The sequence below is a fragment of the Equus caballus genome, chromosome 6 (genome assembly GCF_041296265.1).
Source record: "Equus caballus isolate H_3958 breed thoroughbred chromosome 6, TB-T2T, whole genome shotgun sequence".
Lineage (NCBI taxonomy): Eukaryota > Metazoa > Chordata > Mammalia > Perissodactyla > Equidae > Equus > Equus caballus.
The window spans coordinates 27,611,789-27,900,146 of NC_091689.1; the positions used below are offsets into that span (position 1 = coordinate 27,611,789).

General features: G+C 47.1%; 1 protein-coding gene across 1 annotated transcript; it reads right to left on the reverse strand.

Moving 5' to 3' along the window:
• Positions 1-25,759: 25,759 nt before the first annotated feature.
• LOC100064076 (contactin-associated protein-like 4) lies at positions 25,760-195,929 on the reverse strand. The gene is made up of 24 exons (XM_023642816.2): positions 195,413-195,929; positions 159,634-159,744; positions 133,143-133,336; positions 112,185-112,332; positions 105,822-106,025; positions 104,838-105,019; positions 103,216-103,359; positions 101,900-102,164; positions 96,899-97,048; positions 93,688-93,859; positions 89,412-89,518; positions 87,109-87,228; positions 82,043-82,240; positions 77,969-78,125; positions 66,106-66,233; positions 59,135-59,305; positions 58,267-58,485; positions 44,950-45,189; positions 38,948-39,172; positions 37,193-37,326; positions 36,238-36,325; positions 29,917-30,135; positions 29,605-29,676; positions 25,760-27,945 (listed from the first exon to the last, which is right to left on the reverse strand). The coding sequence occupies exons 1-24, from the start codon at positions 195,495-195,497 to the stop codon at positions 27,752-27,754; spliced, it is 3,927 nt and encodes a 1,308-aa protein (XP_023498584.2). The 5' UTR covers positions 195,498-195,929; the 3' UTR covers positions 25,760-27,751.
• Between the last annotated feature and the right edge of the window lie 92,429 nt (positions 195,930-288,358).

Genomic DNA, 288,358 nt, shown 5'->3' on the forward strand with positions numbered 1-288,358 from the left:
CTGTTGCCAATCTTGCTTTTTTGTCCTCCCCAAAGTCGCAGTACCTGGTTGTATATCCTAGGTGCACATCCTTCTAGTTCTTCTATGTGGGAGACCATCACAGCATGGCTCGATGAGCCGTGTGTGGGTCTGTGGCCAGGATCCAAAGTGGCAAACCTCAGGCCGCCCAAGTGGGAAACTAACCACTCAGCCATGGGGCCGGCCCTCTCCTAGAAGCTTCATGGTGTCAGGTTTTACACAGACCTGTGATCCCTTTGGGGCGAACTTTGGATCCAGTAAACCAGTGTTGTCTCTCTTTCTCTGACAACACTGTGGACTCTTGAAGGCCCCGTGCTCTGCGTTGACCTTGTTTCCTGTGAACTTCGTCGTCCCTTGGGTTTTGGGTGTTTGCATGAAGAAGCTTCCCTCGCGTGTTGGGGGATCCCGGCCGCTGGTCCCCGGTGGAAGGTCAGGATTCTGGGTTGGCGACCAAGGGCTGCACTGCAGTGAAGACAGGTGTGTAGGGGCTTTTTATGGAGATGCCAAGTCCCTGGATCGGCAGGTCATTTTCCCAGGTCAGGTTTGTTGCTCTCAGAGGGGCCGTGGAGCCCCGTGCCCACCTCCTGCCTGCCCCACCCGAGCCCCACTGCTTGCGGCACCCACATCACGTCTCATGGGAGGAAAGGGGTGAGTTAGCAGCCAATTTTTTTGAGAGGATAAGCATTTTTCTAAATTTTAACAAGTCTTATTAATTTCAATATAAAATTGTATTAAATTTCAATAAGGACAGATGTTTTATTTAAAATAACATGTATATGTATAACCTATTATTTATAAAAAGTACTTCAATGTGTCTAATTGCAAATCTTTCATGGATTTTGATCACACAATTCTCACGTTGACTTGAGCAATGCGATCAGGCACAGAAGCTGAGGCACAAAGCGTGTGACAATGAGCTCAGAGCCTCCCGGCGGGCTCTGGCTCAGTGAGTGGACCCACAGCGCACGGCCCCATAGTAGGAAGACGGTCGTCCACGGGCCTGAAGCACTTCAGAAACCCCCAAATTAGGAGTAGGATTGGTTTTGAACATGAGATATTTGAATTTTAATAACAACATTTTGAAATTTATTTTATCATTAATATTTATATAAGTTGAAATAAGCCAAGGCTTCAAAATAAGCATTTTATTTCAAAAACAGCTTATAAAATTGTAATGACTTAATACTATATTTTGCTGAAAATTTCACAAGGAACTTGTTTTTATAAAGAAAATATTTTCTCTATGAAGCATAAATATATCGACGAACAAGATAAATGCTATAAAAACTTATATGTCTCTCTTGGTGACATTATGTAAATTTTACCCATACAAGTTTCCAAATGTTCCCATTAGGAGTTCTGTCAAATTTATTTTTAGGCATTAAGGGGAAGAAATCCCATGTGTGACTTAGTAAGTTACGGAGGGCTAGGACACAAATGACTTTTTGTTACCCACTATTATTGTGACAAATACGCCCTCCTAGGGTATTTAAGCTCCAGAAAGAGCTTCCATTTCCCATGGGGAATGTCCGGGCTGGTTCTTAATCTGCAGTGCCCTGACCTCTGCCCGATACAGAGATGAGTTAACGAGCCATTTGGAGCCTGTTTCTCAAGTCCCCTTTGTTTTAATAATGGAAAGCCTGGGCAACAGGCCGGGGCTCATGATTCTCTTCCCTTCCAATGTGCTGGCCAAGGCAGCCCGTCCGTCCCAGGGGGCTCCCGTTCAGACACAGCCGCTCGGGCCACAGAGCTCTCAAGTCTGCCATCTTGCCCTCCTAAGGGATTACCCAATGGTGAGTCCTGTTGATATGGAAAATATTGAAAATGAACAATTACCTTTGGTCATCGCATTTCTAGTTGTCACTGACGTGACCTTAAACTGGCCCCAGTGAGTGCCGGGGGAACACTGTTCACATCAGATGCTTGGGACACATTCTGTGTCCAGCAAAGAGAGTAATCTTGCCTTTTAACACATTTGAAATGTGTGCCCCCAGGGATAAATAAAAGCCCTCAGGTTCCATCCTCGTCTCCCCACTGAACACACACACTATACACATTCGTGCACACACACACGTGCACACGTATACACATTCAGAGATTTGAACACGCTGCAGGGCAGAGGGATCACGTACTCAAACGACAGAAGATAAGGAGATTTTGGTAATATCTTATGAGAAATTTGGCTTTAAAAAATAAGCCCACTGGGTGAAAATTTCATTGTGTCCCAGCTGCCCTTGAAAGTCTTTACAACCTTTATAAAACGGGTTTTTACAGGCTTTGTGTGTACAAACCTGTGCAACATGAAAAATCGGCCACATGCAGATTATATCAAACAGCACACGTATGAAATTCCTCACACCGTTGAGGTGTGAGTGGCAGAATGCACAGAAGCTAATCGTGCGTCGTCCCCTTGCTCGCACAAGTCAAACCTGGTTATCCGCACAGGCACCTTGTTTACTGCAGAACTTTCTGTGCATTTTTCTCCTAAATAAAAATTTAATAATCCAACAGCCACTTCAAAATAGTCCAATATTTATTGTGACTCTGAAAAAAGCCGGAGTAACGAAGCCGTGTGCTCTACAGACAAAAGCGACCTGGCCAGGGGAGTCCCTGCACTTTCCTGTTACCACCACATCGGTCTTTGAAGGACGGGAGGTCCAGCTATCCATGGGTGGGTCAACGTCCCACCTGGAACCATCAAATCTTTTCCATGAGTGGATTTACTGAAAGTCAATGTGGCCGTAAATGTGGGGAGACGTTAACTCATTGCAATTCGTACTTTCTTTGCAATGAACCACACTCTGTAACTCACCGCGTCTGTCGAATGTGAGCAATTCTCATCACATCATCCTGCGTGCCAACTGTTCCTAACAGTTTGCCTGGTTGGGATGCAACTTTTCCTAAGGTGCTGGTGTTGATTAAAAATGTGCATGCCTCCCCAGCCCATGACTGCTGCCCGTATGCAGGCAGTGCGATCTGCCACTCCATATGGTGAGTCCTGAAAATGATGGCTTCCCCCCGACAGCCTTCTCCTGGGGTCAGAGGGAAGTCAGCGCAGCCACGCTGTACCTCAGGGCTCAAGAGAGCCCAGGAACAGATCGAACTCATTATGCAAATTTATATTAACAAGATTGTGTGTACAAATTAACACAAAGTCTATTTACTGTACAGCAGCGGCCTTTCAGGGCCGTCCTGCTTGCAATGTGCCAAGGCCCTTGGAGAAGCAAAGTATGTGCACGTGTTCCAGTGGCTGAACAGGTCGCCGCCATTGACGCTCTAAGTCAGGGCGAGCCACAAGCCCACGTTAAGGGTTCCTAACGGGGATGGTGCTCCCAGAAGGAGCCTGGGGCAGGCGTCACTGAGGGAGGATGTCAAGTCCAGATTAACCAGTTCTGGTGGGAAAAGACCACGTTACCCAAAATGGAGAGATGGAAGAAGACCGGCGAAGGGCTCGATCCTGGGCTGGTCTCCCTCACATGTACCCGTCACTAATATGTGCACACGCACTCGCAAAATACACACCACACATTCATGTTAGCAGACCACTCATCCATGCATGGGCACATGTGCACACATAACACACGCACTACACAAACACTTGCATGCAGGACAGCGCAGGTCTACACACACACACACACACACACGCACACACACATGCACACACGCGCGCACACACACACACGCGCGCACACACACATACAGTCTCAGCCTTCTGGGCCCCCTCTGGGCACTCCTGGCCCAGGCGGCACCGTCTGAGTTGCAGGCGGCCACCTGCCCCTCTCACTCTTCCCGGGCCTGCCCGGCCTCCCCCGTTTCCAGGGCGGCTGGCTCCCTCCAGGCTCACCTCTGACCAGCTTTTCCATTTCAGCTGTAAATAAAAAGCTTTGAGCCGCTGTAGTCAGGGTGGATTTATAGAATCTCACGACCACGAAAAGTTAAAGTTAATGCCTCCGGGAGTCATTTATCCCAGGAAACAGCCCAGCCACTGACGTGGGGCCGGGGATGAATAAATCCCTATCACCTGAACCACAGCATCAAGGGCGGGCTCTGCTCCAGGCAGCGGGTGGCCGACCAGGGCTGGTATCGGTGGGACTCCATCAGACCCCAAACACAGAGCGACCCTAGGGCAGTCTGGAAATCGTCGACTTGACTGTTCTGTCGTTTGTATCAGAAAGGAATCTTCCGTAAACCTCTGGGCAAATTTCGATACGTTGAAAATTAAAAGAAAGCAATGTTTAGGGAACGGTGTCTTGTCGCCCTGGGCCACCGGTATTAAGAGTTAAAGTAACTAAAGGAAACAGCCAGGCAGTTACACAGCTTGGGTGTGGTGGAGGCGACCTTTCCGCGAGTCCTGTTGTTTCCCAGTCCGATGATTTCACAGCAGGCGGATTTGGCTTTCCTAAGAGGGCAGACAAGTGGAGCTGCCCCCGGGTGACACTTACTAAGGCAGGGGGCTTCTCCCAAGACCAGGGTGCCCACCCGCTCGACCCAGCGCCTCCCTTGAGGGAAGAGGTGCCCAAAAGACCTCTGTTATCCTAAAATTAAATCTTAGGTAAAACCCACCCAATCAAGCGTTTCACCAAGTTAGCATAATAGCCCAAAGTAAAACAAATAGGAGGAATAAAATGAAAATAATTCTTAAATATAATAAGAATTCTGATGTGGGAAGGCTCAGAAGTGACTAAACAACCCTCCAGAAAATTCTACGGCGTCTCCCGAGACCCGGCCCTCTGCCCCACGTCCCTGCTCTGTGTTCCTGCCCGTCAACGTGCCCTCTGCCGGTAAACACACCCGCAGTTTTCAAGGTTAAAAAAGAAGTTAAAAATATACAGGCAACAACGAGCACGGAAGGGGCGTGTCCATCAGGAAAGGTCTGTAACCCACCTCGGACCACCTGTCAAGCTCACTGTTGGGCACACGCTGCTCTTCAGTCCTCTGCGTGTGCCTGCCTCTGAGGTAATAACTCCTTTGACTTCCCAAGGGCGCATTTCATCTGACAACATTCTATAAAATCTATTTGTAATCTTCGACTTCATTTGAATTCACCTTTACTGTTTGACTCTGTGACCAGAAAAAGCCCACGTTCTACGTTGAAATGACCAGTAATTCATGTCAATTATTCTGTCAAGTGGAATATACTTGTCAAAAGGTTTTGCTTTTTTTGGGGGAGAAGCCTGGCCCTGAGCTAACATCCGTGCCCATCTTCCTCTACTTTCTATGTGGGACGCCTGCCACAGCGTGGCTTGATAGACAGTTCCATGTCCACACCCGGGATCCGAACTGGTGAACCAGAGGCTGTCAAAGGGGAGCGTGCGCACTTAACTGCTGTCCCACTGGACAGGCCCCTTGTTCAAAAGGTTTTCAGTCATTAACTATTGTTAAGACTGCTAATAATTTAAGAATGTTTTTCAAAAAATATTTGAACTGTGTGCTGCACTTAGACAGGTAATAAAATAAAGACAAGTCATGGAACAAGGAGAAGCTTGAGAAACTCAGCACGAACATTCCTGAGAGGTTTTCTGTAAATGAGGTGAATGTCTTGGCCTTTTTAAAGAAATGTGCCAAAATAACTTACGTGGTATTTTTCTCTCTTGAGTCAGCGGACGTTGCTATAACCAGAGTCATCCGGGCACAGGCTCCTGGACTGAGGATGGAGCTTGCATCACCCTGTGTAGACCTAGAAGGACAACAGGCCGTAAGTGTTTCAGATTTGTGTCTATACTTCACACATAGTCATGTCTAGCAATGCTTGGTTTGTCACAGAGTTGAGTCATTGCCACGTCTGTTTGTGAGGGGACGACATCACTCTGTAGGACATTTGTGGCCAGAGTGACTCCCACTGAAGGAGGCCGGAGAGCAGCCTGCGTGGAGGAGAGGCTGGAGTCCTGCCCTGTCCCCCTGCACGGCTGTGGATGACAGGAGGGCTCTGGGACGTCCACCCACCCTGGCTATTTCTGGGGAAGGGCTGGCTGGGCCTGACATTGACGCAGAGGTCTGGTCCAGCCCCTCCCTGGCCAGCACCTCCAATGCTGATGTTTTGGTGGACGCCGCACCACCCAGGCCCCAGAGCCATCTATGTTTGACGTGCTGGGGCTCAGGCTGTGCCACCTGGACCTGTGTCCCTGGGCCAGGGTCAGCCTGGCTGATGCCCAGCTCTCCACAGGTCCACCCTTCATGCTTTGTTCACCATCCAGGCCCCTGAGTTGCAAAGAGAGGAGAGAGCTTGTCTCAACATCCATAGCTCATGTCACCCCACCCGGGCCACAGACCCCAAATGCCTCCCTGCTTCTCCCCCTTAACCTCCATCGCATCCCCCGGAAACACCACTCCGCCCTGCAGTGACACCTTCCCCCATGAGCAGAGTCCCATCTTGGCAGGGTCCCACCTGGACAGGGTCCCACCTGAGGAGAGTTCCATCTGGGCAGATCCCATCTGGGCAGCATCCCACCTGGGCAGGGCCCCATCTGGGAAGACTCTCATCTGGGCAGGTCCCACCTGGAAAGGGTACCACCTGGGCAGGGTCCCACCTGGACAGGGTCCCACCTGGACAGGGTCCCATCTGGACAGGCTCCCACCTGGGCAGGTCCCACCTGGGCAGGGCCCCATCTGGGAAGGGCCGGCCATCCTGGTGGCTGCATCCTGCCTCCGTGCTGGGATTATTGGTGCCAATATCCATCTCCTCCTGGTTTTGCCTAAAATAGCTTGGTTGGGGTTTGTTACCAACCAATGGTGCACTGACTCCTTCAGAGCTGTGTCTTCTGTGGGACGTCAGCCCTCCAAGGGCAGCACCTGCCCCTCTGACCGTCTTGGTTTCCATCACGGGCCCGGACAGCATCTGTGCAGTAAGAGCTGGTTGTCAGGATGACGGAGCAGAACTTCCCTGAAGCCGCACACAGCACAGAGCCCTGCCGGGTATTAATACACCTGGAGTCAAATGATTATGCTACAGGAGCCCTTAAAGTAGTTTCATCATCACAGGACTTCCCATGATGAACCCTAACTTCTCACTGATGGAGGGGCTCCTGGGAGAAAACACCCAAAATAGAAACACGATGAGATTCTGGTGGCTGGAAATGTGGCAAATACCCAGGTTGTGCCAAAATAGGAGAAGGGCTAAATAAATTTGGCTTGTCTTCCAAAAACTGTTAATGTAACTCACACTGGAGAGAAACTACCCCAAAACCTTAAGGCTATTAAAAAAAAAGGGATATGAAGGATATGCAGCTTAATTTGCTGAGAAAATTTATTAATTTACAACATGTTCTGTAAACTCTCCTGCATAGTTTTGTTTCACTCAATTAACTACAAAATATAGATGCTTTAAAAAAAATCTGGGAACACGAAGTTCAAGAATTTTAAGATTGGGATACATGAAGAAGGGCTTTTGAGAGTGTTGGCCCTGGGTTCTGTCCTCTTGTCCTTCCTAACTGAGCCTTTGCCAGACGTACTCAGTGGAGACCTGTCCACAAGGGGTTAGGGTCCCCACTCCGACCTTCAGATTGACCTGACCACAGGCGTTCTCACTGGTCCTACCATACCTGCATCTTTGCAGTGTTATTTTTGTCATACGTTTCCTAAAATATCCAAATTCACACTCTGTCTCTAGTTCCTGTTGGATCTCTGAGCACACCTCCAACATCCGAGGACGTAATTAACCGGGAAACGTCTCTGAACGTCTGTCATCTTGAAGCCACTCCACATTCTGAACCCTCTGACTTGCAAAAACAAGGACACAGTCATAGACCATGGTTAAGAAGGCCAGGTTGAAACTTCCTCTCTAGCTTTTTCTTCTGCATTTTATTACACCAGATTAGTGGCTACAGACACGAAAGGACCTGGAGAGGCTTTGGGGCCTTGGCTGGGGGCCAGGTCTGGGGTGGACTGGATTGTGAACCAGGTGGACAGTAGACCTCAAGGGTGAGATTTGACTGAAGAACTGAAGGAGGGGAGGGAGTCAACGCACGGATTTCTAAGGACTAGTGTCCAGTGGGGAGGCCTGACGCCATCCAGTCAGTCAATGGAAGGTTGCGCGTCGGTCAGCCGGGCAGCTGTGAAAAGTGGGCACGGTGTTGGGATTCCAGTCTGGAGTGGAGATGGAGAAGTGAGGCCTCATTGATCCAGTCACAAAGCACAGCTTTCAACACGCTCCCGGTAACTGCGGAGCCTGCTGTCGACTCATCAATACGCTTTCTCGGGTTCATGAAGTTCATTAACGTTCAGCTTGCTGATACTTTTATCATGGATGGGGTGGGAGTTTTATATAATGTTTTATTTTCATCTTTCAAGAGGGCGAATTCTTTTATCCATTAACGTGGTGAAGTGCACTAACCGTCTTACTGGGTGTTAACTTCACGTTCCTGGAATGAACCCGCTCTGGTGTGTATCATCCTTTTACATGTCACTGGACACCATCTGCAGGCATTTTCTCTCTCTCTCTCTCTTTTTTTTTGGTGAGGAAGAGCAGTCCTGAGCCAACATCTGTGCCAATCTTCCTCTGTTTTGTATGTGGGATGCTGCCACAGCATGTCTTGATGAGCGGTGTGTAGGTCCCCACCTATGATCCTAACACACCAACCCTTGGCCACTGAAGCAGAGTGCATGAAATTAACCACTATGCCACTGGGCCAGCCTCTGAAGGTTCTTTCTTAAGAATATTGAGGGCTGTGATTATGAAGGAGGTGGTCTGTAGATTTTCTCTCCTGTTACATCAACGCCAGGCTTTATTTATTTATTTAGGAAGATCAGCCCTGAGCTAACATCTGCAGCCAATCCTCCTCTTTTTGCTGAAGAAGACTGGCCCTGAGCTAACATCCATGCCCATCTTCCTCTACTTTATATGTGGGACGCCTGCCATAGCAGGGCTTGACAAGCAGTGCATAGGTCCGCACCCGGGATCCAAACCAGCGAACCCTGGATGACTGAAGCGGAATGTTCGAACTTAACTGCTGCACCACCGGGCTGGCCCCAGTGCCAGGTTTTGATATCAAGCCAATGGTGGACTCAGAAGAAGTTCCAAGTGCTCCCTCTGCCTCGATTTTCTAGAAACAAAATTTGTCAGGTTGTGATGTTACTTCCTGAAGTATTTGAAAGAATTCACTGATGAAAGCATTTGGATTTTTTGAGGAAAGTTCTCATCTTCAGTTGCAGTTCTAACAGAAATTCTGTCTCCTTAGTAGGTTCCAGGCTGGTCAGCTTGCTAAGCTGTGTTCATCTCAGGACTTTGTCACGCCCTCTAAACTGCTAAATGTGCTGGAATGAAGTTGTTCATAATAGCCTAGTAAATCTTTCGTATCTAAAGGATATGTAGTGATAGCCCTATCTTATTTCTGATATCAGTAATATTTTTTCTCTTTTTCCTGATCAGTCTTGACAGGAGTTTATCAAATACATGTATTTTTCTTAAAAAAACCTAAGTTTTGACTTTAGTGTATATTTGTTTTCTATTTTATTGCTTCCTGCCTTTATCTTTATCATTTACCTTCTTTAAGTCTGATTTACTGTGTGCTTTATCAAGCTTACAGAGACAGAAGCTTAGCTCAATGTTTTTCTCCAACTATATGCACCTGAGGCTATAAATATCCTGTGAGCATGGCTTTGGCTGCATTCCTTGAGCTTAATGTGTTGTCTCCACACTCTCCAATGGTACAGAATGTTTTCTAGTTTTCATTTTGATTTCTCCTTTGAGTGACAGATTATCTAAAATTATGTTGTTTAATTTCCAGGTAAGAGGTATTTTCTAGTATTTTTATTTTTTATTTTTTTATATTATTTTATATTTTATATTATTTTATATTTTTTATATACTATTTTTTTTTTGCTATTTTCTAGCTTAGTTTCACTGTTCCCTAACATCACATGCTGTGTGTTTTAAAATCTCTTGAAAATCATTGAGGTTATATTACTGGCTGGCTTATGCTTAATTTCAGTAAATGAGGTAAACCCACTTGAAAAAAATAGTCAGCTCTGTTGTGTTAGGAATGGTCATATATGTCTCAATTGGTGAATTAAACTAATTGTCCAGATATTCTATATTCTCACTGATGCTTTATTTACTACTGAGACCAGTGGGTTGACATCCGGGTCTATGAATATGGATTTGACTATGTCTCCTTTTAGCTGTGTCATTATTTTTCCTGACCATTTGTCAACCACTTCACTGGGCATTGGCAGACTGGAGTGGCCATGTCCTCCTTCTTGACCTCACCCTCTATAGTCCTGATGTGGTTTACTTGTTTCACCTCTAGAAATGCTTCTTGCCTTAAAGTCTGCCCTATGTGGTTAAGATGGCTTCCTGGGTTATGTCTCGATTAGTGTTTGTGGGTTCTATCTTTCTCATCCTTTACTTTTGACCGTAATGTGAACTTAAATTTAAAGATGAACTCTTGCAGGAACATTTAGGTGATGTCTTAGAATTAAGTCGGATACTCTTCCTCTCTCACCTGGAGTGTTGAGCTGTGGACAGTTGGTGAAATTGTTAATGCACTATTTTTGTTTGTTTAATGTTTTACCCACCTTCATGACACTATTTTTCTCCTTTCTTGTCTTCTTTTTTGTTACGATTTGGTTGATTGGATTGCATTTTCTCTCTGGTAATTTGACAGTTACATCAACCCCCCAAAAAGGCTAACACCACATAATCCTTAACTCCACTCACCATCCTCCTACTCTTTGCATTTTTGTGGCCAAAAATGTTTACCTTCCACATCATAGATCTCACAAAGCAGTACCACTCTTGTTTTATGCAATCAATGAGCATTTACATCTACTCCATATCTGCCACTCCCTGTGCTGTTCATTCCCGCCCGAGTTTCTGTCTTTCTCTCTGGCATCCGAGGCACTCCCATTAGGATTCCTTTAGCGGTGTGAGCGCTATCCATGGTCCATGAACGACCTCAGCAGTGTTTTTTCTCTGGACTTCTTCATTTCATCTCACAGTTGAACATCTCGGATTATTCTCCCTGGGAATAGAAGTCAGGCTGAGGTGTTCTCTTCAGCTCTGAGGGGGTCATTACCTTGGGTTCCGGACCCTTCCTCTTCTGTGGGTGTCAGTCTATGGCTGCCCCTCCTCTGAGGGCAATGCTGTCGTTTGATTGGTCTCGTCAGTAGTTTTGCTGTGATGTCTTGTGTGTGTCGGGAAATCCTGAGCTGTTCCTGTTTCTCTCTCTCTCTGGACCTCTAGTCCTGTTTGTGATGATCGTCAGGGCTGTGTTGACAGTGGCTCGTCTCTTACTTTCTATTTTTTTCATCTTTTCTTTTCTTTGCTACTTTTTTCTCTCTGTTCTTCAGTTTGTATATATTTTCCATTGAACTTTTTCCACTTACCAATTCAGTTTTCTGCTATTTGTAATATGATATAAAACCTGTCATTTGAGCTCTTCATTTCAGATATGCTATTTTTCTTTATTTCATGTCATTTTATAGTTGTTGATTCCAATTCCCTGTTGCTATCCCCCATCCTTTCATCTCTTTGGTCTATATTTCTTCCTACTTTGTTGAAATATCAGACATGGCTACTCTAGAATCCTTGTTCTGTATTGTATAGTTTTTCCCTTAGGTTTCTGTTTGGGAGAAGTTGGGGTCACAGTTTTCAAGATACAGCCAGCCTCAGGCATCCCTGTTACTATGTGTGGAGGTTGTAAAACAGGGCCTAAGTTCTAAGATGCCCTCCCGTTGAACAGTGAGGTCCTGTTCCTCCCATTCCACCTGCACAGCTTATAACTGGTCGACCCAGAGTCGAGCTCCATCTGCCCTGGAGGATGTAGGGAAGGAAATGCAGAGGGGGTGGGAAAGACGCCCCAACCCCCAATTCACTGTGCCCAACTATACAGGCACGTTAACTTACTTTGCTCTCAGGCCTGACAGACCCTCTCTGGGTCTCAATGTTCCCCACCCCCCAGCAGCATCCCCCAAAGTCACGGGAAAGAAGGATGCCCCTTTGCGAAACCTCCTCCATGTCTAGGGAGCGGGGACTGGGTCTCTGCTCTCTCCTTATGCCCTCCCCACAAACTCGGTTGTTCTAATGGCCTCATGGACCTTATTGGCTTCATTGGGAGACCCCTGGCCACACAAGAAATTTCACTTTCCACATTTGATTCCTGTCTTCACATTGCTGTCTTCATTTCATGTGTCTTCTGAGCTCTCAAACACTACAGGGAAGTGAGGCCAATGGTTGAACGAATGTGTTTTCAGATTCCAGAGAAATTAATCAAGGAAGCGTCTGATGAAACAAGTGATGGGGAGGCAGCATGCATTTCTAGAATGCCGCCTCCTTTAAAGACCTTCCCAACAGGATCGGGCAGGGTTGCACCCCTGGTCCTCTACCAGGCACCTGGGGAGCAGAGCATTTGCAGCATAATTCATGGGCAGGTTTTGTCAAAAGGACACTCTGGTTTGTCACACCCAACTGTGGAGGTCCGAGACAATGAGTGGTTGCAAAGGGATCTTCATTTATTCTGGTGTCAACAAGTACTTTTTGAAGTCAAATGCCTACATTTTCCCAGTGATGAGCTGATGACCTAACCCCAGGAGAGGTGAGCTTTTGCATCAGGACTCAGACAAAATTTGGGGGGATAGTCACAGCTGGCAAATTGGTATTGCAGTGGCTGAGAAGTGACACTGAGAAGTGTCAACCTAAGTCAAGTCACAAAATGTGAATTAATGGGAGTCGAGTGCTAAGGAACGTCAACCTGTGAAGAAGGATGCTCCCAATGGTCAGCTGATTCAAATGGACTCCAAGAACTTAACAGAGATGCTATGGTTCTCCCCCCACCCCCAAAGGGAATGAAAGCTTGATGCAAAGAGTGGTCCCCCCGTGTGGTCACAGCTGTGGCTCTGAGGGTTGTGGATGGAACAGCTGTTGGCCATGAAGTCGATATTAAGGAGATGTCAAAACACTTATTTACGAAAAACAAGACATGTCAGGGACGTATTTTTAAGCGTTTGACAGGTATTTATTCTCAGCTCTTGTCTTAGGCAAGGACAGCAAAATGCCCTGTAACCTGCGAAAGCTGGCACTTCCTCAATTTCTCTTAAATTTACTTCTTTCCAAGACTAAGGAGCTAAGTCTATTTTTAGCATCCTAATTTTTTTTTTTTAAAGATTGGCCCTGAGCTAACATCTGTTGCCAATCTTCCTCTTTTTTTTCTTCTTCCCAAAGTGCCCCCCTACCCTCCCCAGTACTCAGTTGTATATTCTAGTTGTAGGTCCTTCTGGTTGTGCTGTGTGGGACGCTGCCTCAGCATGGCCTGATGAGCTGTCCTAGGTCCCGGCCCAGGATCCAAACCAGTGAAAACTTGGGCCGCAGAAGCAGAGTGTGTAAACTTAACCACTGGGCCACGGGGCCGGCCCCTAGTATCCTAAATTTTAATATAAAAGGTATTTATGCATTTACACACTTTCCATACCAATCCTGAGTCTTTGGAGTTTCACAATGAGCAGGGTTTTGACTTGCTGCAGTTATGAAATGGGTGATCAGGCTCATCGGGGGTCCTCAACCTTCTGAGCTTTGAAAATTACCTGGGAAGCCATTAAATCTGAATTCTGGGCCCCATGACCTCATTTGAACTTAATCCTCTCGGGAAAGACCCCACCTCCAAATATGATCCCCTAATTTGGGGGGACACAACTCAACTCAACACTCTGCGTCCTAGCTGCTCTCTCAGCCCCCAAGCCTACTGCCTCCTCTTCAGAATTTCAGCCCCTCAGCCACATCCCTGGGAACATCTCCCGGAAACGTCAGGGGTCTCCTGGCACCGTGTCTGGTAGAGGTGAGCAGCGCCCGGAACCAGGCTGTCTTCAGCACTACAGGATCCTGTGTCCCGGCCAGCACAGGCCTCCTGATTCACAACCTCTAGAAACGAGGGAGTCGTAAAAAGTGATAAGTATCATCGCTGTGATACATGTCCCTCTTTTGGCTCTGAAGATCCTGTGGTTTAGCGCCTGTCCCCTGAGATGTGGACTTGGTCACTGTCCCAGCTGCAGGCAGGGTTCCGTGGCTGCAAAAAGAGAGGAACTCGGCCTCAATTGTTACTGTGCAGAATCTCATCCTATTTCTTTGTAACTGCATTTTAATGTGAGGGTTTAGCGTATGTAACACCCAGCTCCCTCATCTTCTGAGATCTATAACATACGCCACTTGTCAAGCGATAGTGTCTGGATCAGATTCTGGATTAAAAGTCAGAAGCAATATAGGTTTTAATTCATATTTATGGAGATTCAAAAATCACTTTGGGAAGCTGGAGCCTGGACTTCTCGATGACAGTAACACAGCAGAACTCTGTGGCTTGTCCCTTATATTTCGAGGACTGTTTTCAGATCCATGGCGAGGAGCCTTATTTACAATACGTGAGCGGGACCTGGGCTCCGTTCCCAGGTTTCTGTAAAACACAACACTCGTCTCAGCTCAACGAACACTCGAGTTGAAAGCCTATCTACCAGCAAACCAGAGATGCAGCCCCCGTTCTTAGGAGAAAGGATGTTAAATTTGAAGTAAAGATAACTGCCACGTTGTTTTTGTTGTTAAAGTTAGAATATAGACAGCGTCGTGAGGAAAACAGGATGGAGGGTGAACAGAACAGGGCAGCGATTCATGGAGCCCCACCCTCAGGTGCAGTCTCTGTCCACAACACCAGGAAATTCAATTAATTCCGTTTAGAGAAGAAACAGCCCCAAATCACCCGAGGGTAAAGAAACCAAGATATTACTCTAACATTTTTCTCTGCTCGGAGGAAATGGGGCGTTTGGAGAATTCCGTAAATAGAGCCTCAAAATATTTACACCAACTGTGGCATCAGCTCAGACGGAAGTGGGGCCAGTCGGGGGAGTGTTTGTTGAGTGAGGGATGTTTGTTGGTTTAGGACGAGGAGGGGCTCACACGGTTGTGGGGCTGGCTGAGCAGCTCCCAGCTCCCTGGGGCAGGCAGCCAGGAGGGAAGTTTCCGGAGAGGAAGTGCAGGTCCTCCCTCTCTTTACAGGCTTCCCACTGGTTGAGTTGGCCCCCCCCCCCATGACCTCCATCTGGACTAGAGACTTTAGTCACACCTGCAAAGCCCTTGCCAGCAGCACCCAGACTAGTGCTGACGGAGCAACTGGGAGAAGGGCTCCTGCTGCAAAATGCTTAGCCCTTTCCCCCATCGCCTCTCAGGAGAGGATCCCTTGGAGCCAGCCTGACCAGAACCGCTGTCTCGAGGAGAGCCATTGCATCCGTTAATGCAGCAGGTAACGCAGGGCTCACCTGCCTGGTGACTGGAAACCCAACCCGGTATGCACTGGAACCTAGTTCTGTCTTCCCGAAGTGCAAACGCAGGATCCCAAACTCATCAGACTCCTGGACAGCAACATCGACTCATTTTCTCTGGAAACCACCCCCTCGGCCATTTGTGGGGGGCTGTGTCCCTCGCAGCTCCTCCATCCCACATCTGCTCTGAGGCCTGATGGCTGCTCCCAACCAGTGAGTGGGCACAGTGGGGCCACTGGGGCAGGCCGTCCCTGTGGTTCGGGGGCTCCTCTATTGGGTCACCGGAGCTCGGGGACCCCTTGCAGACTTGGCTGAGCTTCCTCTGAGCTATGCTGGGCCCGAGGGTCCCGCCCTCCCTCCTTGCTCTCTCCTCCACGGGTCCACCCTTCCCCTCAACTCACTCTGCCTCTCTCAGGATGCTTCCCTCGCAGACTCTTCAAGTCCGACCCCATCTTGGTACCTGCTCCTTGGGGACCCAGACAAACCAGCGTGGCACTGGGGGGTGGCCTGAGAACCAGGCATCAGGGGGCCCGCTTGCCCAGCCGTCCTGAGCACGAGGGTCCTGGCGAGGTGGAAGCCAGAGATGCCACTGGAGGTGCCCGAGAGAGTGCCGGGCGGCCTGCAGGTGAGACTGCTTTGCCTACGAAAGATAGATGTGGGGGACGGGAAAGTGGACACCCAGTGGGAGATGTGGGAATGAGGGCCTGGGCTGTCCTGGCAGACAGGGAAGGACAGAAACAAAGGCCAGGGGACGGGGCAGAGCCAGGCGAGAGCTCTGTGAGGCCAGAACACCGTGGAGAGGTTCCCATTCCACGAGGGACACCCTCACCCAGGCCAGATGGGCCCTCGAATCACTAGGGGTGTGGGCTGGCTCCCGTGCCCCCCAGGTTGACTCCAGGAGAGGGGATCACAAAGCTGACTCAGCATCCCAGGCCTGGTGGGCGTGGAGTGAGAGAAGAGGTGCGGAGCCTGAGCCCACAGGGGAAGTGGCAGCCAGCAGCATGCTGCTCGCCGGGACAGCCTGGCCCATTGCAGAACGAGATGGAGCCCACGAAGAGCCTGATCCCTTGCTCTGCGGGCCGGGGAACAGAGGGAGCCTGGCTAACGTCTCCCGGGGTGCACACTGGCCACGCGGAGCACCCACCCTGTCCTCAAGAGCAGAATTGGAGTTGACCCCTGGCAGGGGGCTGACCCCTGCTCTGACCCCTGCCTGTGGGGTGTAGAAAAGTAGGTGGGACTTCTGAAACCCCCATCCTGGTCAAGTTATCGAATCAGATAACCCTGCATCCCGGTGGTGGGTGCCCCCATTAAATACACTCAGATGTGGGGGCCGTGGCCCCATTCACCCCATTCCGCTCTCCAGCCTGACCCCTGCAGAAAATGGGCATCCTGGAGAACGACCAGGGACTGCTGCAGACGACGCCAAGCAGACAGCCCCTGGCAGTGGCCATGCCCCACAGGGACCGGCTGCTGGCGCTGGTTCATCCAGGCAAATGCTTTCTTTTCCATTCCGCTCACCACAGAGGATCCTGTTGATTGAGAGTTTTCCTTTAGGGCCACATTACCTCCCCCAACAGGAAGATGTGGACCAGCCGGTGTCGCACAAACAGGGCACGGCCACCGTGTGGTTCTCACTATGCTGACCACACAGGACGAGTGCGCATGCTCATGGGATGTGGGACAAACCCCAACATGATCCAGGCCCTGCCACTGCGGTGAGGTTTCTGGGGGCGCCCTGGACGACCCTTCAGAGTAGCAGACAAGTAACCATCCCCCGCATCCTCTCCAGAGCCTGGCAGCCGTCTGGGTTCTGGCGGCTGCTCTAGACACTTCTGGGCACGGATGGTCAGGCCCAGGAGCCTGATGGGGAAGACTCAGCGCAGGGCACACACGGCTCTGTGACACACGATCGCACAGACCCCAGGGTATTGGAGGCGTCGGGTGGGAAAGCACAGGGTCTGGAGTTTACGAGAGGCCCAGGGGCCAAGTCATGATGCAGGGCCTGGGATCCTGGAGCGAGGCGCACCGACACATCAGAGAACTGAGTGCTTCTTATGAAATGGCCCCTGGTGGAGACAGCTTTGCACTTGGGCCTGTGATGGTGGGGTCCACCGGTTGACTTGCACAGCTCACCATCCAGAGGCAGCCCCGCAGGACGCTGGTCCAGCCTTCTCGAGGCTCGTGCACCAGCCAACGCCCCGAGAGGTGGGCTGGGTCCTCCAAGAGCCGTGTCTGCACTGAATCTCCATCTGGGTCGGGTCCTCAGCCGGAGGGGGGCCATGAGCAGCTCCCCGCATCGTCACTCCCAGGGACCCAAGGGCAGTGGCTTCCCCTCCCTGCGGTCCTGAGCCCTGTCCATGGGCAGTCCTGGTCCCCAGAGGGGATGGGCTCCAGTCAGGGCTCACAGTGGGGGTCCATGAGCTATAGGCTATGGCTGCGGACACAGACCTGGACATCCTGTGTGCAGGGTCATCAGGAGGGAGGAGGAGTCAGCATGCCCAGAGGTGGCTTGCCCTGGCCAGTGGGTGTCTGTTCTTACAGGAAGGTGGCAGAGCCCCATCCTGCCAGCCCAGCTGACACCTGGATGCCCCCAGGGCTCTTGCCTGCTGTAACTGCACACACAGCAGCCACCCGGCCCACGGAGGGTCCAGAGTCCTCCGGGGAAGGCTTGGCTCTCACCACCAGGTGAGCCCCGGCCTGCGAGGTGACAGCTGAGGGGGAGAGGAGGGCAGAAGGGAGCCTGGAGGATGCAGAGATGGGATCAGTCAGGCCTCCAGGTCAAGCCTGGGCAGGCCTGCAGCTCCTCCCGCTGGGGGAGATTGGCTCAACTTCCTCTCTGGAGAGATGCTCCCAGGATCCCTGGGGGAGAAGCAAAGAGGATCCCAAACGTCCCACCAACCCTCCTGCCCTAGGCTCAGGGCAGTGATGTGACTCAGCCACCGAGGCCAGGCCCCACAGGCTGCCCAGCCATGGGTGCTGATGCCACCACTCCTGGGAGTGAAGGCTCCTCTGAACCTGCCCTGCGGTGAAGGACATGTCCTTCCTTCCATCCGTCATCACAGGAGGAAGACCCCACCCTCCTCCTCCCTCCCCTTTCTCCTCCGTACCTGGCAGCGTTCCTCCCCTCAACCTCTTACACCTGCAATCCTGTCTTGGCATCAGCTTCTGGGGGACCTTTGCTGATGGGCCCTGTTTAATGTGTGTGGCCAGTTAGCAGGGCGCCCTCACGATGCAGTGGGCCTGGGACGGGCCTGGGACAGCCCCGGTTTATAGTCTTTCCTGGTGCATTTCCTTACAACACCCCAGTCGCTCTCGAGTGTCCTGGTTTCTAGGATAGAGAATTCCATCCATCTGCTGGCTTCCCAGTAATTGATGTAGAGACAGAGTGGAGAACGTGATACTAACAGACGATTCGTGCCTAGTACTTGCTCAGTGCGCAGCACTGAGTGATTGACATGTGGAGGTTCCAGAGGAGGGATGACCACAGGCCGTGGTGGTCAGGGTCACTGTGAGCAGTGGAGGGACCTCAGGCACTCGCAGAATTTCCTGTTCAGAGAGTTGACGGCTGTGTAGGAATATGGTTGATTTTTGTATATTGCTCTTTCATCCTGCAACCTTGGTCTAATAGCTATTTTTATTAGCTCTATAGACTTTGTGTGGATTCCTTAGGAGTTTTTATTTACAAGATCGGGTCATCTGTAAATAGGCAGAGTTTCACTTCCTCCTTCCCAGTCTTGAGGCCTTTTATTGGGTTTTCTTGCCTGCTCTGCATGGCTCGAACCTCTAGCACAGTGTTGGACAGACGTGGTGGGAGGGTACGTCCTGTCTCCTTCCTGACCTCAGGGGAAAGGTTTCTGTTTTAATCACCAAGTATGAGGTTAACTGTGGGTTTTTGTAGATTGCCTTTTTCGGGGTAAGTGAATTTCCTTCTATGTCTATGAGTATTGAGTTTTTCAGGAAAGTACGCTGGGTTTTGTCAAATGGTCTTTCGGCTTCTGTTGAGATGATCACCTGGTTTTTGTTCTTTTTTGAATATAAATACAGTATATTACACTGATTTATTTTCATATGTTGACACAACTTTACATTCCTGGGATAAATCCTTGTTTATATGCTGCTGGCTTTGGTAGCCAGTATTTTGCTAAGGAGATATATATATATATATATATATATATATATATATATATGTATGTATGTATCTTTATGTATATGTTTTTTCATATATTTTCATCTATATTCATACATTCGTGAGGGTTATATTGGTCTGTGCTTTTCTTACTATGTCTTTTTCTGTTTTAGCATCAGAGTAATGCCAGCCTGAATACAACTGCAGAAGGATTGCCAAGTGTTCCGTCCTTTCTATTTTTGGAACTGTTTGCGAAGGATTGTTAGTTCTTTAGATGTTTGGTCGAATTCACAGGGGCACCATCCCATCCTGGGAAGGTTTTTGTGGTTGCTAACTCAGTTCTCGAACAAACGCTTCTCAGATTGTGCCTTGATTACTTTCCAGAGTTCTGAAAATGTTAATTTTTTTTTTAAAGATTGGCACCTGAACTAACAACTGTTGCCAATCTTCTTTTTCTTTCTGCTTTTTTCTCCCCAAATTCCCCCAGTACATAGTTGTATATTTTTAGTTGTGGGTCCTTCTAGTTGTGCCATATGGGGCGCCGCCTCGGAGTGGCCTGATGAGCAGTGCCATGTCCGCGCCCAGGATTCAAACCAGCAAAACCCTGGGCCGCGGGAAGTGGAGCGTGCGAGCTCAACCACTCGACCACGGGCTGGCCCCTGAAAACGTTCATTTTCACTCTTTGTCGTCAGTGTTCTCATTTGATTTTTGCAGGTCCTTTACGGTTCGCAAAGATATCCTCCGGTGTTCCAGTGTAATTGGGATAGAAGAAAGAGCAGGTCTCGATCACTAACGGCACGCCATGTGTCCAGGGCTGTGTTGATTTTCCTCCAGGTACCACATCTGGAAGAGCAAGCGGGTTAAAATGATTGCATTTGAGCTAATCCACACTCGTTACCCAGGAACCACCATCCTCCTGCTCAGGATAAGCAGGCAAGAGACATGGGGACGAGCGAGACCTCGCCCCACGCTCCTCAGTCTCTAGAGGGGGCCCAGATTCTGCAGCTCCCCCCGAGATGAAGTCCTGCTTTAGTGTCGTTCTCCTGATGGGGAGAGGAAACCCCGGCACCCACGTGGCCCGGCCTGCATGACAGTCCACTCCAGAAGCTGGAGATTGCCTGGGGACGCTGGCGGTTGTTGAGTGTGTCTACTCCAGGGATATTTCCAGGTACGGAGGGGACAGCCACAGCGGGTTCAGAACAAGCAAGAAGAACCAGCACATGAAACCTGTGCAGCATTAGCTAAGCGTGGTGCTATAAAGTGCCCGTTTTCCCAGGCCATGGTGCCAACCGCCACACACTCAACGCACTTCTGAAAATAATAACCGTGGATGGAGCATCCACTGCATCTAAATTCTATATTTTACAAGCTGCTTTCAGGGGCTCATTTACGATTATTAATTAACCTGTCTAGCCAATGCCCGAGTAAGGAAATCTCAGAGAAAGCCTGAGGACTCAAAGCCATAAAATCACTAAATTTTACTTTTACAGTAATGAAACGCTTTTTAAAAGTGTCATATTATAGGGGCCAGCACCATGGCCTGGTGGTTAAGTTCAACATGCTCTGCTTTGGCACCCTGCGTTTGGTTCCCAGGCACTGACCTACGCTACTTGTTGGCAGCCGTGCTATGGTGGCTCACATACAAAAAAAAAGAGAAGATTGGCACAGATGTTAGCTCAGGGCGAATCTTCCTCAGCAGAAAAAAAAAGGGGGGGGCATCATATTATATACTTATGCTAAAGATTTGCACTTGTAGGCACCTGTTTACCCTCTTCAGCAGTTTGGCTGTTAACAACTCTTTTCACGTTTTCCATATTGATACTCTTCTTTTACATAATTTATAATGTGAGGAATTTACGTTTACGGCAAATGCGTTTTGAGTCCTGAAGCCAACCCTACGTGGCTCCTCAGGAACAACCCAGACAGTTTACTGTTGACTCATGCACCTGTAGCAATTTTCAGAGAGTAAAGTAAATGGTACTACTAGAAAGGAAATAAAATGTTATGCATAATTACAAAAACTTTCATTTTTCAAACAGCATGAGAAGCTCTCTTTCATCTCTGACGGTTGCTTTGCTGCCGTGCTGGCCTCATGCCCAGCGGCTCAGGGAACCCTGAGGGAAGGCGCCCTGGTTCCCTCTGCTCGGCAAGGTCCCTGCTGGGATGCATCTGAGACAAGGTGTGGGGATGATGGCCTGTTACCTGGCAACCACGCACACTCTGCTGATAGTTTCCCATGGGTACAAGTCCTCTGCATTTTTGGAAAAGCAGCATCTTAAACCAAAGGGTAGCAAAACACTGTAGGAAACGTGAGGGTTATTCCTCAAGGGAGGGTGGGAAGGTCACACTCCCTGTGGACACAGCTGAGTCAGGAACGAGCTCTCGCCGCCTGGTTCAGGAGAGGCTTGCCGGGCCTCCTTGACCAGGGTGCAGCTTGTTTCAGACTGAGAGTCTGCTGACCGCCCAGTTACGAGGACTGTGCTTGACCTGGACGTCTGCTGATGGGACACAGGTGGTCACAACAAAACCCTGGGTTTCTGGGACAGAAATGCCAAAAGTCAACTTCGTTATTTACCCACTCAGTGATTTTTAAGTTCTGCATGTTACTCAAGGAAGAACCCTATTACAGAATGAAAGAATCAAAGAATATTACCATAGAAAATGTTCTTCAATGACTTTAGCTGCTTTTTTTTTTTTTAAACTGAGGAAATCTTCCCCTTTTTTTGTTTGCTTGAGGAAGATTAGCCTGGAGCCAACATCTATGCCAATCTTCCTCCATTTCATATGTGGTTCTCCACCATGGCATGGCTGATGAGTGGTGTAGGTCTGCGCCCGGGATCTGAACTTGCAAACTTGGGCCACCAAAGTGTCGCACACTGAGCTTAACTACTGTGCCACAGGGCCAAGCCCATTTCAGCTGCTTTTGAGAACAATTCAACTTAACTCTGATTTCCTCCTTATTCTCCTATGCTTTGCACATCTTAAATTGTGTGCAGGGTCTATGCAGGTCTTAAATTGTGTGCAGGGTCTATGCAGGTCTTAAATTGTGTGCAGGGTCTATGCAGGTCTTAAATTGTGTGCAGGGTCCAGGCACGTCTTAAATTGTGTGCAGGGTCTATGCAGGTCTTAATTGTGTGCAGGGTCCAGGGGCGTCTTAAATTGTGTGCAGGGTCTATGCAGGTCTTAAGTTGTGTGCAGGGTCTATGCAGGTCTTAAATTGTGTGCAGGGTCTATGCAGGTCTTAAATTGTGTGCAGGGTCTATGCAGGTCTTAATTGTGTGCAGGGTCCAGGGGAGTCTTAAATTGTCTGCAAGGTCTATGCAGGTCTTAAATTGTGTGCAGGATCCAGGCGCGTCTTAAATTGCGTGCAGGGTCCAGGCACATCTTAAATTGTGTGCAGGGCCCTGTACTCTCATCCTTATGCTCCTGCTAATTGCTTTGGTTTAATTAACCCAGCATCACAGTTTTGAATTTGTCCTGAAAATTCTAGGGCATTGAAATTTCTGAGATTTTTTTGTTTCTTAGACTATCTTACTTTCCAAAATACTTCTTCATTGCTCAGCCCCCCTACATGGTAGGGGCAGGCTCTGGGCACTGTCCTCCAGGACACAGGATTGGGATGTCCCCCCGTCTCCTGACTTGTCTGTGACATCCTTACCTTGATGCTCACAGGAGGTGCTGAAGCAGACTGCCCTGCATTTTGTGGACCTGAGTTATTTTTTGAAAGAATCCCACATTTTCCCCTGGATATTTCAAACACATTTGTACAATACAAATTTTGCAAATACGTGCACACACGTGACACCCTGTATCAGTTATCTATTGCTGTGTAACAACATCACTGCAGACTCGGCTAGCTGGATTGCTAATGTGACGAGCTGAGTGTAATGAACAGCAACAATTCAGTGTCTGTTCAGAATAATGGTTATAGCTCCTATTTCACAGAAAACAATATTGATGCTGCCTGCTAGCACAGAGCACGCCCATTCTGAGAGCTTTCCCTCTCCCCTGGGAGTGAAGAACAGGGAGGAGGCAGGTGCCACTGCTCACTCCTCACGTGGAGACCCCGTGGAGAAGCTCAGGTGCCACCGTGTTCTCTGCGTGAGTCTCTACCATTATAGAAAGTGCTGCCACTTACGTGAAGATGGGGGATGCACATTATGCTTTTAACTCTCCTAGATATGGAGGCACACAGCATCACAAGATTTCACATGAGGAAGCCTACACTTTTTAAAAATGAGAAAATGTCAGGTAGGGGACTTTTAGCTAAACACAGAAAAACTTCAACTTCCATTTATCCTTAGAACTCCACTATATTGACCGCAATTCAGTTTTAAAAAATGCACAAAGGTAAAAAAAACTGCAAGATGAAATAAAATAGAAAGGGGACAAGCACCTGTGAGAGATGCCGAGGGGAAGAGGGAGACGGGTCACGAGGTTCGCTCGCCCACCAAGCGTCTGGAGATGCAAACAGGAAACAGGGCAAATGGGGCCCGGGTCCCTGAACTTTGCAGAATCAGAGGCCCCTGGTGGCCCTGACAGCGGGGCATGGGGTGGGACTCAGCGCGGATGGAGAGCATCCCACAGAAACAACTGGAAATGGAAAAGGGAGGAGTTGGGTAAAGGGCCTCCCAGAAGATGTCGGATAAAGAAAACCCTTCATTCAGAACAAGGACAGCCCAGTTCCCCTGTCCTGAGCCGGTTTCCACAGCGCTCAGGACGAGAAGTGGGACCCTCCTCTGAGGGACCTCCACATCCCAGACAAGATGCAGGCATCCAGGGTCCCAGGAACATGGGCGTCATCCTGCCAAACCCCACGCCACAAGACGTGGCAATGAGCGTGCTTTTGCAGGCTAAGAATCTGCTGTTTTTATGTGTGGTTCATAAGCTAAGAGTCTATCACTGGTACTATTTTTGTTCAACTAAGGCAGTGAATTCTGTCCTTATTGATCCAGAATTTGAAATGCCCACGGGCTCCAGTAGATTAGCCACTTAAAACTATCCCCTCTTCCATCCTTTACTCTTTCAGTATTACTCACACACGTGCTCATATATTACTCACATACACGTACACACACATTATTCACGGGCGTGTCCCCAACACACGGACATAAGGACAGACTCTGCACTTCTTTCATGATTACAATCCTCATCACCCAGTGGGAAAGCAGGAAGCCAGGAAGCATTTAAATGTTTGGGGACGTGTGCAGGTCCATGGATTATAAAATCCAGCATCCAACAAGCACACTTTGATTTACGGCAAAGCCATTCCATCCTTCTCCATCTTGAGTATAATTTGATGACTCAGCTGTGCAGTCAAACCTAACTGATGCTTAGATTTCAGAATAATCTGATATATACGTATGTCAGTGACCCATCGACGATCCATCGTGTAAAGTTGACGTTCAATGAGAAAAGATGTGGAAACAGATGTATAATTATACATTGATTTAGAAAAATAAGATAATGTCCTGCAGGTGTTTTTCTCTTCAAGTAACATTTTGGGACTAACAGGATGGAAGCACCCGCATTGGCCACGTGGTGATGGAGAGAGGTAGGCTGGTGACTCTGTCCACCTCACCGCCTGTGAGCACCAGCCCTGTGGGGAAATTCATTCACAAGCCTGTGTTCTGGCTTCTTCATTTGTAAATTGACAAGTCAGATTATTAAAAACAAAATCTAAGCTGTTTTCAAATCCATAATCTCTTCCACTCGGTGCCTCTGTCTCCCAGGAAGGGCCACAACCCCCAGTGGAAGACATTCAAATGATTTTGTTTCCCCATCAAGCGATTCTCACATCTTGCATGAGATACAGGCAAGGACCCAGCACTGGAGCCCAGCCCTGGGGGGCCCAGCCGTCTCGTGACGCTGCTTCTGGGAGTCAGGCGACACCATTAGAGGTAAGCAGCGTGACATGCAGTGTTCTGATTCCTACCGGAAAGGGAGCGGCTAAGGAAAGAAAAGCTCAGGCTTCTCAAAGGGAGTGCCAATTATACAGTGTTTATATTGTTTTAATTTGAAAAGAGAAACAGTTATGTATTCTTGCATTTTAACTTTTATGAGTGCGCTAAATTCTTCCAGCCAGCACCCCAGGACTTACAGGCCACCCCACCAAGCTCTAGGAAGGAGACACACACGACAAACAACTTATCCTGTGTTGAGGGCACCACCAATGGTTTCCTGATGGTTAGTCTACAATGAGTATCTGCAATTGCAGATCACTTCTACTGTAGCAATTTGTAAATAGCTACCATTTTCCTCCCACTTTCTATTTGAGCCATTTAAAATTAAAAAGAAAATACCACGGTAACTGCAGCACCAATTTGCAAATAATATCAATCCTAGGACCGCCTATGACATGTAAAGAAATACACACACCAGTGCAGAATGCGTACAGCTACACTTTTTTACTGTTTGAAAAACTCTAATTGCATAATTGTAAAATGTTATATAAATTCCCTTAAAATATATCCCTCACTTTGTTTTAAAAGTCTTGTTTTATTAACAAACAAGAAGGTAAACTTTACAAATCAGGGAAGGACAGTGAGGGCACGGGACGCATGGAGGGGCTTCGGGGTGGGAGGTGGGCAACAGAGCCGTGCAGCCCCCCCGTCTGTCCTCCTGAAACATCGGGTGCCAGTGAGCCCCCCTCACTTGTAAAGGCGGCCTGGAGGTCACCAAGTCTGTAGCCAGCTCTGCATCGTCCAACTTACCATCTCTGTCTCGATGCTACAAATGGGGAAACGTGTGCACCATTCACCAAGATCTGTCTTTAAGTGACTGTATTAGTTGAGAACTTTAGATTTACAGGAAAATAAAACCCCAGCAAGTCCTAGCATATAAAAAAGAATAGCAATTATTAACAGACAAATTGCGACAGAGGTGATGTGGAAAAGGACACCAAAAAGTAGATGTGAGATCGACAGGAGAAGCAACATGGAGGCCAGGCATTTCTTCCCTTTCCTGACGTGGACACGCTGGAGGATCCCCGCTCTCTGGCACAGGGCAAGCAGGGGCAGGAGCGTGTCTTCTGTCAACTGGTTCTATGGGACCTAATTGCAGGCTCCTCGTGAGGGTTCATTTATCGGGGTTCCAAAATTAATGACTAGACAGTTTCCTTGGAATCCCCTGTCATCCATTGCTCTCCTGGTCTGCTCCCCAAGAAGCTCCCACCGGTTTTGGGAGCTCTGAGACATGGATCTCTGCATCCTGGAACTGAGACTAGGAGAATGAATTTCAGGGTGATTCTGGTTGCTCAGCTTGGGGCGTGGTTGTGGCTCAGAGTCAGCACGTGTAGGACTTTGCGACTGGGTGGCCATGCACGTGGGAGTCTATGCTGGAAACAGTCCGAGCTTTAGAAAAGTCATAAAGTGACTTGCTCTCGAATATTCGAGAAAGAAGCTCCATGGAATACAGTCTCGGGAGAGCAGAGCAAAGTTGGGGAGACCTTTGGAGAAAAGCCAAGCCAACAAACAGCAAAGAAACAGAAGAATTTACCATGACAAAGAACACTGACAAATGACCGGGCGTTTAGGGAAATAAATTTACTATTATGTATCATCCAGGTATCTCAGATGCAAAAAAATACATTTTCAGTATTAAGAATTTGTGGTTCTATCTGCTTTTCAATTTCAATTAAAAAAAACTTTGTGAAATCAACATTAGTCAGGGCACTGCCAAATGTCAATCACGGACCTCGATGGCATAAGATGAAGGAAAAAAGTAAAGCATGTACGGTCCGCTCTGCACCGTCCGAACGCCGTACCTCTACCCCTGAAGACGAGCACGTAGTGCCAGAAGCATCCGTACTCACCGTGGGCATTTGAAGGAAACATTAAATAAAAGCAATGCAAACAAACCAGCAATGATACCCCGAGAGAGGAGTGCTGCTTGGCATCAACCAACAAAGAGAAAGGCAGAAAGGCTGTTTATTTTTGGCCACGTGGCTATGGCTCACAGAAGATGTGAATATTCAACAAACGTGGTCAAGAAGGATGTTCAGTTCTTTGATCACAAAACGCAGCCTCCTGTGCGAGTAAAGCTGAGCCTCAGGTCCCACTGGGACAGACGGCTGAGGGCCAGTTTCCCTTTCAAAACCCCAGCGGCTAAGCAAGCTAAAATTCAGTTTAAAAGCACATTAGAGCATTGGAAACAAACATGGATCATGACGATACTGATTCATGGTGACATAAAATGCAGTGACGCTAACGATAGCTAAGGGATAATGCCATCAGACCCTCTGTGAGGCAGGATTTGTGCCGCACGGTTGCGTCTCAAACTGTTGCATTTGCAAAGGGGACTTCTGGCCCTGGGGAGCCCCAGGCACAGGAGAAGGGCAGCCTGCTGTGAGACTGCGTCCACCCTGGCTCCTGCTCAGAAGAAGTACTCCTTCTGGTTTCCGCAGACTGCGCTCTGCAGGCTGAGCTCACACCGGAGCCCGGTTGGGGCGTGGCCTGGGTTCTCTGGTGGCTTTGCCTCCTTGGTTGAGTACAAGTTCTTCTGCTGATAAAGGCGGATGGCTATGGCAGCGACGCACAGCAGGACAAATACCGCCACAGCTATGACACCTGGTGAGGGAGGAGGGAACGCGGCATCAGACCTCAAATGGTAGCATTGTATCCAAGCACATGCTAGCCTGGCTTCACTGCTGATGGTCCAAATCAGATCACTTTCTACGCCCATCAAGCCCAGATTCTGTTATAAGCTTGGGCATCGAAGCTTCAGGGATTTCTACGTCAGGTGGTATCCTAAAGTTTGAGTTCTACCAACCTCATACGGATTGCTCTATTTTATGCCCTTATAGTCAAATTACAATGGGATTCATTTAATGCTTCCGGAAGTAAATAAGCGTATGCCTCAGACCATGAGCACTGTCCGTGTTAGGAAGCAGACAGGTTCAAATTATTTTAAAAGTATAGAATGTATCATCATACCTTCCCAAAGTTTTCAGTATTTTTGTTAAGGAAACTAAGTTGCATGCATTTTAGTGAAATTAATTTTAAACAACTTGGGTATGGCAGAGTGACTTTTAGCAATATGAAAATGGTCTCTGTCACTAAATTTATTATAGAAATGTATTGAATGTGGGAATTTATGGGATCCAAGTGACTTGAGGTCTCCCCCTGAAAATGTTTTGATGATTAAAACCAAAGCTTGTGGTTCTCAACTTTGGCACACATTAGACAAATTTCACCAAAATCTCCAGGTGGGAGAAATTGATGGTTTTAGAAGGCTTTTCAACGATACTTACACACATTCAAGTTTGAAAAACACCGAGCTATATCATAGCAAAATGTTTACTCACGCTATTGTACCGGTGGAAATTAGATGTCAACTCTAAGTTGCAGAATTAGTACACAAATGTCAAATGTCATTTCCCAGTTATATATATTGAGGGTCGTTAATACAGGTGTTGACGTGTCCTGCCATTACTGAACATCAGAAAACACGGTTGCTACTGAAACAACCATGGAAACAGCTTGCCGTCCCTGTGCAGGTGGTTCGTGAAACCGTGGTGGAGTCCTGTGGACTCCGAGCTTTGGCTGGCCTAATTAGGCCCATGTGCTGTGGGCACATGCTGGGCTGGGCAGAGCCTGCAGCAAACTGAGCCCACAAAACAGCGTTTGCACACGCGGATTCTAACGGTGGCAGAAGGAAGGCAATGAGCACATGCTGCTGCATCTGCCAGGAAGGGGAGCAGCTTGCATCTTAGCCAGCATTCCAGGGCTGATGTGCATTGTCTCATCTTGGAAAAAAACGACAGAGAGGTTATAATTATTTGGATGTCTCACTAGAGGTCTTTGCTTTAGAGAGAGAGAGATTTCATCCAACCTCCACACTGAGGTCTGTTGTAATTTGCAGTAAAGAAAGAAGCTGACTTTGCCTGTAAAGTGATGGTCACCTCCATACCGGCAGGGGCAGTAGGGCCATGGGGCGCCTCTGGGACTATAGGAGCCACGCAGAAGTCTGTCTCTTCAATTCTGGGTTGGTTTCATGGCAAGACTGGTGACGATCAAGAATAACTTCACCTTCAGTTACTGTCCAAAGAAACTGAGGTCATCTGAACAGTTTGGGCAGCTGAAACAGCTGGGGCGGGGGAGCAGAATGCGAGCTCCGGGTAACCGTGTTTTGGGCAGTCAGTCACAGCAGAGGGACCTAGTTAGACCCCCTGTCTCAACCTCCACCCACTCGCCAGCCTGGCTGTCACCAAGACACCCTCTAGTCACCTCCAATCACTGCAGAGTCTCCCCTGGTCGCGTCAGCCATGGGCTCCCCCTCATCCATCACTCCGGAATGTTCTACAGCGGGAGAAAGGAAAGTGAGTGAAAAATCCACAATGCTAAACCAGAGTGGAATCATCCCATAAAGTTGGAGTTTATGTTGTTTTAACTTTAGAATCGTCAGCTCGTACAACTGGCCAAAGGGGCGGAAGGTTGAGATTTCAGCAGCCCGTGCCAGAGTCTAGGCCCGAACGACAGACACCAGGGTCTCTATGTCGCGGGGCCCTCGAGGCGCCCCCGTGCCCGCGCCGCGCCCACCTGCTCGCACGTGCGTGCGCTCCCGCGCCGCGCCGTCCCCGCCTCGGGCCCCGCAGTCAGACGCCGCCACCGGACCCCGCACCGACGCGCGCGCGGGGCGCCCAGGGCGCAGCGCAGCCTTCAGCGGGGCCGCGCGCTCGAACTGCACGGCGGAGAGGCAGCCGGAGAAGCCCCGCGCGCCCGCCCGCGCCGTCTCCGCGTCCACGTGGCCGCCGGGCTCTGCGGGAGGGAGAGCGCGGTTAGTGAGGCGCCTTAGAGGGATGCAGTAATTGGGGTGCAGATAGTGGGAAGCAGAGAACACTTCAGCATCTTTATTTAGTGCGTATAGATCGTGTTTCCAAGCAGGTTATCATTATCCATTTAGATGGACAGCGGATATAAGGGTGCGTTTGTTCCTAAAGGGGTGACACGTTCCCAGCTCACGCTGCGGCCCCTCCTCCTGCTCTCCTCTTCTGGGCTCTGATTTGCATTGATGGATCAGGTTTCCTCTCTTAGGGCTGGAGGGGAAACTTGCTTGGTGCCCCAGAGCATCCTCCTGCGTCGCTGCAGAGGAGACGGACGCCAGCCTCGTGCTCTGGTCTTTGTAACTCGCTGTTTCTACCGGAGGCCGGTAGGGTTCTCTCCGCGATGGCAGTTCCTGCATTTTATCTGACGTGACTCAGCCAGGCGGACCTCGGCGACCCCTGTCACTACTGGGGTTTGCTTCAGCTCAGAGAAACGCTCTGCTGCTCCTTCTGAGTTCTCTCGCTCTCCTCCCGTGGTTCCAGCTGCCCCTCCCCCTCCTGGATGCTCCTCCACATCCTCCTGGAGCTCTCGGGGTTTCTGACGCGGTTTCATACGTTTTCGGGCACTCTAATCCAGCGGCAGCGGGGACCCCTCTCCTCCGGTTCGTCTGCTGACTCTCAGCTGAGGTTCCTGCGCGTTCTTCTGTTACTTTACTCAGATCTCCTGTCCTTCCATGAGGCTTTATGGGGGCGCTCCTGTCCCGCTGACAGCTTCACTTTGTAGGGACTCGTCCCTCTCACTGTGAGTCCCTTGGGCGTCGGGTTGTTTTCCGTGGGATGTAGATGCTGCCCCAGCACGCGTCCCCGACGGCCAAGTGTCCTGCAGGGCTGTCCTCAGGCCCCTCTGCCGGACACTCAGATTGGTCCAGATCCTTGGAGATAGCCGGTTCCGGGATCCACAGACAGGCCTTCTCCAGCGACCCCAGGAGGCGGGTTCTGCCCCAGTGGCTTCTCGGTGCTCCCCCAGGCTCCCTCCAGCCCAGGGGGACCCGCCCACAGGAGCTGATTCGGCCCCACCCCACCTGCTTGCTGCCCGGTTGACCTAACAATCGTGCTGGAAAGAGGCCAAAATGAGTGTCTTCCCTGTGGATGCCTGGAGTTGCACCATTCATGCTTTCTTTAGCGTAAACCTCTTTTCATCATTAACGTATGTTTGCATATCTCTATATCTATACATCTTTTGTAAGATATATGTCCTTAGAAAAATGTGGAGAGGGTTGCACACGCTAGTGCTTGAAGCTTCGTCCTCGTCTTTCCTTCACTGTCTTTTGCTCTCTTGAGAGATCAGACTCAGGACAAAATATAGCGGAGCAGGTGTCCAGGGAGAGAGTGCAGGGGGTTTGGGGTAATCGCCCGAAGTGTCGGGCAGTGGGGTGACCATGAGCTGGCACAGGTTTCCTCTGCTTTGTGATTTTCAGTAGAACTGGTCAGAGTGTCTCAAATGAAAGCATTACTGTTTTTAAACCTCTCTCTTAAGAACAAAATTTTCTAACTCTTGAGAAGAAAATCAAATTTCTGAAATCTCAGGTTGTGAAAACTCCCTCCTCACTCAGATTTTTAGGCAGCTTTGCCTTATCCATTAGTGTGAATTGTGTGTTCCATGAAAAGAACAGCTTCTGCTCTTTTGAAGAATAAATTCTTTAACCCAAGGGCTAAGGGAATAATCAGATACCAGGACATTGACAGCTGCGTGAAGAGCGTCTCCCCTGGGCACTGGGAGGAGCGTTTCTGGGGCGGGTGCAACAGCAAAGGCAGAGCCTTGGGAAACTACCCTGCGTTCCTGGATCTCTCCTCCCAATAAAATAGTCAGAAAGCTCACCAAGAAAGCGAGTGCTTCATCTCACAAGCATCGAAGGTGGAAGGAATGAAGCAGACACTGAACAGCATGTACTGTAGGATGCTTCCATGTGAAGTTCAGAAACGGGCCGGCTGTGTCTGTGCTGCTGAAAGCTGGGAGAGGCTGCCATTGGCGAGGGACCCACAGGGGTGTCTACGGGTTGGTCACTTTCTCTTCTTGGTTAATCTGTGTTCACTTTGTCAAAATTCTTCCAGCTGTGCATTAAAAATGTTGCACTTTCCCCTACATATGTTATACTTAAAAGGTTCAAGAAATACGAATGTCCCAATGGACATGGAATTAAATGGGGAAATCTGAGAAGCATAACATTATCTTTAACTTAGAAGGAGAAAACCCCAGAGAGAGTCAGCAGACAGTCTCTGATGTATAATTTTGAAAACCTCAAGAAATCTGTTGTCTGAAGTGGCTTCTAATGGCTGATTGCTTTTGTTGTAGGACCTAAGAATTTTATATTTGAGAGCAATCGTAGACCTAATCTAGCCCATTTTTACTCGTATTGTGAAAATTCAGATGCTACATATTAAGTAGCAGCCACTGTTCTAAGTGCTCATTTTTTTCTTGTAACTGCTCTGTGAGGCACCCTTCGCATCATTATCCCGTTTTACAGGTGGGTAACTGAGCACAGAGCTGGTCACTGGCAGATGGCCCCACAACCAGCAGGTAGCAGTCTGTGTGGCTGACCCAGAGTTCCTGCCCAGGCTTCCCATAGGATGAGGGGCCTGACAACCGCTGGGAGACGTTAATGGGCATGGTGATATCTTTGCTCCCTCCTGTCCATGGTGCACAGTTTCAGATCCATCCTGCAACGCTCCACATTCCTGTATCTTTCCTCTCTATCACGTTTCTTCAAAAAGAGCTAAATGGGCACTGATAAGAGTCATGCCCAGCACGCGGGATCCAGGTTCCGGGACATCTTCCCACAGACACCTGAGTGGGACGCCTGGCTCTGAGCCCTTCACACCTGGAACCCTGACATGCTGCCATGTGCCTGCGATGGAGGCCCCCTGCTCACCCGGAGCATCCGCGGGCTGGAACGTGACCACTTTGTGCTGTCACTCTAGTAGAACAGGCATTCCTTTCTTATTGTTTCAACTCTAACCCAGAAAGACCTCCCTCAGTTCAGAGGAGTTGTGTTTGCTTATTTGTTAGAATTTATGTTTTGGTCCTCCACTGGTTTGATAGCCCATAAAATTCAGAATTGACAGAGTCCCGATTATGCAGAGTTCCTCAGCGTCACCACTGAATAAGAAGCTGCAACTCTGTGATTAAGGGAGAGTGTTTGAAAAGCTCTCATATTTTAGGGACATATTCTTGGTCATAGTCAAAACTAGAAAATCTTATTTCTCAAGAGTTTACCTTTAAAAGTGTCTTACTCTGAAATGATTGTATGGAATCTGAGAAAACATAACTGGAACAGGCATCAGCAAGGGAGACCCCTCGGAGTGGTGACGTTTAAACACACATTTTAATCAGTGAGGACTCTGGACAGTTCTGTCTGAAGCCTCAGAGTGCAGACTCTGGCGACTCGAGTCACCCCTGGCCACACCCCCTCACGAGGGGCTCCAGGCGGGAGGGTGTGGCCTTCGGGACAGGGCCTCTGCCTCAGAATCCACCTGGAGATGCTCACAAGCCGTTGTCAGAGGGGATGGGCGGAGCATAAACCTATAGGCTTCCAGGAAGAAAAGCTGGCTTCTAAGCTCGGTGTTGACCTGGGAACGAGGAACCCCCTTCTCAGCAGACCTTGGCCGCCTGGATCACAAGGCACTTCATGTCGTGCTCTAACCCGGAACGCGAAGGTTCAGTTTTCTTGGGCTTGCAAAATGGTTTGGAAATTTTATCAGGCTTATGGCGAGAAAAATCTTAAAACTACCAAAACGTGGAAAGTTCATTAGAACTTGGTCAAAATCCATGCCCCCATGCATATTATAAATGAAGTTTTATTTAAAATTTTATGAATCCCAATTGCGTCAGCTATAAAATTTACTGCTCAGCTTGAACTTCAGTGTTCTTCTAGAGTCTGAATAACACACCAATGAACATACAATTCTTCAAGAGAAGCATCAATACATTCAATTCCATCCTAATCTTCTTTACGCAATTGATTGAAGGGAATGTACGTATGTTAACTAACTACACGCTTCGTTTTTATTCACTCATTACACTTCATACGATGCAGTCCACTTTCTCAGTTTGTTACTCAGTATACTGCACACTCCTGCACAGAACCTTTTCATCAATAATGTTGACATCTCATCTGAACCTAAGTTGTGTTTTTAAAAATATTCTCTTGTCAAGGCTTTTAAATAATGATTAATGCTTTTTAACTTTGTTAAACTACTTGTGTGCATTCTTCATCTTTGAGCCGAGACTCTGAGTCTTCGAGGACAGAACTGGTATATTTTTACACCACATCTGCCGTAGCACCTGATGTAGTTTATTGAACTGGGAGACACTTGATCAATACGTGTTCTCTCAGTGAAGACTTGGTCAGCTTGCTGGGAAAGACTGTCTCCTTCCTTCCATTCATGAGATGCATGGATTCAGTGGGGAGGCAGCCTCGCCTCGGCTTGCAGAACTTGGACACCTCTGTGATCATCAACGGCTCACTTTGTTCAGACAGAAACAATATCTATGAGTTGGGGCCAGAAGGTAGAGCTTAATGGAGGACGAGACCGGGGCTGCGTCTGCCTGACGTGGTTTCTCCTCTGTCAGCGGAGGCCCTGGCACATGTTGGTCAACCAGTCAATGACGATGAACTGTGCATTTGGAATTCAAAACAGCTATTTTGTTTTTGTTGTTGCCATTGTTTTCTTATGGGAGTGGCTAGTCACTGTTTCTCTAAGTATGAATTGGGACTAAAACTGATAATCACATGGCAGGACTTAATGTGCAATCTATTTATCTCTCACAAAATCATCAGAGTATTAATCAAATGTTAAAGCATTTTGCCAAAGCAGAATCACCACTTTAAATCAACTTTGTTATTACTTACACATTTATCCTGAAAGTAAATTATATATAGACACAAAATTTGCCTTCTTACATATTTCAAGCTTAACTGAAAGGAATCACATATATATAAACACTATATGGCTCACTTTGAATTTGCCATTAAACTTGCAATACAAAAGTAGTGCTTTTCAAATATTATTTTTCTTCTATTCAGTGTAGCAACCTGGTAGAACATAATTCATAGCATTTCCCATGCTGATTGAAGAAGGGGATGCATACTTTTAATGCTCAACATCATGTTTGAAAATACATTAACATAAGCAGGGTTAAAAACCTAGCTATCATCCTTTTCAGTGATTTATATTTTTATCATCTGCCTGTGTGTCTACGCATGATAACTCAGGATTTTGAGCTTCTATATGAGTAAAAATGTGAATGACTAAGGAATATAGGTACAATAAATGAAAAGATTAAAAAATCATTACCTTGGATAAAATATATCCCATTAGTGCCAAAACAAGACCATTAATATGAAACAAACCTCAAGAGCCTTCTCCCCAAAGTAACGTGAAAATCTATGGAGTTTGTAGTCTATTTATAACTAAAAAGCAAGCCCTCTGATATTTACCTGCTTTTACTTTAATATTGGGAGACAAGGAGAAACGCAAGCATGCATATTTGATCCTAGGATGCCCGGGCTCTGCATTTACGCTCATGCCATGACCAGTGGTGATTGACAGGTATGAGCAGACTGAAATGTGTAGTTTGATTTGCAGACATGGTGACCGGGCACAGAGCCACCTCTGTGCACAGCAGCAAAGCAGGACCGCATCCCTGCCCAGGGTGCCATCCTGAGTGAAGGACAACAGACACGTGCTCTTTCCAGGTCCCCTTCCAAACGTCGTCCTCGTGAGGTTTCCGGACCTGCAGCTGTTTAACGCGTCATCTGTGAACTTTGTGTCTGTTTTGATCACTGCTCTTCTCTGTGGTAAGAAAATCGCTGTGATCCTGGTGCTGATTGCTGAAGGAGGGAAGAAGTGTGGCTCTATCTTTAGAGGCGTGCACTTGTTTCTCATGATTATGGGTGCACTCTGAACACAGCGTGATTTCTGCCCTGATTGGCATGAGCGGTGTAATGAAAATAAAACAGGAACTTGTTTTTGTGTTGGCAGTGTGACTTTGTGACCCGAGGTGGGGGCGAGGGGTGGGGTCTCTGTGTCTACTTGCCTAAAATCTTGCCCAGCACCAGGGATTTGACAGCGTTGAATTCCGTGCCCGAGGACAGACTCACTTGTCTCCGGGATTTCTGGTTCACCTGCCCCGTGAGAAGCAAACACAAACACGTTTGTTATTGGTCAGTAACAGGGTGGGAAGCAAAGGGAGGCGATGGGACAAAAATGATCACAGAAAAAGAACCTAGTGCTGCCCAGGATGGAAAAGCCTGGTTGGGCGGCATTTACCATTTCAACGGTAGAATACTAGTTCATAACTAATTTTATACTATCTCAGATACCCTTCACTCACAGCCCAGCCCTAACCCTCCCATATTTTTCTGCCTAGTTCTTATTACTTCCTGATACAGTAGGAATGATCTCTAATCATTAGAACCCACAAAAAAGTTGTGAAAGACTTTCCCAGCCCAAAGCTTTTACAAATCTCAAAATAAAACCTGAAGAGTGAAGCCAAAGTATGCTATTCCGTGTAGAGAGCAAACACACCAATATTTTTTCTTCAAAAGTATTGACAGTGCATAATGTCACTTACTCTCCAATGACTTGTCTATTTTGTTAGTTTTGCAAATTTTAATCATAATCATATTTTATACGAATCATCTCTTTAACTTGTCATCACGTTTGTATTCATGGATTCACATTGGAGAATCATTAAAAAAATTCTGCCTGTAATTCACCATGATAAAATAGACAATATTTCTCTAGTAATTAAATTAAAATGAATGAGGGAAAATTTAAGTAGGCAAAATTTTATACTCTATTTGGCAGATTCCCATTACTAAACAAATGGGCAAAAATGCCAGACCACATTTGATTTCTTGTCCACAACACATGAGAGAATAGAATAGAAAAAGGAACTTGTATTATGCTTCATTATCAAAATACTGCTTTAGGTGACACATACTGGGGAATTATGACTTTAGCTATTGCTTGGTTGGACACGCTGTTACCTCTACAAAGACCACTCCTTCCTCTCTGCTAATCTTCACGCGGTGAAGCTGCCCGTCAGCCATGTTCTTGAAATTAAAGTTAAAAACATCAGGATCTTGATGTAAATCTAGCTTGTACCTAATCTGCAAACTCCCTAAGGTAGAAAGAATAACATTTTTTAAACAACAGAATGTTTTAAACTGCTTTTCCATAATCCAGAGAGTTATTCTTGTTCACTCATTTCCAGGAGCAAAAGTTTGCTGTTGGAATTTACTTGACACGGTGCATTTGGATGCACTGTTATTTTCTTAATTATCACTTTCCCTGGAACGATGACTGCTTCTTTAGTGTCACCCCTGGTCCCACCTCCCGCTCTACTCATGCCACTGCACGGTCAAGACCAGAGTTGTTGTTAATAAGAACTCTCTTTCGTACAACCCTCAATTCTCTAAAAGAAAACATCTGAATTGAAGACATCCCAAATCTAAATTCCACTCCATCTTTGCAAAAAGAACATTAAGAAATGCTGAAGCTGAAGCTTTGTGAAATACTGAAATTATTTCTTGTTTTTTTTTTAGTCTTGTCTTCTTTGAATATATTTCCCAAATTCTGAAAGATGAATAATAAAAAGAAAGTTCAGTAGGCTCTGGGAATTGTTGGGCTGCCAATGGCTATCAGAGGCTCGAGGGACCATGAAGATAATTCTAGTTGGTGATGGCTCAGATTTTAAATGCTGGCCAGGGGGAAGTGCATCTCAACAAAGTGTACCTCTAGAATGAGTTTTCCTTGCTTATATACTGGCTGATGAGTCACTGCACTTCCCATGGTAACATCCAACGTGTCAATGAAATGCTCCTACCGTTTGTTGGCTTACAACTTTAAATCTACAACTAAGGCTAAATATTCCTACTTAACACTCCTATGTATACTTTGGATATCAAAGTCCCTGGAGTCGTATTTGAAATGGCTTACAGTATGTTGGTTTGTTTATTCACACACCAGAGGTTCTATTTCTAAAATCTGCATCCATAACAAGAAAATTCAGAAGTGGGATACAGTGATATACTTTTTCCAGGATGTAAGATCTGTGCATATCCACATGTGGCTCAGCTTGAGCTGCTCCACAGAGAGGCACCCTCACGCTCTGTCACAGGGGCTGTGCTAAAACCTTGTTAGCCAGAAAGTTTTGCAAGTTTTCCCAGACATATAATTAGTGCCCTCACTTTTCACTTACAATGCCCAAAGCCCTTCCTTACTTCCCCACCATGGAAAAACGGGAGCTGGCTGATGGCTGTAATTGTGCTTTCCATCTTCGAGTGCCTATGGGCTAATTCACTTCAGGACCATGGACAGAGTAAAAACAATGTTTATCTCGTGGGTGTGGACAGTCATTTCTGCACCGCCTTAGTGTGTTAGCACCCACCTAATTATTCCCCCCTTTACTTAGAAAGAGGAGGAAACATTTTCCACATGTAACTGAACACCTTTTACTTCTAATAAAGAGCTTCCAGTGATAATAAAATTCCTGTTTACCTGAGACATGCAAATTTATAAAAAATTTTCTAGAAGAAAGAATCTCAGTGTAATTACTGGAATGGTATCTTTGCAACAATATTTTTGTAGTCCTGGAAAATAAAACAAACACAAACAAAATGGCATTTGGAGAGCCTGCAACTTGTCTCTTGTTTGCAGTGTGAGAGGCTTGAACACTCAAAACTTCACACGTACAGTTCTAGTGATGCGTTGTAATTTTCCGACCCTGAAACAACACTCACCATTTCTGGCAAGGATAACTGACAGGTATTCCTCATAGAAGGAGTCCACATAGAGCAGCAGGCTCGGGGTTTGTGCTGTGAGGAAGCTGAATGTGATCAGCTCTCTGGTTAGTGTCACGTCCCCCTGGAACGAAGCAGCGTGAGGGCTGGAGTTTGTACTTAACGGATAATATTCGTGAAAATTGTAAGTCACGGAGGACCCAGGTCCAAAGTAGGCAGAAATCTCTGAAATGATATGATATGCAATTTTTAAGTTATAAAAGATTAAGTGTTAATTTTAGGTATCCCTGTGGACATTCAAAGTCTTTTAATTTTCAGAACATTTTCATAGATGAGAGAGTGGAGAAGGATGTAACAAGGACTTGCATATCTCGGAAGGGAAGAGCACAGTGAGTTGTTGGGACTCAGGACAGTCCTCAATAGATCTTGGTGTTAGAACCACATACGCTCAGTCCTCAGTAAAGCTCAGTGCACTGCTGTCTGGTTTCAAGCAGAACAAGGTACCTGCTCCATCTCCTGGCTCCTTCCTGATGTTTTCATCAGTGTCAGTCTTTTGCTTCACAGGTAGCAATCTCACCTAAGAGTGATGAAGGATGGAGATGGAGGGTCCCTTGCCCTTCAAAGACCCACAGACAGATGTCCAGTGTGCTAGTCCTCTGCTTAATTTACTGCTCACTGGAAAAGGAAGCTGCGCTGAGGCATCTCCGTGAATTTGAGAGTGGGAAGTGGTCATTTGAGCGGCAGGGGCCAGAAGGCTGTCCATGTTCTTCCTAAATCAGTTCACAAGAGTGTCTCACTGGCATTTACACAAGATGAATCTCCAGATGTGTGTGCGCACGAGGATGAGGGGAGAGCATAGGCAGTCCAGCCACTGTGCCTCTGCTTGTCTCCATCGCTTCAGCAGATCCATGCCCAGTGGGCATGGACATTGAGTGACCTCCCTGCAAACCCACTGCCCTCTGACCAACCAGAGTTTTTTCCTCATCACCCACAACATCAACTTCTCATGGAATGTTTGCCTGAATTAAAACACTCAGATCACACTTAATGGAGGTGGATACGGAGCCATCCAGGAGAAGAAAAATACCTTTTTAATGGACTTCACTGAGGTATAACTAGGTACGATAAACACACCCATTTAAGGTATAAAATTTGAGAGATGAGCACACCCATGAAATAACTACCACCGCCAATGTTCAGAACATTTCCAATTTTCTTCTGCCCCTTTCTGCTTCTTGGCAGTCGACTGCCTCTTTACACCCCATGCTCAGGCAACCACTGATTTGCCTTCTGTTCCTCTAAATTACTTGGCATTTTCTGGAATTTCATGTAAATGGAATCACACATTCTGTCTTTTTTTTTGTCTGACTTCTTTCACTCAGAATAAGGATTTTTAAATTCAGCCACGATGTTGAAGAGCAGCATTGCATTCTATGGATGCATCACAGTTTGTTTACCCACCCAACTATCGATCAACATTTGGGTTGTTTATAGTTTGGGGATATTATGAATCAATCTGCCATGGGCATTTGTGTACAAATCTTTGGGTGAACCTGAAATTCACATACTTGGGTAAATACCTACGATAGTTAGATCACGTGATGACTGCATGAATGTGTATGTAAGAGAAACTCCCGAAGAGTTTCCTAAAGTGATCGTGTCATTTTACACTCAGACCAGGAGTGAATTGGAATGCCAGTTCTAGCACTTGGTAGTGTCAGTCCTTTTTTTTTTTTTTGAGGAAGATTAGTCCTGAGCTAACATCTGCTGCCAATCCTCCTCTTTTTGCTGTGGAATTTTGGCCCTGAGCTAACGTCCATGCTCGTCTTCCTCTACTTTATATGTGGGACGCCTGCCACAGCATGGCTTGCTAAGCAGTGCCATATCTGCACCCGGGATCAGAACCGGCGAACCCCGGGCCACCGAAGCAGAACGTGTGCACTTAACCACTGTGCCACCAGGCCGGCCCTGGTAGTGTCAGTCATTTTAATTTTAACCATCCCAGGGCCTGTGTAGTGGTGTATAATTATGGGTGTAATTTGCATATTCCTCATGACTGATGATGCTGAGCATATATTTTTGTGCTTAATCACCATTTATATCTCTTCTCCTGTGATGTGTCTCTTCAAATCATTGCCTGTTTTTCCTTTTGGTTGTCTGTCTTATTATTGGGCTGTAAAAGTTATTTGTATATTCTAGATACAAGTTTTTGACAGATCTATGTTATGTCATTTTAAATAGTCATTTCTTAATAATATTTTTGAAGAGTAAAAGTCACTAATTTTGATGAATTTCAATTTGTTATTATTCATGATTTTGTGTCCCAAGAAATTTTTGCCTACTCCAAGGTGACAAATATGTTCTTCTATGTTTCTACTAGAATTTTTATAATTTTCGCTTTTACATTTATGTCTGTTGCTCAGCTCAAGTTAGCATTTGTATATGTGTGGGTTAAGCATAAAGTTGCATATATATATATATTCATTTATGGATTCTCTATTCTTTTCCATTGCTAAGTTATTCTTTTTGAAGTATTTTGGAAATTCAAAGCCATTTCCATTTCCATATAAAATTTAGGATTACCTTGCCAATTCTGCTGAAATTTTAGTTGGAGTGCTGAATCTATAGATCAGTTTGGGGATAAATGATACAGTAGTAATGGTAGTGATCCAGTTCATCAATGTGGTACATGCATCCATTTGTTTAGATGTTAATTTCTTTTGTAGTTTTCAGTGTAGAGGTCTTAAACTTATTTTGTTAAATGTATCCATAAATATTTCATGTTTTTGGATTCTACTGTAAATGGAATTTTATTTAAAAATTTTTCCCAATTGTTTGTAAGTAGGGCATAGAAATTCAGTTGACCTTTGTCTATCGACCTTGTATTCTGTGACCCTGTTAAACTCCCTCATTAGTTCCAGTAGGTTTTAGTAAATTCTTTACAGTTTATATAGATGATTATATCTTCTATGACTAAAGAGAGTTTTACTTCATCTTTCTAATGTGTGCACGCTATTTCTTTCATTTTGTTTTTGTTGTATTGCATCAGCTAAGCCCTGCAGCATGTTGAAAAGAAGTGGTGGGAGTAGAAATCTTTGTTTTTCTCTTTCTGCCTTTCACCACTAAGTATGTTAGTGATACGACGTCAGGTATCCTTTAACAAGTTGGGAAATCTACCTTATATTCTTAGATTGTCAAACGTGTTTTCTGTATATATTCAAACACTTATCTGTTTTTCTCTTTTATTCTGTTAATATAGTGACTTTCCTTGAGATTTTTTTGAAAATTAAATCAGCATTGTACCTTTTGGATTAATCCCACTTATCCATGATGTGTTTATTTTCTATATTTTTTATTTGATTTGCTAATAATTTTTTAAGTATTTTTTTGTCAGTATTCATGAGTTTATTTCTGTAGTTTTTGTTTGTTTTGTTTTCTTTCTGGTAAAGTCTTTGTTGGATTTTAGTATCAGAGTATTAGTAGGCTCATAAATTACATTGGGAAACATTTTGTTCACCTTTCTATTCTTACATAGCCTGTGTCAGACTGGTATCATCGTTTTCTTAAATGTTCTGTAGAAATTACCGGTGAATTCTTCTGGTCCTGGAATTTTCATGGTGGAAAGACCTTTCACTAGAAATTCAATTTCTTTAGTAGTTATAACTTATGGAGATTTTATATTTATTGTGTATCAGTTTGGTAATTTGTGTCTTTGGAAGAATGTTTCCATTTAACCCAAGTTGTGAAATTTATTGTCATAATGCTGTTCATAGTATTCCATTGTTATCTTTTAAATTTTTGTAGCATCTGCTTTGGTATCTTTTATTACTGATATTTGTAATTTGTGTCCTCTTTCCTTTTTTCTTGAGACTCAAGTCAGACATATATCAATTTTATTGATCTCTTCTATGAACCAGCTTTTGATTACATTGATGTAGTTACATGATGCTATTTCATTCATGATTACACTGATTTTCTTCTTTCTCTATTTTCTATTTCATTAGTTTCTGCCCTACCTTTATTATTATTTCTTTACTTCTACTTTCTTTGGATTTCTTTTTATTCTTCTTTTAGATTCCTAAATTGGGAACTTATATAATTGATTTTACCCTTATATTATTGTCTAATGAAATAATTTAAAGTCAAAAATTTCCCCCTAAATATTGCTTTAACTGTATCTCTCCAACTTAACATGGTGCAATTTTATTTTCAATTAAAATCTTTTTTTTTTTAGTTTTGTTTATGAATTCTTCCTTGACTCATGGATTATTTAGAATTAAAGTATTTAATTATTGATATTGTCACAGAAGACTCTCAGACTCTTCAAAATTCCTTCATTTTTTTCTTTCTGTTCTTCAGAGGGGTGATTTTTATCGCCCTATCATCAAGTTCACTGATTCTTTCTTCTGTTGAGCTCATCTAGTAAGCATTTTTAAATTTTCTATAACTGTATTTTTCAGCTCTGTTTCTTAATATGATTTTCATTGTTCTGCTGAAGTTTCATATCTGTTTATTCATTGATTGTCTATTTTCTTTGTTTCTCTGAATTTTATTTTCTTTGATTGAATGTATTGTGATAACTACTGAATGCCATTGTCTGCTGAAAGCAAAAAACAGACCTACTCAGAGTGAATTTTTAACTGCATTTTTTCCCTGAGTATGGAACACAATTCCTTGATTTTTTACATATTTACTATATTTTATTGAAAATTGGACATTATAGATAACTCCTGGTAAATATTTTTAACTCCATGTGTTGTTATTGTTCATTCTTTTGTGGTGGTTGTGTTTATTTGTTTGTTGTAGTGGATGGCTACCACGTCTGCACTCCAGCTTCAGTCCTGTGTGTCCCATGGTATGAGTCTGCTCATCTCTTTGCTGTTGTACCTGCCTCTGAAGTCTTCCCGAGTCTGTACAACTTGGGAGTCAGGCAAGGATTTGGGCAGAGGCCACATTCAAATTCAAGGACTTGTTCATTTTGCGGTTTCCTTGCTTCCAATGCTCTCCCCCTCAGTTACAGCTGTTCTGCTACCCTGGGACGCTGGGAGGGAGGGTTTGCATGGCCACTTCACTCTGTCCACATGACTAGAAGTTTCCAGTTGGATTTGACCTCTGTAGGTGAAAAGTGTCTTGGAATGGTGATGGAAGACTTGATTTACCATCACAGATTTATCTTCAAATATAGCTTATATAATGGTGTCCTGAACATTTCTGGGCAGTTAATTCTTTTGAAAATCCAATTTTGGTATCCAAGTTTGTACCCCAAAACCCAGTGGGTTTTTAAGGTCAAAATGCAACAACCCAGAGATTCCTGAATGAAGGCATTGGAATTTATTTTGATGATGCAGTTTTCCGTGAATATCTACGAAAGTATAAAACTCGTAAGTACTTTCCAAGAATTATGTCCATGCTACAATCAGCTCTTCATTTCAAAGCATGGCTTGTGACTTCTCAGAATAAGAGAGACTAAAAAATATTCTATCACTTTTATTGTTGCAAGAGATAATCAACAAGCCCCAGAGCAATATGTTTAAGTGGCTGTGTTTTAGCCATCTTAATATAATGGAAAATGTGTTTATTATGCCAATAAAATATATTTTGGGAAGAAAATTCTTCTTGTACTACTGGAAGCTATTACTTTAAATAAAAATGACACCTAAAGTGATATTTAAATAAGCAAGGACTGTGTAGGGCAGATTTTTAATAACATATTTTCTGAGAACATAGGCACCAGCTAGAAAGAGTTAGAATGCATGGATGGTATTTCAAGAAAATTACAGAACCGATGATGGATTCTACAGTGTAGCCACTGGCTTTTCAAGAGTAGAGTCACATTTCTTTCTAGTAAAATAAGATTGGTTGTAAAAGAGTGATTTACAAAAGGAATTTAGGAACTGAAATACTTCTATCCAACAGCTACACAGAAAGGGTTTAATTCGATTTTTAAATATCCAACACAAGCCCACTCATTCCTACTGGTCACATTCCTCGTTCGTACTCACCGTGTGAGCAGAAGGGCCCTGTGAATGCCGAGAGCTCACAGTCACAGGAGAATCCACGGGGCTTCTCTCGACATCGCCCTCCATTGTGACACAAGTGTCCGTAGGTGCTGCAATGTCCTGGGCAGCCGGGCTCCACTCCTGGAGTGACCTTGGCTCTTTCCTCGAGGTCCAGCGTCTCTCCGTTCAACTGCAGAGACCGAATGCATCCCAGAAACCCTCTCTGCCTGGTGGCCGTGCCGCCTACACAGAAGCACAGGAGAGTCCAGACCTCGTCCAGTTAGGGCTTTACGGAAAGATGTGAGAATAGTGACTTCTCAAAAAGTTTTATGAACAAATATAATTTTCAAAACGTGAATTTTGATGCAGTTGGGAGATATTCAAGAACACTAAAAAAATTAATTTTTTAAAAAAATTTGACTTTGGTTAATGTTTATTCTAAACAGATTCCTCCTTAATTAACCAAGGGATTTATTTTTAAGTCAGTCTCCTTAGAATAAGAACGGGACTTAATGAAACCAATATTATTGTAATACCTATAATATGGTGAACATTGACATGATTAGCTAAAATGTGAGAATTTTTTAGCATAAACAAAAACAGACTTCCATTGATGGTGAAGATGGAGCAATGGGGACTGGGTTTGCTCTCCCATCTTGAAAATAACTTAAAAAAACAAAAGTGAAACAGTAGTTTTGAATCACTGGGCATTTGGACACAAATGGCAAAGATCACTGGGATATGAGAAAACAATGAGCCGAGCCCTATAATTGCCCCCAGGTCTCTGCCAGGAGAGTTTCCAGGCCCAGATGCAGGGGTGGGAGCCCAGGCGGAGCTGGGCATGCAGCAGGGCTCACGTTCCTCAGCTCCTGGGAGGGAACTAAGTGGAGAGAAGGCTGCAGGTCTGCAGAGGCTCCCACTCATGTAGTGAGCTCAAGACTGGCCAATATTCTCTGTGAGGAAACATCTGAGGCCAGGATGGAATGACTCAGGAGACAGAGAGGCTCCCACAGACTTAGGTCAGGGCTAGGGTTAGAGTTAGAACTAGGCTCCAGGGCTTGGGGCTCTCCCAGGACTGGGATTCTGTCTGTTCCCCACAGCCAGTGGAACAAACCACAAAATTCAAGAGCCATCTGATACAGAACCTAAAATAATTTTGCCTCAATAGTGGGAAAAATTAATCCTAGACTAATTACCACTCCAGTTCTACCTAAAAAAGCTTAAAAGTGAGAACACACAAAAAATAAAACTGTTTCCAAACACTAATCTTGTTCCAGACCAAAGCTCAAAAACATGCAAAGGAGCAGAAAAATATCCAGCGTCCAACAAGGTGAAATCCACAAAGTCCAGATATAATTAAAATATCACCAGGCGTACAAAGAAACAGGAATTCATGACCAGTCAAGGGGAGAAAAATCAATAAAGCAAGAGTTTTCCAAAAATGATATAGATGATAGAATTCACAGGTGAAGATACTAAAACAGTTATTATGACTGAATTCCATATGTTCAAGAAGCAAGAGGAAGGGTTGAACATTTTTTTGTAGAGAAATGGAACATATTAAAAAGACTCAGATTGAACTTTTAGAGATAAAACTATAATTTTTGAGGAGGGAAAATACATTAAATGGGATTAATGACAGATTAAGCTTGACGGAAGAAAAGATTAGTGAACCTGAATACCTGGCAGTGTAAAACTAGCCAAAACAAATCACAGGGGGCAAGGGGAGGGGAAACAAACTGAAATTAAAGATTAAAAGAGTATCACTGATGGGGCTGGCCCCGTGGCTGAGTGGGTAAGTTCACGCGCTCCGCTGCAGGTGGCCCAGTGTTTCGTTGGTTCGAATCCTGGGCACGGACATGGCACTGCTCATCAGACCACGCTGAGGCGGCATCCCACATGCCACAACTAGAAGGACCCACAATGAAGAATATACAACTATGTACTGGGGGGCTTTGGGGAGAAAAAGGAAAAAAATAAAATCTTTAATAAAAAAAAGAGTATCACTGAGATGTAGGAAAACTTTAAGCCATCAAAATATGGGAGTTCCTGAAAGGGGAGGGCAGGGGACCAAAAATGTCATAGATAAAATTTTCCAAATTTGGTGAAAACTATAGACCTAGAATCTATGGAACTCAATAAAACTCAAACACAAGAAACAGAAAGAAAATAAACTAAGATACATCATTTAAAAGTAGCTTAAGAGCATGAATAAATAAAAAATATTGAAAGCAGCCAGAGGAAAAAGATTCATTACACATACAAACAAAGATAAAGGTGAAAGGAGATTTCTCATCAGATGCAATGTGAGCCAGAAGACATCGGGGTGGCAACTTTAAAGTATTGAAAGAAAAAAAACCCACTGACAACAGAATTCTTGCCCAGAAAGATATCTTTGAAAAGTGAAAGTAAAATAAGCCTTTTGTTCTGGTAAACAAAAGCTGAAAGAATTTATCACCAAGAGACTCGCGCTACAAGAAACATAAGAGGAAATTCTTCAAGGTCGAGGAAGTGCTGCCGGACGGAATTTGAGATCTGCACACGCGCAAAGGAAGATTGTAAAGGGCTACCACATGGTAAATTACAGAAACATTTCAGTATTGCAAAACCCATTGAAAGTATAACTGACCAAATAAAAAGTACTAACCATGTATTTTGAGGTTTATAACATGTTCTATGTATGTTACATAAACACAAAGTGTGACAATAAAAGCACAAATCCCAGGAGGAAAGAGATAAAAATATTCTATTCTAAGCTTCTTCTTCTTCTTTTTTTTTTTTTAAGATTTGCATCTGAGCTAAGAACTGCTGCCAATCTTTTTTCTTTTTCTGCTTTTGCCCTCCAAATCCCCCCAGTACATAGCTGTATATTCTAGTTGTGGGTCCTTCTAGTTGTGGCATGTGGGACACCACCTCAACGTGCCCTAATGAGTGGTGCCATGTCTGTGCCCAGGATCTGAACCGGTGAAACCCTGGGCCACCGAAGCGGAGCATGCGAATTTAACCACTCGGCCCCCTAAGTTTCTTAACTACACATAGAGTGGGAAAATATCCCTTGAAGGTAGACTGTGATAAATTAAAGATGATTAAATACCCTCAAGATAACCAGTGAAATATCACACACCAGTTATAGCAAATAAGTCAAAACAAGGAGATAAAATGGAATCACATAAATTATTCAATCCAAATTAAAATGGAAAAAGAAATAGATAAAGGGAGCAAAGAACATATGGGTCAAACAGTAGATAAATATTAAATTAAATATTAAATATAAAGATAACATGATTGTCTGTGGAAGAAAAGTTGGTAAAATCCACAAAAAAGCTACTAGAACTAATAAGTATAGTTATCATGGCTGTAGTTAAGATCAAGATAGAAAAAAATCATCTGCATTTCTATACATTTGCAACAAAACAATCAGAAATTAAAATTTTAAAATATAATTTACAATAGCATAAGGTCTGAAATAATCAAGAATAAATCTAATCAAAGATGTACAAGACTTATATGCATCCAACTATAATATATTGTTGAGAAAAATTAAAGAAGGACCAAATATATGAAGAGATACACCATATTAATGGAGCTGAAGACTCAATATGGCTTAAATGTCAATTCTCTCCAAATTCATCCACAGATTTGACATAATCCCAATCAGTGTTCTCTAGTCAGTGTTCCCCAGGCCAAGTCTGAGAACCTGAGTACCAGGGGAGATGATGGTGTAGCTCCCAGACAGAGATGGAAGCCTGAGAACCAGGAGCTCTGATGTCTGAGCCCAAGAAGAAAGAAAGCAAATCCATCCTTTTTATGCCTTTCTGTTTTATTCAGGTTCTCAATGAATTGGATGACATCCACCCATGTTGATGAAGGCAAATCTCTTCACTCGATCTACTAAATCAAATCCTAACCTCTTCCAGCAGCACCCTCAGAGACACAGCCAGAAATAGTGTTTTAGCAGCCATCTGGGCATCCCTTAGCCCAGATAACACAAAAACGTAACCATTGCTGTACTTGACACGGAGCACTACGGATGGAAGAGGACTGTGTTCTCCAGGTCAGAAGCCTGCTTAATTTACTTTTGTATCCCCTGTGCCTTGTGCATCACTTGGAAGACTGTATGAATGCAATAACTGAGCAAAAACACAGTTTCTAACTGAAGGTAGGCATACATTTCATCCTGACCTTAATGCTGCTCATGAGGAAGAGGAGGGCTGGAGAAGGTCACTGGTCATCCCAGCGTCCAGCGCTGTGCACGGCAGCACCTAGGACTGGAACCAGGGCTTCTGCTCTTACTCTCACTCTGCCATGTTGGTTTGTATTTCTTGCACACATCTCATCTGGTTTGCAGCTCACTCAAGCTCAACATATCTTACTGAGCACTATTCTGTGAGGTCCAGGATGAGGACCAGGGAAACAAGTGCAGAAAAGACAGGCCATGTTCCACGATGGTATGTTGTGTTTCCATTTATTTTCATTTGTCTTAAGATTCTTCAATTTCCCTTTGATTTCCCCTTTGAATGATTGGTTGTTCAAGAATGTGTCATTTAACTTACACACATTTGTGAATTTTCCAATGTTTCTCCCCTGAACAAAATACTAGCAAACTGAATTCAACAGCACATTAAAAGGATCTTACATCATGATCAAGTGGGATATTTCAGGGATGATTCACCATATGCAAATCGATCAAAGTGATAAGCCACATTAACAGAATGAAGGATAAAAAACACATGATCATCTAATAGATGCAGAAAAAGCCTTTGACAAAATTCAACATCCATTCATGATAAAACTCTCAACAAATTAGGTACAGAGGAATGTACCTCAACATAATAAAGGCTATATATGGCAAGCCCACAGGCAACATCATATTCAACAATGAAAACCTGAAAGCTTTTCCTTTGAGATAAAAAACAAGACAAGGATGCTCACTCCTGACATTTCTATTCAACGTAGTGCTGGAAGCCCTAGCCAGAGCAATAAGCCAAGAAAAAGAAATAAAAGGTATCCAAATTAGGATATGAAGAAGTAAAATTGTCTCTGTTTGCAGAGACATGATTTTATATATAAAACTCTAAAGTTCTATCAAAAAACTATTAGAACTGATAAATGAATTCAGTGAATTTGCAGGATACAAAATCAACCTTCAAAAATCAGTTGTGTTTCTATATTTTAACGATGAAATATAGAAAAAGAAATTAAGAAAACAATCACATTTACAATAGCATCAAGAATAGTAAAATATCTAGGGATAAATTTAATCAAGGAAGTAAAGGTCTATACACTGAAAACTATAAAATGTTGATGAAAGAGTCTCATGCTCTACCAACTGAGCTAGCCAGGCATCTCTTAAAGTACTGATGAAAGAAATTGAAGATGACACAAATAAATGGGACAAAGCCAACGTTCATGGATTGGAAGAATTAATATTGTTAAATCTGTTGTACCCAAGACAATCTACAGATTCATTGCAATTCCTACCAAAATTCCCATGGCATTTTCACTAGAAACAAAAAAAAAATCCTAAAATTCATATGTACCACAAAAGACCCCAAATAGCCAAAGCAATCTTGAGCAAGAAAAACAAAGCTGGAAGTAATTAAAACAGCATGGTATTGGCATAAAAAGAGATACATAAACTAATGTAACAGAATAGAAAGCCCAGAATTAAACCCACGCATAGCATATACAGTCAAATTTTTCAATAAGGACACCAAAAAACAAGATAGAGAAAGGACAGTCTCTTCAATAAATACTGTTTTGAAACTGATTATCCATGTGCAACAGAATGAAACTAGACCCATATCTTATACCATACACAAAAATCAACTCAAAATGGATTGAAGACCTAGATGTAAGACATAGATGTAAGACCTATAAAACTTCTAGAAGAAAACATAAGGAAAAAGCTCCTTGACATTGGTCTTGACAATGCTTTTTGGATTTGGCACCAAAAGCATAGGCATCAAAAGAAAAAACAAATGAGTGGACCAACATCTAACTAAAGAGCCTCTGCACAGCAAAGGAAACCATCAACAACATGAAAAAGCAGCCTATGGAATGGGAGAAAATATTTCTAAACCACAAATCTGATAAGGGGTTCATATCTAAAATATATAAGGGACTCCTACGACTCAATAGCAAAAAAATAAATAAATACATAAAAATGTCCTGACTAAAAAATGGGAAGAGGATCTGAATAGAGATTTCTCCAAAGAAGGCGTACAAATAGCTAATGGATATATAAAAAGGTGCTCAATATCAATAATCATCAGAGAAATCCAAATCAAAAGCCTCTGTTAGGATGGATATTATCTTACACCTGTTAGGATGGCTATTAGTAAAAAAGACAAAAGATGAATGTTGACAAGAATGTGGAGAAAAGGGCACCCTGGTGCACTGTTGGTGGGGATGTAATTGGTGCAGCAGCCACTGTGGAAAACAGTAGGGAGATTCCTCAAAAAACTAAAAATAGAACTACTATATGATCCAGCCATCCCACTGCTGGGTATCTACCCAAAGGGATTGAAATCGGTATCTCGAAGACATATCTGCATTCCAAGTTTCGTGGCAGCATTATTCACAATTGCCAGGATATGAAAACAACCCAAATGTCCATGAAGGAATGAATACCTCACACTGTATGTAAGAATGTGATATATTCACACAGCGGAATATTATTCAGCCTTAAGAAATAAGGAAATCCTGCCATTTTCAACAACATAGATGGGCCTGGAGGACGTTATAGTAAATGAAATAAATCAGACACAGAAAAACAAATACTATGTCATCTCACTTGTATGTGGAATCCAAAATAGTCAAACTCACAGAAACCGAGAGTAGAATGGTGGCTGCCAGGTCCTGGAAGGAAGGGGAAACTGGGAGCTGATGATCAAAGGGTACAAAGTTTGTTTTGCAAGATAAGCTCTAGAGATCTTTAGACAGCCTAGTGCCTATAACTAACAAGACTGTATCATATACTTAAGATTCATGAGAGGTTAGATCTTGTGTTATGTGTTGTTACCATAAAAAAAATAATAGAAGGAGAAAACTTTGAGAGGTGATGGTATGTCTGCGGCCTTGATGGTGGTGATGGCTTCATGGGTGTATACTTGCCCCCAAACCCATAGGGTTTTATATCAAATATACGGTCTATATATACAACGGAACAGTATTCAGCCATTAGAAAGGAGGAAATCCTGCCATTTGCGACAATCTGGAGGATGGACCTGAAGGGTATTATGCTAAGTGAAGTAAGTCAGACAGAGAAAGACAAACGTTGTGTGATTTCTCTCACATGTGGAATCTAAAAACACCAAATTCGTTGATACAGAGAACAGATTGGAGGTTGTCAGAGGCCGCGGGTGGTGGGCGGGGGAAATGGGTGAAGGTGGTCAAAAGGTAAAAAATTTCCCGTTATAAGACAAATGAGTTCTGGGATGTAATGTACAGCTTGATGACTACAGTCAACAGTACTGCATGGCTGCTAAGAGGGTAGATCCTAAAAGTTCTCATGACAAGAAAAAATTTTGTACCTGTGTGAAGTGATTGATGTTAACTCAACTTATTGTGGTGACCACTTCACAATATACACATATATCAAATCATTGTTGTGCGCCTTGGACGCATACAATGTTATATGTCAATTATATCTCAATAAAACCAGAAAAAATCTTACCAGGAACACTTAAAAAATTAAAAATAAATATCTCCTAGAAGTTATCCACAAAGCAATGGTAGCATCTAAGCATCAATATGAATAAGAGAGTGGATATCACTAACTATCCTTGAATTGTTCCTTTGGTATTTCCTACGAGCTCTGTGGACATTAAACCGCACCATGGAATCTGAAACAACGAGATCTCCTAGCATGTCACTCTGTGAAACATCAACATGATGTCACTACAGCCCGGCTTTGTGGGACCGGGTACACAAACGGAAGAAAACGCATCCTGTTGTATACACTAAATATGTGTAACTTTTAACATGTCAATCATACCCCAATAAAGTGGTATAAAAATTAAACCGTGGACACTACCTCATATCATATATAAAAATATTTTGAGATAGATCATAGACCTAAAAGTAAACAGCAAAAGATATAAAATTTCACAAAGAAAACAGAACTTCTGCAAAAACCTGGGTAGACAGTGATTTCTTAGAGAAGACTCAAGAAGCACTAGCTATAAAAGAAATCTTTGATAAATTGACTTCAATATTTTTAATGCAAAGTTTAATCAAAACTAAAACTGCTCACTGCGACCTTGGTGAAAAGCTAAAGCCAGCCTCAGACGGGTAGATAATAGCTGTGATGAGTGTATTCAATAAGAAACTAGTATCCAGAATATACAGACTTTCTACAAATCAATAATAATGAGGCAAATTGGCCAATTAAAAACTGAGCCAAAGACTTAAATAGGCACCTCATTAGGAAGATTTTCAAGAGAGTAATAAACATATAAAGTATATATTCAACCTCACTAGTAATCAAGGAATTGCAAATTGAGCACACGGCAGCGTGACCCACATGTTGATGACAACATGGAACAAGTAAAACTCTCACAAATTCCTGGTGGGAATGAAAAAAATGGAAAAACTTTGAAAAACTTTTTGGAGATTTCTAGTACAGTTAACTGCAGATCCAGCCCCCCCATGAACCGGTAATTCCCCTCCTGTGGGCACGTCCGGGAGAAATGAGTGCGCATGTGCACAGATAGACTTGCACAAAAATGCTCAGAGCAGCTCCACCTGTGAGAGCGTAGAGCCTTTCGAAAACAGCCTGAAGCCCGTCCGTGGAAGAAGCAGTAATCAAGCTGTGACACGTCCGTTTAATGGACCACTCCCAGCAGTTTAAGAGGAACAAAGTAGGCCTGTGCAGCGACAAGGATGAACGTCACAAACATTACATTGGACAAACCAGGACAGGTTCAGAGGAATTCCCACTGTACGATTCCACTAACAGGATGTTCAAAATAGGTCAAAGGAGTCCAGGGCAGCTGTGGGGCCATGACGCGCCGCATGGGGAAATGCGTTTTAATTGCCTCATTTCTTCTGCAGTGTTTTTCTTCATCGACCTCGTCGCTGTGATTTCATCAATTGAGGACGTGACCTGAGATGGGAACACGTGTCTCTGCCACACAGTTCTCTGCTCACCCTTTGATAGAAGTTCTCCAGAGCAGATCGAGCCAGAGGTGCAGTGGATTCCCCAGTTATTATTCTTGGTCTTATTTATGGTTTTTCTCACTGGCGATCTTATCTGAGGAAGACATGATCTTCACAGGAGAAACCAGCCTGGATTCTCCATGTTTTCCCTCAGACCATCCTTTGAGAGAGGCCAGCAAGTTGATCTTCTAAAATGTAATCCCAGAATACCACATGGGCCTTGATGCACAGGAATAATAAAATGTAGAATGTAATTTAAAGAAAATTAGCATTTAGTTAAATAAGAAATCTGCTTGTTTCTGATGAAACCCTTAGAGATAGCATCTCAAGTAAACTTTATCCCATGCATGAGGGTGCAACGTCTGTTTCATATTTATATTCTAATCTAACAAATTTATAGAAGGCCTGAATTTCACTGAATGATTTATCATGTGTTCTGCCAGCCCTATTTTCAAGCGAAAAGGATCCTAATTGCTAAATTCTATGATATTGCTGCATGGAAAGCCATTAACTTTCTTTTTTTAGTTTTTTCTTAAATTTTTAAAGACTTTTCTTCCATGCAGTCTGTGCTGAAAACTATTACTACAAAAATAAAGCAACAGCAATTCTGAAAACTTCCTGTCATCTTAGTAAGCGTGTGTCACGTCTACAGAGGATGTAGCAGTACAAACCAGTAACTTCTTTCTCAGAATTGTGGGCTGGCACACAGCACACTGGGAGCTGTCACCCTAGAACTTGCAAATAAGGGAAATTAGAACTCCCTTGGCATTTTGCCTAGGGAGCCATATAGATCGACGGAGATGGGGACAGCTACGTCACTGTAGGTCATGTTCACCACCTGCAAGAGGTGATGGCCGTCAGAGAGGACAGAACACATCTCCTGTGAAGGTTTGTGGTGACACTTCAAATACAAGCGTGCTGGGCCAGCCCAAGGTCGTGAGCAATGCATCTGATATCCTGCAGGGTGACACGGGGGGTGGGGGGGGGGTGGGACCTGTGAGGGGCTTTGGACTCCCCTGCTGGGGAAGGGAAGCCAACAGGTGCCCTTGTGCTTTGGGAGACAGAGGCAGGTGGGGAGGAGTGGGCTCCCTGAGATGAAGCTGAGGCAGAGGACAGACCACTTCCCAGTGAGCTCTGTGGACGCGGGAACGTCCCGCTCCCCTGTGGACCGCTGCTTCTCAAATGGAAATGGGACGTAATCAGATCATGCACCCAACCCTTTCTCACACAGCTCGCCCCTCGGCACTTAATACATACTCACACGCAGATACTCCCAATGACCAGTCAGCTCTGACTCCAGGCAAACTCTGCTATGAATTTTATTAACCCACCAATGGGGAAGAATGGGCTGATCCACACTTATAAATACTGAGATTTGTTTGATGGTTGTATTACAACTTTAAGGTAATAAACTGTTATTGTGGTTTACACCTTATGTATTTATTGGTTTGTTAGAGACCTTTTCTGAGAAAATGATTCTCTGTAAGTGGAGGGCTGAGATGGAGGTTCTGAGCCCCCACCCTGCCGGGCACAGCGTCCTAACCAGCCCCTCTCCATCCACAGACACGAGCACCGGTCTTTAGGGGGTCTTCCTGGATAACACCCAGAAATAAACCGCAGGAGATCTGCAGTCACCAACTTCCTCAATAGCTACTTGGAATTAAGTGAATAGACAACTCTGAGAACCTGGGTGTGGTATTGATATTTGATCTTATTCTCATTATTGAGAATGAAGTAAAGACAATTTAAATTTCACTAAAGGTAGACAAATAAAATTTCAAATGAGCAACAAAGTCCAGAAAAGCTGTGATATCTTGGGAGGATGTGGTTTGGTGAAACATCAAATGAGAAATTAAATTCCTGTGCTAGATTATGCTGGAAATCCTGATTTTTTTTTTTTTTTTTTTGAGGAAGGTTAGCACTGAGCTAACATCTGCTGCCAATCCTCCTCTTTTTGCTAAGGAAGACTGGCCCTGAGCTAACATCTGTGCCCATCTTCCTCTACTTTATATGTGAGATGCCTGCCACAGCATGGCTTGATGAGCAGTGTGTAGGTCCACACCCAGGATCCAAACCTGCAAACCTCAGGCTGGCAAAGTGGAGTGCGTGAACTTAACAGCTATGCCACCGGGCCAGCCTCCAAAGGCTGACATTTTATTTGCATTGCAGCCCATCTTTTATTTTTCTCATCAAAGTAGGTAAAAAAATAAGTTATTAAAATCAAGCCCAAATTTCTCTTATTTCACAATTGAGAAATAAATGGTGTTTTGAGAAAAGCAGCCTTTTCAAAAATGTGTGTACTATGCATATTAAATTAATCTCCCATAATTAACAACTACAATTATTTGTATTAGCTTAAAAAATCAAGCCACAGACTCTGAGGCTACTTTTAATCAAGGGTTTCTATGCAAATAAATGTCTTCCAAAATGCATATATATATATATATATAGTAGCTGCAACTGAGTGCAGTGAAGAGCAGGTGAGAGGAGGAGAGAGCTATCTGGGTGTACAGAGAGCTCCGGTTGTGGGTCTGACCACACACGAGAGACTCCCCGTGGAGAATAACTCCTCCAGTCCTGGAGAGCATGCCCGGCGGCTGACGACTGCGGCTGACGTCTGTCCTGACAGTGTGCCAGCTTTGAAGAACTTCTCCGACTTGTAGGAATGCTGCCTGAAGTCAGTCCTCAGCAGAACAGGAGACACTGACTCTAGAAACAGGTTCAAAACTTCACAGACGCTCCAAGAAGCAGCTGCAGGAGAGGTAGAGCAGATTCCACTCCAAGATGTGAGGACAGTTTCCATCCTCTGCGTTTTCAAAGTAAGAAGGCTATTTCTGAGTTTTCAAATTCTTTAAGATCACAGCACAATTGCACTGCCAAGTTCAGGAGGACAGATGCTGATGTAGAATCATATCTGAGATTTCATGTTAAAACACCTTGAAAATTCATGGATTTACCATGAACTAACCCAGCATGAAAACTGAGATGTAAATGGGGTCGGTAGACGTTTTAGTCAACAAAAAAACAAGGTGTAAGAAGCAAAATGACATTGTCTATGAATTTTCAAGAATTTCATATCTTATGTAAATTTACTCTTAACTACAAAAAACTCTCTCTACATCCGTTGTTTAAGTTTGTCCATATGATCACAATGAGGATATCTGATGCAGTGTCCTAGGCATAGAAATCTCAATAAATCTCTCCAATTAAATAAAATAGTTGAAAAAAGCAAAAACAAATACACAGAAAATACTAAAAATTGTGTTTGTCAAATGTGACTATAAGCTTAATCTTTTGGCTAGAAGAAGCTGATAAGACTTGATTGATTAAGTAATGAAAATGAGTAGGACTCCTAGGAATTTAGCTCAAACCTGTACCTCTGATACTCCAGGAATAGTTTGTGATTATTTTCATTTACTGGAGTTGGCAATAACTACCGTCCTTATGTGTATGAAGTGTGTGGGGTGGCCACAGAAGGGCTGATTCCACTGTCTGATTGAACCCCGAATCAGAATAAAGTTGTTTGTGGACAACACAACCCACAGTGAACCCCAGGGCCCCCACCGCAGCAGAGACGCTGCTCCAGGCCTGCGGGAGGAACAGCGAGTAGAGAAGGAGGCCCACGTGGTTTGTTTGCAACCCGGGAGGCTGTGCCGGGGTCAGGCATGGGGGCACGAGAGGGGATGAGGATGTCAGACGAGGGCCACTGGCTCCTGTCTCCCTCTATTTCTGTTTCGGGGGCTCCCTGGGCAGAGGCGTCTCTGCACCTGGAAGCAAAGACAGCAGCAGGTGCGAACAGCTGACCACCACGCTTTGCACTGGACACAGAGTGGCCAGAGTGTGCGCACACCAGGTACCGCTTGGGAGCAAGTCCTGGGCGGGCTTGGTGCCCTGAGCCGCCAGGCATTTGTGTGCTGTCCTCCCCCACATCTTCCTCGTCCGTGAAGCGGGGGAAGTCACCTGTTGGCAGGTGCCATGAGGATAAGATCAAGCAGGAAGTGCCCGGCCCGGCGCCTGGAGCCACAGGTGCCCGATGGGCCGACAGCAGCGTGGTTGGGGAGTTACGGGTGCCGCTATCCTTGTTTTATCGTCTCCTTTTCTCTGGAGCTGCCCCCACCGGAGCCGTGTGATTGGGATGGCCCTGAGGGCAGCACTCACCCACAAAGAGCTGGCTGTTGAGCTGCAGGAGCATGTGCCCGTCCTCGGGGGCAGCGCGCGTCCCGCGTGGAAGCCAGTCCACCTGCAGCGATGCCTCCTTCACGTTCCTTTCAGCTCGAACCAGGTGCCACCGGTTGTCATTGAGGGGAGTGGGTGCCTGCACGGTGACCTCGCAGGGCCCGTTTCCCACATCGAAGGAGAAGGTCACCTCCACCGGAGCTGGAATCAGACGAGAGAGAATGAAGTTATGTCCCCAGGGAGAGCATCCGCCGGGAACAGCCCGAGTGTCTGACACCCACGTGGATTAATGTCAATGCAGGAAATGATCTTCTGAGGGAGGTTGGAGGGGCAAAGTTATCTTATATTTGGGAAAATACTGATTTAAAGAATTTAAGCTCAGAATGTGCTATTCATTTTGATACGTACTGAATTGAAAAGATAATTTCCCATGCAGAGACACCATAAAGACCTGGATTTGCATGCGGAATTTAGTCTAGAACTTCATATGCTTCTACAAGCAAGCCGCGGGGGCGTGGACCACGTGTTATGGGCTTGCACAATGAGAGTGTTTGGGCAATCAGTGAGCACTTCATGGAAGAGCTAGTCAAATTTAAAGCCCTGTTTACACCCAGCGAAACGCTTCCTAAATTGGGCCTGTGAAGACGGGTTCTTCCTGTCTGCTTTCAAGTGTGTTATCAGCCTCATGCAGTTTATCTTACAGCTGCTTCGTGGAATTCACAGAATCTTAGAAATGAGTGAAGAGACGGCCCTGGCTGGTGCAGGAGGCATAGAGCACTTTAGACAGGGGACCATCTCTAGGGCTCTTTGTCCAATAATGACCACCCCAGGGAATTTTCTGGAAACTTACAGCGCAGTTCGAGGCTGATGAAGTCTGTGATCCCCAGGTTCTCTAAAAACACCCCGGACGAAGCCATCGTCTTGAAAAAGAAAGACACGTCGGCGCTGAGCTCTCCGTGGAAAGTAGGGAAGTGAAGGTATGAAGCCTCAGTGTGGAAGGAGGCCGAATTCCAGAACAATCCTTGTGGGAAAGGAGGGAAAACGTCAGAAAACAAGCTCATGACAGTAGAGGAAAGGTTGCTGTCAAGGGTGGGCAAACCCTGGGGGTCGTGTTCGTCTCCTGTGTGACCTTCTCCTGACATACCTTACGGGACCCTGAATGGAAACCTGACGATCTTAGGAGAATCGGGAGCGTGGGGTCAACCAAGAGCGCCCTCCATCATCGTGGGGAAAGGGACCCCGGGCAACAGCGTTCCCTTCACATCATCTAGGAGGAAATGGCTTTGCTCCGATAATGTCCCACCACGCTTTTATTATCACACCTTAATTTACTCATCATTTTAAATTTTAGGCATCCACATAACTTTGAATTAAGCAAAATCCTGCAGAAATCCAAAGGCTTGCCCATCCTAACCTACCAATCCAGACAGGTCAAAGGGCCCATCCCTCAGTCAAGGCCACTTCCACAGGGTGGGAGCTCCCACCCTAACTGGGGCCAGGAGGTGGCACATCCTCTTCGAAAGCAGAGACCAACCAGGAGAACAGGAATCTCAAGTTACCATGACGTTCTCACGGCCACACTAGCATGTTGCCACTGTTCCTTACACAGGCGGGTTGGGAAGTTGTCACATTGCTCACACTGGTTTCTGCTGGTGTCACTTCATATTGCTCAAAATCAGTGAAAAATAAATGCCTTAAAACATCTAAAGTTTCTCAAATTGAAAAAAGCACCTTCCCAAAGATTAGCAAATTAATTGAAATGAAATTTAAAAAGACGTCTGATCATGTGACAGAGGTGAGTTTACAGGACTGTCCCACTACAGCTTTAGTCTGCCCTTCACTCTGTTCTTGGCTGTCCACAGCTTCCCTTTGGAGAAGATGCTGTGAGCTGTCCTGCATCTGGCTGGATGCTGGATTGCACAGAACAAACTGATGCAGCATGGTGAAATGTGACCTGTCCCCAAGGAGTCGGTGTCGACCGGTCAGTGAGCTGTGCCATCCTGGGCTCTGAAAGGGGCTGGCGTTGCCACCAAAGTCGTAGGGGCATGCATCGGAAATACAGATCTTTAATTTACGCAGCACACTGCATATAATTGACAATATTTGATAACATCCTCACATCTAAATTGCTTTTCCTGAAGAATGAGTTTATGCACTGGGGTCAGAAAACAGTGACCCCAGATACCCCTCCACTCTATTATCAGAGGACAGATGCCACCACGGGCTCGCCTCTGCGCTGAGCCATGCGTGCATCTGCATTGATTTTCTGTCATGTGAAAGCTCAAGAGCATTGCTTGTCTGCTTTCCAGCTTTCTCTGGTGGGGGCCCAAATCAAGGAGTCAATTTGCAGGTTTTCCTACGGCTCTTATGCGGCCAACAGCTCCTTTGGCTGTGTTTCCCCTGGAGAATACATTTTGAAGATGTTTTACTGCTCTCTGTCTGGAGCATAACATCTTAGTTTCCTCTTTCCAGCTCTTCCTGCGCTCGTCTGTCCTAGGGACCCAGCGAAGCAGGCTATGCCAGATGCTGACAGGATAACTTCTCGTCTGTGGTCCTGGGGTCCCTGCAGCCACATGTGGAAGAACCACAATGCTCTTCTAGTTGAACTGTTACAGAAAAAGCTTGAATTAAGATGGCATTAAAGAGAAAATAAGCGACTCCTCCCCAAAATGGGCTGACTGGTCATCAGGAAACTTTGGGCTCCTTAAAAGCCCAAATTGGAGAAAAAAAATTCTAAAGGTCTATTTCATTTCAATTTTATAAGTAGACCGAAGAGGAAGCTCTGCGACTGGTTTAAATGAGCAGATTAGAACCTGTTTCCCATGGGCTGCCCGTCTAGACCATGACCACGTCTAGGGGTGACACCACTTGTCCCCCACTTGCTGAAGCCTTCTGACTAATGTCGGCTCTGACCGGTCACCAAGTCATCAGTGGAACTGGGTGGGTGACCAGGAGGGTGAGCACCACTGCAGTCACCTGCACCCTCAGGGACACCCAGTCCTCTGGGGGCCTCGAGGGAGGAGGGGGAGATCCAGGGGTGGGGGTTCCTGGGTGCCCCGGTTTCCCTGGAGAGAGGGCTCCAGGGCCACGCCATGTGGAGCCGTGAGCTCCAGGTGCCGAGGTGAACGTGCGCTGCTGTGTCACTGGGAGAAGATAAAGACCAACTTCACCTGTCAGGAGAGAGTGACAGTTTCAAATGACCCTTAAAGGTCGAAGTTGATAACAGGCCTGCTTGAAGGCGACCTTTGTTTCCTGTGCATGTGCTTGTGTGTATGTTACAAAATGGTTACATAATCCAAATAGTTATTTACATAGTAGAGGGAGAAGCAGTATCATGTATATAACATGTATATAAACTATATATACATTGTAGTGCTTGGTATATACATTACATGTATAGTCTATGTATGTATACAGTATGTATATATATGGTGTATGTGTTGTGTACACATTGTGTGTACATACATAAACATATAAAGGGAGATAAATAGACAGACACACGGATAGACATTGCCCACGTAGGGAAATGAATTTCATTAGCCTGACTGGAGTAAGGGCGATTTTGTAAATATTTTATTTTCTAAACTTTTCTTTGACCCATTAATACATTATCTTAATAATAAATTAATTGTCGTTTAAAAAGGAACAGAGATCATGTTAAAGGCACATTACTTTACAAAACAAGGATGTTTGCTTCCAAAATCAAACATACACAAAAGATAAACAATCTGCTTTTTTAAGACTGGGAATAGAAATTATGAAAATGCTAGGATGAGAACTGTTTCTTTAGTCAAATTCATCTTTCTGAGCATTAAGAAAACGAACTGGTGAGCGTGGCTTTTTAACAAAGAGAGAACCCGAGGTGGCTGTGACTCCTGTTCTGAGAAGGTTGAAGACTGAGGCACCAATCCTTCATGTCTGCGGTTCCTCTTTTGAAATTCCTAATGCTGTTTTCAAATATTTTGGAAAATAATAATTGGGATCAAATATAAAGCAAAATTGAAATGAAAATGATGGACTATGCTGGATATAATTACAGTTTTTGTTTCATAGCTCAGCTGGAAGGGAACAAAGCTATTCATATATGTTTCCATAGAAAATCCACTACCTCGCACCGAGGCACACGCGGCATGAATTGGTATGGCAAACAGAAAGTGATAATTATTCCTCAGAGTCATTCATACGACAAACAGCCTTAGAAGCCACCTCAGAGAAAAGGCAGTCATGGGTCTTCACTGCTCATATTGCTTCCGGATTTGTGCACAACTATTCCGATATTTGGAGCTCCTACAAAATTATTAATATTCCAAAGACACACACAGATGCTTTCAGGGTCTAGAGCATAGTGACACACGTTGTGCTTTTTCTCAGTATTGCTGTTTATTCTTATAGACACTTAGAATCAGAGGTCCGCAGGAAGTGGAAGGAAGTAACTGGACTCAGAGGTCTGAGTAGCTCTCCCACCTTATTCTGGTGCTAGATAAGGAATTAGTGAGTGATGGTTTTTAGTTTTCTGCATGCACCACTTCTGCGACTTCTCACGCATCTCAGACTGAAGTGGATGCAGCTGTGGGGTTGGGTGCAGCGTGGGAGCTGGATTTGGCACTGGAGGAATTGAGACGACCAAGTCGGATGGTCATTCCTGCCTTCCTGCGTGGTCCGCAGCAGCTCTGCTCAGGGAGCCTCCTCCTCCCTAGGCACTGCCCCGTCTCTTCGGTTTCCTCCTCCTCTCAGGCTCTGTCTGCCCAGAAATCCTGGACCATCGCCCACCTCCTGACCTCTGAACCCCAGGACTCTGTCCTTGACTTTTTCCCTTCTCTCTGGACACTCACTCGCCTGGAGACCTCTCCTCTGATGACTCCTGTAGACGGCGGGCAGCCTCTCCCCGGGATGCCACGTGAGCAGGTCCAGTCTCCTCCCTCTCATCTCTGAGACCAAGTTCATCTCACAAGCATCTGGATCAGTGTGCTCAAACCTGAGCTCTTCATATCGGTCCCCCAGCTGATAAAAGCCCATTTCATTAACGGCGGCTCCATTCTCTGTCACTTGGACCAAACGCCTGGCGTTATCTTGAGTCTGCTCATAACTCACATCGATCTGCCATTTAAACTCTTTTGCCTTCACCTTCAGATAAATCTCAACCCAGCTCTCACTACCCCCAGCGCCCTGGGTTCAGTCAGTGCTGGCTCCCGGGCCAGGAACTCCACACTCTATTCCCCCTGCTTGGAACACCCTTCCTCGTGCTTCCAGTGTGTGTCCGGGAGTCCTGTGGGGTTTCACCCAGATGGTACCTTCCAGGGAAGACTCCACAGCCCCTCACCTTCCTCCATCTTCTCCCTACTTAGTCTACGGCTACCTACGTGTGCGCACAGACATGCTTCTTCATTTTATGTGGCCCTGGGAGGACGGTGCTGTCCCTTTGTCTTGCCCCCTGCTGCATCACTGGAGGCACTCAATAAGCATTTGCCCAAATGTCCTGACAATATTTCCTCTTTTCTTTAGCCAAAGAGAAGGTAGGACACTCCTTTCATTTTGGTTTCATAATTCATCTTCCTATAATCCTGACCACGTTATTTGTGGAAACAGAAGTAGGAGGTAGAGAGGGGAGAAAGGGGAGATGGAGGGAGAGGAGGAGAGAAAGGGGGTGGAGGGTGGGGCAGTCAGGGAGGTTGAAGAAAAGAAAGAATACTGTAGCAATTTCAAAATGGTGGGCATTACGAGGTCCCGGGTGGAATCGACACCAGAGAAATCTGTTCAGGGCTATTGTCTGGGGGTCTTTGAAAATGGGAGTGATCCACCTTCGTCTGAAGTGGTTTTGATGTGGCAGAGCCAAATGCAGGAGAAATTAATGAAATTGTCTACGAGTCCTCTGCCCTGGGGCTGTGCGCACCTCAGACGGCAATGCACTCTGGAGCTCTGGCTCCCCACTGCACACAGAATGAAAGAACCAATTTCAGTGGCCCAACTATGGCTTTTCAGACCACAGGACACTTCTTAGAGCAGTTTTCCAACTGCACGTCTTTGGCAGGAGCAGCAAGACAGATGCTTAAATTCAAAATTTTAATGGAATAACCTATCTGAAAAGAAACACAGTGAATAAAATGGGTTGCAGAATTCAAATGTCAAAGATTTAAAAGGGCTTTGCGGTTCAGATCCTCGAATGGAAAGTGCACCTGAGAAATACCTCCTTCCACACGTGAAATGTTCCCACACAGACTTTTGGGTGAAGACGGTGCCATGAAGAGCATTTACAGAATTTACCTCTCCCCACAATTGATGGCATGAAGAACAATGAGCAAAATTAAAAAGTGCCGTTGGCAGCAAACATAACTCTCACAAGTTTGTTTTGAACCCCAGTGCGGGTCCTGACCTGATTTCCAGCTGACATCCAGCCTCTGTCTGACGGGCTGTGGGTTGTTCTGGCAGGTCAGTTCCAGCCTGCGATGGTTCTTAAACAAGATGAATGTCATCCCTGTCTGCACCCACAGACTAAGACCCTAATCGGGAAATGGAATCAAAATTCTCCCAAGAATAATCCTGAACCTGGAGAAGTGGGGGCTGCTGGCAGCCAAGAAAGAGGAAAGAGCCAAGTAAAATCTTGGAGAAAAGTCCACCCCAGAATCAGCATGTGACTTCTGCACTCAGCAGTCTTGGGTCACTGCTGTATGGGGGCAGACCCGGAGCCCGAGGGCGAGCAGCAGAGGGTCTTACTGCCCGCTCTCTGTGCCTCAGGCTGCAGATCCCTCCCTCCACCTGCACCACAGATGGCGGAGGGGGTCACAATTGAACGAGAATTGGGTAAAAATCGGGGGTGATGCTGGGGGCGGGGGGCAAGCTGGTATCCACATCTGTTTGTGCACCCCACCTCTGCCTGAGCTTCGCAAACTACAGCATAGCGCACACCTTCTGGAGTTCCCGTGGTTTCCAAAACACACCTGCTCTTCCAAATACCAATAGCAACGGCAACAACATAAACTCGAGCACAGTTTTAATTTAGAATAATATTTCCTCTATTTTCATTTCAAGTTTTGGTCAAAGACTTGGAATAGAAAATCTGTGAGAAGGGTTGATGATCGAGGGGACAGACATGGTGAGGAGCATCAGAAGTCACGTGGTGTCAGAGGCACACCTGATGGGACACGCCCCCTGTGTCATCCCAGTGGGAAGAGGTCACGGAGACAGTCTGATGGAAATGTACAGTTGCATAAAAACTGCCATTTGCATTTGTAAAATGCTGCTTTAGAGCGCAGACATGGTGACCGGACGCCACGGCAGGGGCCATCGCTTCAGAGAGAAAGGAGAGCGAGAGCTGAGAGGTGAAGGAGAGAGAGAAAGCTCGCACCGTCCCATCAGTTTGCTTGTTTCCAGCTGATGTTCTGATTTCAGCCATTCGTGCCCGCTGGAAAGCCGAGGCTCACAGTGTTCCGTGGATCTGCGGTTCTCTTACTGGGCCATGGAGATGGAACAGGGTGTCTGTGCACCTGACGGCACCCGCGGGCTCTCTGGAAACTTCTCCTCCCAGGGCACTTGACCTGCTCTAGTGGACAGGGCTGTGGTGTCTCCAAGTGGCTGGAAGACTTTCTCAAAGGCTCTTGTGTTGCATTTCACAGCAAAGTAAATATTTCACCAAATATTGAATAACAGCGACACAGCATCAATCGATTTCCTAATTTTAGAAAGGGACGTAATCTCTCTTTTTTCATCAACCCCTGATGGAGCACGGGTCTCCAGGTGCAGGGTGCTGTTTTAGACCCTGCAGCCCCCTTGCCGTCCACACTGACTGGCTGCTGATGGAAAAGAAGAGTTCAGGGAGCTACTTACGGTCCCCCTGGCACAGCAGAGGCCCCAGCCTGTAGGCAGCCTCGGAGCTCGGGTGGGCCGTGTCTGTGACCACGATTCGCATCACGGGCAGGTGCTCCTTGTAGGAGAGCACACCTGTGTCATTGGTCCTGTGGGAGAAACACCTGTTAACAGCGTGTGGGACCAGTGGAATGGGCTCCACATGCCTACCTGCCAGGGAGGGTGGGTCGCCCACCAGACACCCACATGTAACACGGTTTGTGGGCCCATTCCAAGCACAGACTGGCATCCACTGACTGACCTCAGAGGAGGCTGGTGGCAGATTTAGAAGCGAGGTCATCGGGCCAGCCCGAGGTCACGCTTCAACCTAAACGGCCGACTGCTCTTCTCAGTATGGTACCAGCACGGGATTTAAATGCAGTATTTATGCATTCATGCGTTACTAAGTGTCCTGTGGGTGAACCCTGCAGTGGTGAAGTTAAATATTAATATACAATATTCTTTATAATATATAAATGTAAACATAGTTTTTTGCTCAGAATTTTATTTTCGTCGTTTAGAAAAGCTAAGTTTTTCGCTGTCCCTCCTTATTGATTTTATAATTAAAAAAACTTATTTGAAATCAGGCTGGGAATAAAATTCAGTGCAATATTCCCTGAACTTTGGTCAGTTGGTGGGATGTGGGAAGGTGTCCTCCCACACGCCTGCAGGGGAACTGGCCACACATGTAACCCCGGCCCTCAGTTACCAGGAGATGCACTGCCGTCCGTGCGGCTCTGTAGGAGAGCGTTTGGTGGAAACACATCAACACCTCTGGGAAAAGTGCAAGCAGGGCTTGGAGGGGCCGCTGGCCTGGCGCACACCCACTCCACTTGGGCCAGTTTCCACTTCTCTGAAACAAGGGGTTGTTTACACTTTTTGCAACATCCTCATGTATTTCTGGGGCACTTCAACTTCATGTGGATTTCTGATTTGACCTTCTAATATCCTGACTCTGTGGGGACTGGGTGAGCACTAATTTCTATCCTTTATACACCTGCTAATCACGCCTCTGTCCAGACTTGGAAAAAAGAGTCGAGTTCCTAGACACGCTGTCATTCCTACTTTTTGTGCAATTAAAAGTTCTCTATTTACCAGAAATAAAAAGTTATCAAAGATAAATTAAGCATTTACTTTTAGATCAAACTACAATAGAAATTGTTATTTAAATTTGTCTTCCTCTGTTAAAAACAATCCTGTAGCTGTACGCAGTGTGTATCCTGAGACACGAAGAAATCAATATTAAATCTGAACAGTGAGACATAGTCTACTGGAGGAACCGGATTATTTGCCAAATTTAGCCTCAACGATCCTCTGCTTCACCTAGTTAAGCTTCTACTTTTTTTTTTTTCTAAGATTGGCATCTGAGCTAACATCTGCTGCCAATCTTATTCTTTTTTTTTCTTCTTCTCCCCAAAGCCCCTCAGTACATAGCTGTATATTCTACCTGTGAGTGCCTCTGGTTGTGCTATGTGGGATGCCACCTCAGTGTGGCCTGACAAGTGGTGCCACATCCGCACCCAGGATCTGAACCAGCGAAATCCTGGGCTGCTGAAGCAGAGCGTGTGAACTTAACCACTTGGCCACAGGGCCAGCCCCTAAGCTTCTATTTCTTTTCTTTTCTTTTTTTTTCTGCCAGGGAAGATTCACCCTGAGCTAACATCCATTGCCAATCTTTCTCTCTTTTGTATGTGGGGCACCGCTACAGCAAGGCCACTGACAAGTGGTGGTGTAGGTCTGTGCCTGGGAACTGAACCTGGGCCTCCAAAGCAGAGCACACAGAACTAAACCACTAGGCCACCAGGGCTGGCCCAAGCTTCTATTTCTTTATGACAAAGAAGAAGATACATCTTGGATTTCCCAGACCCATTAAACTTGACATTGGGATAAACAGAGAGTAGACAGGGAGAACCATGGCGTATGGATGTGTATGATGTGTGATCAGTCAGCCGGGGCATTAACGTGATAGAAAGCAATCACATTAATGACTGTCCTCGACCGTCATCTCTGCGGACGGCACAAACCCTCACGCCTGTCGAGACAGAGCACACTTCAGGGAAATGCAGGTGTTGTACTTATCTTTATGGGTCTGTGAATTTTTAAAGATCTATTTTTCAGAAACCACGGCTGTTTACTGAGGCTCTAACATTAGCAATATTTCCAGAGTGTTGAGAATACTCAACAACTGTCTCAGTGTGTCGCTGTGTGTTAAGAAAGATAACGAAGTAAGTTTCTGTTCCGTGCGGTTTGAAAACCATGTTCTTGCCTAATTGAGGGAAGATGGCCTTCACCAGTGTGGTGTGAGTGCACGTGGCTCCAGGGCCCCGTCTTATTCGGGTGAGTGTAGACTCCTACAGACCTGCCTAGCTAAGAGGTGCTCAGGGTTTTTCCGTGTTTTCTCTGTTTCTCTCAAAGCGTCCACTGCGATGCAAATTTAGAAACAGTGCATTTGCCACATGCTCTCACGGACCTCAAGAATTCAATAAGAGAACTTTTAAACTTCATTTTTAGGAACTCCTAAAACTATGGAAATGATACTTATGACTTTCCAAGAAAGTGTAAAATTCTCATTGTTTTGAGAGGACTTTTGGTTCACAAAGTGTGGCTCAGGATAGTTTCAGAAATTGGGAAGGAAGAGGGGAGAGATGCTGAGCCAGCTCTAATATTAGCCACGGTTTTGGGGAGAACTGAAGTGTTCCCATTGCCTGCAAGATCACTGAGAACAACTTTTATGACTAAATGTGGAGACAGTTCCAAATGAATGGAGAGATAGATGTTGACCTTCTTATAACAATTTAAGTTACAGAAAAAAAGTTATCACTAAAATCTTGCTTAGTCATTTACATTTTTTTACCATATTAGAGATAAATCAGACATTGAAAATGGCTTAAATAACAATGCAATAAACACCAATGTACCCATCTAAGTTTAAGAACTGAAATATCACGAGTGGAAAGGAAGAAACAAAACTGTAATTAATTATGGATGAAATGATTATGTGTGCAGAAAATCCAAAAGAATCTACAGGATAACTATTAAGATTAAAAATACAAGTCTAGTAGGGCCACCAGACACAAGGCCAATTATACAGAAGTCAATTGTTTTTCTATGTACCCGGAACACAAAATGGAAATGAAAGGTAAAATGATACAATTCACAATAACATCAAAGATATAAAATCTCTAGGGATAAAACTAATGAAAGGTACTTAAGACTTTGCTACTGACTGCTATAAAATACTTATGAGAAAAATTAGAGTTGGAAAGCTCCTTAACGTAAAAACGTCCACCCCTCTAAATTTATCTGAAGTGTTGACGCCATCCCCAACCAGTGTCGATGGCAGCAGTGGCAGCTGTGTCCTTCTACAAGATCAAGACCAGGGATGAACGAGGATCCCTGCAGACACCTGTCACCTGGAAGCTGGAGGACAGGACGCATGTGTACGAGTCGTCTATAAACAGAACATGGAGAAGACAAGGGAGCCCTTGGCCCAACTCTGTCCCAGATGCTGGCAGAGAACAAGGGCAGTTTGGAGAAAGAACATGAAAGAGAAGAGGGAAGCTAGATGTGAACCTAAGAGTTGTCCAAAACCACAGCCAGAGACAGGGGAAGTCCACCCCAAGTGTGAAAATACTGGACACGTGGACACAGAGCACTGGCTACAGGGAGAGGGGGTACATAACACACGCAGGACTCAGGGAGGCAAGCTTGCCGAGGAAACGCTTTGGGCAGGAGGGTTAGGAGGAAGGAGGAGACGCCCCCATGGAAACCGTGTGGTGTGATGGAAAAGAAGGAAGCGCAGAGCGTAGGGTCCTGGAAGGAGAAAGAAATCAAGAAAAATGGCAGTGGACACGCAGCCCTCCCCTCACACGGCACTCTCAATGCAGGGGGTGGAGGGTCATCCTTGAGAAAGCTGCTAACCGGAGGGGGTGCTTGGACCTCGGAGAATGTAAATTATTGCCAACGCCAGCCTCGCCCTCAGAAAGCCAAACGGACCATCTTTATAAATACAAATCTACTATCAAACAAAGCAAAACAAAATGAAAACAGCAATGGGGTGAACCCCCGAAAAAAACCTCCAGGGAAGTGAATAAAACTATAACAGACCCTCCAAACTAAACTAAATATCCTCAAACAAGTAGGAGAAGGTGTGCCAACATACTGTGGATCAGAAATTCAAAAATTAAGAACAAAAATGGAAGACCATGAGGAGGAAAGGAAACAAGAGTTGATGGAAATTAAGGAATAAATATAAAAACCCTATAAAATCATACAAGAATGAGGAATAATTACAACATGCCAGTGAGACAATAGATTCAGGCAAAAACGTAATAAAGGTCATTGCAGAAAATCCACAAAACAACTCAAAGAATGAAAATCTGATAAAGAAAAGAGTAAAGTGGATCAGAATGTTGAAATGGAAGGAAGACAAAGAAAATCCAATGTCTACGTAATCGGAGGCCCTTAAGAGGAAACACAAAACAACGAAACAATGAAACCATAACATATTCACAACTGGAATCCAGTAAATCTTCCTGAAGGGAGAGGGAGCCCGAGGCTGTGTATGAAGGGACGCAGAAGCACCGGAGAAAACGTCCCGCCACTGTCACCCCAGGATGCGTCCTGGTGACAGCACGGGACTTTACACACAAGGAAAAATCACCAGCGCTTTGAGGCAAAAAGGTGAAATAACGAACAAGGGCATCAGATTTCTTAAAAGTAACGTGCAAGTCAAGGTACCAGGAGGATATCGTTTTCAAAATATTCAAGGAAACGTGGAACCACGGGTTTCCTCTCCAGCCAAGTGTCCTTTAAGTATGGAGGTTGCAGAATAAGTACCAGCATTCACAGACCGGGGATCGATCGTCAGAGGCATCCACTGTGCTCTTGAAGCATCTCCTGCAACACGCACATCAGCCAAACCAGAGGAAACGGGGAACCTCAGCAGAAACGATGATGATGGAGCCTTATTATGTTCAACTGCAGGCCTGAGGCTGAAATGATGGTGAGGACGACAATGGGCATTTCACGTGACGCAGGCTGTACATCATTAGGGCTGTTTTCTGACGAGACAGGAACGATGTGGAGGGTAGGAGGGGAGAGAGGGGGAGATGAGAAGCCTCGGATGATCATACGGGCAATAGAGCAGAGCCGCCTACAAGCCGGACAGCAATGGGTTAAATAAGAAAACAGCAGGATGAAGTCATTTAAAAAGAAACGACTGCAGAGGTAACCACAGGAACAAAAAGCAAGCTTCCCCACTTAACGAAGAAAGGATTTTTTAAAAGATCAATGAATATGCATCAGGAAAAAAATAAACACAGCAAATATAATGATTTGTATTAACAACCATCACATAAAATAATATGATAAGGTTGAACTCAAACATATCAGTTTTGTCAATAAATGTGAATGGCCTTAACTCACCTTTTAAAAGACAAAAGTTTTCAAATTTGGCCCCTAAACCAAGACACCACTGCAGGCTGTAAACCAGAGACACCTGATTCGGACACAGGGACTCAGAAAGGGAGCAGAGGACCTGCAGGTGCATGAGTGGTGGTGCCATGTCACAGTGGAATCCAACCCAAGACCCGCAAGCGACAGAGGGGGCAGGCGCCGATGCCAAAAGCCACAACCGTGATGAGGCACAGCGGTTATCAACACTCTTGCATCAAATACCAGACCAACCGCCTTCACAAAGTGAGATCTACAGAAAACGCACGGGGTCATAGAGACCCACAGACAACAGGGGAATCTCGCAGAAAAAGGAGACAAACATGAGTAGGGATACAGGAAACCTCAACAACATCATCAGTGGGTAGATCTTACGAGTAGTGATCAAAAGTTACATCCCATTAGAAACAAGACAGCTTCTTCCCAAGATCATGTGGGACCGCCACAAACTGATCATTTAGTCTGTCGCAGAGAAAATACCAGGAAGTTCCCCAAAGTGGAGTTTCTTTGTTGAGGCAAACACTGTATCTACATCCATATCTGCATCTAGGGTATCAACATTTATGTCATCTAAAAACCTTCATCCTAAAGCCAGTATCTCACCTAACGAGCACACTGGGGACATTCCACTAAGACCACGAGGCCAGGGCGCCAGTGCTGTCAACATGGAGCTGGAGGAGCGGCCGGTGCTCCGTGCAGAGAGAAAGCAGTGAGGCGAGTCACCAGAAAGAAGGAGCCGTATCTGTGGGTTATGTGAACATGTCCCCAAAACCCTCGAGCATCTTTGCCAGAACGAACTGAAACAATAAAGGAATTCAGTGAACCAACAGGATTCAATAAAAACATGGCCTCAAATACGTAAGTAACAACCAGCTAGAGGAAATAACGATATCTCCATTTAAGACCAAGAAACCAGAGAAAATGATTTAGCACCAACCTTAACAGAAAATGCAGCAAATGAGTATGAAGAAAACTTTAAAACTTTCCCAAGAGACACAGAAGTAGCGCCAAGAGTTAGTTTCTGAGCATTAATCCCTTCCCTGAAAGGAACCGGCTCCGTGGAGGAACGGCTGATTCCAATGCCGGACAGAGAAAGGACGAGGTGAGTCTGGAAGCTCCTGTTTTGCCAGAAGGGAACAAAATGTTCAAAGAACGATGAGGACGTGTCAAAGGACACAGCTTGAAATGGCTCCCGCCAGCCAAATCTGGAACAGCGGAAGCATCAAATTAAATAATGATAAGAGAGGATCGAAACACACGAAGAAATTAAAAATGCACAAGTGCACACCAACATAAATAAGTAGATAAATTATTAAGGAGAGAGGGACTATGTGGTCGTAAAAATGGGAAATGGGAATGCAACCCTCTGGAGGTCTGGGTCAGGAGACGCTCTCCTGTTTCCTCCTAAAGTCTTTATTCCCTTGCCTCTCATATGTGTTCGGAAATCTGCCTGGAATTGACCCTTGTGTGGTATGAAGTAAAGGTCAGGATTTACTTCATCCACATGGACATCTAGTTGACTCGGCTCTGCTCACTGAAAAGACCCTCCCGTCCGTGTCTGTGTGGACCGCGTGTCTGTGACTCCGTCTCGGCACACGCTATGCTGCCGTTGATCCTTGTCCGTCTTTGCACCAATGCCACACTCTCTTGGTCAGTAGAGCCACTGACAGGTTTTAGATCCAGAAGCACAAATCCTCCAGCTTTCTTCTTCTTCTTTAACATTGTCTTGACTATTTTGCTTTCAATCTAAACTTTAGAATCAGCTTGTCAATGCACGTGTGCACACATACACACACACCTCTGTCTGAGTTATTTTGCAACTTTTATTTTGACTAATTCCAGACTAACAGACACATTGCAGCAGAGAGCCCCTGTGCACACTTTGTCACTCCTCACCATCCTCGGGGTGTGCTGGGCGTGCTAACACTCTGGTTCGCCTTCATGTCTTGCACAGCAAGCCCACTCCCGAGGCCGGCACTTGTCCCGGCTGAGAGGTGAAGGCGTTCTTGGCTGCATGGCATCTGGAGGCTCGCTACAGTCCGCCCCTCGCCCTGCACTGATCCACTTGGGTCCACACTGAATCCACTCTGTCCCATCGCTGACTCTCAGGGTGGTGGCAGCAGCAGCCCCAGGGGCCACGCCGTAGCTCCTGCAGGGGGTTCTGAGGTCTTAGTTCACTGGCTCCCTACCCTGCTCGTCTTAGAGTCCCCTCTGTTGAGGCACTGCTGCGGGTCCAGGCTGCCCACCCAGAGGTGGACCAAGACCTGCTCCCGAGGGTCTGACCGTCAGCCTTCCCTTGCCAGCCACGGTTGCTGTGCCGGCCCTTTATTGATAACGCTGGGTGTGTCGGTGCCAGAGGATGCTCAGGGTTCCAGGTGGACTCCCCACCCCGTTACGGAGAAGCCAGTCCTCACAGCCACAAACATGAAGCTCGTCCTTTGCCTGAGCTCGCCGGCACGAGTCGCCCAGAGGGATCAGGTCTGTGGCTCCGGTTCAGTGTCCACTGGAGGAAGTGTCGCCCCAGGGCCTCGAACCACACAACTCCAAGCTGTGCAGAGGGGGAGCACAGATTCCCCCACTGAGTCGTCGGACGGGATGACGAGAGGGGTCAGCGATGCTGCAGGTACTGGGGAGAGACCCACACAACCACCACTGCTTTGACCTGATCCCACAGGGTTTATCCCCAAACTGTCACTTTGGCTGAGCTTCTCAGTGACCGTTAGTCCAACACTGTGTGACCGGCAGCTCCTGTGCACTAGGGACGTGGAGAGATGAGGGACGTGTGCAGCCACAGCTCTGCGTCTGAGAGGATGCTCTGCCCACCCACGTGCACATCAGACCCTCTGTGAGCCACGGCACTGTCCAAGGGTCAACAGGAAAACCCACAACTGGAAACAGATCATTCCTAGTGAAGACAAGTCACAGCCCTCCAGAACCCCAGGGATCTGCACGGCCCTTTCCCACCCCACAGACATCCTCTAATCACCACCTTTATGTCCATCCCTTATGCCACCACTTGCGCCATGACATACTTGTGTCACTACCTCACTGCTACATGGCCACCACTTCTAATTCCTAGGGTCCTGTGGTGCCCCGTGCTGCAGTGTGAACATCAACAGGGTACGATGCTCACCAGCCTGTACCAACGACTCACAACAAGGTATCAGTCAGGTCACACACTGACCCTGTACCACCACCCTCAGAAGGGCAGCTTGTCCACCCCCCCCCCCCCCCGTGCAAGGGGACCCTGCAGGGGGGAGCGGGACCACTTACTCCACGCACCTGCTGGCATCACAGCGTCCTTCCGCAAGGATGCTGGCCTTCCCGGAACCACGGTCTGAGATGGAAAAGGGATCACGACTTCCTATGCCATTTTCCAGACCACCTCTCTGGATTCATTTCTGGTTGTAGAGGTCCATCAGTGCTGTCATCGGCTGTCCATTTTCCCTACCCTCCTCTAGGTCTGTTAGCTGTCCCCTTGACCCCTCTAAGGCAGGTTGTAACCCCGACTTATCGCCCCTCCAGACATTGCAACCACTTGGCTTCCTGCGGTTAAGTGCCATTCCAGAATCTTCTCTACCCCATTGCTCCTGTGGTTCAGCCTTATAGCAATACCCCTCCCCACCAGTCCTGCTCTTCCCAGCCAAGCCAGGGCCCCTTCCACGGGGCGTTCCCTTTGCCAGTGCCCTTGGCTGTCCTGGGGACATGGAGAGGAGGTGAGTCTTAGAGAGTCAGTCATTTCCGGCATGTACACCTCTCCGAGTCTTCAGTCCATTTCCCAAGACCAGAGCATGTGCCAGCGAGGTGAGGCGAGGCTGAATCTCCAGTGGGACACGGATCAACCAAGGCACCTGCCTCAGGTGAGGTCTTTGCAACCAGATACGTGTACGAACATGGCACAAATAAACCCTCATGGAGATGCAACCAGCCTCCAAACCCTTCCAAACAGTCAAGACAAGGGTGTAGGATGCGGCGGCTTTGCCAGTCTGTTTCTTCCCAAGCTTTCTTTCCAGCAAAGGACGGAGTCTACTGTCCGAGGCATGCATGCCATCTGCTCCGCTCCATGGATCCGACCCAGACCTGGCTAGTGGCGCGTTGGGTCCTCTCATCTCCTCCGCACGGCTCAGTCAGGAGCCACCGGCCCAGGATCCCAGCCCAGCTCCCCTGTGGCCGCCGCCTCTCCCAAGTGTAAAGTCAGTAATATGAGGGCGCTAGACCCAGCAGAGTGCTCCACGGGATCTTGGAAGAAGGACATAGCTTTTTCTCTAAATGTGTGCATAGGTCACCACAGGGCGATCCAGGCTCCTGCAAACCCAAACTCTCTCATAGTAGGTGGCCCAGCCTTCGCTCCCAACTGCTTATGTGGAGCTGGGAGGCAGGAGTTCTGGGGGTGTGTAGAACTGGGGTGTCCTGGAGAGCTGGGAGTGAGATGGAGGCGCAAAGGGAGATGGCCAGCGACTTGGCGCAAGGAAGAGGAAGCAGGAGATGCCTGTGGTGGTCTCGCTGCAGTGGGCCAGCAAGGGACTGTCTTTGTTATAGCAAAGGCTGTGTTTCCATTTAATATCAAAAATCTTCTTACCTACAGGCTATTCTACTGGCTGTGAAAGACACTGACTGTGAAAAATGATTGGTGCTCACATTTTAAAAGTAAGGCTAAAATATATTTTCTGATAGATGAAATTGCATTTATTTGATTAAGTGGGATATTGTTTGGGATTTGTAAGCAGAGGGAGAAAGGAGGCCCCGCCTGTGGCCTGGGCGCCTCTTTAACTTGGAAATGAGTAAGAGGGAAAGTGTCCTTCACACAAGGATGCATTTTAAAAGCACCAGCGTTCTCCATGTAGACTGCCCTCCAGGATACTCTATTTCAGCACCTTTTTTGACTTCTGCAATCATATCCTACAACCAAAGTGTCCTGGTCTTTGTGCACGCCGGGTGACCCAGACGAACAGCTGGCCACGGAAACGGTGGGCTCCCTTCTGAGTGGACTGATTCCTGAGGATACCAAACATTCTGCAGCCCAATACAGCACTTTGATCAAACTTTACTTTTTAAAAGTGATTTGGGGTCCATGACCAATGCTCATCGGGTAGCATATAAATGGAACATCTGAAGCTTTTGGGCTGACTGAAATGTTTCTGAATTGGCAATCCATATTGAAACACAAGTCCTAGAGATTTCTAAACATTTTTGCTTTACAAATAAATTAAAAAAAACAAAACCAATATGCAATAAAATGCAAGATGGTTAGCCTCCAGTGTAATGAACAAATTTTCTCGTTTCACAGATTTCTATCCACGGGAGACACTCCTCCCGTATAATAGTTGTGAGGACCGTCTTTAAATCCTCGGTATTCCGTGGGTTGGTATTTCCAGAGTATGGCCCACGCTGTGATATATGTTTTTAGACATACATGAATTTGACCAACCACATGATCAAACACCTTTGGACCCCATTGGGAGTTGGGTGGACGCCTTCCTGGGGGCGTCTCCGAGCCTTTGTGGTGCCAGCCCACCCCCTGCAGGAAGCGCCATCTATTGGACTGGGGACCCCCTTAGTGTCAACAACATTGGAGGGGCACACCTCCGAAATGATGTCCTGTCAACGAGAGATCTCTGAAGTGAACTTAATTAGGTAGAACTTAAACCTTTTTAAACCTTTAACAAGGCTGATATCATCTGAGCAAAAAAAATGTACATGATTCACACGGAATTTTTTCACCGTTTTGTTTTTCACAAAACAAAATATTGACAGGTGAAATGGCGTGCTACACGGGTTTTCTCCACATAACCCGGGCGGGGGACGAAGGAGTGGAGGCTGACCATGAGCTGGTGATGGGTACATGGGTTCATTAGCATTATTGTCTCTTCACAGTTTGACCTTGTCCACAATAAACAGGTCAGAAATATGAAACAACAGATAAATCAAAGAAAGAAAGAAAACCAGCGAATCATTGATCTTAATGATCAGGCTTCAGACTAACTGGATCCTATTTCATCACCACGTGGTTCCTAACCTGCCGGGACATACCTCAGTCTCTCATTCTTTGGACCAGCTGTGCAATACCTACCTGAACAGACACATAGTTTTTTTTGGAGGAAGATTAGCCCTGAGCTAACATCTGCTGCCAATCCTCCTCTTTTTGCTGAGGAAGACTGGCCCCGAGCTAACATCCATGCCCATCTTCCTCTACTTTATATGCAGGACGCCTACCACAGCATGGCTTGCCAAGTGGTGCCATGTCCGCACCTGGGATCCAAACCAGCAAATTCTGGGTGGCTGAGAAGTGGAACGTGCACACTTAACTGCTGCGCCATGGGGCCGGCCCCTGAACAGACGCATTTTAAGCAACAACAAAACCAGGTCTTGTGAAGGAAATCAGGCAATTCACCATTCATCCCGGTCAGCGTCACAGTTGCAATGATATCGGGAATCTATGCAGGTCCCCGCGAAGCCACAAGGACACTTCTGAGCTTCAGGCAAAGAACCTCCCCAGTAAGTGTGTGTCTCGTTGCTTCTTCCAACCCACCAGCTCAGAGAGGTTCCATCTGAAAGACAAGTGCGAGACAGGTGACGTCCGCTGGGTCCCCACCACCCAGACAGCCCCGTCCCTCCCAGCTTATCATCAAGAAACCTACGGAGCAAAGAGAAATTGCTTTAGCGATGACTTTCTCCTTCACACAAACAGAACAATACAGCCTAATCCTTTAGTCAGGCTATGAAGTAATTTTTAATAGGCAAATTTATGCGGTTTCTTTAAGAACCACATTAAAGAATGAGTCACTGTCACAATTAAAACAGTAGCAGCGGCTGTTTATAAGCGGAAGCCGATGTCTGATGGGGAAGCTGACATGCCTGTTGGATCAAAACAACACAACGCACACATTCCGGGAGGCCCTGACTTCCCCCTGTGCATCCACCCAGGCTCCCAGGCTGCAGGCCTCGAGTGGGCACTGTGGGGCCCCGAGTGGTACACCATCTGCGGGGGCCTGCGTTGTCTGGGCTCAGCTGCACCGAGAGCTTGTCTGTCCGTCTGCAGAGACACACCTTCCTCCTGCGCTTGGGGGCCAGCTGTGCCCCTGACTGTGGCCTGGAGCCCATGGCCGCCTGGCCAGGATTCCAACACAGAACTGGGTGCCTCCTGAACGCCCAGGCCTGCAGCACAAGATGGTCGGGCGTTGCCAAGAGCCCCAGGAAGCACCCAAACCTGGGAGAAGGTGATGCGAAGAGAGCGTGTGGGCGCACGACCACCCAGAGGGGCCAGAGGAGGTGGATATGCCCTGAAGAACCGTCCAAGGCATCCACTCTCAGAGATGCTGGCCTTTTCCACACTCCCTTCTGAGCCATGAGTGGTCACCACGGGCCGGAGTATCAGAATGTGTGCCCGCGCCCAGCTCCCGTCAGACTGGGACCCTCCCTCCCCTTGTGAGACTGGACAGCCGCTCATGAGCAAACCCACCACCGCCCGCCGCCAGCTCCCAGCGGCCGTGGAGAGCGAGCTGTGCGCAAAGACACATCTTTTCCCAATTAAGCCAAGAGCTTGTTGCTGAGGCAGAAGGTTTCTAAAATATTTAATAGATATTTTGATAATGACGCTTTAAAATTTTAATTACTTCACAATTATGCTTTCAGAAATCAAAGAGGAAAAACATCACTGCAATCCAACTTATAATTGCGTTTTTAACGTGAGATCCCCAATCTTTCCAATAAAACAGCAATTATCAAACGCTTTTAATGACATCTGGGGTCTTTTGGTTGCATTTTGGAATTTTTAAGTATTCTAGAGATTTGGGGAAGGTGTAAGAAATAATTAATAAAACAAAGGGAAGATATAAAGAAGAAAATAAAGACAGAAATAGGAAAATTCCTGGTGCATGAGGAGTCGCGTTCCAAGAGCTCCTAACTGGGTCTCTGGCTGGGAGACCCCCAGAGTCACACTTCCTGAGCCTCAGGCCCCAGCCCCCCAGCAGACAGCCCCCGGGCAGCATGGTGCTGCTCCTCTCCCCGGAGCCTCCCCACCCCCAGCACTGCTCCCTCCACACCCACGTCTGAACCACCCTCGGGATCCTAAATGCTCAGCTGAGGCCCTCCCTCCCCGTCTCCCTCTTCTGCCCCTGTAGCCTCTGGGCCCTGGGACCTCTCTCCCTCCCCGTCCTGACCTCACCCCCACCTGGCCTTTCTTCTCCTTCTGTCTCCACCACAACTGGCTCGTTGGGTCTGTCTGTCTGTGTGTTTATCCACGTTCACACCCTGGCCCTGCAGACATGAGGGATCTGCAGGAGGCACATGGCCCTCGTCCCGGTGCTGTCACCCTCGCTGGAGCGTCTTTGCTGAGATGCTCTCCCACCAGATCCACCTGGGAGGGCTGGGACCACAGGAGGCTGAGGCCCAGACCATCTGCACGAAGCTTGTGGGGGCACCAGGCGCTGGCACCTCGACACAAAGCTCCTTCTGTGGTCGTCAGACAGGCCCCCACACACACCTCCTCCAGCCCAGGTGGAAGCATCCTTGCCATCTGTCCTCTGACCTTTCACCCCAGCAGCTCTACCTGGACCTGCTGGACACCAGGGCTGGACCTGCCCAGAAACCTGCTCCGGCCACATCCATCGTTAAAGGTCCACCCGGATCCCAACTCCTTAAGACTCTGCACTGGCGCTGTCTGCCCAACCCGCCCCGTGCCCCAGGGCCACCTGTGCGCACCTGCGTTCAGTCAGACAGCCCTGGGCTGGAGGCTGGAGGCTGGAGGAGGCAGCTGCCTCCTGGCTCCACGCACAGAGCCCCTGGGTTCTGCCTGTTCTCGGACCACCCGCTAAGCCCCTGGGACCCCGCCCACGCCCGGGACAGAGCTGACGCTCTGAGTCACCTGCAGCACAAGTTGGGCCCCAAGGGACCCCATGTCACAGTGTGCAAACTATGACGTCAAAATCCCTGCCTCCTGCCTCCAGCTGTCCCCTCAGAGGCTCTGGGACGTCTAAGTGACAGTTTTACTGGACGTTCTCGGGTGTGAGTCACCCCTGCGTGTGAGGGTGGACACGATTTCGGGGCAGGCACAGGGCCGTTCCTCTGGCAAGTGCAGCCTTCCTCCCGGGTTCCAGCCCTTCTCCCACCCCGTTTGGGAGCACTCCTTCTGTCTCGGAGGGGCCCACCTGTGGGCAGTGGGGTGCTCATGGCCAGCCCCTGCACTCCGCTCCCTGGGGCCCTGCTGGCTGCCTCCCCTCTGTTTAGTGACAGGCTTCTGTCACCCCAGGGCACCTTCTTCTGCTCATTCTCCTCAGAACAAACTTCAATATTTACATGTCCTTTTGTTTTTAATTCAGTGGTCAAAACTCAACAAAGATGCACTAAGAAATGAGCATTGGGCTGTCTCATGTTCCCTATAAATGCAGGACAGGGGTGGATGACAAGGGCATCCTGACAAGCACCCTCGGCTCAGGGGACCCAGCACCTCCCTCAGGTCCCAGGCATGGGAGAACCAGGGGCTTGGCCGAGGGCAGAGCTGAGCTCCGAGGGAGCCAGGAGGAGGGGCTTCTGCATCTGGGGGGGAGGCAGGAAGGCCACACTGACAGCAGGTGGCCAGCCCCCAGGTGTGGGGGGACCTGACCCTTCGGGCTGTGGGGCCCAGAGTTGAGACCTGCCTGAGGGCCAGGGGCCGGGCAGCAGCGTCCTCTGGACACGACATGTATCATGACAGCTCACACCAGGGGCCGGGAGCCATTGGCTGTCCTGACCTTTGACCTGTGACTCTGCTCCTTTGCAGGAAAAGACATGGAGTGAAGGTGATATTGGCTGACGTGGTTTTAATTAGAGGCTCCCTTATGTTCTTCTCTCATTTCCCCAGTTGGTAGAAAGAGGAGTGATTTGCAAAATTCAAGGACAAGCTAAAGTCATTATAAATCAGTTTCAGCGTGCCACACCCAGGCCCAAGTTAAGGAACCAGGAGTTGGGGAGCAGGTGCAGGTTAAGTCATGGGGGCAGTGTCAGGGGGTCCCTGTGCCCAGCAAGGCCCAAGGGCTTCTGAAATAGGAGAGTGCATGGTGGAAACAAAGTCCAGAAAGACACCAGAATCTGGAAAGATTTGTCTGTTCATAGAGAGCGAACCATTGGACAATTTGGAAAATCTAGAGGCCAGAAACAGGGGGTGGGATGGAAGCCTTGCAGCAATGAAGAATGGGGACATGAGGAGTTGACAGGGACAGAAGAGAAACAGTGACATAGTCAGATGTTCTGAAGGGAGAAAATGCACACCCTGAACCAGCATTTAGAAGCCGACTGGACACACAAGACAGAGCATGGAAAATAGTTGGGGTAACTGTCTACCCTCTGCAGGGTCAGCAAGCTGTCCCTGGATCAAGCCGGACCTGCACCCCACCTGCATGCACCTCACTCACCAGGTCAGGTCAGGTCCAGGAAGGGCCGTCCCACCTGGGGTTGTCGGTGTGGCTCCGAGGGGCTGAGGGCCACTCACCTCGAGTGTCCTGGAGCCGAGACCTTCTGCAGTGGAACTCCAGCTCCTGCTGGCAGTGCCCAGCGCGGGCGATGGTGGCCGACAGCTGCTCTGCTGTGGCTGCGTACTGGAACGTGGCCCTGTGTGGGTTCTCCCGGTCTGTGCCCTTGACCCTGGTGAAGGTCGAGCCGTTGTGCTGCAGGATGGTCCACGGGACGTCTCTCGGGAGAGAGGGAGAGAAAGAGGAGCGTCACTGAGCTGGACACGGGACGCGCGCTCAGCGCCTTCTAGTGGGAGACACGGGGCCAACGAGACGGGATCCTAAACCTTAAGCCGCGGGAGGGCGTCCTCCTGGCACGACTCGTGTCAGTGTGTGTCTCAGCTGATCCTTTCAGGAAAACGCGCACTTCTGCGTATTTGGAATGTTTACAGGAGAGAGAAAGGAGCAGAAGTGAGTTATTAAATTTCTGTAAATAATCTAAAGTAACATAATCAAACAGCAGCTTTCTACTCTTACAAACCCTTCTCTTCGCTGGAGAAGGCGTCCATCGCGCACTGCCTGCACCATCAGCACCTGTGCGTTCCCGGCCCTCACGGTCAGGCAGGTCACCGTGGCCTTGGGGGCAGCACAGCCTGACGTGAGAGGCTCCAGGAGCAGCCTGCCCCCGGCTGGACGCCGGCCCCTGCCCACAGTGGGAGGCCCGGCCTGAGATGGCACCATCTTTGGCCACCTCTTCCCCAGCAGAACCTCTGTCCACCTGGACACGAGGACTGGACTGCGGGCCCCGTGGCACTGAGTCCACATGTGGGTCCAGTCCCCCGGCGTCATCTGTGAAGAGCTGGTCAAGTGGTCTGTTCTTGTTGGGATCTGTCCAGTTAAAGGGCCTGGAAAGCCGTCCATGGTTGTGGTTTAGTTGATTTGCTCTATCCTATGCATCTCATCCTGCACGTTGGGATATGTGGCCTGAGGAGGGGGATGTGGACATGTGCACAGCCCATGGCCAACTGCGGCGTCCCACCCTCCCGACTCCTCGAGGCTCACTGGGCCCCACCTGATGCAGGTGAGGGGTCGGAGCCCAGGAAAGGGGCCAAGACCGTCCTCGAGGTAGCTGAGGGGCTGCAAATCAACAGTGAAGAGCAGAGGAGCCCAAGGGGACCCAAGGCAGGACGTCGGATGGTGGGTGGCGCTCGTCCATGTCTGCTCCGACCGCTGATGATTTGCAGACCGAGGGTCACTCTCTGAACTCAGCCGGTGAACTCTCAGTTACGGAAACCAGGCTAATTCCAGGAAGGGGCTGGGCCCACGGGGACTCGAGCAGTGACACTGACTCTGTTGTCATTACAATGCCCCTGTTACCACGGCACGTCCACCTTCGTCACATGTGTCAGCAGAAAACAGGTGGTGGATTTCGCACCTCAAGGAAAACCCGCGACAACGTCAGAAGCACCTGCTCCCCTTGCCCACGTCCCCAGGAGGAAAAAAGAAGAGCGGCATGGAGAAAACGTGGAGGTTACGACTTGGAAATTGACCTCCAGAGAACGAGGGTGAATGCATCTTTCTCACACGGGCCGAGAGGAAGTCCCATCTGTGCCAAACGTTGTCACCGGAGGCAGGCGGCGGCACACGCCTCGTTTCTGGTGACAGGAGCCAGGAAAGTCACTTCCATTCCCTGTGCCACACGCCATCTTCTGAGACCCATGCACAGGGCTCGCGGGTGCTCTGTGCCCTGACGAGGACGCCAGCCCATCCCCGCCAGTGGGAGACGCGGAGAAGCCCTTGGTCAAAGCCGGGACGAGCGTCCATCCAACCATGGCCTTTGGGCTCCCAGACGCCTGTGATGCTATTCCCAGTGCACAGGAACCATGTGCTCTGGGGCCACGCGAGGCGGTGGGGCTCTGGGGACCCTGCCTCAGGCCCGTCAGCTCAGACGTCTCATGCAGACCCGAGAGGAGGGCCTTCTCCACCAGCCGCCCCTCCTCAGGCCTCACTGGCCTTGGCATCAAGCTGCCTGGTGGAGGGAGGCCGGGGCGAGGTCCCACCAGGGGTCTGTCTTCTGCACTCCCCCACCCCAAGCCATCAGAGGCCCTGTCCCCCTTATTCTGGGGTTCACTGACACTGCATGGAGCCCAGCTGTCCCTTCGTCTTGGATGTCTGCTCTAACACCCCTGCTCCGGGCAGGGGCTCACTGTCACAGAGGGTGGTGACATTGTCACAGAGGGGCAGGGAGAACTGCAGAGCAAGCACTGCGGGCAGTGACCGAATCGCATCATCATCCCGCTGACCTCTCTGAGGACAGCAGAGTCCCTGCGGGCAGCGGGGCGTCCCAGGAGGACATCGCTGAGTGAGAAGACGGGATGAGGAAAGCTGCACTGCTGCCCCTCTGAGGACCCCCAGCCTTCACCGCAGCCATAAAGAGGGGACAGTCACGGTCTGGACGGTGTTGATGGGGCAAATGTCTTCATAAAGTTGGCCCTGAGCTTTCTGAAATTAACAGCGGGTGGTCAATAAAACTCCCGCAGACACCAGACCTCACAGTCAAGAACCTGCCAAATTAATCATGATGCTTTGGAATTTCCATTGACCTTGGCATCTGCCGGCGCTTGGCGAGGCCCCGCGCCCTCACTGTGCAGGTGTGACGAGCTGAGCTGTCAGCCAGATGGCCTGTGCAACACCGGGCAGAGTCTGAAGATGTCAGAGAATCCCACATGATTGTGGCAAGTCAGAATCCAAGGGACCAAAAGATCATGTCCGTGGAACATGCAGCTTCATACGAGCTACAGCACACACACGCTCCGGGCAACCACCCTAGCCGTTGTGTGCCCACACATGTGAACACGTGTACATGCACATGGTATGTGTGCACATAAATGCACACCTGCACACACGCATAAGGGCACGTCTTCTGGTCTTCTAGAGCATTGCAATCCCTCTTTTATTTTTTTTGCTGAGGAAGATTTGCCCTCAGCTAACACCTGTGCCGATCTTCCCCTATTTCGTACGTGGATTGCGGCTACAGCACAGCTGCTAACAGAGCAGCGTAGGTCTGTGCCTGGGAACGGAACCCAGGCTGCTGAAGCGGAGTGCACTGAACATAACCACTAGGCCACAGGGCCGGCTCCTTCATTTTTTTTTCTTATTCACAGGACAGTCATTTCTCAGACACACCATCACATCGTCTGAAAGTCTGGTGCCTGGACCCACAGCGGGACACTCTGGGCAGATGAACCAGGACGGGGTCTCTCCAGCACGTTGCTGTGACCTTGGAAGAATGTTCCAGAGCAAGGACGTACCCTCGGTATACATGGACATCAGAGGTGCCGGGCACCAGGCAGGCGCTCGAGTTCTCAGGAAGGAAATGAGGAGGAGGGTGTGTTTACCCTGAACCGAGACGCCCCGCACAAAACCTCCCTGGGATTTCTCTGCCCTCTGCTCTGGGCCCGAGCTGTCCCCACAGGGGAGCCTGTGTCCACCTTGCGGCTCTCCTGGCTTTGATGTTGAAAGCCATTCTGTGCCCGCTGCCCCAAATCCTCCAGCTCCGTCTATGTCCTTGGCCAGAAGACCTGCCTGACCCACCTGGGCAAACCCATCGAATAAAGGCAAAGGCAGATTTTAACTTGAGTATTGAGGAGACAAAAATCCAAAATTTCCCGAGGATGGTTTTCAAGCCACTCAAAAGTCATCCAAACAAAAAAGCCTACCCACAAATGATTCTTATCAGGGAATTTGCATTTCTAACCAGGTATCTCTGATTCCTAGGGCTGGTGTAACAGAGAACCACAGATCAGGCACTCAAACACTGGAATTGATTTGCCCATGGGTCTGGGGCCAGAATTGGAACCCAGGGGTTGCAGGGCCGAGCTCCCTCTGAAGGCTGGAGGGGAGGGTCCTTCTTTGCCTCTTGTAGCTTCTGGTGGTGGCCAGGACCCTGGGTGATCTTTGATTGTAGCCACCTCACTCCAACCTCTGCCCCTATGATCACATGGCCCACGTCCCTCAGGTGTGCCTGTGTCTCCAAACCTCCCTCTCCTCATGGGGATGCCAGCCTTTGCATCCAGGACCAACCCTAGTCCACCAGGACCTTGCCTCAACTTGATGGCATGTGCAAAGACCTTATTTGCAAATACGATCCCACTCACAGGTTCCAGGTAGGCATGAATTTTGGGGGTACACCATCCAACCTAGGGCACGGGGAGACACTCAAAATCTGAATTACCATCCATATGCGCCCTGCTTTACTTTGTGCTGTTTCTGTTGTGCTGAAACTTAGCAGAGTGGAAAATTTAAAGAAGGAGCAATTCCATCCAGAGACTGCAGCTGAGTCACCTGTCACTGTCACAGGCTGCGATGGAGAAACAGCACCATGGACAGCGGCCCACCTGGGTTGGGGGTGGTGGGGGTTAGGTCAGCGTGAGGTGGGGGAGGCAGGCGTGGACTCCAGCATCACGGAAGGCAGCCCCCCTGGGTGGGGAGGGGTTCGGTCAGCGTGGGGTGGGGGAGGCAGGCTGCAGGCACGGACTCCAGTGGGGACAAGATGCAGCGATGTGGCCGCTGTTACAGGAGCAGATACAGCAATCGTAGGTTAGACGCCTTGTATCTGGGCAGGAATTTGGAGCTCAGGGCAAACGGGCTATATGTTCACCCTCATTTACAAGCAGCTCTTGAGGGGATGAGACGCTAATTGCCTGACTGCAGCCGTCATCTCCCTGTGCATCTCTCCTACAGCAGACATGCCATGTGCATATATGCGTGTCAAGTCATTGTGCTGATTGCTTCAATATATGCAAGTTTTATTTTAAAAAAGTGAAATTTCCTTTAACTTTAACATCCGTTAATCCAATCAGATAAGTCTTGAAACTTTTTGTCTTAGGATTTGATGGTCAAAATTTTAATTCTAAATATTCCACAAATTTTCACTTGTGAACTATTTTTTTTAAATTTGTATCAAACACCTTTATTGAATAATGACCTACTATTGAAGATTCTTCTAATAAAGCTGCTGACCAGGTAGATTTCTACTGGATGGGCTGTGATTTTGTGTTCAACAAGAGTCTTCAAGTCTAACTTGTAAGTCAAAACTAGAACTCACCTGTTATGTTACAGAATGCCGGGAATGGCTCCAGGGGCCCGCTGCCATCCGGGTCGAGGTGGTACAGCCCGGAGGGGCTGCCCTTGTGCCTGTGGGCCTCACAGGACTGCTCGTAGAGGGCTGGGGACATCAGGAAGTCATCCACCGGAAATGAAACGGAATGAGGACCTTAACGTTTTTAATTAGGAGGGGAGGAAAATTCCAAGTTCTGCATTGTGGTAAATTTTTACCCTCCAGGAGATAATGTGACCATATCTTCAAATACAAAACTATTTTTTAAAGTAATGTATACGGTTCCATTTAATTAAGTAGAAGAAAAGAATGTTGCAATTTTTTTTTTTTGGGTGAGGAAGATTCACCCTGAGCTAACATCCATTACCAATGTTCCTCTTTTCTTTTTCCCTGAGGAAAATTGTTTCTGAGCTAACATCTGTGCTATCTTCCTCTATTTTGTATGTGGGACACCTCCACAGCATGGCTGATGAGTGGAGTAGGTCTGTGCCCGGGATCTGAACTACAAACCCCGGGCTGCCGAAGCGAAGCATGTGGGACTTCAACCACTCAGCCACAGGGCCGGCCCTGCGAGCATTTTTATAACACTTTTAAATACCTAATGGCAAATAAAATCACTCAGTCCAGTGGTAGATCTGGTTCACTGTGACATCACCAGGAAACATGACGAGTGTCTGCTCGGAGGCCTCGCGTCACGCACAGTGCGCCATCTTTCTCTGCCGGCTCACGCCCTTGAATAGGGAAACCTGACTCTTTCTGCGTCTGTCTCACTCCTCATCCCTTCTCTCAGTCCCATCAAGAAAAGAGGCTGTAACGGGTCAGTTTGGGTCTCTCTGCCTGGCCTCACCTCTCAGAACGGCCTCCCCGGGGCGTCACTGTGGGTTGGCCAATGTCATCCCCCTCTGCTCTACCTGTGAGGAACCACAGTCAAGCCCATTGGCAGGTCAAGCGGCTCAGATGGAAAATCCATCCACTTATCTTACGACTGTTTTCTCAGAGCTCCTGCGTTTAAAGTTGCTCCTTACAGTTAAACAAGAAAATCAATGCATCAGAGCACATTCAAGCGGCATCTGCTCTGTGTAGGATTCTGTGCCGGGCACGACGGGGAACAAATAACACAGGAGAGGATGCGGCCTATGGGGGCCCCTCCTCCCGGGTCAGGCCCTGGGCCCAGTTCCACGATCGCCTCCGTGTAAATGGGGACTGGTCAGCAGGTGCTTCCTCAGCCAGCTCTCCCACAGGCAACGCGGAGAAGCAGGGCTGACGGTGGGTGAGCTAAGCCCCTCCTGATCACCCCTCCCCTCCTCCCAAGCTTCTTTGTGAGACCCCAGCCTGGGGCCCAGGTCTGGTTTCATCTCCTCCTTGAGAACGAGACTTTAAGACCTGAGACGGAAACGCAGGCCCCACCGTAAGAAAGCGCCTCATGGCGACCCCTGCACTGCCGTCCTTCAGGCAATCTCATCTGGGCTAAATTAAGTAGGAAGCGCAGAGCATCTCGCCGGCAGGGGTCCTCCACTGGGGCCATTTTGTGCCACTGGAGTCCCGTGGGTGGAGGCCAGTACCCTGCTAATCATCCTGCGATCACAGACGGCCTCACAACAGAGAGCCACCGGCTCCAAACGTCAGCGGTGCCGAGGCTGAGAAACCCCACATCAGGTGAAGAACGGCCGGGCGGTTACGGAACCAGCTCAGGCTCCCCACTGGAAAATAGGATTTTAGTAGCATCTGCTGCATGGACAGGATTAGGCAACACACACAGGTCAGGAGACCAGGCCTGACGTCTGAGATGCCCGTAAGTCACACTAACAATTATCACCATCATTGTCGAAGGGCATCAGGGTCCACAGGGCTCTCTCTGAAATCTGAACCCCTACGGCATGCGAGGAGCTGCTGCCCACATTCTCCTGGGACTCTGTCTAATTCTACCAACACTGATGATCTAGTAACAACCATCTTTCCATCAGATGGTGCTGCCGGGAAGCTCAAAGCAAACCCGGGACCCAACTCAAGAAACCAAACCCGAGAGGATATTCGGCTTGAATTCCTTTCATGTTTCTCTTTGATTATAATCGATTTTCTCGGTCTATTTTCCCCTTTTCTGCTATCTTCTTCTTTCCCATCAATTTTCATGTTTCTCTAAGCGGCTTTAAATGAGCAACCTAGCCTTCCACTGGATGCGGAAACACACGTGTGTTTATTGTGGCTGCAGAGAAAGAGGCACGTTTACCTGTCCTAAGGAGGAGGACAGAGGGGAGCCCGGAGGCAACAGGAAGCAGGGTGGGCATGCTTACGGTGGTGGCACGTGGCGCCCGCGTAGCCGGTGCTGGTGCAGTCACAGTGGAAGGCTGTCCAGGTCTGGGAGCACCTGCCACCGTGCTCGCAGTAGTTGGGCAGACACCTGAAAGAGGGCACAGAGAGCATATCCTTCTGATTCTTTTTCCATTTGGAATTTGGAATAAAAGGCCAGCTGGGACCAAAATTTTACATGCATTATGTTTGCCCAAGAAAAACAAATAAATCAGAAAATAAGCAGGAAAACCCAATAACCGTCTACGCAGGATGGATATTTTGTCATCTTCTCAATTAAAATTAAGAAGGGGACCCTTGAAATTCCACTTCCAGGACTTGCACATTTTAATTGGTCATAGTATAATTGATTTTATCAAAGATAGAAAGTAAATGCTCATTATCAAATATTCAAACAATCTATCAGAACACAAAAAAGAAAGTCAAAATGATTTGAAATCCCAGCCTATAAAATAAGTATTATAGTTATGCATGTGCATATGTTTATATCTAAGCATATAAAAATGTAACCACATGATATTTTGCAAATTTCTTATCAATGATTCATTAATGTGCCATGAGAATTTCCAAGCAACCAATTTATATTTGTTTTAGCACTTATTTATTTCCAGGAAGATTAGCCCTGAGCTAACATCTGCTGCCAATCCTCCTCTTTTTGCTGAGGAAGACTGGCCCTGAGCTAACATCCATGCCCATCTTCCTCCACTTTATATGTGGGATGCCTGCCACAGCATGGCTTGACAAGTAGTGTGTAGACCTGCACCCAGGATCCGAACCGGCGAACCCTGGGCTGCCGAAGTGGAATGTGCGCACTTAACTGCTGGCCTGTTTCAGCACATTTTATCCCTCAAAGAAACCCATTACATAGTTACCGTAGTTTATTTAAAAAGGTATAGATCCAAATTTAATAGAAACCTGTATGATGAAGAGAGTCCATAAACAACTGAGGTCAACAGAAAAGCAGTAACACTAGCGATTGATCAGATTCACAAACGGCAGACCTGGGTGGCGGTGGTGGTGGTTTTGGGCAGACTCCAGAGAAAATCAGGTCAGCGTGTGAAGAGCTAAGTCACTCCATGTAGAAACTAGAGACAGAGGCTCTCACTCTGTGGTACGTGTGCTATTCTCTCATTGACCTGCATTTCACCATCCATTGGCTGAATCCACTTTTCCTATTTTTGCGTTGGAATTGGGAGTTTCAGTGTTGTGAACCGAAGGAGAAAGCGTTCACGTGTTCATTCTTTTCAAGGTGGTCCCCGTGGGCTGTGACTCCTGATGACACTCTGCCCGGTGGCCCGGGGCCTTAGACCCCTCCACCCACACCCTCCTGTGCAGAGCGCACCTTGCCCGCCCCCCTTTGCCCGAGGCGTCTCCTCATGACTTTCCTCCTGTGTGAACTAGTCCAGGTAAACCAGCCACTAGCCACAGGGCATGTGGTGTGAGAGAGCACAGTTCACACCCGTTCTCTCCATTCAAAGTCTCCAATCGAGAAGCTGGAATCAGACTTCCTGGAAACAGAGGCTGTCTTTCTCTGCTGCTCCCTCCTCCTCTCAGAGACCAGGGCCGAGCGCACCCGCCCCCATTCTGGGCCAGCAGCTGCTGTCCCTCCCCCACCCGAGTCCCTCTGACCCCGAAGGAGCTGCCTGACTTCCCCACATGTGCCACCAGACACAGGAAGGAAGGCCACACGCTCTGTGTTGGTGTGTGTGAGTGTTTGTGTGTGTGTTATGCATATGTGTGCAAGTGTGAATGTGTGAGCACTGGGTGAGTGAGTGAATGTGAGTGTTGTATATGTGTGCAAGTGTACGTGTGAGTGTGTGGGCACTGGATGAGTGAGTGTGAGCATGTCTGTTAGTGTTTAAGTGTGTGAGCACTGAGTGAGTGAGTGTGAGCATGTCTGTTAGTGTGTAAGTGTGTGAGCACTGGGTGAGTGTGTGAGCACGTGTGTGAGTGTTGTGTATGTGTGCAAGTGTATGTGAGAATGTGTGGGCTGTGGATAAGTGAGTGTGAGCATGCATGTTAGTGTGTGTGTGAGCACTGGGTGAGTGTGTGAGTGTGTCAAACAAGCATGAGTCTCACTCCTCTCCAGGGTCCTGGATCTGGGCTTTCAGTGGAGCACAAGTTGACACGAGTGGAGATGTGGACTCTGCACGCACAGGGAGGAGGGCCCTCTGTGGGCTGCTGTGTGACTGCTGCCCTGGCGAGGACAGTGGGGCCCTGGGTGCGAGAGGCAGCAGGGGGCGTGTGGACCATACATTTCCACTAAGCGGAGGGCACCTGGGGTCTGGGCAGTTCCTCAAACACGACATTTGAGAAACGGTTAAGAACTAGAGAATTTTAACCTGGAAAAAGGAGTGTTCAGAAAATCATATAAAGTCACAAATGTTTAAATATTTGAAGTGTCAGAGTCGGCCAGGGGGTGGAAGTGTGCTCAGTTCAGTCGTGGAGAGTGGACACAGACCAAGAGTGGACGTCGATACGTCAGAGTTGCCAGCAGTGACCAAGACAGAACGACAGGGACGGGATTTACACCCCGCCTGCAACAAACACGCGAAAAGGATGAAACATGTGAAATGACAGCTTGTTTCTGAGACACTGGCCGTGAGGCAAGGGCGGATGGTAACTGCTACGAGATGGAAAGCAAACACGATACGTCATGTGGTTGTCCCGGGGCCTCTCCAGGTGGTGAGGAAGGAAGGGCGGGCACCCCACAGAGCCACAGGACCCCCCAGGTGAGGAGACGGAGCTGAGGGCTGAGGGCGACCGAGGCAGCTCGTGTGACAGGATGGGTGATTGGAGAGGACGGGGCTGCTCAGGGGTCTGAGGGGGCCCTGGGCCGTCGGCAGAGTCCTGGTCCTCGTGTGGTGTGAGGAAACCAGCCACGACCAGTGAGAGTGAAGGGACAGTAGCCAGAGCTGACACAGGGCTGGGGGTGCCTGTCCACCAACCAAGAGGACGCCCCCACCACCCGGAGGCCACTCAGGGTGGTCTTGCCTCCGCCTGGAAAACGGCCACCCCGAGACCCTGTGCTGTTCAGCCCCAGACCCTCACCACTGAGAAGTGAGACAGGAACTCCCATGGGAACACAGACTGCACAACAGAAAGGGCAGGATCCAAATGCGTGGCCGCCATGGATCGTCACCAGCTTGCAAAGAAGCAGAACGCAGCCAAAACCGGGGAAAAATAACCAACAACGGCCCAGAGCTGACAGGTCCCCCTCAGCAGACAGGCGGTTCCTGTAAATTAACAACTGTAAGCGGAGACTGGAAGATATAAAAAAGGCATCGACTGAGTTTCTAGACGTGAAAGCACAGTGTTGACATGAAAATATGCTGAATGGAATTCACAGATGACTAGAGGCTGCAGAAAAGATCAGAGAACGTGACGTCTCTTCATGAACCACGGGGCCCGTGGGCTGTAGGGACGGCTCCACGTGGACAGCTGGACGTGTGTTTAAAGTTCCTGAAGGAGGAAACGGGGTAAAAGAAGAAACAATTGAATACATCGTGGCCTAAACTTCTCCAAATTTGATAAAAGTTGGAAACCCACAGAAACAAGAATTCTGATGTTCCCCAGGCAAAATGAATGAATGAAGAGACATTCTGTTTATAGAGCCTGGCTTTCCCGCCCTGGGGACACAGGAGTTCCTTCTTGTCGCGTCACTTCTCTTCTCCTCCATCGTGAGCTGCGCTCCACCCAGCTCCGCCGCCAGCACCCTCATTCCTTCCCCAGCACTAACCCAGCCTGTCCCCTCAGGCAGGGCCAGCCTTTGCTGTCCTGGGGAACTTGGGACGAGGCTCGGGTGTCCCACTCTCAAGGCCACCCAACCCAGCGGGGTGGCAGTGGGAACAGAGCCCTGACCACAGGGGCCCCTGGTTTCCTGCATTTGATGATCACCATCTGTTTTGTTCCATGACACATTATTCACCTATTTCCACCCACGGGCAATTGCGGCCACATCAGCCGTGTTTGCTCTGGATGAAGGAGCTGGTGGGCACACAGGAACAGCATTCAGGAGCATGTGCCTTCTGCCCAGATGCTGTCATTTGAAAGAAGCTGCTTTATACAATTATAGATGCAATTTTCTTAACTTTCCATGGGAAATATAACTATCTTACTTGCTATGAACAGCAGGAGTGGTGGGGAGAGAAAGGGAGAGAGAGACAGAGACAGAGAGAGAGACAGGGGCCGTCTCCCACTGCATCTCTTCTCTGGCCCTCCCTCCCATCTCGAGTGTGGGAGTCGGGGAACCAACCTCACCTGTCCAGGATGCCGCAGGCGTCTATCTGCAGGTGGCTGAAATTCCCGAGCGCCCCCCGCTGCACTGAAATCAGGTCCACCTCTTGGGCGTTAATGGAGACGAGTCTCAGACAGCCCTGGAATCCGCCGAGAGACCCCTCACATTCAGGCCCGGAGCCGGGGCGGAGGCAGCCTACATGTTCAGACGCAGGAAAAAGAGAAAGAGAGCGTCAGGACATGAAGCTGACTGTATCCACTCCGTTCAAGGACGCCTGGCACTCAGAGGCTCCTTCCTCTGGAGGAGAAGTCCTTTCTGCTCATTCGGGAGGGTGGAGAGCGAAAGTGAGGTGGGCGGGTGTGAACTAACACTGGGGTCGGGAACATCAAAGAGACGAAGGCACGTTAGGATCTAAGATTCTGACTGAACTCAAATCAGGATCCCCTTCTGAAGCACGCTAGAAAGATCTAACTCCTTTTAGCATCACGCATCGTACGCGAGAAAAATTTAAATGTACATTGATTTAAAATTGTAAATGAAATAACAGATCATTTTATTATATGTAGACATTGCTGAAATTACGGTGTTTGAAAAATGGTATTAAGTCAGAAGGTGACCAGGCACCTTGCACTCATCCAGAAACCACGCGAGGCCCGTGTGTGGAGTGCACACGCCCACAGGCTGGTTCAAGTGCGGATCCTAAAGACTCGCTTAGCAAACTAAGGAAAATATATCTGTATTTTATAGCACTCAGATTTGTATCAGGTGATTTTGTCAAACACAGAATCAAAAATTAAATGTCTACAGTGTCATCTTAATATCCTGAAAATAACCATCTACAGGAGAGCAAGCACAGCATCCAAAACATCATCCTGAAGGATGTGGATGAGAGAAGAAACCGGCATTTGATAATTTCCGGCGTCAGGCATCCCTGTTCCTTCAGTCACAGCCGCGACCCTCAAGGGCTCCCAGGCCGTCCTGGGGCCACTCAGGGGCCTCTCCTCTCCCAGCCACCATGAGCTCCAGCACCCCAGCATCACGTGGAGGCCCATCTGTGCCCCCCGCTGCCCCGAGTCCCGCCACACGGATGTGGGAGCTGCTGCACCAGGAATGTGTAACCAGGCCCCTCAGTGCAGGGTGGGGACAGGGTGGCGTTCGGTGGTTGATGTCACTGTGCGGGCAGATCCAGCATGCGCTCAATTAACATTAAATTTTCCTGTGCAAACAGCACACGTGGGCACCCGTTTTAAGCATTCATATCATTTAACGCCAAACCCTCCCGTGCTCTTTTGATTTGAGACTTACTTTTACTCCACTTTTTCCTTACCTCCTAAAGTGATGCCTCATTAATCTCCACGCCTGGAGCATCATTTTTCCCGAATTACCAAGAAAAATTATTTAACAATTGTTTTTAAACTTAGAAAATCTTCCAGTTATTTAAATATGAGAACTTATCAAATTATATTACTATTTATAATGTTAGATTTGAGGTGTTATGATCATTTTAAGTTATTTTAACAAGTTGACATGTTATTTTAAGTATAGACTTCACCCACCAAATTTATGTGTCATTTTTTTAAAAATAACTCCCTGTGGCCCTAAGTTAAATAGTCATAAATGTCACTAAACAGAGTGAGAATCACTGAGCATTTTAACTCTTGCACCAGCCTCGTAGGCTTCCTGCCTCGTAGTGTCCGTGATAGTTATGTGTCCAGTTAAGCTTCAAAAACAGTCATAACCCTCCAGTACTTTCTCTTCCCCATAAGCTACATTTACATGACAAATACAGGTGTGTTTCCAGCCCCTGGGAAGCACAGCGAGAGGCTCCATTCCAGCCCCAGGGGAAATGCAAAGTCACAGCACAAGGATCTGGTCAGCTTCCTTCACATTTTCCTATTTTAAGGGTGACACACGCAGCTCGAGTAGCGAGGCATCCGCTGAGGCTGACGGGCCACAGTCCTCGGTGCATCTCTGCACGCGAGTCTGCTCCACTTTCCGCCATTTAATATGTTAGGGCTAGAGGATATTAGTGTGGAAAAAATGGGGGGCAACCGTTATCTTCTTGAAATACTAACAGTTCTGCTGATCTCCCTTTCTCATGAAACGTATCCTTTAACGCTTCCAGAACAAGACAGATGCTGAAGCTTTGACAGCAGAGGCCATAGCAGCCATGGAGACCAGCCACACAGAGAAACTCCGCATGCACCTGGCCGAGGGCCTCGACAAAGAAGGACGCCAAGACACACGCAAGGTGCCGCTCAGCTTGCTGCCCTGTGATCAGAGGCAGGGGCAAGGAGCAGGGGTCCAGCCGAGCCCCTTGGTGGAGGCTCTGAATAGAAACATTTCTGAAGAAAACTAATCCTGATTGACAGGAGCTTATGCGGCACTGCCGGGGAGCAGCTGGCCGGCCCCGCCGGAGGCGGCAGGTGGCTTGTTGCCTGTGTCTTTGCACCAGGTTCCCCCAGCTGAGGGGGCAGCGGAGGAGGATGTGGTGCCCCCAGCCTGGCGTCCACCCAAAGCCACACACAGTGTGAAACGGAACAGCACAGAGACTCCACTGGAGGAAGGGGGTGGACGCCAGGCAGCCATAGATGGGCCTGACGGGATGGACGCAGGAAGTTGTGCCAGCGGACCATGCAGCTGCTGGAGCACACCCCACACGGGGAGCTCGGGCTGGGGGAGAAAAGTGAAGGGAACCAGCACCAGCAGAATTCCAACGTGGGGGCGGGCTGCTCTGTTTCCTAAGCAGCCGGCTTGAGAGCAGCGCGGGGCCAGAACAGACCAGCCACCCTGCTGGCCACCCTTGGGAGCCAGCCTGACATGCTCTGCCGTGTGCAGAGAAGACTCACAGACTATTTCCTTGACCCGAGAGTGGCGCCTGGACACTGCGGTGAGCCCACAGCAGGGGAAGAGCGAGGGGAGGAAGACGGACACACGGACGCAGGGCCTCTCTGAATCCGGGATGCCGCATACAGGAAGGTGAATGACTCAGCAGTAAGCTGCTAATAAACACGACTGGATGAACGGGATCCTGAGGATAAAGAGACTTGAACGTTTTAATGTAAATTTTACCTCCATAAAGCAGCTGAGAAAAGAGTAAAGTTCCTCACGTCTGCTGGAATCTTGGGGAACCAGCCACACATGATTTATTAGGAAAATGCCACGGCTGCCCCAGTGGGAGCAGGGCACGTGATCTTCGGGTCAATGGCAGAGGTGTCCCGGCCCCCCACTCACCTCCAAAGCGGTAGGTGTCCCCTGCGCCGGTCCCCACAGGCAGCGTGGCATGGATGCTGGCGGCCCCGTCGTGGTCCAGGGTCACCCTGAGCTGATTCCTCTTCACCGTCAGGGAGACCGAATGCCACTGCCCGTCGTTCAGTCCGACCCCTGGGGAGGTTAAAGTCAGGTAGAGACGCACTGCCTGGCCCCCCATCGTGCTGAAAACAGTTATGTGAATAGTGAGCCCAGCACGTGCAGGAGCCCAAAGGAAGGGGGGGTGGAGGAGCTCCCCATCCGTGCAGAGGGCGAGGGTGCGGGGTCCCCTCCACCCCCGGTGCGGCCGGACAGCCCCCAGGGTCTAAAAGTGCCCATTGCCTGGCCCAGGCTGCCTTCCCGCTCCCATCTGTGTAATTTAACTTTTGGGGGGACATTCAGAAGAGCAGCTCCTCCCCAAATTCCAGGATGAATGCAAGAAAGCTTCATGCCATCTGCTCCTGCTTCACAAACTTCGGATGAGGATCTGAGTCTCTACAGTGACCATTGTGACAGCCAGACCACCGCGCGCTGGGTCGTGTCAGAGGGAACCTCCGATGTTCCAACGTGTGGAAGCAAACACATTTGCAGACGCACAAGGGCTGCATCCGGCTCTGCTCTTCAGCACCTTCTGACACAGGGCCAGACACTCCACCCTGGACCGCTGGACATGGCGCGTCCAGGCCGCTCTCTTCAGACGTAACTGCCACGTGGGGGGCTGTGGATCCTGACGCTCCAGCAGGGAGCAGGGTTGTGTGTAGGGAGGGGCCGAGGGGAGGTGAGGCGGTGCCAGGCCCAGGGAGCAGGAGAGGGCTGAGGGGGCGTCCCCTGGGTGGGGGCTGTTCCAGGGCACCAGGCAGGTGCGTGGCAGATGTTTCAGCACCTCTGGCTGCTGCTCCTGACAAACGTGCTCACAGCCCTGATTCTCCCCATTGGCCAAAGGCCCCCCTCGTCCCCATCAACAGGCCTGGGGACAGGGCAGGGCCTGAGTGTGGGTGCGACGATGCACAGCCATGTAGCTCTGGGGAGCAGAGGGGGGTGCTGCCTACAGGCAGCCTCACTCCTCAGTGCTACCAGATCCCCCAAATCTCATAGGAAACCAGGCATCAGGACTTTGCTGTCAAATCTCCTGATTTTTAAATGTTGGCTACTGCTTCAAAAGAAAAACAGAAAAGAAAAGAAAAGGCTCTGTCAACCAAAACACAGGTGAGTTATCCCCCGGGACTGGCAGCGTCTGCAGCCCTGAGCGAGCGTGAGGCCAGCTGGAAAAGGCGCTGTTCGCAACCCAGGAAACATGGAATCACACGCTGTCACGTTGTGGGTCCTCTTCGTTCCCCGCCGCGTCTGAAGTTCTTGTGGTTTGACACGCACAAGGGTGGCAAAGATCTACAAGGCATTCTGTGGCATACAGAATTATTTTTGAGCTCTAGTTGGCTGGAGTAATATTTCTTAAAAATTTTAAATGAAAATTTTCAAAGCTGGCGACTATGTTGAAAACTTTACCCTATAATTCAAACATTTATGCAAATTGTGACTCAATTTTGCTCCATGCTCAACACAATTCAGCTTTGAATCCATGTCAGAATCTTAACACATATCAGATTCCAATTCAAATGTTAATAGCTGAGAAAAAAGCCACTCTGATTTAATAGAAATTTAACATGATTTCTTAGTTATTTAATTTATTATAATTAATAAATAAACACATTGTTCTCATTAAAGGACCACTATACTGAATTCTCACTGCTCTGCTTGAATTGCTACCTTGATGATCAAACGTCGGTCACGTGAACTGCAGGTCAGAGATCTTTGCCTAAGTGGAAGAAAATTGTCAAGTCATCTATAGATCATTTAATCTTTTAATCCTTTAATCTTCAACTACAAAATTCACTTGCTTCACTAAATCTAGTAATCAATAAAAATATCAGAAGAAACAGGAAAAACGAAAAGTGGGAATTGGTGGGAAAAGGTCGTCTTAAGCAGAGAGCAAAAGTATTTTATCCCATGTAAACGTGTTTGTTCTGCTTTTACACTCACGGATAATCTGTGTCACAGTAGCGATGACCACGATCACACTAACGCTTTGATGTTGTGTCCACACCTGTCACTGCAGAGCACCTGCCCCCCAACTCCACAGCTTCTCCAGTCAGGAATCTGGGGGCGCTCAGCTGCTGCCTCTGGGTCACAGTTTTGCATGAGGTCCCCGCAGGGTGTGGCTGGGGCACCGTCTCATCTGACAGCTCAGCCGGGCAGGGTCCACTCCACCCTCACTCTCCTGGTTGTCAGCAGGAATCAGTTCCCCGTGGACTGTCGGCTGAGGGTCTCTATTCCCTGGTGGACATTGGCTGGCGGCTGCCCTCGGTCCCTCACCATGGGGGCCTCCACGGGGAGACCCAGCATGGCTGCTGGCCTCCCTCAGAGGGCACGAGAGGAACATCCAAGATGGAGGCATCATCACTCCGTGTCCTGATCAAAGAAGTGACAGCCATCACTTTCATCACATTCTGTTCTTTGGTAGCAAAACACTGGATCCAGCTCATCCTGTAGGGAGAGGACTATGCGGGCCATGAACCTCAGGAGGCAGGATCCCTGGGGACCAGCTCAGGGGTGCCCCCCCAGAAGCCATGACTGAGTCTTGTGTTGGATATAAACATGAATATAAAGATTTGAAAATCAATTATCACGTGTAATTTTATTCCTAGCAACTTTTCAAATATTCATACCAGTTGATGAGTTAAAAATTACACTGGCTTCATGGTGCTCATTAAAGTAACATTGCGCCAGAGCAACTTTTTTTCTTAAGTATACTTTTTTTTTGGGTGAGGAAGATTAGCCCTGAGCTAACATCTGTTGCCAACCTTCCTCTTTTTTTTTCTTCTCCCCAAAGCCCCATAATACATAGTTGTATATCCTAGCTGTATGTCCTCCTGGTTCTTCTATGTGGGACGCTGCTACAGCATGGCTTGATGAGCGGTGTGTAGGTCCGTGCCCAGGATCTGAACCAGTGAACCCCGGGCTGCCAAAGCAGAGCACGTGAACATTAACCATACGCCACAGAGCCAGCTCCTGGCTCAACTTCTACTAGACGTTCACAGCCAGGGCATGACTGAAACCTCTCGAGAGCACAGCAGGTTCATCACTGTAAAATGCATGAGAATAGCACACTGGCTATAAATTAACTTTGCTCTGACGCTAGTCTCCAAAGCCAGCCCGTTGTCAAGATCCTGAGTGTGCTTTCCTTCTGTTTTGTGCACCTACTTCTGTAGACTGACCCCGTTGTGAGCATTCATGAGAGGCCAAAGGACAGCCCTTTAAAGACAGTGAAGGGACAGAGTCTGGGAGCTCCCACATTTCCAGTGATGGGTGAAGCGAAACAGAACTACGTTGCAGGGCTATGTATGGAAATGCGGGTGCCTGTCCTTCTTTGTGTTTAGCTTCAAATTTTATTGCTCTTGGCAGAGATTCCCTGACAGAGAAAGACTTGGTCCACTTCCAGTCACTTAAACATCAGAGGTCAATGATTAGACGGGGCTCAACGTTGCTCTAAACCAGCGAAGACCTGACACAGCTCCCTGGTCAAGAACCCTGCATCCCACATGGACATGGGTGCGTCCTCACCAGATGCAGCCCCCTGGAGTGGACGTCATGTGCAGGACCCCATCAGAGACCCTTTAGTGACATCATTTCTGACCATGCAAATGACACGGTGGTGCTCAAACGTGGTGGCAAGTCCCCAGGCGGCCAGCACTCCCAGGTCCTAGGAAGGGCATTCCTCCCCAGACAGAGCGCTCAGCGGTAAGTTGTGTGACAGAAGAGCTCGTGGAGAAGGCACTGAGGTTGCCCTGTGCAGTGTGAGCCTCTCTGAACACTGGCTTCCCTCTGCAGAGCCTCTCCCAAATGGAGACGCCCAGGTCCCAGAGCCTGCAGAAGGGAGCCAGACTGGCTGGGCCATTTCACTCCTGGAGGGGCTCCTGACAGCCTTCCTCACTGGTTTCAGGGCCGTGCTTTCATGGTCCCCGCCATCACCATGCTCGGATCGGATCTCGGGTCTCCAGGGCGCTGCTTTCTGAGAGTGTGACCCCCTCAGCGGGGCCCCCACAGCCCTGGCTGTGGTTTGGCTGCTGTGCGGTCAATGTGCCCCCTCTTCCCTCCTCCCCTTTGCCCTGGTGACACCCAGACCTGATGCCAACTTGCAAACCCCAGGAGCAGAACACGCCCACAGCCCTACGTTCTCTCCTCTCCCTCCTGTTCTCCATCCAAAAACGACCAGCCGTCACTTACTGTAACTAAGAACGTTAGCTTGCATCTCAGAAGCCTTATCAGAGCTTTTGTCCAACACAAATAGCTCCTTACTGGACAGCGGGAGTGGAGACTAAGAGAAAGGAGGGTGTCTTCCCTGGAAGGTGACATTTCCTCCGACTGTGACAGCCACGTGGAGCTCAGGCGCCATTTACAGACGAACCACTGGGCTCGGGAGGCTGAGTTCTCCAGCCAGACGGTGTGGACACGGCTCCACGGCTAACAAGGGCTGAGCTGCGATGCTGTCACCCTCGTCACCAAAGACCAAGAACAGTGTCACTTGCTGTCACATCTTATGGCAGAGCAAACACACCAGAAGTTGCCAGATGTGGAAAAGGCGATGTGAGCCGTGGTGTCTGGTTGTGAAGTGCTACTGGGGGAAGGGACGGAGCAGGGGGGTCAGGAAGCGGGGTGAGGAGGGGCTTCCTCAGGCGACCCCTCCCCCGGTGGCCGGTCTGGGGGACAGGCAGGCCGGGCGTCCCTGTTCAGGCCACTTTGGGCACTAAGCTGGTTTTACGTGACTATAAACAAGGAGCCGGTGTTCGAGGACAGGACTCAGCTATCTGGACGTGGGGACGGCGTGTCTTAGGGACGTGAGGAACCGTTTTGAAAACTCGTACACTTTGTGGGAAACATTCTGTGGGTTCTGGGACGCGCCGTGTGGGCTGCGACTGGGGGCGGCATTACCTGCAGTGACGTCACTCTGGGCTTGTCCTGGAGATGAGGACAGACCCAGCCTGAGGGTCCCATCACGGAGAGCGAGAACGAGCCCCCCGGAGCCTTGATGGGGCCGGCTGGACAGCAGGAGGCCCGCGCTGTTCCATGTCCGGAACTGGAAGCTGACGGTGGCCCCGTCCTGCCCCAGGGTGCCTGGCAGCTCCAGGTGGCTCCCGGCGCTCAGAAAGGTGACGGGCACGGGCTGTGGCCGAGAGCAGGAGAAGGAGATGGTCCCCTGAGAACGAAGGAGAGGAGATCTGAGGAGGCTCCACTGCCCATCACAGCGGCCGGGGCCCTGGGTGGGGGCTGTGCTGTCACCCAGGTGTCCCCCTGGGGCCCCTCCCAGACCAGCATCCTGCCTTCAGCCAGGATGGCATCTGCCTGATGCTGACCAGCATGAGCACCCCCAGCGCTCTCCAGCCTCTGCCCCCATCCGCCCCCAGACGTACCAGCTGCACCAGCTCCCTGGTGACAGCAACGTGGCCACGCCTGTTTCTCACCCCGAGTCCAGGGGACCTCGCTTTACACACGTCTCGATCAACAGCCGGGACAAAGCCTGGTGTCTCAGGGGAGATGCCCAAAGGCCCCAAAAGACACCTGAGCCTCAGGCCACTGGCTCAGCCCTTTGTGACAAAGTTCACCTCTCAGGAGGGGACTCGGTTAACACTCATGACAGTGGCCTTCTAACCAGAATGAAATGCTAGTTAATCTCTAGTAATGACAGGACAGCTCGGAGAGGTTACAACTGGCCCCAATCACCCGGCTATTAGGAGGCGTGTCCGGGATTTTGGCCTCTCATGTAAAGTCACCCACGTTCAGATCTTTATCATCTCCCTGTAAATCATAGAAAATACCACCACAGCTCATCGACAACAGGTGTGTGTCTAAACTCCCACGGCAAATGCTTTCTTCCAAAGGTCTCAGACACCTCGGCATTCAAGACGAGGACTCGGGCCCTCTGTGGGTGGTCAGCACCCGCTCCAGCTCACGGTGGACGCTCATCGCTAACAGAACTGGTCTCTGGACAGTAAGATATCGCCACCCAGGGAAGCACATGCTGAGACTTCATCCTGGTGGTAGAATTTCACCAAACACATGTTTCTTCATCTCATATAAAAACAAATAACTGTGAGCCACGGGTGCCTTGGTCGGTGTCTACTTCTCAGGTGGGGAGGCTGTGAGGTTAATAAGCGCCATGCTTGACCTGATGCCCCGTTTAGGGAGGCCCCACTCCCCTCAGTGGAGCTGGCGCCTCTCCCGCCCGATTGCCCCGCGTGGACTCTTACCGTGACGAGAATCTGTGGTCCGTGCCGCTTAGCCAAATCGATGATGTCCTCTCCGTTAAAATTAATGTTTTCTAAACATCCGTCGAAGTTTTTTCTTTGAAAGGTCACTGATTTTCCAGGTGCTAGAATCCCTCCAAAGCTGATCTTAGAAAGAAAAATGGCATCAATGATATTCTTCAGTGGTTTTCTGATAACTTGCTGAGAACATCTGTGACTCATAGGTGTAGCCGGAAGTCACAGGGACACCAATTCTGCATAACTGCGTGGAGCTGTGCTGGTTAATTTTAGATGAGATTCTAAGACACAGATTCTGAAAGTTTACAGGAGGCTGCTCCCCAGCACAGTAGAGCATCTTCATCCATAACTGGGGAGGCTGCATAAGTTAGCCTCCAACCGGGAAACTGAGGGCGAGGGGGGCGCTGACTTTCCTGACGGGGCGACAGGTGCAGGTGGACCAGGACTCAGGGTCCCTGGAGCAGAACACCAGCCCCGCCGGGTCCCGTCTGTTCCTGCATCACCAGCCCCGTGTGGATCCCTCCTCCCTCCTACACCTTCCTGTGCTTTCCCTTCAGAGCTGGGGAAGCCGCGTCCGCCCAGGATGGACCCTCTCCAATGCTGGCAGGTGCACGGCCCGAGAACCAGTGGCCTGGCCTTAGGTGGGAGACGTGGGGATTCAGCCCACTCTCCAGAGTCCCCACAGGACCAGGCTGAGTGGCCCTGAGAGTTGTTGCCTGACTCCGCCGTGCCACCACGTGCCCCCCTGTCCTGCTGCCCTGTCCCCTCACTGCTTTTCCCAAGGCCACATCTTTAGTGTCCCAGAGAGCTGGTCTGCGCAGCCGCCCCTTCAGTAACGTCACTATTGGATTAACTGATCTCCTTGGGAACGTGACAGATCTGACTGTGGCACATCCCTGATGAGGGGAACACCCCACCTTTACGTCCACGGATCCGTGCAAAACCAAACCTGGGCAAAAACCTAAAATGATTTTCTAGTTAATATACACCTCTGGCTGGAATATACAGTCATCTGTTTATAAAATATCATGGTGTTGTCTTTGCGGCACACTGAGAGTTTAGGGTGATAAGATTATGGATGATGCAAAAGAGGGTCAGAAGTGCCCGTTTTCTGTATCAGTCACGTCCATTTATACCAAAAGGGCATAGAAACAGTTTTTAGTTTTTGATAGTTCATGAACTTGAAAATGTTTTACAAAAATGGCATGAAAATGTTATATCTTAGTGCAATTTAGATATCTATGTGCAAAGGGCTGGAAATATGTCAGGTGCTTTTAAAAACTGAGTGATAGGACGGTGCGTGTGAATCTGTTGTGATGCACCGGCCCGGAGTGCACGACCCGCCCCTCAGGTCTGCACAGGAACCAGTCCCGTTCGCTGTGCAGGAGGAAGCTCCGCCTAGTTTGGGTTAAAAGCTGAAGTGTGCTTCCTCAGCTCCCCCTGAGCATCAGCCTTGCAGGCCCCAGGCTGCAAAGCTCTTCCACAGCAAGGACAGCTCACTTTTACCCCAGACCTCAACTACCAGGAAAGGGCATCTCTGTGCATCTGGGCCCAAGTCACATTTAAATCCCTCATTAACCCCGTGACAACTGACTGGGACTCCGCACCTCAGGATCCAGGTCCTCCTGGCTCAGGTCTCCCCACACCCGGAACTGCTGTGAGCGCCCGTCCACCGTGAGGTTCACGAGCTGGCGGGAGTGCTCAAAGAGGACTGAGTGCCACTGCTGGTCATCCAGGAGGCTGCCCAGCGCACCACCAGGGCCAGAGGGCGACAGGGGTGAGCTGTCACCTGGGCAGAGGAGAATGGGCATCATTAGGTCCCACTAGAAACCAAGCTCTCTTCAGCAAGCTGCTGCAGCTGACCCTGGACCCCATGTCCTTCCCACCCATCCCAGCTCCCTCCCTGGATGCCGTGTCCCTCCCACCCATCCCAGCTCCATCCCCAGACCCTGTGTCCCTCCCACCCATCCCAGCTCCCTCCCTGGACCCCGTGTCCCTCCCTCCATCCCAGCTCCCTCCCTGGACATGTGTCCCTCTCACCCATCCCAGCTCCATCCTTGGCCATCTCTTTTCATTATCAAGGCCTTTTGCCTGTTTTCCTTGGAAACACTGTCTTTGCTATGAACTCATTAGGGCCACCGCTTTCTTGACTTATATTAGGGTGGGCCAGAGGTTCTCAATGGGGTAACCTTGTTCCCCAGGGACACTGAACATGTCTGGAGACATTTTGATGCTCACATTGGGGTGTGAGTGCTACCGGCCTCTAGTGTGTAGAGGGTTGGGATGCTGCTTAACTTCCTACTACGCACTGGACGGCCCCCCAGAGAATCCTCTTGTCCAAGGCATCAGTAGTGCCGGGGTTGAGAAACCCTGGGATGCAGTGAAGTAGCTCTATCTGAAGGATACAGAGAGCCCCAAGGATCGCCTGCCAGTGCAATTATTACATTACAACACACTTTTACATGAAAACACAGGATACGTGAGGACAGGCTTTCATCTGTAATGATGCTACAAGACTGGGTGCAAAAATACTTCCATATCATTGATAACCAGGCGATCAGATGGTGGAGCTCCCTGCCTGGTGCTCTTACCTGAACCGACGAGCAGGAAGAGTGTCCCCTTTACCAATGCCAGGGTGACGCTGTCTCCCCCTCTTCCCTCTCTGTGGAGCAGAACTCCATCACTCTGCATGGTTTTAAATTTCAAAGAGATGACGTCTTTTGCCGAACTGCTGGTATTTTTAACAAATCTGTAGAGCAGGGAACTTTTTCCATCAAAATCAATCACCTGGGATCCTGCAGAAAAGATGGCACACGTTGTACCAGGCGCCAGCATGATTCTCATTAATACGTTTAGATGTGCAGAGCCTTGCACGCACACACAGAGCCATGAACGTGTACCCACACACATAGAGGCACATATGTGTGCATCCTTGCACACACAGACAGAGCCACAAACATATATCCACATACACATGGGCACATACGTGTGCATCCCTGCACTCACACGCACACACACACAGCAAATTTCCGGCCCAACCATCAGATGACACATGATTTCTCCCAGCAGGCGTTGGTGTATTAACAATATAACACTATTTGTTTTCAAAGTTCTCCTATGGAAATATTCCTGGACTCTGTTTTGTATGCCTGCTGTCCCTTCACATCGTGGGCGGTGTCTACCATGTGGCCTCTCAGACGCTCCTGTCTGAGCAGCATCCTTGGAGACATTCTTGGTTTCCATCCGCTGAGGAAGCTGACATCTCTCAGGTGACGGGCCTGCTGCTCCTGATGGTGATGTGACTTCCCGTTCTCACACACGCTCCCTTTAAAGCCCTGTTTTCCGTGAGTGAAGGTCGTCCTGCAGAGACGCTGCTCTTGCGACTCCTTCTCTCCCCTCTGTCCACCACGGGTGCTAACGGGCACCTGATCTCACCTGGTCTCGGGGGCAGCTGCCTGGCCAGAGCATCAGGAGAGGGTGTCCTGGGGGCCAGGCCGGCTCCAAGAATCCCATCTGCCCGTCGGGGCGCACGTGTCCCGTTCTTCTGTAGAACATGCGTGCGCGGTCCACTTGCATGGAAGAGCAGGGCCCCGTCATCCAGAAGGTGCCCATTTAAAGGGGAAAGGCAGTTATCCTGGAAAAACGCCTGTGGTCACAAGGACCCTCGGCCTCCTCGGAAGGGGGTGACGCACAGAGGGCATGGCCACCGACTTGTGGGGAGCCCTGGGCGACGCTGCGGTAGAGCGTCGCAGACACAGAGGAGAGCTGCCCAGAGGGTTCCCAGGGGCACCCAGGGGTGGATCCAGGAGCACAGACTCAGCTTCCGGCCTCCATATCGCGCTGTGGGGGTCCCCAGTGTCCTGACCACGCGAATGGGGACGGCTGCGGGCATTGAACTGTTGGGCTCATTTCTTCCAAGACAACACAATGCACTTACTCCCTCGCATGACTTATTTCTGACAAAGCCCCAAATGCTGGCAGTTGTGTATGTGGATGTACACGTCCTTTAAAGGGTCCATCCCATGCAAAATAAACCACAAATAACAACTCTTGCCCACCGCAGGAGGAGATCTTTTTAAAATCCATGTTTTATTTTCTTACATCTTGTTAATGAACTTAGAAATAATTTATTTACCAAGTGCACAAAGAATAAATCCTTCATTCTGTTTAAAAAGTATGTTATTTAGCCAATTATTCTTTCTGAGTGAAGTTGGATGAAAACACAGGACTCCATGTCAAGAAACACAGTGTGTCCTATGATTATCAATGTGCAGCCAGACAGGAGAGCTGCCACAAGGCGCCCTTGTGAACCCTGCTGGAGCCACAGAGACTCGGTGACGCTGGGCTCGCGTCCCCGAGGGGCAGGGACGATGGCCAGTGGTATTGACGCCCACGTGCAACTTGCTTTAGACAAAGTTGTGCTCCAACGAATGTGTCGCCCAGAGTAATTCACTGACCGTTTCTGCTCTCTCTGCAGTGACCTCAATGTTACTTTGTGTGGGCAAAGCTCATCTTCCCTATCACTGAATGAATGAATGAATGAACATTTCAACCAGTGGTGCCCACCCTCAGCACTCTGCCGTGGTCATGGACGAGGCCCAGCGCCCCGATGGCCGTTCCCCTGGACGTCACTCCCTTGGGGTGGCTGCGAGCAGAGGCTGTCCCAGTTCTGGCACTGACACAGGAGGGGACGTCATTGATGACCGTGACTGGTGGCCTGGGGGAGGATGGTTGTCTCTGACCTCTGTGTCCTTCCCTCACCCCTGAACACGGACTAGAAGCTCTCAGGGCAACAGGAAATCAGAGGGCCATTTTTATTCTGAAGACGGAATTTTGAAGCATCACTAAGCTGGTTGTAAACGTCGCAAAACATGAAGCCTGTGGCATAGACGGATTATACCATAAAGTTTCCTTTGTTCTTTCTTGCAGTTTCTCATTTAGTCATTCACCACGCCCATCTGTTTTATATTTGGCTGTTTTGTGCTTAATGGGCACATGAGTCATCCACGGTGGTGATTTCTGTAGACAAGGTGAGAGGAGGGTCCCGGCCTCCACTCAGGACCCTCCGACTTGGGTGGTGACTGAGGAGGATTGCCATCTTCTGCCTCCTTATGGGGCTCTCCTGTGGCAAGGAACATGCCCGTGTACACACACATAAACACGTACACACATGCACACGCACTCTCAGGAGAACTCACACATCACAGAGAGAGAATTATTTTCATGCATTATTAGCATGTATTTTCATTATTTTCTGAAACCAGAAAATCGTTTCAGTTTTAAGGGTTCCTCCAGGGTGACACGGCTGAGAACTAACCCAGAGTCCTCTGCCTGGAGGCCCCAGGTCACTGTGAGGATGTGAAGCCCTCTGTCCTCTGATCGGTCGCAATGCCCTGTTTCCAATTGGGGACACGTCCGTCCATCAGTCATCAGACTGGTGTTCATGAGGCCTCATGTCCCCACTGTCAAAGCAGCAGTGACGATGCCCAGACCCTCCCCTGGGGCTGTCCCTCGAATGCACGTGTCACGGTCCGTAGGTAGCTCCACTGCCAGCTCGTATCTGCATTTGCACAGAAGCCCTCGTGGGCTCAAGGGCTCTCGCCAGCCAGTGTCCGCTTGTGTCACAGAGATCTTACCAGCTCTCTTCTCCAGCGGGAAGGGTTCCTCAGTGAGGCTGATATTTCTCCCACGGGTGCTGTTTTATTTGCTCCTAATGTATCCTGAGTGGAAGTGGCTAATAGCGGAGCCAGCGGCAGTAGCAGGAAGGTCTGTGTGTGGCTCCCGCTCGCCCCTCCTTCTCAGCACAGAACACACCCTCCTGAAGGTAGAGAATTTCACAGCCCTGCTGGATTGTTGACACAGGATCGCAGGGTGAGATGACCCACCAGTGGTTCCCCTCAGGCAATCTGCGTTTAATCAGAGCATCCAGGCACCTGGAAGCTGCAGCATGTGGTCCACTCTGAGCCCCGCCCGACCCCTTCTGGCCTTAACGTCAGGCGGAGAGCTGATCTCCGAGGCTGCATGGAGGATGAGCAGACCCCTTCCTGGGTGGGCACCTCTGCCCACCTCCTCCACACTCCGGATGATGCATTCCCTTATTCATCCATTTCCCTCCTGTGGACCAGTGGACGGGTACAACTCTGCCCCAGGATGTGCAGGTTGCCATGGGGACAGAGCAGGTTGCCATGGCAGCACATGGGCATGACACCAGCCCGGACAGGGGCGCCGGGAGTTATCAGCAAAGGAGGCGAATTGGGGCTGATTCAGAGGCAGTAGGCACAGCAGCGGAGGTGGGGGAAAGAAGCCAGGGCAATTATCCGTCCTCAGCGTTCAGTGCACAGTGTTCAAAGCTCGGATGCAATCTCAGTGTGACCCTCAGGGTGAAGGGTCGGTGCCCTGAGGGCAGGAGGAGCCACTGGAAACTCACAGCTGTGCAGTTGCGGCTTGTGTCCCTTCCTGTATGTATGTTACTCCTCAGCAGATGTGGTCTTAAAATAAACAGTGAAGGCTAAGCACGGCGGACACCAGAGACTGTCTGTGCAAAGGCCCTGAAGCCGCCAGAGACATGGTGGTGACTTTGGAGGGCTGAGATCGGTCGTCCTGGCTGCAGGGGGGCAGCTCCTTCCTCTGCTGCCTGAGTGGGTGGGGGAGCAGACCTGAGGCAGGACCGAGGGAAACAGCCGGGGAATTAGGAAGTAATGCGGCTGCAGCGAAGGCCCCCAGCTGGGGACAAAGGCCAATGTGTTTGTTGGGTTGGCAGGTGGGCAGGCTCTTGCTCACTGCAGCCAAGGCAGCATTTCCAGGGGTCAAGAGATACCCCCGGGGCTGCCACGGTTATCTGGGACTCAACCCAAGGGTGAAGGACAAAGTGGGGTGGGTGGATTGAAAATGAACTGGAAGCTGGAACCCCGGGATCGACTGGGCTGGGGTGGCTCTGCTGTAACTGGGTCCAGTAACTGAGAAGGGAGGTCCCCTCCCTGAGAGGGGACTTGGGGCCCTAAACTGTGCTGGGGTCGGGGGCTAGAGGGAATGCTCAACTGTAGCCAAAGGAGGCGTCCCAGAGCAGTGGGGTGCTGAAGGCACAGGGGGACACTCATGTGCAAAGGGCCCGGGGGCCCTGGAAGGACGTCCTCCACCCAACAGAGGCGAGAGGAGCCTGTGCCGGGCGAGCCGTCCACTCCCAGCGAAGGAGATCCCCTCGACCAGCATGCCACCGGCTCCTCTGCATCCTGCTCGCGAGTCCCTGGCTGGTCCTCCGCCGGCTCGGTCCAGTTTTAGCAGGAACCCTGCTGCATCAGAGCGGAGAGAGCCCCGCCCCCAGGTGTCCTCTGGAGTCTCGTCCCCGCCCCTGCCTGTGGGCGGGAAGCCCGGCTTCCTCCCTGAGTTCGGGTGGAGAGCGAGTCCTGGATGAGGTCCCCCCATCGTCTCAGCCCACCCTGGAACCCACGAGCGCACGACCAGGGGACAACCTCGCGCAGGAGGAGAGCGTGTGGGCGGGGACGTGGGGCTCGGGAGCCGCCGAGGCCAGACCAAGGGAGGCTCGTCCAGGGGCCACCGGCCCGCGGGGAGCAACACGGGTTTATGCCGACAGTGAGGTCCCAGCCTGGAAGCTGGGGGCGTGAGGGAGGGCTCGGCGGGGGGCGTGGCGCAGGATGACAGCCATGGGGACGCGGGGCGGGAGCAGGTGGGGCTCCTCGGAGGTCGAGGGGGACGCGCGGAGCAGGAGGCGGACTCCCCGCGATCACACAGCGGAGCCAGGGCTGTGAAAGCGGAGCGTGAACAGCCAGGTCTCGCCCTGATGGGGATAAACAGGCAGCGTCTCCCTTTTCCGGGAGCAGATGCTGGGCTGTGTGTTCATCACAGTCATAAATGATCTGAGTTTTGACCCAGACCTTGTGTCCCCAGGGACTCGGTTTTGCTAAATCCGAGGGTGCTGCTGATCCCGTGGAAACAGCAGGGCCGCACTCCCTCGGGGGCCGGGTCCAGCTCAGCTGACGTGGCTGCAGCTGATGGTAGGTCCTTATCGGAGCGCACGTCCCCCTCAGAAGGAGGAACTCAGGGAACTGGAGACCAGGGACATCCAGTGTCGGAGTCTCAGCCGTGAACACCTCCGAGATGAGGGTGTCCGGGGTGAGGGGACGGGTGGTGGAAGCGCTGGGCGAAAGGACCCTGAGACCACTGCCCTCAGGACCGTGCAGGGCAGGGGCACGGGGAGGGGTGGAGAGTGTCAGGAGGGACGGCGGCCTCGATGGCTCCCGCGAGGTCACCCTGTGGGGGTGACAGCGTCAGCTCCCAGTCTGACCCCTGAGCTCTGGGTGTCCCCCCGATGGACCCACACCAGACGCCTGTTCTACCCTGTTCACAGCTGCAAGCCCTCCTAGGCAGCTCCCTGGCCCAGGCTGTCCCCGTCACCCTTGTTCTGCATAATCCATGTGTCATCTCCTCATTGTAAGGAAAATAGACCCACTTTCCACATCACATCCCTGCTGTAATTCTCTGCAAAGAACAAGTCCTGACGAGTGTGGACGTGATGAATGAGCGATCGAGGGACCAGGACGCTGCTCAACACAGCCCCACCTCTGGGAACCTCGGTGTACATGTGGCTGGGAGGTGAGAACCCGCCCACGCGGGCCAGTGGGGCTTGTGAAATAACTGGATAGAGAGAGACAGAGAGAGAGAGAGACAGGAGACAGAGAGAGAGAGACAGACAGACAGACAGAGACAGAGAGATAGAAAGACAGAAAAAGGAGAGAGGGGCCATGGCCATGAGCCCTGGGAACAGACCCTCAGCAAGAAGATCCAGGAAGCACGGCTGGGAGTTCTCCCTGGGTTCCTACGCCAACACGGGGTGGAGTCAATTATGCCTGGTAAAGACTTTAGGAAGAGCCCTTCTCTCTGCATCTTTGCAGGATGCGGCAGACCTGCAGGCGCCCACCCGCCGGCCCCGCACGTACTGTATGGACATCCATAGGCCTCCACGCGCATCCCGATCCGACCGTCGGGGTTCCAGGAGGAAGGCAGGAAGCGCAGGTGCCTGGCCTCCACGGGCGGCCGCAGCCTGTGGTGCACCACGCTGTCCGCGTTGGAGTTCCCGGGGAAGCCCTGCAAGAGAGGGAGGCCTGAGTGCACCGGCCGGGGGCTCCTCGCTCCTCGGAGGGTTAAAGAGGCAGGAAAACCTGGAACCATCTCCTCACCAGCCACCAGGGTTTGCGGTCACAGAGCAAGAAGGACACCACCACCCACCCTCTTGGGGCCAGTCCACGGGCCCCCTGTGCTGATTCAAGCCTTTAAACCAACTGGAACCTGGAGCCTCCTGCAGAGCTGGTGCTGAGCAGCCCTCACCACGGACACTTGGGTCCTGACCTCGGGGAGTAAAGATTCCCCCTCAACACACACTTGGGGGGCAAACACGTGACAACGTCCGAGGGATCTATACTGGGATCTACAGGTTCCAGCAGGAGAGTCCCTGAAGTCGCTGTATCAAACCCCTTTGATGGTGGACCAGGGGACTGGGTCCGGGAGATGAGATTTGCTGAGACCTCACGGCAGCTCTGGCTCGGCCTGTCCTTTCCCTTCCTGCTGCCCCACCAGGCCGGGCTGTAGGGACGAGGGGGCGAGGGGCCCGCTCTGTGCTGGCCTTGGGGGAGGGCAGCCCCAGGTCCCCAGCGTGTGGAACCAGGTTCCTCAGCCTCGAGCTTTTCCCAGGCTGTGTGCTCCATGATCCTGGGACCTCCTTCAGCTCGGCTGTCACTCTCTGAGACGGGTCTTTGCTGAGCTCCGAGTCCCAGCAAGGCTCCCTGCCCTGTGTCTTTGCAGCCTCGTCCCCTGGGGCCTGTGTCGCTTGTCACCTCAGCTCTGAGCCGCTGCTCCTGGCCCCTGGCTGCACCCAGAGACTGTAGAGAAACAAGCCTGAGGCGCAGAGACCCCTGTTTCCTTGACTGAATGGACAGTTCAACGCTGTACGGTCTGGTGTTGGGGGGCAACCAGGGGCCTCGATCTTGAATCGTGTGCTCGGCTGCCCGGCCGGCAGTAGAGGGTGCTGGGTGCTGCTCATGTCACCTCCAGGGAGGAAGGCCTCCTGCCGGAGGGCCACAGTGAGCCCACAGCCGTGCTCCTCCTAACACGCTCTGGATGGAATTAGATTTTTCTGAAAGATGTGTGGCATGAGGCCTGTAACCGGGTTCCACTATTGAAAAATGGAAGATAGGATGGCGCATCAGCTGCCGGCGAGTGTCCTCATTGGGCGTCTACACTTAATGTGGTGGCGGCTAATTCAGGAGGGAACATGGGGCTGGGGGTCAGGTTTGCGGGGGGGGTGTGTATGTGAGATCTCCCCATCACATGAGGGCTGTGTCTCCCTAGGTCTCCGGTCTTAACCACCACGTGGGTCTGAATCACGTTGAGGGGCTTTCTCGTGGCAGCTCCTGGGCGCTGCCTGGCAGGCTGTAGTAGGAAGGCCGAGTTCTAGCAAGAAAGCAAGAAGGTCCCGAGATCCTGGGAGTCTGGGTGTCTGGAGCTGCGGGTTGAGTTGGGGGGGAGTGCTGGCAGGGAGACCCTTACTCTGACCAGAGCTTTGGCCATGTGGCAGGGACATGGCAGCCCCCAGGCTCAGGGTTATTACCTCATTTTATATCACATTGTAAAGACTAAAGGCTACTTATTCATTGTTTGAAGTCACAACCAACTTTCAGCCTCAAATTAACCTTATCAATTATGGTGTAAATAATTTGCTTTCAGCTAAATAAATATAATAGTTTAGAGGAGAAAATAAAGATTTCAATTCTGCTCATGTTCAACAAAAAGCAGGAAAATACATTTTACAAGAATGCCTCATTGGTCTTTACCAGTTTTGTGTCTTTATTATAGAACACTAAGATCACTCTAAATGGTGCCTTTCAACTTCCTATTTAGATCTTATTTAATAATACAAAATATAATACAATTATATAATTACAATATAAAAACTCTATTAAAATGGCATTAATTTACTGGTGGGAATATAAACTGGTGCAGCCATTATGGAAAACAGTATGGAGATTTCTCAAAAAATTAAAAATAGAAATACCATAAGATCCAGCTGTCCCACTACTGGGTATTTATCCAAAGAACTTGAAATGAACAATGCAAAGAGACTTATGCACCCGCATGTTCATTGCGGCATGATTCCCAATAGCCAAAACATGGAAGCAACCCAAGTGTCCACCAATGGATGAATGGATAAAGAAGATGTATATATACACAACAGAACACTGAGTCATAAAAAGACAAAATCGTGCCATTTGCAACAACATGGATGGACCTTGAGGGTATTATGTTAAGTGAAATAAGTCAGACAGAGAAAGACAAACACCGTATCATTTCACTCACATGGAGGATAAACAAACACATGCTAAGGAGAACAGATTGGTTGTTATCAGAGGGAAAGGTGGCGGGGGAAGGGTGACGGGGACAAAGGGGCACATATTCATGGTGATGGATAAAAACAAGACTTTGGGCGGTGAACATGATGCAGTCTATACAGAAACTGAAATATGACAATGTTATAAGTCAATATGACCTCAATAAAATAGTAATTTTAAAAAAACCCCAAAATATAATGTCCTAGCTTTTCACATCTTGCAAATGGCATTGGACTGTGAAAAAATATAATGAAAAACTACCAGTATACCTGTGCACAGAGCAACAACAAAACAGCCCAAATTGAACATTAAAATTTCATGGTTAATGGACTGCGGGCCGTGCTGGGTTTTTCTGACTGCCTCCTCCCGATGGAGGTCAGGCCGCATGTTTTGAGCAAGAACACGGCCTGGTGACGGTGTGAGCCTCTTATTGTGACCCACCATGGACACGACCTCAGTCGTGCACTCCTGGTGACGTGAACTCTGATCACTTGGTGAAAAGAGTGACTCTTGCTTTTGCAGCTGGTTGATGAGACAGCCTGGTCCTCTGAGCTCGTGCGCATATCCTGTCCCAGGAAACTTCTCGTGTGGTGGTTCAGCGCCCTCTGTGAACCTGGCTGAACCGGCCACCACACCGGGTTTAGGAAATGGAGATGCAATGTCGGCATTTCTTCAGATGAGTCCTTAATGCTCTTCTGTTTAGAAGAGCTTTCTCTCTGTTTCTTTTCTTTCACGATGCAGACGGTTCAACGGCTCCTTTGGACTGTGTTACCATTGTTGCCTTTTTCTCAAACTGTGCAAATCTGCTCAGGGGAGACCCCTCACCAACCCCATGAGCGTGCAGCCCTTCCTCCCAGCTCAACTGGAGCTCCTGCCTCTGCTTGTCATCAGCTCCTCTTCCAAGGAGCCCTGGTTCCTTTTAGGACCCAAGTTCTAGACTCTGTACCATCTGCTTTAATATTTCAGGAAGAGTAGCAGACAAGTATGCTATTTTGTAAACCTTCTGATATTTGTTAGCAAAATAAGTATTTAGTGCATTTGCACGTGTTTTAAATGTATTTGGATACCGTGTGGTAATACAAGTCCTGCTTATGTGAATTTTAAGGAATTGCATTTTGTAGGTTACATACAACTATAGCTATTTCCTTAAGCTGTCAGACAGAGCACTTGCTCTAACAGATAAAGAAATTTAATGGAACGAGCTCTGAGGAAGCTGGGGACGTCGTGATTGGGAATGACTAGTATAACGGTCTTATCTGTTGTGCTAAATTAATGCTTATCTTTACAAAAACAAACACATAGATTCTATCTTGTTCATAGTGTCTCCAAACTTCGTTTTGAATCTTCCAAAATGGACCCGGACCCTCACGGATATAGCAACTGTGGACGAGAGGACAGACACGAAGACCTATTCTTGCTTTATTTCCTCAAATCTGAAAGTTAGGTTTCTATACTTGTAGGAGCAAGTTTTCCCTTTGAAAATGCACCCCCTCAGGCAGCGCTTCAGAAGCTCAGATCCAGATTCAGTGACGCAAATAATGGATGAGGCAGAGTGGCATAGGGTTTAGCTCCGGGATTTGGAATTGACACATGGTGTAGACAGACCTTGTAATCCCAACTCTCTTTTACTAACAGACATGTGACCTTGGGCAGGGGGATGCGTTACGGTGAAGTACCGACGGGGTATTTACTTGAAGAGGCTGAAGATCCGGGTTACAGTGTTGGGGGTCCAAGCCCACCCACATCCTGTAACTCCTACAGCTTTCCCACGGGTTCCTAGGACGTGAGGCCAGCTCAGCCATGTGGTCGGACACAGAACCGATTTGCTGTAATATGGACAACGCCCAACAGCTTTAAAAGCCCCACAGCCATTTTCTAATTCAGTAATCAAAGCTGATTGCTGTTTAATAAATGACCAAGTTCAATAAGTCACATTCTTTGGCGATGTATAACGGTGACCACTGTGGGGTTTTCTGGCTGTAAATGGTCTTCAAAATAGTATGTTTAGGAATGAATGACCAATATCAAGTACTGATCAGTATGAAGTCAAATCTCTCTTTCACTCTGTTTGTCAATCCTGCCAGTGAAACCTAAACGACAAAGCCTCGTATCACGTCAGGATTTCTAAGTAATCTTCCCTTTCCTGTGTAATTCAGTTTCAAGGTAAGAATAAATAAGAATGAATTCTGTTGTCACGCGTTGATCTGATGGTCTGAGGATAATGTCCCACCACTCCCGGTCGGGGTCACACCTGTCCAGGCAGGTAATCAACTCCAGAGAGACTCATAAATGAGAGATTTACTGACCATGGTTATATTGAAGAAAATACTTCACGTTTATATTTAGAATCGAGTGAAACTTCCCCCGTGTTTGAAGCATGTGTGTCTTCAGAGAGCACTAATTTGAAAATATGAGTGATACCGATTGAAACAATGAATTCAATGGAAGTTTCCTTTTTGTTTGTTTTTGATAAGCATGGATTAAACTATGAGTAGTAATCAGCTTCACATGATCTCATTTAATGCTCTAGAAAATGTGGGAGAAAGTCGAGTTAAACCCATGAAATGTGAGTTTGCGTCAGAATGTCATGAAGATGTCCGTGGACCCTACTTCCAGCTGTTCTGGTGAGAATGCAGGCGCCATTCGGACCACAGATGCTCCCTGAGATCCTGGGTTCTCATTCCTGCTTCTCCTGCTGCCTGTGCTGCCCCGGGCCTGCCCCGCCCACCCCAGAGGCGTCAGATGAGACCCTCTCTGCCTAGTGCACCTGCCAGGGTTTCGGCACAGCTGAAGGCGCCCAAGACACTGTCACCTGAGGATAGAGGGGCAACTGGGCCGCTTACAGAGGTGCAGGCAGATGGGAGGGACCCAGGGGGGCAGGGGCACCACTTCACAACGGGGCACAGCAGGGTGGCCCCAGGGTCTGTGAGGCATCTGTTTGCCCAGCTGTGGCATCTCTGGGTGACAACACTGAACAGAGTGTGTCTCCTGAGGGGCTGCGCAAAGACACACGATTATTAGGCACACCGTCTCATGCACGTTGGCAAGATTAGTCCTGTCTGATTAAGGTAATTGGATATCTGTGATGTCTGTTATTTGAAGATATTGAATTAATTAAATTCAGAGCATTAAAAATGTAATCAGCCTGAACGAGCACTGGATGGAATATTATGAAGCCAGTAAAATGCTGCTCTGGTAGACGGCTGAACAGGAGCATGTGACATGAGACAGCATCACATGAGCAATGTAATTAGGAGCTAGAGGACAGTTAGAGCCGGGACAGCACGGGGGAGCTCCTGGAGGAGCTGGCAGTCCTACCAGGTTACAGGATGGGGGTGGCTGTGGGTTATTGCTAATGTCTCTGTTGTACTGTTTTCTCACTGGTTACCATACTCATAGAGTTCAATGCCGTAAGCAGAATGTCAGAAACAGCGTTCCCTCTTTCCCTCTGCTCTCCCCTCCTTACAGCGAAGGGTCCGACCTCCTGCCTTCGCCTCACTCCTTCCAGCGTCTCCCTGGCCAGGCCCCCATCATCCTCTCACTGTGGTTCTACCCACCTCGTAAACACACCCAGCGACCCCCTTAGAGCTGGCCATGGTCCTCTGACCACTGGGATGGGCATACAATGTGGACCCGCTCCCCTTCCAAAAGCTGTCTACCTTTTCCTCTTGAAGCACCATCTTCTTTCTTTCTTTGTTGGCAAGTGAAAAAATAGCATGGGTAGCTGCGTTTGCTGGCGTGCGCTGGCAGCCGGGCCGCCCTTCTCTTGCACAATCTCTACTCTGAAGCTCATGACCTCCCTGTGAGGGGGGAAGTTGCTACTTTCCCTCCAGAAAAGAGGCACAGAAAAATCCAGTGACTTCCTAGGGCCACACAGAAGTGGACACAGAAAAAGCCAATGAACCCACGAACCCAGGAATCAAGACAGGGCACATGGGGACGATGAGACATCGTGTGAAATGTGGGTGTTTGTGGGTACACAAGAGCAGTTGTGGGTCGTGGTGGGAAGGAAGATGGATGCAGCTATCCCCAGGTGCCGTCGGCACCTGTGGGTCACAGACACACGCCGTGGGCAGACATTGCTGCAGTTGGGAATACACGTGAGGAAACGATCAGGGGAGGGGCACAGGACACAGGTCCGGGCTGACCACCCCAGGGTCATCTGTAGCATCAGGGAGTCAGAGCCCTTTGGGCGCCCGTCACAAGGAGAAAGGAGAGTGGACGTGAGGTGGGGGCATCAGTAGTGTGCAATGTTGTGACTGAAGCCACATCCTGGGTGTGTACATAGCAACATGAGAGCCTCTTACTAAAAAACAGAAGTAAAATGGCAGATAAAACACTATTACATACACAGATACAGAAACACCAAAAATACCCTGTTTTCGAGGATGTGCCCGAGGAAAAGACACTCAGTGAACAATTAGAACAAGGGAGGGAGCAGGAATCATTCCTCCCCTTTACTGTGATACGAGGCTCCAAGCCCTGGCTTCAAGCACAATTTGAAAACTTCCCCTTATTGTGTCCACTGACCGGGCTGAACTCAGGCTCACTCACCCAGGCTGTGCCTGAGATCACATGGCACACGATGCTGTGTGCTCTGGGCCTGCTCCCTGCAGCAGAGACACCCTCCCAGGTGAAGCCCTCCAGGTGAGCAGGGTGGATGCTGGCACCAGAGCTGTTGCATCCAGTCTGTGGGGCTGGGCGAGGCATTTAGTTGTTGTTCTCAGTACTCTAATTGGTGAAAAGGAAATGGTTGACAGGGTTTCTGAAGACCCTTTGGCAATAAACGACACCTGCGGGCTGGGCACCTGGCACCTTCTGCTCCTGCTCCGGACCTTGGTTATAACAAGCAGTGTTGTGGCTCTCATGATTCAGATCGCCAGACTGCGAATTTTGTATTACAGAAGAATGTTACTGATAATCATGCTTGCAATAAACGCTATGAAAAATTGATGTCTGTTAATATATGAACTATTAATATTTTCTAGAACGCTGAGTTCTTATATTTATGACAACACAAAAAATACAAATAATAAATAAAATATCTTAAAAATGACTTGCTTGCCCATATCTTTAAAAAATACTTTCTAGACAATAGTTATAAACCTCGATTATTACAAAATGAATTACTTACAAATACCTAAAGTGCAAGATATGATTGTTTACCAAACAAACTCTGATAATTCTTCTCCAAACCTAAGTTTGAGAACTTCTGAATGAGTGTTCCCTTTTTCAGAGGTCAGTGTCCACGTGGAATTTGGGCTACAATGGCTGATGCCTAAATAGCCGCGTGCAGATGTCCCCTCATCACATCCCCTCAAGCAAGGGTTCCGCGTACGCCCTGCTCTGCTCCTCAGAGAAAGCTCATCGTGGAAGCTCTGCTCTTGTTTGTGCAAAAATATGCACTTGCTGACAAGTGATGGAAGCTCTTTTGCATTTAGAGAAAACGTTCATCAGTCTGGATTCAACCAAATATGTTTCAGAATCTGTCAAATCAAATATCTAATTTTCAACAAATGTGTTTCTAAAGCCGTGTTGGGCTTTTTACTGAGAAAGTAAAGACGTCTTGATTCAGCAATTCTAGAAAACAAAAATAACTACAGCCCTATGTTTCACTCTGAGCTCAAAACGAATCTCTCCGTGCAGGAAATGGGTGGATGAGAGTAACCTTCCCCTTCCCGGAGCAGGGAGCTGGGGCTCAGCCGCGAGTCGCTGTCCCCTCTGTGCCCTGCCATGAATGAAGACCAAGCAGGAGCCAGCAGCCCCTCCCCGCAGGGCTTGCCCACCCGTCTCACCCGGCTTCCGTTTGGCTACATTTCTTGGAGCTAGAAATTTGGTGCCTTTGTTTTTCCTTTTGTTTAAACCTCAGCCCAAAGGGAACAGAATACCTACATGAGTGTGTGGGTGCGTGAGGGGGCTGAGTCTCCTCGGTCCAGCAAAGGCTTCCCTGAGAATCCGCCCCCCGCTCCCCAGTGACGGTGCCCCATGTGGTCTCTGGTCAGGAGGTCTGGGCTCCACACCCTGCTGACCCCTGGGTGCTCTGTCTCGATTTCTGTTCCTTCTCTTTATTTGATCACTCCAGCCCAATTCTTAGTGTTTTGAATACTCGAGTAGAGAGGGAGAGAGCGCTGACCTGGGTGGGCACTGTCCTGTTTGGATGACACCTGCGTTCCTGGTGTCCCTGGCGGGGTTCCTCTGGGTGAGGAGACCAGCCCCTCGACTCACAGATGTGTCTGCATCTTGTGGAAGGAGAAAGTGCCAGCACCCACCTGGGTTTCGGTTGGATCTGGGTCAGGTGCCCAGTGCAGCACCCTCGGGCTCGTTCTGTCCCTCCTCGGAGCTGAGATGCAATTGCTCACAGTCCATCTCAGAGCTGGTGTAGGAGCCGGTGAGCCATCGGACCCTCGCAGGAAACAGAAGGAAGAGGGACGCCCCCACGGCCGGTGATTCATTCTGCCGCTGGACATCTGGGACTGAGGGAGCAGCCAGCCTGTCCCCCGGCCAGCGGGAAGCTCAGCCTGAGCATGGACTCAGGGCTCAGGACTCGGGCCAGGGTCTCTCTGTGGTCAGTGGCCCCAGGAGCCGGCCCCAGGGCTCTGTCCTGCTTGCAAGATCCTTAGCCGACAGCTGCGTCCACACAAGATCTTAGTCACAGACGTGTCCCCACTTATGCAGCTTTCAAACAACTCATGTGGGGCCTCCACGATTACCTCTCTGCCACTTATCACTACACCATAAAAAAAATAGGTTGTTTCATCTTCTATCCAACATACACCACAAGCTGTTCCTCCCGGGCTGATGGCTGCCAGTTCCAGTGGTGACCGAGCAGAGCAGTCACTCAACCTTCACAGGCATTGCTCTAGATCATGGCACCTGCGACCCATCCACACCCGGAAAGATTCTGTGTTTCTTACCATAGACACATGGAAAAATCATACAGTGTGCGCTGCACGTGGAGACTCAATCCCAACAACCCTCCTCCCTCCCTCTTCCTCCAGCCAGTGGGCTGACCCCGTGGGGCTGCTGACACCCGGAGTCTTGTCCCTGCAGGGCGTGTTCTTAGGAGGGTGCAAACCAACCCAGGCTACCTATGGACACAGAGCATGTGGCCTGGAAACCCAGCCTCCCCCTCCTCCCCATACCCACTCCTCCTCCTCCACGTCCTCCTCCTCCCCATACCCCCTCCTCCTCCACATTCCCCTCCTCTGCCTCGTCTTCCTCCCCTCTTTCTCCATGCCCCTTCAGCTCTGTGCCCCTATTCAGAGCCTCAGCTCATGTCTGTGCTGGGAGACAAGCCTGGGGGTGGGCTTGGGGCGAAGGCATCCAGGAACTGGGGCAGCGATAAAGGGAAACTTCATTATAGAGAAACAGCAGCTGGAGACTGTATCAGGTGTTTTCAGACACTCACAATTCTGTGTAAGAAAGAGAGAGATTGGGAGAGAGAGTGAGAGAAGAGGAGAGAGAGTGGGAACCACACTGGGCGGATTCTCACTGTTCACATCCTCAGATCAACTTGCCAGGTCCTGGTTTTCTGCCTCATTCCATTTACCACTCAGATGAGTCTCTCTTGTTGACAGAAGGTCCATGAGAAACAAATACCAAGTGGGGGTCACAGGAGTAGTAGGGCCGCTCACCACCAACGTCCCCTCTCAAAGTGAGTGACGGGCCGAGCCCAACGCCATGGGCAGCAGACACGCCCCGTCCACTCCCACAGGGGGTGGTCCCGCGACAGGGGACTGAGCATGGCCATCCAACTGACCAGAGAGCTCAAGTTGCATCTTGTGTTAAGTTAAATTGTCTAATATTCAGGTAACAGGGACGGACACACGTGGGGGGTCTCAGAGCCAGGGGGAAGCCAACCCGAAGCTTCGCAGGCTGCTGGCTCAAGGTGCAGATAGTTCTCAGCCAGGAGACGAAGAACAGGACGCTGGGGGGGGCCAGAAGCTCCCTCCTCTGGGGCTCAGCGCCTGGCCGGGGCTGGTGGCGGGAGGGCTCCGCGTGTTTAATCTTCTTGCATGCACTCTTCTCCAATGAGATGATTTTTAGATGTATTGCTGTCTGCTTGACTTCTTGGCTCCCGTTTCTAGAAACATCCTACATTCTTCTACTGATGAATCACTTCACAACAACCTTTCCTCCTTTTCCGACTGGGTGTTGATTAGTCTTTCCTTCTTGATTCATAATCAATGTTCTGCCATCATACTGTCTTTGTTTCTCTCGGCTCTGAGTTTCAACCTCTTTAACACCAATGTTGGATAGCACACGACCGACAGTTTTTCTTCTCATTTTCTCCTTTAGAGTTGTAAAGGGGAAGAAAATCATTTTAACACAGGCTCAGTAAGAACCGCTTACCTAATTAGTAACATAACCAAATTCTGCTTTCCAATGGTCATCATCTCAAGTTTATTAAAAGATGCCTGGGATGAGCTAATTTCCCACTTATTCTTAACATGTGTCTACGGGGTGGAAGTGAATGTGTCCACTTTCTTTGTCAAGGTTTCTCCATGCGATTATTGTCCCAGAGATGGTCTCTTCCCACGAAGAGAACAACTTTCGGGCCCACAGGGAGCTGGGCGGCCCACAGGTGTGGTCCGTCTGTGGCTGGCTCAGGTGTCCTGGGACTTCCTGCATCTCACGTCTTCAACCTCAGAGCACTTCCTCCTCGAGGGTGTGCGTCACCGCCCCGCCATCTGCATTCTCCAAACAAACTCATCGGGGGTGCACGATGCCCAAGAAGGGGTCACCCACGTGCCTGACTTTCCCACGAGAGTCCTGAATACACGAGGCAGGTCTGGCATATTCTCACGTCTTTCTGCAGTAGAATTAACTTCTGCAGCTAATTCGGGACCAAGTTCTCTCTATGTCATAAACACACAAGCCCAGGTTTTATTTTATTATAAGACACAACAGATATGTGTTACTCTTTCAAAATGATGGAACATACCCCAGAGCTCGTGCACAGGCCCTGCAGCGTGTGGGGAGTGATGCTCAGACCGAAATGCACAGAGAATCACCCGGCAGCTGATGGTTGAAGATTAGGCTTCAGACGAGAGGGGGGCTGAGACGCTGTGTTTCTAAGAAGCTTCCAGGTGGTTTGCAAATAGGCGCCACCCGCAGAGGTGCTGCAGAGTGCCCTGCCTAGGTCTCTCTGGGGTTCCCTACGTCAACTGGGGGCTCAGCCTGGGCCTCGGGTACTCAGAACCCCCGGTGACTCTACTGTGACTTCCCCGTGCACTGGGGTTTTCTGCCACTGCCCTAGACTTGAGCCCCAGCAGCCTATCCCCAGAATAGCCCACCCCTGGGGCTCAGGGCACCTGGCTGATGCAGGTGACGTGATGACCCACCTTCCGGGGGCCCGGGCTGAGCCAAAAGCCAGTGAAATCTAGCCAGAAATTAGGCCACCTCTGAATTTTAAAAAAACGTGTTTTAATTTTTTGTCGGAATTACAAATGCAAGGAAACTTTAACATCCTTTAGTGCATAGTGTTTGCATTATTGTTAAAAATTGTGTCATATTTTTCTAGTTTGTCTGTCTGAACAACATCTTGATTTCAACTAAAAAAAAATCAAGGAAATGGCACCACCCAAAATACATTGAAGGGAAGAAGGTTGATGTAGAAAAAGCCGGCCTCCTGGAGTGTGAGAGCTTCGTTCCTGAAGAGATTATGGCCAGCAAGACTTAGCGGGCCCCCTGGGAAAATAGAGAGCAGGTACAGCTCCCAAAGATCCCGAGTGACCGGGGACACCGGCTCTGCAAAGTGAATCCTGGCTGGGAGGGATGACGGGAGGGCCCAGAGCCACAGACACACCAGGTCTCACCTGCATGGGGGCAAGGTCAGGAAAGTGGGCGGTCCTCATGCCCTGCACCCTGGCGACCACGGCCCCCCTCAGGGGGCCTCCTGGAAGCACAGAACCTGCGGCCTCCTTCAGTGACCTCTGGCTGTGTGGAATATGAGCCACCAAGTTGCACCTCAAATGGAACCTGAAGTCTTTGGCTTTCGCTCAGTTTTTCTCTTTAAAATCATTAGCCAGGTTGAGAATCCCAATGTGACTCTGTACCTAGATCTTCAGAGGTGGCGGGTGCCTGGCGGGGTTCATCCCTTCTCTGGCTATGCTCCAGGGACGCTGCCTCAGAGCTGCCGGTTCCACACCCGGGACCCTCTTTCCCAAGGACCTGGGAGCTGTCCCTTTGAAACGTGATCATCGAGGAGGTGGTGCCCGTCCCCCAGTTTCTGCAGGGGTACAGGAGCCTGACTTCAGGGGGCGCCTGTCTCCACGCTGCAAACCCACTGCTGTCTCGGAGACGTGAGAAGTTGCCTGTTCCTCTGGATAAGGCCACGGGGGTCCCAGCACCAAAGCCTCCCCCGCCCTTTGCTTCCTCGGAGCAGAGTTCAGTCTGCGTCTGGTCTCTCTCTCTCCCATTGCAAGGTCTCCCTGGCCTTTCCACTTTGTCTGGGGCAATTTTGGCTCTGACACCATCAACCCTGAGGTCATGCTGATGCCCTCATTGTGCACAAGCAGCCACGATGGCTCTGCTAATGACTCAGGGTCTGTCCTGATGGAACCCACGTGTGAACTGCCCATCAGAACCTCCAAAGCCAGCGTGGGTCGGGATCAATTAGCCTTTATGCAGTTTTAAATTAACTGAAGTTGGTCCCACTCAGTTTCACTATCTGTCCTAAAACAAACACATGAGGCCACTCAATCCTCCTGTTCCTATTAACTCCTCTTAAAAGTGCATCCAGGATGTCTTCATTATGATCACTTAGATTTTGGGATATTTCGAGCAAACAGAAGAAAAGACAAACAAGACTGGATTGAACCGACTCCGACCTTCTCTGTAAGTCCTGCAGATCTTCCAAAGGTTAAACAAAGATTCCAGCTGTGGCCGGAAGCCTCCCGTCCACCCCACACGCCCCCACCGTCTCTCTGTGTTAACACGCGCTAGCTGCCTGTTCTGCTTCCTCAGGAAGCTGCGTGGTTCTTTCACTGCCGTGTAACTGAGACCTGTCTCCAGATGCCTCCTCTTTCCATTTTATTTTCCTGCTTCTATTTGGAAGATGTCCAAGAGATCTATGGCTGCAAATGATTCCCTAATTCTGCTGAATTCCATCCTGAATGCCTGCCGGCACATGATTCTTGAAGGCAGAAAGAAAAGTGTCTATTAAGTGGAACACTGGTTTTATGTTAAAACTTAAACTTACTTTAATTAATTTCCTCTTCATTCTTCTCAAATATGTTTTCCCAGAATGTTATAGACGGGTGTATGTGTCACATAAAGATCTTGCACCTCAGGAAAAACCTTCCTAAATTTTAAGTTGTCATCGAATCCTGAACAGCTCACACCTCAAGTTCACATACATCCACGTGACCTTTAAATTTGAGTTCTAATGGTTCCTAACGAGGACAGCGCAGCTCCCATTATTTCTGCGGAAAGTGCAGTTGGTCCTCACGGGCCCACCTCCTGGGGCTCTGTCTATGAAAGTGGGGGAAGAAGCAGGGCTTCCCTGGCCTGGCCTGTCCAGCTCTCAGGACAGCAGGGCATTCCCCCGGCCTGGCCTGTCCAGCTCTCAGGACACCTGGGCAGGTGAGCTACCTCCGATGCAGGTGGAGCCAAAAGGAGGAATTTTCTTTCTAATAGTTAGAAGTCGTCCCCAAAGTAAAGTCTGCAGAGGATTCACCAACTGGATCTTTGTACCCTGAGCACCAGCTGACACGAGACAGGACTGTCCTTTGGCCGTGTCTGGGGCCGGCCTCTTGTAGGGGATGGGAGGCAAGGGGAGTGACGGATACTCGAGGTGAAAGCAGGAGGGAGAGGCCAGCACAGGGAGAGAAGGAGGGAGGGGAATGGGGCTGATGGCAAGGCCCCAGCCCTGCCCGTCCTCGCCCATCCTCCCTTGTCCGTCTGTCCATGTCTGAGGGGCTGACTGTGCGCCTGGGAATCTGACCGATCTGAGCTCGTCTCTACCGCGTCCCTTCGCCATGTGCACCAGGCTGGGGAGAGAGGGCTTCCCACCAGAACTAACTGACCAACTAGCTGGGTAGTTAGTTTTCTGGGAGAGGGAGTGGCACCAAGAGGGCTCAGGAGCCCTCCTTCTCCCCAGGCAGGACGTCCGCAGACCCACCACCTGGCCTGGACGGTCCTGTCTGCAGGCTCTGCCAGGCTGTCGGGGGCAGAGGCAGGAGATGAGTTTCCTCAGCTTCTGTGGCTCTCCGGGCCGGTGCTGCTGACCAGGGCCCTGGGTCCAGACTGCAGCCTCCAGTGGTGGCCCCCGCCCTGTGACCGGCTGTGATGGGGGGCGCAGAAGTGCTTTTCCTTTTGGGGTTGGGGGTTGGTGTTGGCTCCCTCACTTCCTAATCTCCCTTAACACTTCTCCTTTCACTCCTCCATCATCTCCTAAATTTTACTGTCGATTCCACGCTTGGCCCTCTCAGAAATACCCAGAGGGGTTTCTGTGTCCCCGTCGGGACAAGTTTCTGCCCATGGGGGGCAGTGGGGTCAGCACAGGGAATGGACGGCCCCGAGGCATGAGCGTGGGGAGGATGGTAACAGAAGGAGAGAAACAGAGAAAAATGGGAGAAATAAGAAAGGAGGAGAGAACGGGGCACAAACTGCACAGGGCTGCTGCGGGCTGAACGGTGTCCCCAGAGTTCACGCGTGGGAGCCCTGATTCGAGGGACTGCATTTGGAGATGGAGCTTCGAGGAGGAGATTAAGGCGACTGAGGTCCTGAGCATGGGGCCTCCGTGATCAGAAACCAAAGCTCCTCACCTCCAATCTCGGACGCCCGGCCTCCAGGCTGTGAGCAACGCGCCTGCTGGGTGGCTGCTGCCTGTGCTGTTTGTTAGGACAGCTGAGATGATGGAGACAGGGCAGGACTCAAGGACCACAGAGCACCGTAGAGACCCAGAGGGCCCTGAAGATGTGGCCATCTGTGAGGACCACTGCGGTCATGGCCACTTGGAGGGAAGGCCAGCCACCTGCTCAGGCACCGCTGGGCCCCGAGGGTTATCACAGAGCCGTGTGCTGGGAGCACAGGCGGCCTGTGCTCAGACGCTCCCAGCCAAGGGGGAGAGTCCATGGGTGTCAGCATCCACCCACCCGTGGGGGCACCACTAAGACCCCATCCTCTCTGAGCTGGCGGCTGTGCGTCCCCATGGCTCCCTCACCTGAGCAGGCGCCCAGCCCCACCTCACAGGATGAGCCTGGCTTTAAGACCAGGGCTCCAAGGACAGCGTCCGGGACTCTCACCATATTCCTTGCAGGTGGGCAATCGGCAGTTCCCACAGGAGCAGTAGAGTGTGTGACAGGCAGAATTTTCCGATGACCCTCAGTTCCCCGCCCCAATGCACAGGCCCTGTGCAATCCTGGGACGGAGGACGTGAGGGACCCTCTCCTTTAGGCTAAGTTGCAGGACGCCACTGACCTGAGAAGAGGGCCTAACCTATGACATGTGCCTCTAAATCGGGATCCAGGAGTCAGAGAAGGAAAGATTCGGAGCCCAAGGAGGATCTTTGGTGCCATCCCTGGGTTGAAGATGGATGAGCCCCAGGAGCTAGCAAGGACACAGGGACCTCAGTCCCACCAGATCTGCCACCAGGAAGAAAGCGACGGTCCCCCAGAGCCTGCAGGTGAGAGCCCAGCTCAGCCGACACCTTGACTGTGGCCCATGACACACCAGACGGAGAGCCAGCCAGGCCACGCTGACTTCTGACCCACAGAGCTGAGATCGTAAGTGTGGGTGCTGCTTGAGCTGCTGGTTTGTGGACACGTGCAACATAGTAAACTGGCGCAGATGCCCTGTGAGGAGGAACCGCCCAGGCCGCTGACCCACCGCCTGTGGGCCAGTCTTCTTTCCGTGGTCCACGGGCCCCGAGCTCCTTCACATGGCCCCTGCACACTTTTCGAGAACTGTTGAACTCTAGAACTGTTAAACTTGACCTTGAAACCTCCATTACCCCAGCACCGACCCCAGTGTGGAGTTAAAACTCCTACATCGTGGCACCAGGCACCCCCGGGAAGCTACACAGGTGGTGGAATATCCGTGTCCCCCTGCCCGGCATCTGTGGTGTCCACCCTTCAGACCTGACTGGACATGGGGACCGTTCCAAACCACACTTAAAACAGCATTGAGTGAGATCATACCTCCCTGGAGAGTCACCTGTCCCCTGAATATAATACTGATTATTCAGGAAGCGTCCAGATGCCACAACTGCAGTAAAAATGGGCCTTTTCTCTTGACCACAGCCTTCATAACTCCAGGGGCTTTAAGCCTGTCTCTCGATTCTTTTCCTTTTCTCGCTTTTCCTGACAAATCCAGGGCATTCTCAGACAAGCCCGTCATCTGGACAAATGACCAGTGAGGCGCACTGAGCATAGAGTTGGTACAAAGGACAGTTTTCCTTTCCTTTTGTTTTCATCAGCCAGTCCCTGGAGGTCAGTACTAATGGCGAGCACAGTGAGCAAGGATGACGGACACCTGAAAACGCACCAGGATGGAGGGCGGGGGCGGCATGTGGAAGGAGCCTGTGGGCCCTGCTGTGAGGGGAGATGGGGTGCGAGGTGGGGGGCTGTGCACACAGCATGCCCCCATGAGGCTGCAAGGGGACAGAGCTGCTGCCCCTGCTGACTCTGCCCACGGGAAACGGGGTGGGCGGGGGCCTCCCATCCTGAGGAGCCTGAGGATGAAGTCTACGGGAGGCAGCAGACGTGCCCCCAGCAAACCCCCAGGCCCCCTGAGCCCCTGTGAAACACTCTTGGACTAAACTAGGAATCCCCACGTCACAGGCAGAGACACTGAAGGCGATTTCAAAAGTCAGAGGGCTACAAACACGCTGATGCAGCTAACGGTGAGTATGTTATTTTCATTAACAACGGTGTTAATATTTTTGGTGATGCAAGTAAATAGTTAATTCTGACTTTTACAATTCCAATCTAAAACGAATGCCTAAATGCCTATGGAAAAGGCAGAAGTTCTAATAAAATGCCAGTTCACCATAAAGGAGCTAACTATGAATGACGGTGCTGGAGACACCAGGATCAGCCGGTTTTATTTCAAGTGAGGACAACAGGGTAAAACTAGTAATTATCAACCTAGTGAGATTTTATTTCTTTGAAAGTAAAAACAGCTCTGGTTAAAAGAAAATTAAAAAGGAGAAACATCTAGATTAGGATGTAAATGGTAATTATAGCTCAGCTGAAACTACTTTAGGGTAAGCTATTCCAGTGTCACCTGTTAACATCCTGTTTGAAAATAAATAAAACAAGACAAAAAAAGTAGATGAAATCGACTACATCAAAATGAAAAACTTTTGTGCATTAAAGGACACTCTCAACAGAGTGAAAAGGCAGCCCACAGAATGGGAGAAAAATTCCCAAATCATATATCTGATAAGGGGTCAATGTCTAGTATACATTACAAACTCCTATAACTCAACAATAAAACAACAAGATTACAAAATGGGCAAGGACTTGAATAGACATTTCTTAAAGAAGATGTACAAATGCCCAATAAACACATGGAAAGATGCTCAACATCACTGCTCATCAGGGAACGCAAATCGAAACCCCAGTGAGATGCCACCTGACACCCAGTAGGATGGCTGCTTTACAAAAAATAAAATGAAATAAAGTTGGCACAGAGGTAGACAAAGTGGAATCCGTGGGTGCTGCTGGTGGGAATGTAAACCGGTGCAGCTGCTATGGAAAGCTGTCTGGTTCCTCCTCAAAAACTAAACACAAAATTACCATATGATACAGCAATTCCACTTCTGGGGAAAGAAAGGAAAGCAGGATCTCCACGAGACATTTGTACACCCATGTTCACAGCAGCATTATTGACAACAGCCGAAAGGTGGAAAGAACTCAAGTATCTATAGATGGATGAAAGATAAACAAAATGTGGTTTATACATACGATGGAATAGTATGCAGCCATAAAAAGGAAGGGAATTCTGACATAGGCTACCACATGGAAGAACCTGGAGGACAGGATGCTGAAGTGAACTAAGTCAGACACAGAAAGGCAAATACTGCATGATCCCAGTTCTCTGAGGTCCCCAGAGGAGTCAGGTGCACAGAGACAGAAAGGAGGATGGTGGGCGCTGGGGGCTGGGGAGTTAGTGTTTAATGGGGACAGAGTTTCAGGTGGGAAAGATGAAAATATTCTGGAGATGTTGGTGGTGATGGCTGCACAACAATGTGAATGTACCTAATGGCTCCGAATTGTACATTTAAAATGAATAAAATGGTCAATTTCACATTATGTATCTTTAACACAATGAAAGCATGCCAAAAATAAATAAAGTGATGAATAAAAGACATCCTTTATGTTAAAGGGGCTTATGCAGTAAGAGTTGGAAAGAAGTGAGAAAGCCAACAATTATGATGCAATCTGAAGTCTCCTGGGAATGAAGGCTGCAGAATATGTCACCCCAAACATGACTGCAGGAGTTTAGGACATACTACCCCAAATACAATGGCAGGAGTTCAGGACACGCTACCCCAAACATGATTGCAGAAGTTGGAGACACGCTGCCCCAAAACATGACTGTAGAGTTCAGGACACAGCACCCCAAAACCTGCCGCCTCAGTACGTTGACTATTTTGAGTTGTAGACACTTGAAAAACAGCAAATGCGGGGAAAGGCTTCCTCTGAACCCCTCTCATCTGCCTAATGACAGGTCCTCCAAAAGGAACTCCAGTGTCACCAACTCCCTCCCTGGGAATGTCACCAACCTGTAAGATGGACTCTTGTCACAGGAGAGGTGACCAGAAGTGGACACCACACCCAGACTCTGTCACAAACTGTCCCCCCCATCTGTTCTCCTGAGTCATCTTCCCTAAAAATGAGAGGCCATGTCCCCCTCCTTCCCTATTAAGTTGGTTTTTAAGCCCAAATTCTAAGCCTCCTCAAGGAGTTCCTCGTTTTCCCTGGGCACCTCTCGTGTGTACATGAGACACACATGTCCACAGACTTGTGTCTGTTCTTCTCTTGCTCATCTCTTTTCCTACAGGATTCTCAGCCAAGAACTCAGAAGGGTACGGGGAACTTATTTTCCTCCTCCGCACAAGCAATAGGGTTGTGTAGTAACACCCACACCTGTTTCCACTGTTCGGGTCAGTCACAGCTCTATTTCCCCTGAGAATAAGCAACAAGGAGATGATGCCTAAGCTGGTTAACAGGAAAATAAAAATTCTCACAGTTTCTCCACCTTCTTCCTCTTTTTAAAAATTGGGTCAACAGCATCAATCTTAACCAATATAATTGTTAACGTGCCTTACATGGGAATCAACCATGTTGAAGCTAACACCTGGTCTGGAACAAGAATCAGGTGATACGGCACCAACTTCCTGGCAGGTGGGGCTGCTGCCTCCTGGCTCACGTCTCTGAGTCTGGGGGCTTCTTGGGCTCCTTACCCTACAACAAGGGTGAGGAGACCCAGGCGACGCCCGCAGGAGCTGATGGTGCAGACCCGGGTGCTGGGAGGTTCAGGAAAGGACGTGGATACTCCAGAGAGAAAGCCCCTCTCGGATTCCCTCGCCGTCTGCTTGTCACTGGTGGTTACTTCCTGCACCCCCCACCCCGTCAGTCACAACAGCTCATAACAAAGAAATCAAGGGTTATCTGGCTGTGACACGGTACTTGTGGGTGCAAACCCAAACTAACCTTTTTATGTCATTTTACATCAGAAAAGAATGATGTCTTCCACCTGAAATCCTCCTTCAAGCTTCCTCCTTCCACACTCGTTTCCAGTCACCTGTGACTTTGTCATCACCACCGCCTTTCAATAACCTGCCTCTGTATGGTCTCTCCTTTATCGGCCCACACTCCGACCACAAAACCCAACATTTTAAACCATTGTCAGAGCTCGGTAAGGTTGAACAAAGGTTAGCAAAGTCACTTCAATGATTCTGTAATGAAAGAGATGTGGTAAAATACATAACTTCCTAAAAGTCACAAAAGTTAACCAAACAAAGACAATTTGTCCCAAAGAAGCCCTGGTGTTCAGAGACACAAGGTCACTGAATCCCATCAAAGTCTTTACCCAAAGACTCGCTGAACGTGGCCACAGACTGCAGGACAGACCCCGCAGACCGCGTGCGGCAATTTCTGCGTTTCGGCACATGCCAGGAACGGAGGTCGGCCATGCGTGCCCTTCAGAAACCTCGGATCAAAGAAGGAGTGAAGACAATGGCCCCTGTGTGGGTGTGAAACGACACGGAGACAGTGCAGCCCCCACGCTGTTGCACACAGCATGTTACACACGGCGCCATCCACACCCTCAATGGAAACAAAAGGACTTTTTCTTCAATTTTTCCAGTATGCTATAAAACGATTTCACATTTAGATACTTACTAAATTATGCATGTTCATGCATCTGAAAATGCACAAAAACCTTGGCAAAGCAATTCTGCAGGTTCTGTTTCTCTGGTGGATTTGAGAGCTTTGTGACTGCGGGAGGAGTCACCCTAAGTCGGCCCCAAGTTGTGTCACGTAAAGGGGACGTACTTACCGAGACGCCTTCCTCTCTCCGGTACTGCTTCCAGTTCCTGCTGCTGTCGCTGAACATCAGGAGGTAGCTGGTCACCCAGTCGGAGCTCCCGTACCCGCCCTGGGTGGCCACTGCGGTGACCTCCACCCTCTCTCCAAGGTCGATCTGCAGCCACTGGTTCTTGTCTGACACGAGCGGCGTCCAGCCCCCGGCTCCTTGTTGTGGAAGAGGACACAGGAAGAGGAGTAAACGTTAGAATTTGTCTGGAAGGAGGAGAGACCTGGGTGAGAATGTGTGCATTTCCAAACCTATAATAAATGCCCCATGATTGTATTCATCGAGTAATGAATGACTGACCTGAATCATCTGTGCACCCCTGAGTCATGTGACCTCCTCACACTGGAGGTCAGGTGTCCACTGAGGGTCCAGCTGCTGCACGTGATGGGTGCACACTCCAGCAGAGAACCCCAGAGAACAACAGTGTTTCCTTGGCCATTGTGCTGGCTGCTTATCATCGAGCCTTCAACACCTTATAGGATGTCTGGAGGTGCAGCTAACTTACAGTGGAGTCTACATCTATCAGGGACGCCCCACCTCTGATGTCCATGTTCAGCCCCGGGCATGCAAGGATGCTAGGACCCTGCTCTGTGGCAAGGAGTTCCCAGACTTGGGAGAAACGAAAATCAAGGCATCTGTAGCAGGCTCAGGAACTCACTGGGGGGTGGTCCTGCAGGTGAGTCCCATGGGGGGGTGATGGCAGAAGGAATCATGGGAAATGCCTTGCAGGGCAGTGAGGGGGGTGTCTCACAGAACAGACTGCACCTCAGGCTCCTGCAGACGGAGAACAGATAGATGACAAAGCGACTGAGGACAAGAGGAGGAAGAACGGCAAGAGAGCGTGGAGCCCAGTACTCCTTGAGACCCCAGCCCTGAGCAGAGACTCTAGGGGACAGAGCGGGAACCTGTGGGGATGACACAGAGGCCAGGGGAGGGGCAGGGGAGAGACTGGGAAGTGGAGCTCACCTCAGGCTCACACCATTAGGGCCAGACCCAGGCTCAAAGGAGCAGGTGTGACTCAAAGCCAGTCTTCTGAGCACAGCGCTTCTTGGAGATAAAAGTGACAACGGGAATGGAGAGGGAAGTGTAAAGCCAGCAAGACAGCAGAGAACCACAGCACCTGAGGGTTTACAACCCCCTTCCAACGCAAAAGTAAGAAAGAAAGAGAGACAGAGAGAGAAAGGAAGGAAGAAAGGAGGGAATGAAGGAAGGAAGAAAGAAAGGGAGAGAGAGAGGAAGGAAGGAAGAAAGGGAGAAAGCAGGAAGGAAAGAAAGAGAAAGAAGGACAGAACAGCAACCACTACGCAGCCTGCACGTTGCTGGCTGACAGGACTGGGCGCCATTAAGCTCAGAATCCACACAGTGTCCAATACACCAAACTGAGTGAGAGGATGGTAAAACCCTTACAGAATTATTGCAGAAAATCAGGAAACAAATATTCACAAATATTAATTGAGGAAAATCCCTACGTCCTAAAAACAATCATGGAGTGAAAGGAACTACACGAAAAATAAGCTGTCCTCGAACAAGCCTTTGAGGGTCGGAAATACCACCTTGAATCAGAAGTTCAAAACTAAGAACAGAAATGGACCAAAAAATCAAGTAATAAGAGAAATGGATTGAGTTCAGGAAAGAAATGGAAGGAAAAGACAAAACTGTCTTTAAAATAAGGAATAAATACCTTCAAACCTATTAGGATGGCCAAAATCTGGAACACTGACACCACCAAACGCTGGGGCAACAGGGGCGCTCGTCCATCGCTGGTGGGAATGCTGGATGCTACAGCCACTTTGGAAGACAGTTTGGCTGTTTTTACAAAACGAAACATACTCTTACCATAGGATTGAGCGATCGTGCTCCCTGGTATTTGCTCAAAGGAATTGAAAACTGATGTCCACACAAAAAGCTGCACACGGATGTTTATAGCAGCTTTGTTCATAATTACCAAAATTTGGAAGCAACCACGATGTCCTTCACCAGGTGAATGGATAAATAAACTGTGGTCCATCCAGACAATGGAATATTATTCAGTGCTAAAAATAAACGAGCTGTCAAGCCATGAAAAAATATAGAGAAGACTTAAATGCATATGGCTAAGTGATAGAAAGCAATCTGAAAAGGCTACAGACTGTGTGATTCCAACTATGTGACATTCTCGAGAAGGGAAAATGGTGGAGACAGTAAAAAGGTCAGTGTCGGCCAAGGCTGAGGAGGGCGGGATCAATACATGGAGCACTGAGGGTTTTTAGGACAGTGACTCTTGTGTGTGATACTGTCACGGTGGATGTGTGAGATCATGCACTTGCCAAAACCCAAGAGTGAACCCTAATGTAAACTATGGACTCTAGTTAATAATAATACCTCAATATTGGTCATGAATTATAGCAGATGTATCACACTGATGCACGATGTTAATAATAGGGGAAACTCTGCATGTGTGTGTACATGGTGGGGGGAGTTGGAGGGGGTAAATGGGAACTCTGTACTTTCTGCCCAATTTCACAGCAAACTGAACTGATCTAAAAGTAGTCTATTAATTTAAAAAAAGAATAAATTGCATAGTGACCAGTAAGTCAATGTATTATAGGCAGTGAAAGCCAGCTTTCTCATCCTTAGAGGAAGGACTCACTCTTCTAAATAAGGAATGAGGAAAGGAGAAATGAACCCTGGTGTGGGGTTGGAATCAGAAGGCTCAGCATACATCTTGGTTTTAATGCAAATATGGGTAGACACAGAAATACAGTTACGTATGTGTCCTCATGGCTTACTTTTATGCTTATATTTCCCACATCTGTCTGCTGGGAGGCCTTGAAGCCATGGCACTCAGTAACAACGAGCACACCCAACACTGTCGCCAACAGAACGATCCTGGGGTCCCTGGAGAAGTGGTTGATTCCACTGAAAATGCAAGATGGGCTTAGAATGTCTTGAGGGCCAAAAAGTAAGGAAGGGCTCAAGTAGAGGGGAGCCTTCTCAGAAGAACACAGGAGCCAATCTGAAGGTTGGCCAACCCTGGGACAGTCGAAGCAGAAAGATTAAAAAGCAGATTTCATGCCACAGAATAGCATGAATATCCATGAATCCATGCTGATATAAACAAATGAATAATCAGATAAATGCACACTTTGGGGGAAGGGGCAGCTCCTCCTGACAGGAGAATGCCCACTGGTGCATCAGTAAAGAGAGAATCGCCTTAGGCACATACCACAGTCATGAGAACTGAAGGTGAGGCCCAGGGATGGATGCTCAGGCTGGTGGGTGAAACTTTGAGGAGAAACCACATTTTCATGTCTCAAAGTGTCTCCCCCAAGTGGCTTGTCACTAACAAGAGATCCAGGTTGACATCAGCATTGGCACACAAATCCACATCATGGCCCCTGATAGGACACATGGAAAGGACATGACGGCATTTCTAAGGTGCTCTTGCCAAAAATTTATAACCTCATTCCAGTCAAGAGAAAATACTGTACACATTCAAACAGAGGAAGTTTCTACAAAATACCTGACCAGGGCTTGCAAAAAAGTATGACAGTCACAAAAGATGGGAGACTGAGGAATTGCCAGGGACTGAAGGTGCCTACAGAGGAATAACTAGTAAATGCACCTTGGGGTCCAGGGTAGCCTCTTGGAACAGAGAAAGGATGGTGAAGGAACTGTTGCAAATGCACCAGGCTCAGCTGTTGGGTCTGCACTATTGTACCGGTGTCCCTTCCTGACCTTGACCGTCGAGTAAGATGTTAGCAGTGGGGTGAAGGATACTGGAGGAGCCTCTGCCTACTTTTTTCAAAACCATTCTGTAGTCTATACTTAGTTCAAAACAAGACGTCTAAAAGTGCAGGACGATAAGGGAGAGAGATGCTAAGAACTCTAGGCTGGCAGGACGGATTGACCCACCACCGTTACACAAGGCAACCATGAGCAGATACGAAAGTCAACCAGGCATAGCGAAAATAGGGAAACTGAGGCTTCCCAGGAGACAGGCCCATGCTAATGCCCTCACTCCCCATGATAACATGGCCAAGTCTGCATTGCTGTTGTGTTTAAAAATGGGGAAATAGTGGTCTTCTCACAGATAACTGCTAGTAAAACACTCTGTTTTTTACTAAATGTAAAAATGATGCTGTAAGATCTACACAAATAAGATATTATAATTCATCTTTGACACTTAAAAAATTAGCATCATGGGGCCCAGTGGGGCCTGCCCTGGGAAGCCTGGACAGCTCTCAGAAGTCACATCCATCTACCCTCCCTGCTTGGCTGCCCTCAAACCCCAGAGGCCCCCATGATCCCGCTCAGACACCACCTGGCCTGAGCTCCCGGCACGTGTGGTTCACCCCCTGGATTGTGTGAAGTCCCATGTAGTGATGAAATCCTTGTCCTCGACCATAGGAGCCTTAAGAACAGATAGTACAATGTAGGGGAGGAAAATAATTTCCCTCCACCTTTCTGAGACACTTGTAATAAAAGGATTAACATGAGAAAAGCAAACAGAAGTTACTGACGTGTAGCTGGAGTACACATGGCAGAGACCCGGGGGAAATGAGGAACTCCCCAGGTGGCCTAAACCACCAGCTCAAATGCTGCCTTCTCTAAAGATAAAAGAGAACACGCTGTGGGGGCAGTTCTGGGGGGACCGGAGGGAGCAGGCCACAGGTGGGTTGTGGAGCAGGTTCAGGCCCCTGCCGTCTCCACTGAGGAGGGTCTGGTGGATTCACCATCCTCCTCTTCCTAGTGCAGACAGGGAGACACCTCTGCAAATGCCGATTTCCTTTATGGATGCAAAGTTATCTTACAAAAGGGCAATTTCTACTCTGTTTTCAGAGCTTCTCCTGCATCTGCTGATTCTTAAAATAATCAGATCAAAGTCATCCTCATGCCAAAGAGGCACATTTTGGGGATGTGTTCTGTGACTCCGCAACAATGGCGAAGGTTGGGTAGGACAGCGTGTTGACTCTGTAGCAGTTTCGCTCACACACAGAAGATGCTTGGGGCATAGCAGTTGCTGTCTTTGCAGACGATAAAGGAGTTATAGTGACTCTGAGCAAGGCAGTGAGTACACAGGGTGTGTGTCCACTTTTGCACTTTTTACAAATCCCTAAATCTTCACAGACACAGTAGCTCTTTTATCTGTTACTGGCCATTTTCAGTCTACAAGAGTCCGAAAGAGAATGCCGGGAAGATGACAGCATAGGAGGAGTCTGAACTCACCTCCTCCCGTGGACACAACAAACCTACAACTACGCTGAGAACAATTACTCCTGAGAAAGTGCTGGAAACTGGATAGAAAGAACCCCCACAACAAGGGACAGTGCTGACTGAGGTGGAAGAGGCAGAAATTCCTTTCTGGAGAGAAAAAAGCCCCATTCTAGCCACGGCACCTCACACCCGGGAGTAATCTTAAGGTACGAAGCTTAAAGATATTTGCACCTCTGTGTTCATTCACAGCATTATTCACAATAGTCAAGACTTGAAAATAACTGAAGTGCCCAAAAAGGGACAAATGGATAAAGAAGATGTGGTGTGTATACACAATGGAACACTACTCAGCTATAAAGAAAAGATGAAGTCTGGCCATTTGTGACAACATGGATGGACTTTGAGGGTATTATGCAAAGTGAAATAAGTCAGACAGAGAAAGTCAAATATCGTATGATTTCACTCATACGTGGAAGATAAAAACAACAACAAACAGACACATAGATACAGAAATTAGATTGGTGGGTATCAGGGTGGAGTGGGGAGGGTGGAAAGGGTGACCAGGCACACGTGTATGGTGATGGATTGTAATTAGTCTTTAGGAGATGAACATGATGTAATCTACACAGAAACTGAAATATAATGAGGTGCACCTGAAATTTATGGAATCTTATAAACCAACATTACCTCAATAAAAATCAACACATTTAATTTTTAAAAAAGAGTTGGAAGGAGCAGCTAAAATTGTGTTAGATATTTTTCAATTAGTTAAGGAAGGTGAGCCTCCATTACATGCTAAGGATTCCACCAGCTGTTTCCAGGTACACCATCTTACTTAAATCTTAAATGTATCTAGAATGGCTTCTCAGAAAGTTAAAGTAAAATTACCTCGTGACCTAGCAATTCCACTCCTAGGTATACAGCCCAAAGAATTAAAAAGCAGGTTCTTAAACAAATACTTGTATGTGGATGTTCACAGCGGTTACTCGCAAGAGCTGAAAAGAAGAATCGATCCACGTGTCCATCAACTGCCGAATGGATAAACAAACTGTAGGGCACCCACACAATGGGTGTGACTCCGCTGTGACAAGGGACGAGGACCGATTCACGCCACCACACGGATGGACCAGACTGGAAGGTCGCACATCATAGTATTTTTTTAATATGAAACATGTAGAATAGGTAAATCCACACAGACAGAAAGCAGATTGGTGGGTACCAGGGTGGAGGGAGGGGGGCCTGAGGAGACCCTGCTGATGGTAAGGAGTTTCCTTTGGGTTGTGATGAAAGAGATTTGGAACTGGATGGAGGTGGCAGTTACACATCGTTGTGAATGTGCTCAACACCACTGCAATGTTCACTGGAAATGATTAACTTATAAAAAAAAAAACCTAGAGGGAGTTGCTTATCATCTCCCTTTACAGATGAGAAGATAGATGGAGGTTCAGAGACTGAGTAAGTTTGACCAACATCCTGCAGTTAGTGGTCGTTATTAAGAAAAAATACTTTAAAGTTTATTTGACCACATTAGTTCAGCTCTTTTTTTTTCCTTTTCACTTTTTACTCCACTTTGAAATTATACTTCTGTCAGCCCCGGTGGTGAGTTTCACGCAGAGTGATTCAGATAATGGAGCAGTTACTCACTGCAAACTGGTTATAAACAGCGTGGCCAGAACGCCTTTGTAGTCGTGATTCCGTCTGGTGCTCTCTCTGGGTGTCTGCGTGCCTGAGCCTGGTCTGACACGATAGGTGTGTAGGGAGAAGTTAGAGGGGATGCAGCAGTCCTCCAACCTGAGAAGCTGCTAATGCATTTCTTCTCTCCCTGACCAGAGGCCTGACGTGTGCTGTGGGGTCACACGTGGAAGGCAGGAGCTCTCCCGGGTCCCGTGTTACATGTCGACTGTGCCAAGGGGGTGATTACATAGGGAACTTTGGGACTTAAGAAGCATGGGCAGCAGGCTCTCCGAGGATGCAAAAGCAAGAAGGTGAAGTTTCCAGACGTCAGTACACAGACAGGCCTCTTTGGTGATCTGCATTTCACACAAACAGCTTCATCGAAACTGTCAGGAGGAAGTTTCCTTCTGGGATAATTGCGTCGTTTCACATGTCGGTCATCAGGCTGTGCCTTTTTCCTTCTCACTAATTACTTCTTGTTTCACAGCAGACTCATCAAGTCCCTGAGACATGTGAGGAAGGGAGCCGCGGAGGACGGTCCTGCGCTCCAATCAAACCACTGCGGTTCTGGGAGAGCCTCTGTCTTCAGATTCACTGCTCTTCTCTCTCTGAGGCAGCGATGACATTTCACTCTGGGGAATTTCGTTTCAGCCCTGCCCAGCTTGTTAAGGGAAGCCAAGTATTTCCGAGAGCTCAGATTTCTTAACAGCAACAACAGCAGCCAGCGAGGTATGAATGAACTGTGGGATTTCAGGATTCACTTCACGTTTTCAGAATACATATGTGTGTGTGTGTGTATAACTTACCACACTTCTGGGAGGAAAACACAAAAAGAACAGAAAGTGAAAAACAATTCTTCTTCAGGGGGCGGGCACTTTCCTGCTCTGAAAACCACGTGCATAAGAGAGGTGCCGCCCCCTCAGGGTCCCAGAGCATCCACATAGCCAGGTATAGGGTGTGGTTCCTGGTCAAGGCGGCCACGCCCCGATGCAGACAAGGGATGCTCTCTGTAAAGGGACACTGGGCCTGTCATTTCACCAGGAGCCCCAGCCACGTGGGCCATTTTAAACCAGCATTAGTAGTGAAGACTATGGGGATAAAGCAGGGGCCTTGTTTGGGTCCCCAAAAGGTGCATCCAGTTCCCCAGGGACACCAGGGGAGCACTTGACCAGTTAGTGTGTTCACCCTGGTGGCTTTCCTGGGGGACGGAAGAGGACACCTGCGGGCGGTGGGCAGGATGCAAGTCTTTGCCCCATGCACTGATGACCAGACTCCTGAACCAACATATGGAAGGGGGAACAGTCCCCACTGTGAGACCCTCACGGTTTGGTCTCCTTTTGGTTCCTATTTTGCAAACGCAATACGTACGCTTTGTTTGAAACCACATAATGATGAAATTATGATATGATTCCACCAATTGGTAGCATTAGAAATAAGAGGTGAATGACCCACAGACCTTAGGGCAGCTCAGAAATGTGTCAAATTCTCCTTGTGACTGACCCGCCTGTGTGGTTGTCTTTGTGCTCCATAGACTCTCATACGGAATAAAATCCTATTTCTTAATGTCAAGGACAGAATCACCAACACTCCCCATTCTCCAAATAATAGAACAGAGGAAAGCAGGTTCCCACACCACCCCTTAGAGCAGGAAACTTCTCTCAGCTCAGATTCCACTCTCCTTTCTCCTGAGAACTGGAGGGACACTCGCCATCTCTCCACCAGCCCACACAGGCCAGTGTCGGGAGGCCCCAACCCTGTGACCCTGGACTTCGCCAGCATTTCGGAGAAGAGAGTGACCAGGCAGTCTAGGGAGACTGGATTCCAGTGTCATAAACATGAACGAGAGCTGCTCTTTATATATTTGACAAAAGTTCTTTGCCAGACACATGTATGGTGAATATTTTCTCCATGTCTATGGCATGACTTTTCTTTTTGTTTATGGTGACTATCAAAGAGGAGAAGTTTCAATTTTGATGAAGTCCAAGTTATTATTTCTCTTTTATGTTTCATAATTTTATGTCCTGTCTTAGAATCATTGTCCGTCCCAAGTTCATAAGATACTCTATGTTTTCTTCTAGAAGTTCAATACGCTTAGTTTTTTTGTTTAGGATTTTATCCACAAGATGTAAAGAACTTTTAAGATTAAAAAATAACAAAGATAAACAACCTAATAAATTAATGGACAAAAGATCTGAATAGACACTTCATTAAGGAAGACATACGAATGATCAGTAATTACGTGAAAAAATGCTTCACATCTTTAGCCATCAGGGAAATGCAAGCTAAAACAAAAATGGAATATCCCTGTACACCTGCTAGAATTTTTAAATTTAAAAGACTGACAGCACCCAGTGCTGGTGAGGACATGGGGCAACTAGGACCATCTCGCCTTGCAGGTGGGAATGTAAAATAGTCCGATCACTTATTAACTAAAACTGGTTAATAATTTTGAAAAGTTAAACGTTTATCTACTTTGACACAGACATTCCACTCCCAGGCATTTACCCAGAGAAATGAAAGTATATGTCTACAAAAAAACTTATAAACAAATGTCCATATCAACTTTATTTATAGTAGCTAAACACTGGACATAATCCAACAGTCTATCAGCAGGTGAGTAGATAAACAAATTGTGGTCTGTTTGTACAACGTGATATGACACAGCAACAGAAAGGACTAAGCTCTTGGTCCACGTAATGATATGGATGAATCTCAGAGATTACACTGAGTTGAGAGCTGGGCACATTGACATGAAACTAGAAGACAGACATGGCATCAGCACTGCAGAGTGGTCATGGGGAAGTCCTGGGCACTGACTGGAAGGCCATGATGGAAATTCTATGTGATGATGGTGGTGGCTGCCCAGGTCTACGCGTTTATCAGAACTCATTGAAAACCGCACTTAAACTGGTGCAATTCCTTGTAATGTAAATTATACCCCAAAAGGTTCATCTAAAATTTTCCACCACATGGAGATGGAGATGTGGTGTTGGCCTGTTGTGAGAAGCCTGATTAGATGAGCAGACACAGGAAAACACGAACTTACCCCAGTACACAGGCATCTGAGTGACGGGGCATCTGAGCTGGAGACTTATCTGAGTAATGAAAAGAGTCATCTGATTTTTAGCAAAACTCCCCAAAAGATTCAATTTAGGCAACCAGGCTCATCAGTAAAATGGAACCTGCCAACAGAGGACTCAAGACAGAAAACAACAGGAGCAATCTCCACGAGGCACAAGGAGTCCAGAACATGAAACTGAATAGAAGAAACCGAGAGGCCAGAAGAGGCAGCCCTCATGCATTCCTACTCCATATCAACTACAGGAAGGATGTCAATACAGGAGGATGTTCACTCACAGGAGGGATGTCAATCACAGGAGGGACGTCAATCACAGGAGGGATGTCAATCACAGGAGGGATGTCCAATCACAGGAGGGATGTTCAATCACAGGAGGGATGTTCAATCACAGGAGGGATGTCAATCACAGGAGGGATGTCAATCACGGGAGGGATGTTCAATCACAGGAGGGATGTCAATCACAGGAGGGATGTTCAATCACAGGAGGAATGTTAACCACAGGAGGGATTTTCAATCACAGGAGGGATGTTCAATCACAGGAGGGATGTCAATCACAGGAGGGATGTCAATCACAGGAGGGATGTTCAATCACAGGAGGGATGTCAATCACGGGAGGGATGTCCAATCACGGGAGGGATGTCCAATCACGGGAGGGATGTCAATCACGGGAGGAATGTCAATCACAGGAGGGATGTCAATCACAGGAGGGATGTCAATCACAGGAGGGATGTTCAATCACAGGAGGGATGTCAATCACAGGAGGGATGTCAATCACAGGAGGGATGTCCAATCACAGGAGGGATGTTCAATCACAGGAGGGATGTTCAATCACAGGAGGGATGTCAATCACAGGAGGGATGTCAATCACAGGAGGGATGTTCAATCACAGGAGGGATGTCAATCACAGGAGGGATGTTCAATCACAGGAGGAATGTTAACCACAGGAGGGATTTTCAATCACAGGAGGGATGTTCAATCACAGGAGGGATGTCAATCACAGGAGGGATGTCAATCACAGGAGGGATGTTCAATCACAGGAGGGATGTCAATCACAGGAGGGATGTTCAATCACAGGAGGGATGTCAATCACAGGAAGGATCCTCAATTACGGGAAAGGAGTCAATTATAGGAAGAATGTCCATCACAAGAAGAATGCAAATTACACGAAGGATGTCAATTACAGGTCAAATGGTGAATTGCAGGAAGGATTGTCAGTTACAGACCCGACAGGAAAAGTACACCTTTGCATCCAAAGAGGAAATCGACTACCCAGCTACTCACCCAATGAGGAGCCGTCAGCACCCTGAACTCTCCCTTTCCACCAGTGGACTTTTGTTCATGACAACCCCTCCCACGTCCTCCTTTTTCCCTATAAAGTAACTCTGCTGGACTTGCCTATGGCTTTTGCTATAGCTTGCTTGTCCCTATTTGCAATTCCTCTTCTATCCCGAATAAACCTATTTTGCTGGTGGATTAACTGGCTATTTTACTTGTTTGGGTCAACAAGAACAATATGAAAGCAAGTCCCACAAGCCACAACTGCCTGGGCTGAGCCACATCTTTTGCCCCTTCCTGACGCCATGTTTGGTTACCTGAAGCCATCCCCTCCTCCTGGGCCCTGGACCCACCCCTCTCTCTTGCTAGGCATGTCCCCAGCCTCAGGTGGTGGGTGACAGCACAGATAAAGGCAAGCCAGTATCTTGCTAATTCATTTGTTAACATAAACTCCCTGTTGGTAAAGCTTAGAGGTTGGATGTCCTCCCTAGGAGAATCATCACTGTGTGCTCTGGTTACACGTGGTGAGTCCAAGCATCCTTATGAATCTTTTGTTTGGTTAAGTGTCTAACCCCCCAAAGGCAGTTTATTCATTTTTAGGTGAATTATATGTAATAAAACAACATGAGCCAGCCAGAGAGAAGCTTGATGGGTAGAGACATAGATAAGGAGAGAGCTGGACAGAGTTGCTGGGATCGTCTTTCCAATCTTAAAGCTTTTGCACCCCGATGCTCATGGCTGAACCAGCAGACCCTTGGGGGAGGCACCCAGGGCCAGTCATCAATGCCCCGGGCAGCAGCCCAGCTGGAACCTGGAGCCCAGCATCCTTTCTCAGTGGGGGGGCTTGAGGGGAGCTCTGCTTGGCTGAGGCCCCAGCAAGATGCAGCTGGATCGAGGACACATCTGTGACTGTCTCACCCTTGGCTCCCCCCATGGCTTCCTGGAACTGCCCTGAAGTCCACTACTCTCCCCAGCACTTGTCTCAGGTCTGCCTCTGGGGGAACCCACAACCGCATGCCTGGCCCCGCCTGTGATGTGGGGTCATTTCTCTCTGCCTACACCTTCAGTGCCCTCATTGAAGCTCAGGGGACAGAGGCCCAAGGGACCCTCCTGGGCTTTCATAGCTACTGAGTCATTATGGAAGGATCAGAGCAGAGGGCAGAGCTCAGGACCTGGGGCGGCACCGTAGACAAGCTGTGAACGCGCACCTGTCCCTGCACACACCATGCTGGCATCTCCTGACCCGGGGAGACCCTGCCTCACTCATCTGAGGACACTCTGGATTTGTCTTCACAGGGTGACAAGACATGGGGGTAGAACTATGACAGAAAGGGGATGAAAGTTCACTACGTGATATCCATCCATGGGTCAATGGGCATTTGGGTTGCTTCCACTTTGGCCTGTGATGAATGATGCTGAGAGGAACACTCTGGTACACCTCTTGCATTTTGTAAACTTCTGTAAGTTTGGAGAATGTCCTGAAACGATGACTTTACACCCTTAACAAAGGAAACATAGAAAACGTAAAAGATAGGGGCAATGAAACAGGCAAGACATCTCAGGAAGAGGGTCCAAGGGGGGGGGTCACCTGGGGGGGGGCAGGTCTGCAGGGGGTCCCTGCCTGATGCCCAGGGTCGTCAGTCGTAGCTGCCGAGACAGCCTCCTCACCTCAGCCCCTCACCCTTCCATCCAGCCTCAACCTACCAGTTATTTCTGCAAAATTGGAATGAATCACTCTGCCCGTTCCTCAAACACGGACTGGTTTCTGGAGGCCTGTGAGGGTCAGCATGTCCACAGGGGTCCCTGAATCCACCGTATTCCTGTTTCTCTTTTGCCCATTGTTTTCCGTCCTCCTCCTTTGCCTGAGTCATCTTCAGGCTCCAAACGCCCATCCCAGGACGTCCACCCCACAGCATCTTGGCACAGAACGGCTTCCTCTTGGAGCTGCCCCAGCAAGTCCTGTCATCTCTGCTGGCATTTGTTGGATCCAGTGGCTTTATAAATAATTGCCTATTTGTCTTGGAGGAAATTGTAAATTAAATGTAAATGAGGAGAGAAAGATAGCAGGATGGAATTAGCTCTGAGAGCAAATGGAAGGAATGAAAGTTTCAAATAATAAAGGTGCTGAGACAGTTGAAGGCCAAGGACACTAACTTCTGGTTTAGGTGCTTTTGGCACAGTCCTTTGAGATGGGTATTTTTGTTTCCATCTTAAGGCAATGTAAGGTTTAGTATTTTAATTTCCTTACAGTTTTTGGGGTCAACGACTGACCCAGGTTTGTCTGATGCCAGGACTGAGGCCCTGTCCATCTCCCCAGGCTGCTGGTGGCCAGATCCCACTGTGGCCCTTGGCCCCTGCTGACCAAGACTGACCGAGCCCAGAGCAGGTGGGAAGCACACAGTCCAGAACCATCCCCATGGCACTTGGTGGGTGATCAATTTTAATTTGGGAAATATCCCTTTTGGCAGCTTCATTTTGATATTGAGTTTCCTCCCAGTGATGATGGAGGTGACCCAAAGTCCTTCTCCTGTGTCAGAAGGTCACCGTGAGCTTGGTCCCTTCATATTCCTTCCCTGAGGAATTCAACGTGGAGCATTGGAAGATGGTGTGAATCATTTAAGCCAGTGATGTGGGGTTGCGTGACACACCCACGGCCACCTCCTGGAGCCTTCCTGCTCTGACCTCAGTTTGCACGTCCACAGAGCAACACCACCACACACTCTGGGAGGCCTGTTGCAAGAACAGGCTATTTAATGAGATTTGACTCATAGAGTTATTAGTAGCAGCCCTGGCCTGGGAGTGGGAGCACTTCCAATTCTTTATACAAACTGGGGCCTCAGGCACCTCCAGAGAGCACGAGAAATGAGAGGGTAACCCCAAAATCATCACCATTACGCGAGTGTAGAAAAATTATCTCTAAAACATTCAGTCTGACGTGTGGTTTTCAGAACACCGTGCATGCAGTTCTCTAAAAGATACAACTTTTACAAATCATTGCCAACTTCAACATAATCACCAACATTATATCATTTTAAATCCCAAACAGTTGAACTTAGATTGTCCTCAATGCAGGGGTGTCTCAGAGATGTTGCAGGTTCGGTTCTAGATGACTGCTATACGGTGAGTCCCACAACGTGTTTGGTTTCTCAGTTCCTACAAAAGTTATGTCTACACTATTACACACTATAGTCTACTAGGTGTGCAATAGCACTATGTCTATGATACAGGTTTGCATGTTTTTAAAAAATCATCAGGACTTTCAGTACAAGGAAAGATGAAGTAGCAGCGTCTGGATCTAGCCTTCTGTCTGAAACAAATAAGAAGCCATTTAAAATACACAAAAATAATTTTTTTCGGACTCTGGGCATCAGGAAACAAGACAGAAATCCTTGAGATATGGAAAAAAATGAGAAAAGATCTGTGATTGTCCCCATTTGCTTTTTGGAGAGAGTTTCTGGGCGTGGCACAGGGAGGGACTACCCAGGTGGAGCTGCTGGTCTACCTGAGTGGAGGAGGTGGAGCTGGGAGCCCAGGGGACCAAAGAGGCTGGGCTCTCAGGACAGAGAGTCAGAGAGGAGAGGAGAGGATGGCACAGAGAGCAGTGCAGAGTGTGCAGAGGGGCGTATCCAGCCTTCACTGAGCACTGACCAGCACATGTGTCTGAGGAGGTTCCTGTGGCTGCAGAAAGAGCCGCAGGATAGGAGGAAGGGGGACAACCCTCGGAAATCACTCCATTTGGAGTCAAGTGTGGTGCCTCAGGGGGACTAATGAGCCCTAGGCTACACGTTCACTCCACCTAGCAGAGCCTATACCCAAGATGAGAAAGGATTAGATCCTTCCCTGGTCACTTAGTTGTTTCCCACAAAAAGGATCAAGAATATTTATGAGAATACAAAAGAATCCAAAACTCAACAAAATAAATCTGGTACCCAGCAAAACATTACTAGGCACTCAAGGAATGAAGAAAATACAACCCATAATAAGGAGAAAAGTCATTCAATTTACATCAACCCAGAAAAGATATAAATGATAGAATGAATACACAAGAGCCTTAAACTATTAATTATTATAACTGTGTTCTACATGTCAAAATTCAGCAAGAAGATTGAGCGTGTGAAGTACAGATATGGAAGATGTAAAAAGGCCCAAATCAAAACTCTACCTATGAAAATTACAGGTTGACATAAAAAAGTTCACCCAATGATTAAGAGCCCATTGGCATTGCAGAAGAAAACATTAGTAAATTTGAAGACATAGCACTAGAATTTATCCAAAATTAAACACTGAGAGTAACAGAGACTGAAAATAAATAAACAGAACATCATTCAATTGGGTAACAGTTTCAAGTGGTATGATATTTGGGGAATTGGGGCTGCCAGAGGAGAGGAGAGAGAGGGTAGGGCACAGAAAAAAAAAATTCTTGAAGACATAATGGCCAACTGTTGTCCAATTTTAGGAAAAATATAAACCCCCAAATACGAGATGGTCCACCCTTCTCAAATAAAAGAAAGATGAAGAAAACCACACCAAAGCACATCATGATTAAATTTCTCAAAAACCAGTGATAACAGGATATCCTTTAAAACCACTAGAGAAAAAAGATACACTACATATAGAGGAACAAAGACAAGGATGATGGCAGATTTCTCACTGGAAACAGTGCAAGTCATAAGACAGGATGGCGGAACAGCATTTCTAACACCCTGAAAACAAACAAAAACAACAACTGCCAATCTAGAATCCATACCCAGGGAAAATATCTTTCAAAAAAAAGAAAGCCAAATGAAGACTCTTAGATAAGAAAATGCTGAATGGATTAATCAGTAGTTGACCTGAGGTACAGGATATATTAAGGGAAGTCTCCAACCAGGAGAAAAATAGAACCATACAGAAATCTGGATCTAAGGAAAGGAATAAAGAGCACTAGAAATGATAACATCGTGGGCAAAGATAAAATATGTCTTAACTCAAATACCTCTAAATAGCGTAAACACTAGGAGAGGAGAAATAGTAATCAATCTGTAAACTTTTTAAACATATCAGCACTCATGTTACTTCAGTGAAGACTGTGATAGTAGAAATTGTGCACTCCAAACCCTTACACAGCCCCCAGAATAACACAGCCACGGGTTATGGCTAGTAAACTGGAAAAGGAGATAAAAGGGAATCATGAAAATATTCAAGTGATCCAAAAGAAGATAGAAAAAAAAAGAGAAGCAAATAAGAGATGGGACAAACAGAAATCAGAAGGTAAAATGGTGGATTTAAACTTAACCATGTCAAAAACTTCATTAAATGTAAATGGTCTGAATCTCCAGTGAAAAGGTGTAGATTGTCACATTGGATAAAAACAAAGACACAAATATGAGCTGCTTATGAGGTAGTTAAAACTAAAGTCACAAGTAGTTTAAAAGTAAAAAGATGGAAAATGATATATAATGCTAACACTAGCTAAAAATAAAAGTTGTCATGGCTAACAAAGGACATTTCAGAATAAGACATAGATCCAGGGAGAAAAAGAATCATTTTGCAATGATAAAGTGGTCAATTCATCAAGAGGACATAATAATCCTAAAGTTATTTATACAAAATACTGGAGCTTCAAAATATATGAAGCAGAAATTGATAGGGATTCAAGAAGAAATAGATACATCTGTAATTATAATCAAACATTTTAGCACCTCCATCAATAATGGATAGAACAAGGAGACAGAAAATTAGCGAGTGCATGGAAAACTTGAGCAGCAATATCCAACAACTCAGCCTAATCAACATTTGTAGGACATCCAACCCAACATTTGTAGGACAGCCCACCACGAACAGCAGAACACACATTCTTTTCAAGTGAACACGAGACATTTTTATAAAGATAGACTACATCATGTGCCGCAGAATTTACTTCAATAAATTGAAAAGAATTAAGTCACATAAAGCATATTCTCTATCCAAAATGAAAGTGCAAATCAGTAAAAGAAGCGTATCTGGAAAATACTCAAATATTCAGAAACTAAGATCACATGCTAAATAATTTAAGTCAAAGGAAGGATCCAAGGTAAACTGGGAAGTATTTTGACTGAATAAAAATGAAAATAGAACTTATGAAAATTTTTGGATGCCACTGAAGCACTACTTGGGGAAAATTTAAGAATAAACAAGTATACTAGAAGAGTGAGTTCTCAAATCAATGACCTCAGCTTTCACACCTGCAAGAAACTAGAAACAGAAGAGAAATATAAACCCACTTACTTAAATGGAAGTAAGGAAATAATGGAGATCAGAATGGAAATTAATGCAATAGACAACAGAATCTCAGTAGAGAAAAATCAGTGAAACCAAAAATTACTTTTTAGATCCATAAAATTGATAAACTTCTATTTACAATAATCAGCAAAAAATAGAGAATCCGTTAGTTGATAATATAAGGAATGAGAGGGGACATCACTACAGACATTAAAGGACAATAAAAGAACCTTATGACTAATTTTATTCCAATAAATTTGATGGTTTAGATGATATGGACACTTTCCCTGAAAGATAGAAACAAACTTCATTCAAGAAGAAATAGAACCTAAATAGTACTAATATTCTTAAAGAAACTGAATTTGTGTTTTAAAAGTTCCCACAAAGAAAACTCCAGGTCTAAGGGGCTTACAAATAGATTATATCAAAAATTTATGCAAGAATTAATACAAATTCAATACAAACTCTCCAGAAAGGGAAAAGGAGGAAATACTTCCCAACTTATTCTCTGAGGTCAGTACTATCCTGATACCAAAATAATACAAATAATTTAGCAGAAAAGAAAGAAACACAGATCAATCTATCTTATGAATATGGATGCAAAAGTTCTTAACAAAATGTTAGCATATAAAATCCAACACTACATGAGAAGGCTAATACATCACGACCAAGTGTGACCTATCCCATGGATGCAAGGTTGGTTTAACATTAGACAGTTAATCAGTGTAATTTAGCATATGAACATGTAAAAAAATTTAAACTATATGATCATCAAAATATATGCAGAAAAAAAGCATTTGAAAATATCCAACATTGGTTCCTTATTTAAAACAAAAACAAAACAAAACACCTCTCAACAAACAGAAATAGGGCATCTGTAAAAACCCTACAAGGTACCATCACACAAAATGGTAAGAGATGAATGATTTCTCCCTGAGTTCAGGAGCAAGGCAAGGATGTCTGCCCTTACAGATTCAACACCACAAGGGGCAGTCCAGCTAAGGCAATATGGAAAGAAAACGAAATAAAAGGACTCCATATTCATTGAAGAAAGAAGCCAAACAGTCTTTATTCAAAACAACATGGCCATTGATGTAGACAGTCTTGTGGAATCTAAGAAATGATACTAGAACCAGTATATGGTTTTAGCAAGTTTTCAGAATATAAAATCAATTGTATTTCTTTACACTAGCAAGGGACAGTAGGAAACAGAATTTAAAGATCCATTTACAAAACATGACAAAATACAATACACTTAGGGATAAATCTGACAAAAATTTTGCAAGCGGTGTACAGCAAAGAGTACAATGCATCACTAAGAGATGTTATGTGAGACCTAATAAATGGAGACATGTATTATGTTCATGGATGTGAAGAACCAATATTGTTAAGATGTCAATCGTTCCCAAACCGATCTCCACATTCAAGGTAATCCCAATGGGAAAAACTATCAGAAGGTAATTTTTGTAGAAATTGGTAAACATTGTAAAATTCATAGGAAAATTTGAAGGACCAAGAACAGTCAGGACAATTTTGAAAAAGAAGAATGACTACACTACTTAATTACCTGACTTTACTATTTCAAAACTAAGTACCTAAGATAGTGTGGTGTTGAGTAAAGACAGATCAATGGAGCAGAAGAGGAGTCAACTCAGTCATACGTAGTCAACTGCTTTTTAACGAAGGTGCAAAGACAAATTGAGTGGAAAAGGATAGTCCTTTCTAAACATTGTGCCGGAATAATTGGATATCCATATATTTATAAAGGACTTTTTTCCATACCACACACCGCATACATTTTTTTTCAAAACGGATCATAAACCTACATATAAGAGCTAACTATAGACAGCAGAGGTGAAGACACATAGATGAAGAGGAAACTGTCAAGACCTTGCATTATAAAATATTTTATACACCTTACTCCAAAGGGCTGTTTCTTTAAAAAAAAATGGTAAATTGGTCATCCTTAAGATAAAACTTTCACTCTGCAAAAGACACTGTTCAAAGAACAGAATGACAAGCAACATACTGAGGGAGAATATTTGCATGTGCAGCTCACACATCTAAACATAAATAGAACTCTCAGTACTCAACAATTACAAAATAACCCAATGCGATAACAAAAAATGCACAGATTTTGAACAGATGCCTTTGTAAAGAAGATAACCACAATAAACCATGAAATAATGCTCCATATCATTATCCACTAGGGAAGTACAAGTTGGAAACCAGATCTATTAGAATGTCTAAAACCAAGAAAACTACATAAACCACAGGTTGGAGGGGTGTGGAGCGCCCGACTCCCCAGCACAGTGGGTGGAAAAGCAAAATGGCAAAAGTCACTTTAGAAAACACTTTGGCTTCACATAAGGCTTCAGCCAGCAACAATACTCCCAGGATTCTACCCAAGAGAAATGAAAACACCTGCACACAGACCCGCAGGGCGATGCTCCGAGCAGCTGATTCATGGCATCCGCAGACCAAAACCCACCCGAGTGTCCTTCCATTGGAGAACGGATATACAAATTGTGTTCTAGTCATATTATAGAATAATACTCAGAAATTAAAAGTAACTGAAACACCAGGAAAACATAGATAAGTCTCAGAAAATGTCACATTAGGCAGAAGAATCTGGATTCAAAAGAGTATATGATGTAAGATTCCATTATGTCTACACCAGGACAGACTGTCGCAAGGTGACGAGAATCAGAACAGTAGCTGCCTCGGGCGACGGGAACAAGGTGGAGGGCACTTTATAGGGTGAGAGTGTCTTTAATTACATTATTGGTGAGGTGATTACATGGGTGCATACATTTGCCAAGTTAAAGATGTTAATAAAACAATAATATTGGAAAAAGAAATAAGTAAAAATTTCAATCTTGGGAACATTGAAATTTACAGCTGCAAATCCTATGTTCTCTTTCTTTAAAGAAAAGAGTGTTTTTAAATTATGCATCATCTTTACTCTGTAGGAGCTAAAAGAAAAAAATAACAGAAAGAAATGCATTCCCATTGCAACCATAACAAGGCATATTGTCAGCATGGGTAGACAAAATGACAGCAAGCAACTACAATAACATAAATGTCTGAAACACGTTAATGGTGTATTTGGAAATCTTGAAAATCTTTTTCTTCAAACCTCAACAATGTGGTTATGTCCTCAATACTAAATGCACTTGAGATTTGCAGGAAGACCACTTTTAGTGAGAATTGAAGTGTTAAACAGTGGGGCAGTGGTAATCTTAGTTGTTGGTGTGACATCTCCTTTCACTTTGAGGATATTTGAAATCTGAGAAGATTTCAGGATAACAATGGCTCCATATGGCTGGAGGAAAAGAGAAATCTCCAGGCAACTTGTGTTTTTGTCCTGGTGTTCAAAATTCTGTCACATTTACAGTAGCCTGGTGTTTCTCTTGAAATAAACTTGAAAAGGATTCAAAGAAAGAAAAATCACGAAGACTGCTTGTTCCCGAGGTTACAAAAGAAGAGTGGTACAAACTGGGCTGACCCTGCAGTAAACTGTGTCCAGGGACCAATGGGGTGTTTGCCACACAGGTGCTTCTGTGTCTAGAGCAAGTGGAAGGGTCCACCGAGACCCTAATCCTTCTCACATGCCCTGAGATGACAAAGCATTCCCCTGACACTAGGATAGATGCCCAAATGTTCATCAGCTGAGGCTATTGCATGAAAACAATTGTCTTATGCACATGCTGGACCAAACTCAGCAATGACCATGTTTACTAAATAAACCAGATGTCCATCTATTTGTTTCAATTGGTCCAAAATCAATGATCATTGGAAGTGTTTATTGCCCATGGAGAAAATCCAGAAGCTATTAACGATTTTAGGCTGGCCAGGCCCAGAGCTGGTTAGAGACCTTCCCTGGGGCCACCTTTGCCCACAGTGTCTGGAATGCCCACCACTGCCTTCCTTCTGGACAGAGGGACATTTTCTCTGCATCCATTTTGCTCCAGAGGACCCAGCAACCCGAGGGACAAGGGTAATGACAAGGCACTTGGGCAGATGCCCTTTTTAGCCAGAATAGAAGATTTTACCCTTTTCGGCAGGTAAAAGAGAATTATAGAAAACCATGCATTGGCTCCAGAAGGTGCTATGGGGGATCAGAATATGCCACCCCAAAATACGTCTCTTTGGCTTGATTATTTTTAAGAAGAAAGACTCAGGAAGAAACTTTGACCTTTCCCCCAACTGCCTAAAAGAATTTAACCTAGAAAGCTTGTTCCAGGAAGGAGCTGTCAGAGAGACACTTACAGTGTCATATAAACTAGGGTGTGGTAGACAGGGAGGAACTCAGCAAGGCCCATTTAGTCAAGTCCTCTCCATACCCCATTGTCTCTGCAAGGCCTGGTAAACATTTGTTGACCAAGCATTTGCTTTTCCATCTCTGTATGAATTGCCTTCTGCCCCTTTGAAGTCCCAAACCCCCACCCCCAACATCCTCCTTCATCTTTAGCTGAAAGTGCTATTTAAGGTAGTGGTTTCAGACATTTTGGCAAGTTACTCAGTTTTCCTGGGTCTTTCCCATGCATACATGTTAGTAAACTGTTTGATTTTCTCCTGTTATTCCATGTGGTGTCAGTTTAATTCTTAGATCAGCCAGAAGGACCCAGAGGGGAGAAGAATAGTTCTGCCTCCCCTACGGTGCTGTGAAATCCTCGTAAAAAGAGTTTTTTTCCCTTTTCCTCTTTTGTTGTTGATGTAAACAAGTGCCTAAGAAAGTCTCACTGACATAGAAGACGCTGTTGCTCCAGCGAGCCCCTCTGCATTCCACACGCGCTGCCTCATGTTCAGCCCTGAGATGATTTCACATGTTAATAGTGCCCAGAGACTGCTTGATTAAGACAGTACTTATGACGAAAGACCGTGCACGTTATTTAAAGAGAAATACTAAAATTACAGCTCTACCTGTATCCTGTGCATGGAAATTGTGGATAAAGAAAGAGAAACATTCACTCCCATCAGAGCATTGCAGGGGCTGTCACTGAAGCATTGTTACGGCTGCCAGGTAATTCTGGATTATTCTCTCTGAGCTATGAAATCTCTCATGGACAAACTGAATTCCTTCTACTAAGGAATAAGGAGTGAGTCCCTACTGATAGCAATGATGACTCTGCAGTCCATCCTCAGGTGAGGAGAGTGTGTTGCCAGTGGCATCCACACCCAGGGAATGCTGGCTCCTCTCCCTTCAGGAGAATGGACGAGTTACTCTGCCCCTTCACCTCTCTGCCCTCCACCATGCACTGGGGTTATTAACACAACCCCACCCCTGACCCCACCCTAGATCAGAGATGCTAAAGCAGTGAGTGATCTCCTTAGAGATGACTATTTCCTGCTCCTTTAGCTATGAGGGTCCCAGGCTTGCAGGGGGAAGACCTAACGTTGACAGGTTTCTGACTCTAAGTACTTTACTTGTCAGTCTAGTTATTTGTGTTCAGATCACTTGTGTAGTCATCATTCACAGCCTGATCCACACCAAATGAGAGATGTTAAAACAATGGAAACACTGGACAGCCTTCAATAACTCAGTCTCAATTTGCAACTCCTTTGTGAATGCTGCAGGCTATCGTAGGGGGAAAAAATAAAACTCAATCAAAAACAAAGAATTAGCAAGTAAAAGATAATTAAAATGGGCTGTTTTAAACTTAATTAACATGCAAATAAAATTCATTAAGGTTGATATCTTGCTTCATTACGAGCTGCAGCAAAATAGAGAATTAAAATGGTTTCCACTGATAGAAAATCCTGAGGCTTGTAAATCCTGGTGGGAAAAATGATTTTACCCGACCATGGTGAATAAATTCAGTTGTCGTTTACTGAACATATAGACAAGCTGGAGATAAATTTACCGATTTAAATATAGTATCTCTTCTCATTCTGAAAACTTTAAAAGTAATTGATTGAAATATAGACTTTTCTATTTTCTTTTCAGAAGAAAAATACTATGTTTCTCCCAAACTGAGTACAATGATTAGAATTCAAATGAGAATGAACATTGAATTTTCCTAAAATATTTCTTCCTTTATTGTATTTTATTGGCACAAAAATGTCCCCCCTTTTTTTAACCATGATAGTTTTGGATAAATCCATCTTGTCATCAAGAAGAGCCTGAAGGGGCTCGAATCTGATCTTCCTTAGTGTTTATCACGTTGATCCACTTAGATAGAGATTAGAAATTCCAAGGAACAGGGCCCAATAAGTACCATCAGAACAAAAGAAGGCCTCCAACTTAAGTGTGTGTGAGGGATCCTTTATCTGACTGCATTTCTGACAACAGAGGACAGGGTTGGCAATAACCCTGTGGTGGCAGTCACCCCTGTAATCTGGGAGGCTCAGCACAGGTAAGAGGCAGTGATGAGGGGAGAGAGGGGCTGAGGGACACCGGTCAGGCTGCAGAGCAGGGGGTCCTGGGCCTGGCGCTCACAGGGCCTCCCAAGATGCCATCTGTTTAAGGGCCCAGAAGGAAAGCCAGCTGGGGGTCTAGCCATGGAGGCTGATGGGGTTCAGGGCAGCTTCCCCGGGATGCACCACTCTGCCATGTGAATTATTTTGAGCTGAAGACAATCAAGGCTCAGAAGACTCAGGAAGAATGTTTGACCTCCCACAAATTGCCTGAAAGAATTTAAGATAGAAGGCCTGTCCCCGGAGGGAGCCAGCGCCATAGATAACTCCAGGTGCGGTAGACAGGAAGGCACCCAGCAGGGCCCATTTTACTGAAGCTCTCTCGTGGGTCCCATTGTCTACAAATGGCCCAGCAAACATTTGTTTACCAAATATTAACTGTTTTCATCTTCCTGTAAATGGCCTCCTTCCCCTTTGTCTTGGACCTCTGTTTCGTTCCTCTTGCTCCAGAAAGACATATGTACCTCACTCAGCCTGACTCCCTTTGGGATTCTTCACGCTAACATGAATTCCTTGTGTGCAGGTATTAAACTTGGTTTGATTTTCTCCTGCTAACCTGCCTTCGGTCATTTTACTTATTTGACCAGCCACAAGAACCAGAAGGGGAAAAGGGGGAAATTCTCCCCTCTCCAACAAGGCCAAGTCAGGATGAACCAGCAGGAACCAGGGAGTGGAGGACACGCAGGGCCAGGGCAGCCAGGAAGGAGCCTGCAGAAACTGGGGGAGTCACCAGGGGCGAGCTGGGTCTCCTGGCTTGCAGTCAACAGAGGCTGCATCCTTGCCGCCAAAAACCATTTGTCTCAGGGAAGCAGGGGGCATTGATTACATGCACACCAAAGCGATTACACTACGAGGCACCCTCACCCACATGATCACTAGCCAGTGCTGAAGTACTGGCCACGTGGGAGGTGGGGCTCCCCTCTGTACTCGCTGCCCCACAGAGGCAGAGACGCCTGTGTTCACTTAACTCTGCCTACTCTTCACCTCATGTTACCAACAGGCAATAGGGAAATAGAAGGAAATACAAAATAATCATATAAAAGTGGCAGAAAGTTTTCAAACCTCTATTTTGGAATAAACGCTATGGTAAGAATGTCTATCTGTCCATCTATCTATGATGAAAATCTAAAATACCTAAGAAACTGTATGGGAATTACGTTTCATTATGTCACAAATGTTCACCGTAATAAAATGGTCAAATGTTGAGCACTAAGGACAAGAAGCTTAAAAAAAAAGTGCCGAGAAAGTGACTTAAAAGGTGGGGGGTGAAGAGCAAAGTCTACGATTCCATGTCTTCTTTGCGTAGCTGCGGTTTCTATAGGAATTTTCTGCATGTTTCCCTGGAATTTATGCGCAGACTTTTGCCTCAGCACTTCATGGGAAGGCTCAGGGGGATGTCTTCCCTGTGACTGGAAGTTTTGTGGTTCTTTCTTTACCAGAGCAATTTTCTGCTCTTCTCCTTAAGTGTAGGCACAGGGTACATGCTCCTGGAGCAAAGTCTCCAAAGATACACACAGAATGCCCATGAGGAGCTGTGAAGGTAGCTGTTGATTCCCATTCCTCCACAACAGATGTTAAGGGAAGGAAATCAAATATTTTTTCTTTTTTTAAAATTGGCAAATATCTTTTTAGAATGCCTTTCTAGCCTCTGTTGTAGGCAGAATAACGGCCCACCAGGGATGTCCACTTGCTGCTCCCTGGAGCCTGAGACTGTGTCACCTTACAGGGCAAGAAGGAATTGAGCTGGATAATCAGCTGGATTTGAGATTATCTGGGATCATCCAGGCAGGCCCAGCGTAATCACGAGGGTCTTTAAACGGAAAGAGGAAGGCAGAAGGGTCAGAGAGATGGCAGCGGGAGAAGGACTCCAGTGCCATTGCTGGTTTGAAGATGGAGGAAGGGACATGAGCTCAGCAGTGCAAGCGGCTACTAGAAGCTGGAAAAGGCAAGACAACAGATTCTCCGCTGAAGACTCTAGAAAGAAGCAGCTTCGCCAACACCCTGATTTTAGCCCAGTGAGACCCATTCCAGTCCTTTGGCCTTCGGAACTGTAACACAGTAAATTTGTGCTGTTTTAGCTGCTGAGGTTTGAGTGGGATCTGTTACAGCAGCAACAAGAAGCTTATACACCTTCCAATTTCTTTGTTCAACTTGAAGCAGATGAATCATTAAATAATCAGGGCTAAGGTACCCATAAAACTGAATATTTGTTGTAGAAAAAAATATTTTCCTAGATAAATAACTTGGTAAATTCAAAGGTGTTTAAATGTTTTCATGGTGAAATGATTGTACATGAGTGTAGTTCACAGCCATTTCAGCTATCATGCCCTCCATGGCCCCAACGTGCAAGAGAGAAACCAGCTTTGCCATTCTTGGCGATCAACAGACGATATCCACACACCAGAAATGTCACATGGAAGCATGCCTGTAAATCTATTTAAATATTTGTTTGGAATTTTATTTTCTGTGCAATAGATAATTCACTTGTAATGTTTTATCAAAAGAAATACAAGAATTGTTGAAAATCAAGGAGCCCACCACAGATCAATGCAAGGTAGGAAGTTGACTTACCGTCTCTTCGGTTAAGTCTTGCGAACCCAGGACTGTGGCTGCTGGACAGCTCCGAGGAGCTGCTGAAGGATGATGGGGGCAGGGCAGACACGAGTGGCTTGTCACAGTTATCTGTCGGAGGAAAACCAAGAATTCGGGTTAACACACTTGTTATAGCCCTTTGGGAAATCGTAACCTAGAATGTTACAAACCCCAGAGCAAACCCAGTGTTAATGGGGAAGGTCAGAAGCATTAGAAAACTACAGGATGTCCACTGTGACAGCTCCCACTGTCCCAGACAGCACAACAAGACAGGAAAGGGAGTGAGGTGTCTAAGAAACAGGAGGGTGACAGAGAATTGTCACAATTCATAGACAAAGGAAAGTGCAAAACCAATAACACAGTCAATTTATCAGAAATGATAAGATGTCACAAAGAGGCAGGGTATATAATCAATATACCAGCATGGATCATGTTTCTATATGCCAAATGGTTAACTATAGTAAAAAAAGAAAAATAGCCATTTATAATAACAAGAAAAATATAAGATGCCTGAGAATGTTTCTGAAAAGATGTTTAAGACGTAGTGGAGAAAATTATAAAACTTTAGTGATGGACCTAACATAAGACCTTACATATGTAAGTGGAGAGATATGCCATACTCGTGAACAGTGTGCTCATCTTTTTGATTCATCAAGTCGGCCTGCTACTGGGCGTTAGAAGAGACTGAACGCTTGACCACAGGCCACCAAGTTACCATACAGCCTGGGCTGCCCATTATGAACTGGGTATTACCTGACCCACCAACCCACAAAGTTGGGTGTGCCAGCAGCACTCCATCATCAATGGAAGTGCAATGTATGAGGTCAGGCTCAAGTGGGTCCTGAGGGTTCAAGTAAAGTCACATGAAGAAGTGGCCCAAATGCCCATGGCCCCCATTCCTGCTACACTCCTCTCTCCCACCCTGCACGATGGCCTCATGGGGAGTTCTCTGTGATCAGTCGTCAGAGGAAGAGAAGACTCAGCCTGGTTGACGGGTGGTTCTGCAGGATATGCAGGCACCACCTGAGGGTGGACAGTTGGAGCGAATAGTGCCTCTCTGGGACATCCCCGAAGGATGTGATGAAGGGAAGTCCTCCCAGTGGGCAGAACTTCGAGAAGCACACCATGGGCTCAGCAACACGCACTTCTACTCGCCAAGGCTAACTTGGCTATGGCCACTGCTGGGTGCCCAATCTGCCAAGAGACGAACACTGAGTCCCCACTATGGTACCCCTCCCTGGAGATCAGGCAGCTACCTGGTGGCTGGTCTATTACACTGGGGGGCTTCCATCATGGAAGGACAGCATTCTGTCCTTCCTGGAACAGATTCTGGATAAAGATTTGCCTTCCATGGACACAATACTTCACAAAAACTATCATCCATGGGCTTCCAGAATGGCTTGTCCACCACATAGTTTTCCACACAGCATTGCTTCTAATCAAGGGACTCACTTCACAGCAAAAGAAGTGTGGCAGTGGGCCCACGCTCATGGAATTCACTGGTCTCACCATGTTCCTCACCCTCCTGAATCAGCCAGCTTGATAGAATGGTGGAATGACCTTTTGAAGACTCAGTTATAGTACTAGCTGGGTGGCAAGACCTTTCAGGGCTGGAGCAAGCTTCTCCAGGAGGCGGTTCATGCTCTGAGTCAGCATCTAGTATATGGTGCTGTTTCTCCCACAGCCAGGATCCGCAGGTCCAGAATCAAGGGGTAGAAATGGCTGTGGTTCACTAGCAACTCACCAGCCCATCTTTTTCTTCTGTTCCTGCAACTTATACTCTGTTAGTCTAGAAGTCTTAGTTCCAGAGGGAGGAAGGCTTCCACCAGGAGACACGACAATGAGTCCATTGAACTGGAACTGGAGACAACCTCCTGGCCACTTTGGGCTCCTCATGCCTCTGGATCAATAGGTGAAGAAGAGAGTTACAGCACTGGCTGGGTGGCTGATCCTGACTACCAAGGGGAAATCCGACTGCTCCTCCACAGTGGAGTAAGGAAGAGCATGTCTGGAACACAGGAGATCCTTAGGGCATCTCATAGTATCACCATGCCCTGTGGTTAAGGTCAATGGAAAACTACAATCCAATCCAGGCAGGACTAACAATGACCCAGAGCCTTCAGGAATGAAGGTTTGGGTCACCCCATCAAGCAAAGACCACAGTTAGCTGAGGTGCTTGCTGGGGCAAAGGGAACACAGACTGGGAGGTGGAAGAGTCTGGTTAGAGTGCCAGCCATGGCCAGGTGACCTAGTTACAGTGACTGTAATCATCATGAGTGTTTGTTCCTTATTTTGTCATCAATGTCTGTCTGTGTGTGTGTACATAGACTGATGGATATAGATAGATAGGCGATAGGTAGATAATAAATTGAGCTAACATATTTGTTTTCCTCCCCTTCTTATTCCATTGTCATCTAAGGTAGATGTGTTCATAGCAGTCAATTTTAGATCTTACTATTTAAATTGCAGGGCATCAAAGGAGAAGAGTGAACATCACTGAGGACTCTGTGTCCTCTTCTGGCGGAAGGGTTAACATCTTTGTGGCTACACAAAGGATAGTTGTGTCACATTAGGTGAAAGTGTGCCTTTGTTACTGTCTTTATTAGGAGATTGAGTTGGTTTAAGGAGATGCGAATGGGCGCCAAGTTGACAAACGGTGAACAGTGATGGTTAGTTTTGTGTGTTGACTTGACTAGAATATGGTGACAGCTATTACATCAAACACTGATCCAGGTGTTGCCATGAAGGTGTTTACAGACAGGATCAAAGTCAACATCAGCTGACTTGTGAGGGCGATTCTGCTGGACAGTCTGGGCGGCTCGGGTCCAACCAGTTCAAAGGCCTTAAGAGCAGCAGTGAGACTTCTCTGAGGAAGAAGAAATGCCACCTGTGCAGAGTGGCTCCAGCCTGTGCCCAGAGCTCCAGCCTGCCCATCCTGGACTTGCCCGTCCGGTCCCCACAGTCATGTAAGCTGATTCCTTGCACAAGTCCCTTAACGATCACTTTCTACTGGTTCTGCTTCTCTTGTTGAACCCTGACTGTTACAAACAGGAGGACTCAGCACTGTGAACGATGCTTCTTCTCCCCACATCGCTCTTTAAATTCAATGACACCAACACAGACGTCCGTAAGCCCCACGTAGGCAGGGCGACAATGGAGAAGCAGAGGGAAGGGGTGGGTGAAACCTGGTCCCTGAGTCTTCTAGAGGAAGGAGAAAAATGAGCAGCTTCCAGAAATGTGAAATAAAGGTCAAGGATGCAGTCCTCGCCCATCACTAAAGCGTACGTCTGTTGGGCGTGGGATGGTGAATTATTCCACTTTGCACCTTCCGTAAAGACCAGCAGAGTCTTAAGAGAGGACAGAAACAAACACACTGACAACAAAAACCGGCATGAGAGGAGCCAGTTCTTCGCAGTCATCCCAGACTAGAAATCCGTCTCCCTGTTGTATATTCTGTCTGCCTGGGCTTATTGTACGGAAGATGGAAGCTAATAGGCAGAAAATTCTGCAAATTTCCCTCAAGAGAAAGTGAGATGAGGCAAGTGTCGCCGTGGCTCCTCGTCTCTTCGTACACCTGCACATAAGCTGTCATCTGTCAAAGGCGACTATCATAGGTTGGTTTCAAAACCTATTATACGACCACATTCTTACACAACCCAGAACAACCAGCCGTCCTCCAGCTTCTTTGTAGAACAGCTTCCATTCAAAACCAATCACATTACATATGAATATGTGCTATCACGTTATTTTAGTAGAATTGCAAGGTGATTTTTCAAATGGACTTAAAAAACCACCCCAAGTTCAAGTTTTATATACACAGGGCTTAATATGAAAAAGATAAGGCATATTGAGATTCCTCTTTAATAGGCAGAGAGAATAAATATTAAAAATACTATCAAAACGCATTATTTTCATTATGACTGCTGTGCAGATAGGTAGAAAATCCTCACAAAAGAACCCAGGACGAGGTCTGAGTGAGTGATCCGAAGGAGGAGATAGGGTGAACGGAAGGCAGGCAAAGTCTGGCCGTTGCATTTTCTAAGTAGAAATAATGAGGAGAGGAATGTGCAGCCTCAACTAATCCAGCTATTAGCTGTGTTAACAGGGGCCGTGGTCGTGGGGCTGGCTCTGAAGTTACTTCCACACCCTCTTCATTTAGATGCAGACAGTACCTGTCTCTGACCTTCTCAATTTTCAACACAACAGCCGAGGCAGTAACACCCTCACAGTGACCTCCCAGCTCTGCTGAACCCGTGCAGGGCCCGCGTCTGTCCAGGAGATGTCCCCGTGGTGCCCGCACAGCCATTCCTTCTGACGCTGCACTGACCAGGCCAGGCGTCCCCCGCGTGCTCTCCTCCAGGTCCTCACTGGGGTTTCCAGGATTCTGCCTGCTCCACCCTACACACAGCCTGTCCCCACCCCCGCTGCCCTCTCTCCCCCAAGGAGTGACAATAAATGTCTGCTATCTAAGATGCTGCACTAGGGCAGGCTGTTACTTTGCATCATGGTGGCAACAGCTGACTCACATGGAACCATGCATCCCTGAAGTGCAGGGGGCGTTGGGGCCTCTCTGTCACCCCCACCGGTGCTGTAGGTCGGGGTGGATGGGGGAGAATTCTGAGGGTCATTCTTCTTGCTTCTCAGCAGGTCCAGGGGGGTGGAGCCCGGGCCCAGAGCTGGGACGTCCTTGACTGCAGCACACAATCTACCAGCCTTTGCTACCTCTGTCTGGCTCTGTTCTTGCCCTCGCTCCCCAGGGTCACCTCTCCAGACAGCATCGTCTCAGCCCAGATTCCGGGGTGAAGCACTGACAGCAGAGTCCCAGGAAGGGACTGTGCAGGTGGGCACTCTGCTCAGGGGCTAACGGGCCCGTGGCTCCTGGAAGGTGAGGTGGTGACCACCTGCCACACCCAGCATCCTAATTATGAAGAATCTTGGTTGCTGCAGGAGATCATAGCAGCATCTTGCTAAGCTTTAAGCCTAGGGAAAATAAATTCCAACTGGGTGACTGGGGGGATGTGTGATCTGCTGAGTCTCATAATCATTATACCAGATTGCTTGTGGTTTGGACTCTCAGGTCGGAGGGGAACACGTTAACAGGCATGAAGGCAGGGGGTTTAGGAACGTCGGGCCCTTGCAGGAATGGACCGCTGCCTGCATACCTTGCTGATTGTTCTTAAGATACTCCCCAAGGGAATGACCTGGGATTGGGCTGGTGTGCCTCAGGGGGATGAAGAATGGAACCTTTGGACTTGGGCTTGTGTGTCCTTGCAGGCATGAGTTCCCGCTATCGTACTTGCTTGAGATTCTTTACCCGCAAAAAAATATGTGGCGATCCGAGGGACCTCACCTCAGCCATTGAGGCTGATGGTCCCCTGTGCCATTGAATAATGTAGATTGTGTTCTGTCTACTAGTTCTGTTCGCCCCTTCGGCTCGCTGCCTAGCCAGTCTCAGCAGCACTTGGTGGAGGCAGGGGGAGGGCAGCCTCAGTTTCCTGGTGGTGGCGTGCCTGGGCAGCTGAGGGGTGGCGTGGTGGAAGACTGAGGAAGGCAGCTCTGGAGCCATGAAGACGAAACATGGCGTCCACAGGGGCCCACCGTGGAGGATGGATGGCTGTGGCAGCTTCCTCGGCACAGCCAGCGTGTGGCTGAGCTACGGGGTGGTAGCGTGGGCCCTCGTGGCCCTCCACACCACAGTTAGGCCCCAGAGGCAGTGAGGGTGTCTGGAACCTGGGCAGGGTCATTTGGGCAAGTGCTCCTGGAATCCCGGGCCCTCTGGACCTGAAGGGGCAGTCCTGCCCACCCCCCCCCCCCACAGAGAGCAGAGCTCCCCTTACCTGGAGGCCAGAGGTCAGGCCAGGCCTCCCCACCTTGTGTGCACATGGTCCTCCTCAAATCGGCCCTCCTCCCAGTACTTGCAGAGTAATGCCCAGGGCCAGAGGGTCAGGTCTTGGTACAACGCCAGACAGAAATGCAGAAAACAGCTCAAACCCAGTGAACGCAAACCATCGGGATCCAGGAAACTGGGGTGGGTGGGCCTGGAAGGACTGGCACAGGGTGGATGGTGACGGGGGTTGGTGACACTGCAGCGCTGGCCCAGGCTCCCTGCAGAGGTCCTGCGCCCACAGGGGGTGGTCAGCAGTGATCGAGGAGGAGATGCAGCATGGCCAGTGAGGGGGCAGAGCAGTCAGCTGTCCTCTCTCCAGAGCCCACAATGCAGAGCTGGCCCCTTGAGTCAGTGGAGATGACTGTGTCTCCAGTGGTGAGGACCCGAGGGCTCAGCCACAGAGGCAGGGACAGCTTCTCCGGCTAGCGGGCGGACACAGGCAGGACCACAGCCCAGAGGTGGGGAGTCCATTGGGCCGCCCAGAGAACTCGCCCGTCACTGGCTCCCTGCTGCTGTGTGGGAGACGGTGCGGGGAGGCAGGGGGACACGCTCGACAGCGGGTGCAGGGGACCTAGACGCAGGGCCCAGGGGGCCGCAACTCAACAGCACAGCCCGGCAAGGCTTCTGCCTCCCCATCTTCACCCGGTGCCCCCACCCCTGGGAACACCTTCCAGGAACCAAAGCCTTCCTGAGACTCTGCCTCGGGAGACGAGGCAAACACACTTCATTAATCTTATCGTTACATTACTACACGCGCCACACGCGTTTCTCTTTAATTAGAGCACAGCTGGTGAAGAGAGTCATGACTGCAGGCCCATCGCCGAGCTCTCCTGCCGGGCTGGGATGAGGTCGTCGAATCCTCCCCACGGGCTGCAGACGGCCACCCCAACTAGACCCTGCACAAAACGAGGGACCCCGAACGCTGGGGAAAAGCGCGGAACCGGGATGGAGTACCAGGACGGCGCCACAGATCCGGGGAGATACATCCTCTGAGAGGGCGTAAGGGTTCGGATGACGCAACTCAGAAAATGCCCAAACCAAGTCTCTGGGCAGCGTCCTGCGAGCAGTGCTGTCCCCTTCCGTCCGGGTGATGATGGGCCCGTCCCACCACCAGGCCCTCAGCCGAGGCCTCTTTGTCTGTAGCTGCATCCCACCCGCAGCTCAGAGGCCGTGACCACACGCGCGCGTCCTCACCAAGTGTCTTGGCTGGGCTCCGACCCAGGTTCCCTGGGCGGCTCCCGCTGGCTCTCCCACTCGCAGGCTGCCCGGCTTGCGGCTGGTGGTGGCGGGATGACCGGGGGAGGCAGGGGAGGCCCAGATGGGCACAGTCTGTGGGGCAGGAGCAAGTCCCAAGTTCATCCAGATTCAGGAGCTCTCAGTAGACTCTTCCACTTGGTGGGAGGAGCGCAGAGCTGGGGACCTTCTCAGCGGACCCTCCGTGAGTCTGGGGCCAGCTCAGGTTACTCGTGTTAGTAAAACGCCTTTATTGTCGCAATCGAGCTGGAGGATTTGCGCGGAGAGCTCAGCGGAGGAATGGGCGAGTGATTGTTACAGACCCCGGCCCAGCCCTGCTGCGAGCTGTGCTCCGTGGGAGGCACTGGCCCCTGGGAGGGGTATGTCCCTCTGGAGTCACACGTGGCTCCGCAGCGACTGCTCGCCGGAGCGTGGTGAGGGCGAGACCCCCTGAGCCTGTGGTGCCCAGACCTGCCCGCCGAGGCGGTGCCTCCAGCTGCCGTCCACGCGGACCCCCATTCCTGCTCTCACCCCCAGGGTCCTTTCTCACACTATATGCTTCGTCTGCAAAGACCTCAGGGAGGCGAGGCGGCAGGGAGCGCCTCTCAAGAACTGTAGGGACCGCGTAGACGGGATGGAGCGCCGCTCTCGGGGGATTATGCGGCGGGAGGCAGGAGACCAGTCAGCCTGGCGATGATGCCACGCTCGGGGTCCCCTGTCTCGGCCTTGTCCCCTCAAGGAGGGAAGAAGCGGTAAGGGAGCCCCACACGCCTCTCTGCTCACATCCTTCCTTCTCTGGGGTTTTACGACATTAAAAGCCTGCAACGCCACCAGAAAGGCCACGGAATGCATCCAAAGCCTTGAGCGATCCGGCTGAAGTGGCGTTTGATTCCCAAGCCGATAACGGTGGCAAATTAGAAGGAAAGGGACAGGCCATTTCACTCATAAATAACCGTGAAAAATCTAAGTGAAATATTAGCAAAAGTAATTCAGTGGTAAATTAAATGTAATATATACCAGAACTACGTGGCTTTCATGCTAAGGATGGAAGACTGGTGGGTTTTTTCTTTTTTGAAATGAGTAACTTCCTTAATAGATTTTAGTGGAAATTACATTCAGAGAAGTTGAAAAGGCTTTTGATGACATTTAATATCTTTTCCTGGCTTTTTAAATGATCTTCGCAAGTTAGGAATATACAGACACTTCATAACGTGGTTAAGAGGATGCGTCCATTTGGGCATCAGTGTCATTGCACATGTTTCTCTCAGACCAACACTAGCATCATCGTAGTGAGAAAACACTAGAAATGATCTGATTAAAGGAAGAGGCCAAGCAGGAATGTCAGTGACACCGTGACTGTTTGCTCTTCTTCTAAGGACGTCAGGGAAACTGGAATATCCGAACCTACTGATAAAAAAATCTGAGTGTTCAAACTCGAAAGTTATGATAAGCACTAAAGTTATTCATTTAGACAGAAAACTACAAAATTAATATAAAAAATGAATGGCTTTCCAATATGCATGCAAACACCTGAAAATATCATGGAAAAAACAATATCTGTTTATAACAAAATCCAAGAAATATAGGAATAAACAAGACATGTCAGAGATAATAAATAGAAAGAATTTAGATAAGTGAAGACAAACCCACTGTTTTTTGGGGGGGGGGGGGTTTGGTGAGGAAGATTGGCCCTGAACTAACCTCCTTTGCCAATCTTCCTCTTGTTGCTTGAGGAGATTGCCACTGAGCCATGTGTGCCAGTCCTCCTCTATTTTGTACGTGGGACGCTGCTTCAGCATGGCTTGATGAGCGGTGTGGTAGGTCTGTACCCAGGATCCGAATCCACGAACCCTGGGCTGCTGAAGCAGAGTGCACGAACTTAACCACTACGCCACCAGTCCAACCCCAACAAGCCCACTGTTTTTGATGGCAGATCTAGCAGTTTAAGGAGTTTAAGGATGGTAACAGGCTCTGAAAAAATGGAAGCACTTGGTGACATCTCAGTAAAACAATATTTGGAAATAAAGTTTGCAAAGAATCACAAACATCGGAGGAAGCAGAAATTAGTGACAATAACAGAACCTTCTGAAGAGAGATTGCTGAGGTGCAGGTGAGGAGTTTCAGGGTGGGGAGTTCAGTGGGGCCTCTCCCACTGTGGTGGGCATGGCTGCGGGGCACCCTGGACCATGGTCAGGATGTAACGCTCGCGCACTTGGACACTTGATCTCAGCACTGCGAGGCTCCCGCAGTTCCCCAGGGAGCTGACAGTAGGTTTCTATGCTTGGTGCCACTTAATTGCGTGTCTGTACATATGCCGTCATACATGTATGCATGTATGTATACACGCGTGCAGATGTGCGTGTGTGTAGTTACAGTGGGTCCGCGTCTAGTGGAGCCACGTCCTCTGTCACCACACATTTGCTCTGCACACATCTGGAGTCAGTTCCTTTCCCAACCGTGGTTTTCCTGAGCAAGAACTAGGGAGTGGAATCAGATTAGTTATAAAAAAGCTTATCAAATAATCCAGATAATGAACTATGAAGTGTAAGATTAAAAAAGATTTTCTTAAAGAGTCCAATTTCAGAATTTCTGAATTATGTTCTTAAAACATTGTGGAGGCTTTATTTTGAAGGAATAAAAAATTGAATCTTCTTGAAATGAGGTATATTTTTCTCTGAGTCCATAAAAATGATCTCCAACCTCAGGAAAACTACTGCATTAAATTAAAAATCAGATGTTTTCTGAATTTTTCAATGAAATTTTTAAAAATGTGCTATTTAAGAAGGTCGTCCAATGTGAGTACTTTAAAATGGAAGCTCTTGAAGGTAGGGATTGTCCCACGGTCGACCCATTCACTCGGGCATGTGTGGAAAAGAACTAAAGGTATAAAAAACACACATAAATTCAAGAATATATTTTCTAAATTGGATAAAAAGTGAGCATTTTATTGCAAAACAGAGTGTGCTTCCTGCCTCTCTCCGTCATGTGTGAGTGTGTTAAAGAGAGCCACCTCTCAGCTGGTGGGAATAAAGAATGACAGGTGCCCTTGACCCGAAATGTGCCCTTGACCCAAAATGTGCCCTAGTACAAGTCGAACAGGTATGAAAACCTGAAGACACTTACCGAGAGTCGGACCACACCACACCTGCAAAATAACCTCCAAAACTAAAGCATCAGCAAGGGCGTGAAGCGGCATTGCAGGTGGGCTGGTGAGACGGGCGCTCTGCAAACCCGTTGGGCTGGAACCACCATCTCACAAGCCCGCTGTTGGATACCTTCTCAACAGAAAACATCCTCCAGGTCCACGAAAAGACACGTAAGAACATCCGCGACAATGTTATTCATGACACCCCCAAAATGGAAACAGCCCACAGGCTCAGCGCCTTAGAACAGATACATAAGCTTGGGAGCAGTTAGGCAATGGAAACCACATAGAAATTTCCAAAATGAACTTAGACGTGGTGGCATAGAAGCAGCAGCAGCCATATGTGACGGAGAACAAATCCTGTGACTCCCGTATATAGGACCCTAAACAGGAAACCTTCCTATGGTGACAGAAACTACTGCTGGTCCCTGTGGGCTCAGCTGCAGCGAGTGCTTGAGTCTCGACATGGTGGGGCTCCCCCAGCACCGTTTGTGACCCCAGCACCGTTTGTGAAACCCCCTTGGGCTGTGACTTCGTGACTCATGCACTTTTCTGTGGGTAGAGGTCCCGGGTGTGGCTCCCACTGGCCCCTGAGTCAAGGAGGAGACAGTCACTCCCTCTCTGAGGTCTCTGGGCTCCTACAATTAATAACCCAACCTCAATGGACTAGATGTCTGAAACGGGCATTTTAGAGAAAAAAAGATTATGTGATGGAAAAAAGCCCATCAGAATAGATAGCCAGTCAGCACTACACACATTTGCTTAATCAATAAACGAAGAACACGTTCTTTTCTGTTAGCAAATTGATGAAGAAGCTAGTTTAAATCTGCTTCATTTCAGCCGGGATAAATCGGTAACTTGAGCCGAGTTAAGTCTTGGAAATATCGCCTCGGCTCCGGCAGGAGCAGCTCCAAATGGGAGGGCAGGCATTTCTGATGCCGAGGGCTCAGGATCCAGCGATAGGCGCTCATGGTCCAGCCCAGGTCTCAGCCGGCGGCCCCCACCTCCTGCTGGCCTCACGGAGCTGTGTCGATGGGCTGTTAATCCTACTTGAGATGAAATAAATCATGTCCCATAAAAGCACCTCAGTATTTTTGTGAATAATATCCAAATATAGATTAAAAACTGAAATAACAGAATAGCAGAATAGGACATTGAAATTAGAATAAGGAAGTGTTGAGTATATATTAAAAATAAAAATAACAGAATAAAATCCATGTACTGAGGGCTAACGTCACTCCAGAGTCACATCCTAAATGCCTGTCAGTTAACATGGCCTCCCGGTGACCATAAGAAAATCTAGGACTCTCATATCCAGAAACCCTTTTCAAGAACAAGGCACGCTTTGTCTTTTCTCCGTCAGCAGCCAGGCGGACTCACTCATGGAAAAGCAAAGTCGGTGTATTTATAGCTTTGCTGAGGAAGCAGATAAGTCCTGACCTTGCAGGTTGTTCTCCGTAAGTAGATATATGTCCAGGGGCACATTTTGAAACTTAGCTGCTTCATTCGCTGTGGCACCGGGAGGAAGCAAGCGTTCAAACCTCTGCAGGCTGTGACCGCACAGAACACACCCCAGCGTCTGGGCCCTGGAGGAGGGACGTCCGCCTTTCTCCTTGACTGCTCTGTTCTACCCGCTAATGAAGGGGCATCCGTAACACCCAGGGACCAGGGCCACAGCCCCGTGACCTTCATGGACCGTGCTCATCTCCACATTTAGCAGGAGGAGTGGATGGAGAGGACGTGACGGTCCCACAGACCACATCCAGGATGCCTTACTGACACTGGACCAGGAGCCCTACAGCTTAGTTCTCAGCCCCACATGTCATGCTGAGGCCTGAGCGGGCGTGGGTGGGTGTTTGTAGAATTGTAAAGCACACCGCTGTCATTTAGTGGGTTGTGCGCTCCCATTTTGTTAATCCCCGAATGTCTACACATCAAGGACACACTTTCTCCCTGACTTGCATTGGTCTAAATCGCACGGTTCTGGAAGAGGCACTTTTTCTAGAGGGGGTGTTTGCCACCCACCACCCTGGCCAGGGGCGAGCGGGGCCTGTGTGGTGTTGAGATTTCAGTGACTGGAGGCAGGGAACAGCCATAAAGGAAAACTGTCGGTGTTGAGAACCAATCCCCCACAAAGTATTTATACTAGAAGATCCTCTTTTTGCTGCTCAAAGGAAAGGAAGTCAATAAGTATCCATGGCTCCAGAAAACATTTCCCAGGTGGCGTTTTATGGGAGAAGTTCATAAACTGAGTGAAATCATAGAATTTCCAAATGCACACTCTATGCAGTAGAACCTTTAGAAATAGCTAGGCCAGCATTTTGCAAACACAGAGGGAGTTTAAATATTTTCCTCAAAGTAGAGCTGGGGTCCAGAGCTCGCCTCACAGGTGAGGCCCAGACCCCGGAGGACCCAATGCTCCACACAGACCAGGACGCGCTGCGAACACAACCTGGGGCCTTCAGTGGGGCAGGGGTGGCAGTGTCTGATTCAGGGAGGGGACAGTTGTAGCCACACCACACGGTGTGCAAAGCAGAACCCTGGCTTCCGAACAGGCAGCACATGTGGACTGTGGGCTTCAAGGATGGAGCACATGCTAGACAGGCGGCCACAGACACCAGGAGCTGAGGGGAGAGATCCAGGAAGGGGCAGGTCTGCCTCAGCCATGGTTTCATAGAAGATGGTACTGTCAACACACACACACACGTGTGCTGACACACTCACACATGCACACACATGTTCACACTCAAATACACATGCACGCACACTAACATGTGCACACGTACACTCACACATGCTGACATATACACTCACAGGCTCATGCACACATACACGCATGATCTCTCACACTCTTATGCACGCACACTCACTACCGTGCACATGCATGAACACACACACATACATGTGCACACACACATGCACACTCTCACACTCCTGCCTGCAGTGTATCGGATGGCATTCAGTCCAGGAGGGGTGACAGCAGTGTCTGTGGGGTGTCCTGTGGTGTCTGAGCAGCAGGACGCTCCCCACATGACTAGCTGACTCTAGAGTGAAGGATGTAAGAAGCTGGAGATCTGTAAAACTAATGATACAGAAAACATAGTTTTGGAAACTCAACTACTATTACATTTTATCATTTAATCTTGTCCTAAAAATGTGGCTTCAAAATAATTTATCTATCCAAAGTGACTTGTTAAATTATAAACTGGAGAAATGGCTTGATTGTATAGATATTTACAGGCTTATTGTTGAGTCACTGTCCAACAAACATTGCTTAAAGCATCAGAATGACAGAACTCATACTTCGAGCTGCAAAATACTCAATGGATGGTTGTTTCTGTGATTGCTCACAAGAAGTACCAAATTATTCTCATCCTCATAAACTGCATTATATAATGCCACACATAATAATGCATGAGATAAGGTAAATGGTGAAGTATGAAAATAAACGTAACTTTCAAATTTTCTGTATACCAATTTTGGCAATGTAATAGGTTTATGATATATTGAATTATCCTAGAACATAAGAATGAAACTTTGTCTATGGCATATTTCTGTACCCCAAGAAACACAAAATAGCAACAAATTAATAAAATAAGGATAAACTTAAAAAGAAAGAGATGGGCAGAGGAGAGAAACCAGAAGAGTGGTTTTAGCAAGTTACAATGTGAATGTAGCATGGTTTCCTAAGCAGAGACATGCTGGCCAGACCCTCTTGGAGGCCATCGCTCCCTCCCGGGGGAGAAGCTCAGAGAAGGAGGAGCTGATGGCTGATGGGGCCTGCAGAGCTCCTGGATGCTCAGTGAGGGGGACTCCAGGCCCCATAGGAGGCAGAGGCAAGTGGAGACTGAAGATGAGGGTGTGCTGAGAGTCTGTTATAAACAGCAAGTCCCTCCCCCTTCCTTGAGATCAGGAACTCCAGGCCCCTATCTAGCAGATCTGCACTTTATTCTGAATCACCTGGAGGGCTTCTTAAGGCACAGATTGCTGACACCACCCCCAGAGTTTCTAATTTGACAGATCTGGGATTTAACCAAGACTTTGCACTTCTGATGAGGTCCCAGGCAATGCTGTAGTTGCCAATCCTGGGACCACCCCGTGAAAACCACCAAGAAATCCACCTGGGGAAGCTCTGTTATTCAATTAAAATTGTCAGGACACACAGAAAGAAAAATGTAAGCCATTGTCAAGAGGAAGAAGAGTCAACAGAAGCAGGCACAGAGATGGCCCACATGTTGGGTCTCTGAAACAGAGATTTTCAAATAACCGTAGTCCATCAGAGACCTTCAAATAACTATAGTCCATGTGTTAAGGATCCAGAAAAAAAGATGGACAAATATATGAATGATGAGGAATTTCAGAAATCACATAGCTGAAATCTCAGAGTCCAAAGGAAATATTAGGGATCAAAAGCTGGCTGTCAGAGGTAAAGGATTCTGTCAATGGGCTTACAAGCCAGCTGAACAGAGCAGAGGGAAGAATCAGTGAGCTTGAAGATAAATCAGCAGAAATTATATAAACTGGAACACAATGTAGAAAAAAGAGAGTAAAAAAAAGCAGAACATTCACGAACTGTTGGATAATATCAGACTCTCCAATCTGTGTGTAGTTAGAGAATCCACAGGAGAGAGAAACAAAAGGAAGGAACAAATATTTGAACAGACGATGGCCAAGAATTTTCCACAATCAATGACAGAGAACAAGGCACAGATCCAAGTATCTCAGATAAACCCAAGCAGTATAAATACAAAAAATAAAACATTATGTTTAGTAGATGCACTGTAATTAAACTGGTGAAAGTCACAAAGTGTAAATCTTGAAGACAGCAGAGGAAAATGATGCCTCACACACCAGGGGAAGAGACGAGCTTGAGAGCACAGCCACGCTCACAGCTGACGTGCTGGAAACCGTGGGGGCGTGTCATTGAAACACTGAAAGGAAACAACGTATCCACCCAGGTTTCATAGTGAGCAATAGTATCTTTCATAAAGGAAAGTGAGGCAAAGACATTTTCGATCAAAAAAAGCTGAATAATCCACTGCAAGCAGGCCTTCATGAGAAGAAATTTTAAAGGAAGTTCTTTAGGCAGAAGAATGATATGAGATGGGAATCTGGACCTACACAAAGAAATGAAAAGTGCTGGAAACAGTAAAAATGAGGGTTAATATAAAGGATACTTAATTTGTTTTAGTTGCTTTAAATGTAATTGACTGCCCAAAGCAAAAAGAGAAACAGTGTATTGTGTGGTTTATAAATATGTAGCAATAAAATGTATAGCAAAAATAGCACAGTGGATGGGAATGAGAAATGGAAGTACACAGCCCTAAGTTCTTACAACTATGCATGAAATGGTGAGATATAATTTGCATGCAGACTGAAAGAAGAATCTAAACGTGTAGATTCCAAACCTTAGAGCAGCCACTATTCTTTAAAGCACTATAGCTAATAAGCCTGTGGTGGGGATAAAACAGAAACGTAAAAATTATTCCATAAACTCAAAAGAAACCAGGAAAATAATTGACTAAGATAGCTTTGAAATTGTAGAAAAGAAAATTGAGTTCAAGAATTGCTTTCTGGGGCCTGGTCTGGTGGTGTAGTGGTTAAATTTGTGTGCTCCAGTTTGGCGGCCCAGGGTTTGCAGGTTTGGATCCCAGGCGCGGACTTAAGCACTGCTCTTCAAGCCACGCTGTGGCAGCGACCCACGCACAAAATAGAGGAAGATTGGCACAGACATTAGTTCAGAGACAATCTCCCTCAACAAAAAAGAAAGAAGGAAAAAAGAATTGCTTTTCTGTAGTCATACCACTTTGCGAGAGCCTGTCCCCAAAAGACAGGCTGAGCCAAGACCACTTGGTATTTGCCTGGTCGACAAAGTGACAGAACCAATGTCAGCTGCACGAGAGCAAGAAAGTCTTATTTACGGCACCATCTGTGAAACCGAAGCAGCATCTGACGGAAATTCAGTGCCTGGTGAAGGCTTGAATGGCCACGTCATTTACCCTGTAGCTTTGTCCAGCACTTCAGTTTCCTCCCCCGAATTCCTGGACAAAGTATCTAATTTTCACTGTGTGACTATTGTGGAGGTCGTCATAATCACTCTTTGATGCTCTGCTAAAACAACAGTGAACTGGTTAATTTAAAAAAAAATCCACAATAATTAAGAAAGAGAACAAAAGAGTGAATTTTCCGTAATGAGATCATTTCAATATGTCCACAGTGGGTATACAAGAAGGGAGACAAAATGAAAATCAGTGCGATATTTTGTGGTGCATTTTTACTTCTCTGATAGCTTGCATGTGGTCATTTACAGTTAGAGGCGAATCTGCGAGATGTTTAAAGCTGAGGCTGATCTCGTTGCGTTTCCGGGTTGGGAAGAGGAATGGCTTTAAAATTCCTCAGGAGGACCCTGTACGAGAACTTCTCTGCGATTTGTCGCACACGTTTATATTATGCAATATAATCAGAGTAACGCTCCCCTGTGACATCACGTATTCTTTTTTAGCAACTACACTATCAAATTTCTTCAGAGATGTCATTTCTGTTTTCATATTTTTAAAGTAAAATCTAGGTTATGTGAGAAATTATTTTCCATCCTTTTGGAAAGATCTTTGTGATATATCGAACACTCTCTGGAATATGGAAGTTGAAGGAAATAACTAAAATGCCCGTAAGCCAAGGAACTGCTGATGTGGGAATAGGGTGACGGGTCATTTCAGGAATGGAGTATTTGCTGTAGCCACTGAACCAGCAGAAGGTTCCAGAGTTAATCTAACTGCCTCTGAGGATGGCACTCTGGGCTCTGCGTCTTCCCGGGACAGCTCCTGGAGGTGACACCCTACGACGGAGGGTTGTGTCCTCCTGGTTAATCATTTTTCACCAAGAGAGAAAAGCTGGATTGCCCAAAGGCAACTAAAATCAGTCTGTTCTGGACAAGGCTGTTTTCCAGAGACCATTGACACACTCTCTCTGATTTTCTTGGAAGAGAAATCTACCATCAGCAACCGAAAAGGAGACAAGAAGCTTGCAGCTCTGAAACCACACAGTGTCTGGGGAGGTGGACCGGGTGCTTGTCTTTGGGGTGTAGGCTCAGATCATTCTTAAGGTTGAACAGGATGAATTACCAAGTATTTCGGTTTATTTCCAGGAGGCACCCCTGCAGGTAAGGTAACCCGGAGGTCACCTGTGGGTCCACAGGTGGGCGGCCCTGGAGGGGGACTGGGGACGAGCAGGATCCAGCTGACCCTGCAGGGCACCTGACTCTGGGCCGACCCTGCAGAGGCGTCCAGACTCTGAATGAGGGGCCAGGTCTCTGTGCCCTCCTGCTGACCAGTAATAGACATGGGCAGCCCTGGAAGGGGCGGGAACCCGGTGAGGGGACACCCTTCAGCCAAGGGACGTCCCGAAGAGAGATGACTGCTGAGGCCGGTGAGCCAGCAGCTGGGGAAAAGCCCTCCATCCCAGAAGGTCATGTGGACACCCCGTCACCAGTTCACCCCGGGGCTCCCATAGCTGCCGTTCCCCAGCGTGGGTCTCAGGGACCCTAGGCTCTGGGGACCTGTGATGGCAAAGCTGAGTAATAATTCTAAGATGGTGTTTGCCTTTTCCCTCATTTCCTACAAATCTAGAATGGAGCTTTCCAGAAGCTGCATCGCACGTCCCCAGCAGTCTGAAGGAGCCGTTGGAGGACCCCTCCTCCAGCTGCGAGACTGTGTGGGGCGGGCTTCTGACTCGTCAGCACCACTCGGGGCTGCAGGGCGAGTGTGAGCGAGCAAGACCGAGCTCCGTGGGACGAGACACTGCACAGATCAGTCGTCCCCCCAAAGGCTTCCCCTTCCTTCTCAAGAATTCTCACTAATTCTTCTTTTGCTTTGGAAAATAGAGGTGTTCTTCAAAATACTTATGTTAACCTGTAATAGGTTAGCTGTTGTTATTTTTAGATGAGTTAACAAATATTTTAAAACATTCCCAGTTTTACATCTCCTTTGATAGCTACCACCAGATACAACCCACAAAGACGAAAGCTTTCTGGGGTCCTCAGTGATTCCTAAGATCAAAGGACTGCTGAGACCAAACACTCTGAGAATGAACCGCTGTTCGAGGCTGTTTGGTCCCATTTTCTTTAGCACGTCTTTTAGCTAAAAGTTCTATGAGTTTATATAATCAAATAAGCGAATATTGGGCAAACACCAAAGTGCTTCTAGAAGATAATCATTTCACTTAACTATTAAATTTATTCAAAACGATACACCATCCCCATTACAAAGCAGAAAATTAGGTCATTTTTAAAAGGGTGTGTGTTTGTAGAGAGAGCAGAGCAAAATTAGAGTACCTTTAAATAAACAGAGGGCCTCTTATTTCTCACTAAATAAAGTTATACAAATGAAACAAGTACAGCTATTGACGTGTTTCATATTGTTTTCATGAGGAAACAGTTGACAGGTGAAAATTTACCTGAAGAGGCTACTTGAGACAATTTTCCTTAGATCTTCTCAGTAAGATAGCAATAAAAATTTGAAAGTCCATTTTTACTCAGAAATCAACAGGATTCAGAATGTGTAGAATCCTACAGTGTGTGTATCTTTTATTTTCCTGTGTAAATCTAAACCTGTATCCATGAATTTTAGGAATTATTTTGGCTGCTAAAATTAAATTCATTTATAGGAATATTCTGATCTTTCATGGGAGATACTGCTATTATACACTTATTGAACTTACACTAAAATGATAAGAAAAACAAATTCACAATGTCTGATGAAGACTAGTGTTTTATTCCATTTAAAGGACTCCGCAAGATACCTGACAAGTTGAAAGCTTCTCAAAAGTTTGATGATGATAATAATTTCTCAGGCCATGTGATGACACTAACAACCTCTGGAAATCACTTCCCCTTGTTAGTAAAAGGCATGATTATAATGCTCTGAGATGGGAGAGGAAGATAAAGGTGCCTAGATGGAGTTGTGAATCATAACATGCAACGTTGGCAGGGATTTTAAAGAGAAAAGTCACATTATTCTTTCAATCCGATGCGGGTGGACACACTGTGTCACACACAAGCATGTTTTCTCTCTTTTTGCTGTAATCATTTTTCAACCAAGAGGTAATTTATTCAGTTGATAAACTGTGCTCTTTTTTTTTTTTAACATGAAGGAATCTTTACTAAGAAATCACCAGTTACCTGATTGAGAAAGCTGCTAATTTTCTGGCACTGTTGTAAAATCTCATCAAGGACACAGTGGTCCCCTTCAGCTGTGTAGACATTAATAACATGAGTTAAATGCTGTCAGCTACTCCAGAACCAGCCGTCTTGTTCCTTCGTGTTAGCATCGCGCAGCTTAGATGCCACAAGCGAATAAGCATTCTAGAAGGAAAGCATGCCACGCCGGGAGAAAGACCCCACGTGCTGATATCAAGTGATCTCACCCGGCAACTCACAAAGTATAAAAGTACTGTCTTTTAACATAAATACTTTAAACAACAATGGATAAAAGCTATTCAATTTGTACCCCTATCTGATAGAATCATAATGCAGTCAGTGTGGATTTTCTTTCCAAAGAGAAATAATCCATCTCGTGATTCAGTTGCAACATTGAAAACATCCTGAACTGTCCATTCTGTCACATCCTGGCGACTTCCTGCACATTTGTAACCTCTGTAACCTCCGTCCATTTTTAACAACGACTGGAGTCAAACATTTCCCCCTCCCTCTCCAGATGGAAGCTGCTTTGATCTGCTTCCCCTCCCGTCTCTTCGCTCTACCACCTCCTACTTCGGATCTTGGTACAATCTGTGAATTTAGGCAGGGTGACTGGCAATGATGGACTTCACCAAGCCTGTGGGCCTGGTGAAGACAGACAGACACGCCCCACCCTTCGTGTTCTGGAAACCACTCTTACAAAGAGCCCCCTTCACACTGACGCAGCTGAGAAGTGCTGGGTCCCATTCACCTAGACAGAGACCCTCCAAAGTCATCACTGATGATTGACTAGCTCAACTGCTTGTCCCCTTGATCAAGCGATCAACCTGCTTGTCAACCACACCTTGGCTCTGCTCCTCTCCTGCACCCAGGCGCCTGCACTGTGCCCACCCGGCCTGAGCCAGCAGGGGCCCCGCCCGAGAACAGGGGCCTCGGGGAAACGTTCTCCATCCACTGACCCATCAGGTCCCCCAAGGTCTGTGCCTGCTCCTTCCAGCCGGGCTGGCTCCTCCCCTGAAAGGAAAGCCCTCTGTGCCCCGGAGATCACAAGGTGACAGTAATCCTTGTGATGAAGTCTGTCCTGTCTTAGTCAAGGCTTGTTTTTTACTGGACGTCGTAAAAACTTACTTTAACATTAAACACACATCTAAACATAAGATTTTGTTTTCCTGCTTATTTTTTCTGCACATTAGCCTCTTATTTCTCAATTTTCCTTCACTTTTTTCCTCTTCTTGTTCTCAAGAGCACCCACGGGGGCTTTAAGAGGGTCTGCGGACAGTTATAACTCCACGTCCTTGGGTCTCAAATGGTCTCTGTTGTAGTCTCCTATTTGTTGGTAGTTGCACTGTGTAAATAGCTCTAGTCCCACGGTTATTGCTCTGCAGGATGTTGAGTGTATTGCTCCCTTGCCTCTTTGACCCGTCTTCTCATTGGAAGTCTGGTTTTTCCTCTGCGGGTAATTGCTGTTATTTCTGCAGAACGTTTTGGAGCTGTGTCTCTTCAACTGAGATGGTCGTGTTGGTTGTTTGCCATTTCTTAGCATGAGTTAAGACTAGTCAACCTAAACCCTCATTTCTTCAGCTTCTGGTAAATTCTCCCCTGTTTTCACACGAATTCTTGGAACTGTACTAAGACTTGGAACAAATGGACGGGGTGCAGGGGTGGCGGCCAGATGGTGCAGAGTGTGGCTTCTGTCCCAGCCCCGCATGGAAGAACGACATGGGAGGAGGGGGTGGTGGACCCCACCTGCCCTGGTAGGAGACCCGCACCCTGCACCCCACTCCCCACGGGCATGCAGCTGGTTAAACCAGCCTCAGGGCCCCAAGGAGGCTGCAGACGCCCGACGATGTGGCTTCAATGCTCACCTTTGTTCTTGAATTCACACTTTGTCCCCATTGCTGGCCTCTGTGGGTTTCTTACTTTCCCATCCTCTGAACTGGACATTTAAACTGATTTTTGAACGTCTTATCCAGGACTTTTAGGCATTCTAGAGGAACCAAGAGCACCTTGCCCTGGAAGACCTCCCCCAACTCTGAAGTCTTCTCTCTGAAAGTCTGACCCCATGAACGCCGTGTGTGTGTGTGTGTGTGTGTGTGTGTGTGCATGTGTCTCACTCTGAACTTCCACGTCTTTGTCTGTTGGTATGATGTTTTGGGAGAATTTTTCAGTTCCATCTTCCCTCTCACTAACTCAGTGTCCAGCAGCATCCATTCTGATAGTCTTCTGGGTGATTCTATTTCTTCCACAGCAGTGAGAGAGTTACTCAGTTTTCAAGATAACCAGCTGCCTGTTTTGCTTTTAAATATGATATTCTCTCCCTCAATCTGAGTATTGAAACCAGCTCAACACAGGGTTGACGTAAGGGAAGCCATATTGTAGAAAAGAGACCATGTTGTAACTTTGAATGACTTCTGACTAACTAACCCAGCTAAATTTGCACCCTCCAGATCCATCTGTTCTGTAGATGTTATGACCCCTGCTAGTGCATATAACTCCCAGCTGCGATAAGATGATAACTTTGTTCTTTTGAGTGCCTTAGGAATGTGATGACCCCCCAAACAGAGAGTCTATGCTGACAGCCGTCATCAATGAAAACCGAAGGAGCTGGTGTGACCGCTCCCAGTCTGTAACACCAGAGGGTCAACCTTCCTAACCCTCCCCATCTCCCACTGGCCTGTATAACTGCTTCAAGACTCTGTGCCCCCTTAAGATGATTCTTTTGGCCATTAGTCAGCCATCTTCCCTCCTGCTAGCAAGCTGTGATCAAATGCCCTTTCTCTGCCACCATCTTGCTTCTTGACGACTGGCTTTTATCTCGCGGCAAGCAGATCGTGTCCTTGGAGTGGTAACAGTGTCAGGCGCACAGGGCCCTCACCTAAGGGCCCGTCTTTTGGTTGTGACGTTTTTCTTCATTGGATTTTCATTCTCCGGTAGAGAATGACTTTCCCAGACTGGCGGTGGGTCTGGGTTGTAGGGTCACCTCTGGGCTCTGATGTCTTTTGCCCTCCTGTGTAAATGCCGCTGTATCTGCCTCCTGTGTGTGTGGTGGGGAGGGTGGGCACATGGCTGTGGGGGGGCCCCAGTGCATCTCTGGGGTAGAGGACCCCATGCCCCTGGGAGCCAAAGTCCCTGGGCTGAAGCCCTGCCTTTTCACAGACCCACACTGCTCACCCGGGCCAGCTCCCCACTCATCTCCACAGGCTCATCTCTGGAAGCACCGGGCTGGGGTGCTCAGGCTGGTTGGCCTCCCTTGCCAGTGTCTGCTGGCCTCCCATCTCCTCTGCTCCTCTGCCTCCTCTAGGCTTGAAAATCCCCACTTTTTTTGCAGTTTTCTCCTGAGAGTTTTGGGTGCATCTTTTTTCTTCAATCAAATCTTAATCCCAGGCGCAGACCTACAACACTTGTCGGCCATGCAGTGGCAGCGACCCACGTATAAAGTGGAGGAAGATGTTACTGGGAGAAAATGTGCCATCTGGAGGCAATGCTATCAATGCCCTGGGGCCTCTCCTGCTCATCTGCCAGGACAGGGACACCCAGGACCCCTGGACAAAAAGCCCATCCACCGAAATGTGGACTCCTCTGGCAGCCAGACTGTGGCCATGCAACGATGCTGACCAGTTACGAGCATGGTCCTTCTCTTGTGGGGACCAAGCAGCCTGTGGTGATGGGACCACACGCCCCATCTCTGCCGGGGCCCCAGCTCTGGGTGGTGGCCTGGAAGCCACCCCAGGTGACACACAGGTGAAGGAGTGTGGCCAGGCTCCTGTACATGGTCACTGCAATTCAAATTCCATAAAGCTCTTGTTGGTCACAAAGTATTACTCTTCTTCTGATTTTTTTCAGTCATTTAAATTGGAAGTATTCTCAGCTCATGGTCCAGATGAAAGAGGCGGTGAGCTGGGCTGGGCCCATCTGGAGATACCGAGGCAGCATGAGGTTGTGAACTTGAGACATAGTAGGAATGTACGCCGTCAACCTTTATCCTACATTGTGAGTAACGGCGTTTTCATGGCCAGTGAAATACACAGATTTTGAAACAAAAACAGTGGTGTTTTCCCAAATGTTCTTTCAGCATGAGCTCCTTCCTTTCCCTCTCTCTGTGCCTCCTGCTCACTCACTCTTGACACACACACACAAACACGCAAGCCTGTACACATTTGCACATGCACACACGTGCACTTGCACACACACGTGCGCACACACAAATCAAGCGTGGAGGCCGCGGGATGTTCACCCCCGGCAGACTCAGCAGCTGACCCAGGACCCGCGGGCGCCCTCGGATCAGCACTGGGAGTGGCGCTGGCCACTGCGGGGTTTCCTCACCAGCCTCCCTGTCTAGGCTCCTCGGGCTGCGTCGTCTCCTTGTGAAAACTTCCCAGGTGCAGCGACACTGCTGAGGGCGCTGAGCGATCCGGAGCAACACCGATCCACCTGCCCGGCCCACGCTGATCCCAGAGAGGCGCTCTCAGATGATCAAAGACTGGAGAACCCTCGGCTCCTGGGGCATCAGGACACGAGGCCGTGAGCGTGTCTGGGGGATGGGTGCTTCGCATATGTGTCCCCTCCTGTCACCTCTGTCAGCCCAGTCTCTGCTTTCCTGGATCGGGAAGTCCTATCTGAACATTGTTTCCTAATTTTTGCCTGGAAAACAGTAAAATAGTTCCACTTACATATTATTCAGTTTAGTTAAAGGACTTGGCTCAGGATCATTTGGAGTCGCGACAAATCCTCAGCTGTGTGGGTGCCGTGTGCACCTCTGGACACAGAGATGGTGTCCGTCCCTCTTGTTGCTTCTCTCTTTATCACTTTCCTGACTCTGCCCATCCCTCTTCTCCAGGTGTGATTTTATAATTATAATTTTAGTCCAAGGACGCCTGTCTTCCAGCATCTTGGTGCTCACTGCAGAACGTGACCATTTAGGTTTGTCTTCAGGAAACTCTGCAGACTCTGGCTCAGTAGCAAGACCCCATGTTTGCCACGGGCCCATGTGTGAGGACAATCTCCCATCAGAGGCTTTACGACCCTCTGTCCCCCAGATGAGGCTGAGGCTCGTCACCCAGTGTTCATACGACACCTGCCCGGCAGCAGCGAGTCCAGTTTTCTCCGGGAAAACAGTCATCAACGTTGAGCTGCGAACCCCAGAGTGAAAAGTATGCTGGCTCCCGCGGAGCCAGCACCCCGACTGCCCGTCACTGGACGAGCAGCTGTGCTGAGAGCCGGAGGCTGTGGTGTTGTCCACACGGGGACGGCAGCTCTACACAGGCGCCCAGAGACTCACACGTCTTATTGATGTTTCCTCCTGGAGACCGTGGTTAAAGACAGTGCATAAAATGCGTCTTCAAGGAATTTTTAAAGGGTTCACGAGCAGTTGGCTTCTTTACAAGCCCCGGTTTGCTCGGCTGGGAAGCTGAGCCACGTGATGGTGAAGCTACAGACTTGAGACAGAGTTGGCTCTGAAATGGTGAGAGCAGAGGACCAGGGCAGCGAGATTAAAACGTACGACAGCTGTAGCCTCAGAGATCACCGGAAACGAGGAATAAAACCCACAAGAGGAAAAAACGTGGCCCATAGATGTGTCTCCACACCAGAAGTGTCTGCACGTCAGCTCTGTGGGAAGCTGGCACCTCTGATGTTTGAGCAGTAGTGGGGGGGCCTCAGCAAGGAGACCACCAGTGCAGAAGTCAATGCACTGATGTCTGAGAGTGCAGGGTCAGCTGTGCGTGCAAGGGTGAGTGTGTAGGGATGTCTGAGTGTGCAAGGGCAGCTGAGTGTGTGTGGATGTCTGTGTGTGTCAAAGTGTCAGAGTGCATAGGGAGGACTCTGTGTGCAGGGATGCGTGAGTGTGCACCGATGGCTGAGTGTGCAGGGATGTATTTGTCCAAAAAGAAAGTGCAATTTATAACCCACCTTGATGCAGTAAAATCGCAGGCTAAGTGAAGTAAGAAATCTCGTTGTAAATTGCCCAAAACCACATAATAAGTGGAATTTTTGAAGACAGATGCATTTAAATAATTGGCATGTTTTGATCTAATCTAGTTTCCCCTTAAAGTCCCATTTATAAATTCTGTAATTGCCAGAGAGATAACCTCTGGGAGCTGTAAGCCGTGACGTGTCGCTCTAACGGCTACCAGGTAATTCTATCTGTTTATCCACACATGTACATGCACGTGCACACAAGCACACACGCACACTCGTGTACACACAGGCACTCATGTGGGTACTTTCTTCTTTACCTTTGGGGTTTAAAAATTCAGAGGTAGTTTTCCACCTGCTCAATTAAATAGGTGTGGAATTTAAATAATTCCACCATTACTGATTTAAAATCCCAAGTGTTTCCAGCTTCAATCACTTTGCAAGTTATTTCACCCAAAGTGCTCATTAGTGGGAGCCCGGAGAGGGCCGTTCCTGCGGCTGTGTCACGTCCCTGTTTTATTGCTTACAGTTTTATTTTCTCACAGACAGTGATGGAAAACTGTCATGAAAAAAACAACCACCAAACCGAAGATGCTGCTTCTCAGAGAACTTTGCTCACTGCAGGCTTCCCCTGCTATGGAAGCATGTTGTAGAACTCGCATACGAAAGCCTTATTATTACTAAACACCGGATTTCATTGCCAGATAACGAAACTGTACACAGACATTTAAGCAAGAAATTTCGTGCTCTAGAAATAGAACTAGAAAAAAACGCATCCTTAGTGATACCATGTCATATTGTGCTGCACTGGTCATCCTTCCCAGGACTGTGTGTGTGTGCACGTGTGCAGGCATGTGTACACATCCACACACACACACACACACACACACACACACAAGGATTACAGTTATTTTAAATTTTATTGAAGCAAAATGACCTAGAGCCATCGGAACTTCATTTTTCTCCCAAAGAAAACAGTCCCCCTCTGGGAAGCGTTCGGTCAGACGACAGCCCCCTCAGGTAGCTCTGAAGATGTTGAGTGCTGACAGCACAGCCATTAAGCTCCGTAAAGAGGGGAACAGGCCGGAAGTCAGTCACACATCTGTTATTCTGAAATGCACCTAGAGTTGCAGGAAAACCACTTCTCTCTTATTCCCTGAAAGTTGATGCAACACCTTTTCAATCGTTTCATGGTCAATCTACGTTTTTGATACTAAGGGAAAAGGAGTGAATTTAAGCTCATTTGATTACTTGACTTTACATAACATGGCCAACTGGTCCTGTCCCTCTGAACCTGTTCTCCTTCAACTGAACAACAAAATCTAAATGTGGCATTTTCTATTAAACACGCTTCAAGGACTATGGATGCTACTATTAATGGTCTTTTTATAATTAGAAAGTCAGTGCCATAAAGAGTAATTCTGAAAGTTCATAACTGAAATATTTACTCTGAGGCTCTTTATATTTTGTCAGAATATTTCCCCAGCTCTAGCTAATTCACTAAACATCTATTCTATCCACACGCATTCTGTCGTGTATTCACTAATCATATTTTTAAAAAGCAACAAAAATAGGGCCAGATCCACCCAGCCTAGAAAGCTAATAAGGACAAATCAATTAAAATATGAAGGTATTTTTAATAAAGTCTCTAATTGGATAAATGAGACCATTGAAAATATCCATCTGCCAGTTCCAATATGAAGACCTGGAAGCTGGAGAGGTGGTAGCTTCTCTTTTAGGGTTTTCAGCGCCCATTTTCTCCTCTAATGGGGGAGAAGACAGGATGGGTCCCCATGAAATCTTGAAACTGCCCCGTAAGGTCCATGTTCACAGGCGTCTGCACTTCAGAAAAACAGCAGAAAATAAATGCCAGGACTATAGTGGCTCCTTGAACCCCATCCTCACACACACACACGATATGTGTTCACGAAGATGAACAAGAATCACAAGTATGACCACCATGGCTCGTGCCTTTAGCGTCACCAGAGATGGAGCCCGCCACAGGCTTCAGGTTACACCGTGGAGAGAAGTGAGCACCAGACTCTCAGAGTTCCTCCTGCAGGAGGCACAGACAGGGGCAGGAGCCTAAGATTCCCCACAGAAAGGTGGAGAGGAGCATGGAGAACGTGGACAACAGCACAGAGAAAACCACGGAATGAAGAGACAGTCCCGCACAAAGTGCGAAATCCTGCCCATGAGGTGGGAACGTGGGGACCCAGGGCTGCAGCCAGGGACCTCGATGGGGTGAGTCCAGCTCAGGACGGGGCTGGCAGCTCAGGAGAAGGAGATGAATGGAGAAGGGAGCCGCTCCTAGGAGATGAGGCTGTGGGAAGGGAAAAGGAAGTGAGGGAAATGACGCATTTTGAAGAGAACAGCACAAGGTGGGCCATGGCCACCCCTCTCCTCACCTCTTATCACCCCAACAGATTTTACCTCCATCCCACTGACTGAGGAGGGCGTCCTCGGACTGAGGCCCTGTCCATAATATGCTGGCGCAACATAAACCAGAGTAAGTCCATGCCAAGGGCTGAGAGGAAAGCAAGGAAGGAGAAGGGAAATGTTTCAGCTGCTCAGCTCCTCCGCCCGCCACGTGGAGGCCGGCACAGAGCCCGGAGAGCTACGACACAACACCGCAGCCCGAACGAAAGAACCTCAGTCCTCTAACACAAATGCGTACGTACAGAAAAGCCCAAAATCAGAACTGTTAAAGAGGAGAGAAATGGACCGTGCTGCAAGAAGAGTATATATAAAGAAAAGTGTAAGACTTTCATTAACGAAGATGCATTTGCAAGATGCTTGAGAGAACATATTCAAATGAGATTTAATAAAGGACATCGAAGAACTGCAGAAATCCAATTGAGAGAATGAAAATAAGATTTTTTTTTAAAAAAGGAAACTAATCAAAGAAAAAGTGGCTAAAATAGAAGGCAGAAAAAGAAAATATCCTATCTATCATCTATCTACGTATATGTGTATCTATCTATCTATCTATCTATCACCTACCTATCATCTATCTGTCATCTGTCATCTGTGTATGTATCTGTCTCTCTACCTATCATCTATCTTGAGGTCCTATAAAATAAAAATATAAAAACAATGGAAAAGAAGTAATATGTTAACATTTTAATCCAGTAAAACTTTCCAGAAATAAGGAAAAATCTAATTCTTCATTTTGAAAAGCCTGCCATATGCTTGAGGAACACGTTCTACCAAAACTGTTAGAATTAAATACAAAATAAAAGTCAGGGCCTCTGGTCCAAGGACCACCTTACTTAGAAAGGTAAGAAAATCAGGCTGATATCAGACTTCGCCTGAGTTGTGGAACAGCGTGTTCAGGAAGCACATGGAAAGGAAAGTCAAGCTGAGGACTTTGTGTCCTGCCGAGTGGCCCTCCATCACCCGGGCTGTAGAGCGTCAGTTCTCAAGCCCGCAGCTCCTGGAGCAGCACCTGAAGCCCCTCCTCTGAGCCCACTGCGGAAGCAGATCTCCGTGTGAGAGCTGGGAGACCACTTCAGGGGTCCATGATGCCAAACAGTGACATAAAAATAGTAAAATGCGATTTGCCTGTTTACGTTCATTCTCTGAGTGCATCAGAGGCTTCATGATGTATCCAAAATTGTCTGAAACAGCTGCCAAAAGACTCTTCCTTTTCCCAGTGACATGTTTGCATGAGGCCAGCTTTTCTCCATGAGCACCCTCTAAAAACCCACAAGTCAAATGGAAAAGATGTGAGAATCTAGTTTTCTTCCATTAAGCCTTATATTAAAATTTGCAAAAATATAAAACCATGTGACTTTTCCGTTTTTTGTGCTTTTTAAAATATGGTTATTGTTCATAAAATTTATTAATCTGTTAACATGTAATTGACTTCTTGTCATTTTTAAATTCTCAGTTTTAATTGCTCGCATAAGTGTCAGTAACTCTAACCCACGTAAGTAAAGCTCGTTGGGATCCTTGATAACACACACAGTGCAAAGACATCCTGAGCCAAAAATTCGAGAGCGACTCTATGCAGAATGGGCATTATCAGCCTAAGACGACTGGGGGCACTTCAGAACGGGGGCTGGGAGGGGGCAATGTACTTTGTTCTAGATCAGAGGTTGAGAGAAGCCTGGAGACGTGTGGAGAAAGGCATGTGGATATTGTACGGTCTGAGAAAGTAAGAAGAATACAAGAAAAATACGGGACTAGTAGTGAGAGGAAAAGGAAAGTCAGAGATGATCACTGACTATTGTATTGATAACAGATTCCAATACGACTCAAAAGTTACAAACCAGATTGTCAGGATCCTAAGAGCATCACAAAAGGTGTTCCTGCAAAGGAGAGTGGTAGAACAAAACAAACCTCCCCAGCACCCAAAGAGAGAAAGAAATAGAGGGAGCAAACAAGGCAAGTCCCAGAGAATAGAAACACACGGGCGATAACAAACACTGATTATAACACAAAGTCACATCAGCAGGGCACAGACAGAAAACCTCAGAGAGTAAAAACACATGGGCGATAACAAACACTGATTATAACAAAGTCACACCAGCAGGGCACAGACAGATCAGCCATAACTACACATATGGGCTTAACATACCTGTTACAAAGAAAAAATAATGAAGTGTTTTGAAATTGGCTACCAAAGAAAATCCCAGCCAAACACGAGTCCAACAGATACGTCTGAAACAACGTACCTCGTGAGGACCAGGAGTGGACAGTGGGCAGATGTGCCAGCAGGGGGCACATGGAAAGGACCAAGTGGCCCTGATGGCGGACGAGGTAGAAGTCAAGGGTTGGAGCATCTCACAAACAGAGACCACGCTAGAGCAACAACACCACAATCCACAGCGACGATACGATAGCCACGAACATCTGTGATCAGACCATGACAACCACCCCCATACAGCAGAGATTACGGGACACGTAACGAGAAATAGAAACACGAATCAAAGGAGATCTTAATACATCCTCTGCGAACAAGATGAGAAATAGTAGCGGGCCAGCCCCAGTGGCCTAGTGGTAAAGTTCAGCGCATTCTGCTTCAGCAGCCCAGTTCAGTTCTGAGGCACAGACCTACGCCACTCATCTGTCAATGGCAATGCTGTGGCAGCAGCCCACATACAAAATAGAGGAAGATTGACAACAGATGTTAGTTCAGGGCAAATCTTCCTCAGCAAAAAAAAAAAAAAAGAAAGAAAGAAAGAAAGAAAGAAAAAGAAAAAATAGTAAAACATAGAGGATTATATAGCATAATCTTTAAAGAAATTCTGTAGATTAAAAACTATATCCATTTAATAAAGATTATTCTCTTAAGCACATATGCAACATTCATAAAAATTGGTCATATAATTAGTCACAAAAAAGTATCAGCAAGTCTCATTAAACAGAATATTATGGGTATCATTCTCTGATCACAATGCGATAAATAATAAAAGCAAAACAATCCTTCCATTTGGAAAAAAATAAAACCTTCCATTAAACAACTTTTATGTAGAAGAGGAAATACAAACACAATATGAGGATTTCTGAAAAATAATGACAATAACAACACTACATTTCAGATAGATTCTTTGTTAAATAAGTAAAACAGAGATCAGAGGATATTTCATAGCCTTAAACGTCAGTGTCATTATAAATAGAAGAATGAAAACAAGTGAAATCAAATCCACTACTCAAACGTTTAGCCAAGGAACCACTGTTCAAACCAAAATAAACTCAAGGAGAAAAATAGAGATAAAAGCTGAAGTTAATAAGGGAGATAACGGAAAGCAGTGAATCAAATTAATAATCTAAAATCATGGTTCTCTGAAAAAAATCAATATAATAAACCATCAGACAAATGAAGAAAAAATGAAAGATAGTACAAAAATACAAAATTAGAGATGACAGGGAAAGAAAGCACATGGCAACAAAAGCAGAAAAACACCAGGCTAATTTGCACACCTCTGTGCAAGTAAATTTGAAAAGTAAACGGAACAATAATTTCCAAGTAAAATATAGTTTAGCAAAATTAGAGATGGAATGCTTAAACAAACCAATTTCTGTCAAAGAAAGTGAAGATTATCAAAGAACAAATCCACAAACTGGAAAAACTGGTAAAATCACCAGGCCCAGATGGCTTCATGGGTGATTCTGCAAAACTGAGAGGCTAATGCCACATAAATTACTCCAGAGCATGGAAACGGGGAGAATTGCCATGCTTTTTAGGCAGCGAGAATACCATTAATAGCTATATCTGATAAAAAGAGCAAAAAAGAAAAAAGTTACAAACCAGAATCACTCAAGAATATTGAGTTAAAAACACTAACTACGATATTCTTGGCTGGATGACACTCTCCTTGAGAACATGATGCACCCTGACAAGGGGCTTATCCAGGAACGAGAAGACCATCCAATTTTGGAAACTCTATTAACATAATTGGCCATATTCACATCTAAAGAGAAAAATCAGGGTTATGGCCCAAATGCTGAAACACCTCTCACGATGTGTAATGCCCTCTCTGATGAGGACACATTCTCAGAACCCAGGGATAGAGGATTCTTCACTGACGAGATAACTTACAGCCCGTCTGACTCATAGAGGCACTCACGAGGCCCCAGGGATCAGAAACGAGGAGGAACCAGCTCTCCACCAACCCGCACTGCGCTGGAGGAGTCGTCCGACAGAGGCAGGTGCGCACACAGTACACAGGCCGTCTCAGCTCGCTCCGATGCCGGGAAAGAGCTCGCCTCCCATCCAGCCCTCTGTTTCCAAGTTCTGTTCCTACCGGGAGCTTGGCTCTTCCAGAGCTGGACGGGAACAGCGTAAGATGAGCCTGGAAGGTGCTGCTGTGCCAGAACCTGAGGCCCTGCTTGGAGGGCGACCAGGACACCGAGACCACACACAGGGACGGAAGCGGAAGGTCCATGACAGTCTGAGCATCAAATAAATCAGAACAGAGATGGACGCGACCCACTGAGTGAGGCAGGAGCCACCGTGCACACAGATGTGAGTGTGTGATAGTGAGCGCGTGAGCGGACGGGGGAGCAATGCCCTTTCACAACTGGACGTCGCTGCAGAACGATGGGCAGAGGGAGAACCACCATGCTGCAGCCATGGCAGTAACACGGACTCAGGTGAGGACTTGTAATGAGTTTCAACGGGGGGTTGATCTTGAGCTGAGCCCAGAGGTGAGGCCCCGTGGTTCCTGATACGAGAGTGACTGTGGCCCGTAGTCGCTGTCAGGAGGGCACAGCCTGCTCGCTGCGGCTCAGAAAGCTGGTGCTCACAGCCAAAGGGCCTCCTTTTCCACCCAGCCCATGCCACAGATGCTGTGCAGTGTCTCAGCCTTCCCTGCACTGAGTTTTTGCTCTGAGAAGGAGCTTTTGGCAGGAGCGGTAAACGGAAGGCAGCTCCTATCAGGAATTACACAACCTGACAGTTTAGAGTCAGTCCACCTCCACCCGTAGGCCGCATCCCCACGCAGCTGATCAGAGTCTGCATCAGCCTTCGCCCGTTCTTGTGGGGCCAGACGCGAGATGAGAGCTGTGGAAAGAATTTGTCCAGAAGGTCCCTTCCACTTGGGCCCCAGTGAGCCCTCACGTCAACGGGGACGTCATTCGCCAAGTGAGGCCAGCCTTCCACTGTGTGCTGTGGATCAGCCTCCTCGCTGGGGGAGAGCCAGGCCCCTTCCCTTCAGCATCCTGAGGCCCAGAGGGTCCTCCGTCACACGGTGATGTGCACAGAGGAACCCCAGCCCCGTGTCCGGGCACCGAGGCCACCACAGCCTGCGGGCCACGCGGGACATGCCCGCCTCCACTCTGCTCCCAGCTCTGCCTGGGGCCCGGCTCTCTGCCCGGGAGCAGAGGGGCTCAGAGGGGTGACTCCACACCGGAGAAGTGGAAAGAGGGGGAGTCCAGCACAACCCCCAAATCACAGGGACAAGCACCATCTTGTTTTCACCTGTGGGGGGCACTCTGACTTCCGTGGAGCTCCAGTAAAGGTGCCCACGGTTGAGACCGCCTCACACCCGACCCCACACAGGGAGGGTGTGCAGAACCAGCGGGCGGAGAGGGAGAGTCCTGGGGCCTCGTGGAGGAGACCTCGATCCTCCCGCTCACGTGGGACCCGCAGGATTGCTTCATTTGTGTTGGGCTAAAGTCTTGTCTGGAGGCATCACATGAGTAGTTCAAACCATTTCTCAAAAGGAAAAAAAAACCAAAATGTGTGCCACTTAAAAGCATATGCACATGGTATTTTATTCACGTGCTGAATTTCATCTCTGCTGTCAAACGCTCAGAATTCCCATCTCTAACTGATCTCTCAAATCTCGCAACTGTGGCCTCAACGTTATTCCCTCCTGTCACGACTCTCAGATATCAAGTTGCCATCCACACACAGTAACTTCATCAGTATTTCTCCTGTTAAAAACAATACTCTCAAAATGAGATGAACAAGAAATTAGCACATGCAGATTTCTTGTTTCTAAAAGATGAACTCGGGTCATAAAGTCAATAGACTTCATTTTAATGCATGAAGAACTGTAACTTCTACCACAGGTGTGGAGACAAGGACTCCAACTTTCACATCTAAAGTGGTCTTACTAATTTAATTTCATGGGTATTTTGAAATTTTGATTCTTTGGTAAGGAGATTAAACACTTTCTGAATACAAGACCGCTGAATGTCTCGGAGCCAGTTCTTAAGTCGAAAGCACTGAAATTCAAGGGGGGACCTCAGGGCCAAGCCAATAACAGCCCGCTTAGAAAAGAGCCACCGACCCCTCTGGCACCCTACCCCCTCCCTGGGTTCACCTGGAAGAGCAAACGCCAGATAGAGAAGGCGCTGGTGTTTATTCCAGCCTCATGGCAGGTGCCTGACCCCACTCCCTGCTCAGAGGCATCTCTCTGGGAGGCTGGAGGCATCCTGCAGGGTCCTAACAGTGGCCTCTGGTGCCTCACTTGGTGGGATAATCAGCAGTCTTTTCTCAATTGCCTGCCTGTCGTTTCTAAAAGTATTTCTTTGCGGCTCTGTTTTTAAGGAAAATGTCAATGCCACCGCAGGGCTCGAGCGTTTCTGCCGTGTGTGTAAATTTCCCGTCATTAAAGCATGCAGCTCTCGGAGAGCACAGACACAGGGAGGAGGAACGGGGCAGTGCCTGCCCACTGGCAGGCGTCAAATGCCCGTTGTTGGGGTGACAACCTCCAAGGCTTCATGAGAGCCATCCCACCGTCATGCAGCCTGGGTGTGGGGGCCCCAGAGAAGGGATGGTCTTCCCTGCACCTGTACCACCCCCAATGTGCAGGGACGTCCTGGGGGGCCGCCTCCTGTCCGGGGGGCTTGGCTCACAGGGCTGCAAACTCCTAAAGGTGCCCACCACCCCTGCCCCTGATGCCCCAGCAGAAGGGCACGGGGCACTTAGAGGGATGGAGAGGAGAGTGAGGCTGGCTCTGGAGGAGGGATGGAGCGCCGGGTCTTCACGGGCTCCACACTCATCAGAAGGGGAGCAATCTCCTCGACAGATATCTCCAGCCAAGTACAACTCTTCAAACTTTCGGCTGTGATGTGCACAGTGAAGTGGCTTCTCCTGGATTTTTCTGGACAATGTCTTTGGGTTAGAGCCACATGCTAGTCTAGAAATAAGGACCGAGATCTCTGAACCTACAGAGACAGGGTGCTGACTGACAGAAGGAAGTTAAGTTCCATAACCCAGGGCTTAAAGCATTGTCATTCTCACCATCATTTCCACGTCTGCTATTTAGGGAGCGTGGGGAAGAGGAGAGTGATTTATCTGTCTTCCTTTAATGAGATACTTCTCTTGGAAATGCAGGCTTTGGTGCCTTCTCTCCCCGGGCTGTACTGTGAAGCCCTCCCGGTTGGAGCGTCACTCGGAGCTCCAGGTTAGCACAGGAGGGCATGGGAAGCACCCAGGTGTCTCCTTCTTTCTAAAGGTGTGGCCTGCGCTGCCTGCAGACCTGGGAACTGCCACATCCCGGTGAAGTCTGCCTGATAGAAAGCCTGCTACTTGCTTCCCCATCAGCCTTCATCCCTAAAATGCAGTCGTGCGAGAAAGGAACCCACGGAGACGCCAGCAGGCTGTTTATCCCCTGAGACGCCCCTTTCAGGATTTACTAGAACTGAGCTTTTTCAGTGAATATTCAGAGACAAGGACACAGTGTGTTGTTTTTAGACAAAACCACAGAAAACACACCGTGAACCGCCCGGACCAGACCAGAGGAGAAGCAATCGGAACGTGTCCTATTTGGGGCTACACTTTAGCAGGTCCTTCTCTGCTTTTCCAAGATGGTTCATTTTCAGAAACGTGTTCTGTGATCCCAGCTCTAAACACTAACAATAGAACGAAAACACAGTTTAAAGTTTCAGGAGAGCCTCATGCAAGTTCTAAGGCGTTCGCTGCACTTACCTGTGTTTCCTGCCATGGCTGGACCCCAGCTCTTTGCCGACAGAAGAAGGATCACAGGGAGGAAGGCTCCAGGGACCGACCCCATGTTCCCGGTCCTGATCCCGAGGCCCCCAAGAAGGGGCGATCCAGCCGGAGGGCGGCTGCTCAGTGCGGGGAGCTACTTCCTGGCTGCCAGTGGGGCTCCAGGTCCCCAGCGCTCCCTCCGTCTCCTCCCTCTCTCTTTCTCTCTCTCTCTCCTCCTCTCTCTCTCTCTCTTTCTCCTCCCTCCGTCTCTCTAGCTCAGCCCTGCCTCTTTCTAGCTTGCACCCGCCCCTCCTGAGCCCCCTCCAGGCCACAGTGTTCCTGGCTGCAGGCTGAGCTCCCTCCTCTCCAGAAGCGTGGACCCAGGCATCTGTGGCCTCCACCTGTGGGGACCCCTTGCGGTGACAGGTGGGAGAGGATGAGAGCTGGGCTGCAGGATGGCCCCAGGCAGAGAAGCTTCTCACAGCCGGCTCCCTCCTCCTGCTCCCCTTCGAATGAACCTCAAACCTCTTCTCCCCCTAGTGGTGCTGGAAGAAGGAAGGCGGCTGTCCTTGTCACAGCCCTGAGCTTTGTCGCCTGTCACTGGCTTGGCGGTGGCAGGAGCCAGAAGTGAAACAGGAGGAATTGCTGAGGGAAGGGGCTGTTGCAGTGACACCTTCGTGTGTGGGTTCAGAACGAGGTAGAACAGAGGAAAACGCAGGTGTCATTGTGGACACGGCTCTCGCGTTTCTGGGAGAATAATCATTGTCTTCTGTTTATGCAGAAGGTGTTGTCTTCAGCTGGAGTGTTTTTCCCACATAAATTCCAGTTCTGGGATCAGAGGCTCTGGGTTGCCAGGTGTCAAAGCCGTGCCCAGTGTACCTTGGGGAAGTCAATTTCTTGGGGGGAACATTATGCCAATTATATGAATCAAATGGGTTTAATTTGGCAAGTTCCAAGTTTTTAAATGAACTCTGTCTCCTGCGAATGAGCTTGAAACACCTCCCCAGGCACACAGAGACCCCTGGCACTAACCACACACAGGGCGGCGTGGGAATGGGAGAGACCCCAAGGGAAGGGATTGCTGAGGACCCTGCACAGGTGAAGAGACTGTGAGACGGACGAGCAAAGGGATGGAGAGAAGGGTCCGGGGCATCCTCGTCTGAGAAGAGCTGTGGCTCTAGAGGCTTCATTCAGGGACACGGGTGTTTCTTGAGCACAACATTGGCCATTGTAAGTGATGCTGTGGAGAAGGTGCAGGAGTGCGTGCTCGGCGTCTTACAGAATAACCCCAGAGCACACAGATAAGTGACACAAGCATCATTGGCAGGTGAGGAGGCTGGACCTCAGTGGGGGCGTCATGGGCCTGAGCACCCCGTGAAGGGGGGAGGCACCTTCCTGGATCCCACTCTCCCAGCCTCACATCACACTGGGTCCCTCATGCTCAGTAGAAGGACTGACAAAGTCCTCATCACACAAAAAGTCTGTATCAGGTTTCTGACATGAAAATAATTGAGAAAACAAAGTTAAGGTGGATCAATCCATGTACATCAGAATGAAAAGCGACTGGGCATTTGATCCCAGTGGCACATTTTGGGCAAGGAGTTGATTTTCTTAATGATCAACAAGGTGGAATTTTGCACATCAGAGGTGAGATGGGTCATAGAAAGGGTGGGGCCTTTCAGTGGACGTCTCCCTCGAGAAGCTTGGCCCTGCTCCGGAGACAAGCATTTCCGTCCATGGCACCAGCTGCTGCTCACAGCCACAGGGCCAGCGGCCAGAGAGGATGGGTGTGGACGCTGTGGCATACACCCACAGGGGACCCAGACTCTCATCTGAGGTATGGAGATGAGGACACCAGTGCCCAGGACATCACCAGGAGACACAGGGGGAACTCCCTGCCCGGGGATGCACCACGGATGTTTGGGCAGGTCTATGCTAGGGCCGCCCCTCACCGGGCAGCTCTGAGTCCACACAGGACCCACCTAAGGGTCAGAGGCGCCCACGACAGAAGGTGCCGAGCACCCCAGAGGTTCCTGTGGTGTCGGCAGGTGCCGGGGTCGAGGCCTCAAAAGCAGTGCCTGATGGGGGGTGCTTCACCTGTGGGGTCCCTTCACCCTGTGCTCACATGGAAATGGAGAGTGTGAGCGTACATAGTCATCTGCTGCTGCTTCTGATGCCACAGATGACCGTCTCAGTGCGAGGGAGGGAGTGCATTTCTAATTGCCGCCAGCCGCAAACTGGAGCCTGAATGAGGCATTTAATCACCCCAAAATGGCAGGAAACCCACAGACACCTCACTCAGGGTTGGACATCTACACTGTGCGTAGACAGAGTCTGCCCAGAGGTGGCCTCCCCCACCCCCGCCCGCACAGGCGCCGTGGGCGCTGGGGCTCTCATCGTTCCAGAGAAAAGCGAAGGGCTGGTGACGTCTACTCACTTCCCAACACCTCTCACTCTTCTGAGTGTCCACTCAGCAGTTTTCTCCCTTTCAAATTGTATTTCACATTTTCCGTTTGAAATGTGGAATGCACTAATTCTTGCTTCCGAACCACAAACGGCTGTCATTACATCTTCTGATGATGGAAATTATTGTCAGTGAAACACAGTGGTCCACACGGACACGGAAAGATCTGAGTACATTCACACGCTCGTGCGTGCACACGTTCACACTTTTGCTGATGTTCTGTCTCTAACAGGCTCATGCAGCCTGAAAAGTAAAATGGACTTCGGAGTCAACTGGTCCAATAAGAAGTCTCGACAGAAACCCCCCTGAGAGGCTGTTTCGCCAGCCCGCCTTCACAGACGCCTGGTCGCCGGGATGCTCTGACATTTATTAAGTGCCTACAATGCGCCTGCAGGATAAGGAGGGAGAAAGCTATTTCCTTATATTCCCAATGCCAATCCAAGATTGACACGTTCATTTGAATCAGCTACATGAGTTTTTGGAAAAGATGCTTTCCTAATATTATGAGGGACATCTCAAAGAAAAATTACCTCATCTCTTTGGGGGGAAAACGAAGGGGTTTGTATTACCCTGTTTTTAAATTACAGATAATTTAAGATGTAATCCCAGTATAGAAAGGATTTTAGTGGCTTCCTTGCAATTCTTCCTACTCAGCTCATCACAGTTCTGAAGGGCCTTCTGCACATGCTCTTCCTCATGGGAAGGAAAAGGGGTCCCTTCCAGGGCCCTCGTCCCCAGAACAGGGATGCAAACAGACAACATTTGTTTGTTTTTAAGTTTAGGTTATTGCTACAAGAGAAAATCTGTGATTGTGTCAACTGTAGTCAGCATTAGAGGGGTTTTTAAAAATTATGAACTTTGCTGTTGAAATTGTCAGGCTTAATCACGTGCAGCTAAGAAAATGTCAGGGGTAGACTCTTGTCATATTTAAATTTTGTCACATCAAACAAAAATAGAGATCATTTCAGAGGAAGATTTGTCTTCTATTATTAAAAAAAATGAATTGAAAACAAATACTTGAGAATTCTGGTGTCAGGTACAAAACACACGTTTTCTGCGTCTGGCTGTGAGTAGAGTTTGCCCGGCTCAGCGCAGCATCCGTCCGGGGGGCAGGAAGTCCGCACGCAGTGGCTCAGCAGAGGGAGAGCTGCGGCCCAGCGCCCCGGTGTCCTCGGATCAGAGGGCCAAAAACTGTGGCTGTTGCTGCCTTGCTCATCTTTGGGGCTGAAATTTGTGTAGTAAGTGTTCAGTTTTACTTTCTGGTTGAGGGACTCAAAGTCCCTTAAAATAATTGGGTGCCTACTAGCGAGTTTTACATTGTTACAGTTGCTCCTGCCAAGCTGTAAACACTTTAATCAAAATTAGCAGAGTTAGTTACTTTGTCAATATCATGCTCTGAATTGATCAGACGTTGGGAATTTAAAGCTCTAGAAATGCACATTATTATTTTATCAACATGAACTATTATGCAACTTTGATTTAACTGATAAAAAATAAAAATTATAGGCAGCTTCTATGTCTGGGACATTTGAGGCTGTCTGCTGAAAAATAGTGCACAGAATCGATAAAAATAGTTGTATGTTGTAATTTTACTTTCTTCTACTTTTCTCTCAAAACTTTTCTCAAAAACTCTGAAAGTTCCTGTTCATGTGGTTAACAGAAAAAGATAATATTTTTTATTTTATTGTGGCTACTTGTTACATAATTCAGATAGAGTTACAGAGGAATAGAATTGCAATAGCAAGTATTTTTTTACTTTGGTTTATCATTTTTATATAAATGCCAATGAATTATATCATGAGTGGATGAGATTTAGATAATGATTAAAAGCAGCTTTTAGTGTTTGTGGACAGGCCTTTTTAAAAGATATGTTTCTAGATTGATTTGAGATGTAAAGCAAATGCATGCCTAATGTGAAAAATGAAAAGTTACTCAAGAAAACAAAAGACCACCCGCGCGTGTGCACGCACACACACATGTATGCTCACACTCGTGCCTCTGTCCCTGGCATCGCAGGTGGGTGGGGACGTGTGTCTGCAGAGAGTTCTCTCATCCGTGTGCAGAGGTCTGCTGGGTGCCCTCAGCCACCGAGTAACGTGCCACAGGCGCGCCTCTGGTCAGCGGTTCTGAGCTGGGGGTGATGTGGCCCCACTTGGACTGTGGCAAGGTGGGGAGGCATTTTGGTTTGTCACCCTGTGGGGACTAACTCCGTGGCGGTGCTGACACACGTGTGTGACCCTAAGTGTGGGGCAGGGGTTCAGGGCACCATGGCAGGGGCACATGAGGACTTGAGGATCGGAAGAGAGGCTGAGGCTGAGGAGAAAGGGTTTTAAGCAGGAGCAGGAGCTCGATCTGAGTCCCAGGCAGCTCCTCGTTTGTGAGAACCAAGAGTGCCTGCAATAGGTGGGTCCCCAGGTGTTTTATTCAAATAGATTTTACATCATGGCTAAAAACAAACAAGACTCTGATGTTCTGTTTAAACAAGACGCCCTACTCAGGTGCATTTTCTACGGCGTGAAGACAACTAAAGTGTTTCCTGACTTGATCTGGGTGAGCGGTGAGGACCTGGCCCTTTCTCTGCCCCCATCGCTGCCCCTGTGGCCAGTGGAGGCCAGTCCATCTCGCCTTCAACAGCACCCCTTCCACCTGACCCTCAGGTGTCCAACTCGTCTCTTTATGGAGCTAGATTCACTCACGCTCTCCATCAGGATGTTCTTTTTTTTGTGAGGAAGAGTCAGCCTGAGCTAAGATCCATTGCCTGTCTTCCTCTTTTTTTTTCGCTTGAGGAAGTTTGTTGCTGAGCTAACAGCTGTGCCAATCTTCCTCTACTTTGTATGTGGGATCCGAACCCGTGAAACCCAGGCCACTGAAGTGGGGTGCACAGAACTTTAACTACTCAGCCGTGGGACTGGCCCCCACCCTCGGGCTGTTCTCACACTGGTCACTCAGAGGGGCCCCAGGATGGTCTCCAGAGTGAAAATTCAAGGAGAAGAAACATCAATGAGTCACTCAGTAAACTGCCCTGGTGTAATTCCGTGTTCTGAATATAGTAAAGGACTGTAAAACGCAAATGTTTGTTGAAATAGAACAACGGAAAGTTCAACGTGGCTTTCTAGGTGCCTTCAGAAGGTCCAGGGCCACAAGCTCATTCATTTCCCAGGTTGAACAGAGGGGGCAACTCCAGCCCGAGAAGCGTTCCCTCATCCACCACCGCTGGTGAACTAACCGAAGAACCTAACAGGTAAGAGCTGTTTACTTTGAAGCTCATTGTATTGTCGGATCTTTGAGCAGAAAATATCCTCCAGCCACAGGGAACCCTCCACCAGGGAGGAGCTGCGATACGGGAGAGAAATGCTCTTCCCACGTCTCTGTCACCTGCTGTCCACAGGACAGGAGAGGGCGCCTCGCCCTGGGCTTGTCCTCTCTGGTGACATCTGGAGTCCTAGTCTTTCCTACCTGTCCTTTAAAATATACTCAACTTTTAAAATGGTGCAAAAATTAGGAGAATGAAAAGATGAGCCATAGACTGGGAGAAAATCTTTGCCAAATACACACCTGAAAAGGGACTGGTCTCCAAAATAGACAAGGAAGTCTTAAAACTAAAAGTCAAGTGCTTTTAGTTCAATAGCAAGAAAACCAACAGCCCAGTTAAAAACTGGGCGAAAGATCTGAACAGACATCTCAGCAAAGAAGACAGACAGATGGCAACTAGCATTTGAGAAGATGCTCCACGTCATGCATCATCAGGGAAATGCAAATCAAAACAACAAGATACCACTACACATCTACTAGAATGGCCAAAATCTGGAACACTGACACCACCAAACGCTGGCGAGGGTGTGGAGCAACGGGGCTCTCATCCATTGTGGCGGGAACGCAGGATGCTACAGCGACTTGGGAAGGTGGTTTGGTGGTTTCTTACAAAACTAAACATACTCTCACCCTGTGTTCCAGCAGTCATGCTCCTGGGTATTTACCCAAAGGAACTGAAAATTTATGGCCACACAAAAGCCTGTACATGCATGTTTATAGTAACTTTATTTACAATTGCCAAACTTGGGAGCAACCAAGATGTCCCTTAGCAAATGAATGGATAGATAAACTGTGGTCCATTGAGACAATGGAACATTGTTCAGTGCTAAAAAGAAATGAGCTATTGAGCCACGAAAAGACATGGAGGAACCTGAAATGCACATCACTAAGTGAAAGAAGTCAGTCTGAAAAGGCTACACGCTGTGTGATTCCAACTGTGTGATGTTCTGGAAAAGGCAAAATCATAGAGACAGTAAAGAGATCCCTGGTTGCCAGGGGTGGTGAGGGGTGGTGAGGGGTGGTAGGTGGAGCACAGAGGATTTTTAGGGTGGTGAAAATACCTTGTATGACACTGTAGTGATGATAGATGTCATTACACATTTCTCCAAACCCGCAGAATGTCCACCACCAAGAGTGGACCCCTATGTAAACTACAGACTTTAGTTAACAATCATGGATCAATGTTGGCTCATCTGTTGTAATCAGTATACTACACTAATGCAAGATCTTAATTATAGGGGAACTTGAGAGGGGGAAGGGGGTGTAAGGAGACTCTCTGTACTTTTCACTCAATCTCTTCTATCACTCCAAAACTGGATTTTAAAAAATTCTATTAATTTACTTTTTCTTTTTTTTAAGGAAGACTAGCCCGGAGCTACCATCTGCCAATCCTCCTGTTTTTGCTGAGGAAGACTGGCCCTGAGCTAACATCCATGCCCATCTTCCTCTACTTTCTATGTGGGATGCCTGCCACAGCATGGCGTGCCAAGTGGTGCCATGTCCACACCCGGGATCCCAACCGGCGAACCCTGGGTTGCCGAAGCAGAATGTATGCACTTAACTGCTGTGCCACCAGGCAGACCCTTCTATTAATTTAAAATAAGGTGAACTCCCACCAAGTCACTGGCCAGCACACCCTTTGCTGCCTGAGGGACGATGAGGTTGGGGAGAGGTTTCTCCCGCCCAGGGTGGACTGTGACACTAAGTGGGGAGGAAATGGGTCAGCAGGGGTTACAGGGGGAACCTGTTTTAGCTGGTGTAACATTAGCTTAGAAAACAAGCGTGTGCTGGGGAGACACATGCAGAGTGAATCGGGACGGGCTCAGGTCACCCCAGCTTCACACAGTGAGCACAGCCAGGCCTGACCCGGCCGGGGTGCACACTGTCTCTGCTGCCGGCCGCCGTGCACCTCTGGGCGGATTCAGTTCCCTCAGCCTGGACTCCTCTCGGCTTAAGGGGCTCAGAAACACAGAACTGGATGAATCCCAGGCTTTTCTTACAAACACTGTCCTCTTTGGCCCACAGAGGCCCCTCATCTTTTCGTTTGACTATTTGTCTAGGTTTATTCATTTCATACACCACTAGCCCATCCCTCAAAGCCCCAAGATGAGACTAGCTGTGGCCCACGTGTGCCGTTGGTGACCCCGCCCTCTGTTTATTCCTATCACATTTGTGGGTGTGCTTTCCATAGAGTGGGGTTTTAATTAAATTCATATATGAGAAAAATGGTATCCTCATTATTACAGCCCTTCCACAAGTAAAACAGTTTTGAGTAATGAAAACCATGGTATTATTGAATAATTCAACAACTGCCTCCCACAGAAGACATGCAGGAACGGCAGACTGAGCTGAGCTTAGACGAGACGTGAGTCGGCTCAGGACAGCGGGCTTGCTCACTCAGACCTCACCTCCGGGCCGCCCAGTTTCGCTCGGACCCGTCAGGCATTGGACGAACTAGTCTTCCTTCCAAAGACGCACGTCTTAGCACGCGTTTACTGAGCCCCAGTCCCGACGTGCTCAGGTGCCACGCAGCATCTGTCAGTGAGGACGAGTCATTCAGTGGACTGGCTTCCAGCGCCAACACCTGTCCAGGGTTTCGTCCCACATTCGTAGGCCAGGGAGATGAGCTTTGGGATTACTCACCGCCAACTTTCTACTAAAATCTGGTATCTTTGAAATTATCGGGGTTTTATATGGACTCGGTTGACATTGGCCTCAGTCACTGGAGTTTTCACAGGATCAGCAGTGAGGCGCCCATCAGCGATCTGATTCTGTTTTGTTGAGGAATGGCCCTTCATCTCAGGGACGACTCATGTAGAGGAGACGCGCAAAGGTCTGGATAGCTCACTTCTAAACACAGCGTGAGTTTTGCAGCCATAGTGTCTCTGACCACATGGCTCATTTTCAGAGATGTTAGAATAGACTAGAACTTCTCACTGGATCAAACGTAAACCAGGGAGCCTAAAGTAAATGTCTGCGGATGCCTGTCCCTCACTGAAGGGCTTCTCCACCTAGAGCCTCAGCTGCGTTCTCTTCTTCCCTCTTGTGGAAGGAGAAAACACCAGACAGCTTGATCTCGGATTCTTGTACAAATGTTTCCCCAAAAAAGGGAGAAGAAAATGATGTTGTGCATTTAGATTTCCTTTATTTTTTTTAAAGATTGACACCTGAGCTAACAACTGTTACCAATCTTCCTTTTTCTTCTTCTTCTCATTCTCCCCAAAGCCCCCCAGGACATAGTTGTGTATTCTAGCTGAGTGTCTCTGGTTGTGCTGTGTGGGACGCCGCCTCATCATGGCTTCAGGAGCTGTGCCATACCTGTGCCCAGGATCCAAACGGGCGAAACCCTGGGCCACCCAAGTGGAGAGCGCGAACTTAACCACTCGGCCACAGGGCCGGTCACCTAGACTGCCTTCATTTTAACCAGCACAATAACTTGGTGGTGGCCCTCTTATCAGGAGGGAGGAGGAGGGACGGCAGAGACAGGCCTTGCCTAGAGGAAGCTTGGGGATGCGGGCTGTGCATCAGGAAGGCCAGGGGAACTGAGGACCCAGCAGAAGGGCGGGAGAGAGGGAGGTGGAGGGGAGAAGGGTGGGGAGTAATCACTCCCGTCTTCTGGTTGTTTTTATTTTCACTGTGTCTCTGAGTATCTTGTAGTATCAACACAGCATGCACTTTGAATAGTGAAACAGAAGGCACATAATCGAGAAGCACATGTCCCTTATTTGAAAGTTGAGGACGTCTGAGAGCAGGCTTAGAAGTCAAAAGCACTGGTTCATAGATGGCTGGCTGGATAAAGGGATGGTGGATGAGTGGTTGATGGGTGGATAGATGGTGAATGGGTGGATGGATAGATAGATGGATGAGTAGTGGATGGATGATGGATGGATATAGAGATACAGAGACAGAGTTACAGATATAGGTAGATGTGCATACACAGGTATATACACACACATATATACACACACACATATGTTTACATAATTTTCTTTCAACAAATATATTTGTTTGATTTCTCTGTTTAAGAGAGAAAAAAATCCCTGATTTTTAATTTTCATCCTCTCTCTTTATGCATTCTTCTCTGCCTCCAACAGGTAGAGTAAAAATCACGTTTCTCAGCATCCCTTTGGACAAGGTTCCCTCCCTTGGTCTCCCTCCCTCCCCTTCTTCCTTTACTCTCCTGCTAAACTTAAGACATGGTAAGGTCTGATTTTAGGAGTGTTAAAGAAAAAACAAAACAACGGCCACAGTTTGAATATACCCCTAGACCAAACGCTCATAGTCACATGACCAAAACGTAGAATCCTGTTAATTTCCTGAAATGCTGACTCTGATCTCAAACAAAACTTCAGCCTCCTTCACATCCACGTGACCTCCCAGCTTTGGATCAGCTGCACACAAGTAAGCTTGTGCATGGAAAGGAATGCAGGTTTCCAGCCACCAGTCCCGACAGAGCACAAGCACTCCCTCCTCCTGGCTTTGTAAACTGAGCTGTAACTGCGAGAGCAGCTCCTCGAGCCTGGGTTGGGGAGTCTCCCTGCTGCCAAATAGCTTGTTTCTCCCTCGGTAAAATATCCAAAATATCCGTGTTGAGCAAAGCTCTCTGGATTTTCTTTGGCAGGAATCGTGGCTGTGACGTTGGACCCTGAGTTCCGGTTTGGACAGATTTCCATCCTGAAACAGGAGTAGTTGGCTGTGGTGCTCCATCTGGGGGGGTGTGTTTTGGGGGTTCATGTTACGTTAGCTCACAAGTATAAAGTCAATTCATGCAAACATTAGCACAAGTGTGAGACAGAATTGTAACCCAACAGGGAAGTAAGAGGGTTTGGTGTTCTCTATTTTGGTCACAATCTTGAAGGTCATTGTCCTATAGATGCTTCTTCTGGACTCATTTCAGAGGCTCATGGTTCAAGCACATGTCCCACCTCACCAGCTCCGGACATTCCGCAGCTGTGGAAACATCCACAGAACCGTCCACGCGACCTCTCCCGGAATGTGACCGAGTGTCTGCTGGGCTCAAACTATGGGGTTTTGCTTACTTTGCTCTATAAAAGGTTATCACATCCAAACAAAGAAATGAAGTAACCATCAAACATTTATGTCATTACTTCATAAATCTTACACAGTGAGCACTATTAGATTACATTTTAAAATCACTCGCTATAAATTGGAGGAAAATATTTTTTACAATGTTAAGTAAAACTCCATGTGGAAATAGAAAAGAAGACAAGATTATTATCTTTATTTTTTATAGAACTGTAAATCTCATCAGACTACACTTGACAATAAAATTCCACACCCTCTAGCACACCCACACATACTCACTAAAACGTCTCTGTATAGAAATATCATCTGTTCTTTTTCTACTAAAATTTGTTCTTCTCACATCACAATGAACATCTCCACCACTCCAGTCGTCATTTAAAATCAACAAAAATGTCCTCTTTCTCCAATGTATAAACTCTGTTAAAATCCCTAAAGGATGCATTTCACATGAAATTTAATTTCTCACCATCCTCTTTAGTCCCCGGACGTGGAGGTCAGTGTACAGCAGCAGGTGGGGGGGCCGTGCTCCTGAGTGGACGCCCAGCGCTGGGGGTGCTGGGGGACTCCCGTGTCGCCAGAATCTCACCCAGCAATTGGTTCTGGGCTCTCAGCATATGAATGGAACTTTTTACTAAATGTATGTAATTTTCCTGATTTTTTTGAAAAAATGAACAAGAAACTTCCTTGGAGGAAAATGTTACTGGCTTTTCTGTTGGTGGGAGAAGAGTGTGGAAGGGGTTAATCCATTTTGCGTTGGTCCTTGTTTTAACAGATGTCCTTTAATTGAAAATCGATTCCGCAGTCTGTGGGGATGTGTCCTGTTCAGTTGAAAAGGGGCGATTAGGCCCCTGCTGTGTAAAGTGGATGTGCTCAGCCCCCCACTGCTGATGCTGTTTAAGGACAAACAAAAGGGGGCCCTGCATGGGGACCGGTCAGAGGTGACTGCTCCCCTGGTCATTCCAGCCGCCTGTCCTGCTGCCAGAGCAAGTCTGCCTTCAGGTGCAAACTTCGCATTGTCTTTAGTACTAAAATGTTTCAACTTTATGATTTAGTGATATTGTGTTGCAAACTTAATATTTTTTCTCCGGAAAAGCATAAAGGAAGTAAATTGTTCTGCTAGATTGAAATCTACGTTATTTGAAAAAATAATATATTTGAGTAAATTAAAAAGTCAAAATAACACTCAAAGACCTATACTGGAGAACTTGACAACCTGATTAGAAGCATTATCACGTGTCCCAGGGCAGGTGGCTCAGCCTCTCTGTGCTCAGTTTGTTCACCTGAAGAACCATTGGGTTAGCGCTTCTAAACTCCCAGCCCCTCCCTGGGCCTGGGGAGTCCTCACCTGGTGAGCCCACCCTGAGGGCAGTCACGTCCACCCGGACCCCCTCGCAGAGCGCCTCAGTCACTCTCACCGATCCCCCACTACCCACCTCCAGACATTCACGGCTGGGATTTTTAAATTTCCTTAACAGCTTTACTGAGATACAATTCACCCATTTGAAGTGTACAGTTCAATGGATTCTAGTATATTCAAAGATATGTGTGACCACCACCACAGTCAACTTTAGGACGTCTCCATCACCTCAAGAAGAACCCCCACAGCCTTCAGCTGTCACCTGCCTAACCCCCAGCCCCCCTGAGCAACAACAACCTGCCTTCTGTCTCTGTGGATGTCCCCATTCTGGACGTTTCATGAGGAGTGGAGTCATGCACTACGTGCCCTTCAGTGTCTGCCTTCTCTCACGGGCGTGTTGTCAAGGTCCGTCCATGTTGAAGCCGAGTCAGCGCCTCACTCCTTTCTGTGGCTGGACAGCTCTCTGTCGGATGGACGGGGCCACACTGAGCTCATCCATCACACTCTGACGGGCATTGGGGTTGCTCCTGCTTTTTGGCTCTCAAGAATAACGCTGCTATGGGGGCTGGCCCCGTGGCCGAGTGGTTAAGTTCGCGCGCTCCGCTGCAGGCGGCCCAGTGTTTCGTTAGTTCGAATCCTGGGCGCAGACATGGCACTGCTCGTCAGACCACGCTGAGGCAGCGTCCCACATGCCACAACTAGAAGAACCCACAACGAAGAATACACAACTATGTACTGGGGGGCTTTGGGGAGAAAAATGAAAAAATAAAATCTTTTAAAAAAAAAAAAGAATAACGCTGCTATGAATACTCATGTACAAGTCCGTGGCAGATGTGAGTTCTCAATTCTCTTGAGTACTTGCCTAGAAGTGGAGTTCCCGGATCACGTGGTGACTCTATGTTTAACCTCTTGAGGAACTGACCGCCCTGGTTTGCAAAGTAGCTACTGCTGCTGCTGTGTCTCCATCCCGCCAGCTGTCTGCTCCCACTGGGGCAGGCGAGGTCTGAGCTCCCCAGACCCTCCCCCAGTGTCACGCACCCTCTGCCCCCAGCACAGCTACAGTACTTTTTAAGTTAAATCAAGTCATTGCTGATGTTATTACAGTGTTGATTAGGAATTCTTTAAGCTATAAATAGCCTCAAACCAAGCCAACTCTGATTAAAATCGACAAATGTTTATTTGCCCCAAGTGCCCAGATGTCTGCAGACAGTGTGTGCTCCCTGGGCACTGTCCAGCCTCCCTGGTATCCTGACACCCAGGATTTTATCCCTCAGAGTGTCATTTGTGGTGACAAGATGGCTGCCAGGGTGCCGGGCATCATGATCACCTCCAAAGACAAGGAGACAGAGTGTGGTCAGGTGACAAATCCCTTCTCCTGTTCCTCGCAGTTACTGGAGAGAGACACAGCTTTCCCAAGACCCCAGGCGTCTGTCTTCTGGCAGGATTCACTATAGATAGTGGGAGGGGGATGTTACAAGACCACAGAGTTGTATCAGCATGTGGAGGCCTCTTCCCTGGGCCTTTCCATGTCTCTTGCAGGACTTGGAGGTGAGAAGTGTCAAGGTTGCACCTGGCTGTTGGGGCACGGAGGTGGGGGTCCCGGGTGAAGGGTCCCCGGGTTCATAGGGTGGAGTGTTCCAGCTCCCACGCCCTCAGCTCGGGGATCAGCCCGCCTCGACCTGGACTGCAGGAGTTACCCAGAGCCGCCCAGCTCAGGTCACCCAGAGAGCCACCCCCACCTGCCACTCCTGTCAGGGGAAGCTGGATAAGGCCAGCATGCTGTAAATATGTGGTGAGGGGCCCACTGGACCTGGACCCACGTAAGAACCAGCCCAGAACTGGACCCCACCCAGCTGGGTGGGCCTGGGTCTCTGTGGAGGAGGGTTTCCTCCTACACCTCCTGCCCTCTGTTCCTCTCAAGTTCCTTCCCTGTTTCTCCAGTGGGATTTGAGGAGACGAGGAGACTGGTGCTCACACCTGGGGCCTGAAGGTGACACAGGAGACGGGGCGCTGGGCCCTGTGGATGTTGGGGGGGGGGGGGCTCTCTCTCCACCCTCTTTCCTTCAGGGTCCTGAATCAGAAAAAGCCAGCTCTGAGATCCCTAAATTCTGTTACGCTCAGCGACTCTTGGCTGTGACTGTTTAACTGGGTCATCCCATGTTCTTAGGAAACTCTTCATCCTCACTGACATTTGGCAGCATTTACACCGGCTCTGGTCTGGTTATCAGCTTTCGCAGAAGCTGAGTTAGGGCAAACTTCCCACGGGATCTCTCCCCGTGCTGTGAGGAGGGTGCCGCTATGCTCTCGCATCACTCACTCGGCCCTGGCTCCTTAGACCCCCTCTGGGTAAGTCATCTCTCAGCCTGGAAATATTCCTTATCACACTGCGATTTCAAGAAATCCTACCAGGGGTTTCCCATTCAGTGTTTCAAATACTGGATTTACATAGTTTTTGCTAAGATTTCAGTCTTTCAATAAAATCTTAGTTTCTGCTATTATTTTGCAAATGAGAAAATTAAGATTCAGTTCCTTTTGGCTGTTTTTGAAAACATAAACCTCTGCCACCACACCAAGCTTACTTCTCTAATCCCATGTCCTCAGAGGCTGTCTCCAGAGGTGACCCCTGGTGTGCTGTCGCCTGCCTCGCTCTGTTGAACTGAGATGTGAGAACTCCCCGCCGAGGGTGGGCCTGCTCCCCGGTCTGCTCTCCCCGCAGCCTGTTAGAAGCCCAGGCTGACAGCAGGGCTGCGTTCCACGCCCTTCAGGAAAGAGGACTTAGGGATTCTCCAGAAAATAAGGAGCCTCAGGAGACCCAGAATCTCAGGGAAGAGCGAGGACTCTTTAGGATAAAAGAATTACTTCTCAACAGCTCTCCCAACAGAAATGAAATACAAGCCATCTTTTTACTTTTTTTAAATTAAAGCATTGTTAAAGAAGGTTTATCCATTTTGTAGAGTACAATATTAAAAGTTTGAAGCACTGTATGAAAACCAATCATTTGCCACCTGTTTAAAAACCAGATTTAATTTCGTCATACGCCTTCAGGATCATTTAGATTTTATCCACAGCCTGTTCAAATAAGTAGCATTTAATTAAATAGAAACAATTATACAAACGGTATTCTAGTCTAAAAAGTGCTAAATGGCCATATGGCGGCACGGGCACGTATCTGTGCAACCTCAATACTCCTCCATCCTTGGATGCAAGGAATTCTGGTTTCAGGTGACTTTTCCGTTTTAAAAAAAAAGTCTATACTTAGGGACTTTAAAAGAAAATTATCACTTGATATTTGAAGATGAGCATTTCATGTAAATTAATGTAATAATAGGGCGCGTAGCATTTACAAAACCTCCCTGGTAACGGTGGGTGGCTCATGTTAGAGTCCACGGCCACCATTTCCAGTCACGGACGCCTTCAGTTTTAAGGCACCGGCACGAAGTTGCTTATTACCCTGAGGGGCAGCTGACTCTGGCCGTGGGCTCAGGCCAACCCCGCCTGCTTCTCAGCCCGCTGGGCGTCAGCAGTTAGCAATTCTGTTGGGTTTTCTCATCCCCAGAATGAAGACCTGGGGCCATTTACAGACAGGACTGCACAGAACAGACTGCTCGGGGATGCTGGTGGGATTTTCATAGCAAGTTAAGTGATTAATCTTAGATTCGTAGCTTCTGAAACATTTGTTTTTATTATTTTGCTCTTGGAATATAAAAAGTGAGGTGTGTTTTTCTCTACAAGCAAAATGGTTCAAGAATGAAGGAGTCACAAAAGTTTCTGAAATAGGATGTGTTCTGTTTGTTCCTTGCCTTCCCAGTTCCTCTGGGGGTTGGAGCAAGGGGCTCTGGCCGCATTTCCCCTGACCTGCAGCCCCTGAGGACCCTGTGGTCTGGGCCTCCTCCCACCTCCGCCCTCCATGCGCTTGGCCTGCGGGTCCACGCCCTCCACACCACCCCGTCTCTCACTGTCTGCAGCACCGCCTCCATCCTCTCCTGTTCTCCGCTTTCCTCCAATCCTCTCAGCAAAGTCTCACTCTCCCTCTTCCCTTATCTCTTGCTCAGGCTTACAAAGTAAGCAAACCAGCAGACAGTGCACAGGGAGCCTCTCTCAGGCCCCATGTGTGTTTGTGTAGTTCAATCACGTGTCTGCACAGGAAAGAGGCAGCCACACATCTGAAACAAAAATTAATTAGACAATTCAGAATTGGAACCCCGATGCCTCAAATAACCCAAACTGCACTTTTGAAACCCCGTCCACGTCTCCGTCTGTGTACTTGGTCGGCTGGGCCGAGCTGCAGTCACTCGTCAGCAAAGGTGACCTGACCACAGTGCATGGGGGCCAGCAGGGGCTTCATGCCTCCACCACACCATCCACCTAGGATGGGGTCCCCGGGTGCTGCCTGGCTTCCATCTCCTCGTGATTCTGCTACGTCACAAGGACAGGGACCTCAGGGGGACGTGATGAGGACTCAGGGAGTCTCACCACCAAGCCCGCTGAGCTGCTGGACATGAACAGCTAATACGTCTCAGCTGTTGTTTCTTTTTGAGGAAGATTAGGCCCGAGCTAACATCTGCTGCCAATCCTCCTCTTTTTGCTGAGGAAGACTGGCCCTGAGGTAACATCTGTGCCCATCTTCCTCTACTTTATACGTAGGATGCCAGCACAGCATGGCTTGCCAACCGGTGCATAGGTCCACACCTGGGATCCAAACCGGTGAACCCTGGGCCGCCAAAGTCTCACGTGAAAACTCAACCACTGTGCCACCGGGCCAGCCCCTAATTGATAGATTTTTTTGAATTAAAATATTGAACAAAATATTTACGTGAGCGAGATCTTACACACTCTCCCTCAACATACATGGGCAACAGTGAAAAACAATAACTCAAACAGAAACCAGATACACGAGGCGTTGCCATCTGGGTTAAATATGACTTGAGTCGGTATGTGGGATTCACTTCTCAGGAAGTGCTGTTAAAATGGAGGAACGCCTGCGTCAGCAAACACATTCTCAGCAGAGGCCTCACTGAGGACGTGCTGGTGGGACGAGGACAAACTTCCCCGTCCATCTCAGCGAGTCCCACCGCTCCGCCCCCAGGAGACACTGAATCACCCCTCCATGCCGCCCAGACCCTCTCTCTTCAAGGACACCCCATCCCCCCTGCCCCGGCCTCTTCACTCAGCGCCAGAGCAGCTGGAGAGTTGAGTCCTGCCCAGCAGGTGCCTGCTCCCCCTCCCCTGCTTCCCTCTGGTCCTCAATGGGCCTCGGGCAGCAGCTGACCCCCTACCCCAGCATCCAGCTTTCTTTCTCTAAGAGCAGGTTTTCCTGTCTGTGTATTGCTGACCCGTCCTTCCCCTGGAATATAAACTCTGTGCCCTCAGGCATGGGTTCCTAGAGCCCCAACAGCCAGGGCGCATGACGGTGCATAATAATAGACACCCGGGGGATTCATGACCACGTGGGTGAGGGAACTCCCCACGGACGAGAGCCGGAAAGAGATCCCACAAGAAGTGAGGCCCCTAAAGGTCACAAAACCTGTCAGTTGAAGATTAAAGTGGACTGCTCGTGTGTGACCCACGCACAGATGCCACGATTGGGATAAAACTGCGTGAACTCAGGAAATCCTCGGGGCTCAGCTCGGAGTCTGCCTGTGCTGAGGCATGGACATAGGAGGGAGGATCAGGCCCAACGTGATGGGAGGACACTGACAGGCGGGAACAGACTGGTTAATGCCTCGAGTCTGCACCAGCAGGAGTTAATCAGCACTGCCCTGCGCTGGAAGGTGGGGGTCAGGACGCAGCTTCAGAGAATGGAGCAGACGCAGCTGGAGGTCGGGCTCACGAGGACTGGACTGGGCTGGGATGGACAGACAGACACAGGGGGCATTTCAGCCGAGACCCATCGGTACCTGTGACCATTCTGGATGCAGGGGACCACAGAGAGACGGGTCAGACATTCTTCCCGGATTTTGAAATGGAAGTTCTGGGAGACATGTGGTTCTTTAGAACAGGAAAGAAGGAAGACGGAGACAAGCGCTTTGAGGGGAACTCAGGCTGGGAGTCCTCCGGGGGAAGGAGGTGCAGCGGGCGAGTTTGCGGCTGAAACAGAGGCAAGAGGAGACGTGGGGCAGAAGCAGAGTTTGGGACTCGAGGAGATAAGGGTGGGACTGGAGCGAGAAGCTTTATTTTGCTTTATTGTGAACGTACAAGCATGTCCACACGTTCTCACGATTGCCACGTCCCACATGTCACAGGTGCGGATTTGGGGCTGTTTCTCACGGGCCCTCGTCTCAGAAGCCATCACCCAACTCATCTCCCCTGCATCCCGGCTCCCAGCACACCTGACCCACGAGGCTGAGATGACCTCCAGGGCAGTGCCCTTGTCATTGTGCCTTCTCTCCATCACTTAGTGCAGGATGTGTGTAGAGCGGGGTTTAAATTGAGCTGTGCTTCTGGAGGTTTCTCTGGAGCCGTGTCCTCCCCCCTCAGTGTCTGTGCTGATGGAGGAAGCTTCCAGAAGTGCCCTGTGTCTGCGTTGCTGTTTGGAAAGACAGTTGGGTCGTGCCAGAAGGACCAGCCTGGAGTGTTTGAAGCCGGTATTATCCTGATTAGTGTCCACTTTTAAAGTCCTCTCTGTCTGGCGGGTGGAGACAGAGATCTCCCTGGACTGCAGATTTACTCAGAATGACCCACGTGGACGAGAAAGGTGGGGCGTCCACGGGGTGCAGTGCGGTTCTGTGCTTCTCACCCAGGAAATGGATGAGGTCATGCCTACCCACTGGGGCCCAGCAAGCTCATGAAAATGTGGACATCTCCCTCCTTAGAAATGGATTAATACAGTTCTCAGCAGAGCCTGGCACAGCCTGCTCTTCAGGGCACCGAGCTCCTGACATGCTCTCTGCTCTGTCCTGGACCACGGAGAACTCGGCACCAGAGCGTCGGAAGCCAGCACAGCGTCCTCCAACCACAGATGGAATCTGCCGCTTTCCAGATAACGTTCCCTTTTCTCCATCACTAACAAGTACAGTTACATTTGGGGAGAAGATGCAGGTCAATAAGTGCAATAGCTGACTATGAAAATAAATTGATTTTTAGTTAAAGCGTCTCCTGAGTAAGGGCTCAGAGGCAGTCTGTGTGATTGGATGTTTTACTAAATAAGGTATTCTGTCCCAAGGTTATCATAACTTGGGCGTTCAAACTTGTTTGGTTTATTAACAGATGTTTAAGGAAACAAATATTGATTCACTTTTTCTCAATAGGCTATCAATACAAAATGCCGTAAAGGATGAGTGGTTAATTAAATTACTGTATCTTTATGTTGAGATCTTATTGTGGTTTTAATTTGCACTTTTCTCTCTACTAATTGTGTTAAGAACCTTTTCGTGTGCTTATTGGCTATTTCTATATCCGAGAAGTGCCTGTTAAAATATTTTGCATGTCTTTAATTGGGTTGTTGGCATTCTTGTTGTTGAGTTGTACGTGGTTTTGTGTATTATATGCAATTCGTTTGTCTGACATATGCATTACAAATATTTTCCCCCAAGTTTGTGATTTGGCTTTTCAGACCTTAATGGTATTTGCCAAACAACACTTTTGTTTCATTTTGATAAATTTTAATTTGTTAATTTTATATTTTGTAATTATTGTGTTCTAAGAAAAGTTTGTGTACCCAAAATCAAGAAGATTCCCCCCTTTGTGTGACTCTTACATTCAGCACATCAGTGGTCCTGTCAGTCCAGACTGACAGACTGGGCTCTGGCTGAAGGCTCAGTCCATCCCCGTTTCATGTCATTAGTGACGTGCTGGGTCAAAGTCCACCATTTTGTTCTTGGCTTTCCACTCATCTCATCCGTTCTTTATTTTCCTGTCTCTCCTTTCGTGCATGTATTTTATTAAATGGTTTCAGTACCCACTGTAACACCTCTGCTGGCTTCTTTATAGCTGCGTCCCTCTCTGTTTTGTCACAGTGGCTCCAGACACAACATCCCTATTTATTAGAATCCACCTGTACCTACATTAAATGACTTCAGGTAAATCATAGGAAATTAAATAAACACATTGTTACTAAGTCCCATAAGAGATGGCTCACCGTCCAAGATCAGACCTCAGGGTCCAACTCGGGGGCCCCATCCTGGACCCAGACCCCTCAGGACCTGCTGCTGCCGGCCGCCGTCCCAGCCAGACCTCCAGCTGCCACAGGACAGACCCCAGGGGAGCAGCCCAGCGGATGCCCACTGTACACCCCCAGTGAATAATAACAGAAAATAGCACTCACATCCACACCATTTATCAAACCAAAGAGGAACAGACCCAAAGAGACGAGATCCAAGTAATGGGAACATTTTATGCATCAGTAACATTAAATCTTCAGTTGAAAAGGAAGGAAAAAGAAACAACAGCTGAGGGGGGCCAGCCCGGTGGCGTAGCAGTTAAGTGTGCACGTTCCGCTTCGGTGGCCCGGAGCTTGCTAGTTCAAATTCTGGGTATGGACATGGCACCACTTGGCACACCATGCTGTGGTAGGCGTCCTACATATAAAGTAGAGGAAGATGGGCACAGATGTTAGCTCAGGGCCAGTCTTCCTGAAAAAAAAAAAAAAGGAAACAACAGCTGAGATGTATTAGCTGCTCATGTCCAGCAGCTCAATGGGCTTCATGGCGAGACTCCCTGAGTCCTCATCATGTCCCCCTGAGGTCGCTGTCCTTGTGACGTAGCAGAATCACGAGGAGATGGAAGCCTGAGCAGTTAGCTCAGGGCTAATCTTCTTCAAAAAAGAAAAAAGAAAAAAAAAATCAATTAGAAACACTCCACTCCAAGACTTATGTTCACTGACATAAGTAAGCTACTTTTAGTGTTTTGTTGATCCAGAAGTCATCGTAGGATGCGTCTGTCTTTGGGGATCCTTGGTGAATCGATTCATCTACTCAGCGACCACTTGGGAGCAAACATCCTGGGCCTGAGACCTTGACTGTGGAAAGACACGACCAGCGACTCCTCGAAGACAGAGCAGAATGTTCTGAATTGGAGGGAGCGAGACCCCTTCCCGAATCAGCGGAGGGTTAGAAGAAGGGTGGTCAGCGTTGGAGGATGAGAAGGTTAGTAAAAGGACTTGTCAAATGTGGTGCCTGTTTCACATTCCCCGCACATGGGTCTCTCCAGCCAGGGCCGGGCCTGTGTGAGAACAGTCATGTGGTCATGCACAGGCGCGTGACGTGCTTTATGCTGCAGAGTCTACAAGAGCCTAACAGCCTTTTATTTATTGTAAGTTAGGCCATAAAACCTTTAGAAGTGGGAACTGAAAACCATACGGCTACATTATTTAAATTGCAGAAGACAGCCGGCTGGATATTCCTGCCTGCGGGGTGATCAAACACCCCCGTTCTAGAAAGTTTGTCATGCAAATAAGAGTTTATCACTAGGGTACTAATTAACCAGAGTCTTTTACAGCAGAAGCTGTGAGTGGGACACAGTCACAGAGCAGCTCTGTCTCTCGGAGCAGCAACAGGCACTGGGGCAGCTCAGTGAGCCTTTATTCCTGGCGCGGTGACTCAGCAGGTATCCTGTAACGGAGCCTCCTGCTGCCCTGAGGAAGGATGCCCCCCACGTCCAAACCCTCCGTCTCACCCTCAGGTGAGTCACAGGTTCGTTATCTATTACACTTACCCTTAAATCCAAACACGCAGATACATGAACATGCCCACATCCAAATGCAGATCTGAATGTTAACCTACACCTGTACCTACATCTGTATCTATCTAAACCTACACCCACGTCTGTCCACCTGGCAGCTAGACACCTTGATGTGGGGGCCTCTCTCCCAAGGACAGCTCTCAAATGGGATTTGCAGGCAGTGCACGTGGGCCCAAGTTGTGGCCCCGTTACTTATGTTCTATATAATCAGTTGAGGTGCAATTTAAGAACAAAATGTTGCAGACATCGTGACGTTCCTCTAAAGCTGCCTTCCCTGGGAACCTTCCTCACGCACGCTGGGCATAACCTGGACGTTCCTCTTTCTACGTGATGATCAGGCAGTAGTAACTTCCCACGCCTGACTCAGGAGAAGCAGGGAGAGAGTGGACCTCCAGACAGACAGACAAATTCCGCTGTTGGAATCAAACACCCTGGTCCCACAGAATGTTTTTGACAAGACCACCATCACAAAGCAAAATAAACGAAATAAAAATGAGACCACTACTAAGATACTGAGCTTTCAGTAACGGCAGAGAGAGGGACAAATGGGTCTCTTAGGACCCAAAGGAGGGGAATCGCAGAGCTGGACTTGGGAAAGGACACACGCTGTGGGGATGCAGCATTGCCCCCCTGGGAAAACTAGCAGGACAAGCAGAGGCTCACGGTCATGTGGGGCCTGACATCTACCTAATGAACACACAGTGGGTCTGCTCCCTGAAAGGACTCACGTGGGGTTGAATTGTCTTCCCATTGTGCTGTTTCGTTTTGAAGCTAGAGTTTAGACTGCTGCGGTGCTGTCACCGTCATCTGACCTGAGGTCACCAGTTGAGAGTGGCTCAGGGGGTGTAGTGAGCTCACGCCACCAGCCTTTGCCCCTCCTGGGCTGTGCCAACCTGCTGCAGCCGTCTGGGAACCAATGGTGTCAGGTACCACAGGAGATGCATGTGTTTATTTTAAGCAGCAACATTAGGAGAGAGTCAACCACGCGCCACTGGAGCCATATCTGAGGACTGCTACAATTGCTGCAAAATTGCTCTTTCTCCTCAACTGCAACTGTGCAATTAAAATATTTGTTAATGAAAAGTATTTCCTGGGGCCCGGCCCGTGGCCGAGTGCTTAAGTTCACCTGCTCCACTTGGGTGGCCCAGGGTTTCACCGGTTCGGATCCTGGGCACAGACCCAGCATTGCTCGTCAGGTCATGTTGAGGTGGCGTTCCACATGCCACAACTAGAAGGAGCTACAACTAGAATATACAGCTATGTACTGGGGGGCTTTGAGGAGAAGAAGAAAAAAAAGATTGGCAACAGATGCTAGCTCAGGGCCAATCAAAAAAAAATTCCTGCTTTTAGTTAATAATATAAAAAAAGAGAATCATCAGCACACTGGATAGAGAAGATAATGAACTACTTTATGTTTCTTTCCTGTGTTTACTTTTTAAATAATTTTGAGATGAATTAGTAACTTTAAAGACGCCGGGAAGGTCACACAGCTGAACAGAACTTTTATCTTACTTCTGTATTTATATCTATAATATAAGAGTAGCAAATATCCAGTCAACCCTCTTGAGATGTTAGGAATTTTGGTTGAGAATTAGGAAAAAGAAAAAAAAATCGTGGTTTGCATTCATTAATAATGGTCAACCTGTTTCCACCCTGAAAATAACTCAAAATTGATAAACTGAGCTAATATCCATTAGTATGTTATCACCTCCTTTAAAGAATCACTCATGCATGGAGACAAGGGCCCCTTGATACTCAACGGCCTGCAGGTGGCTGAAGGAGCTCCGACAGGAATGAGGACAAAGCAGCTGTGAGAAGCCTCAGGCTGTGAGAGCTGCGTCTCCGTTTCTTCTCTTGTCCTGCGTGTTTTCCATCCCTCTCTGTTCATCTTCTTTCTATGTGTCCTCCCTTCTCCCTTCTCACTGTGGGGGGACCACAGCTGCATGTCACCGACGTCTGAACTGGGAGCCACAGCCCTAGGCGTTCTGGACAGGTGTTCTGTACGTGGATGTCTGGGTCCGAAAGTGCTGACATTTGTCCTGGAATTGTCTAGGGGCCGCTGTCAGAAATCAGTCACCCCATCTGTGGGGGTCTGTCTGTGGACCTTCAGTTCTCTTTTGCCCTGTGTGTATACCCACTTGCCAATACCACACATACTGATTCCTGTAGCTTTATCCTAAGCTTTGAAATCAAGTAGGGTCGGTCCTACTTTCTTCTCCTTTTTGAAAATCATTTTGGCTGTTCTGGGTCCTTTGCTTTGTTGTATAAATTTAGATCAACTTGTCAATTTCTACAAGAAAATCCTGCTCATATGTTTACAGTGATTGTGCTGAGTCTGTACCTCCATTTGGGGAGAACTGATGTCTTCAAAGTATGGCGACTTCTAATCCATGAGCAAACATCTCTCTCCATTTATTTCGGTTTTGTTTGTTATCCTTTCTCAGTGTTTTGCAGTTTTTGTCATACAGAACTTGTACACATTTTTATTAACATTTATACCTAAGTATTTCAATGTATTGTTGGTACTGTTGAAAACTGTATTCTTAAATTTCAATTTCACGTTGTTCGTTGATACCATGTAGAGTTGCAGTTAATTTTCTATCTCCGCTGTGTATCCTGCAAGCTCACCAGAGTCACTTGTTACTTCTACTTAGTATTCCTACCTAGACAATCATGTTGTCTGCAAATACAGACAATTTTAATTTCCCCTCCAATCTGCACGCCTGCTCTTCCTTTCTCTTGCCGTGTTATACCAGCTGGAACCCCTGTTAGATGCTCGGCAGGAAGCGTGAGACAGACGTCCTTCGTGGTCCTGGTCTAAGACCACGCACGTGAGGTCAGCTGTGGGGCTTCACGGACGCCCTTCCCCAGGTCAAGAAACTTCTCTTTTCTTTCCAGTTTGCATGCTTTTTCATAAATGGATGTTGAACTTTTTCAAATGCTTTTCCTTTACATTTCGAAATGATCATACTACTTTTCTTTTTTAGTCTGTTAATACAATGAATTAAAAACCAATCTTACATTCTCAGGATGAACCTCACTTGGTCATATCTATCTTATATGTTATCAGGTTTTATCTACTAATACTTCATTAAAGATTTTGCAATTGTCTTTATGAGGACATATGTCTGTAATTTTCTTATAATGTATTTGTCTGTTTTTTATTTAATCGGGGTAATGCTGGCCACACAAGTTATTGGGAATCTTCCTTTCTCTTCTGTTTTCTGGACGAATTTCTCAAGCATTGGCTTTCTTTCTTCTATGATTATTTAGTAGAATTTTCCGGTGACACCACATTGACCATGAATATCTTAGTTGAAAGGATTTTAAGTACAAAGTCAGTTCCTCTGATAGATATGGGAGATGTTTCTCTGTGAGCGGGCTTTGGAGGTTTGTGTCTTTCAGGGAATTTGTACGTTTTGTCTAAATTGTCACATGTATTGGCATAAAGTTTTCATAATACTAACTTACTGTCCTTTAAATGTCCGTGGTATGTAGGGTTGCCAGACTTAGTATAATAATAATGATTGAACTTCAGATAAAAGAACAAGTACTTTGTCAGTGTGGGTTTGTCCCATGTATGTTGTTATTTGAAGTTAAAATTTACCTGAGTGTGCCCCATTTCATCTGAAAACCCCCACAAGATATCTAATAAAACCTCTTCTTTCAATCTTATATTGTTAATTTGTCTCTTCTCTCTTTAATTTTCATTATCAGTCTGGCTAGACATTCATCAACTCTATGGATCTTTATAAAAAATCGACTTTCCATTTCACTGTTTTTCTCTAGTACTTTTCTGTGTCAATTTAATTGATTTCTGTTCTCTCTGTTAATTCCTTCTTTATGGTGCTTTGGGTTTAATTTCTTCTCTTCTACTAGTTTATCGGGTAGGATCTTCAATAACTGATTTTGCGTGTTTTCTGCTGTAAGCCGTGGGTGGAGACATGCTCCTCTGAGCAGTGAGGCACCTGTGTCCTCAGGTTCCCTCCTCTGAGATGCTCTCTATTCCCTCTAGCTTCCTCTTTGACTCATGGATTATTGAGAACAGGGTCATTTAATTTCCAAACATTTGAGAATTTTCCAGATATTTTTCTGTTACCAGTTTCTAGTTTAATTCTGTCCTGATTAGAGAACATACTTGGTGTGATTTCAAATTTGTAAAATTTGCTGAGTTTTGTCTTATGGCATCGAGCATGGTGTATCCTGGGAGTGGATCCAGTGCACATGGAGGAAGTGCATCCTGCTCTTGTTGGTGGATTGTTCTGGAAATGTCCTTCAGATGAGGAGGTCCGGTTGGCTGACGGTGCTCCTCGCTTCTTCTCCATCCTTGCTAGTTTTCTATCTAGTTGCTGTATTGATTACTGATAGGCGCTGAGAGCTCCAAACTTAACTGATTCACCTCTCTCTCGGTCAGTCCTTGTTTTTGCTCCGTGCTGTCAGAAGCTCTGTTGTTACACACACGCTTTTGGAATTAATCTTAGGGAACCGACCCTTTGGTGCCAGGTAACAGCTTCTTTCTCCAGCAGATGTCCCCAGGGGAGAAGGGTGGGGTGGGCCATTGGGTCTCTCCCCAGTGGAGGTGCCTCCAGCCCCACGTGCCCCAAGGTGGTACAGGCTCCTTTGAGTCCTGGTAGAAGAGCCCAGAGCAGCTGCAGGCCCCCTGTGTGTGGCTCCCTCCCCTGGGCACATGGGGTCTGTGGCCAGGGGTCAAACATTTCAGCTCATCTTCTCACCACTTCCAGGATGCAGGTGTTGCCTTCACCCTCCTGGAGGGCTGACCTTTCTCAGCTCTCTGGCCACCTGCTTTCCTTGTCCCCTCGGGTCTCGGGTGGACTCGGGTGACTCTGTAGTTTATCCAGCGTTGCTGCTGTCGGGATGGGAACAAAGCCCTTCCCCTCTCTATACCGCAGAGGCAAGCAGAATTCCTCTCTGCCTTATTTCTACTTGAATAAACAACCTACCGTGACACATAAAGCCCTCCTGGCCTTTTCGCCACAAGCGTGGAAGTGCTCAGAGAGAGACTTTGTAATCTATTGTCCTTCCTGGTAGTTACACGCTTTCCTTGCCTGTATTGATTGAAATCATATTCCTCAGAGAGGCGTGGTGATTTAAAGAGTTACGTTAAACTTCAAAAGAGCTTTTATTTGACACTTTGAATTGATTCTTTTACATGAACCATTTCACTGATCATCAACAGAAGTATGATGAAAAAGATTTGCTTACACAGAACTTAATAACTGGAATGTGTAGGAAGAAATACATGTAGAGAGCGTACCTTGGATCCACATGGGACAAACATTAAATAGGCAAATTTAGTTCTAATTTGAGTAAAAAGAAAAAACGCCCAATTTTTGAAGTGATAGCTTTCACGCGTGTCGTGTGATGAGGTGGGTCCTCCAGGCTGACGGGTGGACATCCTCACCCGCAGGTGTCTTCAGGTCTGAGCACAGCGACTCCTCCCCTCATGAAGGAAGCGTTCTTCATCCCTGCACATCCCTGCACAACCCCCTGCATGCCCCGACTCACCCGCCACTGGGTGAACGATTACTAAGATAAACACAGACTCTCTAAATACCGTCCCTCAGGTGATATTTACCAGGCATATTTATTATATGCATGTAACCGACACATATTTATTATTGCCAACTAATTTCAGAGTCAAAGGCACTTGGAAGCAGATAAACCTGGCAGACACCACTCTAACCAAATGTGCAGCATTAGCACCACCACTGAGGGGATCCTATCCTGTTGCTCCCTGCTGCCTGAGGAGAACTCAAGGCTGCTTCTGCAGTGTTCCTGCCCCAACTGTTTGTTCCAAATCTCACCAGGGAGAGGCAGGCAACCACTCCAAATTGAGGGGAATTAAGTAAAACAACCATCCTGGACTTTTCAGAAATGTCAGTGTAATGGAAGAGGAGAAGGCGGGACTCATCAGCTTGAGGACCACAGGGACGGGAGGCTGAACTCGACGCCAGGTCGGGGATGGATCCTGGAGAAGAGAAGGTGCCCGGAGGAGTCGGGATACATAGGAGGACGTCCTGGTTACTAGGAGATACGTGCTGGAGTATTTAGGGGAATTGTCTTGACGTCTGCAAATAATGCTCAAAGTATTCAGCAAAAATCCTTCAAAATGGGTAGATAGATTAGGAAGTGAGGGAATGAGAAATCAAGAAAATGTGGTAAAACATCAACAATCTGTAAGTCCAAGTGATGGGCAAACGGGTGTTCTGTGCACAATTGGGACGACTTTCTGAAGTTCGAATTTGTTCTGCATAAGATGTCAGAAACAAGTTAATTCAAGCAAAGAGACAAAAATGAAAGGACTGACTGCCTTCACGTCAGGCGTTTTTGCTGGAAGGAATGATCTTTATGCTGGAAATATGTAGCTTGAAGTGAAATGATGGGTATGCCATGGGCAAAATGAAGAATTTTAAACACAAAAGCCTGCAACCACACAAATTTAATTCTGGGTTATTGGAGAAGGCTGGTTCTAAGAAGCAGGAGGATTGCTTTCATTTTGAGAGGAGGGGGTTAACCTGTGAAAGGCTATAGCTCAGCTGGGAGTTAGAACCTGCATTTCTTCACAGATCTGAATTTGGTGATTTAGATACAAGCTCAATTTTGTGCCTTTGGATCTAGCTTTTCATACACAAGTGTAAAATATTTTATTCATCTAAAAATATAAAGGAAATTTCATTTCTTTAAAGCAATACGTGTGTCTTTCAATTCAGAGAGGCCAGATCATAAATTAATCCATACTGGTAAGGAAGCAGAGAATTATTACCAGAGAATAATTACTAATTACATTAACAGGGAATAACTGATAATTAGATACTCACTAAACACCAATATTATCCCAGTTTTCTGCAGAAGAGCAGACTCGCTCTCAGGAATGACTCCCCTTGCTAGTGTCAGGAATGAAGTCACTCCCGTCACTCTCAGCATGAGTACCACTGCCGTTCGTGTCAGGAACCAGTACTACCCCCACGGTCCAGAGGAAGGCACCTGCTGCTGTCAATCTCAGAAATGGCTCCCACTGAGACACTTCGTCTCAACAAAATAAAACAAGCCTCAAAAGGAACTCGCTATGGGAGCGAGCATACACCTCTCCCAACAGCAGACACATAAGGTGCTTCCACCAAAAATTTTCAGGGGCAAGTCCAATAACCTACGTATATAAAATATATAAAGTAATGATAGGCTGAAGTCACAGCCTGGGGAAGATTACGTGCAGCAATGCTGGCTGACAGATGTCCCTGCTCCACAGCTGAAGAGGTGGGCGGACGTGTGCAGACATGTTTAACGCAGCCGGATTCTGCTCTGTTTATCAGAAGATGTGCGATGTTGCTTCCTGAACTTTTCCCTAACATCTGTAATTACCTGATATTTAAAGAACATGCCACTGGAAGGATTTAATTTTTTCCAATGTTACAATTTCTTACTTGTTACAGCTTTTTTTCCCCTTCCCGTTACATGATCAATTAAAAAGAGTCCTTCACAGTCAAGAGTCTGAAAGCAACTCTTGTAGCCAAACCCTCTTTCTTCCTTTCTCTCTCTTTGAATGTCCTATGTGGATACAAATAATCCTGGATGCTGATTCCTCCAAGTGTTTACCTCCTTGTCCCTGAAACTTCCTTTCTTCCTTTTGGGGAACTGGCATCTTCCTGTTCAGAACCGCTGGCTGTTTGATAACATGAATCTTTAGATGTGTAGCATCTAAAGATGAACACTTTGGTGTCAACCTTCCTTCTCCCATGAAAGCATTTGCTTCCTGCACAAAATTGATGAAAGTTAAACGATTACATTAAATAAAATGCAACCAAGGAAACATAAAATTAAATTAAAAAAATAGAATAGTATCAGAGTAGGATCTTAGAGAAGACTCAGTCAAAAGTACATTTGTAGATGAGGGTTGTGTGAAAAAAATCAAAGGGAAATAACAACAAGTGATTTTGTTCTTAGTCTGGGAAGAGTATTGGCCAGGATGGGGACAAGACGTGGGTGAGGAAGCTGTGTGACCTTCCACCGCCCCTCCCTCCTGGGCATCTTCTCCATTCACCCACTCTCTTGTTCTGGGTTCACTTAACAAACTAGTTCTAGGTAAGGCATTTGGCAAATCAAGACTAGAGATCTGCATAAGTGGTTCTGATGTTAGAACATTTTTCTCATGGACACTAGTGTTGACTCCTCATGTTTTTGAGGTCATCAACCACAGCAGTTAGTCTTTGTAGCATGTTTTGACATGAAGGATCGTGATGTCTCCAGCTTTATTCTTTTTTCTCAGGATTGCTTCGGCTGTTTGGGGTCTTCTTTTGTTCCATATATTTTAGAATTCTTTATTCTATTTCCACGAAGAATGTCATTGCGATTCTGATTGGGATTGCATTGAATCTGTAGATTGCTTTAGGGAATATGGACTTTTTAACTATGTTTATTCTTTAAATCCATGAGCATGGAATATCTTTACATTTCTTCATGTCTTCTTCAATTTCTTTCAATAACGTCTTACAGTTTTCAGTGTATAGATCTTTCAGCGCATTGGTTAAACTTGTTCCTAGATATATTATTCCTTTAGCTGCAGTTGTAAATGGGATTATATTCTTGACTTGTTTTTCTGCTAGTTTGTTATTAGTCTATAGAAATGCAACTGATTTTTGCAAGTTGACATTGTACCCTGCAACTTTGTTGTAGTTGTTGATTATTTCTAGCTGTTTTTTTGGTGGATTCTTTAGGGTTTTCTGTGTATAGAATGATGTCATCCTCAAACAGCAAGAGTTTTATTTGTTAATTTCCAATTTGGATGCCTTTTATTTCTTTTTCTTGCCTAATTGCTCTGGCTAAAACCTCCAGTACTATGTTGAATAAGAGTGGTGAGAGTGGGCACCTTTGTCTTGTTCCTGTTCTCAAAGGGATGACTTTCAGTTTTACCCTGTTGAGTAGGATGCTGGCTGTGGGTTTGTCATAGATGGCCTTTATTACGTGGAGGTACTTTCCTTCTCTATCCATTTTATTGAGAGTTTTTTTTAATCATAAATGGATGTTGGATCTTGTCAAATTCTTTGTCTGCATTTATTGAGGCAAATCAAAACTAGAATGAGATACCTCACACCTATCAGAATGGCTGTAATTAACAAGAGAAGAAATAACAAGTGTTGGAGAGGATGTGGAGAGAAGGGGACCCTCATACGCTGCTGGTGGGAGTGCAAACTTGTGCAGCCACTATGGAAAATAGTATGGAGATTCCCCCAAACTAAAAATAGAAATACCATATGAGCAGCTATCCCACTGCTGGGTATTTATCTGAACAACAGGAAATCAACAATTCAAAGAGATCTATGTGTCCCTATGTTCATTGCAGCATCATTCACAATAGCTAAGACATGCAAGCAGCCCAAGTGCCCATAAAGGGATGAATGGATAAAAAAGATGTAGTATATATATATATATACACACACAATGGAATAATACTCAGCCATAAAAAAAGACAAAACTCTGCCACTAGTGAAGGCATGGATGGTCCTTGAGGGTATTATGCTAAGCAAAATAAGTCGGACAGAGAAAGACAAACACCCTATGATTTCATTCATATGTGGAAGAGAAACAGGCACGTAGATAAGGAGAACAGATTGTGGTTACCAGAGGAGGAGGGGGTAGGCGGAGGGTGAGGGGGTGAAAGGGCACATGTATGGTGATGGATGAAAACTAGACTATTGGTGGTGAACACAATGCAGTCTATACAGAAACAGACATATACTAATCTACTCCTGAAATTACACAATGTTATAAAGCAATACGACCTCAATAAAATAGTTAAGTAAATAAGTAAGCAAAGCAGTTGTTTTTCTTTTCCCTAATCCTAACTAAGCTGTAAGGGGCCCCCGCCTGCAGCAGGCACTGTGTTAAGTGGGTGCACCTTTTATTTAATGCTAACAACTCTAAGGGATGCTATTATTTCACTCAATGCTTCATAGACGAGGAATTGAGGAAAAGCATAGTTACATGATCCATTAGTTAACATCTTCTCGGTGGCAATCCAGTCCAAAAATTAGTGATTTAAAACACCGTTTATTTAGCTCTTGATTCTGTGGTTGGACAGCTTGACCTGAGGTCTACTGGACTTCTTCCCGTGTCTACGGACAGAGAGAGGGAGGAGACAGGGCGGGAGATGGAGAGAGACATTGACAAGGCTAGATAGGAAGATTGTCGACACTCGGAGATGCATTGGAGACGTGATTTTAAGTCTTGTTTTTCAATACAGTTTGCAAATTCAAATTGAATTAACAGAAAAAATAAAATGAAATAATTCTGAAAAAAATTGGTGACATTCTGATAAAAATGATCCACCCTAATACCCTAATAAGCGTTATTTCATGAAAGATCCTACTATACTTAAGAAAATAATTCTGCAAAATATTCAGTGATTAGAGCTGTTTTCTTCAAATGGTTCTCATTTTGAACGTACCTATCGACTCTCCTCCACAACAGGTGAGAACATTGAAAAGTAACCTCCACAGAATCTTTATTTCACTTCCTGATTTGCGCAAGTGGCATTTTTACTTTTGCATTTCAAGATGCCTGACATTTACATTTTTACCCTGCATTGATTATTCATAGTTTAGTCTTAGTGTATTTTAAATTACTTCAAAGTGATGAGTGCAAGTTTTTTTCCAGTTATTTTACATGACTTCATTATTCTTTAGTTATTATTTTATTTATTATATGATTTTTTTGGTGTACTTTTAAGACAGATTCTTGGGTTTATAAGCTTGAGTCCAATTCCTCTATAATTTAGGGAAACTGGAGTGTGTCTAAAGTGCTCTCGTTTCTTCTGTCATAGATGCTTTAGTGACGTCTAGACTTGGCAGGGATTCCCCTTTGCATGTTGAATTCTAAATTTATTTTATAATTATTTCCCCACTTAATTCAGCATACATCCAGGTTATTCTTGGGCTGAAGGTGTTGTCTGGCGTGTTTCCTGGGAAGAGGTATGCCCTTGTAACTTGCAGACATAATTTAGTTCACAAAATATTTAGTCAATGGGATCTTTAAAGATTGTTTTCTGCTCTGTGTTTTTCAGAAACGTCAACAATCTTTCCTATAATCATGTTTTTCTTTTAAATGTGGCACTTGTCTCTGCAGTTTCTGTTTCTCTCCCGCTCTTTCCTGAGGTCCATGAGCTCCCCTTTCGTCTCTTTCTATGGTCCTATAACCTCGTCCTTCAATGCACATGGCTCTTTTTGATCAGTACTTGGAGATGCCCTTGTGTGAGACCGTGGGGAGCTGGTCCTTGGATGCTCCACCCGGTGGCTCCCTGGAAACTGTGCTTTGTCTCCTGCGTTCTGCCCTCCTTTGGTGTTGGGGCTGGTCACCCAGAGATCCACTGCTGGCGGGTTTTCCATTATTTTCGCCTAATTCTGTTTCATCCTTTGCTGGTGTTTAGGGTGGTGTGTGGGGGTCTGGAGGTGGCAGTGTCAATTCCGTCAGTCAAACTTGTGTTTGGGTTCATTTTGTTGTGAATCCCTCACCCAGCCTGCGCGGTCACCTTGTACCTTTGCTAGTCATTCTTCATGGCATATCGTGCACAGAATGCATGTGGCCGTTTCTTTATTTCCTTGAAAATAGGTTTTTCCTCCGTTCTTTTCTTTTCTTCTCTTTTGTTCAGTGAATGAGACAGATTCTTTGAAATTCTCTGTGAAAAACATAATATTAAAAAAATAGTGCCATATTAGCTCCACATATCACGGCCAGGTGATTCCTAGGCAGGACTCATGATTTCCCCCAGAATGGAGTGAGATTATTTCACTCACAATCGATTATGCTGTCCTTCCAGACGCTGCTGATTAAAGAGGGAAAAGGGGCCTCGTGCCATTGGCGGGTGAGAGCTAGCTCCGAGTCTGCAGGAAGCTGCAAGGCATCCTGTCGGAAACTCGCACACTGTGGGTCAGATACACACTGACACTCTTCATACTGGAGCTCATTTTCCATCAAAATGTGTTTTAATTTTCACTCTACCCTTTTTGTCTAAGACAGTCAATCATGAATAGAGAAAGAAGATTCGGTTTTCGGGGACAAATGAAGTCTGCTGGAGCCTATTTGTATTATTCTTGCTCCTGCTGATGAAAGTACCATCTGCCTCAAAGTCATTTCAACAAAGGTGCCTTCCAACCTTACATCTGTTTAAATTAATGTCGGGGCTGGTTTGCAAAGGAGATTTTGAAATGAAAACAAAGACCTATCTAAAGGGTCTATTTTCACTGTCAGAAATTTAAATGCCCCTACATTTTTATAGACTTACCTGCCTTTCTGTGGAAGATGCAAATGTACATCCTTTAATGCGTTCCACACCGTGGAACAAGTTAACATGTCAATAGCTATAGAACTTAGTAACTTATTTTATTTTGCTGAGGAAGATTTGCCCTGAGCTAACACCCATGCCAATCTCCCTCCATCTTTTAGTATGTGTGTCGCCAGCACAGCATGGCTCCTAACAGAGCAGTGTAGGTCCACACCTGGGAACCAAACCTGGGCCACCAAAGTGGGACACACTGAACTTAACCACTAGGCCAGTGGGGCTGGCTCTGGAACTCATTCTATGCTCTTCATGGTTGAATAGTAACAAAGAATGTCATTAGCGCAATCATTTTACCCTGTATAAACTCCCGCCACTCAACGAAAATAATAACAGCAAACAAAGCCAATGAACTCTGCTCGCAGAATACGGCAGTTACATATTGTCTCCCTTTCCTGTTAGTATTTTACTTTCTTAGAGAATCACTGTAAAATGGCTTTCTTTAAGGTGGCTTCATCAGTGAAAAGCATCAGTGACAGTTACCTGGCTGGTAGGAGTCTCTTCAAGTCCATGTGTCGGCCATATGATGACTCTTTTGTCCCCAAACGCTTGGCTTTTCCAAGACCGGAATGATCAGTGCAGAGCATCATTGGGAATCCTACACTTCGTTGACTCTGGGTCATTCTGAGATGGATCACCAATTGCTGGGCCAGCTGAAGAACCATATCAACTTACAATTACTGACTTCACTCTGTGTAACTCACCCTTGGAACATACTGAATGAGATCCTGGGATTGACCCATTCCCATCTCAGTAGTTGAGATCTCGGGAACTCACTTTAGGCAAAATCAGACATCACTGGCTCTCTCCATTCTAAGAGAAATTTTGGAAACTTTCAAATACTAGGAGAATTGTGGAATAAACAAGAATACAAGGCTGACCCCAGGACCTCATAAATCTCTCTTACTAACAGGTGTTGGTTTTTCAACGTCAACTAGTGTGGCTAATATTCACGTAGGTTGTTATTTGATCAGGATCCCCCGTATGGTAAGTTAATTAAGTAAATCTTATGAATATAAATTCCTCAAGCATTAATAATGAGTAGGAATTCAATAAAATAAGCTTTAATGAGCCTGCACTTTGTGGCAAGTTCTGTCATGTGTTGGGCACAGAATGATCGTTTTTGTTCCCTCATCCCTTGAGTTACTCAGAGTGTGGTAAACGTTCCATCAACATTGAGGAATCTCAGGCTTGAACAAGTGGCTTCCTCAAACATAACAGTGTGGCATCAATATCCTTGTTACAGTCCCTCAGTTTAGGGACTGACATTCTCTTGATTCTGGAGAGACGGCAGCGTATAAGAAGTGAAAGCAATCTTGCAGTGGGCTGGAATTTGAGGGGCTAGAACTTAAATACGGGATGATCCATGAGGACGTGGATCCTGTTCTGAAGTCAGCAAGAGCAAAGGAAAGTCAGTCTGAGGCCCAGCCAGGAAACGCACGAGAAGGTGTTTAACCACCTGGAGTAGATTTTGTGGAGGTACTATTTTCATTCATTTTATACTAAAATTCTACTGAAAAATCAAAACTGAAAAAGAATTTAAGGGAATTTTTTCTGCAAGGTATTTTCTCTTTTCTATACTCCTTGGTTACCGTCCCCAATACTGAAAGTGACATGGGACTCTAATAGCCAAGACTGGCCCCTGCCATTGCCTGGAAGGACGATGGGGTTTGTTTTCTGGTGGCAAACAGGTGTGTCTGTGATTCACAAAGGGCTATTTCCATTACCAGCAGGGAAAGGAGCAGAGAGGGTAGTTAACCATCTTTTATTTCAGTTTGTTTCCTTCATATTTTTTATTAAATTAAAATCTACATGCAACAAATTACACAATTTGATATATTTGATGAGTTTGGGAAAATGTATACACTCATTTAATTAGCACCACAATCAAGATACAGAATGTCTCACTACCCTAAGAAGTTTTATTTTGGCTTTCCCCAGGAAAACACAACCACAGTGTTAACCCTTGTTCTCAATGTATCACTGTAGATTCATTTGCCTGCTTTGGGACTTCATATGTATGGAGTGTATTTGCGTGTGTTCACGTCTATGTGCATACACGTGGGTGTGCGTGTGAGTGTGTATGTGCATGTGCATTTGCATGTTTTAACTTTCTAATATTGGGTACCTTCCTACATGTTTCATGGTTATGGACTCATACGAATTCCTTGATAGTCAGAGAGCATAAAATGTATTACTCCAGCCTTTTGAAATTTACTGAGACTTATTTTACTGCCCAGCACATGGTCTATTTTGGGAACATTCCATTTTTACTTTAATAGAATGAGTATTCTACAGGTTTGCATGAGATGTTCTAAATATTTCAATTAGGTCAAGGTGATTGATAGTCTTGCTCATGTATTTTGTGCCCTCACTGAATTTTGTCTGCGTGTTCCATCAATTACGGAGACAGGGCTGTTGGCATTGCCCTCTGTGATGTGTATTTGTCTATTTCTCCCTTTGTCAGACAGTTTTTGCATCACATGTGATGAAGCTCCACTAGCAGGTGCACACACATGTTTAAGATTTGTATGTTTTCCTGGTGAATTGATGTTGCATCATCATTAAATATCTCTCTTTGTCTCCAGTAATACTCCCTGTGTTGAAGTCTGTTTCATCTGATATCGATGCTGCCGACCAGCTTTCTCGTGCTTACTGTGTGCATGGTGTATCTGTCCCATCCTCTCTCTTTCAACCTCTATCTTTGTATCTAAAATGGGCGGCATATAGTTGAGTCTTTCTTTTCCATTCCTCCTGACAATCTAGCTCTTAATTAAAGAGCTTATACCACTTACTTTAAATGAATTATTGATATGACTGGACCAGTTTGTTATTTGTTTCAATTCAACACATCTAATGTTTTTTCTGCTTCTCTTTCTTAGCATTTTGGGTACTTTTTTTAAAAAAAATTCTCTTTCAGTTCCTCCAAAATCTTTGCTTATAACCTTTTAAATTGTGTTTGCTATCTAGAGTTATTGACATACAATTCATTGCAAACTTAAGAATTTTTCAATGGTGACTTCTATTTATTCTGTGCTATAGTTGTCATCTGTTCTATATATGCATATGTTATAAATCATGCCATTTCATTTTACTTGCATTAAACAGAAATTTGACTTTAAAGAAATTAAGAGAATTTTTATTTATACTTTTCTATATTTGCCATTTGGGTGCTTCTCTTCCCTGCTTGTAGACCCCAATTTCCACTGGGGTTCATTTCCCTTAAACCTCCTTCTAGAATGCACACAAGATTTTTGCTGGATACAGAATTCCAGGTTGCCAATTTCGCTTTTATTTTTCCTTCATCACTTGAATGTGTGCTCCTTTGCCATCTGCTGTCTTCATGGTTCGTGTTTGCGATGGTCTTCTTCTTCCAGCTGCTTTCAGATGTCCCCTTCATATCCAGTTTTCAGCTATGGGACTACCACGTGCCAGGTATGGTGTTCTTTTTATGAAAACTGCACAGGTTTTGCTGAGTTTCTGGAATCTATAAGTTGATATTTTCACTGAAGTTGGAAAATATTCAAACATTATTTAAAAAAATTATTCACCCACATCTCTCTCCTCTTCTGGAACTTCAAGAATACGCATGTCAGACCACACGACAGTGTCCTACAGGTCACTCATGCTCTGCTCGTGATTCTTCTGTCTTTTATCTTCTTCTTCAGATTGGATAATTTCTCTTGATCTGCTTCAATTCACTGTCAATTTCACCTGTCACCTCCACTTGGTTTTTGAATTCATAAATATTTTTAAAAAATTTCTTATATGCATGTTTTGTTTCTGGAATCTCCATTGAGTTCTTATTAAACTTTTTATTTCCATGCTGAGGTTCCCCATCTGTGCATTCATCATGACCTCTTGTCATTTAAGTCCTTTAAAATGCTTGGAAAGCTGTGTAACCTCAGCACATGCTAACTGCACATCAGAGTCATCACATGGCTTGTTTTTCTTGACCATTTTTTCTCTTGACACGGGCCATTTTTTCCTGTGTCCGTTTATATCTAACAATTGTTTTTACTGTAAACTAACCATTGTGGATGGTTTGATGAAGAGACTGAATTTTGTTACCTCCCTCAGAAGAGCGATGAGGCATTGTTTTATTATAGCTGGCACTTAAGTGGCTGGCTGATCACCTTGGACTTAAAAAAGATAAGGATCAATTTTTCTTGAATTTTAGCATGAATGTTTAGTTCCATCTGGTGTTTCATCCAAAGCTGGGTTGTTACTCACCATTCTAACTTGGCAGGATTCGAACTCCAAGTTCCGCCCTTCTGTGGTGGGCGCCAGCTGAAACCTCAGCTCAGATGGACCAGGACTACGGATCTTGCTTTCCACCCAGCTTTCAGACTCGTTCTCATGTGTTTAAAGTTCAGAGGTCAGCCAAGGATTTGTGGGGAGCCTATAGAAAATTTGAAGCCCCATCTATGTTTTTCCTCTTCTTCCTCAGGTTCTAGCCATCACAGTGAGCCAAAACTTTGTTCTCAGACATCTCCAGGTGACAAAACTGGGTTTTGCTTGTGTTCTGGCCACTCCACACCTTAGAACTTGGGAGGAATCTAAGAGGAAGCCACATACAGGGAGAACTGTCCCACGTGTCCTTCTTCCACAGGGTGACATCTCAGCTTCTGCCTGCTTTTGCCCTACTCTGCCTACAAATTCTTCTCAAAAGCATTTTCTAGAATCTATAATTATTATCTTTGGGATACAAGTCATCACCTGAGCTGGAATTCAACCTTATTCCGAGCAGTGGCATTGCTTCACTCCTCTCCTTCAGTGCTTGATAAGACTTGGTTCCCCAGGCTGGTTTACAGGAAGGGAGCATCTCCTGTGGGCCTCCAATTAAGTGTGAGCAGAGCCTCCATGTGCTGGGCTATCCGGATGTGCAGATGGCCATTAGGCTACTCTTGGTGTACTTATTATTAAATAACTGTGGGGTCTTACTCAGTCCAATTTCTTATCTCGTTTCAAATGCCCTAAGCTGCAACATTAGATGATTTAACCAGTCCTGCAGCAAGCACCGAGGTTTGACTTCACTGCAGACACTTCAGCCATGTGTCATGGTGGCTGATGCTCCTTTCACTCTAAGAGCTCTCCTCACTCCTCATGTCATCCACTCAGCCCTTAAATGTATTTAGTGATGGCTCACATCCCCAGATGGCAATAAATAAACAGGACAAGAAGCAAAGTTCCTGTCTTCCTGAACTCTAGTGAATTCAAGAGGCTGTCAATAAATAAACACAGAAATGCAATAACGGGGAAAATAGTCTGGCTTGATGGAGAGTAACTGGTAGAAAATCTTGCAGTTTATAAGAGGGACTTGCAAACTCTTTTATACAGAGAGAAAAATAATTTAAAACATCAGCTTTTGGGGCTGGCCCCATGGCCTAGTGGTTAAGTTTGGCAAGCTCTGCTTCAGTGGCCCTAGCTCGGTTCCCAGCATGGACCTACACCACTTTTCGGCGGCCATGCTGTGGTAGCAACCCACATACAAAATAGAGGAAGACTGGGACAGATGTTAAGTCCTAGCCCCAAGTACCTCAGAACGTGAACTTATTGGGATGCAAGGTCATTGCAGATGTAATTAGTTAAGATGAGGGCATCTAGTCTCGTCCAACGTGACAGGTGTCCTTACAAAAAGGCGAACTTGTGCACAAACGCACAAGGGGAGGGAGTGCCACTTGAAGCCAAGGAGGACCAGGGGGTACTCAGCCACTCTGAAACCCACTAGACAGACTTACCTGTGACCCTGAGAACCTGCTCTGGACGGTCCCGCAGAGAGACCCATTAAGTGAAGCCGAACCGCACAAGGGCGTTGGGTGTGGGGTCCTCTTGTCTCTCACAGCCTGGGACTCACGGCCTCACACACGCAGCCTTTGCAGACTCCCTGGTCACTCCGTGACCTACGGGCCAACCTCAGGCTTCCAAGGGACCCCAAAGCATAAAGCCATTACCACAGTTTCTAGAGGCCAGTTATTCGATACACCGCCACGGCCCCTCCTCTCTCAGCCTTTGTGCCACAGAAACAGGAGCATCATTGACACCTCCTCCTAAATGTTTACGAAACTCAGGAGCCCGTGCGACTGACATTCCTCAAAGAAGTCGTCCAACCCAAAGTGAATTTAAAGCCATATATCTGAGGATTAGGAACTCCTCAGGACTGTTGAAATGTAACTTCCCTTCCTCTCTGTAACCTAAAGCTTTCTTTCAGCTCACTTCACAGTAGGCCTGCACTGTCTGCTTGTTACAGACGGCTTTCTATGAATCCATTGGTCATTAGAGCTGAGCTCTCTCTGTTTCTGTCAGAGTCTGTGCTCTTTAAACTCACAGCAAGTTGAGGTGACCAGGAGAGAAAAGTAAGCAGATAGACTGTGTACTGCTCAAACTAGTCGTTTTTAATCGGCATAATTCTAAGCATCTTGACAAAGAATTGACCCTTCATAAGTTTCTCTTCCGAGTGTAGGATTGGGACATACTCACCAGGAAGGAGGCTGGGCGCTGGGAAGCTGTCCTTCTTTCTCTCTGAAGGGGCGTCTCTGGTCAGGCCACAGAAGCTGCTTCCTCTAACTCTTATTTCCTTCAGTTTCTCAAGCAGGATTTGGTGAAAACTGCAACTTCCGAGAACTAGACTCGTCCCAGGTTGCTGTTGGGTTGGCTTGCTTTTCTATGCAGTGTATCAGATACAAGGATTAACTGGAGGGGATTGCAACTGATGGCATTTTCAGGAATCTCCAGGAAATATGTCTCTACAAAATGCAGACAGAGTGTATTTGAGAGGGTTGCTATAATTACAGAATTTTAATGCAACTCAGCTGGGATCCTGAGCTATTTTTCATATACCTGTGGAGACCAGCACCGTCCAGGGTGTAAATCTTCTCAGAGACCCCTCCTCCAAGTCAGAGACTCTCCAGATGTCCCTTTAAGGATTCATCAGAACTTAAATTACACCCCTGATCTGGATTTACTGCAGATCGGCTTCACCTACACGGGGTGCTGCACGTCAGTTCATGGACAGGTTGCAAATTTATGGAGCGACTGTGGGCAAGCGGCTGCCTCCTGACTCGTGCGGCTGCTGGAGATTAACTGCTCTCCTCCGTCAGGCAGAAAGGAGTTACAGCCGGTCCAAGGGGCCTCCATAACTTTCCCCATATAGGACTGAATCTCCGTTAGGAACAGCGGCAGCCATTCCACCACTTCTTGTACCAGAATGGGTTGGGAGAACTTTGATGTTGTTGCCACGACCGTTTGAAGTGATGCAGAAACCAGAGATGACAGTCACCGTCTGTCCTCTGAACAGACACGTCACTTGTCACTTTAGACCTGCTGTCAGTATGACATGTACCTGGCCCTGCCCCGGGCTGAGCGTAACATCCCACAGAACCTCCTGGAGCCCATGGACAGGAGCCTCTGCTTCCATAAGAGGGAGGAGACGGTCATGGTCCACAAAAGGAGGCCGCCATCTCCTGCCCCAGCCATCAAGTGCCCCAACCGAATCTGGGATGTGTGTGAGCCCACACATGAGCTCGTTGTGCGACTTTCAATTTGCCCTGAGACAGAGAGGAGGGTCAGAGCTTGTTAATGAACCAAAGGTAAACATCAGGTCAACAGAAGCAGCTTTGAAGCTTCTCTGAGGCCTGCAGCTGCTGGGAGGGCAGAGCAGGCACTGGATCTCAGATCGCCAGAGACCGCCTTCCTGGTGGAGGACATCTGGATCTGGGGTGAGAGGAAACAAAGCTGAGACACAAGGGGGTGGCAAAGCGGAGCCAACACACACATCAGCGAGTGTCCACTGTGCCTGCCACGCGGGAAAAAATGGCTCCTAAAAGAGTGTGGTTCAGCAACTGTGCTCCACACGGCCTCACAGCTCACGGGCATCCCTGGGCGCCTTGTCAAGCCCTAACGCAGGCCTAGCAAATTCTGCTGTAGGTCCCGATTTGCAGAGGAAGCACCTTCACAGAGCGGCCTGCAGAGATGCATGGTTTTCTAAGAAAACGTAAGTGAGACTTTCTCTCAGGTATGGCGTCCACCACCACCTTGTCTTCTCTCTGTCACCTCACCTTATCAACAAGGAAACTTAGCTGATGAGTTTTAAACATCCTTTTAAACTCCCCCATCCTTTCTCCTTGTGAAATGTGGTATTAATTCTTAGACCTGAAAACCCCTGTAAGCAGCTTTGGGTTACGAGTCATCTATGGTGAAGATCTGACGCTGTGAACTCGGGAGGACCTGAACCGTGAAATATCGATCTGGTTTCCATGATGCTCAGAACACTGTGCCCGATGTGTGTGGAGGAGTCAGTAGATGTTTGATTAATTCAGGGAAAGTCATAGCTGTCGCCATGACCATGGTCAAGACTGCAGGTTTAATAGCTAAATCTCCAAGCTCGTCAGAGGAATACACAGCATCCCCTCCCAGGATTTTAAGGCTGATTCCAAACCCAGCCATCAGGCAAAGAGAGGGGAGGACAGACCCTTTCAGAGGATGACCCTAGCAGAATATGTTTCAATAAAGGCAAAACGATGAATTGCCAGAAAATAAAGAAGCAAGAAAGAATGGGAGGATGAGGTAATAAAACTCTAAGATGTGAGTTTTTCCTAAATTCTGTTGCAGCGTATTACTTTGGATACAAAAAAAAAAAAAAAAAAAAATCTGGACTAGAATTCCCAGATTATTTCAAAGTGGTAAACAATGTAGAATCAAATCATGCAGAAGTGATCCTGTAGCTCAGGGGATATAGTGGCAATTACCCACTCTTGGTTTTGAAAGATGTTTGTTTACAATGTACCTGGTTTTAGACACAGAATAACCAGTGGAAGAAAAAGCCTAGAGCGTACACATTCCAAACCACAAGAGAGACAGAAATACACGGAACAACACCAAGGAGAAACCAGACCTTCGTCAACTCAACCCAAGAGGAGAAAGAGAAATGAAGAGAAGGGACAAGCAAAACTGGCAAAAGGAACAAGAGTTTGATCAGGAGTCAGGACCAAGAAACTGACTGAGGGGACATGAGAAACTTACCCAGGAAATTAAAAGTTAAAATTTTTTTTCTTTTTCTTTTTTGGTGAGGAAGATTGGCTCTGAGCTAACATCCATGCCAATCTTCTTCTATTTTTTATGTGGGAGGCCACCATAGCATGGCTTGATGCCTGGTGTTTAGGTGTGTAGGTCTGCACCTGGGATCTAAACCCATGAACTCTGGGCTACTGAAGCAGAGCATGGGAACTCAACCACTATGCCACTGGGCTGGTCCCTTAAATTCTTTTTAAAGAAAAATAAAGTAGACACCCTTTCGCTAAGAATTGGCACAAAGGATTAATATTTAGATATTCAACAAAATCTTTGTATTTCAATAAGAAATGGACAAGTGTCTCAAGAGGAAAATGAATAAAGTATATTTGTGCATAATTCAGAGTAAAGGGAATAGAAATGTCCAATTAACGTGTGTGAAGAGGTTCAGTCTCACTAATCAAGTCATACATAATGATAAGAGAAATGCGATTTCTCATTTCATCTCAAAACATGACAGATGTGGAAGTGGGTGTGCTCATATTTTGTTGATGGGACTATGGACTCTTTAAACTCTTTTGGAAGACAACTGGTGATGCCCATCAGAATCTGAAGTGGTCGTTTTCGTTTACGCCAACATATGGGCCAGCCCGTGAGCTCCATGAGCCGGGTGTGATGTCCTCCACGTTCACAGCGCCTCAGAAAGAGGACACTCAGCCTTAGACCACAGCAACCTAAAGCTGTGTCTACACGTGAAACCTAAGAAACGATCCTTAATAAACGCAACTTGAAAATGCAGCCAGATACGCACCTCCTCGAGCGTGACCCCATCTGGTGCAGGAGGAACGTCCTTAAACAGGCACCAAGCGTGATGTCTGGAGCGCACCTGAGCACAGCTCACGGCCCTTGAGGGTGAAGCGTGAGTGGGCCCTTGGCAGACCAGGGGCTGTGGATGCCCCGGGAGCACCGAGGCCGACGTCACACACTCAGCACCAGGGGGAGATTGTGTCAGCGTCTTCACTGAGGACGGCGGCAGAGCCTGGGGTGGCGTCTTGCGTTTCTTCAAGTGCAGCTAACGCGGGGGTGTCACACTGCATGTCTGTTCTCCATGAGCTTTTCTTAGGAAACAAGAAGAGTTGCGGCGGAGGAAGCTCTTTGAACCTCTGCCCTTGGCTCTTGCACACCCTCCCTCCCCTCCCAGTGTTCAGGCGGCCTCGACTGGGTAGGACCTCAAATGCAGGCTCATCTCTCTCTGTGGAACAGAAGTGGACACTCACTGTCTGCAGGGGACACTCACTGTCCAGTGAGTCCATCAGCCTCAGGGTGTGCTGGGTGCCGTGTCCATCATGGTCAGGCCCTTCAACCTTGACCCTGTGACCCTGGACTGCAGGTGCATGAGGGGAGTCATGGGAGGACCCCGAGGAGCTGGTGGCAGCTCACATGGGCACAATGGGGCCATGGGGCAGCAGAGGCCGGGGTGCGGCCTTGCAGAGCCCGAAGCAGCCGTGGGCAGGCAGCTCCTGGTGTTTGAGTCTCTGCACCAACACCAGGTGGGAAACCAAGTCACTGTGGGGCCCGGAGCAGAGGGCCAGGGAGGGCGGCCTTGAGGACGGCGGATGGAGGATTTTGGAGGACTACCTGGGGAGCGGCTTCACCTTTACACCTGGGTGGTGGAGTTGTCCACTTTACACAGTAATCCTACTGCCTCCTTAGAACTTTGCAGAACCCTCTGGAAGCGCCAGATGACCCCGCCACCAGAGCACTTTCCCCGGAGATGCCTTGATCCCACAAGTACCCCCAGTTCTGATTCGGTCCCAGGACCTTCAGACTGACCATGACAGAATTAACAGTAAACTATTAAAAATAGTAAACTATTTTTAAAGTTGCATACTTTTTAACAAAACATAACATATGCTTATTAGAAGAAACCCGGAAAAAATGTTAAAAATCATCGTAATTCCCCCATTACCCACTGGACACATTGTGTTGTGTCTTCCAGAATTTCCTACATTTATATAAACACATTCATAAATACAAATAAACCTAGATTTATGTTTAGATAAATACACATTCAAATTTTCTCAATTAAAATATTGATTTTCCTGATCTTACTTTTATCACTTATGACCAATCTGAAAAGTTTTTAGAATTGATGTTATTCTATTTGAATTCAGACATTTTAGAGCATGAAGCAGCCATTGACTCTGCCAGCACAGCCCCCAGGGAGACCCACCACTGGCTGAGCATGGGCATGCGCCTCAGGGTGTAGCCCAGGGTCTGCACCTGCACCCCTGCACATCTACACCCCTGGGCACCTGTACCCCTGCACTCCTGAGCAGCTGCAGCCCTGCACACCTGCATCTCTGCACCCCTGCTCACCTGCACCCCTGCACAGCTGCAGCCCTGCGCACCTGCACACCTGCATCCTTGTGCACCTGTACCCCGTGTACCTGCATGTCTGCACCCCTGTGCACCTGCACCCCTGCACATCTGTGCTGCCCCACCTGCTGTCCCCCCCTGCAGGATGGCTGTGAGCACTAATTCTACTCTTTGCATGACTGTAGGATCATAGTGATTGGATGAGCTAAGAAGAAAAGGATATGCACCTGGAGTTGAGTTCAATTTAATAAATTTTTAAGCTATTGCAGAAATCCGAACACATTTGGAGGGTAAAGAAGTAGCCCAAGCTGTCGTGTATCCTCAGAAGACTGCATGATACTCTATTCAGAGACATCTTTCCTCGGGCTGATGACGATTTATTACAATGAAATTTAAGCCGAAAGCAAGTGTTTCATTTCATGTCCAGTAAAAACTAATTGAGAATCTGTATACGAAACTTCACTTCATAAAGATGCAAAAGCTTTTTTTTAACTTTTACTTTTTACCAAATTTACCCTAACTCCAAGAGGAGTTCTCCTTCTGATTTGGCAATACACTAGATTATTTTTTAAATATTCTCAAATGAAACTGTAAATACTGAATATTAATAGATCTTTTTCTATCACTCTCATTAAATACCAATGACTGTAACTGCAGATTAATTAGCTATTAACAATTAATTAACTATGTCATTTCTAGAGAAGTTAACATAGTTTCAAGAGTTTTATATTAAGCTTCTATTACTCAGGAGGAACTCAAATTGGAATATTTTCTAAAATCTAATTTTTGAGAATTGAGGCCTTCCAAATATTTTTCATTTTTCATTTATCTAGTCTTGCAGCAATGCACGTAAAATGCTAAATAAATTAGATAGAACTAAAAAAAAAATAAGGTTGCATAATAAGTTATTGCAACTGTAGAGGTAATTTACACTTGAAAGAAGAAAGAATTCAATATAAAAACATACATTTTTAAAGGATGTCAAAGTTCATTTACAAAGCTTATGGCACTTTTTAATCTATTACTGTGGGACAAGGTCTAAAGAGAAAATTTAGAACTGGAAGCGTGCTGACCAAGTGTGAGCTTGTGGAAAGCAGACTCCTGAGAACTGGCTAGAACTGCCTTGCGTCTCCTCCAGCCCCTCCTGGGTCAGCCTCGAAGCGTGAGGGGAGGGTGTCTGTGTGTCGCACGCTTCATCTTCACTCGTTCATCAGCATCACGATAATAAAGGTCCGGTTCCTGTCCACAGATATGCAGTGGGGACGGTCAATGTGGCCAAAACGTGGAAAACTGAAATGCATGGGAACTTCGTGTCACAGAGCAGAAGTTGATGACCCTCAACTTCTCAGCAAGCGGAATGAATTGCAGAGGAAAATGTACACAGAAGTGCTGACACTGGGAACTGCCAACCCAGACTACTGTCTCCAGGCAAATAAACACACTCTTTGAAAAGCAATAACTAAGAGAATTTGTCCCCCGTGAACCCGCAACAATAGGCAGATGTTGACCCCAGGTGGCAGCTCAGAGTTGTCAGCAGAGCAAAGACTGAAGGAAGAGAGAAACATGCAGGCACAAATACCTATTTGCAGTGTAAAGCAATGTGGTAATGCTTTGGGGGTCTCCGCTCAAACGAAGTTAAAAAAGATGTCAATAATAACACCAACGGCAGGAAGAATAAAGGGGGCTTCTAAGGTCCGTGCATTGTCCATGAAGTGGTATTAAACCCAAGAAGCATGCTATAAAGCCTGCATAAATAGTGAAAGAATATCAACCAGAAGCTCACGAGGCAGAGAAGGAATAGAATCACTAGAGATGGATCAGCACAAAGAAGGCGATGAGGAGCCCAGAACAGGCAGAAGAAAGAGCAAGCAGAGGCAGTGGCCCCTAGATGTCCAATATCAGTGATTTTATGGCATGTAAATGGAATAAATACTCCAATTAGAAGGCAAAATTTCTTACTCAGAATAAAAATATAACAAATATATGCACTTAGAGGCTGATCTTAAAATAGTCGTAGAAGTTGAAAGGTATAATGTATATGTTGCATAAATAGCATCAAAAAGAAAAGTGGAGTAGTACACCAGTTTCAGACAATGCTGGCTGATAGGAAAGATATTCCTTGATGCAGAGTGATAAGTGGGCCACTCCACCAGCAAGATGTAAGGGTCCTAAATACGTGTGCCAGAACTGGGAAGAGATTCTTGGGAAGCAGCCAGTTATTTGCACCTGAGCTATTAGTGAGACATTTAATTTAACGAAACATTAGTCACTTTTCCTATCACAGGGCTTTACATTCTCACTTGCCACTGTCAAGAATTAGCAATCTAACAGAAAAGTGGATAAGAAATCTAAATGGAAAGTGGGCGATGGACCTAAATGGAAGAGTAGATGAGTCATCTAAAGAGGGGTGGGTCAGGTAAAACAAAGAGGGGGTCTCTATTCCAGAAGAAGCACTTAGGAGTGACCTGGGAATGGCTAGGAAAGATGGACATTTGAGAAGGAATCTCCTACAACTGGAGGGCAGATGGAATTGTAATACTCATCTATATCACTCTTTGGAGAAAAAATCAGAAAGAGGAAGAGGGACGATGCTTGAAGGAGTAAATCTGAGTTTTCTGAACTGACAGTTTTCCAGAACCTATTTTAGACATAAATTCTCAGATTGAATAAGTTCTGAGCAAAATAAATAAAAATTAGGCCAAGTTTGAAGAGTAGTGCAACTACAGAACACCAAAGATTGGAATAAAGCCAGCAAGCCACCAGAGGTAATATAATTTTGCTACAAATGAAACAATTTGATTACATGGACAATGGACAATGGAATTTTTAACACTAACGTAAAAGGGCAGAAGAAAATTGAATATGTTCAAAGTTCTGGGGGAGAAAATAACCATTCACCTAACACACGGAAGCTAACATTGGTTTTGTTTAGGATGTAGGTTAATAGACGTGTTCTCAAGTTCAAACACTGCAGAATTTTACCACTCAGACCCTCACTGAGAGAAGTGCCAAATTAAATGCAGAAACTCGAATTCAGCAAGGAAGTGAGCATTGGTTAGCAAAAATTTGGAAAATATTTCTATGTATCTTAACAAGACATTATTGTGGAAAACTTCTTTTTAATGGCCTCATTAAAATGGTGAGACAATGGGGGAGTTCATTGGAATAATTTGCCTTAAAACCACAAAGGAACTAAAATATGAGGTGACAACCTGGGTATGATCATGGGGGATCAGGAGGAGGAAAAGCATTTTTAGGATGCTGTAGTGTCTGTGAGGGGGCGGGACTAATGAAGAACTCGATGTCTTAACAAAGTCGGGGGCATACTTAAGTGTGAAGGGCCAGTATTCTATTAAGATATTGGAGTTATATCTTCCCCAAAGTGGACAGAAAAAAAAGAGAATAAAAATGTGTATTTGACAGAGACGCACTAAAGCTGTAGTGATCCTGGGAGTCTGAAAGGAGACGAGGAAAATGTTTTACAAGCGAATGTTGGGCAAAGGAAGCCAGCAGCTGTGGCTGCAGCCTAAATGGAACGCAGCGTCGTTATGGACAGAGGGCGTCGGAGCCGGTGATGAAACGCCAGTGTGCCAGGAAAATTCAACCAGCCAACAACAGACCAGTGAAGAGTTTACATGATGACAGGGCAGAATGAAAAAAATTCTCCTTTATCTTGCACAATTCAACACAACTTTCTTAGGAATTTATGATTCCCACAGAATAAAAATTGCCAAATTTTTAGAACATCTGAGCAGCTTGATTACCAAGCATCATCTAAGAGACACATATAGACTTCTATAGGTAAAAATGAGAACACGAACATTCTTTGTAGGCGTACGTCTATACTGGCAAAACTAAATATGTACTTGGGCAAAATGTAAGTGACCCTTAACAAAATAAACCACATTTTCTGACCATGATGCAATTGAATAGGAAATCGATAAATGAAAAGGGAGCCAAAAAGTGCTATATAGTTTGAAAATAAAACACACACTCATGAGCAAAAGAAGAAATAATGGTGAAAATTAGAACTCAGAATGAAACAGGTCTGAAAATCTTACACAATGTGAGCTGCATCCAAAGGTGGGTTTCAGGGAAATATTTAGCTTTGAATCCATACATTAGAAAATAGGAAAAGTATTTTCCAGCCACGTTCTCAACTAATAAATGCAAACGTATTAACAGAGTTAACCAAAAGGTAGTAGATGAGATAACAAGGTGAGATTAGCAGAAAAATGAATGAAATTACGGAGAAAAATAGAGCACCACCAAACCAGTGACTTTATTTGGACAAGTTAACAAGACAATCCTTTGTCTTAAGAAAGATCAGTGTAAACAAGAGATGAACCTAGAACCAACAGAAAATGCCAAGAGGAAGATAACCAAGCACAGTCATATGGATTGAAGAAAATTAGAGCAAGTTATAAATAATTGGGAACACATTAATCAAAGTGTGTGGATGAAATGGACAATTCATCCAGAGTAGCTTCTGCCCATGTCTGCAGGGTTCTGTCCAGGACCAGGGGTCACTGTGGACGGTCCCAGGGGTGAGGGCACAGCTGTGGGAGAAGGGGAGGTGGCTGTGGGGGTGCTGAGGATTCAGCCCCAGGGGAGCAGGGGGAGCTGAGGGTGGGGAGCTGGAGGTGGACACACGGCGCCTCATCTCCACAGGAGGTGCTCTGTGAGTGTCCCCGTAACGAATAAGAGGATTAATTAAAAATGAACGAACACTGAGCTCTCTTTTACCTCTAGCACCCAGCTTCCTCCAGCACACGTGGGAGCCGGAAAATAGTTACTCAATTAATGAGAGTGGTTCACACTCCTACTGCAGTCCGTGTGTCTGCTTACAAGGCAGAGGGGGCCTGAGAGAGAATTCCTCCACAGATGCGATCCATGCTTAAGCTCTGGACCCAGAACAGGGTCATGAATCAGCGCCAGCATAAAATTAAGGTACCGACTGTAATTGTAGAAAATAACATTGACGTTGTTATTCCTTTAAATCAGATCCATTTTGTTGATGAAGCATGGAAGAAATCAAGTAAATGGGACTTCACGTTTCAGGTAGCACTTCGAGTGTTGTTTATGGATAGAAGTTAAGGGGCGCCCTGGTTCCACTTCCATAGAACCCATTTCACTTCAGGAATAGTTAGGTAGACAATTTCTTAGCATTTCTAAAAAACAAGTTTATATAAATGTTAATTGAATTTCCAATTTTTGTTTTTACAAAAACTGTTTGGATACACAATTTTCTGGGAGTATTTACTTGGATGGTGAAATAGCAGTTCTTATCTAAATATATCACTGTTGATGATTCTTCCTGTGACATTTTAAGTTACAGATAATTTTAAGTTGCACAGATGTTTATTAAAGGAAACAAGTTAGATTCTAAGAGGAAGCCATGGCCTGAATGTCAGTTTAGTCCTAGTAGTCAATAAATACATTCAGATTACCATCAGTTTGAAAATTCACTTGTTTATTGTCTTAATCAGGATTTCAGCTGTTCAAAATTCAATATATTGTTACAAATAAATAAGTCGCTCTGCCAATGTGTTCATCGTACATCTGAAACCACATGACCTTGTAAACAATTATTTATTTTAGTGAAAAATACAGACGAGGACACCGCTGGACAGTTTCTAATATAGAGGGATGTGTTAAGAGTCCTGTTTTCAGACTCCCCCTGAGATGGCCTGAGCACCTTGAGATGGAACCTACAGCTTCGAATATGGTGATGTTCTATGGGGGGCCGGCCACTGTCTGCACTCAGTATCTGTTGAACCAACAGATGAAAAAATTTTGTAACTTTTATAAAGTGCTTACCACGTCTATTAGGTAGGAGACAGACTTTTAAAAATGTGTATATGAGAGAAGGTTAATTTTTTCCTATTTATATGAAAAATATAATTGGCTTATAGTGCTTCTCTGGGAGAAACCTGGGATTATGACTTGAGACGGCCATACACATGAATGAGACATAAATGACGCAGATGCACAAAATAGCCTCTATTGCTCTTGAAAGTCAGGATCCAGAGACCACATTAAGGGAAGGATGATTTTGACACTGCTCTAGTCTCTCTTTCTTGTGGGCACCCAGCACAGCACCGCAAAAGTCCAGCCCATCCCCAGCATGGAGCCAACTGAGGGAGGCATGTGAGGTGCAAAGAGAAGATATCCAGACAGTCCCAAATTTATTCAGCTGACATTGCTTTTGTAGGGGAATGTTTCTTGACATCATCCCAATTTAGCACCTTTTAATTAAATCAATGTTCTCACAGATTTTGTGGCCTAAGTTATAGTCAGCAGAAGATTTACGAAGGATGCTAAGGCCTTAAATTTACTAGTTAAATCTGGATTTTAAATATGGCTCTAATGCAAATTAAGAAAAATAAATTTTGGTCATTTGTACTTAGAAAAAGCAAAGCATGTTATGAATTGACTTGTTCTTTCCCTCCCAGGCCAATACTGCGAGAATTATCCACACAGATATCGACCATTTTGTCAGTCTAGTTGACTGTGATTTGGTGAATGATGGATATAAAGACCCACTCGCTTACTTTAGGAATAACTGTTTGCCTAGTCAAATTTGAATTATCTGATTAAACTGTGCCAGGTTAACTTTCGTATGTACCTCCCTCTGCTGCCAGAGCTGCACGCAGCTGCTTGGGCCTACTCCGGAGGCAGCCATATTCTGCCCCGTGTAGCCAACTCGTTGTGCCAAGACAAAGAAGAGCTTGTTTTGGATCTCACAACAAGACTGATTTAGGGTAACGTTTTGTCTCCTTTTAAATGAGTATACTTTAATCTAGAGTTTTTATTCAATTGTTATCTGTAATTTATATTTTATATTATTTATATTTATATTATTATCTGTATTTATATTTTTTAATTGCCTGCTCAGAGAAAATCTCTCACAGCCTGGGTGCATTTCAACTTCCAATAGAGAGGTTAATCCCAAAAACGATGACGAAAGTCAAGAAATGGTAAATAAGACTTCAGTTTAAGACACTACTTGAGTATTGTCAGTTTTCTAAATTGATTTTCTAAAATTTCATTGTGAATCCAAACTCATCTACCTAATATTTAATGAAACATATCTAACGTATATTATCATATATTGTATATAATATATACTGATGAACTTAAAAGTAGATTAGATATTTAAGAAATATTTGATTCTCTTGTGAAAACCATGTCAATTGACTCTCCATTTTCAGAAAGAAGTGTCCGTTTTCAGTTAATTGCTAAATAAGCCAGAAATATTTGTAAATAGGTATTTAACATCTGCCTCCCTTAGTGGATGTAACTCAAAACAACTTTTAATCTCTTTTTACTCCTAAAATTTTGTCAAGTGGGTTTTGTCTGTTGAATTCATGCTCTTAGTCCTGTTGCAAAGTGCAGAGTGGATTACAGACCTTTGAATAAACGGCACATTAGGTTCCCATTAAAACGTCTCAGAAGGTGCCCGTGAGCCCTGTGGTTGGCCTCGCTGCTCCTCTGGGAATCTTCTCATTGAATCTCCTTGTAAATGTCGCCTCTCGGGGAAGGACTGAGAGGCTCAGCATTGTTCTCAATAACCCAAATCCGGAAACATCCCACGCGTCGATCGACTGAAGAATGGGTAAGTAAAATGTGGTCTATCCACAGAATGGAATATTTGGAATCATAGAGGAATGAAGCACTGACCCAACATGGATGAGCATTGACGATGTCACGCTGAGTGAAAGAATCCAGTCACAACAGGCCATATGTTCCATGACTCCATCTCCAGGAGATGTCTAGGGAGTGCAATCGACAGAGACAGGAAGTAGGTGAGAGTTTTCCTGGGACTGGGGGCTGAGGAAGGATGGGGAGTAACCACTAATGTGCTCAGGACTTCTTTTTGGGGTGGAGAAAATGTTCTAAAATTGCCTGTGGTGACGATGGCACAACTCTATGAATACACAAAGAACAACTGAATTGTATATTTTAAATGCCTGAACTGTACGCTACGTGAGTTGTGTGATATTACAACTCCACATCCCTAAGCTGACCAAACACAAGCTCAGGAGCAGATTGTGAGCAGCTGACGCCTGCCATATCCCTTCACGTTCCCGTTTCTCCAGTCGGCTCAGTCTTAACCTTCTAACCTTTTGGAAAAGACAAAAAACCTTATATAATTCTGTACGTTCCAGTTGTACATGGGGTCAATTCTATCTCCACATCTTCCAGTTTATCCTTTTTATTATTAAAACTCTATTTTTACTTTTGTGGTGAGAGCATCTGAGATCTACTCTCTAACGATATTTCCAGAATATTATTACCTGGAGTTACCATGCTGTCTGCTAGCCCATTCGCTCTACAAAACTGAAAAAATAAAAAGAGCCTGGTATGTGGGAGGTTTCTGCCTGGCCCCCCAGGCTGCCTGCCAACCCGTCCCGGCAATAACACTCGAGTGTCAGAGGTTACTCTGGATCCACGGGAGCTCAGACGGAGTCTCTTGTCCCATTTGGGTTCCTCCATCTGGGCCAAGTCAACCTCTGTGCTCGCAACTTTGGTGAATAATGCCAGAGGGCAAGAGTCAGGTGAGGCTCAGCTCATCTAGAAAGGGCTCCCGTGCACTCTGTAGCATCAGGACGTCTAGTCCACACTCTCCTGCTGCCCTCTGATGTCATTAAAACAGTGTCTGAATTTTAGCCTGTTGATCTGTGGGGACCCTTTGCAGAGGTCTTTTCGCCCTCCAACCTCTCTGTCATTCTGCTTGGGAATGGAGATCCCTTTTAATTTTTACCCGAATAATGTTCTAGAGATCACAACTTTGGTGCTATAGTGTCATAAACAGATAAACAGTTTTCAAATAATAAATCATTGGTTTATTTTCACAAGAAAACAAGACCAATCTATGCTTCCTCAAAAACCTACTTTACATATAAAGACTCAAGTAGGATAAAAACAAGGGGGCACAATGAGATGGACCACATGATGCTCTCTGTCACAGAGCTATTACCACCTCTTCCAGTAAATCCCACGGCAAAGTAGGTGATCTCATGATGACGAAGGGTCAGGTCATCAGGAGGACATGATGACCCTAAACATTTACGCCTCTGATAACGTCTTCAAAACACATGAAGATGAAATGATAGAATGACAAGACAGGTCAACAAAGCTACAGTTACAGGTGGAGACCTCAATACCCCTTTCTCAATAACTGACAAATTAGACAGGAAATCAGAAAAGATATAGAAAACTTGAACAACACTTTGAAACAAAAGCTCTATTTGTCATTTATAGAACACTCCATCCAAAACCAAAAAGAATACAAATTATTTTCTAGTGCACAGGACATTCCTAAGACAGGCCGATCTTTGCCATAAAACACATTTCAGTGCATTTTAAAATATTCAACTCCTATAAAGTGATTTATCTGATCATGATGGAAATGAATTATGAATAATAATTGAAAGATTGCTGGAAAATCCCCAAACATTTGGAAATTAAATAACACATTTCTAAATAGCTTGTGGATTATGAGGAAATCAAGAGGGATATTAGGAAGCATTTTAAGTGCACATAAATGAAAACACAAAATATCGTATTTGTGGGATGATGATATATCAACACTTATAGGAAAACATGTCAATTAACTACATTAGAAAATAAGAAACATTTCAATCCAGGACCCTAGCTTTCAATTAGAAAAAATCTGGTCAAATGAAACCCTAAATAAGCAGAAGAAAGGAAATAATAAAAATCCCAATGGAAACAGAGGAACAGAAAGCAGAAGACAGAGAATATCAATGAAATGAAAGCCTGACTCTTTGAGAAGACAAATAAATCTGCTAATTGTTGAGCCAGACTAATTGAAAAATGAGAGTAAGACACAATTTATTAGTATCAGGAATGAGAGCTGAGGCACCACTAGAGTCTACAGATATTAAAAGAATAAGAGAATATGATGAACAAGGACATACCAATAAATGAACAACTTAGACGAAATGGACAAATTCCTTAAAGACACGAAGCACCAGAGCTCTCTCAAGAAAAAGTAGATAACTTGATTAACTGCATCTCTTTTAAAGAAAATGAATTTTAGGTCAAAACCTTCTCATAAGTAAAACTTCAGGTCAAGATGACTTGACTGCTGAATTTTCCTAAATGTTTAAGGAATAAACAACTCAGATTCTACAAAAACTCTTCCAGATAAGTGGAGAGAATGGTTCCAAACTCATCTATGAGCCAGCATCACAATGGAACCAAAGGCGCCACAAGAGAAGGAAACACAAACCGATAACCCTCATGAACAAAGATGGAGAATGTTCCCAAGGAAACTTCAGTAAATCAAGTTGAACATTATATAAAAAGAGTAGCATGCATTACTAGACAGGCTTTGTCTCAGGAATACGAGGCTCTTTTAACATCTGAAAATCAATTGATCCATCGTATTAACAAACTGGACAAAAAGAGCCCTGTGCTCCTCTCAGGAGATCCAGAAGAAGCATCAGACAAAATCAACGTTCATTCTTGAGAGCAATTCTCAGCACCCTGGGTATAAAAGGTAAATTCACCGATTTTACAAAGATCTCCAGAAAGCTGTAGCTAACATCACAGCTAATGGTGAAAGAAGAACACTTTCCTCCTAATATAATAATGTGCGATTGTAGAGAGAATATTTTCTACGTTTCTGCAAAGTTAGGGCTCTCTGGGCAAATTTTACTAAAACTTGGGAGCTGGGCTGCAAAACGAGCCTTAGATGTTAAATTGTGCCTCATTAATAGAGAAGTGCCATCCAGAGGGTTTTACTTTCCCAGAGGTGTGTTTACACTCCAAGGGGAGATGAAACCTGGGGCCAGGGAGATACCTCGGGTGGTAAGGCTGGAGATAGTGGTCCGAGCTCCCTCTCTCCGCGCACGTCGCCGAGGCAGCACCAGCAGGGATATGGGTCAAAGGTGCTGGAGGTCTGCAGGATGGCATCCGTCACCAGAACGGGCGTGCAGTGGAGGCCATGTGTTCCACGTGGGTAATGCTGTGTCTGCATCCAGGTAACAGGTGAGCAGTTTAGAAAGGCAAGGACCGGGGATGCAGCTCCCCTGAGTCTTCTTGCAGAGCTGAGGAGAGGCCGGCGTTCAGTCCTGGGCGTGAGCAGAGAATCCAAACAGGAGCTTGGCCCTAGTGCGGAGTCCACAAGTCTGACTAAAGCGGAAACGGAGCAACTGAGTCACAAATCCACCCACATGGAAATGACACAAGCTGTTACTGTGGCGGGGACATGATTCGGGGACGTGGGAGGCAATTCCAGCGGGCCCATTTGCTCCTCTTGAGAGCCATGAATCAAAGATGCTGAAAGCAGATCAACGGGATAATGGTGCTGGCGCATTGTGGGGGAACAATGAGCAGAGAACAGTGGGTGAGGGGGTGAGGGGGCGGGAGTGGAATTGTCTAAATGTGGGGCGTGAATTCTCCTAAAGCATCGCTGTTCACAGGGTGGATCACACCTGAGAGAGTTGTTGTTGTGTGGGCGGCCACAACGAGGGCTAAAACCAAAAACAAAGCAAAGAAATAACTTGTCAAAGTGTCAGAAGGAACAGGTGTGTGAGTGTGGGCTCACACACATACACACTCAATGTAGCCAAGCGAAAAGGGGCTCGTTCTGCTCGCCACAATCTGGTGCCAACCACTTGCAAAGGAACCGGTGGCTGAGACAGGGAAGTTGATACGATTAGCTGGCGTAATCAGAAGACGGTGGGCTAGGGTCGGGAAGGACTGCCTGAAAGCCGTGCAGAATCTCGAGGCAGTTACCCAGGGGAAACGGGCAGGGAAGGAGGGGTTAGGGATGTGGACTATCTGGTGAGATGAACTTCAAGGCGCCAAGTTAGCTCTTTCTTCTGTCATTCGTGATGGGTACCGACTCAGGGTTTTTCTTTCTGGAGGTCGTCATGTACCTGGGGAACTCAGAGGAAAAAGTCATTGTCTTATCACAGCCGGGGGCTAAATGTAAGCAAGATTCAAAGAACTAGAGATCACACATTTTGTAAAGTGAGAGGTGCTTAATCATCTAGGCTACGAGCAGGACAGACCACGTCACAGGGACTGGTGAGTCAGGATCGTAGTTACAACGTTGCTTCCTTTCCCTAAGATGGCTTCCCTCACGCTAACTTAAGATCCAGCTGTTACATGAAGAAAAACGCAGGACATGTAGGACACCACACACACACGTGCACATACACTTCCTCACGTTCACACTCTCACACACATTATCACACTCACTCTCACACCATTTTAAAACACACAGTTTGAGCAAAGCACAACGCAAACATCAGGACGTTCCTCAGGATGTAGAAAGGCACAGGTTCATGCCGCTCCCAGCCTCAGAAGGGGAAAAAGCCAGAAAATCTGTCAAATCCCAGCTTCTCTTCAACCAGCTGGAGAGTCAAAGTCAAAACCAAGTGATTGAACCCAGAGCCGCAAGCCCTGCAGAGTGGAGACGAGACGCAGAGCTCTTTCTCCTTTACCAGAGCTGGGTTGGAGGTGGCTGCCACAGACGTAAGCAAGGAGCGAGCAGCCACCCAGAATGAATCCAGGCAGACCTGTCCAGAGCAGCCAGAGGCCCAGGCACAGGGAGACAGCACAGAGGGCAGAGGCTCAGATGGAGCACATGCTCAGAGACTGTTTGGGGCAGTTCTGGGGAGAAGACGGAGGGAACGAGGGCAGGCATGGCGCTTTCCCTTCCTGGGCCAGGAGGGCAGTGGGAGGGCAGGGGAAGAAAGTGCCGGCACCGTTCTGGACTCTGCTCATGCAGGGCATTTGAGCCACGTCTGCACGAACGAACCTGCTCTATGCACCACAAGGAGCCGCTTCTGGAGCTGCCTGGCAAAGAGATCTCAGCTGGTGTGTGTGGTTGGGTCCAGAGCGTCAGCTGGACCTCATCCATCTGTGCTCACTGGTGGATCCAGAGTGTCAGCTGGATTCATCCATCTGTGCTCACTGGTGGATCCAGAGTGTCAGCTGGATTCATCCATCTGTGCTCACTGGTGGATCCAGAGGGTCAGCTGGGCCTCAGCCATCTGTGCTCACTCGTGGATCCAGAGTGTCAGCTGTATTCATCCATCTGTGCTCACTGGTGGGTCCAGAGTGTCAGCTGGGCCTCAGCCATCTGTGCTCACTCGTGGATCCAGAGCGTCAGCTGGGTGTCATCCAACTGCACTCATTATTTCTGATTTCTAACTTGTGAGAGGGTGGGCTGAGGGCTTCCCTGAGGGTCAGAGTCTTCGGCTGCTCCTAGGACTTGCTGGTCATTTCCTTACTATATTCCCTGGTTCTGGCAGTGAGATGGTCCCCTGGCCTCTGTGGACCTTGAACACCCAGCTCTGTGATGGCCTCTCCTCCCTCCTGTCTGTCCTGCCTACAGAGGAGCCAGCGCGGATCCTGCAGGGTTGTGCTGCCTCTCTCCCCAGGTCCCTCCAGTGCTGGGAAATGGGGTCCTCTGGCCACAGGTCATGCATCCACCCCAGCACACCCACATCCCTTGGACTCTTCCATCTGGCAGGGCAGCTTGGCATGGCCACCTGTACCCCGTGCTCTGACCGGGCTGCAGGCTGTGATGTGGGCTCCTCTCAATTGTGGGGTTTCATAATTACAATTACGCTGTCTTAAGAATATAGCAGCTTTTGTTTGAAGAGCTCATGGCAAAGATGTTTTGCGTCTCTCATTTCATTGAACCCACTTATGGAACAGGGCAGGAGACACCCCCACGTTCAGGAGGAGAAGGGGAAGTGGCAGGCGGAGGCAGAGCTGTCTTCCCACAGCTGGAAGGCGGCTCTGTTCTAATAAAAAGAGAGCTTTGGGTAGGACGTTATATATGGCATTTCTCACAGTGCTGAGAGATATTAATCCCTCAAACAAAGAAATGTTTGTTGTATTTTAATTGGTGTGATTGATGGAATCGCCAATGTTCTGAAACGGGTCCCAGAATGTCATTTCATCTGGTGATGAAAAGATGACTGTGAGCAGAAGACAAATAAAGTGACAGGATTGGGAGACCTGGTGTCGAGGAGAGAGGGGCTCTGACGTCCCCGTCCCCAACGAGCTGGAGCTGTTTGGAGCAGGTGGTGCTTGTAGGGTTTGCGAGACCAGGTGTGTTTTAGGAGCCGCTGCTGCTTCGCGCACTGTGTGGGGTGCACACTCACTGGCGGTGTTGCTAGTGGAATTTACAGAGTGCTTTCAGAAGGAGCCCAGCTTTTGTGGCTGCAGCCTCAGGAAGCCCTGTGGTCTCGGCTGATGGGTGGCATGGCCACGTGGCCAGGACAGAGGCCCTGCTTGCCCTTTAGGGTTTTCTTCTCTAAATGTTCCTATTGGGTTTTTCTCTATATTCTTAGTCGTAATTAATGCAAGCCTGAGCAGCTGTCTCTGCCATTTTTCTCTTTAAATGATCCATAGGATGTTTAAAAAATGGTCCTTTCTGTGAATGTCCTCCCACTTCTCTTTATGTCATGTCTAGAGAACGATGGGGCTTTTTTAAAAAACATTTATCAAAACCGAAAGGAGCAACAGCTATTGAATTTCTGGTAGACAAAGGGAAAACAATTTCAAAATCATTCCCGGAAAAATCAGATGGGGTCTGGGCCAGGCTGGTGAGTCATGAGGTCTCAGCACGGTCTCTAAACTGGAGACCATGTCTCTGACCCTCAGACAAGCAAACTCACAGTCAAGGTGCGGCTAGTTCTCAGGCTTGGCTGCCATGTGGAGTCTTCCCCCTCCTCAGGCAGGAGCCCCTCCCGAATCTTCAGGAGACGGGACGAGCCTCAGAGACTTTCCAGCCTCGCTGTGAGGGACAGAACATGAGGCCAGAAACCACGGGCTCCCGAGTCTGGTGCCTTAGGATGCTCTCCCGTCCCTGCCCCCGACCGCATCTGTAGCCTCCAGAAGATCCTCTCCAGCTCCCATCAGAGAAGGGGTCTCCTCTGCATCTCTCAGAGCAAACCCCACCACCCAGGCCCTGGTCTCCAGGCCGCCTCCCCTTCGGCAAATCCCTTCCTCCCTCCATCACAGACATCAACACTTACCCTCTCTGTCTCTCTCACAGAGCCCGGCCCCTCAGCATGGCCCCGCAGCTCCCCACTGAGCCCCCTCCCCCCACCTTCCACCTCCTTGAAGGCCTGGCTTCCGTCTGTCCCCCTCAGGCTTCACCACTCCAAGACTGCTCGTGCCAGCCTGTCTTCACCAGCCCCCATTATGCCTCCTGTCACTCCTCCAGCCAGTGTGTGCATGTTTGTGCATATATGTGTGCATATGTGTATGTGTGCAAGCATTGTGTGTATGTGTGCGCACATGGGTGCATGCGTGTATGTGTGCAAGCATTGTGTCTGTGTACATGTGTGCATATACATGAACACCTATGTGTATGTGTGTGCATGTGGGTGTATGTGTGTATGTGTGCATGCATTGTGTGTGCGCATGTGTGCATGTACATATGCATCTATGTGTATGTGTGCACACATGGGTGCACGTGTGTATGTGTGTGAGCATTGTGTGTATGCATGCAAGCGTTGTGTGTATGTGTGCACATGTGCATGTGTGCACGTTGTTATTCATGATTCTTGCAGCCGGGATGTTGGTGAAGGGTGGGAGCAGGTGCCTGGGGTGGCTGTCCCTGCTTGCATTTCCCACTGGGTCTTCTGAGCACCTGAGACTGTGAGTGGGTTGTGGGCAGGGCTGAGGGCTGTGGGTGGGCTGAGCCAGTGACATGGGGATTGTGGCACCTGGAAAGATCTTGTGGGAACTTGCTGACAGGAGAGGGGCTCAGGTGGTCACCGCCCTCCATGGTGGGCCGTTATGTTCTTGGGGCCGTGTTCAAGGCCAGGCGCTCAGACGGCTGGTGGGCAGCCCGTGATTGGAGGGTGTTCAGTAAGTGTGTGTTGAATAGAATTTAATCTAATCAGGAGAAATATTGGAGTGGCCCAGGAGGGTGGTGACAGAAATCCAGAAAAGGAAGGTGAGGGGGATAGGGGGGGAGGGTCATGCACGGTGTCAGGAATCCAAACTCAGCGAGCATCGTGCTTGTAGGAGGGGCCACCGAGGGAGGGCGGGCAGGGAGCCGAGATCCCTGCCTGAGGCCTGGGCCACAGTGGGACTCGGTGCCATACGGTATTTGGAAAAGTGAACGATGTGAAAGGAGCAGTTTGCGTTAGAAATGCTGGGTCTGAGTTGTCACGTCCACATGGAAAGACGCCACAGAAGTAGGCCTGGCCCTGGTGGCCCTGTCCACCCCTTGTGGACACAGAGATGACCTTGCCCTCATCTGTGATGGCCTTGCAGGAGGTGGGCCAGAGCAGCCGTGGGGCAGGGAAGGTGAGAGGGGTGGACCTCATCCCATGGTGGTCAGCGGGGTGAGGGGCAGCAGAGGCAGGAGGAGGGGAGCCGACGGGCATTGTGGGGCAGTTGCAGGATCAGGTCAGTAGGGGGAGAGTGTCTGCTGGGGTCACCTGCCCTCAGGACGGGCGGTGTGGTCCTGGACCCTCCGCAGTGTCCTGCTGCCCTCGAGTCTGGTTCCAGGATGGCATGTCCTTCGTGTGGAAGCAGACTTGCATCAAACCCATCTTTTCCAAAACCCTTACCTCCTGGAGAAGACAAACTTCTCCTCAGGGACTGTGACAGGCTTCTCCTTCCTCCTCCTGTTTTTCTATCAGAAAATCTATTCCTTTTCCGTATGGGAGTCTTTCGTGGGGGCTGACAAGGGAAATTACCTGACATCCAGTTACTCTGAAGTTACGTCTCCTCCTTCGAGTGGGTCATTATCTCGAAAATCTGACACAGGTGGGAATTAGTGAGACAGCTTATGAATCGATCTTCAAGGAAAAGTGTCATAAAAACGCTGACTTGAGTGTTGTGTAGATTTAATTCAGGCAGAATCAGAGGCGTGTGTGGTTCCTAACACGTATGTAAGGAGCCCCGGGGGTTGGGTTATCATCAGTGCCCTGCAAAGCCGCGGCCATGACACAAACCCTTGAAACTTGAGTCCTGATGTCTGTCTGGGACGAATTTTCTGGAGATGGTTGAGCAAAATTTTCCACTGGCTGCACCTCCATTTATTTTCCTGTGAAATGGGGACAACAGACACAGGCTCCCTCGTTGTTGCAAACGCGTCTGCAAACCTTCGCTCCGGGGCGAGCACCATGATGAATTCTGAGTTAGGACATTCTGATGTGGCGATAAAGCCTGATGAATCATTGGTTCCACGTCCACACCATGCCAGCGCCTCATCCTCCTGCCTCTCTCGTCTGTGATCACAGTTCTTATCTTTATCAGCTGGCATCCGTTCCCTCCGGAGTCTCATCCTCAAGAGAAATTGTGCATATTTACAGAGTATCCTTGAGAAAACATCCCCGTCAGAGGGCTGAGAATGTATTGGCTGTGTTTCCCGGACCGTCCTGACAGAGGTGGATGGATGGATGCACAGGCTCTGGAAACCCGAGGCTCCTGGAGCAATGACTGCCAACTTGAAGCGTCATGCTTCAGTTCTTATCTTTCTCTGTGTCTGTGGTATATCTGGGTAGAAAGAATATCTAATCCATTAAGCACCATGCACGCATCCATTCAATCTGGCTTTTCACAGCCACTGTGGGTTTTGTCTGCCCCCTGGTCTTCTTCCTCTCACAAAGCCAGGGACCTAATAATTAGAAGGTGCCAGGCAGTCCTTGCCAAGGGCACCTTCTCCCCACTGCCACTGGCCAGACAGATCGACCCTTCCAATCTCTGACCCACAGTGGCCTCCAGCTTTCTTCAGTCTGCCTTGACTGGAACTCCAGTAGTGATGGACCTTTATGGTATGTATTTCAAGATGCGCTTTATAGACTATAGTCACAAAAATCTGATTCTAATCCATTTTGATCATTCATATCCCCAATCATGTCAAAATCCTGGACAGCAAGGTGCTTTATCTTTCTTTGCTATACACATGTGGTAAACTGGATTATTACTCGAATTCTTCTTTCCTTCCCAGTTGGTAGGGTCACACCCAAGTCTTCAGGGGCCTTGGCACCAGGCGGGATGCATAGCTGAAGCTGGCTCCACGTGAGCCCAGCTGTGGTCCACCAACCCCAGACCACTGGTGGGCTGGATAAACACTTCTGGAAACATGTGTTCCTTGACCATCAGAAGCCAAGTGATACAGAAAATGGACCTGGAGCAGATGTTGCCATAAAGACACCACCAACATGTGCTACTGTTTTGAAAGCGGTAAGACAAGTGAAGAGAGACTTGGGAGGAAAAGGCAACTGTGTTAAATGGGAGTGAGGCTTGTAGCAAAACCGAGGTCACAGAGCTAGAAAAGAGCATCACGTGAAGCTGTGGACGAGGGCCGGGCAGTTTCCAGGCAAAATGTCTACGTGTGAGCTGGTTGCTTGCAAAGGAGGGGAGGGGCACCAGCATTTAGAGATGATACAGACAGACAGAAATTGCTGGGTTAGGAAAAAAATATTTCCATCTCCAGCCTCTCCAGCCATTGAACAATTCTCAGTTGAGGACGTGGTCTCAGTTCAGACCATCTCAGGAGGTCTGACCCCTTTGTTGGAGGAACTGTCCCCTGGCCACGTTCATCTGGACACAGGGCCCAGCCTGAGATGAAGGCACCAGGAAGTCCAGAGAGAAGCACGTGTCTTGTGTCTTGAACATCGTGGACACAGCTTTTGGCCGGTGCACTGGAACCCCATACGCAGAAGCCCCGTGGCCTGTTTGAGACTCCTTGTCGGTCAAAGTGTCAGCCTGAGCTAAGAGCAGCTGAGAGGACATTAAAGAGTGCTTCCCAGTGTTCTCTAGGTCCCAGGGCCCCAGGACATAACCCAGGCTTTCAGAGGGGGTCCCCTCTTCCTGGGGGAGCCCTATTTCTGGGTGTCTTCCTCTGCCTGGACTGACTTTCCTTTGTCTCGTTACGTCCAGTAGCTTCTGAAGGAAAGATGAATGACAAGTCAGTTTTCAGTGCCCATGTGTGTCTAAGTGCATCGTTACTCTTTCAGAACACGGCCCGCAAGTTTTCTGACTCTCCTCCCATTGAGGGGGGATCTGTGAATGCCCCACACACATGAACTCTCGTGCACTGGGGACGGTTTCCCGCAGACCACCTGATGAGGAGGTGCTGGTGACTGACGCCCTCTCATAGGCAGGTCTGCCCCCCGCCCATTCTTGGGGCCACACGTGAGGGCTCACCTTTGCGGTCCCAGTCCAGGAGCCAAACCTGGGTGTCAGGAAGCCTGTGGATCAGACCCCCATCCACAGAGCGGTCTCAGCTGAGGCTGGGGGCAGCCCACAACTTCATGCCCACAGGGTGTGTGAGCTCCAGGTGGTGGTTGTGGTTCCGTCCTCCTGGGTTTGGGCTGGTTTGTCACACTGAGTAGGAAGCAGACACCCTCACGTCTGGCCGAAGATTTCCTGGGGTGTAGAACTCGAGGTTGGAAATCGTGCCCCAGGTATTCGGAGGCATTTCTTTCCAATGTTTCTTGGAGAAATTTACCCCTTCACGTGACTTTTGTCCCCTCCGAATGCCGGCAGGATTCTCTCTGCCCTGAGCTCGAACATTGGAATAATCTACTTTGGGATGGGTATTCTTTCACTCAATACAGCAAAAATATTTGATTCTTATTTCTCCATTTCCTCAAGATCTCCTATGGTTCCTGTTTCTTTATGATCCAAACCTTCTGACGCATATTTCACTATGTTATTATCTCAACTTGCCAGGCCCATTTATTTCTCATATTTTCCTCTTTTAGGACCTGTCCTTTTCCGTAGAAACAAAGTATTGTGTTAACCCTCTAAAGACGTTAATCGTGACTGTGCAAGGTTTCACCAGGGCCCTGGATTGGGAACCGGCCATTCCTTGAAGTAGCTCTTCCTCCTGGTGCCTCTTTTTCTGAACTTGTCTTTGTCAGGAGTGGTTTCTGCGTGCTGCTGATGACCTCAGGCCACGGATCCTACCTCAGAATGTGGATCCTACCTCAGAATGTAGATCCTACCTCAGAACGTGGATCATACCTCAGGCTGTGGATTGTATCTCAGGTGGTGTATCCTGCCTCAGAACGTGGATCCTACCTCAGGCCATGGATCCTACCTCAGGCCGTGGATCCTACCCCAGGCTGTGGATCCTACCTTAGGTGGCGTATCCTGCCTCAGAACGTGGATCCTACCTCAGGCCATGGATCCTACCTCAGGCTGTGGATCCTACCTCAGGCTGTGGATCCAGCCTCAGAATGTAGATCCTACCTCAGGCTGTGGATCCTACCTTAGGCTGTGGATCCTACCTCAGGCTGTGGATCCTACCTCAGGCTGTGGATCCTACCTTAGGCTGTGGATCCAGCCTCAGAATGTAGATCCTACCTCAGGCTGTGGATCCTACTTCAGACCATGGATCCTACCTCAGGCTGTGGATCCTACCTCAGAATGTGGATCCTACCTCAGGCCGTGGATCCTACCTCAGAATGTAGTTCCTACCTCAGGCTGTGGATCCTACTTCAGACCATGGATCCTACCTCAGGCTGTGGATCCTACCTCAGGCCATGGATCCTACCTCAGAACGTGGATCCTACCTCAGAACATGGATCCTACCTCAGAACGTGGATCCTACCTCAGAATGTAGATCCTACCTCAGGCTGTGGATCCTACTTCAGACCATGGATCCTACCTCAGGCCGTGGATCCTACCTCAGGCCATGGATCCTACCTCAGAACGTGGATCCTACCTCAGAACATGGATCCTACCTCAGAACGTGGATCCTACCTCAGAATGTAGATCCTACCTCAGGCTGTGGATCCTACCTCAGGCCATGGACCCTACCTCAGAACGTGGATCCTACCTCAGGCCATGGATCCTCCCTCAGGCTGTGTATTCTACCTCAGGCTCTGGCTCCTACCTCAGGCTGTGGATCCTACCTCAGAATGTGGATCCTAACTCAGACCATGGATCTTACCTCAGGCTGTAGATCCTCCCTTGAGCTGTGGCTCCTACCTCAGGCTGTGGATCCTACTAAGGACAAGCTGCTGGGATTCTGAGTCCTCTGCATTGGGGTGGTGCTTTGAGCTGTGCAGGCCTCCCACAGGCTGACCTAAGGGGACTGGCCCTTTGGTGTGGCCCTGAATGTCCACATCAGACGAGTTTGTTTCTTCCTGGGCTGGTCCAATCCCCGGGAGGGGTTTCCTTACCAGAGGACAGACCAGCCACTGGCTTCCTGGGACTGAGGTTGGATCGGGGCTGAGGCCCGGCTGTCCATGTGGTGGCTTAGTTGCTCCACTGCCTGAGCTTCTCGCTCCTGATCCAGAGCTGCAGCCACTGCTCCATGGAGCTGATGTCCGTGTCCTCCCCAAGAGAGGGGTGGGTGGTGTTTTGTCCACATGGGGAAGAAGGGAGATCTGGGATTCTGATGCCCATGAAAAGGCTGAGGAATAGCACCCGTGTCCCCACAGGGGCCCGGCCTCCTGAGCCTTCCCCTGCTCTGTGGGAAGATGTACTGCTCTGCTCCACCGGTCAGCCACCAGCTTGCCACTGACTCCTGACCTACCTCCTCTTTTCTTTTAGTCCTCTTGGAGCTGGGCCCTTTTTTCTGTCTTATTATTATTATTATTGAGATATAATTGACATATGACTTTGTGTAAGTGTAGGGTGTATGATGTGTTGATGTGACACACATATATGTGGCAATATGAACACCTCAGTAGCTTTAGCTAAAACCTCCATCCTGTCATATAATTATCATTTCTTTTTTGTGGTGAGAACATTTAAGATTTGCTCTCTTAGCAACTCTCAATATATAACGTAGTGTTGTTGACTATATATAGTCACTATGCTGTACATAGACACCCAGAGCTTGTTAATCTTATATCTGGGAGTTGGGACCCTTGACCATCTCCCCAATCCCGGCTCCCCCAGCCCCTAGCAGCCACCATTCTCCTCTCTGCTTCTAAGAGTTTCACTTTTTCAGATTCCACATAAGTGAGATCGTGGACCTCAAGGTCCATCCAAATTCTCTCAAATGACAAGATTTCCTTCTTTCTGTGGCTGGGTGATATTCTGTGGTGTACATGCACCACATCTTCTCTATCCATTTCTCCGTCCATGGACACTTGGGTGGTTTCCACTCTTGGCTGTGATCAATAACGCTTTGGTGAACATGGAAAGCAGGCATCTCTGATTCAATTTCTTTGGACGTGCACTCAGAACAGGGACCACTGGACTTTTGTTTGTAACTTTCACTGTGCTGGGTGAGGGAGCAGATGGAGGTGTGTGGTCAACTTGCCATGACTGACTGGCAGAATCTTCATGTTTATTTTCTCTTTGTTATGTTTACTCATTGCTTATTTCTGCTTCTATGCATTTTACTGAATTGATCAAATTTTCAGTGTATTTTTGTTTCCCTTTTAGTGGGTTATAAATATATAATGATTATTACAAACAGTGTTGCATTAGCATCCTACCTAGGCATCTTGGTGTCTGTGGGAGTATTTCCTTAGAATAACTTCTGAGAAGTGATGGCTACAATAGAAGGCACATTCTTCTTTTTATTAGGTAGTATCAAAAAGCCTGAGAAAAGGCTGTAACAATTTATGGGCTCACTTACAGTGTTTGGGAAAAAACACTATCTTTTCAACAAATACTGCATTCATTAACACTAATTGCTGTAACAAACTTGTAAATTTCAGTATCTTAGCATAATAAGAAGGTATTTTTTTCTTGTGGTAACTGGTCCCATGGGGACACATGGCCAGGGGTGATTTGGGACCCAGGTTCGCTTGTCTTCTGTCTCCGTCCCCCAGGAGCAACTGGAGAAAGAGTGAGATTGGGAAGAAAAACCCACCTCAGGGGGCTCATCCACTCAGAGCCCACAGGAACAAACAGGTCACCAGGCCATGCCCGACCCAGGGCCGGGAACACGGACCCTGCCTGAGACCCTGTTGGGGAAGACACATGGGTGCAGCTTTCATTAGCTGTCTCTGCCACCAGCATGCATAAGCTGGCGTTTCTTCAAGACTGAGAATCAACGATTCCTACTTCATACGCGCTCCTGGGCTCGAGGCTGCCCTCCCACTGCGCATTCACGATGGACAGCTCCCCAGGATCCACTGCTCTCTTCACAGTCGGCTGCGCCCCTCAGTTCCTTCCTCTCCCGTCTTCTCTGTCCTCCTTCCCTTGCCTCTCCAACCCCAGAAACTGGACTCTAGCTTCCATTGGGACAAACCCCCGGTGGTGTGCTGACCGTGTCTCTCCACACCCACGTCGGTCCATCACACAGTCCCTCAGCGAGTCAGGTGTGGGTGTATGTTCTCTGTCCAGCCCGTAGGTCAAGTCCGAAAGCGCAAAACTTTACCTCCCCTCCTGACTCTGTCTGCTCTTTCTACCGGTAACTGAAAGTTTATTAAATTCACTATGAATCTAGAGATGTCTTTTTCTCCTTTTATTTTTGTCAATTTGCTTTGTATATTTGGAGGTAACGTATTAGTTGTATATAATTGAGAAGGAAACTATCTTCCCGGTGAGTTAAATGTCTTAGCATTACAAATTACTGCTTTTTATCTCTAACAATTCTTCTGCTTTAAAGTTTGTTCAGACTGATATTTAGAGTCAAGTCTGCTTGTTCTGGCTCGTATTTGCATGGAGTGTCTTATTTTCTTCTTTTCCTCTTAACTTTCTGTACTTCACATTTACAGTGTGTCTCCTGTAAGCCGTATACAGTTGGGTTTTGTATTTCCATTCAGTCCGACAAGCTTTATCTTGATTTTGCCTTTGATATGTCACTTACTGCTGTCTTCTCAACTCCCTGTGTCTAGTCATTCTCCTGAAATCAGAGTAAATGCAACCTGAGGACTCAGGATCCAGGACTGAATGAGAAAACTGCACTCCACCACAAATAAAATTCCAAGAACACTCCTGCAAGTCATTGGCATGTCGAGAACCACATGGTAGAATTGTCAGGTTGCAGAAGTTCCCTAAACTTGCATCGCGTCCTATGGTTATGAAGCTGGGTTTTGTGGAAGAACACTGCTGCTGTTCAGACTGGAGATTCCGAGCTGTTGCGGCAAGTATAGATGTTCTTTCAACGTTTATATTCATAGAAAGTCAGGACACAGCTGTTGTAAATGTCAATACAAAAACAATACATTCTCTATTAAATTATAATTTCATTTAAAAGTTAACTTAGTGGATTCAGGCAATTTTTACTTGAATGGAAAAGGCTACTTATAACCAACCCCTTCATCACGTAGAAAACAAGTGGTCGGTCTACAGTCAACAACAACACAAAATGACAGAGGCCCCTGAGTTTTGAGCTAATGCTTTGGGGAGACGGTTGAGGCTGTCTGGCCACATGGGTCCTGAGTCCGTAGAGCCTCTTGGAGGGCAGGTGCGCCCTGGTCTTGGTCCCGGGGATGAATCTCGGAGTGTTTCCTGCGTGATGCTCCGTGTCCTCCTGGGGTCCTGTGGTGAAGAAGCAGCTGGCGGTTGTTGAGCCATAGCAATCTCCGATGTCCACTTGCGAATAAAAAGTGTGTCTGTTTAGCGTCTCTACCCCATCACCATCACCCTGACTGTGAGGATGACAGTGTAACATTTCACAAAATGAGAAGATGAGCACTATAGTAATCCAAAAACTACAGTAAGAGAAGTGAGATCTTTCAGGGCACGTGGAACAGACACAATAAGATGAATTAAAACTACAGTTACTTAACACCGACCATGATATGCAGCTGAAACTTTTTTCTTGCAATTATAGAGTGATTTTCAGTTAACAGAGCAATTGTTCATTCTTTTTGGTTCATTTCTTACTTTATCAAAGTCAAGGGAAGGTGAAAAAAATCAAATAAACCTTTCTATTATACGAGGAATGTGTGCTCTCCACCAACCAGAATTCTTTGAATTTCCACACAATTCACAACCACAGGGTGCACCAGACACGGTCGGGCCCCTGACATGAGCCCAGCAAATGGAGCTTCCTAAGGGCACACTCAGAGCTGTGTTAACTATGACACGCCACGGCATGTGCTGAAGAGAAAACTCACTCAGCCTGACACTTCTGCTTCCTCTAAAAGGGCTGAGCTGTGTTCCAGAGTGCTGGATGCTGGTGCAGCTGAGGAAGAGGGGAATGAAAGTCACTACTCATTCCTTCACGTCACGTCGCCTCCTTTGCTCTTTCATCTCCCACCTCGTTTGCTCCTTCCCTCCCTGCAGCCTCCTCCCGTGGTTCTCCTCCCCTGGTTCTCCTCCAAATGGTTCTCCTCCGGCTCAGCCACCTTCCTTTCATGAGACCATTTTCCACCCGGAACTAGTCTCCTCCACATTCCAGCCTCTTTCCTCACCACCAATGGTTGGGCCAGGGAGAGTTCCTCCAACTTTTGTTTGATCTACAGAAAAATCAAGAAAAAGGCCAGAGCAGCCATCCAGTGTGTTATCTCTGATCTTTGCTTTCATTTCCCTTTAGGAGGATGATCTCGTGTCTCTGTCATGTGGAACTTGGTCTCTCTTTGCGTGTCTCCAAGTGTTCCTTTCTTCCTGTCTGCACTGTTTGCCACCTGGCTGAGCACTTCCAGAAGGTTCTGGAGTGGATTGAAGCTTCTCCTTGTGCTGGTTTACACAAAGAAGACTTCAGAGAGGAGCTGCCGCACAGATTTCCACCTCATTGTTCCCATTTGACCACTTTCCCCAGTGAGGACGGACTCACACCTGCCTGCTGGGCATCCCTGCTGTCTCTCCAAGATGGCGTGGGGACCTGGGACTCAGACATTCACGTTTACTCTGCTGCTGGTGTACCCGTGCTGGCTCACTGTGGCTCACATACCACGTCACCCTGGCCTTACCTTCACTCTCACAGGCTCCCTCCATTTTTCCTCTCTTGTTCCTTCCATCTGAAATATTATTATTATTACCATTATTATTGTCTAAGTGTCTTCCTCGATAGTGTGTTTCATTATTCAGTTACTGGTTACTCCAGAGCCGTGGTTCCCAAACTTCAATGTGCTGAAGAGCCTCCTGGGGCGGGTGGAAACACACTGCTGGCCTCCCCCCCTGCAATTTCTGGTTCAAGGTGCGGGCTTAGGAGAAAGAATGGGATTTCATACTTCAAAGAAGAGTCCAGGCCATTCTGATGAGTGTCCAGGACCACACTTTGGAAACCACTGCCTTGGAGGTCACAGCATAATGTAACCACTCAATTGGATTCCAACAATTAAATCATTATCATTGAATCTGATTTCATTGTTAAAGTCTCATTACATTAGTTCTTTTCCCTCTTCCTGGACAATGCGAGGAAGGATCCTGGAATATTTTATATAATAAGATGCAATTGACCCAATTATCATTACCTCATACAGTCAATACATCAACTTTCATTTGATGCATATTAGCATTTTTTATTGATTTACTCTCTCATTTTCTCCTCCATGCACAATCTTCCTTCTGAGACACTTCTCTTTGTGCCCAAAGAATGACTTTTAGAATTATTTTTTTTAAATTATGGGTCAGCTGGTGAAGAATTCTCCGTATTACTGCATTTTTGTTTGAAAACATCTTTATTTCACTTTCATTATTTCAAATAAAATGAAGATGTTTTCTTTATTTCATCTAGAACTGGGAGAGAATAAATTCCTGCTATTTTAAGCCAGTCAGTCTGTGCACTTTGTTATGAGAGCTCCATAAAACTAACACAGTGACCCAGAAGATTAAGGTCACATCTCTGATGTTCTAGGAAAATATTTAATATTTAGTCTATTCAGTGGGATGCAACTATGGGTCATAATCCCAAGAAACTAATAAAAGTGAGGAAAGACGACTATGTTCACTGGGTGTGGATTCTAGACTGACAAGTAGGATCTTCAGAACCTTGAAGAAAGCGTCCCTTTGTCTTCTGGCCTCCGTTATCCTCTGTGAGAAGGAGGCTGTGAGTTGCATTGTTGACTGTCGGAAAGCGACATTCTCCCCGCTCTGCATGTTGAAAGATCCTTCTCTTCTTTGGATTTCAGCAGTTTTACAATGATGCGTCTTAGTTTGATTTTCTTTGCCCTCATTACGCTTTGGTTTCCTGTGTGTCTTGATATTTTTTATCTGTTTTGTAAAATTCTCAGTCATCGCCTCCTCAAACAGAGTTCTCTTCTACTCTCTGATCTCCACCAGACATCCAGTCACATGTGTGGTGGACTTTTCTCCACAACCCATGTCACTTACACTTCCTCTATTTTCCTTGTTCAATTTGCATATTTTCTTTTATGTTCCAGGTCACCAATCCTGTCTTCATCTGCTTCTAATCATCTGTTAACACGTTCATTAAGTTTTGAGTTTCAGTTATTCTATTTCTCCTCTGTTACATTTCAATTTTTTGATACTTTCTAGTCCTCAGCTACAATTTTCAGCCTTGTCTTCTATCTCTTTGAATATATTAAGTACAATTATTTGGAAATCTGTGTTTGTTTACTCCATTATTTGGATGCTCTGTGAGTATATTTCTATTACCTCTTATTTTTTTATTTTTTTATTTTTAAATAATGTTGGCTTGCTTCCACACAGTTGTGCCAGGTATGGTTGTAGAGACCCTCTAATTGCTGGAAAATGTTTGTCTTTCTCCAGAGAGAATTCCATTTGACTCTGGCAAGTAGCAGGGGGCACTAGAATGCTAAAATGCTATGAAACAATAAAAAGAGTAGAAATAAACCACAGCCAGGTGTAGGGACCTGAAATTGGCCACCACAAGATATGTCTCTTTGGCATGAGGATTATTTGAGGCTGATTGCTTTTGATAAACTGGGACAGGGAAGGAGGCTCTGAGGAATGGAACTTGCCCTTTGTTAGGACACATTTACATTTGTAAGGTAAATCTCTATCTGTGCCTCCCTCTCTGTACCTGGAAGAAGAAAGGAGATGACCTTCTCTCTAGAAACTCTTAATCAATACCAAAGGCAAGGACTTAAATCTGTCTTTTATTGTGCTAGTCTGGTAACCTCCTGTAACTGACTTCCCTCCCCCTCCCAACGTTGGCATCTCCTTAAAGATTAAGCATCTTTCTTTAGGCTGGGAACCGATTGCAGCGCTCATCTGTGACCCCCCAGCCCGAGGTAACACACCTGCCACCCCGCGGCATTCACTGAGACAGCAGACCTATCTGCTGTTTCCATCAAGAGCTGTGCTGACAGAGCAGCCTCGTGACTATTGTAAAAGGGACATTTCAATCATATGTGAAACACCCTGTTTGGGAGTATATAACCACTCTGTGTACCCCACTTCTTTGGTGCCCTTTCTTCCTTGGGGAAGAAAGGCCCTGGGCCATGGTTCCTCATAAAGCTTTGTTTAATTTTCTCTTGCTATTCTGTCTCATGTGAATTTAATTCGTTCTCTGGCCAGATGAACCCACATTTGGGAAGAGAAAATGTCTTCCTACCCTACACAGGTCAACCCTTCATGTGCTGGTATGTTTCTGGCTCCTCCCCATTCCTGGGGTCCATTAGGTTAGAACTGCATGCCCCCTGGTCCCAGAGCTCCTCAGTCTCCCGCCACCTTCTCTGGAGTTGCCTGACCACCTGCTGGGGGATGCTGCCATGCGTACTGGGCCCCCTGGTTTCTTCTTTCTCTTAGATCTTGGCCACACAGTTTTTCACAGGCTCGTTACCTCTCAGGTGTCTTCCAATTGATGTGTAATCCTCCTCACTGGGCAGTAGGTCTGAATTATCTACCCCACCTATTCCACAGACAGATCAATTATATTTTTAAACAGATAATTCCCTTAGAATGATGATTTTTATGTGGTGCCATGGACTGAATTATATGCTCACAAAATCCATGTGTAGAAGCCCTAATCCCCAATGTGAGTGCACTGGGGTCTGGGGCCTTTAGGAAGGTAATGAGTGATGTCTTAAGAGTAGGACCCTGATCTCATAGGACTGGTGTCTCTGTAAGAAGAGGAGCAGACCCCAGAGCTCCCTCTCTCTGCTCACACACCGAGGAAAGGCCATGTGAAGACACAGCGAGAAGATGGCCGTCTACAGGCCAGGAAGCAGGCCCTCACAGAAACCAAATGTGCCAGCACCTTGATCACGGACTTCCAGCCCCCAGAGCTCTGAGAAGTAAGTTCGGTTGTTTGAGCCCCCCAGTCTGTGGTGTTATGTTATGGCGGCCTGAGCAGACCAACACATGGTGATATTGTTTTTATTAATAAAAGTACAAAATATGTGATATACCTTATGTAATTCATCTTTCAAGCCACCTTAATATGTATATAGCTATATTTTTCAAATACACGGTCTGGTGTTTGTGTGGCTGGTGGAAAATCCCACAGGAGTATCACATGTAAATTCTCCACGAATCTACAAGGTGCTGTAATAACTCACCTTGAGGAAAACCCACTGTGTAGTCGACCCACCGTGCATCGTGGAGAGAGAGAGAAGGAGGCACCACTAGCACAGTGCTGATTCAGAAGGATGTCAAATGCAGGATTGTAAAGAAAGGCTGACCACAGCTTCCACCATTCTTATAAAAAGACCCTCAACCTTTTCACGTTGCTCAGTTTTAGAGCAGTCGGAGACGTTCCATCAATGTGTCCTGTGCAACTTTCCCTGCTTTTTTTAGACCTTCCTGCTCCTAATATGTTGGTGACCCCTGGGCTCTGAACCTCTGTCACAATAACGTGTCCACTGGATGGTCAACCCCGAGTCCACCAGTGGACTCACACCGTGCTTCTCTGTCACACTCACTACACACGTGTCTGTTCTCTGCATGTGGCTGGCGAATGTGGTGACAATGTCCTCCAGTAGATCGTACATATGTAATACAAACTAAAATTATTTTTTAAGTTTTCAAGATTTATATTCCTGGAAGTTAGTAAGCCAGGTTAAAGTGGTTTGTATGACTGTAGATTTGACCTCCCCCAAGGCTACACGTTCCATCTACGTCAGATTCAGTCAGAAACATGATCAGTTCCTACAATAACTAAGACCATTCTAATGTCCTCTAAGGCACAGTGACTGTTGTGGGTCGAATTCTGTCCCCCAAAAGGGCATCTTGAAGTCTTATCCCCTGGTACCTGTGAATGTGACCTTATTTGGATATAGGGTCTTTGCAGATGCGATCAAGTTAAGATGAGGTCACCAGAGTAGGCCCTGGTCAATGTGACTGGTGTCCTTATGATGCGGGACCGGTGAGCCGAGGAGTCGAAAGAAAGATTTCTTAGACTCTCAAGATCTGGCAGTAGTGCTCTTTTATTTAGAGAATAGAGATAGAGTAGCATGGGGACAGGACCCATGGGCAGTCAGAGCTTCTGCTGCTCCTGCTGCCCCGAACTGAGGGTTAGGGCCAAATTTAAGGCATAGGTAAGTGAGTTATCTCTTTATTAGTGCCCGTTTGGTCTGGCCATTTGGCGGTCCCATAACTTTAAGATAAGAATCAAACCGGATTGAGTAAATGGCAGAAGTCACCGCTCAAATATTATCTTCAACTAAAGACAAAGGAGGATTTTGGGGTGAGGGTCAGTTACATGAGGTTGCCAGGCAGTTTCCAGAGATAAGGCCATCCCCCCTTCCTCCTGGCTCAGAGGGGGAGGCATCTTCACAGATAGATGTTTCCCTTAGAAGTGTAAATGTTTTCTCAACAAGGGGGAAGCATCTTCACAGATAGATGTTTCACTTAGAAATGTAAATGTTTTCCCAACAAGGGGCAAACAAATTCCAGAGAGGGAGGCATGGAGATTTCCTTTACAACTGCAATTGTCTCTGATCAAAAGGGCAAACAAATTCCACTCCTTGGAGCCTGCTTCTTATCTGTAGTTTTAAAAGTAACCAGCCTAAAAATCCTCATCATAAACTGTTTTAAAATTAAGCAGCCTAAAAATCCCCATCATAAACCCCCCCTGAACCCATTTTGGCCCCGAAATCTTTTGGGGATATGGACGATGGTCAGTCTTCTGTAACTACTTCCGGCTGTACAAGGTCGTAGAGCTGTCCCTAAATGGGGCCATGGGTACAGGTAGGAGGCTCAGCGGACCGGAAGGCTGCGCCCGTGGTGTCCAAGGCTGACAGGGCACCCAGAGCCTCTGGCGACGAGAGAATCATTTGATGAGAGGTGGTCCAGGAGGTGAAACTTTGTTGACATGTGGAAGACAAACAATGAAATAGACAACAAATTATAATAAAAAATATAAGCAAGATGATTAACCCAATGAATAAGGTTTTGATAGTAGTCCAGAAACTTGGACCTGACCAAGAGTTCAACCAATCATTTAGAGATAGGGTAGGGTCAGACATGGACTTAACTTGGTGGCTCATATCAGATAGGAAGCCAGAGATATTTTGATGGTAGTCAGGAATATAAACACAACATTCAGTTTTTATAATGGCACAAGTGCCCCCTTGCGCTGCTGTCAAGACATCCAGTGCCATTCGGTTTTGGAGGACTGCCTTACGCATTTGGGACACTTCTAAATCGAGCAGCGAAAGGCTATGTTGTGTATCATTTAAAGCTTTCATAGTAAATTTGTTTAGAGCTTCCATGTGCCAGATGACACTTTCGATTCCTAATTGGGGAAGGAAAATTGAGGCAACATGGTCATACCAGCGGAAGACAGAGCGGGTCCAGCGCTGTTGCAAGTTGGGTAGGTTAGCAGGGGGAGATATACTAAATGTAGTTCTACCCTGCATCCAGACGAAACCTAGGGTGCATCGTCCAATCCATCCAGGTGGCAGCCAAGGCCATAAGTTGGAGCCACATAGCCACTGAGTGCCATTAGGGGCTAGCCAACGTGTGCTTGGCCGTCTATCCCAGTCAGTCCCAAACCAATCAGTATTTCTTAAGGCTAAGATATGAGAACACATATAACGGGGAATTTTTCCCATAGGTCGGGTGCTATTAGGCCATGTGTCATAGGTGTGATTGGTTTGTTCCCAACATATAGTGGCCTTTTGACTGAGTTGACCACTAGTAGGAGTGAGCCAAATATATTCGTCCCAAATTTGATATAGTCCATCCTGTGTGTATCAATAAATTGGGGACTTTACCTTTGGAACTTGTCGTTTATGATCCACCTGTGACAAGGCAAATCTAGTTAGTATTTGGGCAGTAGTGTTGAAGGAAAAGGTTTGCTTGTGGCCAGGGAACTCCCAGGTATCAGAGATGGATGGCCACAAGGAAACATTATGATTAGTAACAGATGAATCTTGCAGAAGAGAAGAGCTAGAATCTAATATCCATGAATGTGTACTATAGCGTTTACTGAAACATAATTTTTTTCTCTCTAAAATCACCTCATTTTTATAAAAGATAGTCAAATTAAGATAAACCGGTTTGCAAAACAAGTGTAGTTTCAATAAAACTTGGTACAATTGTTTACATAAGTGCAGCAAGAATGGCAATTGATTATACAGGCTTTTTAAATCTGCTTTGCTGGAATTTTTATGAGGAATCTCAGATTGAACTGTAAAGGCCTCTTGAGGCCAGAAAAGCCAAGCCAAGGACTTGCCATCAGATTTTGCCTGCAGTACCTACAGGTTTGGGTGGACTCCTCTCTTCTCGAGGTCCCCCAAAATATTCTGAGGTTCCTTGCACCCGCCAGATAAGCAAGCTTCCTTACTTACCGGGTAAGATTGCCAGAATCTCTGTAAACAAGGTACCAGGCCCATGTTTCCAAGTGGCTGTATTCCAGAATGTCCAATCTTTGTTCCTGAAAAGCTGTGTTGTCATATCTGAGCCTGTATGTTTCTCTCAAATATGACATTCCAGTCAAAGCCTTGGTAAGATAACCAATGTGTCCTGTTATAAGGGGACCAGATTCTTATTGAACTTATGCAAATATTGCCATGAAATAACCACTCACTCACAAAGAGTTTCCAAATTCTGGAGGGATCAGGTAGGGAGAAAATAAATGTTTCAGTTTCACTCATAACAGTATAACTTCACTAAATCGCTGTAAGTCATAGTTAGCATAAGAGAAAAGAGAAAAAGATTTCCTTAAATATGAGAAAACAAAACAAAACATCAAAACTCAGCAATATTTCAAACAGAAGTCATAAAAAATTATAATCATTCTCATCAGTTCACACAGTCCTGTATAATCAGTTCTTGAACTTAATCTTCTGTTAGCAGATCTATGAGCTTAGTTTCTGTTAGAATTCTGTAATTTCTTACCCAATTCAGTTTTACACTCTGAAAGTTTATCAGAAACCTGTAGTTTAGAACCCTTGTGTCAGAATCCTTTCCAGGAATTTCTCTGGAGATGAAACATATTTGCAAAAGCAAAAAGCATCACAGTAAAACAGCAACTATCTGCAAATGGACAAAAGACTCAAAAGGGCAATTGACAAAGAAACTTGGCTATTTCTGTGACATATAACACTTTAAGATAATAACTGGAATTATGACTGATAACCAGAACAGATTAGAATTTTAGGAATGCTATATAATGTTAAGACACGTATATTAATAACATTCACCCACGTAATACCACATAAGAAAGTTTATCATTGCTTATTTGACAATGCTACCCATGTAATTTAATAAACCAAATAAATCTAATTAATTTAGTATTTTCCTCCTTATAGGAAGAGAGCAAATTTCTTTGAGAAGTCTCAGGGGCCCTCTGAAAATCCTCAGAGAAATTCTTCTTCCATCTACCAGGTCAAAAGAAAGCCTTCATTCAGGACTTGAATATTTTTGAGGGAGAAGCTTGTCAAAAATATCAAAAGTTTTTAAAATGCTTGTTCAAATAGGAAACAACGCTCACTGTTAAACAATGCTCAGGCATCCATTCAAAGTGACAACGGAGACAGTCAAGAGCAAACAATACCATCAAAAAAAATTTTAGAAGAGACCTCTTTCTTTCTGAATATAGGAAATTATTTTAACAAAACATAGATTTTCTGTCTTTTAGGTAGAGTTAGAGCAGGCAAAAAGTTCAAGAAAATTATACTTTGAGAGGAAACCAAATTTTAATTTCTGTACCAGCTTATTTTTAACGTTCAAATTCATTTACTTAATTGAATTTACTTTAATCTTAGTCTACTTGACCAGGCATAAAACTCCTTTCAGAATTTCTCCTTCACAAACCTTCTACAACTTTCTTTTTGCCTTCAGAATTTGTCCCAAAATCTTTCTTTTTCCCTTTCTAGTACTTTTAGGACAAACTTATCTTTTCTTAACCCATCAAACAAAAATACTTCCATTCTTTATACCCTCTTTACTGAAAACATGCATTTTAACTTTCCTTGAATACAGAGCTGTTTTCCTTATTAATTCCCAGTAGCTTTAATTATATAAGTTAATAACTTTTCACCCTTAACAGACACTAGTAAACACTAAAAAGGTGAGTAATTACGAATTGTCTTTTATATCAGCATTCTAAACACTTCATAATTTCAGAAACATGCCGCTTCACAATAAAACACAAGGCACGCTTTTAACAGACCCAAATGCTTTTAGCCTCTTTACAATAAGAAGCCAAAAGTAAATAACTTAGGTACTTTTAGCAATAATGTTTCAGTCTTCTATTCAATCCAAAAACGACCCAGATTCTCAGGTTTTTATCATTTAAAAAAACTCAAGACTGTTACCAAAAAGAATTTCGAAGCTGTTTTTTTTTTTCCAAGTATACAGACCATAAAACAGTTATTGTACCCACTTTTATCTATTTAAACCATTTGTTTCCAACAATTATGTTCAGATTGCCTACGAAAACGTTGTGAGACATTAGACAAAACTGGTCATCATTTAAAGCTATTATTTTACTGACGAATTTAACAGACAACGTGAACTTATTTGACCAGTAAACCCAGGCTGCATGCCTGCATCATATGCAAATACCGACAACTCTGACAAGAAGACTATTTTCAATCAAACCAACAAACTTAAACAAGCTTTCATTTACCAAAGGTTAATTCACATCACATTAACTTGAAAGACATTGGATTAATTTCTACTACATTTAGAATTTATGTAAGCGCTTACTTTAAGCCAATTAAACAGAGCTCTTAATTTTGGTAATACCATCCGGAGGTAAAATATCACACATATAACGTACACACAGACACACGTACACAGAGACTGCACAGCTATTGTTACAGCTATTGTTTTTTACCAATATTTGTGGAGAAGATACTCAAGATGCTAGATTTTTTGCAAGGGCACGCTTATGGCCGTTTTGCCTTTCCCCTCCTCTCTTTTTTCCTTTTTTTTTTTTGCTTCAGCCTTAGGAATTAGTGATGGGCTTAGATAGTAGTTCCTGGAGAGGGGAGATGATAATCCTTTTCATGATAAAGGAACTAGGTGGAGTCCGAACTGCCTCTAGAGCTGTATTTCCAGTCTTGCAAGGATTTTCTAAAGACAGTTGCTCTTGATTTCCCAGAAACTGGATCGTAACGCAAATTACATTCCAGTTTGATCTACCTGTCCAGCTGCATCACAAAAGCACAGAGAAACCCCTCAAGTTTTCTCCCAGATGGAGTTAGAATGCATCCTCAGGGTGGGCCTCCGGGGATGCTCAGGGGCCTTCCCTGTGGCGGTAAAGCCAGTGTCTGACTGACAGCAGCTGGAGAAAGGGTGCAGAGGCCGATTGCGGGTGTGCAGAGGCCGATTGCGGGTGTTGACATAGTTATAAGATTTAGTCAAGTCCCGCTCAGCCTGGGCACTTTGTCTCTGAGCCAGCAAAGTTGAGGTAGGGAAGCAGGAGGCAAAGGCCTGGAACTGGCTGGAGACTGGGGCTCCCAGAGCAAGGTTTGAGAGTTAAATCCCTGGCAAAAGGCTTATTTTTCCAATTTTACAGAAGGTCAAGGTTCTGCTCAGGTCTAGCCTGAACTTAAGCTCTACTTGGTGACAACAGAAGAGATGATGAGCAAAACAGACAAAGAGAGGAAAAGAAGAGATCAGACCTCACCCTCATGGCCTCTTCCAGAGGGTTATCAAGATAAGAGTCACACAACAGTTCCCGTACTGGGGCACACTACGCTAGCACGACAGTTCACAGAATAAATCACAGGTCTCCTACCCTCATAACCGACTCAGTAGGTGACTAAAATACTCAATGAGTCAACTGTCAAGAGAGGGCACCCCCACTTAGGGTTGCTGGGGTGATCAGGCCCAGAAACCCAAAGTTGGGGCTCCCAGGGGTGGAGCCTTTTACTCTTTAAAGATTTCTTTGTTTCCCAGTCGCAAAGCTCAAAAGGAGATGAAAATGGCCATTGTAACTCCAAGAGAGACAAAAGAAACGGGTCCATTACCATGAAAAATCCCCCCTGAACCTAGGGCAGCATCCTACCCGTCGTTCCTACTGTGGGGTTCCTATAGCAAGGGGTGATGGGGGCGTCCCCCGGCATTGCATCCCTTGTATACCTTCCCTGTTATGCCTGGCAGTAACAGGTGCCTGGTGCCTATTCTGCCTGACAGCATAGGCCTGGTGAATGGTTCCCGAGAGAAAAGGAGAAAGAAAAGGGGCCATTACCTTGAAAATCCCCCCATTGGGGTTCCTGTAGCAAGGGATGATGGGGGCATCCCTTGAACATCTTCCCTATTCTGCCTGACAGTAATAGGTGCCTGGCGTATGGTCCCAGAGAAAGGGAGCCATTACCTTGAAAATCCCCCCAATGGAGTTCCTGTAGCAAGGGATGATGGGGGCATCCCTTGAACATCTTCCCTATTCTGCCTGGCAGGAATAGGTGCCTGGCGTATGGTCCCAGAGAAAGGGAGAAAGAAAAGGAGCCATTACCTTGAAAATCCCCCCATTGGGGTTCCTGTAGCAAGGGATGATGGGGGCATCCCTTGAACATCTTCCCTATTCTGCCTGGCAGGAATAGGTGCCTGGCGTATGGTCCCAGAGAAAGGGAGCCATTACCTTGAAAATCCCCCCAATGGAGTTCCTGTAGCAAGGGATGATGGGGGCATCCCTTGAACATCTTCCCTATTATGCCTGACAGTAATAGGTGCCTGGCGTATGGTCCCCAGGAGAGAAAAGGACAAAGACAGTGAGAAAGAGAAAGACAGTGAGGAATTTTCCGCCAGTCTGGGGGACATTCTACCCAATTGCATCCTGGAGCCATTCTCCCAAGAAGGGGTTCCCATACTCCACCAAAGGTTAGAGTTTGGTACTTCCCTTGAACTGGAGTCCCGAGTGGGACTTTCCTCGCAGTTCAGAGCGTGGTCAGGTGCCAGAGGGAGGGATCCCAATCCAGCCTTAGGAAAAGAAACCTTCCACGGGAGTCTTGGAGATTGGCGGCCGTCCTAACGACTTAAGTGGCCGACCCGCGCCCACGTAAAATTTGTCTATTAGAGATAGAGTCAGGAAGGAATGGATTAATTCATTCTCCATCACCCTGAGGCTTAAGGTACTGAATCTCTTCAAGCTGAATGCCACAATTTGCCCCATAGAATAGCCATGGGCAGCAAACGTGGATTCATACAGCCATCCAAGAAAGTTCCCGATGGAGCAGTGAATCTAGATCCATCCTTGAAAAAGAGAAAGGCACAAGGAAGAAAAGGGCACTTACCAGAACTCGAGCTCACAAGCCGATGAAGCAGTCCCCGTACGGGCCACCAGAAATGATGCGGGACCGGTGAGCCGAGGAGTCGAAAGAAAGATTTCTTAGACTCTCAAGATCTGGCAGTAGTGCTCTTTTATTTAGAGAATAGAGATAGAGTAGCATGGGGACAGGACCCATGGGCAGTCAGAGCTTCTGCTGCTCCTGCTGCCCCGAACTGAGGGTTAGGGCCAAATTTAAGGCATAGGTAAGTGAGTTATCTCTTTATTAGTGCCCGTTTGGTCTGGCCATTTGGCGGTCCCATAACTTTAAGATAAGAATCAAACCGGATTGAGTAAATGGCAGAAGTCACCGCTCAAATATTATCTTCAACTAAAGACAAAGGAGGATTTTGGGGTGAGGGTCAGTTACATGAGGTTGCCAGGCAGTTTCCAGAGATAAGGCCATCCCCCCTTCCTCCTGGCTCAGAGGGGGAGGCATCTTCACAGATAGATGTTTCCCTTAGAAGTGTAAATGTTTTCTCAACAAGGGGGAAGCATCTTCACAGATAGATGTTTCACTTAGAAATGTAAATGTTTTCCCAACAAGGGGCAAACAAATTCCAGAGAGGGAGGCATGGAGATTTCCTTTACAACTGCAATTGTCTCTGATCAAAAGGGCAAACAAATTCCACTCCTTGGAGCCTGCTTCTTATCTGTAGTTTTAAAAGTAACCAGCCTAAAAATCCTCATCATAAACTGTTTTAAAATTAAGCAGCCTAAAAATCCCCATCATAAACCCCCCCTGAACCCATTTTGGCCCCGAAATCTTTTGGGGATATGGACGATGGTCAGTCTTCTGTAACTACTTCCGGCTGTACAAGGTCGTAGAGCTGTCCCTAAATGGGGCCATGGGTACAGGTAGGAGGCTCAGCGGACCGGAAGGCTGCGCCCGTGGTGTCCAAGGCTGACAGGGCACCCAGAGCCTCTGGCGACGAGAGAATCATTTGATGAGAGGTGGTCCAGGAGGTGAAACTTTGTTGACATGTGGAAGACAAACAATGAAATAGACAACAAATTATAATAAAAAATATAAGCAAGATGATTAACCCAATGAATAAGGTTTTGATAGTAGTCCAGAAACTTGGACCTGACCAAGAGTTCAACCAATCATTTAGAGATAGGGTAGGGTCAGACATGGACTTAACTTGGTGGCTCATATCAGATAGGAAGCCAGAGATATTTTGATGGTAGTCAGGAATATAAACACAACATTCAGTTTTTATAATGGCACAAGTGCCCCCTTGCGCTGCTGTCAAGACATCCAGTGCCATTCGGTTTTGGAGGACTGCCTTACGCATTTGGGACACTTCTAAATCGAGCAGCGAAAGGCTATGTTGTGTATCATTTAAAGCTTTCATAGTAAATTTGTTTAGAGCTTCCATGTGCCAGATGACACTTTCGATTCCTAATTGGGGAAGGAAAATTGAGGCAACATGGTCATACCAGCGGAAGACAGAGCGGGTCCAGCGCTGTTGCAAGTTGGGTAGGTTAGCAGGGGGAGATATACTAAATGTAGTTCTACCCTGCATCCAGACGAAACCTAGGGTGCATCGTCCAATCCATCCAGGTGGCAGCCAAGGCCATAAGTTGGAGCCACATAGCCACTGAGTGCCATTAGGGGCTAGCCAACGTGTGCTTGGCCGTCTATCCCAGTCAGTCCCAAACCAATCAGTATTTCTTAAGGCTAAGATATGAGAACACATATAACGGGGAATTTTTCCCATAGGTCGGGTGCTATTAGGCCATGTGTCATAGGTGTGATTGGTTTGTTCCCAACATATAGTGGCCTTTTGACTGAGTTGACCACTAGTAGGAGTGAGCCAAATATATTCGTCCCAAATTTGATATAGTCCATCCTGTGTGTATCAATAAATTGGGGACTTTACCTTTGGAACTTGTCGTTTATGATCCACCTGTGACAAGGCAAATCTAGTTAGTATTTGGGCAGTAGTGTTGAAGGAAAAGGTTTGCTTGTGGCCAGGGAACTCCCAGGTATCAGAGATGGATGGCCACAAGGAAACATTATGATTAGTAACAGATGAATCTTGCAGAAGAGAAGAGCTAGAATCTAATATCCATGAATGTGTACTATAGCGTTTACTGAAACATAATTTTTTTCTCTCTAAAATCACCTCATTTTTATAAAAGATAGTCAAATTAAGATAAACCGGTTTGCAAAACAAGTGTAGTTTCAATAAAACTTGGTACAATTGTTTACATAAGTGCAGCAAGAATGGCAATTGATTATACAGGCTTTTTAAATCTGCTTTGCTGGAATTTTTATGAGGAATCTCAGATTGAACTGTAAAGGCCTCTTGAGGCCAGAAAAGCCAAGCCAAGGACTTGCCATCAGATTTTGCCTGCAGTACCTACAGGTTTGGGTGGACTCCTCTCTTCTCGAGGTCCCCCAAAATATTCTGAGGTTCCTTGCACCCGCCAGATAAGCAAGCTTCCTTACTTACCGGGTAAGATTGCCAGAATCTCTGTAAACAAGGTACCAGGCCCATGTTTCCAAGTGGCTGTATTCCAGAATGTCCAATCTTTGTTCCTGAAAAGCTGTGTTGTCATATCTGAGCCTGTATGTTTCTCTCAAATATGACATTCCAGTCAAAGCCTTGGTAAGATAACCAATGTGTCCTGTTATAAGGGGACCAGATTCTTATTGAACTTATGCAAATATTGCCATGAAATAACCACTCACTCACAAAGAGTTTCCAAATTCTGGAGGGATCAGGTAGGGAGAAAATAAATGTTTCAGTTTCACTCATAACAGTATAACTTCACTAAATCGCTGTAAGTCATAGTTAGCATAAGAGAAAAGAGAAAAAGATTTCCTTAAATATGAGAAAACAAAACAAAACATCAAAACTCAGCAATATTTCAAACAGAAGTCATAAAAAATTATAATCATTCTCATCAGTTCACACAGTCCTGTATAATCAGTTCTTGAACTTAATCTTCTGTTAGCAGATCTATGAGCTTAGTTTCTGTTAGAATTCTGTAATTTCTTACCCAATTCAGTTTTACACTCTGAAAGTTTATCAGAAACCTGTAGTTTAGAACCCTTGTGTCAGAATCCTTTCCAGGAATTTCTCTGGAGATGAAACATATTTGCAAAAGCAAAAAGCATCACAGTAAAACAGCAACTATCTGCAAATGGACAAAAGACTCAAAAGGGCAATTGACAAAGAAACTTGGCTATTTCTGTGACATATAACACTTTAAGATAATAACTGGAATTATGACTGATAACCAGAACAGATTAGAATTTTAGGAATGCTATATAATGTTAAGACACGTATATTAATAACATTCACCCACGTAATACCACATAAGAAAGTTTATCATTGCTTATTTGACAATGCTACCCATGTAATTTAATAAACCAAATAAATCTAATTAATTTAGTATTTTCCTCCTTATAGGAAGAGAGCAAATTTCTTTGAGAAGTCTCAGGGGCCCTCTGAAAATCCTCAGAGAAATTCTTCTTCCATCTACCAGGTCAAAAGAAAGCCTTCATTCAGGACTTGAATATTTTTGAGGGAGAAGCTTGTCAAAAATATCAAAAGTTTTTAAAATGCTTGTTCAAATAGGAAACAACGCTCACTGTTAAACAATGCTCAGGCATCCATTCAAAGTGACAACGGAGACAGTCAAGAGCAAACAATACCATCAAAAAAAATTTTAGAAGAGACCTCTTTCTTTCTGAATATAGGAAATTATTTTAACAAAACATAGATTTTCTGTCTTTTAGGTAGAGTTAGAGCAGGCAAAAAGTTCAAGAAAATTATACTTTGAGAGGAAACCAAATTTTAATTTCTGTACCAGCTTATTTTTAACGTTCAAATTCATTTACTTAATTGAATTTACTTTAATCTTAGTCTACTTGACCAGGCATAAAACTCCTTTCAGAATTTCTCCTTCACAAACCTTCTACAACTTTCTTTTTGCCTTCAGAATTTGTCCCAAAATCTTTCTTTTTCCCTTTCTAGTACTTTTAGGACAAACTTATCTTTTCTTAACCCATCAAACAAAAATACTTCCATTCTTTATACCCTCTTTACTGAAAACATGCATTTTAACTTTCCTTGAATACAGAGCTGTTTTCCTTATTAATTCCCAGTAGCTTTAATTATATAAGTTAATAACTTTTCACCCTTAACAGACACTAGTAAACACTAAAAAGGTGAGTAATTACGAATTGTCTTTTATATCAGCATTCTAAACACTTCATAATTTCAGAAACATGCCGCTTCACAATAAAACACAAGGCACGCTTTTAACAGACCCAAATGCTTTTAGCCTCTTTACAATAAGAAGCCAAAAGTAAATAACTTAGGTACTTTTAGCAATAATGTTTCAGTCTTCTATTCAATCCAAAAACGACCCAGATTCTCAGGTTTTTATCATTTAAAAAAACTCAAGACTGTTACCAAAAAGAATTTCGAAGCTGTTTTTTTTTTTCCAAGTATACAGACCATAAAACAGTTATTGTACCCACTTTTATCTATTTAAACCATTTGTTTCCAACAATTATGTTCAGATTGCCTACGAAAACGTTGTGAGACATTAGACAAAACTGGTCATCATTTAAAGCTATTATTTTACTGACGAATTTAACAGACAACGTGAACTTATTTGACCAGTAAACCCAGGCTGCATGCCTGCATCATATGCAAATACCGACAACTCTGACAAGAAGACTATTTTCAATCAAACCAACAAACTTAAACAAGCTTTCATTTACCAAAGGTTAATTCACATCACATTAACTTGAAAGACATTGGATTAATTTCTACTACATTTAGAATTTATGTAAGCGCTTACTTTAAGCCAATTAAACAGAGCTCTTAATTTTGGTAATACCATCCGGAGGTAAAATATCACACATATAACGTACACACAGACACACGTACACAGAGACTGCACAGCTATTGTTACAGCTATTGTTTTTTACCAATATTTGTGGAGAAGATACTCAAGATGCTAGATTTTTTGCAAGGGCACGCTTATGGCCGTTTTGCCTTTCCCCTCCTCTCTTTTTTCCTTTTTTTTTTTTGCTTCAGCCTTAGGAATTAGTGATGGGCTTAGATAGTAGTTCCTGGAGAGGGGAGATGATAATCCTTTTCATGATAAAGGAACTAGGTGGAGTCCGAACTGCCTCTAGAGCTGTATTTCCAGTCTTGCAAGGATTTTCTAAAGACAGTTGCTCTTGATTTCCCAGAAACTGGATCGTAACGCAAATTACATTCCAGTTTGATCTACCTGTCCAGCTGCATCACAAAAGCACAGAGAAACCCCTCAAGTTTTCTCCCAGATGGAGTTAGAATGCATCCTCAGGGTGGGCCTCCGGGGATGCTCAGGGGCCTTCCCTGTGGCGGTAAAGCCAGTGTCTGACTGACAGCAGCTGGAGAAAGGGTGCAGAGGCCGATTGCGGGTGTGCAGAGGCCGATTGCGGGTGTTGACATAGTTATAAGATTTAGTCAAGTCCCGCTCAGCCTGGGCACTTTGTCTCTGAGCCAGCAAAGTTGAGGTAGGGAAGCAGGAGGCAAAGGCCTGGAACTGGCTGGAGACTGGGGCTCCCAGAGCAAGGTTTGAGAGTTAAATCCCTGGCAAAAGGCTTATTTTTCCAATTTTACAGAAGGTCAAGGTTCTGCTCAGGTCTAGCCTGAACTTAAGCTCTACTTGGTGACAACAGAAGAGATGATGAGCAAAACAGACAAAGAGAGGAAAAGAAGAGATCAGACCTCACCCTCATGGCCTCTTCCAGAGGGTTATCAAGATAAGAGTCACACAACAGTTCCCGTACTGGGGCACACTACGCTAGCACGACAGTTCACAGAATAAATCACAGGTCTCCTACCCTCATAACCGACTCAGTAGGTGACTAAAATACTCAATGAGTCAACTGTCAAGAGAGGGCACCCCCACTTAGGGTTGCTGGGGTGATCAGGCCCAGAAACCCAAAGTTGGGGCTCCCAGGGGTGGAGCCTTTTACTCTTTAAAGATTTCTTTGTTTCCCAGTCGCAAAGCTCAAAAGGAGATGAAAATGGCCATTGTAACTCCAAGAGAGACAAAAGAAACGGGTCCATTACCATGAAAAATCCCCCCTGAACCTAGGGCAGCATCCTACCCGTCGTTCCTACTGTGGGGTTCCTATAGCAAGGGGTGATGGGGGCGTCCCCCGGCATTGCATCCCTTGTATACCTTCCCTGTTATGCCTGGCAGTAACAGGTGCCTGGTGCCTATTCTGCCTGACAGCATAGGCCTGGTGAATGGTTCCCGAGAGAAAAGGAGAAAGAAAAGGGGCCATTACCTTGAAAATCCCCCCATTGGGGTTCCTGTAGCAAGGGATGATGGGGGCATCCCTTGAACATCTTCCCTATTCTGCCTGACAGTAATAGGTGCCTGGCGTATGGTCCCAGAGAAAGGGAGCCATTACCTTGAAAATCCCCCCAATGGAGTTCCTGTAGCAAGGGATGATGGGGGCATCCCTTGAACATCTTCCCTATTCTGCCTGGCAGGAATAGGTGCCTGGCGTATGGTCCCAGAGAAAGGGAGAAAGAAAAGGAGCCATTACCTTGAAAATCCCCCCATTGGGGTTCCTGTAGCAAGGGATGATGGGGGCATCCCTTGAACATCTTCCCTATTCTGCCTGGCAGGAATAGGTGCCTGGCGTATGGTCCCAGAGAAAGGGAGCCATTACCTTGAAAATCCCCCCAATGGAGTTCCTGTAGCAAGGGATGATGGGGGCATCCCTTGAACATCTTCCCTATTATGCCTGACAGTAATAGGTGCCTGGCGTATGGTCCCCAGGAGAGAAAAGGACAAAGACAGTGAGAAAGAGAAAGACAGTGAGGAATTTTCCGCCAGTCTGGGGGACATTCTACCCAATTGCATCCTGGAGCCATTCTCCCAAGAAGGGGTTCCCATACTCCACCAAAGGTTAGAGTTTGGTACTTCCCTTGAACTGGAGTCCCGAGTGGGACTTTCCTCGCAGTTCAGAGCGTGGTCAGGTGCCAGAGGGAGGGATCCCAATCCAGCCTTAGGAAAAGAAACCTTCCACGGGAGTCTTGGAGATTGGCGGCCGTCCTAACGACTTAAGTGGCCGACCCGCGCCCACGTAAAATTTGTCTATTAGAGATAGAGTCAGGAAGGAATGGATTAATTCATTCTCCATCACCCTGAGGCTTAAGGTACTGAATCTCTTCAAGCTGAATGCCACAATTTGCCCCATAGAATAGCCATGGGCAGCAAACGTGGATTCATACAGCCATCCAAGAAAGTTCCCGATGGAGCAGTGAATCTAGATCCATCCTTGAAAAAGAGAAAGGCACAAGGAAGAAAAGGGCACTTACCAGAACTCGAGCTCACAAGCCGATGAAGCAGTCCCCGTACGGGCCACCAGAAATGATGCGGGACCGGTGAGCCGAGGAGTCGAAAGAAAGATTTCTTAGACTCTCAAGATCTGGCAGTAGTGCTCTTTTATTTAGAGAATAGAGATAGAGTAGCATGGGGACAGGACCCATGGGCAGTCAGAGCTTCTGCTGCTCCTGCTGCCCCGAACTGAGGGTTAGGGCCAAATTTAAGGCATAGGTAAGTGAGTTATCTCTTTATTAGTGCCCGTTTGGTCTGGCCATTTGGCGGTCCCATAACTTTAAGATAAGAATCAAACCGGATTGAGTAAATGGCAGAAGTCACCGCTCAAATATTATCTTCAACTAAAGACAAAGGAGGATTTTGGGGTGAGGGTCAGTTACATGAGGTTGCCAGGCAGTTTCCAGAGATAAGGCCATCCCCCCTTCCTCCTGGCTCAGAGGGGGAGGCATCTTCACAGATAGATGTTTCCCTTAGAAGTGTAAATGTTTTCTCAACAAGGGGGAAGCATCTTCACAGATAGATGTTTCACTTAGAAATGTAAATGTTTTCCCAACAAGGGGCAAACAAATTCCAGAGAGGGAGGCATGGAGATTTCCTTTACAACTGCAATTGTCTCTGATCAAAAGGGCAAACAAATTCCACTCCTTGGAGCCTGCTTCTTATCTGTAGTTTTAAAAGTAACCAGCCTAAAAATCCTCATCATAAACTGTTTTAAAATTAAGCAGCCTAAAAATCCCCATCACTTATAGGAAGAAGAAATTAGGACACAGACACCCAGAGGGCCGACCATGTGATGATGGAGGCAGAGATCGGAGGTTGCGGGCACCTATCAGGAGCTGGGAGAGGCCGGAAGTCTCATCCCCCACAGCCTCCAGAGAGGACGGGGCCCTGCCAACACCTTGGCTTCAGACTCCTGGCCTCCGGACCCAGGAGAGAATAAATTCCTGTTGTTTTAAACCACCAGCTCTGTGGCACTTTGTTATGACAGCTCCAGGAAACTATTACGGTGACCCAAAAGATTAAAGCCGCATCTCCATTGTTATAGGAAAATATTTAATGTTTAGTCTATTTAGTAGGGTGCAACTACGGGTCCTAATCCAAGAAACTAATAAAAATGAATCAAGCCCCTAAGTGTTCTTGGCCTGCTGTGAGCAGACACAGCTTCCAAGCACAATCAAAGTGTGTGCTCCTCAGAATTAGCAAAGAGATAGCAGGCCCCCATCATATGCAAAACATTATATTTCACACTGCGATTAATGGGAAGATGATGCAGACCATGTCCCAGTTGTCATTTGAGTCCATGTGCACATGAATGAGATGCCAAACATTTGACAACTTCTCCAAGAAGGATGTGTATTATTTGACTTAAATAAAGGAGGAAGGAGGTGATATTAGGATTATGGGCCAGGACTGGCTAGAAATCTATGCACAGGTTGGCCTGAGAGTTAAGTCCTGCCCCCGCAGTTAGAGAGGAGGGGACTTGGGGCAGGAGTGAGTGGCCCACAAATGTCGCTGGCTTGTCATTTTCCATCCTCTTCACCAGGTAACTCCCCTGCGAGAGACTCGACCTACAGTCTTGTGTTTGAGACTGGAGTTGAAGGAAGGGCATTTCCTCCACAGGAGGGTCTGGTCTTTACTCCAGGCCAGTGGAGGATCAGCGGGGGCCCAGGTGCAGGAGGGGCAGGGCTTCTGGGATGAGACAGTGACGGCGGCGACCTGACCCACCCGGGCTGGGCAGGTGAGTCTGCTGCTGACTCCGGTGGAAGCCAAGTGCAGGGGAGAGATGCTCCAGTGAACCGCCAGAGTCCTGACAGGGTGTGAGGAAGGAGGCTGGGGGACAGAGAGCCCCGTTCTCACCCCATGAGCACCCAGAGGAGCCTCTCTGCCAGCGCTGCAGCCCTGTGGTCTGACTAGCTCACACCTGCCCCTCAGACCTGCAGGAGCTCACCTGTGCGCTGTGGCCTCCTAGTGTCCCCTCGGATGCTGGTGGGATACAGACACCTGAGGACCCGAGTGGGAGGCTGAGAGTAAGGCAGGAGGTGTTAATCCTGCAGGGGGACCAGGAGAGGAGCACGCAAGGAAGACGTGATCAGAGGGAAAAATACAGTCAGAGCTGATTTTACGGCAGAAGAGGAGGTGGAGGAGCCTGCAGTGGAGATTAGGGGACTCGCAGGGCACAGGTGGGCTCGGGGCCAGGGGAAAGGGAAGCGCCTCCTCAGAATCAGGGAAGGAGGAGGTGGGGCTGAGCCAGGGGAGCTGCTGGGGCGCCTGCCCAGGGGCGGGAGCTCGTCTTTCAAGTTGATGGTGACAGTGAGGAGCTGCCTGGAGGGTCAGACACTTGCGGCCTGGGCTGTGAGGCCCGGGTCCTGCATTATGCAGAGATAAATCAGCTGGTGGCTCTGCTCTTCTGTGCCAGGGAGGAGATGGCCTCCAGATTGATGTGCAGCTGAAGGTTGTGGAAGCGAAACCACGGGGAAGAGGGGGCTGCTGCT

What these genes read in the sequence shown, in the direction of transcription:
- LOC100064076 (XM_023642816.2), bottom strand. Translation starts at nt 195,497, where the DNA reads ATGGGGTCGGTCCCTGGAGCCTTCCTCCCTGTGATCCTTCTTCTGTCG. An exon ending in TCTGCTGTGCCAGGGGGACC is followed by an intron (nt 59,306 to 66,105) that starts GTAAGTAGCTCC and finishes CTTTCCCACAAG; the next exon opens with GATTGTTCTGGAATTCGGCC. An exon ending in AGACTCTGCAGTGATTGGAG is followed by an intron (nt 27,946 to 29,604) that starts GTGACTAGAGGG and finishes CTCCCTCACCAG; the next exon opens with GTGTCATAGCTGTGGCGGTA.